Source organism: Eumetopias jubatus, unplaced genomic scaffold, assembly GCF_037043125.1.
Source record: "Eumetopias jubatus isolate StellerSeaLion01/CBP00866 unplaced genomic scaffold, mEumJub1_p1.0 scaffold_13, whole genome shotgun sequence".
In the NCBI taxonomy this organism is placed as follows: Eukaryota; Metazoa; Chordata; class Mammalia; order Carnivora; family Otariidae; genus Eumetopias; species Eumetopias jubatus.
Window position 1 is genome coordinate 104613961 of NW_028274819.1, and position 238651 is coordinate 104852611.

General features: G+C 43.0%; 6 protein-coding genes and 3 long non-coding RNA genes across 18 annotated transcripts; 4 read left to right on the top strand and 5 right to left on the bottom strand.

The window, feature by feature from the left end:
• Positions 1-1764: 1764 nt before the first annotated feature.
• Positions 1765-6313, bottom strand: LOC114211328 (uncharacterized). The gene is made up of 3 exons (XR_015766680.1): positions 4322-6313; positions 2642-4080; positions 1765-2443 (listed from the first exon to the last, which is right to left on the bottom strand). It is a non-coding gene; the product is annotated as an uncharacterized LOC114211328 (long non-coding RNA).
• A 174-nt stretch (positions 6314-6487) lies between these two features.
• On the bottom strand, positions 6488-26695 carry LOC114211329 (uncharacterized). The gene is made up of 3 exons (XR_003609742.2): positions 26600-26695; positions 9914-10360; positions 6488-9522 (listed from the first exon to the last, which is right to left on the bottom strand). It is a non-coding gene; the product is annotated as an uncharacterized LOC114211329 (long non-coding RNA).
• Positions 26696-28041: 1346 nt separating this feature from the next.
• Positions 28042-30443, top strand: LOC114211318 (non-POU domain-containing octamer-binding protein). The gene has a single exon (XM_028105826.2). The coding sequence runs from the start codon at positions 28126-28128 to the stop codon at positions 29536-29538; it is 1413 nt and encodes a 470-aa protein (XP_027961627.1). The 5' UTR covers positions 28042-28125; the 3' UTR covers positions 29539-30443.
• Positions 30444-35090: 4647 nt separating this feature from the next.
• PTS (6-pyruvoyltetrahydropterin synthase) lies at positions 35091-135228 on the bottom strand. 9 transcript variants are annotated; one of them, XR_015766681.1, is made up of 10 exons: positions 134145-135228; positions 130831-130887; positions 128283-128353; positions 119699-119723; positions 111633-111689; positions 110846-110945; positions 108108-108235; positions 107417-107603; positions 96329-96421; positions 71281-71982 (listed from the first exon to the last, which is right to left on the bottom strand). XR_015766681.1 is itself a non-coding variant. In XM_028105838.2 (6 exons), exons 1-6 carry the CDS (start codon positions 134231-134233, stop codon positions 127963-127965), a joined length of 444 nt encoding a protein of 147 aa, XP_027961639.1. In that variant the 5' UTR covers positions 134234-134315; the 3' UTR covers positions 127114-127962. The 9 variants fall into 9 exon arrangements, 4 of the variants coding, with proteins under 4 accessions (XP_087874138.1, XP_087874139.1, XP_027961639.1 ...); XR_015766683.1 differs by lacking the exons at positions 71281-71982; positions 96329-96421 and adding an exon at positions 35091-35798; XR_015766682.1 differs by lacking the exon at positions 96329-96421.
• On the top strand, positions 107449-116649 carry PLET1 (placenta expressed transcript 1). Its single transcript, XM_028105840.2, has 4 exons — positions 107449-107629; positions 111950-112151; positions 114578-114639; positions 116259-116649. Exons 1-4 carry the CDS (start codon positions 107449-107451, stop codon positions 116597-116599), a joined length of 786 nt encoding a protein of 261 aa, XP_027961641.1. The 3' UTR covers positions 116600-116649.
• LOC148162694 (uncharacterized) lies at positions 134177-185431 on the top strand. The gene is made up of 3 exons (XR_015766685.1): positions 134177-134448; positions 172963-173368; positions 184046-185431. It is a non-coding gene; the product is annotated as an uncharacterized LOC148162694 (long non-coding RNA).
• On the bottom strand, positions 137497-210873 carry BCO2 (beta-carotene oxygenase 2). Its single transcript, XM_088018010.1, has 12 exons — positions 210221-210873; positions 173097-173291; positions 163550-163761; positions 163236-163351; positions 162374-162476; positions 156034-156162; positions 154855-155015; positions 153751-153918; positions 141529-141666; positions 139857-140039; positions 139052-139162; positions 137497-137754 (listed from the first exon to the last, which is right to left on the bottom strand). The coding sequence occupies exons 2-12, from the start codon at positions 173285-173287 to the stop codon at positions 137641-137643; spliced, it is 1626 nt and encodes a 541-aa protein (XP_087874136.1). The 5' UTR covers positions 173288-173291; positions 210221-210873; the 3' UTR covers positions 137497-137640.
• On the bottom strand, positions 180605-182648 carry TEX12 (testis expressed 12). 2 transcript variants are annotated; one of them, XM_028105824.2, is made up of 4 exons: positions 182576-182648; positions 181679-181787; positions 181532-181583; positions 180605-180749 (listed from the first exon to the last, which is right to left on the bottom strand). In XM_028105824.2, exons 1-4 carry the CDS (start codon positions 182636-182638, stop codon positions 180605-180607), a joined length of 369 nt encoding a protein of 122 aa, XP_027961625.1. In that variant the 5' UTR covers positions 182639-182648. The 2 variants fall into 2 exon arrangements, with proteins under 2 accessions (XP_027961625.1, XP_087874140.1); XM_088018014.1 differs by having other exon boundaries at positions 180605-180745; positions 181528-181583.
• IL18 (interleukin 18) lies at positions 187483-208083 on the top strand. The gene is made up of 6 exons (XM_028105835.2): positions 187483-187651; positions 197218-197304; positions 198371-198382; positions 202549-202683; positions 203463-203596; positions 206271-208083. Exons 2-6 carry the CDS (start codon positions 197226-197228, stop codon positions 206490-206492), a joined length of 582 nt encoding a protein of 193 aa, XP_027961636.1. The 5' UTR covers positions 187483-187651; positions 197218-197225; the 3' UTR covers positions 206493-208083.
• Positions 210874-238651: the final 27778 nt, after the last annotated feature.

The following is a 238651-nucleotide window of genomic DNA, read 5'->3' on the forward strand; positions in this document are numbered from 1 at the left end:
GGAAGGAAAGGGTGGCTACAGGGGAATTATTTGGAGTGAAAGAACTGTTCTCTATCTTGATTGCCCTGACGGTTAAACCACTCGATGTGTTTGTCCAAACATGCAGAATTGTATAAAAATACAGATGAATTTGACTATATATATATATTATTCCTTAGTGAAAAGAAAAATAAAAAAGGATCACCGTGGCTGTTGGGTTGAGAGCAGACTGTGGGGCAAGGCTGGAAGCAGGGAGACTATTAGGAGCCCAGGTGAGAGATACAGTGGCTTGGATTGAATGTGGCTCTAGAATACAGCAGGACATAAGTTATCCGTGACTTGCAGACACAGTTGCAATGAAGAGGCAAGGGTGAGGGGTGAGGTGAGCGTGTGCAGACAGCACTGGATCCTGGACCACTGATGACGCTTTCAAGAAATCCGCATGGACCCATCCCACTAGATGAGCCCCAGCTCAGAGACTGCCCTGGGACTTTCCCAATTTCCACACTGCAAGTCCTGCATCCAGGAAAACCCTGAAGTCCCGAGCACACCAGGATGGGTGGTCACCTAGGCCTGGTCCCTGACCTGCCCAGGTTGAAGGGCTGCTCCATTCAAGGCCCAGACAGCTGCTCTTGTCACCCTGCAGTTGTGTCTGCCCTATGGGCTAGTGTCGCTGCTCTCCATCCCTGACCAGCCTCTAAGCTCCCTTCTGATACTGCTCACCTGTGAGAGGCTGCAGGAATGCTTAGTAACAGAGCAGCATTCTGCTGCTTTCCACGTCACCTTCCCTTCAGCCACTTGTATGAAGGCTGTCAGATGACTCTTGATACCAGGAAGAAATGAAAGAGTGGAATCCTCACTCCACTGCCAGGAAGTCGGGAGCACTGAGCTGGGGACGCACCTTTCCCTCTCGTCTCACTTTTGCAATGACTCTCTTGAAACAGATTCCGTGACCTTTGCTTTGGTCTTACCCATCCTGACATCTCCATGGTTGTGCATGTTGAAAACACTCCCTCCTTCTTAGCATCTCTCTGCTTGCTACCATGCTTCCCTCTCCTGGAACTCTTCCTACCTTTCTGATACGTTTCTCAGCTTCCTGATTGCCTAATGAAGAGTGTGCTGGCGGAGCAGTCTGGAGTAACATTTGAGGGTCAAGACTGACATTAAACAGGACCTGAGGGGCGCCTGGGTGGCTCAGTCATTGAGTGTCTGCCTTCGGCCCAGGTCATGATCCCAGGGTCCTGGGATCGAGCCCCGCATTGGGCTCTCTGCTCAGCGGGAAGCCTGCTTCTCCCTCTCCCACTCCCCCTGCTTGTGTTCCCTCTCTCGCTGTCTTTCCCTGTCAAATAAATAAATAAAATCTTTAAAAAATAATAAATAAAAATAAACCGGACCTGGGTTCCAATCCCAGCTTTGTCAATTTCTAGCGGCACGACTTCTGACACATTACTCCTCTGAACTTCGGGTTTGCCCTCTGTACAATGGGTATAGTGTATGCCACCTCATCGGATTATTGTGAGGATGAAATGAAACGAGATTATGTATAAAGGTGAAAAAAGCTCAGCACAAACTTGTAATAGAACGAGCAGCAGATAAACACAGCTCTTGGTGTTACAACATCTTTCCAACAGTAATATTCAACAACAGGGAGTGGTTAAGTTAGGCTACACCATGATTTATTTATAGAATACTATATGATAAAGCCATTAAAAATAATGTTCTGAAGAACATTTAATGACAAATATGTTCACAATATAATTTTAAGAGAAAAAAAATCAGGTCATAAAACTCAGGTCCCTATTCTGTTCTTTAAAAGGAGTGTGTGTGTGTGTGTGTGTGTGTGTGTGTGTGTGTGTCATGCATATGTATTTAGAAAAAAAGAAATCTAGAAAATGTTGGCTGTTTTTCTTCTTCTTTACTTCTTCATTTCTTTATATTCTTCTGAATTTTCAAGGTTTCACTAATGAACATGTGTTATGATCATAACAATAGATATTTTTGAAATTCGTCACCAATTTTTTCATTCAACAGATTTTTTTTCCTAGCACACAGTATGTGCCAAGCAATATTTGAGACTCTGGGGATGCTACAATAAAAAAGCTAACAGGCAGGTTTTTCTCAAGATACCACCTAGCCTTGCACTGAATTCTCCTTAATTGTTTTATGCACTCATTTTGTCTCCACAAATAAATTCCTTGAGGGAAGGAAGCACACGGTCCTCTTCTTATCACATCATACTCCATGCACTCAGGAAGAACTCAGTAACGCGTTGGACTTCAAGACCTGAGCATTGGTTGAAAAGTAGCCAGTTTCCTACAATCGGTTATTATAGGAAGTAAAGAAGAGGTGCCTTCTTATATGGCGCTCCCTTCCTCCCTTGTCCTGGGCATGAGAGGGCTGAACATTCAAAGCTGCCACCTGTGAACCTTTCTTAGAACGTTTTTCAATGCGTAAATACACAGGACTACAAAAAAAGAAAAAAGGGGGGAAAGAAACTAAATATGCTGCAATACAGTTACCAAAGTATTTTAAAATCCTCTTTAGTATAGTAATAGATTTGCTTCTCTGTGCTGTTTTAAAAATTACATTTGAAATACAGTCAAGTTAAAAATCAAATTTTAATTTTGAAAGTTAACCCCCTATAAAGACCGGTTTGGCTTACCTTAAATAAGAACATAAAATGGTGGAATGTTTTTTTTTCAAGATAATACGCATGTCCTGTTAGAAATCCAGTTGATTTTGATATTTTTTTATGGTGACAATGTTGAAAATCCAATCCTCAAAGATACAGTGCTGAAAATGGGATTAAAAACCACAGCACTCTCACAAAGATGCGTGTCTCCTAAAGACCACCAAAACTCCCGGAGGCTTTTTAGTGAAACTCTAGTTATAGTGGGTTTGTGATCCTGAGATCAACGAATTCATCTTTGGCTAGGTGAACACCTCTGATGCAATTTACATCAGAAAGAAAAAGCACACTACTCTAGTGTTCAATTTTGTTACCATCAAGATAGAAATAACTTTTCAAAGAGTTCTAAAGTGCTTCCAGGTGTTTGTAGATTACTCTTTTCAAGGAAATTGACAGAATTTTGTAACTCACCTCCATTGAGGAAAAGCACTTGTAAGTTTGCAAAGATGTCAGCCTCATCATCAGCAGTGGAGCCAAGTAAGCTCAGAATGTTTTCAGAGGCATCCATAATGGTGATATCAGGAAATTAAGAGTCATCTCATTCCTATGGTTAAAAATACCTGCCAAGAAAGCCAACCAACCCACAGACAAAATTCTTTCAAAGTGCTCCAAGAATGCATTTTCTGTTTCTATTAGAAAAAGTAAAACTTGCCTCCTCAAAGTCAGTGCGCTCCTCTAAGGTAGAGAAACCCCTCATTTTCTATTGTTTCTTGACACACCCTTTTGATGAAGTTGATGACTTTTAATGACCACCAACAAAACTTGTCCCAGGATTTTTGGAAAAGCCTGAATATGTCTGTGTTAAATGCAGCAAGTGAAAACACAATAATTCTTCTTTGTTGACATAAGCAGGGTCATCATGAACAAAACAAAGAGGTAGCTATGTTGAAAGAGGTCTATGGTTTCATTGAGTGGCTTGCTGAGGGGAGTGGCAAGGCTGCCAACCCCTCCATAATCCACTTCAAAATATGCCAACCGTTCTCCCCTGACTAGAGAGCCATTTCCCTGCTTCTCAGCATGCCCCGTGTATGTGGCTTTAGGTAAACTTCCTCCAGAAAAGTGAGCCTTCTTCTGTTTGCCACTTGTGAAGAAACTTCAGGAGGGCTTCCAGAAGAAGTTTTCATGAAACAGCCAATCCACATTTTCGAAGTGTCTTGGCTTTTTCAAACTGAGCTTTCTTCATCCACATACACACAAAGCTCTTCATTTTCTTGGATGCATTGTCTCAATTGACAGACATGAGGGACTCTCTCAGTCTTCCTGACTTCAAAATTCCCTTCCCAAGAATCTTTCCACAGTAGTAAGAAAGTCATTGTGGCTTTTATGCCCCATCCCTTCATTAACAAAAAGAAACCAGGTACACAGTTTTGATCACACCTTCCTTTTCTTTGCCAGCTCAAGATAAGCTGGGTCTGTAAAAAATAAATAATATATAAAGCTAAACTAAAACATTTTTGTTCTTTGACATTCTTTGAAATGTAATATTTTGTTTATGGTTCCTAAGTAATTTGTTTGATAAAACTACATAGAAGGGAATAATTTGTATGTTAATTAAGTAAAGTATAAAACATTCATTAAATTTTTTGAAAGGTAAGTAAAATGAGGCAGTTTTTATGATGAGACAGAGTGCTTGCACCGGTAACATCTTCTCACCTTTGTGAAGACCAGGGGATTAGATAGTTGCTCAACAGTCCTGTTCTTGAAATTCAGCGATTGCTTCATGTGACTGTCTGTGACTTTCTAGAAATAATGGTTCTCATTTCTCATATTGTCACTGTTTCCCACAGAGGTATTCTTTTAAGTGTGTGGCATTTTCACAGAACAATAACACAAGAACAACATGTGAATAATATACTGTGCATGCAAGACTCTACTTCAAAACACAAACATTGTGCAGAGTAAAAACAGAAAAATAAATCAGAGAAAGGACTTCCACTGCTCACAGAGCTTACCACACTGTGCATAACCCATGTCACCATGCAATCTGTTAGCAATCACAAGGAGTTACTTTAAACCTCACACTTCAGCAGTCAGCTCAGCCATCAGACATGTTTGAGCTCATCTATGTCACCAAAGGCTGCACTGCCGAAGGAGAGAGAAAAGCTCTCATTAGAGCAATTCAGATGGACGAAACTTGGGCAAACTATGAAAATGATTCAACTCCTTCGGCATATTGATCCACAAACATTTACAGTTAAGGAATGTTGGAATGCATGGGTCGCCCCCATGAGAACACTCTAACTCACTGCCCAGTGGCCGCCCTACCATGCACAGTTTCCAGACAGTGGCCCGCTAGAGTGGAGGAGAGTTCTTCCGGAAGACTGAGCCCACATTTCCAGGGTTTATCTAATAGCTTCTGTAACTTCAAAATAGTGGTGGGTGTAAACGATATTTCAGATACGTACAGCAACTGTAATGTGATATGAAAATATTTGTGATTTCCATTGATGACAAAAATCACAGGTCATGCTCATACTAGCAGCCTGTTGTCACACTCATAATTGAAGGAAATGCTACATCTCAGATACAGGATAGTAAAAATGAAGCTGTAATTTTTCCCTACCTATGTTCATGGCTGCTCCAATTTCTATTCCACAGACCACATGGGCCCATGGATCCAGTTAAGAACCTCTGTTTTATATTGTTCATAGTGGTCCAAGAGAACGGTTTCCAAATTTCAGATAAGAGAAATAAGGAAAAATAGCAAGTTTTTATAATGCTAAATTTTTTAAGCTTAAAAGGTTTTTTTCTTCTTTGCTTTTAAAATGTCCTTTTGATGAAATGATAGAAACAGTAGATAGTAATTTTTTTAAGTCTTTACCAGGTAAAAATGAAAAGTTGGCAATCCTGTCGCCAGTTGCCTCATCCACTCCTTTTACCATGTTTATTGGTCTAAGAAATCCAAAACCTGGGGCTTGGTCCAGGACACCATGGCAAATCCAAAGAGCCCCAATATCTTGTCTCACCTAACAGAACTAGGTCCATTTACCTGCTCCTCAGGGAAGGTAATCTGTTCCTAGTCCAGAGCAAAATCCTGAGCAGTCTAAGCTGTCATGGTAAACCTACCGCCTGGGCAGAGATTGATTTACAGAGTGGAAACATGCCTCACTCTGACCAGTTGAACCTGAAAATAATGGGATTGTGACTGGGTATCTGATGTCTGGAAATGCTGATCCCACCACCCAGAAGCCCTGCCACCGAGGCATTCCCTGCTATGTGATATGGTTCCTACTTGTTTATGCCTACTGAGTTGAGGGATTTCTCTAACATACAAATGAAATTATCCTAACTGACCCAGCTAGAAACTTTGGGAAGCTTTCAGAAGGGGCATTACCTCTTAAAAAATTGCATCAGGGTATTAAATGAGCTTGCCTGTCCCTGTTTATGTCAATTATCCATCCTTCAACCCTAACTCAAGCCACTCCCCACCATGTTGCTGATTTTACCTCCTACATATCCCGCAATCCTTCCTATTCTTTCCATTTCCACTGCCAACTCTAGCCCAGCTACTGCTAGCTGTTCAGTCTACACAGCTGATGGGCACAGCCCTCCAACCGGCTTTCTTGCTCCCATGAGGGCCTCTTCCAAACCACAGCCAAGTGATTTTGTTTCAGAGCCGACCAGCTCACATCACTTTCCTGTTTAGAACCTTGCAATGGTTTTCTATTGCACTTGGAATAAAGTGCAAACTACGTAAGTCACCTACAAAGCTCTACAGAACTTGGCCCTCCACACCCCTTACCCCGCCCTCTGGCTGTAGTCACACAGCTCCCCACCCCCACCCCTGCCGCCCCTCCTTAGAGCCTTCAGACCCTTGAGATCTCTGCTCAGCAACCACTTCCTCAGGGAGATCTTTGATGACCACATCTTCCACCAGGACCAGATCTGGCCCCCAATATGTACACTCCACAGCACTCTGTATAGTCTTTCCTCATATTTAACACAATTTTCAATCACCCATTTATTTGTGGGATTAGTTGATGTCTTTTTTCCCTACTAAAATGTAAGTTCCCTGTCTTGTTCACCACTGCATTCCCAGCCCCTAGAAGAGTGTAGGTTGTTCAAAAGATATTTGTGGAACTAATGGTTGGATGTTCACAAATCATCACAGATACTCCCAGGCAGTAGCTTGTCTCCAACAAGTATCTGGCTTCAAAAACCTTACACAGGATCCCTGTTCACCAGCTCCCAGAGTCCTGCTCGCGGGCACAGCATCTTTGCCCCTGATTACTCCCTCTCCAGCACTGTGCTGGAGGTGGAGAGAAGCGTGCCCTCCTACTGCTTCTAAGGGTGACTCAAATCTCACCCACACTCCCTCCAAATCATGGAAGGAGGCAAAACTGCATAATGTCTGCTATGGGCTGAATGTTTCATATGTCAAAGCCCTAACATCACAATGTGGTGATACTAGGAGGTAGGGCCTTTGGGACAGGCCTAGATTTAATGAGTTCATAAGGGTAGGATCCTCATGATGGAATTAATGTCCTTATAAGAAGAGGAAGAGGCTAGAATTCTGTCTCTCTCTCTCTGGACTTAGCAAGAAGGTGGCCATCTGTAAACTGGGAAGAGAGATTTCATCAGACACAGAATCTGTGGGCATCTTGATCTTGGACTTTCCAGCCACCAAACTGTGAGAAATAAATGTTTGTTGTTTAAACCATCAAGTCAATGGGTATTGTTACAGCAGCCTGACTAAGAAAACATATCAAACATGTGGGCTACAGAACCAGAGACATACCCTCATTCCAGTTCTGACACATTCCCCAGGATGAGGTAGCTATTATGCCAGAGCCTCAGTGCGTCATTTGTAAAATGGGACAATAAGAGTATGAACCACACAGAGTTGCCGTGGGGATTGAATGAAGAAGGCTCTCAGCAGAATGCCTGGCACACAGTATAAACATTCAGCCACTCTATGCTTGTCTGAGTTACTGTCATAGAGCTGAGGCACAATCTTAGAGATTAACTAGTAAACAGGCTGATTTCGCAGATGAGGAAACATGATCCAAAGAGGCTCCAGTGGCAGAACCAGGAGGAGGAGCCAGGGTGGTGGGTTCTTTTCCATCATAGTGGGTGCTCTGACAGCTCATGGCCCTCCCAGGGCTGAGAAAGAGCCCCGAGAGAGAGGGAGAAGCCAGGGGATTCTTTCCTCCTGGCCCAGGATGGGTTAAACTAAGAAGTGAACACAGAAGGACCAGAGGGGTGCTTCTCTGCCCCCAGAAAATATCCATCCCCCCAGGAGCATAAAGAGGCATAGTCTAGAAGAATGTCCTAATTAATCCAGTACTGTCCATCTCTTTTACCAGGCCGCCCTAGGAAGGACTTTCCAGACTGTTTACTTGGCTTTCTTTCAACACTGTGGTAGCTTTCTCACTGTCCTGGGACCAACATAAATGAATTTCCTGCTAATAGCATCCTCATCATGCCCACACCCAAATCTTATTCTGTGAGGATGCAATTCAGAGAGCCTCGCGCGCACACACACATCTGAGCAAAAAACTTTATTCCTTGGTGCCTGCCTAGTGTTGCAGCCGAGCAGCTGCTTGACAACCAGGGGGAAGAGGAAAAGAGAGAAAGAGCGAGAGGGAGACAGAGAGAGAGAAGAACCTGTAAGAAGTGCATGTGCCCACAGAAGCAACACCATCAATCACTTCTAAAGGGCATACTTCCTCTGGAGAAAAGGTTTAAGGGAATAAGCAAGCAGATGTAATGAAGATTTTTGAATCTATTGATTGAAATCTGTTGTATTTCCTAACTATTGGAGAACACATCATTTTTGCATTAGGCAATCGATTTATGACTTATGTAAATAGAAAACAGAGGAACTTTCCAAGAGATGGGCAAGTTTAGCAGAGATGCCTCACTCTGTTACGCTATGAAGCCTACCTCTCCCTCCCTGTTGTCTTTGTGATGAGGCGCGTCCAGACGGAAGGCCCCCTCTGTTCCTCCACTATTAGTAACCACCTACAGGATGACAAGCAGCTGCTCCCAGAATGCACCGCACTCTCTTTTGTCTCCTGCCTCTGCCAGAACTGCTCCCCTGCCTGGGACCCCCTCCTCGGGCCTCTTTACCCATGCCTATCCACCATTAGTCACCTGGAAGGTGGCCCCGGAACACCACCTCCCACTGAAGCCTTACCTGGTGTCCCCAGGCACCACTCAGAGCTCCCTGCAGGGGGTTCCAGGGGCACCCTGTGCCCCCGCTCTTATGACAATGATCACACCGCTGCAACTACTACTCCTAAGACAGAGATTTCCCCCCCGACATTTTTATGTTCTGATAGGTCACTGTACCTACTTCTATTGTGACTACTCTGCCCACAGGCTCATTTTCAAACATGCCCTTTTTCCACATCTGTATGTTTCTAAGATGAGGATGTTTTGCAAACGTGTACATTTAGTGTGGTACTGTTTCTGATTTTTTTTTTCCCTCTCAAAAACTCTTATTATATTGGGAGTGCATCTTAAAATCAAAGAAATGTCACTTATTTGTGTGTCTGATCTCCCCTCTCCACCATGAATTGTGGGAGCAGGACCTGTGTTCTGACCATCTTCGTGTGTCTATCCCTATGCCGAGTGCCTGCTCAGCAGCCACTGCTCAACAGATGGAGGGGTGGGGCGGAGAAGGAGGAAAGAGGGAAGAAAAGGAGAAAGGAAGGGACTCTCTTACATTCTACAGTCTACAAAGCACCTTCACATCCCGCTTTCGCTTAGCTTGAGTTCCCGTCAGAGGGCATGGGGGCTTCTCTCCCAGAGATTTTCCTTGGAGTTTTCCTGGTCACTGCAGTCCAGGCATTCATGTGTGCTCCGGGTCCTCAGCACAACACAGGGCAGTCAGCCAGCTAGGGCACACGCTACACAGGGAGAAGTGATCGGGAGGAAAGTCACAGATTCTGGTATCCTACAATTCAGCGCCACGGGACAGATGACTCTTCTGTGAACCCTGTCTCCCCACCCCCAATGAGCAAGAGCTCAGCCCAGTGAGCTCCATCACGTCTCAGCTCTTTGTCAGGCCCACTGAGCTGCCAAACTCACCCTTACCTATCCACCTACTTCCCAAGACTCTGGTCAGAGGCTTTTCTCACTGCCCCCAACACATGCTTTGCCAGTAACACGGTCCCTGGCCCTCAGCTCTCCCAGACCTCATCGCCCTCTGAATAGCACCTGCCATCTGAGCTAGACCTATTAGCACCGTTCATACTATTTTTTTACAGCGTTTCCCACAGCAGAGAGCTAAGCACATACCTGATCAGAGTTCGAACATGACTGAAACAAATTAATATGACAATCAGCTTTTCTGGGCTCCTCTGCCCTTCTTCATTTCCTCGGTCCACCATTCCTTCTGCTCCTAGCCCAGACAAATCCTTCTCAACCTGGTCGGTTGAGAATTATGCCCGTTGCTTCTGGTTTTTCCAGGTATTTTGTTGAGGTACGCCCGGACCATGCTCCAAGCAGCCCCCTGAAGCTCAGGTCTTACCGGACAGCTCTCTGAACTAGGCTCTGTCCTTACAGGCTCTTCTCTGTTCCAGTCAGGTAACCACTTTCATGGATTCCTCTGCAATGTTTTGAACATCAAGGTGGCATTCGAAGTGGGAGAAGGGCCGCCGTGTCACACTGTTGGCCTGTCCAGGCTCCACAGCTGGTTCTATTAGGCTCTGCTGATACGAGCTGCTGTCGAGCCAGGTTTTCATTCTTCACACCGTTAAGGAAACAAAATTCAGCTGAGTAAATTTGAAGATCTAATTGGCTTTATTCAATGATTCATGAATCGGGAAGCATCCCATCTAGCACATACAATGGAGCTCCAAGGGAGCTGTACAAAATAAAAGGCTTCTATAGGCAGAAAGGGGGCAAGATGCAGAGTGGACTGTTTCAAGCAAGGTCACCTTCCTTTGGGTAAAGGCGGCGGGGGAGGGGGCTGTCTACCGGGCGCCTCACTGGTCCTCACCAGGTGATTCCAGCCCGACTGATCAAAGGTCATGTTCCTGGGAGAGGCTGAAACTGCAATTAGGTTGGGTGCTAAGTCTTGCTTTGTGGATGTGGACCTTAGCACAAGTGACTCCATTTGGGGTCTGTTGTTTCTCTGTTTATCATGAACAAATGATTTCGGGGGTTTGGTGGGTTTTTTTTTGTAAAGATTGATTGATTGATTTTAGAGAGAGTGCATGAGTGTGAAGGGCAGAGAGAGAGGGAGCGGGAGAGAGAATCTGAAGCAGATTCTGCGCTGAGTGCAGATCCTGACACAGGGCTCGATCTCATGAGACATGAGCCTGAGATCATGACTTGAGCTGAAACCAGGAGTTGGACACTTAACTGACGGCACCACCAGGTGCCCCATGAACAACTGATTTTATAAACCTGAGGGGGGTTATTTACATTTGCCCCTATTAAATTCCATCATGTTTAGCCTTATCATTCTGGCTGGTGGTGACCGTTTGGGGGCTTCAGTCCATCCTTTCAATTCCTCAGCAGGGTGAAAACAGTGTATTCGGGCTTTGTGGTGGGGGGGCATCAATGAAAGCATGTCAGCACCATGTCTAGAGCAAGGCTTTAATTCATTTCTTAGCCCTGAGATCCCATGAGGCCTGGCCAGCTGAGCAGTCTATGAGGGTGCGTTTTTATAAGAGCGACACATGCCCAGTAATTACCATCTTATGCCACCCTCTCCCCTGGGCTCCTCCCACAGTGCTCCCTGTCTCACTGAATGGAAGGCATTCCTAATTCCTCCTTCCCCTTCAGGCTGCACGTGGAATCAGTTCTTTAGTCCTATCAGCGGATGTTATCACCTCGGTAAATACCACCATTCAGCCACTGCTCCCTCCCACGTTTCGGCCACACCTTTGTACACCCTACCCCTCCTTCATCTCTTTCTCTAACTTCCATGCTTCAGGCCTCAGTTTGAAACCTCACCTCCTCCAGGAAGCCTTCTCATCCTGTAGATTTCTCATCCTGCCTCCCCAGTGTGGTCCTTTCTCTGTCATATCACCCAGCCACAGCACAGCCATGCCCTTTAACCCTTCCCAGCTACATCTAAGTTCTATCAGGATGGGGGAAGAGTCTGCTTTGCTCATTCTCATACTCCCAGCACATGGGAGATGTCAATAAATATTTCTTGAATTAGGGGCGCCTAGGTGGCTCAGTGGGTTGAGCATCTGACTCTTGGTTTTGGTTCTGGTCATGATCTCATGGGTTGTGGGATTGGCCCCATGTCAGGCTCCACACTCAGCAGGGACATTGCTTAAAGAGTCCCTCCCTCTGCCTCCACCCCCCACCCCTGCTCACATTTTTTAAATAAATCTTTAAAAAATACATTTCTTGAATTATGGAATGAAATAATGATGCTGTGACCTTGGTTGGGCAAGTTTTGAATCACTGGCAAGTGATTTGGCTCAACACCCATGAGGCTTCCTAGTATAGGGGAAAGAACACCAGCTTTGGCCTCTAATTAGCAGTGGCACCTGAGTCTTGTCACTTAAACTCCATGAGCCTCAGTTTCCTCATCTGAAAAGTGGGAGTAAAAATTTACCATAAGGGGTTGTCACGACGCTCAAAGGAAATTATGCATATGAACATATTCCCAAACTGAGAAAGTATGGTTCCCAGACAGGTATAACCATAGACCCCAATCCCTCAGAGCAGCCCTGTCCTGTCTGCAGAGATTGCACCAGAGACCTGAATGAGCTCAGCCTTGAGCATTGACACTCATCAGTTTGGGTCCAATACTAAGTCCAGCAGAGTTTTTTTTATTCTTTCTCAACCTTTTTTGCTGTCTTTATTCTCCTACATTCCTGGGCCACTTCCAGAAGTTTTCATAACTGCCACTTCTACTGCACTCTCTTGGTGGAGGGTTTAATGATCCTGAAGGCCCGAGAAATACATTGAATTAAAACACAAAATGGATGGCATTGTGCATTTTAGTGAAACAGCAATTAGGAGTGGCAGTCACCATGTAGTCAGGAGGGCAAGAGAGCTGGGGAGAAAAGGAATAAAGTGACCTCATAAAGACACTTAATTTCATTACCCCTAGACACAGTTTCCCATTACTGCTCTTGGTGCTTAATGGTTTTATGATTCCATCTATTGATGCTTAGCTAGTTCATTAACTGTGCTGCTAAAAATACAATTATCTCCAACAAAACCTTTATCACTAATAAAAGGAAAGGGAAAAAAAAACCTCTGTCATTACCAGAAAGCAGTGGGGTGGACACACCTTCTGTGCCCCAGAGTTTTCGTGGAGATTGAGACTATAACCCACACAATGCATGCAACTAGTTAAAAAAATTCGATCAAGCAACTCCAACTCCAAGCTGCCTCCAACTCACTACTGGATGATTTTGTGCACTCAAATGACATTGGCTTTGATTGAGTCAGCTGAATCAACCTGTCACAATGCTGGTGATGGATGTGACATATAAGGATCCTCTTAACCATTCATTCATTCAACAGGTATTTACTAAGCCCCTACTAGGTGCCAAGCACTGGTTAGACACACAGAGACACTTAAAATAGGTAGGGTCATGTTAAAAGGAAGCCCACAGTCTAGAAGACAACGTGTGTCAGTTGGAATCAGAGGACAGAGAATCCCAGTTACTGAGCTAGGGCTTAAGCGGACCTCCACTCCTGATTGGGAATGGAGAGGGAAAAGTGGGTGCTGAGCAGGGCAGAAGGTGACAATGACTTTCCAAGTTAGCATAAAGGCCATTTAGGATCTGTCCTCAAGCCCCACCCTTTTTAATCTCTCTTCAGAGCCTACCAAAGGTGGGAAGGGAAGCCAGCACAAATAACCCCGGGCTGCAGCCAGGACGGGACTAGGACCTAATAAAAATCTGTGTAAAGGGACGCCTGGGTGGCTCAGTTGGTTAAGCATCTGTCTTTGGCTCAGGGGATGATCTCAGGGTCCTGGGATTGAGCCCCGAGTCGGACTTCCCGCTCAGCAGGGAGTCTTCTTATCCCTCTGCCTCTGCTCCTCCCCGCTGCTCGTGCTCTCTTTCAAATAAATAAATAAATCTTAAAAAAAAAGAGAGAGAAAAGAAACAAGTCTTAGAATATGTTCATTCTTTAAAAGAAAAAAAAAAAAGGAACCCAGTAGATCCAGCCCAGAGATGCTGGGGAAAGGAAAGCCAAGGGCTGAGTCCCTGATACTCTCCATCCCAGGCCTGGGAGAGCCTGCAGTGTAATCTTTTGGGTCTATCAGCATCATGTTTGTATCAGGCTGATCATCGAGGCTGTCATCTAATTGCATTGGTGGTTTTTGCTTCTTATCTCATGTACTTCTCCCTCAGCCATTCACCCAGTGACTAGAGTTGAGACAACTCATGGCTCGTTTGTGCACTTTTTAACACATCTGAGGTTGAGACGTATGAATTTAATTGGCAATTGGCACTCAAGTCTTTCCTGAAAAACTGTTATCTATAGCGCATCTCATAATCAATGGCATCTTAAAAGTAAAGGATTGTGGTATTAACAAGGAAAACCGAGGACCTTAATGGGTGCCAGGCCCTACACTAGATGATTCCATGGCCCTACCATTTCATCCTAGAAGCAGGCCTATGAGGGACGTTTTATTGTTCCCATCTTTATGAACGGGACACAGAGGTCAGAGGGCTGTAGCTCACTAGTGTTGGAGTTGGCACCATGAAGCTCTGGTCCATTGTGCTACCCATCCTCACAATTTTGACCAGGAGGAAAGGCTGAAGAGCAGCTTCTGGAATAACCTATTGGTGTCAGGAACCCTCTAGCGGGCCAGCAGTAAGTCTGAAGTGACACACAGAAGCAGGGCAGAGAAGACTCCTATGGAGATTCAGACTCTCCCCAGGGCCTTCTGGATGGGACCGTGGCCCCTCTGGCCAACCCACCTAGTAAGCATCTCTGCAAGACAGAAAAAGTGTTAGAGCTGGCCCTGCCGTTGAGGTGGTTCCAATGCAGTTAGGGAGATAGATAGATGCACAAGAAAAGATGAAATGACAACAGGTAGTACTGTCGAATGCCACAAATATGGGACAATGTGTGTGCACAGGGCTCCAGGGGATGGAGAGCTTCCCGGGAGCTGCAGGCCATCCTCATACTCCAATTTGCTTTTGGGGAGAGAGTTTCTGAGTGCTGGGAACTGCACTGGCTTTTCTGCTCCCTTCGGGTCCTTACAGTGTAGGTCTTGTCATCCCTATTACACAGAAACCCTAGATCGCACAGCTGGTGAACCGTCAATCTGGATTTGAACCTCAGTCAGGCTTAACCTTCAGCCACACCATGTCATCAGTGTATGTGTGTGTGTGCACACGCTAACACATGCATGCACATGGGCATGTGCTCACACACACACACACACACACACACACACACACACACACCTTATCTACTGTCTACAGAGGCGATTATTTTTTGGAAAAAGCAACATAGAACATACTGCCAGATGCATTCAGAGAAGCCAAGTCTTCCATAATCCTTCCTGGGTATTATATTGTTTGTGAAAGAGAATGGATTTTTGTGGGTGTTTTGTTTTGTTCTGTTCTGTTTTAATGAGAAGTCTGGTTAGAAAATAAACAAGTTGTAAAACTTGAGATTTATTCTTTACCTGGCGAGCAGCTTCGTGCAGAAACGGGGCTACACTGAAAGAATAATTTGGTCCTCGGTGATGGCCTCACCCCCAGGGAACCTGCTCTGTCTGGCGTTGGGCTGAGGCATGTGGAGAACAGCAGGCTTAATAAATGCCATCCACCAGAGATTCCACCTGGCCACCAAATGCCCCCGGCCTATCTCTTCATTCAGGTAACAGACACATAACCAACACCTATCGGGTACCAGGCATTAGAGGTCATAAAACAACTGACGAAGGAGGGTGAGTAAAAGTGAAACATTACAATACTACCTAAGATGGGATATAACACAGTCTGGAGAAGCTGCTAATGCTGTGGGAGTGGACGGGGCAAAAGAAGGTGTTAAGAAAACGATAATAAAATTGGAGCTCCATAACCAGGACTTTTCAAGATTAAAGAAGACTTTTTTCACCGACAGATTAGGTAGGAGCATTCCTGACAAGGGGACAGAGTAAGAGCAAAATCAAGGAAAACCGCCAGTGCGGGTCCAGTGAGTATGATGATGAAATTGGAGCAAAGCTGGGGTGAAGGGGAGGTGAGTTGTGGGTCGTAGCCTGGGGAATGAGTCCTAGATTGATGAGTTGTCATTGTTTTTATTTTTGTGGTTTTTTTTTTAATTCATTCTGGCACAGCCTGATTTATTCCAGAACCTGGCTTAATTGATATTTTAACTATACGCTTACGCTCTGCAACAATTTCAAACGAGAGCAGGTACGTGAAATGAGATAATGTATGTTAGAAGCACTTAGAGAACTGTGAAGTGTTGTACAGAGTACGGTTAGTGCTGTTGGCATCGTTCTAAGATTCCTGAGGCAAAGCATCATTCATTCCTGTACATAGTCATGGACCCCCTGTGACGTGCCCAGCCTAAGCCAGGGGCTGGGAGGGCTGACGAGAGGAAGGACATGCCGTACTTCCCCAGACACCCATCCACATGGCCTGATGGCTCACCAACCATCATCACGGGAATGTCAGCACTTTGTAGGTACTTAGACCGCAGACCCTTCCAGGGTAGGACCCCATGAAACCACACAGCGTTGTGTGGCTGAAAGGCAACAGACTTAGTTCCTCATCCTTACTGTCATCCAGGTGGCCGTGGGGTGCCACAGTCCTTCTCTGGACCTCAGGGTTCTCCTCTGGAACATTCAGAGACTGTGGTGATGGCCCCAACAGGCTTCTCAGCACCCAGAGCCCGCAAGTGGTTGAGGCCAGAGTCAAACCCAGCTCCAGTTACTATCAAAGTTAATACTCTTCTCTCTGTCTTGTGTCCACATGCATATAAAACCATTTTTCCAAAGGAGTTCTTTTCCAAAATAAGCTTGTACTCCCACCAGTGAAATCATCCTAGTTTGGGCCTGACTGGGATTCTGCATGGAAAAAAATTGAGTTGATGGAGCTGGCCTTCAGCAAGCTCATTTTTCTGGCATGAAGACAAATGCCTGACAAGATAATTCTATTAGGAAGTTACAGGAAGATGATACAGCAAGTAATTGAGGCCTGGATTCTGCCGTGCTTCTGCTGAACATGACACCTAGTGACTTAGTGGAAACGAGGTGCCAGCAATGGGCCCCCTCGACAGGTAGGTGTGGGCCAAGTGGCCATGTTTGTGAACACTTCGGTTTGAGAGGACGCTGTCTCTGCTTCCATCAGTGCAGTACTGACCCCACAGCACCTCAGTCTACCTTTGAGTGTTGGAAGCATGGTGGGAACGTGGCTCTTGCTCTCTTGCCTCACATTCCCTAGAGGGCGGTTCTCTTGCAACGTGGCATCTGGAGTTGCTCTCCTAGGATGCCTTCCTTGCCCCATCAATGGGCTGGGTGCCTCTCCTAGGTGCTCTCATGATGCCCGGTTCTTACAACCTCTATTAGCTCAGCAGCTATTCATTCAACACAACGATGTGCCTAGCCCTGTTCCGAAATCTAGACTCTCTCACAACATTTTTATCTCTGTTTTGTAACTGTCTACTCCAAAGACAACAGGTAAATCACCGACTTTAAAAAGGAAATAATCATATGTTTAGCTTGGCTAGAATTCTGCATGTCTTATTATGTTAAAATATCATTATTTAAAGAAATCTTTGTATCTTAGCGTATTGCACACTGCCAGCAATTATTAGGTATTCAATACATGCTTGCTGAACCACTGAACAAATTTGACTATTGGAGAAGCTGGGGCTTGGGGTTCCTTGACAGTCTTTTTTTTTTTTTTTTTGCAAGGGGGGAAACCAAGTCAGTGAAGTGCTGTTCAATGACACCTCCAAGGCCATGGGCAGAGTCCAGGTTGAAAGGCAGCCAGGGAAGGGAGCTGAAGGTGGGAGAACAGAGAATGTGAGCTAAATCAAGGGCTGTCAAGGTGTAGCCATCACAGGCAGGACCTAGCCGGCAACAAAAATGCTTCCATGGCAAATTATAAGTTAGCACTGGCTCAAGATCCAGGTAAAACAGGTCAAGGTATTTGCCAGTATTTGTAGGCTTGTAGATGTCCTCCTGAGAACAAGTCCAGGGGACGACACTTTAGACTATGTATGGCTTAATCCTGCTTACATCCTAAGTAAATCTCCAAACGACTTATATCCCGTCTTCCCAACCCCACCTCCACTATTATTATCATCTGCATGTGCTGTCCAAGCTTGAATGGTGGAGTCAGGATTCAAACCCAGGCAGCCACCCCAAGGTTGTAACCACTCCACGGTGAAAATACTCCCATCACCTATGGACGAGGTAACACATGTAACAGGCTTACCCTAGCTATATTCGTTTGCTAGGACTGCTATTCCAACAAGATACCAACTGCTATACCAACAATAACAGCTCGGTGGCTTAAACAACAGAAATTTATTTTCTCACAGTTCTGGAGGCTGGAAGCCCAAAATCAAGGCATCAGCAGGGTTGGTTCCTTCCGAGGGCCACGGGAGGCCCCAGACCTCTCTTCTCGGCTTGTAGATGGCCATCCTCCCTGTGTCTTCACATCGCCTTCCCTCTGCATGTATCTCTGTCCAAATCTCCTCTTCTTATAAGGATACCGGTCATGCTGGATTAGAGTCCACCCCAACAACCTCATTTTACCTTAATCACCTCTGTGACAATCCAGTCTCCAAATACAGTCACATTCAGAGGTACTAGGAGCAGACTTCAACATATGAACTTTAGGGGACACAATTCAGCCCATAACACCCGCTAAATGATCATAGCTATTACTATGATCCTGGAATTCAAGGACCCCACAATCTCAATTTGCCTTTCCACCCATATTTATGTCCCTTACCCCCATACCAATCACTCTCTCAAGTCACTTTTAAACAAAGCACCTTGAACATCCCCTCCCCCAGACTTTTCAGTACTATTATCTACCCATGATGATACAGACACCAAATCCTCCACTTAGTGCAAGTCTCAGCTCAGGCCCCATTAGCCCTGACTTTTCTCTCCACCCCAGTCATTTGAAAGAAAATTAACAGTTGCACTTACAGTGTGTTTTCACCAGCACAGAATCATTCTATTCTCCTGTATTCCTATGCCCCCCTGACGGGTTAGGAAATGGGAGCTCAGAGTGGTTAAGTACTGTAGCAAGGGTCACTCAGCAAGTGAAGGCAGGATGTGACTCTACCCCCACCTGTGTGATTGATTCCAAGTCCACTGCCCTCCTTGCCCTGAACTATGCCAATTCTGGCCTGAAGCAGTCATCTGGCAGTTAAGCCTGCAGTGCCCTGATGCTAGCTCTTCCTGATCACCTGGAGCTTTTACTTTGAGCTTTTATTAAGACTTTATTATCGATTTTCTATTCACATGTCTTTTCTCCCCAACTATATTTTCAGTATCTTAAGAACAAAAATGTGTTTTTCACTTGGACCGATCCCTTCATAGTGACAGGTAAGGCTCAGTAGAGACAGTTGATGTTTTAAGGCCAAGTTGAGGGTTATTCTCTGAATAACATTAAGACATACCCACTCCTCCAGGGAGGTACACATGTTCCCTGGAGAGGTGGGCTCCAACCAGCAGAACAGAAGGGCCTCTTTGTCTTCCTCCAAACACAGTGGCTTCGTGAGATAATTAATTGCAGAGATGTATGTCCAGCGATCCCCTCCCAGCTCTGGGCCCCTCGCAGCCCTCGTGCTTGGGCAGGGCACCCCTAGAGCTCAGCTTCTAGGAACGGGGCTGGTATCCACCCAGACACATCTGCCACTGTCCCTTCTGTTTTCCCCTTCCTTTCCTGTCTCCAGTCTCCTCTCTCTCCTTTCTAGGACCTCAAGGTTGCCTGAAGCTCTATTACTTAGTGGTTACTGTAGCCGGCCACTGCTCTAAGCACTTATAGTGTAACCACGACCTTGAGCCAGCAGGACTCAGGAAATGGTGTCATAAAGGTATTTTTACTTTGAGTCCCATAGTTCACTTCCACTTCCTCAGTGGGGCTGGCCCTTCGTGCATGAAAACTGAAAAAGGCTGCACAGTCCTTCTGGTCACTCAAGGGTAATAAAAAGTCCTACAGTCATTTTAAAAGGCACACAGTCCCAATTCAGCACTTACAATGGTCAGATCCCAAGCAATAACCAAAACTTGAACCCTGACTTGAAGTTAGAACGTTCTCCCCTGGCCGTCTGGGCTCTACCGCATGCGGGCTCTTTGCAGTGTGTGTGAGTGTTGGGGAGCAAGCATTGGGGGGGGCCTATGGTGGCTGTGGAGGGGACGGTTCAAACCTCCTCCGGGAGAATCTGCTGTGAGGAGCGGGTGACTGACAACCCAGCAGCCACGCTGGGGACCCCCCTCACATCCGCACCAATGTTGCACTTTCCAGGGTGCAAGGCCAAGTGCAGCAGGGTGCTAGGACTGAGCCTTTCCTGCCAGGGGACTCTTGCCATGGGCAACCTTTCTAGGAGACTAGCTGGGGACCAGGGGGGACCTAGCTTGCCTCACCCAGACTCACTCAGCATTGTGCTACAGGCTGAGATTCTTCCTACCCACCTCTTCCTTTCTCTGTCTACGTCATGACCCGAAGCCTCTCTCTGCCTAATCTTGCTTCTGTCCCCCTTATTTTTCACAGTGTCCCTCATGCACTCACAGGCAGTACTGTCTAGTGGTTAAGCACATCCTGCCCACAGTAGGTCTCAATTTGATTGATACTCGATTTGACCTTTTTCTCTGTTTTGCTGTCTTTTCTCTCCTCTCCTCTGGGAGCCTCAGTCTCCTCATTTATAATATGGGGATAATATCAGATCTACTGCCCAGGGCCGCTGTGAGAATTAGTTATCACCTGTAGAGCTACATACGGCTTTGGCTTTTCTGCCCCGCACCATGGTTAACACTCCAGCATAGAAGTCCACCTCTGATTACAACAGCCCAGATTCCTACTTGGCTTCCAGAATCAGCAAGTCATGCTCCTGGAGCAGGAAGCAGCTCTGTGAGGAAATGGCTATGTTTGCGGCTATCTGAAATACCTGCTCTTAAAAAAAAAAAAAAAAAAAAGGCTCTTATGAACCGTAAATGCTACGGGTAATGACACAGAATTAGCATAGGTCCACCAAATGAGTTAACCAAGCTTATGATGGGTTTCTCACACACCACCAGAGGCTGGCTGAGAAGTCAGTGCACCTCCCCGGGACTTAACCGTGTTCCACCCTTTGAGAAGGCTCAGCCACTGACGACCCCCCAGGGACAGGGCTTCCCCAGCCAGAGGAGTTGATCAGCAGTGCTTGCGCCACCAGAGCTCCTGGATGTTCCTCTTTCATCAAAGATGATGCTGAATTCTAAGGAAGAAGCAAAGCCTCATGAGGCCTGTGTTCCCGGACCCTCTGGCCTACTGTGGAGACTGCCACGTCTCTGTGTGAAACCCACAGACCTGCTGGGGGCCTCAGCCTCACTTCACTGCACCCTCCTCGATCCAACCTCCCAGACCCAGACCTTCCAGGCCTCTGCAACGTGTCTAGCACCTTGTCTTCATCGGCACCCTCAATGCCCCGGCCTCATTCAGGTCTGCCTTGTGGCCCACCTGGACAATGGCAAGGAGCTCCCAACCACAAGTCCCACCTCTACCTTCATCTCACCTGATGCTTCCTTGACATCAAGATCCTAGCAATCTTCAGTTCTAACCGAGCTGCCCTCCCTCCTTGGAAATCTTCCCCAGCTCCCCACTTCCCAGCGACAGGGCAGACTGGTGGCCTCAGGCCAGTCACAGTGTGCAGACAGGTTTTGTACAACTGACAATGTTTTCAAAATTTTGAACCAATATTTTAAAATCAGGAGTTGCACATAAAAATTAAGATTTCTGGCTTGTCTCAAATACCAGGAAATCTGGCAAGCCCAAGTGTGATGGTTAATTTTATGTGTTAACTTGACTGGGCTAAGGGATGCCCAGATAGCTGGTTAGACATTATTTCTGGATGTGTTTGTGAGGGGGTTTCCAAAAGAGATTAGCATTTCAGTTGGTAGACTGAGTAAAGACGATCTCCCTCACCAGTCTGGGTGGGCACCGTCCAATCTGCTGAGGGCCTGACAGAATAAGAAGGCGGAGGATGGGCAAAATCATTCTCCTTGCTTGAAAGGCATCCGTCTTCCCCCACGCTCAGATATCAACGCTCCTGGTCCTCTGAGTTTCAGACTTACCCTGGGATAAACACCACTGCCCCACCCCATCCCTATTCTTAGGCTTCAGACTCAGACTGAATTACACCACCAGCTTTCAATGGGCTTCTCCGTCTCCGTAACACATGAGCCAGTTCCTATAATCTCCTCTTAACCTTTATCTCTATACATCTCACTGGTTCTCTTCCTCTGGAAAAGCTGAACTAAGAACCCAAGTGCACGCGTTTACATCGCAGCTCCTGACCAGAGCTGGGGGGCACAGCATCTGCCACTCTGCCAGCTTCATTTGCTTGCTCACACCAGGGCCCTGCAGACCCTGGAGGAGGAGCCCCGAGCCAAGAGACTCGAGTCCAAATTCTTTGGCCTCCTCTCCTAAACCCTGCCCCGAGCTTTCCTTGAAGCCTCGTCTCTCGCTGTAGACAGAGTGAACATATGATGTGTGATCCAAACTGGGCCACTTTGGAAAGTCAAAAGAGGCACCAAAAGTAACAAGTGTTCATTAGTCCACAACAGGTATAAACCGGGACTTTTCCTGGCAAGCCTGGGTGTATGGTTGGCCAAACCGTGGATCCCAGGGTGGGCAGAACACAGCTCCGCCTCCAGCCAACCTGCCCCGCTCCTGTTTCCTCCACGTGACCGCCTCTGTGCAGGGCGGTGCCTTTGCTCCTTGCTGACCCTGCTTCTCGGAGTACCCTCCCTGCTCATCTCCGCGTGTCGGGATCCAACAGCCTCTTCAAAGCCCAGGCCAGATGTGACCGCTTCCTGGAAGCATTCCTCACACTTCCGGCCCTGAACTCCTCGCTCACCTCTGAGTTTCCAGAGGACTTTGTCAATCTGCTTTTATCCTTCCCTGTGTCCCAGGTTAGAATCATATCGTTCACCCAGCCAACAAACTTTTAGGGAGCACAGGGATACAGCAGCGAACAACACAGCCCAAGCGCCTCCCCTCAGAGAGTTTGGGTCTTACTGCTCATTGGCTCATCAGTTTCCCAAGGACAGGAACTGCAGATGGAAGATGTAGTGCCCTGCTCAAGAACATTTGCTACGTTAGGTTGTAAAAACCTCTCCATGCCTTACTCTACTCACCTGCTAAAGGGGAATAATACCCTCCTTCTCTTACAGCAGCACCCTGAGGATTAATGAAAAGCAAAGTGATAGTATCTGTAAAGTTAAAAACATTTTAGCCATGTAGAGTTCTAAAAATAGTAGCTACTAAGCAAAGCAAACTGTGATCAGCATATCCTGTATCACCTCCTTTTAAAATTTCTAACACTTGGTGGGGGGGCACCTGGGTGGCTCAGTTGGTCAAGCGTCTGCCTTCGGCTCAGGTTATGATCCCAGGGTCCTGGGATCGAGCCCCGCGTCAGGCTCCCTGCTCAGAGGGGAGTCCACTTCTCCCTCTCCCTCTGTCTCTGCCCTGGCTGGTGTGCACACTCTCTCGCTCGCTCGCTCACTCTCTCTCTCTCAAATAAACAAATAAAGTCTTTAAAAAAAAAAAGTAAAATTTCTAATACTTGGAAATGGGTATTGTTATTCCCTTTAACAGAGAAGAAACCCAAGGCTCAGAGAAGTTAAGTGATTGGCTGATGAGGCCAACAGGCTAACGGAAGGAGAGCCAGGCTCCAGTCAGGTATCTGACTCTGGATTCTGAATGCTTTCCACCACACCGCACTGCCAGCAGCTGCCACGAAGGGGCCAAGACGTGGCGTCACCGAGTCAGCCCTGGGCCTGAACCTGTCTCCTCTCATTGCCCACATTCCAGTGTCCTCATGGACATTGTCCCTTGGCCTTTCTAGGCAGAAGGGACCTTCAAAGGTTGTAGAAGCCCTAATCTGTGGCTATGACCAGTGAAAGATTTCCCTGGGCAGGAGGGCAACACCTGCTGAGACCCCTCTACTCTCCCCTACACACACACACACACACACACACACACACACACACACACGCCTCAAGACTTCATTCAGCACAGGTGACGAGCAACACACGGCTCTTGATTCACCTGGTGAAGCTGTGAGAGTCTCTCACCTGGGGATGCTTGCCAGGCCTGAGGTCAGTGCCAGGCCCTCTGCAGAGCCTCTGCTCGTTACCAGGAAGGTGCACAAATTGGGTTAAAAAGCTACACTGCCATGATTCCAGAACCCCCGGTCTGTGAGGCTGTGCTTCCCATGTCAACGAACAGCCAACCCCCTCTAAATGTCTGCTGGCTTCTATAATTACTTGGGGAAAATGTCATGTTTGCCACGGTGTTATTAGAGTAGCACACAGGCTAAGATGCAAACAACTCCACACCAAAATAAATATTTCCCATGGCGTCATTCCAGCTATCTGGTGCATGCACTTCCAGATGATCACACAGGAGAAAATCAAAGACAGGGATCCTCTGTTATGAAATGCAGTCAGGAGGCTGCGTCTGAAGACAGACAGCTCCAGTCTGGTGTGAAATCTGGTCTGATCCTTATATCTGAAGCTATATTTATTCTCTCTTGCTTTAGAATTTGTCACTATCTGATTTTATTGCAAAATGAAAACCTGTATGTTTAAGCAGTTTTCACAGAAACACTTAGCAAAGGTTTCACGGGGCCTGGAAAAGGAAAGCAGCAGACCAACCTAGGGCAAGTCACTGGGCCTCAGTTGCCATCTGTAAAACGGGGTTAAGACATCAACTGCCCAGAGTGAGGTTGACTTTCTTATACTTCCTTCAAGGTCTGAAATCTATAATAAATTAGAGGCCTACCATTTCATGCCAAAATAGTATGCAGATAAAGGCCGGTGTGGCTCCTGCTGACTCTAGGGTATGTGGTCAGGCCCTGCCCTCACATTTGCAGGCCCCAGGGGAAAATTACAAATGGAGGCCCACATAGCATGTGTCGAACTATTTAAAAGTTATAAATCAAGCTAATAAACTGCTAAATAGAATCTGTTTTGTTCTCCCACCTTGACAAATACGCCTTCAAAATGGCCTGGAAGGCCAGTTTGGACTTTAGAAATCTTGAAGTCCTCAGTTTCACATCATGACATGACAATAGGAAGAGTTAACCCCAGCCTCCCCCAGTCCTTCCCACTCCTGGCTCTATCTCATACCTCAAGGGGCCTCAGTCCTGCTCATGAACAACCCAGCCCGCATGTCCACACTCTGCGCACACTTGCACACACACGCACACCAATGGGCCCAGGGACCTATACACCAGCAGTACAGCCCCAGTCTCTAAAGGACAGACCTGAAAAAGAGGCCTGGTAATGAGCTTGGGGTTGTTTGAGCAGGAAATCTTAGAGTCCCAGGTACCCATCGAATGTTCTAGAAGAGGGAGCCCTTCCCTTAGTGCTATAGACTCCTCACCCTGTGAGGAAGTATCATCCATGGGAGGCCAGAGTGGGGCCAGGGCAAGGACCCCTCTTGTTGACTTACCATTGACAGTGGGCTAATTCCCTTAATATATAAAGAATTCCCTCAAGTCAATAAGAAAAAAAATCAGCTGCTCAATTAAAAAAAAAAATGAATAGACAGCGCATTTAAAAGAGCATGAATAGCTCCTAAAGATGAAAGACATTCAGTGTCCAAGGTTGAAAGTCTGGCAGCATACTGTTGGCTCAGCGTGTGAAGCAATACTCTCACCCACTGCTGGTGGCAGTGAAGGTGGGGCAAGCTCTATGAAGCACAATCTGGCAACAGCTATAAAAATTACAAATACATATGCTCTTTGTCCCAAATATTCTACATCTAGTTATTTAACCTGGAGAAATATTTTAACAAGAAATGATATTTATTGTGGCTTTTTTTTTTTTTTGTAATAGGTAAATATTGGAAGCAACCTAAGTCAACTGGTGTAGAGCCGGTTAGCTCAGCAATGTCCCCCCACAGAAGACAGATACAGGGCAGGTCTAGATGAACCAGTACACAGACTGGTCATCAACATGTGTTGCTAAATGACGAAAAGAAAGCTATCCAGGACAGCGGTGGTGTGCTGCTATTTGTGTCTAGAGAAAGAGCCCATATACACATGTTCAATGTGCCAAGACTTTCTGGAAGGGTACTTAAGAGACTGTTAACAGTTAACAGTCTGTATGTATCTGTATATGTACAGATACATAGTGGCTGTTATCTATGGAGGGACTCTGTATGGCCGGGACAGCTGAGGGAGGGAGAATGACCCTTTGTTGTATTTCTTTTTGTGTCTTTTGAATTTGTACCACGTGTATGATTTACTTATTATGACATATTCAAATGATAAAAAAGAAAAGCTTAGCCTAGCACTCCATCTATACTTTTCTCAATGGTACATATATTTTTCTCTTATGTCATCATTATTTATATACAAGTTTTGCAAATCTTCCATATTTTAGTTTAAGAGGGTAGAATTCATGCCAAATAATAACTAGTATTTTTGAGCATTTATTATCCGCCAAGCCCCATTCTCCATTATTTATATGCATTATCTCACTTATTTCTCTATAATGACCTCTGATAATAGGTATTATTATTCTCGCTTTACAGCTCAGGAAAACTAAGGGTCCAGGAGGAGGTTTAAAATTTTCCTAAGGCCGCCTAGCTCTGTGCTAGGGAAGTGGATTCTAAGACTGTTCTACGCCAGCTCTGACTGACTTCAAGCGTCCCTTAGCCACTACGCATGGTCTCTCTCTCTCTCTTTCTCTCTCTCTCTCTCTCTCTCTCTCTCACACACACACACACACACACACTGGAATTTAGGAAGATCTGGATGAATGAGTGAGTGAATGAGGGAACGCATGATGTACTTGCCACATACACGGTTATCCTGCACATCGTACTTCTAGGTCATGTGCATCCTGTTTCCAGATCTGGGGAGGGCTGGAGGACAGCCCTCCATATAAATAGCCGTAGGTTCCCCTTGCCCACTGCTGCCTGGAGGGAAATAGAGAGAAAGAACTGACCAACTGAGGAAGATGAAGAGGTGGTTAGTTTCACACGAGAGGATATTTTTTAAGCAAAGATGCTAGGGCTCAGACAAGAGCCTGAGGGCCCATTCTGTCACGTCCACATGAAGCATGGCTCCATTCTCGAAGCTCAGAAATGTCAAAGTACTGGGTACATGGTCCCTGGCCATACAGAGCCCTCAGGCCCCTTCTGACAGCATGTCAAGCTTCCACACGGGTCATCCTACAGTTTGCAGGCAGAGCAACGGGGAATCCCATGGGGGCGCTACCTATCTGAGCAAAGAGATGAAGGCTGCTGGTACACATCCCCCCCACACACAAAAGAGCTGATACATTAGTGTATTTGTTTGTTTTCCACCCTCGAAACAAAGCCCACTTTTGGTTCCCATACGGCAATTTGAACCAAGCCCGTGATCTTTATGCACAATTCTGTCTCCTCATCTTGCATGATTTATATGGGTTTTAAATAATAAATTGCATGGATGCTGTAGAATTTATAGTGCTCCAAGTAGGTCATTAAATAAATCACTGTATAATTTATATAAATGAACCTAAATCATGCAGTAGGAGGATTTCATTAGAAAATCAATCCCGTGAGTGGATAAACATGAAGGACTGGCGGGAACATGGCCATTTTTGAAAAATTCCTGGGTCTCTGACCGAATGTGAAGGTGCTCCGTGCTGGAGGGCACTTGGCTCTCACTTCCCACTCTGCTGTGCGGGCTCAGGCCCACATTTCCTAGGACCTGCCTCCCCCTGCAAGTCCCCCTGTGGCTTTTCTAGCAGGGTATCAGCACACCGCAGGGACTCGGGTCACCTCAAAGCCAGCTGGCCTCTTGCCGTCTCGAGAGCACAGCCAGCCTGAAAGAGGGGGAGCCACGGAGCACTCCTGCTAACCACAAGCCAGTCTCAGTCTTGAACACGGGCCAAGCCCGGGTGTCTGGCTGGCAGGAGCAGTCACCTTGCCATGGGCAGATGTCTGCCTGATGCGGCTGCCTATGACCTTCCCCAGGACTCTCGTGTAGGATCCACTCCAGCCTCCATCAGGAGCCCATTTCTGAGGGGGACCAAAAGGGCAGATGGAACCAAGGGGCAAGTCTGACCTGGGTAGCTTAAACCCGTCGAGTTCCTCCCCGGCCCCCTCGAGGACAGGAGAGGGAAGGCGGTGGCGGACCCTGGGACCCCCTTCCCACCAGGAGAGCAGCGGCATTAAGAGCTGCTGGTTAAGGGTGGGAGACCGGAGCCCGGCTCTGTTCAAGGCAGAGATGTTTTAGAAGGGAACTGCACGGGCGGTTGCGCGCTCTTTTCTCGGGACGGTAGAGGCCGTGTAGCGTCGCCGTTACTCTGAGGAGAGAACAGTCGGTAGAGGGGTGCAAAAATGCAGAGCAATAAAACCTTTAACTTGGAGAAGCAAAACCATACTCCAAGGAAGCATCATCAGCATCACCACCAGCAGCACCACCAGCAGCAACAGCAGCAGCCACCACCGCCACCAATACCTGCAAATGGGCAACAAGCCAGCAGCCAAAATGAAGGCTTGACTATTGACCTGAAGAATTTTAGGAAACCAGGAGAGAAGACCTTCACCCAACGTAGCCGGCTCTTTGTGGGCAATCTTCCTCCTGACATCACTGAGGAGGAGATGAGGAAACTATTTGAGAAATATGGGAAGGCAGGCGAAGTCTTCATTCATAAGGATAAGGGCTTTGGCTTTATCTGCTTGGAAACACGAACCCTAGCAGAGATTGCCAAAGTAGAACTGGACAACATGCCACTCCGTGGAAAGCAGCTGCGTGTGCGCTTTGCCTGCCATAGTGCATCCCTTACAGTCCGAAACCTTCCTCAGTATGTTTCCAATGAACTGCTGGAGGAAGCCTTTTCGGTGTTTGGCCAGGTGGAAAGGGCTGTAGTCATCGTGGATGATCGAGGAAGGCCCTCAGGAAAAGGCATTGTTGAATTCTCAGGGAAGCCAGCTGCTCGGAAAGCTCTGGACAGGTGCAGTGAAGGCTCCTTCCTGCTAACCACATTTCCTCGGCCTGTGACTGTGGAGCCCATGGACCAGTTGGATGATGAAGAGGGACTTCCAGAGAAGCTGGTTATAAAGAACCAGCAATTTCACAAGGAGCGAGAGCAGCCACCCAGATTTGCACAGCCTGGCTCCTTTGAGTATGAGTATGCCATGCGCTGGAAGGCACTCATTGAGATGGAGAAGCAGCAGCAGGACCAAGTGGACCGCAACATCAAGGAAGCTCGTGAGAAGCTGGAGATGGAGATGGAGGCCGCTCGCCATGAGCACCAGGTCATGCTAATGAGACAGGATTTGATGAGGCGTCAAGAAGAACTTCGGAGGATGGAAGAGCTGCACAACCAAGAAGTGCAAAAACGAAAGCAACTGGAGCTCAGGCAGGAGGAGGAACGCAGGCGCCGTGAGGAAGAGATGCGGCGGCAACAGGAAGAAATGATGCGGCGACAGCAGGAAGGATTCAAGGGAACATTCCCTGATGCGAGAGAACAGGAGATACGGATGGGCCAGATGGCTATGGGAGGTGCTATGGGCATCAACAACAGAGGCGCCATGCCCCCTGCTCCAGTGCCAGCAGGTACCCCAGCTCCTCCAGGACCTGCCACTATGATGCCAGATGGAACCTTGGGATTGACCCCACCAACAACTGAACGCTTTGGCCAAGCTGCTACAATGGAAGGAATTGGGGCAATTGGTGGAACCCCTCCGGCATTCAACCGTGCAGCTCCTGGAGCTGAATTTGCTCCAAACAAACGTCGCCGATACTAATAAAAATTTCAATGTCTAGTTTCCCAAAAACCCTTAAAAGAAGGACCCTTTTTGGACTAGCCAGAATTCTGCCCTGGAAAAGTGTTAGGGATTCCTCCCAATAGTTAGGTCTTCCTTGCCTGTACTACTCTGAGGGAGTTTGCTGGAGGCTGAGGGCAAGGGAGGGGCGATATTTAACAAATCAGTTCTGTGTGGTATATCGTTTAACTAATTGATTTTGTATGGTGCATTCCTGAAGTCTCATGTGATTGTTGAGGGCCTATGGGGGGGGGGGGGGACCATGGCAAAATGGATCCAGTTAGAGCCCCCATTAATCTTGATCATTCCATTCTTTGTCCATCCTGTTCTATTTGGTTTCTCATTATACCCTCCAAACCCCAGAGACACTGCCACATACACCACAAAAACAAGCATCCCCCAATGACCTTAGCCCCATTGTTCCATTCACTCGCAGGTTTGAATTCAGGCAAATGTCCACAGAGGTCACAGACAACATACATACGGTTCTGTTATATCCCATATATTACCCCTTCATGTCCTAAGGAAGACATTTTCTCTTAGAGATTTTCATTTTAGTGTATCTTTAAAAAAAAATCTTGTGTTGAGTTGCCTCCCATCTTTTTTCTTGGGTTAGGACAACCCAGGAACGGCCCTTTTGTGTCTATGATGTTGCTGTTCACAGCTTTTCTTGATAGGCCTAGTACAATCTTGGGAACAGGGTTGCTGTGTGCTGAAGGTCGGACAGTAGCTCTTAGCCTTGCCTATCGTAGGTAGTTATGCTGTGCATTTTTTTTATTGGTGTACCATGTTTGATTTGTCCCTGATACCTTTGGAGTTTTTCTGAGAAATGGAGCAGTAATACAGCATCAACATATTAAAATACGTTTTAAGCCTTTTAAAAAAAAAAAAAAAAAAAGAAGGGAACTGCACGCCAGAGGAGGTCCTGTATTTTTAAGACCACTGTTTGAGAAAGATCAGGGAGAAGGGACGCAAAAACATGCAAGATGAACAAAACGTTCCGACGCATTCTCTGGGAGACAGAACCGGCTCTGGGAAGCTCCCTGCAACCCTTTGGGGAGCTTGGCAACATGGAAAGCTAAGAGTCATGAGGTGACAGTCCACAGGAGTAACCAGCACCGCTTTAGTCATTCTAGGGGTGTGAGTTTAAAGACTCTGCTCCCCAAACACCTGAGGGCCCTGGCTTTGTGGCATACGCACCCCAAAGTGCAGCACGTTGAGAAGTCAAGGGTGGCTCTTGACTCCTGAGAGGGGTGGCACCCAGGGACAGGGCTCCAGAAGGGCCCATGAAGACCACAAGTTTGCCTGGCACAGAGCTTGGGGATGTGGTACAGGCCCTTCTTACCCTCTGCTCCCACGAGCTGCTGTTCCCCCAAACACTCACAGACACTGCCCAAGTCTTCGTTGAGACACTTAGCGGCCAGTACCTACGAAACAAGAGAATGCGTCACTGAGAGCAGAGACATCCTTTGAGTCTCCCAGACGTTGTTCAGCCTCCCAGCCTTAATGATCTGAAGCCGACAGCTGTAGGAAGACATCCTTCACTGGAATGGCCCACCACACACGAAACTTCCCCACTGCACTGTCAGGATCACCAAAGGGGCACGGCCGAGGGGACCAGCTAGTGCTGTGCTTCCAAGATCTCCTCAGGGTCACAGCTGGGACCCTCCCATTCTAAAAGGTGAAAGGGCAGGAGGGTGCCTTGTTTCATTCACACCACTAAAACAAAAACAGCACAGACCAATTGGCTCAAACAACAGAAATTTATTTCTCACAATTCTGGAGGCTGGAGGTCCAAGGTCAAGGTGCCAACACATTCAGCATCTGGTGAGAGCTCTCTTCCTGGTCATACATGGCTGTCTTTTCTCCAAGCCCTCACATGGCAGGGGGGCAAGGGAGCTCTCTGGTGTCTCCTTTGTAAGATCACTAAGCCCACTCGTGAAGCTATACCTTCTTGATCTAACCAGCTCCCCAATACCATCCACCTCCACCTCCTGACACCATCACATTGGGGGTTAGGATTTCAACACATGAACATTAGAAGGACACAAATAGTCAGTCTAGAGCAGAGGGAGAGAGAGAAAGGGAGGCAGGGAGGGAAGGAGATAGAGAGAGTCCTCTTGAATCTACTGATCCATCCGTCCCTCAGGCTACTACGCTGTTTTTTCGTTCCTGCCTTCATTGTCCAGTTCATTTTTTCAAAACTGGGCTACCTTTTCCACCTCAGCTGCTTCTCATTTCTAAAGCCCTCGCCTTGGATGCCCATGCCTGCTGCTCTCAGACGTGGCCGGGGCCCTCATCCTGTCCACTCCTGTTTCCCACACGGGGGCATCAGCTCCGCATCTGGCACAGCTCAGCCCAGGTCCAGCCAGAGCTCCCCCCTCCCAACTGCACCGGCTCCTTCCTGTGGCTCTTCTTCCCTTGTCTTCCCCACCCCACCCCCCCACCCCCCGCAGCGCCAGAGCCTCCTCTGGTTACAGGTACCACACCTATGAAAATGGCTCTCAAACCCACATTTCTAACTCTGGCCACGCGGCTTGTGGTGAGTGGCCATCCCTGGTTATCATCAGGTCTCTCAGACTGGACACCCCCCACCCCCACCTAAGCTGGACTCTTCATCTTGCTCTCTGCAGATGGGCCTCCTTTCCTGGTGTTCTTACCACCATGAGGAACACCACTGTCCTCCAGCTTCCGGATCCTTCTGAACCCTCCTGTCGCTTCATGCTCCACAGCCAGTCCCGCATCAACTCCTGCCACTTGTTGTTTTTCACATCCTGTGATGTGAAAATATCCTCCTGTGATGTTTTCCTCACATCACTCATTCCCACTGCCCTCACCGTACAGCGGGCCCTCACCATCTCATACACGGTCAGGAGGGACACACTTCAGAGCTGGGAGGAATTAGTCAGCCCAACCCTTCACATGGCAGACGAGGAAACAAAGGCTCAGCTGGGCGGGACGTGTGCCTGAGGTCAGAGCTGTTAGTCAAGACTCCAACCCAGGTCTCCTAGGGGTCTGCCCCTCGCCTCCGCATGGCACCACAGGTAGAGACCAGGACAGCGGCCCAACCCCCTCTGCCTTCCCTCATAACCACTTTCCCAGATACTCTTTGGGGTGTTTGCCAGTTCACAGGGTCCCTCTCCCGACCCATCCCACCACATGGGCGGACCAGCAGGGGTGCTGCACCCTGTGGCCACACTCCCCTCGTGGGAAAGAGTCACTGGATGAGGGACAGCCACCTCACTCGTCAGGCCAGTCACAGTATTTCCTCCCAATATGTGGAATTAGAGAGAAGGAAATTCTAATTCAGTCTGCTTTAGTCTCCCTAAGGTGGCCGGCCTCCCACCCTGTGGTCTAAGGGGAACACGAGGTAGGCTGCTGAGTGACACAGACATCTGGGAGGAACAGAGATGAAAGAGGGAGAGAACGAGCCTACTCACTGCCTTGTCACTGGTTCCAGGCCCTTCCGGAAGCTCCACCCTGTGGGGGTCGAAGGGTGGGGCTTTTTGGGGGGGATGGGGGTGGGCAGAGAGAGACTGGTAGCTTTATCTCTACCATTATTCCCTTCACTGTCCCTAATCCACCCCCAAAGAAACAGGTAATCTGAGTAAAAACCAGGCTGACCATGCAGACAGCTTTAATGGTCTCTTAGCCCTACAAGATTTTGTTTTGAGGTGCCTCACTTTGCTTTCTGTCACTTGCAGTCAGAGTCCTAAGCAATTCACCAACTAAACCACACACACACACACACACACACACACACACACACACCACAAACCTACAATGAGCAGAGAGTGTACTTGATCTCAAGCCCCGCATAAAGGTTTGCCTCCCCCGGATGTACATGAATGCTCCGTGCACCTATGATTAAACATGCTCTCATGGCTGCCTACCCCTGCCCACAGTCGTCCTAAGACGGTTTCACAGACATCACCCGGGTATTGCCTGCCACATTGATGGGCTTAGCATCTGTTGTACCGGTTCTACTTCTAAACCTTTGCAAATGCCACCGTCCCTAGGCCGTGCGCGGGGCTCCTTCTCTCCAGCGTCCTGTGTTCCTGGGTGGCTCCAAACCTGGCTGGGTCTAAATTTCCCCGGAAAGCCTTCCCTGATAAGCCTCATCCAACTCCAAACAGCACTACCAGCCTCAGCCTTGGCTCAGCTTCCCTTTCCCTGTAGAGATGTAGTTCATAAAAACAGACCCAGAAACGTAAATTCAGTGTCGCTTTTTCAGATGTGTGTCCTAACTTCCTGACAGTCTGAAAGCTCTTCTGCAGAGGAGACTGCCCCTCCCTACAGCATCTGGCACACTCCTTTCCACACTACAGACACTTAATAAATGTAACTGCCTGCCTGACTGAGACAGGAAAAGTAGTAAGCCAGCGTCCAAACTCACTCCGCGCAGACCTCTAACTGCCTCCCTGAAAGTGGCAGGCATCGGGAGCTCCAAGGCCCTCCACTCACTTCCAAGCCCGAATTAAAATGTTCTGCTGCACGAATGATTCCAAGCCCTTTGGAAAGGTCTGAGGGGGATCAGTGGAAAGCAGAGCTGAAGGCTGAAGGGCAGGATCTTGGAAAGTGAGCCCTGTCAGGGTGTGAATGCACACAACAAAATCCCCACTTCATGACGGCAGCTGCCTCAGGACCACCCCCAGGAGCACATGGTGGGACTGGAGACCCCCAGCCCGACCCCAAAACCCATCCCTAGAGCCCTCAGGACCAGCCCCAGGAGCACACGGTGGGACTGGAGACCCCCAGCCCAACCTCAAAACCCATCTCCACAGCCCTCTTCTTCCATGGCCCACTGTGAGCCTTAGTAGTGGCTTGCATTTGGGGCTTTCCCCCATCTCCTACCTTATATCCTATACACAACTCTCAACTATTCTTTGCACACAGGGGAACAAGAAAACTTAGGTGACTTTCTAGTATAATCTTCATTGACTGGCTCTTACTATATACCAGGCACTGTACACCTCTTATTTTGTTTAATTAATCTCACCATAACTCTATTAGGTAAACTGCCACTGTTGTTCCTCGTTTCCCGAATGGAAAACTGAGGCCTGGAGAGATTAAGCATCTTGCCTAATCTGTGCCTAGAGCTACTTCCAGACAGGAAGTAGCAGAGCTGGGATTCGAATCCACCTAGGTTTTATGCTGAAGTTGCATATTTTCTCCTATGCTTTACTGTCTCCTAAGATAAGGCAGCAAGACCCCATGCAAAGGAGAGTTTAGCCAAACCGTAAGCTGAGTGCTTCCTGGCCAGGAGCAGGTCCGGGAGGTCAGCAGGGACACCGCAGGCCAAACTGAGCACTGAGGGAGACTAAGACCTGAATGACCATTATGAGGTCCCGTGCCCACCCAGAGACAAGGCATTAATAGAGAGCAGTGGGTTAGACAACAAAGCTCCAAAACTGAGCTTGGAAAGTGACCATCTGTTTCTTACAAGAAAGGGGAGAAGGGTCCGGCCGATCTCTTCTCCTTTCCCACGATCACACATTAATATATTTGGCCTATCATCATCATCATCATCATCATCACCATTAACCAACATTTATTGAGCGCTTCTTTTAGGTTACCTAGTTACATGATCTCTTTTAACCCTCACAACAACCCAATGAGATGGATGTTATCACCTCCTCTTAACAGATGAGGACACTGAGGCAGAGAGGGCTGTAACACTGTGTCCAAGCGGCTCAGCAAGATTCCACTGGGTAGAACCAGAACAAAATCCATGACTGTCCACCTCTAGAATCTGAGCTCCAGCCATGACCACAGCAGGCCAGCTCTGGGTTTGGGCTCCAAGGTCCCGACATGGGTCCAAGATGTCGGGGGGTGGGCCCCCTAAGGAGGCTAGAAGAGCAGGCCTGTGCAAACAGGAGTGGTCAGCTATCAGCCCTGGGCAGCCAGGGGGGCGCAGAGTAGGATGACCAGAGCACAGGCAGGCTAGCCCCCAGCTCTGAGGCATCTGCACGACCAGCACCGCCCGTAGCATAGAACTCTGGGGCCCTTTCAGCACACATCTGTAGCATCCCAGTTTCAAGAAGCTTAAAAGCTGTCCGTCCCACCTTCCAGCAGGAAGACTCCCCTTGAATATTGCTATCCCGTGTGACCAGAGCCTTCTCAGGGCTCTATGACTTTCTCAGGACCAAAACAAAGCCTGTTCTGGATTCCATCCTGATGTTGTGTAAAATACTTCATCTCCACTTCTTGTTGTTGTTGCTGCTGTTGTTTTCGGGGCTTATCTGGTAGGGAATGTGAAAACGAACAAAGAAAAAGATGTCAGATTTCCATCTCCTTTTTCCTAAGAAGAATTGTTATTTTGGTAAAGAAGGATTGCAGAAGCATTGATCACAATGCTGGAGGCGGACAGGGTTTGATGGCTGTGCGAATGCAGGCCTTCTGCATTCAAAGACAAGCCTGTAAGCCAGGCGAAGTGCTGATGACTGCCTAGAAATTACAGAGGAAAATTTCAGACTAGAAAATTGAGATTGTAATTGATCCCCATTTTCATATTCCGTTAGATATTGATGTAACATAATTATCATGAAAAAGTCCACAAATACATATGGATCATTTACATGTCAAAGAATGGTGCTCGTGTCTTAAACACAAACGAGGTTTGTGGTCTTCGGGAAGTCACTGAGCCCACGTGGAGAGGCAGCAGTGTACAAAGGAGCAGGTACGCACCTGCGACCTACGAAACCAGGGTTCAAGCCTCAGCTCCAGCTCCAGCTCCATTTCTTGGTAAAATGCCTTGAAAATGTCTGTCTCTGCTCTGCACTGCACTTCGCTGTCACATGGTGATGATATTAATAACCTACCTTGTGGGCTGTGCCTGAGATAATGTAGGTAAGAATGCCTGGCAGTTGCAGAGGCCCTATATGCATGTTCCCCTTTTATCAGCCAGGATTGTGGTGACAGCCTTGACTTGTTGTACCTGACTGAGCCCTGCGCTCCTGGAAACGGTGGTTAAAAAGTCCCTCCACCCTTTTGTGTTCCAGGAAATGGCTTACTACAAAGACCCTCTCTTCCCCTTACCACACAGATAAGACTCACGGAAGCCAGTCTGGTTTATCTAGTACAAAGCCAGGCACTGACCTTCCAAGTTCCCATTCTTTGCCTCATAACTGATTAGCTGATCTGTTTTGTCCCCAGTAGTTCACTGGAAACAACTGAAATAAAATGCTTGTTAAGCAAGTAGCTAAGATTCTCTTGTTCCTCCAGGTGCTTCCAAAGCTTTGGCCCACCCAACAGCCTGAGTCAGGCTGGCCTCAGGATAAACCATTGTCTGATCTACTGCCCTGATCACCTCATTTCACTTCTTCATTCCTGGTTCTTTCTAGCACTGTTCCGTCCTCCCTAAAAAAGAAAAACCTCTTCCCCTAACTCTTCAGACACCTGCAAATATTATGGTCAGAGCTTCTCCCTGTTGCAACAGGCCCCCTCTCCCACCCCTTGGAATAATCCTTTCAAGTGAAGTCTCTTCTTAACTTATTAAGTCTGGGCTTGTTTTTTAGTTGACAATTACAAGCAACAGTGACTGCCACTGGCCATGGGAAGACTCTAAGGAACTCTCTCAAATTCAACAATGCTCTTCTAAATTTGATCTCCAGTCTTAGCATGTGTCCAAGAACCAGGCAATTAAGAGGAGATGATACATATATATTTTAGTAAAACCTTTGTCAGGACCCCACTGCTCTTCCAAGACACCACTGATGCTGGCTACTATTGTGGCCATGGAGAGATGGATGGATTCTGATCTTCCCTTCCTGCACCTTTTTACTGTCATCTTTGAGGCCTTGGTACCAGATTCAAAGTCCTGCTTGGGAGTATCTGATTGGCTCAAGTTGCACACTTGTGTTCTGTGAAGAGGAGCAGAATATGAGACCTCAAAATATGGCCCTTTGGCATGTGGATTATTTTGAGCTGAAGGCAATCAAGACCCAGCAGACTCAAAAAAACTTTTACCTCTCCCTTAACTCCCTAAAAAAATTTGGATAAGGAGCCTAGCTTTGAGGATAACCAGAGATAACTTATGTGAAAGGCCTATCTGTATGTCCCGGCAAAAATCTCATTACCAAACATCTGCTATTCTATTGTCTATGTCTATTGAGTTTGCCTCCTTCCCCTTGAAGCTTCAGGCCCCTTATCCTATTCCTTAGCTCAGGATAGCACATATTTTTATTAAATTTGCTTTTCTCCTATTAATCTGTCTTATGTCAGTTTAATTAGACCAGCCAAAGAACCTAGAAGCATAGAAAATATTTTTTCCTCCCCTACAGTGGTTAGGGCTGAAGAGAAGAAAAATCTGCCTGTGTTGTTTTCTGAGGAGAAAGGCAGGGTTCTGCATCCTACCAATATTACACACAATGGGGAAGAGAGCCTGATGTTAGGCAGTCGGGAAAAATGATAAATGTCTGTTATATCTTTCTGTCTAGACTCCAGATTTTTGTCTTTGTTTTGGAGGGCTGGGTTTCTTTCTGGGTGTCCAGACCCAATTCCAATGTGGTAGGGGTGGTTCCCACACAAACACCACCAACCAATTCTCAGACACCAGCAAGGTGTCCAAGATTTCAACCCAATTCTGACACTAACTACTCAGAGATAGCATCAGATGCCACAGGTTAAGGGCTCAGTCCAACAAGACTTCCCCATCCCCACCCCCTACTTCAGCCATCAATCACAAGGCCCAGGCTGTTACCTTTGCTTCTGACCCACCCGTATAGACTGGAGGTTCCTACGTCCTCCTCCTTAGGTTCTTTTAAGTGCTAGAGCAGCTCACACAACTCAGGGAAACCCTTAATTATGTTTACCAGTATATTAAAAGGTATGATAAAGAATATGAATCGGGGCGCCTGGGTGGCTCAGTCGTTAAGCGTCTGCCTTCGGCTCAGGTCATGGTCCCAGGGTCCTGGGATCGAGCCCCGCATCGGACACCGTGCTCCGTGGGAAGCCTGCTTCTCCCTCTCCCACTCCCCCTGCTTGTGTTCCCGCTCTCGCTGTGTCTCTCTCTGTCAAATAAATAAAAATCTTTAAAAAAAATATATGAATCAACAGCCAGATGAAGAGATACATAGGGCAAGATCCTGAACAAAGGAGCTTCGGTCCTCACGGAGCTTAGGGACTGTCTCAGTGGTACCTGGGAACACTCTGGTTCCCTAAGAACCGAAGCTCAACAAAAAGGACCAAGAAGGTGTCCTCCTGGCCCTTTTATGGAGGCTTCATTACATAGTCATGCATGACTAAGTCACTGGCCGTTGGCTGATTCAACCTCTAATCCCTCTCCCCTCCCCACAGGTCAGGGGCAGGACTGAAAGTTCCAACCCTTTAATCACATGGTTGGTCTACCTTGCCCTTGGGTGGGGTCCCAAAAGTCACCTTCATGTATAACATGACGCCTCTTTCACTTTTATGGCTCTGAAGCATCTCTAGGAACTGAGGATGGATAGGAAACGTATCTGAATGACCAAATGCATATTTCTCATACAACATCATATCACAGGGTTTGTCGTCATTGTGAATCAAGATTCTAAAACCCGCTCTATCAGCCAACAAAGTTGGTATAAAACCCCAAAATGATTATATGTGCCCCAGGGCTGCACAAAGCAGCATACAGATTCAAGGATGCTGCACCTCCTAGCCTCCTTCCCTCACACTGCCCCCTGCCCACACATTTGGCTTTGATTAATCAGCCCAGATGCTGAGACAAGGAGGGTGCTTGCCAGCCTGACACTCTTCTCTTAAGCCTGAGCCACTTATCGCTGAAGAGGAGCCTGTGCCCCGCGTGACACGAGGAAGAGAAGGTGTCAGCTCTAGCCTGCTACCTGCTTCTGCCGGGGCCGCTGCCAAGTGCCAGTGGGAAGCTGCAATCAATTGTCGTGCAACATGCCAACATAACAGCTGGTGACCAGTCATTAGGGTAATCCACCAAGCATGGGAATTTCAAGAACCCCCTCAGCACACACAGAAAATGAGAGTTATTGCGAAACCAGGTGTTCCAGTCTAATTGCACGAACCAGTCTGAAATGTTAATCTGCTCACTCAAGCTACAATCTGTATGTGAGGAGTGTGGAAGCGAGACTCCCAGCCAAGCTTAATGGGGGAGAGCATATACTTTGTTCCCTCATTTATTTATTCCTGCAAGGTTGTTCTCAAGTCTCTGAGCAATAGACGCACAGAGAAACGTGACTGAGATCGACCTTGAGGGCACTGGCTCAGTGTCCTGCACTAGCACAGCAGCGGTCAAACCTGGCCTTAGCAGAGCAAGCCTGCACTTGCAACAAGCCTCCCCGGGAAGACACGGCGGGCCTGGCTCCAACTCACCCAGGGACTCCCATTGTCACAGCACGAGCCCGCTGCACCTGTTCTGGGAGGAGGTAGAACCTGGCCATTGAGAGAACCTCAGGGACAAACACGCCTTGCTTCAAGCCCCTGCCCTGCCCTGGCCAGCTGTGTGATCTGGGCCAAGTTTCTAAACCTCTCTGAGTTTCTTGGAGCCTCTGGTCCCTCTTCTCTAGAAAAGGGGATAATGATGTCTACCTCACCAACTTGAAGATTAGCCCAGTTGATATATGGAAAGCTCTTAGCAAAATCTATGGCTCATGATGAGGACTCCATAAAATAACTATTATTATCAATTCATTAAATTAGATGATTTTATATCTGAGAATCAAGAAATCAAAGTACCCATCACAGCTCATATTTAAAGACAAAACAACTCCCACTTCAACCGATTCCTTCATCCTTTTCTCCCCAGTCTCTCTTTCTGATGTTTCGGGCTTGCCATAACATGATCTTTGCTGCTTCCTCAAGTTGACCTGCCCCCGTTTTTAACACTCATTCCTTGCCCCCACCTGCATGATATGCTCTATCCTGTCTCTCATGACCCAGACAGCTCTTTCAGCTCTCTCCCCCAACACACATAGCCAATGCTTTTCAAAGCCTGGATCAAACCCTGCCTTCCCCCACAAAATTCTTCTGACTGTTCTAGCTCACTCCTTCAACAGCAAATATGGGCTGAGCATCAGTGCTAGGCTGGGCCCTGGGCCTCCCCGAGGCTGGGATGCAGTGTGGACAAGACAGACTCATCCCTGCCCTCCCATCACTCCCTCCCCAGACCACAACTGCATTTTACAGTGTGCGTTACCACCGGTGTTCAGGGCTAAGCCGCGTGTCGTTCTTGCCCTTTGATGCAAACTTTTTTAAAGAAATGACACAAGGTGGGGCACCTGGGTGGCTCAGTCATTAAGCGTCTGCCTTCGGCTCCGGTCATGATCCCAGGGTCCTGGGATCGAGCCCCACGTTGGGCTCCCTGCTCTGCGGGAAGCCTGCTTCTCCCTCTCCCACTCCCCCTGCTTGTGTTCACTCTCTCGCTGTGTCTCTCTCTGTCAAATAAATAAATAAAATCTTTAAAAAGAAATGATACAAGGCAATGTTGTAGAAGAAAGAACAGGCTGTGAGGTCAGAGAGTCCCGAGTTCAAATCCCAGCCCTGCCTCTTGCTTGTCTGTGGGATCCTGGGCATGTACTTAATCTCACTCTAAGACAAGATGTGGTACCCAGGCAGAATCAACACTCTGTCACAGTGTGAGGACCGCTGGCTTCTGCTGGAACAAGGCACTGATGCTATGTGAAAACTTAGGATCACTGTCCCCTAGCTTGTCAGGGCAGAATCTGAGGAATAGCCTAGGCAGGTGCCAGGTAGCCATTCTCTAGACACCAGGCAATGACTTCTACTCTCTCCTCAAAATTTGTGCATAACATAGCAGCCAGCTTTTTCACAGAGTTCTTTTTTTCCCATTCTCTGCAAAGTTGTTTATGAGTGTATTTTTGAATTGTCCTGGGAAACATATATATCTTGTTATTCCAAAGGTAGGTTACCATAACTCTGACTTCTACTGTAATTCCGATTCTTCTGAGAAGAATCTAGGAGAGAGTGAAATAGATCCTGGGTGCCCTTTCAAATGAATTCTGCCAGTTCTACACAATATTATTTGACCATCCTTATAGCAGTGAGAATGTGACAGAGCCCAGCAAATCTCCCCAGAGCCACAGGTACGCTCCCATGGGTCTGCAGTTTACCCCCGCTAAATGGTAAAGAGCAAAAGGACTCCCATCCCTGTTTGTCAATGCCTCTTTATCTTGGGTCCTCTGCCTCTCTGTAGTTTGGAGGGTGCTTTGGGGCGATGGCAGTGACATGTAAAATTGAATTGATTTGCCTTTGGTCACAGAATCTTTATTCTAACTACCTCAGTCCTAAGCCTAACACAAAAGCACTTGAGTCCATTAAAACATGGTCAAAAAAGCAGACCGCTCCAAGATCCAACCAAAATGACAATTTATAAAAGTACAAAAGGCAATCAATTCATAAAAGTACTCAGACCAGAAGACAGGATAGGAAAGGACCAAAGAACTCACAAGGTGAATTAAACCCCACTGGTTGCAAACCACAGTGACAGAGAACTACACTGAGACAAGAGCCATTCTCTAAGGCCAGGATCCCTCCTCACCATCCCCCACCCAATAATCAGCAGTGGGAGAGGAGAATGCCACGAAGTGCCTGGCTAAAGTGAGGTCCTCAAGGATTGGCCTCCCCAGCACTTCACCCCCAGGCTGAAACTGAAAAGTCAGAAGAAAGTGGGAGTTCTTTCTGAAATGGGTTGGACGTCACAGTGGAACTGGCATTCCAAAATAGGGCCATCCCAGTTATGCTGACTGCTCCCCACTCAGACACCCTAATGCAGTGTGCTGGTACAGATCGCCCTAGAAAACTAGCAAATCAAAGGGCATGATTAGCATCTCCATCCACCACCTGTAGCCCTCTCTTCAGCAGAAGGGAAATGGCCAGGAAATCCACATATGGCTACCTACCATAATCACCCTGGTTCTGTCCTCATAAATACACAGGGACAGTCAAGGACCAGCAGACCCTTAAGGAGAACACAAAGGAACAAACATCTTGAAGGAGCAAACAGGCCCCTGGAGAAACAGAATAGAGGAAATATCACGGAACTCAAAAAATTCATTTCAGTAACTCCAAAGAGATTTTGAGAAGAAACTGCATCCATAAAGAATAGGGTGCTATGAAAATAAAATTGTTGAAGCGGAAATACAAGCAAATACGCCAACATGGAAGGCAAAAAGACAAAGAGACAGATGCAACATGAGAGAAAAACTGAAAGATGTAGAAGATATATAATAACAGCCAATATCCATCTCAGGGAATTCCAGAGAGAAAACAAAAAGGAAAAAAAAGGAAGGGAGGAAAGGAGCGAATAGCTATTTCTCAGGTCTTTATTGCTGAAAAGCCCACCAAGTACTAAGAAAGGTGATTACAGAAAGACCAATTCCTAGATTTATCTTCATGTGCTTTCAGAACATGGATTAAGAGAAATTTCTAAAACTGCTTGGGAAAGAGTTTAGTTATAAAGGATTGATAATCCTCTCAACGACAAGTCTGGATAATAGAAGACAGTGGGGTAACTCCGAAATTCTGAGTAAAGTTATTTTGATCCCAGAAGCCAGACAAGTGAAAGGACAAAATAAAGATATTTTCAGACCTGCAAAGAGCCAGACAGTTTACTTGAAAAAAATTACCTGGGGATATACTCCAGAAAAGCAAACAATCAAAAAAGGAATCTGTGGAAATAAACAAAGACCAACCAAATGGGAACAGGCAAAGATTATTTATGCAGAGCTCACAAGGAAGTCAGCCACCATTGCTTGTGTTCTGGTGGAGATCCAAAGGCAGGCAGAAAGTGGGAAAGCTCTATCGTGGAAAAAGGGAAGGCTTCAGGTAAACCCTGCTTGGAGGCTGCTAGTGTGGGGAAGACATGAGCAGGCTAACTAGAAGTGGGGCATCCCATGTGACTGTTTAGGGGTGCACATTTGGCTTTTCCTGGTAGATCTTAAATTAGAAGAAGGGCAAAAATTAGAGAAATTGTCAGCTAGCCATCAAGTCTTACCCATTTGGGGCCTGTTATTACAGAGGTTATCATTTGGCTTTCTGGGCTGGTTGCTAGAGATAGTGGTCTGACTACCTACGAGTCTGACTTAGAGACAGCAGGCTGACTCCCTGGGCTGGTTACTGTAGAGAATGGGTTGGCGTCTTACACTGACTGCTGCAGATCGTGGGTCAGAGTTCCTTTTTTTTTTTTTTTTTTTTTGTATCATCTGGCCATTGTCTATTTGTATATCCAGTCTCTCAAACTTAAAAGACTGCATGAGATCCAACAAACAGTGGAACTAAGTCAGGAGCGCTCAGGAAGACACAGTTAGAAAAAAGTCTGTTCCAAAATTGTCCATTCTACAAATAGAATGATCAAGAATTTGGACATTCTTGGCTAAAATTAACAAGTCAGGAAACAACAGATGTTGGCAGGGATGTGGAGAAAGGGGAACCCTCCTACACTGTTGGTGGGAATGCAAGTTGGTGCAACCACTCTGGAAAACAGTAGAGAGGTTCCTCAAACAGTTGAAAATAGAGCTACCCTACGATCCAGCAATTGCACTACTGGGTATTTACCCCAAAGATACAAATGTAGGGATCCGAAGGGGTACGTGCACCCCAATGTTTATAGCAGCAATGTCCACAATAGCCAAACTGTGAAAAGAGGCAAGATGTCCATTGACAGATGAATGGATAAAGAAGAGGTGGTATATAAACACAATGGAATATTATGCAGCCATCAAAAGGAATGAGATCTTGCCATTTGCAATGACGTGGATGGAACTGAAGGGTGTTATGCTGAGTGATATAAGTCAATCAGAGAAAGACATGTATCATATGACCTCACTGATATGAGGAATTCTTAATCTCAGGAAACAAACTGAGGGTTGCTGGAGTGGTGGGGGGGTGGGAGGATGGGGTGGCTGGGTGATAGACATTGGGGAGGGTATGTGCTATGGCGAGTGCTGTGAATTGTGCAAGACTGTTGAATCACAGATCTGTACCTCTGAAACAAATAATGCAATATATATTAAGAAAAAAAAAAAGAAGACGATAGCAGGAAGGGAAGAATGAAGCAGGGGGAATTGGAGGGGGAGACCAACCATGAGAGACGATGGACTCTGAAAAACAAACTGAGGGTTCTAGAGGGGAGGGAGGTGGGGGAATGGGTTAGCCTGGTGATGGGTATTAAAGAGGGCAGTTCTGCGTGGAGCACTGGGTGTTATGCACAAACAATGAATCATGGAACACTTCCTCAAAAACTAATGATGTAATGTATGGTGATTAACATAACAATAAAAAAATTAAAAAAAAAAGAATTTGGACATTCTTAATAGTATGGTGAAGATGGTATGTCTCACCTCGGCCAACAAGAAAAGAAACACATGCAATTAGAAATTCCAGGATGAGAGCCATGTTCCGAATATGAAATAAATTTAAAAATGGGTTATTATTGTGGAGAACTGAGAGAGTACAGAAGGACTCCATTTGACCTTGATGCTTGCAACAACCTCCTCCGAGCAGCCAAAATTTAGTGAAACAGGATTACATCTCCTCTCTAGATCCAAACACTCCACTGATTCTACAGTGAATAAATATTTGCAAAATCACAGTATTATTAAAGCTATATATTGATTTTCATTGGTCAACATCCACTGATATGTAAACAAAGCATGAAAAGACTAATTATGGTTACCGTGTCAAATATAAATGTTCTAAACTTTGACAAAGTAAAAGAACAGTTAGTACTGACCAATATTGGTAGGAGGAAGAGGAGCGAGGAAACGGGGAACTAATTTCCTCAATGTTACATGGTAGAGACACAAGAGATACTGAGTTAATGAATCAAAGAATGAAGGTTTAAGGATAGAGGGAATAAATAGAAGAATAAAAATATAACCAAAATTGGCAGGAAGAAGTTAGGGGAAGATGCATGCTTCATTTATCATAGTGGGGAGTCAACAGTCATCAAATTGATGACTGCAGGAACAGAAATGCAAGCACATTATTTGAGTTATGGACAAAACCATCACTACCACCATCCCCAAAAAGGTAAAGTGAAGAACAGGATCTGCAGTGGAGGTGCAGGGAGAGACTTACTTTTCATGTCATACCCTTCTGGACTATTTGTTATTTCCCTGGGCATGTGTGGTTAGTAGTCCTTTCTTTCTTTTCAATTTAAAAGAAATCAGGATTCAGAGACAACACTTGAGCACCCCCACAGAGCTAACATCTTTTTCCTTGGTCTTTCTATTTGACCTGGCCTTACCAAGGTTGTACTTCAGCTACACTTTCTCAAACTTACCTTCCTGGAGACACAGAAGAGACATTTAATACATGTTTATTGCATAGATAGGAAGATAGTGATTCCCTCCTCCAATAAATACTTACATAACACCTACTGTGTGCAAGGCCCTAGGATTCAGGAGTGAACAAAACAAAGTCTTCACCCTCAGGGAAAGTATTTAAATTCTTGTGGGCAAGACAGACACCAAACAAGGAAAACCTGCCCCTCCTTCACCTGAAAGAAAAGAATACCGCCTTCAGAGCTAGAGAAAGTCATCATCTCTGTTCCGAATTATGAGACCTTGAGGCAATGACTAAACCTCTCTGAGCCTCAGTGACCCTGTCTATAAAATGGGGATGCTACCTTTCACGGTTGCTTGAAGAATAAGAATGTATCCAGACTTTCAAGAAAGGTCACACAGATGCAAAGTGGGCTTTTTTTTTTTAATAGAAAAATAAAGTCAATTAAAGTCTCCAAAACCCTTTGGGAGGAGCTTATAACAATATAAATGTCAAATCACTTCTGCTTTAATATAAGCCAAATAAGTGGGGGAAAAAATCCAGATTAAAATAGCCACAGCATATTATAGCCCTCTCTTGGAAAGTCACAAGGCATGATAGTATAACAAATGTCCTGAGAAGTCCTACAGCAAACAGACCTAGTCAACCCACCATTTCCCAATTTATGTCATAATAGAAATCTTCCACCAACTCTTGGCCCTAGCCCACCTGAGCATCCCTGTCCACCATAATTCTACTGAGCTAGTGCTTAGCAGAACACACATTAGAAAATGCTGAAGTAGAGGGCTTGTTGATTCTGCTTAGCTCAAGTTAGTAGTCTTCATGACGTCCCTCATGCTAAAAATAGCTTAGACATGTGGCCAACTGCAGACCTCACTGTGAACAACCAGATTCTCTTCCTAAAAGCCCTTACTATTCTGTGGATGGCATGCAAGTGGCAGCCACATCTGAGTCCAGCACCCATTTCTGCAGCCTGTGCATCCCTACCAAGGGAGACAGACAGGAACAGGCCCCTCTTGGCTCCTGCTATCACGTGGGGCCCAACAGTGAATCTGAACTGCCAGGTCCTTTGGTCTAATCAGAGCTAGGAATTCACCCCAAGAACACCTGCTCCTCAAGCAGCTGACCAACTAACACTACAAACATTCTAGGCCCAACCCCACAGGGAGGTGTACAGCAGCAGCTTCTAAAGGTGCCAGTGGATTCGCTCAGCCCCACGTGCCCTCAGCCACCCTGCCCCACTGCCTGTCCACCCACACCACACACACCACTCACACACAGAGCTCCCTCTTGGCTTCTCACACGTGCCAAAAAAAGCTGTCCTTGGGACATACTGGCTTGCCAAAAAAGAGTTTTGGAGACAAAACTGCTGCCGCTGGAGAAAACTAGCAAATCAAAGGGCATGACTGGCATCTCCTATCTCACGACATCTTCACTCTGAGCAGAAGTAGAACCGGGATAACACTGACAGCTGTTGGTCCTCCTCCAGGAGGCCTGAAGCCCACAGTCCCTCCAAATGGCAGGTTCTGTTGCTCCCTCCTCCCACCTGGCAGCGTGCAGGCTGTCACCTGAAGCCCTGCCTGGCTTTGTTCCCCAGCACAGACGCTCCCTGGCAGCCAGGCTGGTGTTCTGCCTGACATTCACACCCCACTCTGTTCAAACCACATCCAGCATTTGGAAAAGCAATACAACGCGGAAGGTAGAAAAATCGGCAACTGCCCACTGGGGGTGACTGGTGCGTGAGAAGTTCTCTTCCCTCCAGAACATTCTCTCCCACCAGCTGCAAATGCCTAAAACATCAGAGTGAGAGTGTCATTCCCTTGGCTGAAGGCAGGGACAGCAAGAGGGAGGTAGGTGGTGTGTCCTCCTGCTCCCTCCTCTGTGTTGTGGCAGGCATCCTCTGCAGCCTGAGCACCTGCTCCTTCCTTCCCAACCCAGGCAGCCGCGGCCCGGCTGAGCCTTCCATGGGGTTTTCATCCCATTCAATACACCTTCCCTTCCCCTCCTTGTGGGTTACATGAAAAGATTTGAAATAATTGAGAGTCATGCAGAACAGAAAGGATGCTAAGGGAAAACAGACAATAGTTGGAAACAAAAGTAAAAGATGGCTGAAAAATGCTGAAGCTGGTGGACATGTGTGGGATCCTTATACGTCTCTCTCTACTTTTGTGTGGTTGAAAATGTAATAAAAATTTTAATGAAAATATATGTCTGTATAGATACAAATACACACACACACACACACACACACACACACACACACACACACATATATATATATATACACCTTCCCACAGTCCCTCCCTACCTGGTATCACTTCAAACAGTTATCAGTAATTTAAATTACAATATGAATGATTTTTGGTTCTTGTTTTTGTTTTTGTTTTTTTTGAGAGCACATTTTGATAGTAAAAGAATAGAAATGCAGCTGAACTCTCAGTGGGCGGGAGAAGGCTGAGAGCTGTGGGGTAGACAGGGAAGAGCGGCAAACATACTTGGGAGGCTGGGGTCCCTAAACACAGGGAAGGGTGTCTACTTTGCAGACCGCAGGAGCTCCTCCTGTATAAAAACAGTCAACCACATGGGGATTGGCAGTTTGGTTGAGGTCCTGACCAGCCACTTGCTCTCTGCATCGGGGACTTCTGAAATGGTCTCGTCTTTGCTATCACCCACCTCTGCTTTTTGCACCAACCTACTTGAGTGTTAGAGGCCAAGGTTTGACTTTGAGGTATGAACTTTAGAAGTTTGTGGGCTGGCCCACCTGCTATTTCAATGGACCCAGTCTTTAAGTCAATGACTCTGTTCTTTCCTCTGATCCCAAGGATCTGCTCTCAGCCTCCTACAGATTCAGGAGACTTCAATTCTTGTCCATAATTTATTGAACCATCAAGCTTCTCAAATGAGGCCATCCTTCAAAATACTGTGAAAAGGGAGAAGTTGGTCTTCCCAACCCCTATCCCAACAGTTCCTTTTCCTATCAAGTCCCCCTGTAAACTCAGGCTGTTCCCCTGCTTAAAAAACAATCAATAAAAAGGCAATTCTGCTGTTAAAACATCAATTCCTAAGGCACTCAACAATAGGAATATGGTTAAATAAATTGGCATTATCCAGACAATGGAATATCTATGCAACTGTTAAAAAGGATGAAATAGATCCATAGGGGCTGATATGAAAGATCTCGAAGATATTCTAGTTAGAGTAGGTGAAAGTCTGGTCCAATGGTCCTGAAGGGACAAATTCTTACCCTGCATAGACAGGAAGAATCTTACCTGTTAATCACCAGAAGTGATCACTGACAAAGCCTGCCTCTCAGCAGAAAGCCAGACCTAAATGGTTGAGCACAGAGGGATGGTGAAGCTTGAAAATGGTCTTGTGCCTTGCTCCAGGAAGAAGTAAAGCTCTTCTCCTCTACATGGAGACCTGACATCAACTGAAAGGAACAAAGTCAGGCACGATTTTTGCATATTTATGCCTGCCTTTTGGGGATGGAAAGCAGTTACCTTAAGATCCAAACCTCTAAGTTCTAAGTTTCTAAGCATCCAGCATTCTCTATTTTCTTCTTTCACACCTGAGCATTTCAAAGATCTTTGAAATTGCTGAGAGACCCCCTTCATGCCAGGAACAAAAGAAGAAAAGGAGGTCTGATGCATCCCGGGTCTAAATTCCAAAGAGGAAGTTCTGCGCCCTCAGGTGGGGTGAGTGAGTAAGTATGACAGCACTGAATGGGAGGTGAACCTCAAGGGGTCCAGTTCCTTCCCCTCGCACTTCCATCTGGGTATCTTCTTTTTATACCTCTTCTCTACTGGAAGTTTTGAGGTTGCCTTAGCAGGATGTGGCAGAGACTGCCACATCTCCCCTCAGACCACACGTATTCTCCGATCTTCGGTTGGGCAAATGGCTGTGTAGGATAAAGACTACACTCCCCAAGCTCTCTTGCCAACTGTGGCCAATCGCCTAAGTCCTGGCCAAAAAAAAGGTAAGAGGATATGGTCAGTACAATGGTAAGTGGGGTTTCTGGGCGGAGCTCTTAAAGAGAAAGATTCTGACTCCTCCTCCTTCCTCTTTTCTGCTGGCTGGAACATGAACTCAATGGCTAGAGTGAGAACGACAGTTTTGGACTTTCAACTAGGTGCAAGCTTCATGTTGAAGATGGGACAGCAGACAAGTATTCTGGGTTCCTAAGGATTGTAGATCCACTGTACTGGTTCAGGACAGCCTACATGTATTGGAGAAATAAACTTCAATTAAGTTTAAGCCACTGTTGTGTTGGATTTTCTACATAGCCAAGCTTAAACGTGGCTAAGAGAGATAGAAAATCTTCTGAGATCTTCTGCCTTAAAAGAATCTAAGACCTTTATCAGATATGTGTGTGTATAAATCTTGTCAGAGTCCTGAAATAGCTCAGCAGTCATTTCGTGCGGCATGGAACTAAGAATAAGATTACCAAAGTGGGTTCCAGGAATGGGCCGTGTGCCTCTTCCTCTGTTTCCCTAAGAAAATCTCATTCCTGTAACTGTCCTAGCTAGAGACTCCATTCCTTCCATTCCCTTTTTCTCCAGCCCACCCTGGGATCACTGGTCAGGCTGCAGAATCTGTGGGCAGTAGGTACGAAGAAGGGTTTCTCAGAGTCTCTGATTTTAGAGCAACTTCAGTTAATTCCTTTACCGATGCAAGTGGCTAGGTTAGGATGTCCAGTGACCAGTGCTCCCCTGAGTCTTCAGATAAGAACTGCAATTGTGATACTGGACTCCTTAATCTTTTTTCCTCCCATAACCCAGACTTAACCCAGCTTAAGCCAAAGTTAAGCAACATTTAATCAGAATCGATTCTTCTTTTCCAATTCACTATCTCACGGAGAACCACTGCCAAGGCACAGATTTTCATGAAAAGCCCTGACAGGAAAGACCATCATTCTCAAGGTTGAACCCATGGGTACAATAAAAAATGTGAAAGCCAAGATTCCTCCCAATCAGCAGGGACTTATTTTGCTGGGAGAGCAACCGGAAGATGGATGCACCAATGTCTGATTACAACATTCAAGAAGAGACCACTTTTGCTGTTGAGACTTCACGGTGCTATTAAGAAAAAGAAGCCATCCCACATACTCCCAAGAAGGATGAGCATTAAGAGAAAGACGGTAGAACCAGGTGCTGTGAAATACTGTGAGGCTGATGAGATTGGCAAAGTTGGTCACCCTCTTCAGGCGTGTCTTTTCTGTGGCTTCTTTGTGGCAAGCCACCTTGACACACATGACTATGCAAGAGTGGTCTACACCTTGCTTCGACCAACCAGAAGACAAGTAAACACATGTGTGCGAATACAAGACCAGAACGACTTTGAATACTGAACTGAATTTCAATGTTTTAAATAACAAGGATCTTATTCTCAAAAACACAAAATTATAGCAATGGAGAACAGATCAATGGTTGTCAGGGGTTCCGAGTGGGGAGAGCATGTGATTGCTAAGGGGCAGCAGGAGGGAGCTTGTATAGGGTGAGGACAGTTCTGTATCCTGATTTGTGTTGGTGGTGGTTCCACAGATTTATATGTATGTTAAAACTCTTGAACTACACATCAAAAAAAAAAAAATTCAAACTCATTGGATGATAGCGTTTTAATCAAATTAAAATTTAAAAGGTCTTTTCAAAGCAGTTAAAAAAATAAAGAGGGCACCTGGGTGCTCAGTTGGTTAAGCGACTGCCTTTGGCTCAGGTCATGATCCTGGAGACCCGGGATCGAGTCCGCATCGGGCTCCCTGCTCGGCGGGGAGTCTGCTTCTCCCTCTGACCCTCTTCCCTCTTGTGCTCTCTATCTCTCATTCTCTCTCTCTCAAATATAAATAAAATCTTTAAAATAAATAAATAAATAAAGAGACCCATAGGCTAGTTCACTAGGAAACTAACAGTGAATGTGTCTAGACAGCCAGAGTCCAGGTGCCAGTCTCGTGCTGTAACTCACACCCAGAGGTCATGTGTCACGTGGAAATGGCTGCAGGGATGAGCTCTTAGGTCAATGGCGGGGGGGGGGGGGGGTGCGGCAAGCCTCTGGTTGGAAGACAGTAGGACAATAACTATGCACAAAAGGCATTACATCTTCTTACAGAGAGGCATTTCCTATGCACGGTGATTCACAAGAGACCTCCAAAGTGTGCAAAATAAAGCAGCTTGCAAAAGAGAAGAAAATGCTCAGCTAGCTCTGCCTGACTAGTTAACCAGAGAAGTTACAACCACCAAAAAAAACAGAAAAAAAAAAAAAAACCAATCATAAAAACCCTATGCATGATGCAAGCATCACAGTCTATTCTCAGCGGGTGCCTGCACAGGCACAAAGCTTCCCGCCTGGAGGCTTCCAGTGGCTCCTGGAAACTTGGAACCAACCACGGAGCTGGGAAGTAGGCTGGCGCTCGGGGAGGAGAGTTCCAGAATGAGGTTAAATTTCCCACCAGCACAGTATAATGAGAACACAGTCAAGATTAGTTTAATTTATGGACAAGTACAGAATCTGAGATTTCTTACCTGAGGATGGGTCTAAGATTGGTGCCTGCCACGCAAATGAAACTCGCACACTGGTAACAGTCAATGACAAAGTAGTATTCCTCCCTTCCCCACTCCTTTTCTCCACACGTGAGGGGGACGCTGTCTGTGCCCCACACTGCTTCCCTTCAGCCCACCTGGGAGAGAAGGGGTAGGGTCCAGGGAACAAACTCAAGCACCTTCCTTGACTCTCCACTTGACTGCCTCAGGGCCTTTTTCCTCTAAATCCCAGCTGTTCGGAGCAGCCTGAAGGTTAAGGGATTAACACTCCCAAGGGCATCCCTCAGTCAGTGGGTTTAGAAGTCTGCATAAACGCATCAGAGGGACAATTCCAGCAGGTCCTCATCAGGATTGAGCCCAGCCGCCCACTGTGGCTACCAGCTCTCTACTGGCTTTCTCTCCTCCCTTGTCTTCCTCACCCCTTTTCCTTGGATTCCTGACAACTAAACTAAACTCCTCCCCAGTCTCTGTTTCAGGTTCATCTTCTAGGAAAACCCAAACTAAGACAATTGCCTAGATTATCTCTCTCTGCTCCATCACACTCATCCTCTGATGTCCTAAAGCCAGCTCCTGGAACATAATTGCACTTTTCCATCAAATGCCAGTGGCTGGGAAAACCTAAATCTCTTAATGTCGGTAAATGGACTAAGATGTTTGGCTGTTTCTAACGAGGACACTGCAGCCCCCTCCCCTGTGCCTCAGTTGCCTTTAACCATTTTGGGAAGCTGCCTGTGCCTCTCGCCCCTAGCCCAGGTTCCCTGTGGCTCCCTGATTGTAAGCAACAGACCCTAGTGGTTTTGGTCTTCTGCCTCCGTTTGTGTAATGAGCCCCAGGAGGCTGGCACTCTGAGCATTTAGGTGCCCACTGGAGGGCTTGCAATTTCTTCACTAATCAGGGAGGTGAAAGGACCATGCAGGGGAGACTCTGCTCCTGCACCTGACACCAGCGTTACACCAGGTGGCATAGCCTTGTTCCCCACCCCCCCGCCCCACATCTGTCTGTTCAAGCCCGCTGCCTTCCAGCCACAACTGCTCAGGTTAAGATGCATCAAGATGGGAAGTTGCCACTTGATTAAGATAAAAATAAAATAATCAAAATACGTAACACATTCCTCCTTTGAACAGATGGCCGGGGAGCGTGCCTCATAACACTGAACATCAAAAATGAATCAGAGGCTCATCTTGCTGCATAATCAAGAATTTGCTCACTGTTTGTACTAAAGCCAGGCGGGAGCAGGAGATGCCATCGACAGAGGTGGAGAAAAAAAGAGAAACCATCGATTCCATCATGAGCCTCTCCTGAGCCTTGTCCTCCACGCGTCAGGTAGCACGTGTGTGCATCAGAGACACTGCGTCAGTGTGTGTATGGCGGGGGATGGGGATAAGAGAGTATAAAATAAATGGAAAATGTGTCAGTTTACCCTTTCAGGAAGGCCTGCAGCTACCTTTTATCAGACTGTAACTATTGACATTTTTTCCTACAGAAAAAGTATTCCAGCCACCTCATGTTTTTTATCTCATGGAGACACCCCAGTCCAGACACTTGTCACTCTACTCCAGTTACAACATTTTAGCACATTACGTTATGATTTATTTGTTCACTCAGCTCCCTTGAGCTCCTTGCAGGCAAGGATCATTTCAAGGAAATGTGACTTAATATCACAGAGCCCAGTAAAGACTTCAAATAAACGTTTGATGAATGAACAAAAATAATCAGAATTATTGGAAGAGCCTCTCAGTTGATCTAGCTTCTTCCGTTCTCTTTTCTCCTTTCCACGTGGCCACCAGTTCCAATCCGTCTAAAACCTTCAATGAGACAGACCTATATGTGCTATGAAATTATCTCCATGGTGAAGTGAAAAAAGGCAGACTCAGAACAATGCATGTATATAATACATGCATAATTGACTTAAAAGGAGAGGAGGAATATGTACATACATGGTTTATATATTCCTAAATATTCCCACCAGAGACAAGAATATTAAAAAATGGTTGATTCTCGGGAGGGGGAGCTAGTAGCTGGGGATGGCAAAGAACCTTCTTTTATCTTACATATCCCTCTGGACTCTGAATTTTTACCTTTGTGTATGTATTTCTACTTTTGTCAGTTTAAGAAGTCAGCGAGTAATCATTTTAAGCATCACTGGTTAAATTACTCTCCTACTTAAAAATTTTGATTGAATTTATTAACTACCTACTTCTTACAAGTCGGTTAATCTCATGAACCCCAGCCTGACCTTCTAACCTGTCCCTGATCAAAGCCCCCTGCAGAACCTCTCACTAGTGACCTAGTCCGCACAATGGGACCGTTTCTGTTCGTCGTCAGAGCTGTTCACAAATATGCCAGTTCTCCTTCCAGGCACAGGATAAGACTGTATTTCCCCACCCCCTCTACATTAGGGGTTGTCATGTGTCGTGCCCCTAATGGGCAGGGATGAGAGATGGAAGTGTTAGGAGCTTGTGGTGGGCATGTTCTAAAATGGCTCCCAATGACCCTCAGTTCCTGGCATTTACCCACCTGTATTGTCCCCTCCCCTTGAGTGTGGTCCGGACTTGCTTCTAATGAACAGAATATAGCAAAAATAATGGGATGTCACTTCCAAGATTAAGTAATAAAACATTGTGGCTTGGGTGATGAGCATTAAGGAGGACATGTGATGTAATGAGCACTGAGTGTTATACGCAACTGATGAATCACTGATCTCTACCCCTGAAACTAATAATAATTAATTAATCAATTAAATAAAAATAATAAAATAAAATAAAGTAAAATAAAATGGACTGTGGCTTCTGTCTTGCTGGCATGCTCCCTCTCCCTGGCTCATTTCATGTGCTTGCCCTGATAAAGCAGGCCACCTTGCAAGAAACTAAAAGTGGCCTCTGGCTCTCAGTCCAACGGTCCTCAGGGAAACATCCTGTCAACAACCATGTGAGTGAGCCTGGAAGTTAAGCCTTGAGATGACTGCAGCCCAGTGTTAGCAGAGACTGAGCCAAAGAACCCAGCTAAGACCTACAGAAACAGTGACATAATAAATGCATGTTGTTTTAAGTTGCTAAGTTTTGGGATAATTTGTCACGCAGCAATGGATAACCAACATAGAGCCACTACACCCTTCCTTCCCCCTGCTGGGGTGATCCTGAAAGCACAGGTTGAGATGGACCTCATCCCTAAGCGACTCTGATGAGCAGAGCCTCCAACCGACCCCCGCTGAGCAAGGAGGGTGAACAATACATAAACCATTGTCGATTTGGGTTGTTACTGCAGCACAGCTTAGTCCATCCTGACAAATGCATGACCTATGTGAAAGCACTGTGCAATTTTAAAGTATAATCCAAATGTAAAGAATTACCATTACTACCTGAACATTCACTGTTCCTACATCCTGACCTGTGACCCCATCTCTCCTCTCCAGCTACTCACATCAACTATTCTTTTTTTTTTTAGGATTTTATTTATTTATCTGAGAGACAGTGAGCGAGCAAGCGAGAGAGAGAGAGAGAGAGAGAGGAAGGAGCAGGGGAAGGGGCAGAGGGAGGAGAAGCAGACTCCCCGCTGAGCATGGAGCCCAAAGTGGGGCTCGATCCCAGGACTCCAGGATCATGACACAAGCCGAAGGCAGACACCCAACCGACTGAGCCACCCAGGCGCCCCTCACATCAACTATTCTTCATTCCGACCTCTGCCACACACTACTAACAACCCCAGCCTATAGCAGTCAGTCCCCATTCTCTGAGCATTAATCACCCCCATAGTCTCTTTCCCATTACTTATTAAAACTTTAATTATGTGTGTACCTACTTATCCATTGTCTATCATCCTCATTAGAATATAAACTCCATGAGGACAGGGATCCTATTGGTTTTATTCATCATTATGTTCCCAGCTCCTGGCACAGTATCCACAACAAACATTTAATATTCAAATGAATGAATGAAGGAGTAAATGAATTTATACACTCTTATCCTCCTCTGTAGACTCACTTTGACACAATCATAGAATGTTTTGTTAGTTATTTTCCTATCTGACGTGTTTATGGATTGTATCTCCCAAGGAGATTCTGAGTCCCTTGAGCATGAATCACGTCCTTCACGTGGCCAGTACCCCTTGTAGTCATAACACAATATGCCTTATCATGCCTAGCACAGTGCCTTGCTCATGGCTGGAACATAGCTGCTAAATTAATAATATACCAAGTGCTCAACAAATTATTGATGAATAAACTAACATAAAACAAGCATACACCAATACAATGGTATGAATAAAATTCTTAAGGAAATAATAGAGCAAATGAGTGAGGAGTATAAGTTTAGAGCACACAAAAAAAGGCTTTCTGCAGGAGAGCTTGGGCATGAATTTGCAAGGAGGCAGAGAAATGACCTTGCATTTAATTGGGTATTATGCCAGGCACCAGGCTAAATGCTGTTCATGTGTGATTTTGTTTCATTCAAATCAGCCCTACTTGGCAGGTGCTGTTATCCCCACTTTACAAATGAGGAAACAGGCTCAGAGAGGTTACGTGATTGGTTTACATTCACACAGCTAACAAATGGCAGGAGCAACAACAAACCCAGATCTGCCTCTCTCAAAAACCCATCTCTTTCTACCATGCCAGAACATAAACTTGGATTTGAGCTTGGCTGCACCATTTATTGACTATACGGCTTAGGCAATTTGCTTAACCTCTCTTGCCTCAGTTTCCAAGCTGGGATTAATCATAGTACCTACCTCACAGGGCTGTTGTATCAAATGGAATAATGTATGTAAAGTGCTTACAACAGTTCCTGGGCCATGGTAGGTACTCAATAGCCATTATTATAATTTTTTAAAAATAGATTTCAGGAAAAAAAAATACTTTTCCCCTCCAAAAAAGAATTTCTAGTAATACATCTTTCATTGACCCCTACTTTTATCTGGTATTCCTACGGCCTGAGCTTCAGGACTGCAAGAAGACGGGAGTTTCAGTGACATGAGAAGCCATGTGGGAAACCCAAGGGCAAATTTCATCTCACTTGAACCCCATAGTCAATTCTTGTCCACTCCACACACTGCCCTTCTCAGCCTAGAGCCTGAAGCACTACCTCAAGAAGAGGCTAATCTGACGGACCTCAAACAGGATTGGTTACATAATTTGCAGGCCCCAGTGCAAAATGAAAATGTGGGGCCCCTTTTACAAAAGGAATTAAGATTTTCAAAACTGTGCTGACATCACATTAAACTAAGCACAGGGACCTTCTGAGCACGGGGCCCTCCGTGGCCTCATACGTCACACACCCATGACGCCGTCCCAGTTCTCAAACCTCTCCAGTGGGGGCCAAAAAGAGCTGGGAGAGTCGGACGGAAATGAGCCAAGCCCACCGCGGCTTCCCCATCCAGGCAAACTGTGAGGTCCAAAACTCCCTCCTGCAAATTCCCTCGGCATTTTGATTAAAAATCACGATAAACTTGCGAGTGCAACAAAAGAAGAATTTGATGTTTTAATACAACTCATTAGAGCACCTTTATTAGCTCCAGAAATCGGAAGAGAATATAAAATAGAAAGATTAGTTTAAAATCAACTCTGCACCAGTAAGGGCAGCCGCGATTCGAGGAACATTAATTGCTGGGTCGTCTCATTACTGATTAAATAAGAAATCTCAACTACCATTAGACAATTGTGATTAAATCTATGTCATTCTAATCGAATGTGTGGTTTATTGCCTTCCACTGAATCGGCAGGTCACCTTCCTGTTTTGTGTATTTGGAAAGGGCACATCTATGCAGTGACAGCACACGGGGTCATTATTTCTCAGACAGCCCTGAAACCCTCAGAGTTGTATCCTAAAATATGGCTGTGTTTGCAGGTGGGGAAGGAGCGTGCCATACAATAGGGAACCTGAGATGAAGAAAATAAATCCCACTTAATGTCACGGCTAGGCACTTTTCCCTCGCACCTCATTACCTGGCTCTGGCTTGTAGGACGCTAGCGTCCTTTGCAGTCCCTCCGGTTTTAGAGCCATTTGAGGACTGGGGGCAGTGGGGTATCTTCTTGGCTCAGAGAGGAAGCTCTGAGTCCTTGAAACCGGATCTGGCTGGGATCATGGGAAATGAGAAACCTTTGGTCTAATCTCTCCGGCACTTCTGCTAACGAGCCTGGTCAGAAGAGTCTTCCATGGCCCGTTCTTTTTTATTTCCCAAGGACGGGATACAAAATTAATTTTGTCACCGACTGACTGGTTTCTGCTGCCCACCTATCCCCTGGGACATGGGCTATAATCTCCCCACCCTGCTCTTACTTTGCCTGGATTAAGAGCCACAGTGAAGTGGGAAAGTAGCTGGCTGTGTGCCTGTGAGCGATATTGCCCCACACGGCACATCATTCAGTGAGCGGACAGGACAGCAGCAGCCCCAGGCCACCCTGGGGGGGTTATGCAGTAGGTTAAGTTGTTCTTAGTAGCCTGTTACTGCACACCCCCCACACCCCCCCACACCCACGCATGGATCTTTCTAAACTCCAGACCTGGTCACATCACTACTCTGCTTCAGGTGAAAGCTGGTTTTTCCCTACTAGCTGAGCCGTCAAGGCCCCTCACCACGTAGCCCAACCTCCATCGCCCTGCCCCAGTCTCCCACTGACATCCCAAGCCATGGTGCATTCTGTCAACAGACCCAACACAGTGACACCTCTGTGTCTTTGCTCACAGCGTCTGCCCTGCCTGGAACGCTCCTGTAACTGTAATCAGGATACTTGATGGTCAGGCTACTCTAGAGTCACTGGAGAGGAAGAGAGAACTTCTCCCCCTCTGAGAGGTAACCAGCCATTCCTAAATCCTAGGGCTCCCCTACCACCAGGGGCAGTCAACACAGTTTTAAGTTTCCGTTCAAAGGTGGCACAGGAGGATTTGGCTCAGTGGCCACCTGTTGGTGAAGGCTGAGATCTGGCAGCTTGTCAGTGGCCATGCGGGGCCTGGGGGAAGTTCAGGCACCAGGCTGCCGCCGTGGGAGCCGCAGCGTGATGTGACGGGACTGTGGCCACCTGCAACGCTGCTCGTCCTCCGAGGGACCAGGCTGGCCTTCCCAGGAAGCAGGGACCGTGCCACACTGATGGAGAAAGGCGGGCTGTGAGGAAACCACAGACTGAGACCCACATCGGTTCCAGTGTCCTGAAGGCCACTGGACAGAGAGTGTTGGCCCAAATGATGACTGGATTTTAGATGTCTGGTCAACCCTGGCTGCCGGGGACTCAGAAGTAGAAGTGACATGATTAGACACTTGTACTTGTGTGTCACCAAGCAGCTCACACCAGATCTGCCTGCCCCCTCGACCCACACAATGTGCCCCCTGTCCTTCCACGAAGTCTTCCCCCACTGCTCCTGCCACGACCCCACATCCATCCTCCTCAGGAAGAGCCCTGGCCACACCATGTGCTGGCATATCCCCGGCTGGACTAGTTCCATCCTTGTACCCCCAGCACCTAGCACAATGCCTGGCACACTTGCTTACTAATACGTGCTTACTGAATGTGGAAGGCAGAAGAAAAGGAGGGAGGGAAGGAACGCCAGGCTGCCCAGATCACTAAGCTACCTCCTCCCCATCACCAAACCAAGTCCTGTCCCGGCCTCCACCCCTGCCACTTCCACCAGGCCCGGCTGTGTGTGCCGGCGACACTCGGAGCCCCATTACCGTACCTGACTCACGGAGAGGCCGTGAAATATATTGGTCCCAAGCCCTACCTCTGAAGCCGGTGCCTCTGAATTCAAATCCTGACTCTGTCCCTTAGTAACTGTGTGACCTTAGGTAAATTATTTAACCTCTCTGTGCTTCATCTACCGTAAAAGGGATATAACAGCACTTACTCCGCAGGGTTGTCACAAAGGTTCAATGAGTAGAGCATGTAAAGTATTCAGAAGGACACGTGCGTGTACTAAATGGTATCTTACGATTGCACTATGATGATCTACTTAAAAACTTCTCTCCCCACGAAACCAGGAGCTCCCTAAGGGTAAGAACTGTGCTTAATTTATTTTTATATACCCAGTACTTAGTACGACTCCTGGCCTGGCTTAGCAGAGGCACCAATAAATGATTGATGGATGAATGAATGAATGATATAGATTGTAAGTGAGAGTGCAGTGCTCTGGAAGCCGGTGGAAGAGAGAGCCCTGAGGGCTAGGTGTGGTGGTAAGGAGCAACCGAGTGTGCAGTGTGCTGGGAGAGGTGGCGCGCCCGGGCCTCGCTGGAGGTATTATGAGCCAGAAGGTCTCAGGATGAAGATGGCAGGCCACTGGGAAGGGATGGAGACAGAAAGAGCTTGTCTTCCCCTGCCCCTTCCCTCCTGCTCTGCATTCACACCCCTCTCTTCTCTTTCCCCTTCCTCTGGCTCCTTGCCTCCTCCTCCCCTCCCAGCCTCCGGGAGAGCGAGACAGAGCGAGGCTAACAAGGAATGCGGGCTGGGTGGCGGCTACTGAGCCGGTAGATCCCAGACAGACAAGGTGTACACTAAGGCACCAAGCTGTTTCTGCTGCTGTGTTCGGCCGCCCCTCCCGGCCGGCCGGCCGGCATTTCTGTGGGCAGAAAAGGCATCAGCACTTCCGTGCTGCCTGAAATAAATGATGAGGGAAGTACAATCAGCCGACTGACAACCTGCCTGCTGCAAGGTGCTCATACAGATGGCTTTCTTTTCATCAATTCTTCGTGGGTACAAAACAAAAACCAATAACTTGCTTCAAATTTACAACTTCCCCAATTTAGACGTTCAACTTTTAAGCCTCCTTTAAATACGCTGTCCTAACTCGGGCCTCGGGTCTGGAGCACAGAAGCCCTCCACCCGGTCCATCAGCACGGCCGAGACGGGCTCTGTCGGAAGGCAGAGCGACAGCCACCGGAGAAGAGTCTGTCTCCGTGAGACCTTGTAGTCAGGGGCCCTGGCCCAGTCTGGTTCTGGAATCTCATTTCATTTCTGCTGTGCACTTCGTAGGCGTAGGTATGACAAATTGTCTTATCTTTGTCTAACCTTTGTGGGACTCACGCTGGCTTCGGGGTTTAACTTTAATATATGGCTTCAGTTTAATCGCAAAGTGGTTCTCTTAAAATGTCAGATTGTAAAATGCTGAGTCATTCACCAAGGAAAAGGCTGGTCCTGAGTAGAAATTAGAATCACTGGGGCACACAGAATAATGCCACATATCTTCAGTCTAAATAGAGGGAGACAGAGCTTAAGTTCAGATCAAATTTAGAAGGCAGCTCTGAGCTCCAAAGGGACTGTTTGCTCTGAAACACAAGAATGAATCAGATAGAAGGATAGAAGCATCGGTTGAAATATCATGCCTCCTAAAAGCAAACAACAGTGGTGCAGATGTGACATTCAACATTTTATGTACCTAACAGCTGACGGAGGTATGCTAAGTGAGACGAAACTATGAAGACAAGCAAGCAAACAGAGAGGTGTGAGAAGAGTTCCAGTCCTGCCTGTGTGCCTAGAAGGCTCTTTTATTTTTGCCTTGTAATTGTACCGTCTTGACATTTGTAAGTGAATTAAACTCCCCAGCAATAATTGTTTCAGGCAGGATCATTACTGAATCCCAAAATCAGTGGGCTAAGATACAATGAGAAACAGGATGATTTAAAGAATCTCCCCCACAAAATACTTTTTCATTACAAAGGTAAAAATTCATTCAAAGGTAACTTTACAGCAGAGAAACCTGGCCCTCGCTACCTGGTACGAGAGAACACAGATGACACCACTGGTAGGAGACAGAGGTCGTGTGCCTCCTGATAGGATGCGTTGAGAGGGACACAACGTCACATCCATGGTATTTTTGCCAGAAATGCATCGCCTGGATTTAAATCACAAGGAAACAACATATAAGCCCAAATTAAGAACATTCTAGAAGATAACTAGCAAGTAACTTTTCAACAGGGAAAAGGTCATGAGAGACAAATGAAAACTGAAGAACTGTCCCAGATGAAAGGAGATTAAGGAGACAGGATAGTAAATGCAACGTGTGACCCTGGATTGGATCCTGGGCCCAACGCAGGGCATGAGTGGGAAAACTGGCAAAATTTGAATTAAGTCTGTAGATTCCAGTACTGTGTCAATGTTAATTTCCTACTTTTGATCATTGTACTCCAAGTTATGTATATTAGTATTTGGGGAAATCTGGGTGAGGGGGTATATGGGAATTTTGTACTGCTATTGCAACTTTTTTCTTAAGTCTGAAATTAATCAAAAATGAAATTATAAGCAATGATAAAGATGGATGAAGGGACCCTTGTTCTGCAAAGCCCCTTCCCCCAGTCTCAGAGAAAAAGAGAAAAAAGAATTTTGGTACTTGTTGAAAACTTAATAGTACTATCCAAAATCTATGAAACCAGCTATATAAACAATGAAGCATGTGTCGTGGGTTTCTTTTTTCCTGTAACTGTGTAAAATCTGCAAATTTTCCATCAAGATGGACAACGTGAGCTTTGAAGCTGGAAGAGCCGGTGTGACGTGAGGTGGAGGGGCTCTGTGTTTTCCCACAGAGCAAAAGAAAGCAGGCCAACACTGCTACTGGGAGACCAGGGACTTCGGCAGAGTTTTTCTCTTGGCTCAATCTCCACCACCATAAAAAGGACCCATCTTAGTGCCCGTGCTGAGAGATGCGGAGGGTGCAAACTGGTGTCACTGTTCTCCCACGGCGACACTGGGAGCATCCCAGGCTGTGAGGCTGCAGCTCACCTGGCTGGAAGGGACAGCAGCCTAAGCAGCCAGTCCCATGCTGGAACAGCTGTATTTAAAGTCTCTGGACTCGCGGGGTCTGGGGGGCTCAGTCGGTTAAGCATCTGACCTTTGATTTCAGCTCAGGTCATGATCACAGGGTCGTGGGATCGAGCCCCGCACGGGGCTCCTTGCTCAGCGGGGAGTCTGCTGGAGATTCTCTCTCCCTTTGCCCCTCCCAAAACCCCCTCCCCCATTCAAATCAATCAGTCAATCAGTCTTTAAAATAGATAAACAAAATCTCTGGCCTCAGTCTTCACACCTCCTCTAGGGTTTCCTCACCCTGCTGAGCAAGGCCTGGGAAGGTGAGGGTCCTCAGCAAGAGAGGGGACAAGCCCCACACTCATGTCACCACCACAGTCGTGTCACTTGGGACTTCGAGCTAGCTCCCTGCAGCACCCCCAGTCCAATCCCACTTTCTCATCAGCATGCTCCCCATTGCCAGGCTTCTGTATTAAAGGCAGGATTTACACTTTACCTCAGCGACCTGGACCCACACGTGGCAAAGGCAGAGATTTGTGGCAGGTGGCAGGTCTCCTAGGTCTGGCAGGAGACAAGGCGACTGGTGGGTTTGGGTCCTACCAAGATCTTTTTCGTGGAGACTGGGGTGGAAGCCCGTGCTCCACCCCCAGCCATGAAGAGATCTCATTCATTCCCCATCCACCGTATTCACACCTGCTGTGGCCAGCTCATTCTCAACCCCCTAGAGCACACAAAAAATGTTGTTTTTCACTCCTGAGGAGGGCATAGAAGCCTACAGCTCCTCTAGACCCTGCATGGCCTGCTTCACAAGGCAGAGGATAGGCAAGCACCACTTGGTAATGTCTGCCCATCAAAGTCACTTTCTGACTTGGCCATTCTCTCTCTGAACCGCTGCTCCTATCCCAGCCTGTCCTCTGAGGGCAAATGGAGAGTGGGAGGCTGCTTCCCAGCCCTCTGGGTGCTGTTCTCCCTCTCCCCCAAACAGATACATCAAAAAGTTTTTATGGAGTCCCTCCTACCTGTCAAATAAGCCACAACTGTCAAAAGCAATCTACACGAGTCTTCAACGTGAGACAAATCAGGACGCAAGGTCTGATCTTAGAACTGTTAGCTGTGGATCCTTGGCTGAATCACTACCTTTCTAATTTCGATGACCTCATCCGTAAAATAGAGAAGATGATATGTAACTTACAGGGTTGTTCTGAGGTTCAAACAAGAGGATGTCTACAAAACACCTAGTACAAGGTATGGCACATGTCAGACAACAAATGTTTAGTTCCAAACTCTTTAATAATATAATCATTGTTAGTTGAGCATGTGCTTGTTACGAGGAAGAAATCTGGAGTCAGGTTCCAATTCTGACTCCATCTACTAACCATGTCTCCTCAGGCTCGCGTCCCTGAGCTCCGGAGCCCTCAGCCGTATAGCAGCGACAATAACCATGTCCAGCCTACAGGACTGCTTGCAAGGATCTGCGACCCTTTTGCTTTTCATGTCACATTCCCTCTGCAGCACAAAACCAAGGAAAGGAAGCAAGGCCTTGTTTCTTTCGGTTTTGTCATTTAATTTAACCCTAATTCATCCTCACAAAGTCCCTTGGAAGGCACAGAGAGAGAAAATCGCCCACTGGATTTGCCTTGCTTAATGTTCACTGAGTCCCCTGCCTACCCTGGTCCCCATCTTACTCACAACACTCTGCAGTATGTGCACTCTGAAGGAAGAGGAGAAAGAGCAGCTGGGTCTGACCTCCGAGGAGTCTGACAAACCCATCGGCCCTTCTAGCTCCAAAGTATTGTCCAGGATGCGCACAGATGAACCTGTCCTGTGGGCTGGGGTCAGGAGGGTTACTACAGTCTCACATCAGGATGGGTCAACTGCAAGCTAGGACGGGAGGGTCTGCTAGAGCGAACAGGGACGTGGAGAAGATCTGCGTTCCCATGAGAGCCTGCAGGTGGGGGAGGGCAGGGTCCACAGTGTTATGCTGAGCCCCAGTGCTACCTCCAGCTTACCAATGCCATCAGGTGAATTGTTCAGCTGCCCTAAGATCCCAACTCTCCTGAGGTCGTGCTACAAATCTCTCCTGACCACTTGAATATTGTTGGAAAGTTATGAACAGTCCACACAATGTCAGTCAATAAAGAATGCCTTATAGTTAGAGATATTTGATCATATTTAAAGCACTTGCTAAATGGTAAACAAAGTATTATTATCCCCATTTGAAAATCTTTAAAAAGTGAGATTTGGGTCCATTGATAAGATTGCCCAAAGTCTGGAAGTTTTATATAAAAGACGGTGTTCAGGAATAAAACCCAGGACTTCTGAGTCTTAGCCCAGTGCTCTCCTACACTGCTAACGTGGCTGGATTCCACTGAGTGCGTCCATGAGAAACATATTTCCACTTCTACCTCCACAGGAAAAAGCAATGGTGCCAGGTGTGCTGTGTCCAGTCGTGACTGGTCCTGCCTTTGCACTAAAGGGAGTTTAGTTTCCAAATAAAGTCACTGCTAGAAAGGAAGTTTGCAAAATGTGGATTTCATATTAAAAAGTCTTTCTGATTGGAGGGGAGTGGGAAAAATGCCAGGGAAAAGGTAATGGGAGGCAGCTGGAGATGCAGGTGTGCGGCCTTATACATGACTCACAGCTCTTCACAGGAGCCCCGAGGCCCACAGCTCAATGGGAAGACTGACGCTCCCTTCCACCCAAGTAACTCACTGGCCTGAGAGAAGGATCATGGCTGGGCATTCCAGCTCCCCTCAGGACAGGAGCTAATGGGCTTTATTCCAAATGCCAAGAGTGGGAGGCACCTTTAGAGAATCTGCCCAGATCACAAAGAGCCTCTTTCTCTGGGAACTGCCTCCCACCCTTAGGTGGAGCCAGCAGTCCTGCCTGTAACTTCACATACATATGCACTTGCCTTCACATAATCAACCACTGTTGATTGGACCAGTGGGGTCACCTGACCCAGGCCAGGCTCTCTTTCCCTGGAGTGTGGAATTAGGGCAGGCTCCAGGGAGAGGCATCCATCCATCTGAGCTGGGTTACATGAATGGAGAAGAGGAAAACTCAGGAGCTATAAGGCATCCATTTCATTCCAAGCATATGGAGAAGCAAAGTCACAGGTACATCCTGAACAGGACTTTGTTTACAATTAATGTTTCTTTTGGAGGGAAGCAGAGGAAGAGAGTGAATGATGGGTCTAGGTTCCTAACAGCTTCAGGAGCTCCTAGTCCCAACTCTTAAAAGGCCCAACTGTGCTTAGATTCTGTAGGATCCCGCTGCAACACAATATACTCTATTTTTTCCCTTTTCTTTTCTTTCTTTCTGCCTTCTCCCCTACCATCTTACAATTGGCTGTAGTTGGTTTCTGTTATTAACAGCCAAAAGAACTTTGTATAAGACCCCCAGGTCAGACAGATGTTGGCGAGGATGCGGAGAAAGGGGAACCCTCCTAAACTGTTGGTGGGAATGCAAGCTGGTGCAGCCACTCTGGTAAAAGGTAGGGAGATTCCTCAAAACGTTGAAAATAGAACTACCCTACGACCCAGCAACTGCACTACTGGGTATTTACCCCAAAGATACAAATATAGTGATCCAAAGGGGTACGTGCACCCCAATGTTTATCCAGCAATGTCCACAATAGCCAAACTATGGAAAGAGCCAAGATGTCCATCAACAGATGAATGGATAAAGAAGATGTGGTGTATATATATACAATGGAATATTATGCAGCCATCAAAAAAAGGAAATCTTGCCATTTGCAATGACGTGGATAGAACTAGAGGGTATTATGCTAAGAGAAATAAGTCAATCAGAGAAAGACAAGTATCATATGATCTCACTGATATGAGGAATTCTTAATCTCAGGAAATAAACAGGGTTGCTGGAGTGGTGGGGGGTGGGAGGGATGGGGTGGCTGGGTGATAGACATTGGGGAGGGTATGTGCTATGGTGAGCACTGTGAATTGTGTAAGACTGATGAATCACAGACCTGTACCTCTGAAACAAATAATACATTAAATGTTAAAAAAAAAAAGAAGAAGAAGAAGATAATAGGAAGGGGAAAATGAAGGGGGGGAAATCGGAGGGAGAGATGAACCATGAGAGACTACGGACTCTGAGAAACAAACTGAGGGTTCTAGAGGGGAGGGGGTGGGGGGATGGGTTAGCCTGGTGATGGGTGTTAAGGGCACGTATTGAATGGAGCACTGGGTGTTATACACAAACAATGAATCATGGAACACTACATCAAAAACTAATGATGTAATTGGGCACCTGGGTGGCTCAGTTGGTTAGGCGACTGCCTTCGGCTCAGGTCATGATCCTGGAGTCCCGGGATTGGGTCCCGCATTGGGTTCCCTGCTTGGCAGGGAGTCTGCTTCTCCCTCTGACCCTCCCCTCTTTCATGTGCTCTCTCTCTCTCTCTCTCTCATTCTCTTCCTCAAATAAATAAATAAATAAAATCTTTAAAAAAAACAAAAACAACAACAAAAAAAAACAATTATTTAAAAAAAAACTAATGATGTAATGTATGGTGACTAACATAATAAAATTAAATTAAAAAAAAAGACCCCAGGTCAGAACAATAACCCACCCTTTGATGACCATTTGACATGGCTACATGCTACCAAAGAAGTTCACCCCTGCCTCCCCCAAAGGCCCATGGGACAGAATTTAGAAAATTATCTGAAGACAACTTTGGACACAGTGGATGCTTCATGAAGTGCTTTAAGGCAAACAGAACATTATAAATAAGTGAACTGAACTAATCTCTAGACCTAATTTTTAAAAATAAAATGAATTCAGGTACACTTTGAGTTTAAAATGGCATCTGGCTAAACACTCCTGATGAAGTATCTCTAAATTTACTTATGACACAGAAAAAAAACAAAATTCACAACATTGAAAACGAAGACTAATCAACAATCTGTTACCAGCATCTAGAAGGAATTTCTATTAACTAAATAAAGGTAATGAAGCTGAGCTGCATTGAGACAAACAATCTATGTTTCATCTTGTAAACAGAGCAGCCTCATCCACCTGAAAAATGAAGACTTCACCTTTCTCCTACTTTCCACCACCAGCTCAGAGACCCAGGACCAGAGCAAACAAAAATCTGGCTCTTTGCTCTGGGTGCTATTTTGGGGATGGGCCAGAGAACTATTGCATCTTCCCCAATATACCCACATCCTTTCACAGAATACCACTCCTGGGAAGGCATGGAGCAGGAAGCAGAAGAGAACTAGCAATGGCACATCACATTTTGGAAGGTATTTTTTTCCATGTATGATGCTTTGTAGGCAGGATGAAGGCAGTATGTGCTGGCGAGTAAGATTTTGACATACTCCACCAGTCCTGAATGTTATAGGCAGAAGTAGGAGGAGATCCCACATCAGTTCAGCAGGGCTATAAAAGATGAATCCTATCTTGGGAACTACAGAGGAGCTATGCACCTACAGAGGAAGTACAGAGGAGCTATGCACCTCAACTGGCTCTCCAGCTACAGATCTAAAATTTAGGGCCATAAGCAAAGCCAAGGACAACCCACACTTCCTCTCTGTTAGTAAGCACCAAGTCTCCATAGAGCTCTACTTGCTTAAAGGTAAGTAAAGTGAAGAGCGTAGGAGCGGAGGCGGGATCCTCATGGGGCCTACAGAAAAACAATGCCACATTCAGGAACTAGAGCATCACCCAGAAGACTAAGAAAAAGAGCACACCCTGAAGATGATTTGCTCTAGAAACCAGAAGAAAATTTTAGGAAATTGGCATCTATAATATGAAAAATGTAATGTGGCCCTGTGAAGTTGAAACTGAAAATCATATGGAAAACAAGCTGAAATAAACAGATAAGTTTCAAAGACTGCCACCACAGATGACATTTTAGTTCTTAACAAATGTAACAGCAGGGGAGGGCTCCTTTGGTTATGCTAAGCCTAATTGTGATTCTTTTAAAATAAACAATGAGACAGAACTCTTAGAACACAAGAAACAGCTAACTGCTGTTAAAATTTTAAGAGTGGAGTTTTTAAAATAGCTCATCCAAAACAGTATTAAGCAATATTCTGTTATTATCTGCCCAAGTTTCAGCCCCTTGCTTGTGAGAGTTCTCTTTTAACGAATGTCTTGGCAAATCAGAACACCACACACCCACGGGAAAGACTGTATTCTGAAACTTTTTTTTTTGGCAGAAATGATGGGAGTGTTGAAATCCAATAATAACCTCATTACCTCGTTTGAGATAGTTTCATTGTCGAAGTTACTCTTCTTTTAGCAGCAGCAGTAAATAATTAAGAAAGCACAATTCAGAGAAGTTCTTATAGAAGTCTTTTAGAAAAAATACCTAGTGGTTTCAGAATATGTTATCAAGGTAACTTCAGCTGTTGTATAAACACATTTAATATTTGTAGACTGGATGGAATATAATAAAAGTGGATCTGTCACTTACAAAACAGCCCAAGGCAAAGGTTCCCAGTTCAAGAGCTCTCTACCCCTGGACACCCACGCTAACAAAAGTTCTGCTGTCTTCATCATGTTGCCTCCAAGGTTGTCCTTGTCATTTCCTGGCACTCAGCTGGAATGGGGGGAAAAAAGCATGAATGAAAGCTCTTTGAACATTCCTGTGGGGAAGTCCTATAAATCACACACATCACTTGGGTTTACATTTTTATTGTCTAGAATTCAGTTGCATGGTAAATATCAAGTGGCTTCAAGCCTATAAAGGAGAATTTGACCAATGGTCTCCTAAGAACAGATGGAAAGGAAGCTGCTTTTGACTTTTAAAAAATTTCCAAGAAAATAGAAGTATTAAATAATAATTAAACACCATATATAAAGCAGTAAATGAGTGGAAATCAGATGGCAGAAAGTCAAACAAGAATAATGGATGGCAAACTCAAGAAACACTTTCAAAGTGCAGAGAAGGGAACAAAAAAATTGAACTACCCTGTTCCACTGACTCTAAGACATCCATTTTTCCACATGTTAACACTGTGGAAATCAGGTTAAGTCTTACAGTCAGTGGCACCTTGCAATCATTTGGAGCAGGGAGCTGTCATGGTGAGGCTAGCAACTCCTGGCCGTGGGCAAACTTGGTCTCAGCTGTTCATGTTGTAAGCACTTTAATTGAGTTATGTACATCCTTGTGATTACATGTGAGTTTAACTGCTATTTGAAATGTCTTTTAAAAGATTACACTATGATTGGCATTGAAACAAGAAGATATTGTGTATGCAGAAAGGCATGGGATTAAAGCAGCAAGAGGTAATTTGATATTATTGAAACAAATATTGGAGCAATGACTACAATTGCTCTTTTTTTTTCTTTTTAAAGAAAAACCAAGAACTTTACGGATCTAGGAAAGAGAAACATTCTCTCGAAGTAATGTGAACTCTGTGATGTTCTGTAACAGAGAGGCATGCAAAATGGACTGCCTGCCACATGCCAGCAATGCAATTGAATGCAGGAGAAACTGCCAAATTCCCCAAAATAGATGCAACATTTTAAAACAGGAAAGGGCCTGGTGCAACTAATTTACAAATTTCACAGGATGGTAATTACGACACCATGTCATATTTTTAATTGGCAGTATTTTTTTTCTTCCTCAGTTGTACATAAAATAATAGTGCTTCTTACAATCAGTACAATCTTAGATTCAAAAAAATACAGATATTTAAAAATAAAATGATAGCTATGGAAGACCGGGAATAGAGATTCAGCCTAAGAATTACATTGCCAAAGAAAAATCCAAAACTGTCAAATAAGATATAATCATTGAAGATATAATTAAAGAAAACTTTCCAAACAAGGATGGGAACAGGGGACCTGAGAAGAATGAAATGGGTTCACCGGGTTCCAGGTAAAAGTAACCAGAGAGAAATATCTTGACAAGCTTTTAAATTATAAACAAATAAAAAGCATTTTTCCATATACATCTGGACCAAAAAAAAAAAAAAAAGAGAGATATCTGTAAAGGAATAAAAATCATGTTGATCTTCATCTTCTCTTCCACAATGATAGAGTATTGTCTACAGTTCTGACATGACAAAGATTTAGACGCAAGAGTTTTACTCACAGGTAAATTTTAGTTTTTGAGAGGGACAACAAAAAGATGCTAATAAAAGCTCAAAATGGCTGTCACTCACATATTCTTTTTTAAATCACTTTAAAATATATTCTAACTCCTAATTTTAACAAATTAAAATTAGGAGCTCAAAAATGGGAAAATCAGAATATAAAAGGACCAGCAGTGAGCAGTGAAACCAATTAAACATAGAGATGGGTCTAAAATAATTGTTTAAATACAGTTACAAGAAAGACTATGTGTCAAAAATACTCTGGAACCAGGGACATACAAAAACAAAAAATATTTAATAATAACCCAGATCCTAAACCCATATTTAATAAACTTTCAGGTAGGAAGGGGGAACAGAGGAAAATAAAAATATACAAAAGTCTATACCCTACACAGTTGTGAGCCTAAAAATACCATTTTATTCTTGACTAAACAATGAGAAATATTGATTGGTGTTCACATACATTTTTAGAAGCACATTACATAGGAGAACAGGAGACTTTCCTTTAAAAGACAAATAAAACTTCACGCCTGCCTCAAGATATTTGAATACCCCTAGACAACATGCAGGATGCATTTTAATTTGTTATAAAAATAAACAAATGTTAAATTCTTTGAAGAAGCCTGTGGAGAACCAGTCTTCCAATGATGTTTATACCTTACTGCCGACCGATATTTTCTATTTCCTCTGGTAAAAGATTCCTAAAATCTGGCATGAAAAGATGCAGAATCCTGTATCAAGGTGGTGCTCTCTCTACCTGAGGTCAGTGTCGCCCCACTCTGTCTCGTGTCAGTGTAAGATGGGTCAGTCCTCAGTCAGGACTGCCTTGTTCAACAGAGTCGCTGGTGGCACCCTGAAAAGACACAAACATTCAACCAGGAGGAAACTCCCCAAGGTACTGTTGTTACACACACAGCACCTAGGCCTGAAGTCAATACCTACACCAAGTGTTTTCCATCCACTACCTAAGTAGATGCTCACAACAACCATCCACAGGCACCATTTTGCCAATGTTACAGATGAGAACACTGAGGCTTGTTTTTCCAGAATTCAAAGACTGTTTCCCAGAATTACATAGCCAGTAAGGGGGTGGCAGAGAGGGATCTCCAATCCAGGGATTTCTGGCTTAGAAGTTCATCATGCCATACCACACCGTTTCCCTAATTCAAAGAGAGAAGGAAGAAGGAAAGGGAGTGGAGAGATTGATTTCATATTGTATCAAAGTATTAGTGCAAGTGCTTTCTCTTTTACAAAATAATAATAGTAATAGTAATGCAATGCACTGGATTAATCACACTGTTCTAGTACCTCATTAATCCTCTCTAAAACGTTCACAAAGTGGATATGGGGCTGCTTTTTCTCCAACATCAATGGTTCTGAGACATTCCCAGAGCCTGCCCTGGTCTCCGAGGTTTGATTAGCAAGTAAGTACCACTGGACCTTCCGTCATCTTTGTTTCTTGTGTACTCTGAGCTAATCCTTCTCTTGCCAGGAAAGAAGTGACACTAAGTCACTGATGTACCCTCAAGAGTTCAAGGTCTAATGCACTGCTCCTTCCCAGAGCTTTGAGGAGAACAATACTTAAGAGACTGTACCTGTAATAGTGAAATTTTAGACACCAGCAAGGGAGTTCTTTTTAAACCTCCCTCCCCCACCACGTTGACACCAAAAAACAAAAACAAAAACAAAAAATCTTCACATCACACCATATTGAGGACGTGGTTTCTCCTCATTTGTGTACCGAGGGCCCTGGCTCATTTCGGTGTTATCTAACTCAGCCTCTTGATCCCCCACAAATCATGTATAGAGACCAAGCCGGGCCACAACATGCCATCAAGCCGCCGCCTGGAGCATCCCGATTCCGTCTCCGCTCTCCGCGGCTCCTCCTCTCCCGGGTCCCGCGAGCCGCCCGCGCGTCCCCGGGCCACCGCGTTCCCGAGCCACCCCCGCATCCCCCGAGCCGTGCGCACCACCGCACATCCCCAGCCGCCCGCGCCTCCCGGAACCACCCGCACATCCCCAGCCGCCCGCACGTCCCCGAGCCGCCCGCGCGTCCCCGAGCCACCCGCACGTCCCCGAGCCGCCCGCACGTCCCCGAGCCGCCCGCGCGTCCCCGAGCCACCCGCGCGTCCCCGAACCACCCGCACATCCCCAGCTGCCTGCGCGTCCCCGAACCACCCGCACATCCCCAGCTGCCTGCGCGTCCCCGAACCACCCGCACATCCCCAGCCGCCCGCACGTCCCCGAGCCGCCCGCGCGTCCCCGAGCCACCCGCGCGTCCCCGAGCCACCCGCGCGTCCCCGAACCACCCGCGCGTCCCCGAGCCGCCCGCGCGTCCCCGAGCCACCCGCGCGTCCCCGAACCACCCGCACATCCCCAGCTGCCTGCGCGTCCCCGAACCACCCGCACATCCCCAGCTGCCTGCGCGTCCCCGAGCCACCCGCACGTCCCCAAGCCGCCCGCGCGTCCCCGAACCACCCGCGTGTCCACGCCCGGCAGGGAGGCTCCGCGGCGTCAGCGGCGTGCGGACGGCTGCTGCCACCTCTCGGCCGCCCCTCTCCCGGCCGCACCCAGCCATCCCCCTTACTCCCCTCCCACTCCGCCCCAAAACCCCCTCCTGGCGTCTTGGGTATAGTGGGCGCTCGGCTGGAGGAGGTGTGTGATCAGTGGGCCTGGGAGGTCGAAGCCATTCCCCACAGGGACTTCCTATGGATGAAGAGTCTTCCTTTCGGGTCACTGCCGCTGCGCACCCAGGAGGGATGTGGGGATGAGTGCTGCCAGCGCCCACCCGGCCTTGGGTTCTGGGCGGCACGTGCCCGCACCCCTTCCCCGCCAGGAGATCCGGAAAGGCCACACAGTTGCCCCGGGCCACAGCCTGGTCCCCAGGGACACCGGATAACAACCAGGACCCCCAAATCTGAGCTATCCTGGCTGCCTAAAGGAATGCGGATTAGAGCACAGGTTCTTAAACTCAGACTCTTCTGTCAGACACACTGAATTAGAATATCCAGGGCTGAGGACAGTAAACTATTGTTTTGTAAATTCCCCCAGGCGATCCTAATGGTCCCGCTGGCCAGGGACACCCGAGTTAGAAAACCTACAGGCTGCCTGCACACACAAACACACGCTCCTGAGTCTGTGCGAGACAAACACCTACTAACAGGCCCAGGGCTTAAAATGCGAAAGATTTCCCTGAGCATGCATCCCTAGCCCAGTTTCCAACCTTCTCTGTTCAGAGTGCCCTTCCTGGTTCAGTAATTAATTTCACAGTCCCTCTGGGCCAGAAGAAACACCTAAGGGTCTGTTCATTAAGTAGTTAGGCCCAAACAATGTAATAAGTATTTATGTTCTAATAACCGAATAGCCATTAGGAAAAATAATACATAAAAATGGGGGGGATCATATTTTTATTGCATTCTTAAATAACCAACTACTTACTAATGGGATGTGTGTGCTAGTTGGGTACTACACAGCACCTCAAACCTTGGAATCAGATTAGACACTACCACCCTTGTTTCCTATTCTATATTGATGTTCCCATGGTGCTTGCTTTTTATCACAGCAACCACTAAAAAGCCAGCTTCATGAAGATATGCTGTTATCAAAAAGCATGTAAAGCAATTTAATGGTGAAACTGCAAACCATCCTGACTAGTAGTAGTCCAACAGATGTCAAGCGTCGCCTTAACCATTAAACCTACCCCATGGAGCCCCTGTGGATTCACTGCAGGGCCCTGGGACACCTCAGCACAGCGTCTGGGAGCATGCATGGCCTTCATTCCAGCTCACCAGCTCAGCTCATACCACGCTCCTCAGGGTTCACGACGCTCCACTACAAGGACCTTCTTTCTTCCCTGCATGTACCAGGCACCCTCCCTCCTCAATACATGTCTTCCTTGCTGTTTCTCTGCCTAGAATGCTCTTCCCCAGGTCCTGGCAAAAGGCAGACTCCTTCTCAGCCTTCGTATCTCGGTTTAAATATCACCCATTCCCTGAAGACTTCTCAGGCCTCCCACCAAATCCCCCTCTGCTACGCCAGCCTGTTTCCTTGTCTTTGTTGCTCTTATCATTATCTGAAATTAAACCTGTTTATTTATTGGTTTACTTACTTATTTTCTAGCTTCCTTATCAGAATAAAGTGAGCTTTATGAAAGCAGGGCATTTTGTTCCTTACTGTTTCCCCAGAACCCAGAACAAAGCTTAGCAAAAGGCAGACAACCAATAATTGTTTAATGAATGAATGCAGCCACTACACCCAGCCCAGAGAGATAAAAGGTTTGAAGAATGTGCTTTAGATGTGCTATCCATTGATCTTCACAACAGCCATTAAAAAAAATTGATGTGATTAACCCCATTTTATGGATGACGAAACCAAGATTCAGAGAAAGTGATGTGTTCAAGGATGCACAGCTAAAGTGGCAGAGCTAAGATTCAAATTCAGGTCCAGCTGTCTCCAAGGCTGCTTTTCGTAAAAGCACACTGCCCCCCGTGGACTTCCCATTATCTGCCCAAAAAGCTGAGGCCAGCAGCAGAGGAAGGAAATGGAGCCTTGGGGCTAGTCCCCAGAGGGCTGGGGAACAGAAACTGGCCCAGGTTGGAATTCACCCTCTAGAGGCTTCAGCTCCCCCACCCCCAGTAGAGACGAGCAGAGATGTCCCTCCCCAGGAAGGGCTCTCCTCTGACTCCTCAGGCCGGTGGCTGACACAGGGAGGCCTCTTGCAGCCTTATCTTTTGGCCTGGCCCGTGTTCGGCTGTGAGTATAATAGCACACCTAACTGGTGACTGCCTCTAACTGCCGAGTTCCCGCTTATCACCCTGACAGGTCGGTGCTAACACATGGCTGTAAGAAAGGATCTGATGAGCACCCACCATGCTCTGCACACTGCACTGGTTACCAAGGGGCCCACATTTTCGACAGTCCCTGAGTGAGGCGAGGACTATCAGGACGCATTCATCTGCAGTCCCAGGAATTTCAGGTTCCCACGACTGCTGGGAGGAACTATGAAGGGGACATGCAGCTCAGATATTGGACAGCTGGACACTGAGTTTGAGACCCTTGTACGAAGGAGAGGAGATTAAACTTGGGTCTGTAAGGTCGAAAGGCCTACACTTTGTCATTTTCCCTTCTTCATATGGCTTGCTTCTACTGCATTATTATTACACGGGGTGGTGCAGATAGGAAAGCAATCCACCTTTCCTCTCCTCACCTTTATGTTCCCCTTTGCCTGGCCGAGCCAACACCTGTTTATTCTTGTAGACTCAGTCGCCTTGGTTCCTCCTCCAGGCAGCCCGCTCTGGCTCTCACTGGGCTGAGTACCTCTCCCCTGTGCTCAAATTGCCCCATGTGTAGCTGGGGCTCACCACACGTGTGTGGGTCTGTCCCCCAGCCAGACGGGGGGCCGTTCTGAGGTGGGAGCTGTGAAGGACTCACGGCTGTGTCCCCAGACCTTAGCACCATGCCGGGCACACAATATTTGTGATGACTGAGTTACTGAATCCCCCACCCACGTGTTCTGACGTGTGGGTTGGGAAGATGTGACACCACAGTGCTGGTCTCCTCGCTGCCAGTGTCCACAGGGTCTTGGGAAAGACCTAGAGGTCAGCTAGTCCAGCACACAAGTGCCTGCCTCCTGGGGCCCCTGCCCTGGAAGGATGGCCTGCTAAAAACACACACCCTAAGAGGAGGACACCCCCAGGAAAGGCTTGGCCACGGGCTACTGTCATTTCTTAAGCCAGACTACTTAAAACAAACTCCTTGCGACTCAACATCATTATCTGCTGTCCTTCGTAGAGCCTCCCGGGCTCTGCATCAGGTCACCGTGATTGCACCCTCTAGGGCTTGTGACGCCACCTCCACCAGCCACAGCAACCCCAGGCTCCTTTACAGCAAAAATAGCTTGCCAGAAAGACTGAGAAAAGGGGCGCCTGGGTGGCTCAGTCGTTAAGCGTCTGACGTCAGCTCAGGTCATGATCCCAGGGTCCTCGGATCGAGCCCCGCATCGGGCTCCCTGCTCTGCAGGGAACCTGCTTCTCCCTCTCCCACTCCCCCTGCTTGTGCTCCCTCTCTCGCTGTGTCTCTCTCTGTCAAAAAAAAATAAGTAAAATCTTTATAAAAAAATTCATTTAAAAAAAAAGAGAGAGAGAAAAGCAATGAACAGGGACTGGCTAACAAGAGAGCAGCAACATGTAGGAAACAAAGGAGATGGCTCTGAGTAACAAAGTTTCCAATTGCCAGCCCGGGGCACCAGCGCCACAGATCCTGGGCTTCAGGCTTTAGTTATCAGGCTCTGCCCCTGATGCATTAGCTCAGAAGAGCAGAGCACCCCCTTTTCATCATGAGCCGGAGGCTGGTCTTGTGTGGGGGCCTGCAGAGACCTCCTGAAGCCAGGGCTGAGAGGAAAAGGCAGGGCCGAGGAGAAATGGTGCCTGGTCCGTAGCAGAGCCCCGAGAGGCAGAGAACACTGGAAGCATGAGGCAACTGACCGTCTGCCCACAGCAAGGTGATGACGAGAAATGAGAGAGACACAGAGAGAACAAGCAGGGAGGAAGAGACAAAGAGATGCAGACTGAGAAGCCCAAGTGGAGAACTTAGAGAAGAATGCACTTTTCCAATCCACGAGAGGTGTGAGGGCGCGAGGGGGAGCAGGTTATGAAAGCACAACCAGAAAGTTCTAGACCTAGTCACCAATAACTTCAAAGCCAGCTCATATTTACTTTCAGTTCCCAAACTGTGACCACCTGAGGCTTAGGTTCTAAGCCCCCACCAACCAACCTGCTGGCATGTCCTGCAGGGGTCACTGAGAGGGGCCGAGGACGGGCAGTTCCTTTAGAAGGGCACAGCCGTGCCGCACCATAGGGCTGTCCCATTCGGACAACCACCCCCACCGCCCCGCCCCATGGCTGCTGTGAGTCAGAGCCCTGGTCCGGGCACTGAGTGATCTGGTCTGCTTTGCAGAGGGCTGGGAGCTCCCACAGGATGGAAGTTTCCAGATATCTCTTGGTGAGAGGCATCTCCCCATTTGTCCTGCTCTGTTTCCCATAGGGAGTGGGGATGGCCCCCTGCTGCTGGCTGCAAGGGTACATTTGTTCAAATTCAGAGAAGGGTATCTCTTCCCCAGGACACTTCACTGCCATCTTCCAGAAAGCTGTTGCAGTAACCAGTCAACGCCATGAGGAGGAGCACAGGGTGAAAGGGGTCCTCGGGAGTTGTGCAGTGCAAAACTTGGCCCGCTGTTCGTGGCTGCCTTGCTGGGGCCATGCTGAGCATCACCTGCCTCTCGGCCTGCCTTGCGTCTACAGTGCAGCCAAAGGTCCCTTACCCACCTGCCTCCCACGTCATGCCCACCCACCTTCATGGCCAGGTGCCTCTCAACTCCTACCACCAGAAATGTGCCATTCACCTCCATGCTCTGGGCTGAGTCAGGGATGGCACCTCTCCCGGTCTAAGGCCTACCTCCCATGACCAGTATCCCTCTGGACTGCTCCCTCCCACACCCCTTCCCTTCCAGGGGACACCACTCCTACTCTGCTCTAGTCCAAACGGGCTCCGGCAAAACCACCTTGTAAGATCACAGAATGGCGCATTTCCCAAGGTCTGGCTGATTCCATTCTTAGATAACCTCGAGTGGGGGACGTCAAAAGCTCAGCTCAGGGGAGCTAAGAACTCAGTCCAGATTCTTCTTACTCTCTTTCAATAGAGGTTAAAATGTGGGGGCCCGATCCCACCAAATTTCCTTTCACATGGAGATGCCAGTGGATCCTCTCCTCGAAAGTATCCGTTGAAAGTCTGTGCTCCTTTGCTCCGTGAGAGTCTGCACGGCCTGGCTCTCTCTTCTCTCTAGCCTTCCTCCAGCATTTGTCACCTCCAGTCCTCCCCTCGCCCCATCCATCACCGAGACTTTGCACAACTGTGTCTTCTGCCTGGTGTGTCCTACTCATATTCAAAGCCCAGTCCAGACATTGTTGCTTCTAGGGAATGTTCCCTGATGGAAACATCTAACCTAGACCCCCGGGGCCCCCACCCTGTGCTCCTTCTCCCATACCTGCCTGACTCATTCAAAAATGCTTCTTGACTGGAAGAGTAGTTACAAAGGGCTCCAGGAATAAAGCCCCTTCAGGGCTGCCATGGAGACACTTCTTGGTCACCAAGATCTGCCTTCTCCTTTCATAGGAATAGATTTATAGCTGGGCACTGGCTACCATGAAGGGACTACATTTCCCCATGCCCCCTGCTCCCATGGGACTAAGTTCTCAGCACTGGAAAACGAACAAAAGTGACATGTGTCACTTAAAATACCTCCATGTGTTCCTCCACGTTCCTTCTGGAACCCAGAAGAGCCCGCATCCCAGCTTCAGTCAGCAGAGCTACAGCCTTGGGGTGATGAAGGGGTCCCAAACGCCCTGACAGGATAAATGAGCCCATCCACTTACCACAGACTGTTAAATGAGAGAGAAATAAATCTTGATATTCTTCAAGCCACTGTATTCCTACGTGTTTTTCTTTCAATGGCTTTGCCTTTTACCCTAACAAATAACAAGAGCAAGCAATTTCCTGGCATGAGTCACATCTGGTTTCAGCTCAGAACAGTGACAATGCCCTCTGAGGATCAACCTCATCTAACGTGGTGGTTAGGAGTGGGTACTGAGACTCCTGGTAAATTAGTAAGTGCCTCCCAGCACCACCTACGCTAAGAGACAAGTAAGGCCTCTCCTTTCTTCCTCTTTCCCGCTTTGTTGTGCCCCCCCCTTCCCTGTCCCTGTGAGGCACACAGCAGAGGATCCAATAGGAGTCAACACACACTAACTACCTGAGCAGTCTGAGCAAGTACTTGGCTTCTTGGGGCACCTTTTCTCTCCTCCTCTATGATCAAGGATTAGACTTGACTGGTGCTTCTCAACCCTGGCCACTCATTAGAATCCACCCAGGAGCCTTTAAAAAGTGAGATGCTGAGTTCCATGCCAGGCCAATTAAAACCAAATTTCTGTGGGATAGAGAACCTCTAACTCGGAACTCAATCCAGTTTTCAGACTGGCTTCATCACACCCTAGAGCCATGTTGTTCTGGGCCCAATCCAGCCCAGCATGGCCTCCGGTGGGCTCCGTGTCATGTTGATGACCCAGCACCAAGGACAGTAGTCAGCGTCACACACAGATGCTCGCTGTTCTTTCTGAGGTTGCTGTCATTTGGGATAAAATTCCATGTTTCCTGCACTTGATTTCAGAATATCTGAGTAGAACTTTTCCCAAGGAGGGAGAGAAAACTAAATTCAGTTGCTTTTTACTCCCATGGGGTCTCTGAACAGAAAGGTTGTGCAATCATTCGGACCCGGGTTTGAATCTGACTCTGCCCCTCCCTCACTGTGTGGCTTGGGCGGGTGATTTAATGGCCCCACCTCTAACCAGCATGGCCACTTTAACTACAAAGTGAAGAGCATCCCCTAGAGTAGTACAAATATACAATTTGTAGCAGCCCTGGCTGAACCTCACAGTTTTCTTAGCTGTGAGATAGCAATCATGACAGCCAGCACATATATATGATGCAGAAATATGAACAATGATATAACACAGCATCGCACCTAACACATAGTAAGTGCTCAATAAATGTTCACTTTCTCCTACTTTCCCCCCAAAAGTCTTCTATATCCCCAAACCTATGTATCTGTGTCCCCTGTGTGTCAGGGGCCCCTATTCCACAGCCACGTGAGATCCTCGCCGAGTACCGGTAGACGCAAGGCAGGCCGAGATACAGGTGACGCTCAGCGTAGCCCCAGCAAGGCAGCCACGAATAGCGGGCCAAGTTTTGCACTGCACAACTCCCGAGGACCCCTTTCACCCTGTGCTCCTCCTCATGGCGTTGACTGGTTACTGCAACAGCTTTCTGGAAGATGGCAGTGAAGTGTCCTGGGGAAGAGATACCCTTCTCTGAATTTGAACAAATGTACCCTTGCAGCCAGCAGCAGGGGGCCATCCCCACTCCCTGTCTCCTCTGCCCCATGTGACATCACCCCCTAGCGGCCAACCCCTCCACCTGCCCACAAGGTAGGTCGTGATGATGTCTGCCTCAGGGACACACAAGCCATTCTGTGTGTGGCTCCACAGCACTGACCACACAGTGAGGATGGGAAACAGAGCAGGACAAATGGGGAGATGCAGCCCACCAAGAGACATCCGGAAACTTCCATCCTGTGGGAGCTCCCAGCCCTCTGCAAAGCAGACCAGATCACTCAGTGCCCAGACCAGGGCTCCGACTCACAGCAGCCACAGGGCGGGGGTGGGGGGGGGGGATGTCCAAATGGGACAGCCCTATGGTGTGGCATGGCTGCACCCTTCTAAAGGAACTGCCCGTCCTCGGCCCCTGCTACAAAGGCGTCTCCAGCCAGTCCTGTTCTGTACCACGCTGTCCCCTGCCCAGCTGATTGCAAAGGAAGCAGACCCTCGAAGGGCCAATTCGTGGGCTGAGCAGAGACCTTTGATGTGCCCAAGAACCAAAAAAAAGGGGGGTAGCAGCGTCAATTAGTTTTCTGTCTCAGGAAACAGAACTGGGAAATGCCAAGAAGATAAGTCAGCTGGTGGTACATGCTAAGACTGAAATGCCATGAGGTAGAGAGAGTGGAGAGATGCCAGGGGACCACGATGAGCTCGGGGTCAACCACAGCGCTGAATAAGCAGAAGCTAGGATGCAGAGAAAGGCAAGGGGGGACCTCAGAGCCAGGTCAGCTGCAAAGAGAGAGTGAGAGCAGGCAGGCCACCTTCCTGGGGAGAACCAGGACAAACCCAGACTCCTGCTCCAGAGCGACCTTACATCCAGATCGCAGGCTCTGAGGACAACCGCTCCCTCTGTTGCTCCAGAGTCCCTTCCACCTCCTCTCCAACTTCCCGCCAACTGGTGTGGAGGAGTCCACTTACAGCAACTGAAAGAACTCAGCTAAACCACTTAGCAAGGAGAGATGGAAGGAGAAAACCATGAAACAGGCCACTTAATAAGGAAGAACAACTGTTCTGGAGTTTCTGGGAACAATACTAATTAACATATGTAAAACCATTTGCAAATTTGGGCTGGGAAAAATTTTGAGAAACATGGAAATTGAAGGGGAGCTCTCTCTCATCAGTCACTACAGAATCCTTTCATTTTTGTCACCAGGCAGATGGAGTAATTACAAAGATGGAGCTTTGTAACCTACAGCTCTCCCACCCACAAGTTGGTGGATCTTCTAGAGCTGTAAGGAAACCCCCCAAAGAGCAAAGAACTAGGGGAGGACAGCATCTTGCAATACATACGTGCGGCCACTAGAGGGAGACGCTTCCTTATGAAACCTGTCCTAGCCTGTGCCCTACGAGGGCGGGGGGGGGGGGGGGGGGCGGAATTCTTAACAGACTTGAAGGCAAAAGGACCAGCTCCCTCCCCTTCTTCCTCTTTTAGGCAGCATCCTCTCAGGAGCCAAATGGGTTCTTTCCCTGCCTTGGTCAACAACAACAACAAAAGAAGAACTAAAAGTGTTCCCCTGCTTCAAGTCCACTTTGGGGGGGGGTTACCCCCAATCCAGAAGAAGGCTGGAGAAAACTGCTGCCAAGTGCTGCATGGGTTGCCAGCTTCCTTGGGAGCTGTGGGCCTGGGCAGCTGGAGGACAAAGCATTCCTTCCAGGACCCGAGCCGGGTTGCCCACTGTGCTATTCCCACTATCTCCATTCACCTGCCACCAGCACGAGGGCTGTTTTGGGACCAGAGTTTCAGGAGGCCAATAGGAAGCTACAGCACCTCTAGACCTGGAGGTGAGCACATAGGAAGAGAAAGAAAAGAATCCGAAAGCTTCCCCATCCAAATGAGCCTGCAAATCCCACTCGCAAAACACTCGCAAAAATCAAATGCTAAGCTAACAGTCACAGACTTCAACAATCTGAACATAAACCAGTCCACATGCAATCAGTTTTAGGAAACAGAATCAAAGGCACACATCAGTATGTTGGGGATGGTTGAGACACAAATGAAGGCATAATGTCGGCCACCAAAAAGGGCAAATGGCCAAGCAGCACACGCAGCTGGCCCTCTGGAGCCATGCTCACTGGGGGCGACTCCAAGAGGAGCGGGAGCTCGTGTGCAGGTCCCCGTGGCCCTTTTCTCCTACAGCAACACACAGAGGTCTGGCATGGCCAGACATCAGACTCTAGGATAGGGAGCCTGACTCTTAGACCGAGGGGCTTTGAAGTTGTTGACTAGGGAAGCCTCGGCCCCTTCCTGGAGCAATCAGAGGCTGGAATGTAACAGCAGAATGATGTGGCAGAGCCTGGGCTGTGTTCTCTGTGAGAGCTCCGGACCAGCACCCCCCAGATGATGGAGACAGAGGTCCAAGCCCGGCACTTACAGCTCTATGACCTAGCCATTCAGAAAGTGGCAGCCCCACTCTCCTGGCACGATGGGGACGTGAGGGCACAGGGCTGGTACCCAGTCCTTGCTGTTGTCAGGATTGGCTGACATGCACTGGGCCAGCTCCTGTGGATCCTTGCAGGAAGCCCACCAGTAGGGAGCAGACCTAGACACACCCACCTTTACCTCTCAATATCTACTTCAAAAAGAAGCTCTCATCAGAGAACTTCCCTATCCTTCTAAGTACCCCACTCTGCCCCCATCACTGGCACTACAAATCCATGGAGACAGAATGGCCTCTTAATGGTGTTGGTGTAATCGGTTACCCATATGCAAAAAAAAATTGGATTTTTATCTCCCCCAGTCACAAAAATTAATCAGTAGTAAATTCAAGACCCAAATGTGACATGCAAAACTTCCAAACATTAAAAGAAAATGTAGGGGGATAACTTTTTAAAATCTCATGAAAGGAGAGGAATTTTTCAAAGACAAAAAAAAAAACAAAACACCCCACTGCCTATGGGGCACCTGGGTGGCTCAGTCAGTTAGGTGTATGACTCCTGATCTCAGCTCTGGTCTTTTTTTGTTGTTGTTGTTTAAAGATTTTATTTATTTATTTGAGGGAGAGAGAATGAGAGATAGAGAGCTCTGGTCTTGATCTCAGGGTTGTGAGCTCAAGTCCCGTGTTGGGCCCCATGCTGGGTGTGGACCCTGCTTAAAAACAAAACAAAACAACACACTACCCATAAAAGATTGTAAATATGACTATTTTCAAATTAAAAATGTGTGTTCAGAAAAACATACCACAAAGAAGGCAAAAGACAAGCCATAGTCTGAAGGAAGATAGAACCAACAAATGTTCAGAATCTAGTATTATAAAAAAAAAAACAACACTCTTTCAAATCAACAAGAAAATGACAACCAACCAACCAACCAGAGAAACGAGCAGAGGCTATGAAGAGGCACTTCATAGAATGGAAAACCAGAAGGGCCATACCATAAATGTGAGAAAAAACACATTAAAAACTTATATTCACCAACATAAAGGAAATAATACCTGAAACAATGAGATACTGATTCACATCAGATTTGCAAAAATCAAATCTTGACAATCTGATTGAACAGTTGACCCTTGAACAATGTTGGGGGCGGGGGTTGGAGTGCCAGCTCCCTGTGCAGTCAAAAATCCTATACAAGGAAGATGGCGGAGCAGGACGTCCCTGTGCTGACCTCTTGCCGCGTAGAGAGCACCCACGTCGGCATAAATAACCCAAAAAGCAGCCCGAAAACTGGCAGAACAAACTCTCCACAGCCCGGCATAGACAAGAGGCCACAGCAAAGCAGATCCACCCCCTCTGATCGCTCTTGGCAAGATCCCGTCAAAGCGGTGCCACAAGCCTGGCAGTGTGTGCGCGGCCCAGACAAGGTCAGCACCACTCCAGAGTGAGTCCTGCCCCAGGGAGAGGGGAAGATAACCACACACCTGTCTGACTGTGACCCCAGCAGTGGGCTGAGGGCAGGCAGCTGGTCTGACTGCAGGCCCCACCCACCAACAAAAGCTTCTCCGGGGACGACACAGGGACAGTGCCTGCAGTTTGGTGCTACTGCATCTCTGGCAAACATCTGGTCTGACTCGACTCAAGCCCGAGGCAGCCCCGGAGCAGCCCACTAACACCACGGGCACCAGACTCTGCCCACAACAGGCAGGGAGCCATCGCAGACAACAGGACTGAAGGCAAACACATCCCAGCCACAATGGTAGGACACCCCCTGGAGCAACACACATAGGAGACACCCCCTGAAGCACCAGGTTCTGGGGAACAGACATTGCACTGCAGGACCTCTTCTTCATAGAGCCACTACTTTCAAGTGCAGGAGACATAGCTGACTTTCCTAACAGAAAAACAGACAACGCAAGAGACAGAATGAGGAGACAGAGGAATGTGTCCCAAATCAAAGAACAGGACAAAATCAGAGCAGGAGACCTAAGCGAAACGGAGATAAGTAATATGTCTGATAGCGAATTTAAAGTAACGCTCATAAAGATTCTCGCTGGAATTGAGGAAGGACTGCAGGACTTCCTTGAGACCCTCCACCAAGAGCTAGGAGATGTAAAAAAGAACCAGTTAGAGCTATTGGATTTACTAAATGGAAATAAAAATAGACCATCTGGAATAAATAGCAAGCAAGAGGAAGTAGAAGAAAGGACCAGCCACCTGGAGGACAGAGTCATGGAAAGCAATCAAGCTGAGCAGATGAGAGGGGGGGGAAATACACAGAATGAAAATAGACCCAGGGAACTGAGCAACGCTGTCAGGCCTAACAGTCGCATGATAGGGATCCCAGAAGGAGAAGAGCGAGGAAAGGGGCAGAAGATTTGTCTGAAGAAATAATAGCTGAAAACTTCCTGAATCTGGGGAAGGAAAGAGAAATCCAGATCCAGGAGGCACAGAGAGCCCCCAACAAAACCAACCCAAAGAGGTCTGCACCAAGACACAAAGTAAATAAGACAGCCAAAAGTAGTGAGAAAGAGAGAATTTTAAAAGCAGCAAGAGAAAGGAAAGCAGGTACATACAAAGGAAACCCCATACGACTATCAGTGGGTTTTTCAGCAGAAACTCTGCAGGCCAGAAGAAAGTGGCATGATAGATTCCAACTGCTAAAAGGAAAAAATCTACAGCCAAGAATACTCTATCCAGCAAGGCTTTCCTTTAGAATAGAGGGAGTGATCAAGTTTCCCAGAAAAACAAAAATTAAAAGCAAAACCAGCCATGTCCCTGTCACACACGATGCCATCGGCCTGTGGGTCCCAAATTCACAGTCCAGCCGCCCTCCTGCCCGAGTCAGCGTGCACAGCCTGCCACCTGCTAAATGCCAAGTCAGCACGCCTTCACCTCAGATTGCCAAGGGCTCAAGTTGACACTGTTCCCCTCAAATTTCAGCCCCTGTACCCAAGTTTGTGCACAAAAGTGGGAATAATTATAACAGCAGAATGAAGCAACCCAAACATCTATTTCTGTGGAATACAGAATGGATAAAAGGAGTGTGCTAGGCTGAGAACATCTCCAAAAAGCACATGAACAATACATACAGCATGATTCTGGTTAGTTAAAAAAAAAAACCAAAAACCTGGGAGGAATAAAACAAGATGAAACTAGAGAGGGAGACAAACCATAAGAGACTTCTTAAGCATAGGAAAGAAACAGGCTTGCTGGAGGGGAGGTGGGGGGGGATGGGGTGACTGGGTGGTGGGCATGAAGGAGGGCACGTGATGGAATGAGCACGGGTGGTTGTATGCAACTGATGAATCACTGAACTCTAAAACTAATAATACACTATATTGTTAATTAATTGAACTTAAAATTTAAAAAAAGGAAACCCCCCCAAAAAAATCCTATACAACTTTTAGCTCCCCAAAACTTAACTACTAATAGCCTACTGTTGACCAGAAGTCTTACCAGTAATACAAAGTTGAATAACACTCATTCTGTATGTTATATACATCATATACTGTATTCTCACAAAAAAGTAAACAAGAGAAAAGAAAATGTTATTAAGAAAATCATGAGGAAGAGAAAATACATTTACAGAACTATGTTGATCGGGGGGGAAAAAAAAAAGTTCATGAGTAGAGCCACACCGTTGAAACCCAGGTTGTTCAAGCCTCCACTGTACAGCTCCACCAGCCCGGAGGGGTGAAAAGGATGTCCTGGAGCCTGCTCTGCCCAGGTGCTCTGACATCTGGCCCCTCTGGCCCTGGGCTCTATGTATGGAAGTAAAGTCCTTCCCCAGGCCCACACCAGCCCTCCTTTCTTCTTGTCTCCACCATCATCCTTCCCTCTTCCAAGAGGGCTCAACTCATCCACTGCGCTCTCCTGTCTGAAATTCTCTTCCTCTTTTCCACACGTCCAAATCATACACTGCCCTCAAGGTCCAGGTAAAATGCCTCTGTTCTCCCCCACCAAGCTCCCACTAGAAATACCTTCCCCTTTATCTCAAAGCCCAATATCTCTTCTTCGCTTTTGGTGAAGCAAAGGATTAGCTCCTTGAGGATAGACCTGATTCATCTTCACGTTTCCTCCTACCCACCCGCTATCCCGATGGAGAGCACTCGGGCCAATCAATCCTGATTGAGTGATGGAGGCTGCATCTGTGAGACTTAACAACTAGTCAATAAGGGGTCTAATCAATAAGAGGTTAGAAGGAGGAGGTGTAGAGAAAGTTATCCTGGATTCTGGGTCTGCCATTTTCTAAGGCACAACACGGGAGGAGAGGTGGGTTTGGGAGGGAAGACAGTAATTCCATTTTAGACACTAGGCGCCGGATATGCCTGCAGGTCATCCACGTGAGGATGAATAGATGGGCGTCTCACCTAGGAGAGACGTGTAGGCTGAAAACAATGCCACGGATTTCCAGAGGCGTCACTGTCTCCACTTAATGAGGAAAAGAATGACATTTGGAGAAGGGGCTTGTTCAAACTTGTCTGGGAGAAATAAAGTAGATTGCAGTAGTGGGTTGCTGGCTGGGAGAGGTAAGGAGGCAGAAGTCTTTCTTGGGAGATTTGGGAAGGGATTCAGAGGATTCAGGATTCTGCTGGGAATACCAATGGTGTGTCGAATAACCAGGCCTAAAGCGGACCCTCTCTTGAGCCCTGTGTCCCCAGAGACAGACTAGTGTAGTTTAAAAAGTCCTAGCTCCAGAAATGTGAAATCCACCATGAATCTATGTACTTCCTCAGGCGAATCTCTTTCCCTCTCTGCGTTTCCTCTACTGAAAAAGGAAGTTAAACAATCCCTGTGTCTCTTGTAATTCTAACACAGACAGATCAGTAATCCATCTCTTTAACTCTTTAATTTTTTTTTTAATACAAGGCCAGGACCATTTCTTTTCCGAGTACTTCACTTCTAATTACAATGTTAATATAATTCCTATAGTGTTCATTGTAGAAAATTTGGCAAAGGTTCAAAGCCTAAAGAAGAAAGGAAAAATCACTACAATATCACCAGTTGGAGACAAAACTGCTAACATTTCACTGTAAGTAACTTCTACTGGCCTTTCTTTTACTGTGGAAATATACAGTTTATGTTATTTTTTTTTACAAAAATTGGGTAATAATATCCACTACTAATTGAGCATCAGACTGATACTCAGGCTCGGAAACAAGTGCCCCCTCCCCTCCCCAACACCAGCAATTCTTACAGCAACCTTACAGGGTAGATAGCAATGTCCTCATTTTATAGAAAAGAAGACTGAGCACAAAAAGGTCAAGTGACCTGCCTAAGGCCATATGGCTAGAAAAAAACCAGAATTCCAGAAATCTTAACCATACTAGCTTTGTGAGCTGTTTGTGTGTGTGTGTGTGATTTTTTTTTTTTACATAATTCTGCTTTAACATGTTCTCATCTCATTTTTCAAATACTTTTGTACCATGTTATTATAAGTACCTTCGAGGCACTAATCGCACAGTCCTTCAATGGTTAGCATCTCAGATGTTTTCAGTGTTCACTCTCACGAACAATGTTATGATTATCTTCTTTCCATTCAGTGGTAATTAATCCCCTAGGGTAAATTCGTAGAGGCTGAACATCTAGATTGAAGGATATCTGCTTTCTTAAAGCTATTGACAAATAATATCAGGTTGCCTTCCCCCCTAAAATTGAACAATTGTTCTCCCTGTAACAATTTATAAAAGTGCCGTCTACCTGCGACCTCATTAATGTGGAAAATTATCTTATTTTTATTAATCTCTGCCGATGGAATAAATGGAATTTCTTATCGGTGAAGTTGAACTTCTAATGTCATTGACAATTTCTTGATTCATTTTAATAAGCATTTATTATATAAACCCTTGGGAGATGGGAGAGAAGTGAAGGAATGGGAGGAAAGACAGGGAAAATTAATTTTAGTCATTTAACAAAAATCAGGTACCTAACCTATGCAGAGCATGTTGTAAACCCTGCAGGCGTTAAAATGAGTAAGAGCAAGCAGATATTGAGCACCAAGGCATACGGAGTATCAGAGTATCATGGGAGACACTAAAGAAGAAACAGTATTTATCCTCCAAGAACTTGCAAGCTAGTTAGGGAGGGAGAAAACCAACACACAAGGTGTTGGGGCTTAATGCCTCCTTCCCCTGTTCTTTCATGGGGCTGCGTCCCCACATCCAGTATGGCTTTTGGGTCGGTCTTAAAACTATTGTTACTTGTCTACAAGCCTTATTTCCTGATCAACTGAGAACCCCGGAGGGCAGGGATGGTACATTACTCATACACCTGTCACATCACGTCAGTGAAGGATTTCATAATTCCTTCACAATTATTCAGTGTTATAAAATAGCAACGGGCTGCCAAGCCCTCTACCCACTGCCCACCCCTGTTCCCATATTAGTCCACCGCACACTGGAGAGCATAAGAAACACATGTACCAGGTTCTAGGACTAGACATTAAAGTAACATTAACAGTATTAACTTACTGGTTTGATTAAATAAACCACCACACCACCTTCAATTGTCAGAATCCTAGGATGGTCACCTGCCAGTTCATCGACATGGCCCAACATGTAGAGAGGTTCAAGGGTTTGGGGTTTGTTTTTCACTTTCTCGTACCTTACTGATGCTCACACCCCCTTCCTGCCCTTCCAGGACCCTGCAAACCTCATGATCATCTCCCACCACCCCACCTGAGTGTCTGGTTCGGGAACAGCGGCTCCCCCTCCACGGAGACAGAACAAGGCTCAGTTCCCCTCCCACAGGCTATGCCTTTCCTGGCCCCTCCGGGCCCTTTTCCCTCTTTGCTCTCCTCTCTGCAGCTCCACACCCAGCCCCCACTAGGTCTCCTTTCTCTTTTCTTCTCTAAGGCACATCTCACAACACCACGGATGGATCAAGTTTCCCCTTTACTGTGCACTCACATCTCTTACCTGTGTTGCCCAAAGCTTCTAAGGCCCACTCGGCTAAATAAACATTTGCCTCCCTGAATTAACTCAAATTCTGATTCAAGAGTGTTCCAGATTTGTGAAGGCTAGAGGGTTGGGAAGAGGTGGCCACCACAGTGGGGCTATAACTGGCCTCAAGTGTAAGATTCAGGTGACAAGGTGGCCAGGGGTCTTGGTCCCCTTAAACCTTTCCTCCCTCTTCCCCTCTGCCCACTTGTAAGGAGTCTTTGGCAATACAGGGAAAAGGTGTAGACTGTTGGCAAAACACACTTGAAAGAAGTGAGGAGAGGCCATTGGCACAGCCTTCTGTCCATCGTCCACACACCAACCTCCAGGTCCTGGAAGGGAAAAGTGAAGCCATATTTACCCCTTGCCCCATGCATATTGGCATGTGCATCAGCCAATAATAAAACTCTCTGTGCCCACACACCCTCGCAGAGGTCACCAAGAGAACAAGGAGTTGCAGTGTGTATAAGATCATTGACTAGACAGGCCCTGTATTTGGTGCCATATCTCTGAGATGTCACTGAGTGCCATGGGCACTCTGCACCCAAGACTACCAAGACTCCTGGTCAGGGGTTTTCAAACTGGAGGCTGCTGCAGAATAACCATGGAGCTGAGTACAATGGCAGGAACATGCATTTTTATAAGCATCCTGTGACAGTGACGCAGATGTCCAAGGACCACAGTAGCGTATCCAGATGGGGCCATTGTGGAGCTCCAGCCTGGTCCCAGGAGGCTAGTGGCTTCCCTTTGGACCCTTGGAATCACCATCTATCAATGCCTCAGAGGCAGCCGACCTGGTCACTGTCCGCAGTGAAAGCCCCTCCAGTCATCCGTACTCCTCAGGACACCTCCATGCCCCTCCACCCTCCCTCTCCCTGTTTCCCGCTCTAAGCAACATTTCCTCTGTGCCACTCAAAGCCCCCAAAGCCTACTGAGCTCCTTACACCTTCAACCCTTTCCCAGTGATCTTACCCTGTGATCCCAGAAGAAACCCAACTCCACTGCGGACACCACTTCCCAGGGCCACCAATAGCCTCTATGGTGCCTTGAGTAAATTAGAAAGAGAAGGCCCCTCTGAGGGTGGAGGGGGCATTGGTTAAAAGTGCTCCCCTCTCTCCCCAGGACCTAAAGTGTAGTGAAAGCTCAGATTTCAGCCCCACCCTTCCTCAGACAGAGCACAAACTACACCATTTCCAGCCTGACCACTTCCCTATAACCTTCCAGGGAGATGGTTCAACCTCCCACTCCCCACTGGCACCAAGATCAAGAAGGGAGTGCTGTCCTCTTCACTCCCCAGTGCCATTTCCAAACCTCTACTCGTCCCCTTCCTATAGAAGTCTCTGCCATTTGAGACTCGGCCCCATGGTCATATCGGCCTCCAACCTCATCACTGAGGGCTGATGCCTTCCCTCTGTCCCTTACACCTACCACCTTGCTATGTAACTTGGATGTCCACGACTTGTCCAACACCAGAGTCTCACAGCTCACAAACCTCCTCATCTCCATTCCCCTCGGATTCCCCACATCCAGGAACCTTGTCAGAACTGCCCTTCATCAGAAATCTGAAGATCTAATAGTCCAGCCCCAAACAGCAAGCCATTTCTTGTGTGGCTCTTGCCCTGCTCTCACTCCTACTCCATCTGCTCCTCAGCATCACAGACACCCCTGGTCCCGAGTCCTTCATTTGCTGCCTGCCCAGCCGAGACCTCATAGTTGACCACCTGAACCATGCTCTCACAAGAATCTACCTTCAATCTCATTTTTCTGGAAAAACCCACCCCTAATGAATCCCGTGATCTGCCTTCTACCCGCCTCTGCCCAGGCCAAGTGCTGCTGAAGAAAAGCACACAGTTCTACCAATGGCACCATGACCTCCAAACTCAACTGGGTTCTGAGCGCTGCGGATCGAGGATCCTTTAACTCCTGCTTTGCAGGCCATCTCTCCCACTCTCCTCAGGAAATATTCCGATCTCTAGAGCCCTCTTCAAGTCCCTCCCACCCAACCCCAAAGCCCTTCTGTCTTGGCAGACAACATCTCTTCTTATCTTGATGAGAAACTTGAAGCCATAAAATGAGAGCTGCCTTAACTTTCCTGTTCCCACTACATTCTTACCCATCTCTGCACTCCTCCTTTTTTCTCCTCTCCAGTCTCCCAGGATGAGGGTTGGCCAGTCTCTCCACCTGTGTTCCCCACCCTTGGCACCTTTCCCCCTCCGCTTTCATCCCTTAGCTTCCAACCCCTCCTTCTCTAGTGTTTCCTGCCTCGTAGCCTATAAATATGCTCCAGTTTTGCAACAGTCAAAAACAAACAAACCTTCCTACCCCTGGGTCTCCCAGCCCCATCTTATCTCCCTCCTTCCTTCTCTACTGAAACCTATCCTTGTTCTTCCCCACCACCTCTTCTCCCCTCCCCAACTCATTCCATTGCAGCTTCTGATCCCCTATCCATCACCCTCCAGTAAAAAATCAATACCTTCCCATTGCCAAATCCAATGGATAATTTCTAGACTTTTCTTACTGTTGCACTTGACCCTCCTGCCTACTCTTTCTTGCAACTGTCTACTCCCTTGTGACTGGAATACCACTCTCTGTCAGCATGGATCTCCACCTTGGATTCCTCTTCCACCCACCACTTAATCACTGGGATTCCCTGTCAATCAGTCCTTAAACTACTGCTTTTTGCATCCACACAGTGCTCCTGGACAAAAGCTTCTATTGTTGGCATTTTCGCTATCACCAGATATTCTGATAACTCGTAAGTCTCTACCATAGCCTGGGTTTTCTTCCTGAACATCAAGTTTGTATATACAACTGCATGCTAGACATCTTCATTGGGATACCTCACAGGCATCTCAAATGAGACCTAACTCACCATCTCCACCTTTGCTCCAAAACTGCTCTTCCCATGATCCCCATCTTAGTCAACGGGACCATCACCCTCCCGTCCTGTAAAGCCAGACACCTGGAGTCATCCTAACTCCACCCTCTCCTCAGCAACTATCTCTAAATCTGCCTTTTTTTATTGCCTTAATATTTAAATTTTGTCCCTTCTACATCCTACACCTCATGACTATTTTGTGATAGCTCATCATCACTCACCTGGACTATTACAACAGCCTCCTAATTGGACTGATTCCAGATTTTTCAATCTCACATGGACTTCCCACAAGGTCACTAAAGTGATTGATCCAAACTCAAGTCTGACCATGTCAGTCTCCTGCTTTAAAACCCTGTTGCCTGTAGGATAGAGTCTTAAATTCTTGACATGACCTATAAGGCCTTGGTGACTTGGATCCTATTCACTCCCCAGCATCAGCCCATCACCCCTTGTCCTGAACACTATGTTTTAGTAATGCCCTGCTCTCGCCATACTGTTTCCTACCTCCATACTCCTCTCATCCAGAAACACCCACCCCCAACCACCCCTTGTCCTTCAAAACAGCTCATCCCCCATTTACTCCAAAAATCACTCTTGCCTTTCTTTTGTACTCCTAAGGCATACCTGAGCTTACCTCTGCCTTAGCATTTGCCCACTGTTTTGAAATTATCTGTTTATGGGCCTACCTCCCAACACTAAATCAAATTCAAAAACAGGGATCAAGTACTGGGTACTGGCCTTTGCGCCCTCTCCCCCAGCCCCCAGCACATTGCTTGATACTATAAGTAGTCAGAAAATAATTATTGAATTGATTGCCACAGTAGGGCAATGAGGCAGGTATTACAAGTGAAAAAACTCAGACTCAGCAAGTTACACACTAGTAGATGAGGGAGCAGCAACTTCATATCAACTCTAAGGACTATGCTCTTTGAAACACAACCTGGAAAACACAAGCTAAGCACAGAAACAGAAATGAGAATGACATGTCAGTACATCACCTAAGGGTGATGGTGTATGCAAACAATCTAAGGAAATGAAGGTGGGCAAGATTTTAGGGGGCTGAAGAGTATGGACTTAAGAGTCCTAGCATTGCTGGAATTGCACTACTGGGTATTTACCCCAAAGATACAAATGTAGGGACCCGAAGGGGTACGTGCACCCCAATGTTTATAGCAGCAATGTCCACAATAGCCAGACTGTGGAAAGAACCAAGATGTCCATCGACAGATGAATGGCTAAAGAAGATGTGGTATATATACACAATGGAATATTTTGCAGCCATCAAAAGGAATGAGATCTTGCCATTTGCAACGACGTGGATGGAACTGGAGGGTGTTATGCTGAGTGAAATAAGTCAATCAGAGAAAGACATGTATCATATGACCTCACTGATATGAGGAAATCTTAATCTCAGGAACAAACTGAGTGTTACTGGAGTGGTGGGGGGTGGGAGGGATGGGGTGGCTGGGTGATAGACATTGGGGAGGGTATGTGCTACGGTGAACGCTGTGAATTGTGCAAGACTGTTGAATCACAGATCTGTACTTCTGAAACAAATAACGCAACATATTTTAAGAAAAAAGAAAAAGAAGAAGATAGCAGGAGAGGAAGAATGAAGGGGAGTAAGTCAGAGGGGGAGACGAACCAGGAGAGATGATGGACTCTGAAAAACAAACTGAGGGTTCTAGAGGGGAAGAGGGTAGGGGGATGGGTTAGCCTGGTGATGGGTATTAAAGAGGGCACATTCTGCATGGAGCACTGGGTGTTATGAACAAACAATGAATCATGGAACACTACACCAAAACAAATGATGTAATATATGGTGATTAACATAACAATAAAAAATTAAAAAAAAAAAAAAGAGTCCTGGCATTGCTGGTTCTAAGCAGAGTCCTGATAGTATAAACTGCAGGCAGTGCCAGGCCTGAGCAGCCCACTCGCTAATTCTACATGCTGGGCCTGAGGCAGCTGATGTTCCCACAAATACTCACAATGATGCTTTGTGACCATTTTCTCAGTCCTCTCTTAGAAATAAGCTCCTCTCTTGGAAACAAGCCTCCAGGAAGTTCCTAGTATAGATCAAGACATGGGATATCCCAAGGAAATTAGAAGACAAATAAATATGGATCTGTGTATAAAAAAGAGCTGCCATGTCCCTCAGCCTCCACTGGGCGGTCCCTAGCCTCACCCCCCTACTTTCCAGCAGCCTTCTCCTTCAACTTGAAACACAGAAAGCAGCCAACAAAGGGAGTCAAGAGAGACATGAGACAAACCAAGGAAAGCTCAGGCCCGGGAACCCACAGAATCACAAAACAGCATAAGAGGGGGTCATTAGATGCAGCTAATGGCCCCACCCCTGCACTCATCAAACACGGCCATCCCTGCACACCTCCCTCCAAAACTCCGTATCTAGAAGATGACTGCCCCAGACAAGGAAGGCACAAGGACACAAGGTTGCAATGATATCAGCAAAAGAAAACTAAAAATACCATCCTGTGTTGACAAAACACAGGAAAAGGCAGCAAGGGTGTGGATAACAAAGGATGAAGATAGAGTGCCCTTCTCTGGTAAACCCCACGTCAAACAAAGGTGAAGAGCCAGGATGACCTCATTAATAGAGAATCTGACAGGTGTCAGGGCAAGAACTCCCCCACCCTCTGTCCCCATCCTAATCTCTGGGGGCCAAGCCAACCTATCCTCTTCCCTAAAGGGTTCTGAGAGAGGAGAGCTCACTTCCTGCCCCAGGGAAGGAAGCTAGAGCAGCCTCAGCTCTAAATCATAGTTTTCATTCACAAATGGAGACATTCATACATCATATACCTGCTCCTCTGCGGACTGTGACATAAAGGCCTTTGGTTTACAAAGTTTCACAAGAAAAAAGGATCTGTTGTCCTCCTTTCTTGCTTCCCTTTAGCCAACCAAGCCCAGCTCCATCTCAGCTCAGCTGCAACAGACAGCTCATTACCAGCTGGACAGGCTGTGTCCTGGAGCCAGAGTGAAGCACTTGCAGCCCTGACTCACCTTTCATTGCTCAAGGAGGGGGTGAAGCCTGGGATCTGTGAATTCCCCTCTGGAGGAGGTGTGGGCAGCTCCCAGGCACCACCTCAGTGGTATCTAATAAAGAACAAGGACAATAAGAATTTAATGAGCGCTTTCTCTATGCCAAGACACTGAGCTTTACATGTACCATCTCATTAAAAGTTCCCAACAACCTTAGGAATAAGTACTGACATTATCCCCATTTTCCAAACCAGAGACTAGAGCAGTCCGGTACATTAGTTTGAGGTCACAGGGACAGCCCACGGAGAAGCAGGTACACAACACAGATCTTTCTTCCTGACTTCGGAGATCCTGCTTTACCCTCCCACACAGAAGGGGCCATCGTCCTTGTCGCCGTGCATATCTCCTTCTCATTGTAAAGACTATGATTTTTCTCTTTTTAAAAAAAAATTTTTTAAGTAGGCTCCATGCCCAGCGTGGGTTCAAACCCACAACCTCGAGATCAAGACCGGAGCTGTGACACCCAACTGACTGAGCCACCCAGGTGCCCCTGATTTTTTCCCTTTTGATAGAAGCTCAAATTCTCAGAACCCTCTTGGTTTCCCATTGGTGTGAAAGTTTCCTGAAGTTAGAAATCATTTTTAATATTCCTTTGGAAGTGATACCAAGAACATAAATTGAAGGGTTCAGAACACCATGGATGTTTAGTAAATAGCATTCATTTGTTATTATTAAAACCATTAATATTCCACATATCAGGCAATTCCTTTCCTCTAGAGCAGGGTTTCACGACCTCAGCACTACTGATATCTGGGGCTGGATCATTCTTTGTCATAGGGTTGTCTTGTACATCACGGGATGTCTGGCAGCACCCCAGCTTCTACTCACTAGATGTCAGCAGCAATCCCACCACCACCAGCTGTGACAACCAAAAATGCCTCTAGACATGACCAAATGCCCCCAGGCAGCAAAATCGCCCCCCGTTGGGAACTACTGCTCTAGAGTAATCACATAAAAATGATAGTATTTATTCCCTCAGAGTAAAACAGCAGGAAAGCTTATTTCTACCTACAATAAAACAGTGCCCTTATTACTCATAGATAATAAATTTGAGAGTTCCTGAGAATTACTTGTAAAAGAAAAGCACCAGAGCATCAATTTTAGGAGATCAAGGTAATGTTCCTGTTATGCCTGAACCAAATAACTTTCTGCCTGTAGAATCTTTCATAGTGGGACGTCATAAGCCAGAGGGAACCCATAGCCAAAAAAAAGGCCTGGGTTCAAATCCCTGCTCATAGCTCCAAAACATTTTTTTGTAACAAGATGGAGTAGACATAACTATTTTTATATCTCAGCTCCTTTACTTACTAGCTTCTGGTCAATTCACTTAATATTGCCGAATCTTAGTTCCTGTAAAATGGAGGTGAAGTTTCCTTGCTCAGGATTGTTGTGAGGATTCAATACAACCGCTAGAAAGCAACCATCTCACAAAGCTTGGCTCAAGAGGGCTCAAAAAGAGTCCCTTCTGGGGTGCTTGGCTAGCTCCATCAGTTAAGTGTCTGACTCCTGATTTCAGCTCAGGTCATGATCTCAAGGTCTTGGGATCGAGCTCTGAGTGGGGCTCCACACTCAGCAGGGAATGTGAGTGTCTCTCCCTTTGCCCCTCCTCCTCCTGCTCATGCGTGTTTGGGTGTGCTCACGCTCTCTCTCTCTAAAACTAAATAAATCTTTTTTTAAAAAATCACTTCTTTCCCTGTCTCACTTGTCACCAGGCCCTGATGTCTGCTTTATTTTTGTTTTCTCAATACCATCCAGCAGAGCACTTCTCAACCCTACAGACCTTTCAAAATGCAGATGTCTGACCCTACTATACACCAGCTAGATCAAAATCTCTGGCTTGAGAATATACATTGTGGGTATCAAAAAGGTAGTCATAAAAAACGTAATATATTATCTTTTACATAATTTTATTGATGCCAAAAAATAAAACAGTAATAATATTTATATCAGTTCTTAAAATATATTAGTCATTAATAATCAATACATTATAAATCATTTAAATAAATAAGTATATCTCCAAATGGCATCTATTGTATTCTTAGGATCCACAAGTTCCATTAGAATTTTTAGAGTTTATGTTTCAATTTCAATGATCACTTAAAAACAGCCTTTACATGCTATTTAAAAAATCTTTGAAGTGATAATTCTCAACTGAAAGACATGTTCATTGAATGAGACTTTAATTTCTTAAGTTAGTCTTTCTCAAAGTTTCAGGAAACAGAGCTACAAAGAAATTGGAAATTAATGTATCAACAAATTACACAAGTGACAAAATTATATTTGTACACAAAAGGCTAGAAATAGAGCCCATTTGTTATCAGGAGAGTCATTTGTTTTGTTTTTAGAAAAGATAAGATACCATAGTACACAGTAGTGATATTTAAATGCTAGTACATAGTATCAAATCAATACCAAAAGAAAAAAAATATCACCGTTCATGATTAATGGCATAAGTCAGTAGCATCGATGGGAATTAAATGAATTGAAGGATGTTTCTGTGACTCAACTAATAGAATGATATTGAAAAGGAAAGTTATGGGCTAGATTCAGGGCTGTGTGTTTGTTAGTAGCCTTGCTGTATGCTACATCAGCACATCATAAACTCCATAGGAGCAGGGGTTTGTCGTATTCTCCTCTGCCTACAACAGCACCAAGTCTATAGAGACACTGGGCAACATTTCTGAAATAATGAACACTATCTTCCTCTTATTATCTTGTTATTTCCCTATATCCTTCATTTCTTTCTTTTTAAACCTTGCATTTCTTTAAGTTACCTTAAATCCTACATGAACGAGGTAGGATATTAGAAAATCAATATACTTTTTTTTATTATTCACGAGAGTCAGAGAGAGAGAGAGAGAGAGAGAGAGAGGCAGAGGCAGAGGGAGAGGGAGAGGGAGAAGCAGGCTCCCCGCAGAGCAGGGAGCCCGATGCGGGACTCGATCCCAGGACTCTGGGATCATGACCTGAGCTGAAGGCAGACACCCAACCATCTGACCCACCCAGGCGCCCAAATCAATATACTTTTAAAGAATTGGATGTAAGGGGATTCCCGTAAGTAGCATGTCTCCTTGACTTTGCCTCTGGAGAGCTGTCTGCTGCATTCTGTCAGGTCAGCCACCACACTGGTCCATCTCCCATCCTGGGAGTTCAGCTCATGTCCCGCTGATTGAACTGTCCTGTATGTTTTTACTATTGAACTGTCCAGTTAAATAGTTGGTACAATGCATTTGAATTTCTTGGTAAAATGCCACACCCTCCAAAGACGTGCCAAAGTGTAGCTAAGAGGAACTAATGGGTACCATTTTTCTCCAGAGGTAACTGATGGGGGCACCCTGCAGGCTACTTCCTCTCAGGCATAGAGCTCTTGTCTCTCTAGGGAGGAACTCCCACTGGCTGGCCAGTGAAGGGGGTGTCCAAACCTGCCTCCTCCCTCTGCTAGGGATGCCTTTTCTACTTCCTCTTCTGTGTGGGGATTGGAAAGCACTGAGCCCTGACTTCTCTTGTCTCATTTCACTTCCTCACCCACTAACCCACTCTTTGACCAGGTGCTGAGTGCCCTCAACACTACTCTTTCTGCCTAAAAATGAATGAAACTAATTTCTGATTTGGGGGTGACTACAAATGCTAATGTTAGAAGGACGAGCTTAAAAGGTTCAACTTCCCTATGAGCACTCAGTAGTATACAGAATTGCTGAATCATTATATTGTATAGCTGAAATATAACTCTGTATGTTAATGACACTTCAATGCAACAAAGAAAAAAGAAAATACCTCCTGGCAACATTTATTTTTTTATTTTATTTTTTTAAAGATTTTATTTATTTATTTGAGGGAGAGAGAGAGAGAAATCACAGAGGGAAAGTGAGGGAGAAGCAGGCTCCCCGCTGAGCAGAGACCCCGACACAGGACTCGATCCCAGGACCCCAGGATCATGACCTGAGCTGAAAGCCGATGCCCAACTGACCAAGCTACCCAGGCGCCCCCCCTCCTGGCAACATTTAAAAGTGAATGGTGGGGCGCCTGGGTGGCGCAGCCAGTTAAGCGTCCGACTCTTGATTTCAGCTCAGGTCATGATCTCAGGGTCCTGGGATCAAGCCCCAGTCATGCTCCGTGCTCAGCACAGAGTCTGCTTGTCCCTCTCCCTCTGCTGCTCCCCCCACCACTCAAACAAATAGATAAATAAAATCTTTAAAAATAAATAAGTAAAAGTTAATGGTAAATTGACACAGCCATTAAGAGAAACAATATGGAGATTTGTCAAAAACACTAAAAATATAGCTATCCTATGATCCAGCAATCCCACTTCTGGCTATATATCCAAATGAAATAAAACCACTTTCTCACAGAGGTATCTACACTCCCATGTTCATTATTCAGCGTCACCAAGACATGGAAACAACAGAAGCGTCTGTTGACAGATAAATGGATAAGAAAATTGTGATATATATATATGCATATATATGAATATATGGATTATATCTGCATATATACACACACATATTATCCAGCCTTTGAAAAGGAAGGAAAGGGGTGCCTGGGTGGCTCAGTTGTTAAGCGTCTGCCTTCGGCTCAGGTCATGATCCCAGGGTCCTGGGATCGAGTCCCGCATCGGGCTCCATGCTCGGCGGGAAGCCTGCTTCTCCCTCTCCCACTCCCCGCCCCCACCACTTGTGTTCCTGCTGTCTCTCTCTCAAATAAATAAATAAAGTCTTAAAAAAATAAAAAAATAAAAAATAAAAAGGAAGGAAATCCTGCTCTTTGTGACATGAATAAAATTGGAGGACATTATGCTAAAAGAAATAAGCCACCCACAGAAAAATAAATAATGCATGATCTCATTTATGTGTGGAATCTAAAAATAAAAGTTGAATTAACAGTAGCAGACATTAGAATGGTGTTTCCCAGGGCCTCAGAGGTAGAGGAAAAGGAAGATGGTAGTCAAAGGGTACAAACATTCAGGTATGAGTAAGTTCTGGAAACCTAATTAGAGAATAGAAAAAAATAAAAAGATTCAATCTCACACTTGATGAGAAAGAGGTCTTTGAATACCAGCTCCCACTTAAATGCCCGTAATCCCTGCTTCTTGCCACAATAACACAAGGCATGTCTGGATGTTACCACACAAAGTAAACCTTTGTAGCAGATTTGGGATTTCAGGGACCTAGCTAGGGGACCAAGTTTTCATTTTGCCAAATAAGGACATTAAAAAAACAAATAGATGAAAGGGGAGGATTTACTGCCCACAATCTATAATGACCATAATTTCACAACAGAAAGGACATTTTAATAACAAAATGTCAAAAAAGCTATAATGTTTGAATAAAAGGCAAGCCCTTCAATTGAATAAATTTTTACATGCTCTTTCAAAATCTCACCATTTTGTTCTCGTTCCCCTTATTCCACGAAACCAAATGAACTGTAGTCAGCCAGAAGTCTTGCAACAACTGAGTGTAAGGCAGGAGTATTTTCCCCTAAAGCTGTGTGACCTTGAGCAGCTTACTCAGGGCTGCCCAGCCCTAGTCCCCTGACCAAAGATGCAAATGAGGCAATGTGGATAAGGCACTGTGCCAACCCAACGGTGCCAATGACACACGATTTAGGATTAAATGAAACCAAGGATGTGGCCAACAAAAGGTCTCGAGCAAAGGTAACAATTAATCATTTCAAGAGTACATTTCTCTCCAAGTTCTATAAAATGCAAATAGACTAGCAAGAGTCCCAAATATACCATGAAGTATACACACATATTAAATAAAGTTAAATATTAAGCTAGAATTTTAAAATTAAAATTATGTAGTGTGTTGAATTATTACAATGTATTAAATATTAAAATTAAAATGTATTATACCTTGACTTTGGCCCATCTGAATCTCAGGTGCTAAGTAGGAGCAGGCGTATATTAACTGGGTAGTAAAAGTGTACAGTGGAGAAAACATCTAGCTGGACAGAAGGAGGTGGGCAGTGTGATCCGAGCGCCCTGACATTGCCACTAAGTATGGCTATTGCCTTAGGAAAGTTTCATCTTTCTGTGTTCGGTTTTCTCAGACATAAATGAGGAAGTTTGATTAAAATGCTCTCTTAGAGCCAGTTCAGCCTGACAATGCTTAATGTCATATACAATAGTGTATTATCTCTCCGAGAATTTGAGAGCCTCGGAGAATGAGAAGGATGAGCTGTATCTTCTAAACCGCGAACCACTAGATTACCCTCTAAGGCTTAAGGATGCACAATGCGGGATCCTCAAAAGTACAACACCCACTCCCCTGATCCAAAAAGCCAAAGGGTACAACCCAATTAGTCCCTAAGTCAACGTGTGGACGTAAGCATCCATTGTGGACAAACAAAAGAGCTGTAAATATTCTCCAGGCCCCTCCCTCTCCCTGGTGGCCCTTCCTCTTAGATTTGCACCCTGCCCTGCCATGGGTGGCTAAGAACCACCTTTTACCGAAGGTAGACAATGGCAGCCATGTTACCTGCATTCTCTCTTCAACCTTGACACAATCCTGCAAGGTTTGTATTATTAACTCCATAATATGATTTTAAAAATTGAGGTTCAGAACAGGTTAAGTATAGTCCAACATCACAACGTGAGGGCAGGATTCAATCTGGGACCTTCTGTGACTCTAAAGCCTGTGCTCTGTTCCGCTTGGTGGCAATGTTGCACCCCCCCACACCTCTGAAGACTAGATCAAAAACCATCCAAGGTGCCTCAGGGTCATGATCCTTGCATTCACCAGTGGTTGCTCCTGGGGAATTTCAGGGAACCTCTCTTTAGACTCTGACCTTAGGAAGACCAGCTGCTCTCTGCTGTCTGAAAGCTCTCCTTCCTAGAGAGATAAGGAGGTATGGAAGCGCCAACCACTTTCTGCAGCATGAAGTCTCAGCATATAAGCTCCAGGCCAACTGGAAACTTTGGGGTACCCAGTACAGTCACAGACCCCAGCTTTTCTGACTTTAATAACTAGTCTGACATTCAGTCCCAACCTGGTTTACTCAGATCAGATTCTAAACCTTTGCTATGCAAGGTGAGCTCCAGGGATCAGCAACATCTTAGCATCCTCTGGGAGCGTGTTATAAGTGAGGAGTCTCAGCCCCACACAGTCCTACTGAATCAGAAACTGCAGTTAGCAAGATGCTCCATGTGATTTGAATGCACATTCAAGATTTAAAAACACTGTTCTAGAATCACCTATGGAGTTTTAAAAAAGTGTGAATTTCCAGAAACTAGAGTCCAAAATTACAGAGAAATGGGGTGGAGGAATAGTGGGATGTCCAAATACACCTTTTTTTTTCCCCCTAACTAGTTTTCTTGTGGTCTCCTATTCTCAAGAAAACTCAAGTCCTTTCTGGAAGGAATCAAAGATCAACTTTGTCTTGTCAATAGCTGTACCCACAGCCAACAGACAGCTCCCTCCTCCCAGGAACAGTGTTGATGACTTCATACTGGCCCTCTCTAGGGCAGAGCTCCATTTTCATCCAGTAAATGAATGGAATAATTCTGCTTATCAGTTTTCCCCTCTGCTCCGATCTTCTGCCCACAATTCACAGGGAGGTTTATACTATTGTCTCCATATCAACAGCAGAACTCCTATATATTTTCTTTTCTTCTCACCCACTGCCTTAACCTGGTATGAAAGAAGGAAGGAAGGAAGTTGGAAGGGAGGGAACAAATCAATATGTATTATATACCTACTGTGTGCCAGACCCAGCTCATCCCCCAAAACAGTTAACATATATTTCTCATTTAACATACATAAAAATATGTAAGATTGGTATTAATGCCCCAATTTTCAGAAGTGGAAACTAAAGTTCAGGTAGGTTAAAACTCTCCCAAAGCCAGGTTTCTAAACAGGATCTAATACGAAAGTTTTGCTGCGTTCTTTCTACTACTCCCAACTTGTTTGCACATAACAGTATATAAATAAACATTGTTACTGAGATGTATTCCCATACCATAAAATTCAATTTGGTGGCTTTTAGTATATTCACACAATTACAAAACTGTCACAACCATCTAATTCCACAGCACTTCCATTACCTCAAAAAGAAACCCCAAACCAATAAGCAGTCACTTCTCATTCCCCTGTCTCCCCCCAACCCCTGCACCCTTTCCCTGCCCCCCCATACCCAGAAAATACTTGATCTCTATTAGTTTGCATCTTCTGGATATTTCATATAAGTGCTTTCATACATTATGTGGTCTTTGTGTCTGGCTTCTTTCACTTAGCATACTGTTTTCAAGGCTCATCCATGTTGTAGCATCTATCAGTACTTCATTCCTTTTTATAGCTGAATAGAATTCCATTGTTGGATATACCATATTTTGGTATCCATTCAAGAGTTAATGGACACTTGGGTTGTTTCCACCTTTTAGCTTTAGGAATAATGCTCCTGTAAACATTCATGTACAAGTTTTTGTGTGGACAAATGTTTTCAATTTTCTTGAGTATATACCTAAGAATGGAGTGGCTGGGTCATATAATAGTAACTCTGTGTTTAATTTTTTGAAGAATTGCCAAACTGTTTTCCAAATTGATTACCTTTCCACTGGCAATACATGAGGGTTACAATTTTTCCATATCCTTGTCAACACTTGTTATCTGTCATTTAGCCATCCTACTGGCTGTGAAGTGGTATCTCTTTGTGGTTTTATTTGCATTTTCCTAATAACTAATAATGAGCATCTTTTCATGTGCTCTTTGGCCTTTGTATATCTTCTTTAGAGAAAGTACTTGTTGCCCATTTTTAATTAGGATACTTGTCTTTTTATTGTTGAGTTGTAAATGTTCTTTATATATTCTGGGTACTAGGCCCTTATCAGATAAACAATCTGCAAATATTTTCTCCCACTATTTAGGTAGTCTTTTTACTTTCTTGATTTGAATGCACCCACCTTGAGGTAATTTTCTAGATGGTATGGAGTTAAGGGTTCAATTTCATTCTTCTGCATGTGGATATACGGTGTTCTAGCACCATTTGTTGAAAAACTATTCTTTCCCCCATCAAACTGTCTTGGCACCCCTGTCAAAAATCAGCTGATTATAAACATATGGGTTTATTTCTGGACTCTCGACTCTATTCCATTGATCTATATATGTCTATCCTTATGCTAGTATGGCGCTGTCTTGATCCCTATAGCTTAGTAGTAAGTTCTGAAATTGTAGTCAGTGTGAGTCTTCCAACTTTGTTGTTACTGTTGTTTTTTCAAGACCATTTTGGCTATTCTGGGTCCCGTTAGATATAAGTCTTACATTTCTTTTGTTAAATTTATTTGATATTTTTATTGAATATCTTCAAGTTTACTGACACTTTCTCTTGCTAGTTAAAATCTGTTGTTAAGCCCTTCTACTGAAATTTTCATTTCAGTCATCGTACTTTTCCACAGCAGAATTTCTATGTTTTTTTAATCATTTTTATCTCCTTATTAATATTTTTTATTGAGTGAGACATTATTCTCACACTTCCCTTTCACTCTCTAGACATGGTTTCTTTTACTTCTTTGACTATATTTATAATACTTGAGATAACATCTCTGCTAAGTCTAACATCTAGGCCTCCTTAAGGACAGTTTCTTTTGCTTGGGAGCTGTTTTCCTGTGTACTGACCATACTTTCTTGTTCCTCTGCATGTCTTATAATTTTTTGTTGAAAACTGGACATTTGAAAAATATAATGTGGTCATTCTGGATATGTAATACCCCTCCCTCCCAAGGTTTGCTGTATTTTCCATTGGTCATTATTGTTTGTTGTTGCTGCTAACGTCTGTTTAGTGACTTTTATAAATTAATTCTGTGAAGTCTATTTTCTTTATCATGCATGGCCACTGAAGTTTCCGCTCCATTCACTTGGTGGTCAAGTACTAAAACCTGAGAATTCAGATTTATAGGCAATTTCCAGACAAGTCACATAGTGACAACTATCTGAAATGAGGCTTTTTGGAGAGCTCCAAGCCCACTATGTCTCCTTCCATTGGCTATTTGTTTGCCGGTCTGCAGGGCTCCCATAGTGGCAAAGCTGTTGGTTTCTTTTTTTTTTTTTTTTCAAAGTTTACTGAGTGATAGTAAAGTGATAGCACAAAGCTCCCAAAGAGGACCCGAGGGGGTTGCCCACGGCAGTTTCTAAGGCTAGTACAGAGGTGTGGTGAGAGGGGTATAAATAAGCCAAGTTAAAACGTCACAGTGCTCTTTGCGCTCAATGAGATCCAGCCATTTTTCTTAAACAAATGCTCCTCAGATTTTTGCAAGCCTTTGGTTAATTTCAAGAGTTCCAAAAAAGTTGATTTTGACTGTTTTTGCTAGTGTTCTCACTGCTTTTCTGGAGATTTTTCAGAGGTTCTTGCTTTACCAGTCTGTGAGTACTTCTCTTGAAGAAACATTTATAAATATCACCTTGATTCGATTCTACTTTTTTTTTTTTTGGTTTCCTTTCTACTCACATAGTACTCCTTCAGTAAGTAAATCATAAAAATCAGAGAAGAGATATAAGAAAACATATTTTCTGACTTTTTAGTAGTTTCCTTGTGCTATAGTGCTATGGAGGGATATGTCAGGAGCAAGGTGGACCAAAGCTGTTTCTTTCCAGGAAATAAATATAAATCCAAAAGCACACTGGAGACAAGTTCAATAAAGGAGAGCTAGAAAAGGATATGTAATATTCCAAGAAAAGAGAGTTTTTACGCCTGAATTCCTTACAGGGAGAAGTGTGGAGCTTCTAAATGGGCCAGGTACGTGATGATTATACAACTCTGAATTTTACTTTGCCAGCACTAACCCCTTTCTCAACAGCTTTCTTCAAATAGCAGATGCTGAGATGAATGAGATGCAAAATAGAACCACGATCAATACCTTCCCCTCCTTGAGCAAAACTGGACTTGGTAAAGGGTCATGGTGATGAGTACTGGGTGAGTCACTCCTACTGATATCCTGTACCGAATTCTAGACACCAGTTCATTTTAGGGAGGAGTGGGAAGGAGATTTGCATGTATGACCTCATGCAGAAGCTCCAGCCCTGGAGCATATAAACAGCTGAGATATATGAGATACAGTACCGGGACCGGCAGTTTCCAAACAGGTCAAGACCATGGCAGTCCTCAGTTCCATGTTGCTGCCACTCGGGCTATTTCTATGCTTCGGACTGCTGTGTTCTTCTGCCAGCTCTGCAGATGACATTGACAACTGCATGATCTTCAATGAGGTCACCACCACTAGCCAAGGCATCATGGCCAATTCAGATGTCTATGAAAGCAACACAAACTACACAGGTGAGGAGAAGCCATTCTCTTTGTTGTCCTTTGTCTTCTGAGGGGAGTTAACCAGAATTTCAGAGCACACCCCTCCACTCCTGCTTTCAATCACACAAAACATGTGTTTTTGACCCAGATGGGAAGTGGGGGCAGAAACAGAAAGAGAACATGTGTGAGAGAGCTGGTTGGGTGGGACTGTTTCCTCCCTGCTCTCTGTGCAAACCTGCGCCAGAGGTCATTAAATCCCGACACCCAGGTTAACTGAGCCCCAGCAAGAGCACACCTGCGGCAAGTTCTCAGACTTAAATAAAGTGGGCGTTTTTATTGTTTTCAGGGATAATAAATGCATCACAGTGCGTGGTCCATTCACATCCATTTGATAAAACAAAGTCACTATGGATGATGGTATATTGCACAACATCAGGAGGCACTGTTTGCCTTTAGGGTGTGGGTGGAAACTCTAGTGAGCTAAGCATGGAAAGTGTTACTCTCCCACCTTGTTTATGAGCAGCCTGCAGCTGAAAGAAGTTAGGTGACAGGTCAGGGCTCCCTTGCTGGTAAGGGGCAGAACCGGCTCCTGAATCTTGGCCTTTCCTTCCCAAACAATGCTTTTCTTCGAGGTACCTAGGAACATTTTATAAATATCCCATTTTGGATCAGCCAAACCTATAAGTCAAGACAGGTGCTTTCTGATTGCTTTCATAACAACAACATTTAATATAGTGGTTTACATGTATTCATGCATTTAGATCTCACAACAACGTGTTAGGCAGATAACATACCGTGATCATTCCCGTTTCATAGACGAGGAAACAGAGGTAGAGTGCTAGTCACTTGCTCAGGTCACAGAGCTAGTTACAGGATGGAGCTGGGATATGGACCCGAGCAGTCTAGCTTCAGACACCCAGTCCTTAACCACTGCACTCTACGCCCCTCACTTACAGTAATGAGAGCTGGGGAGACTTCTTACCATGTGCTAGGTGCTATTCTAAGGGTAAATGCTATTATCTTCCCAGATGAGAACCGCAGCATAGGGGAGTTAAAGTTTTACCCAAGGCCATAGTGGGTAGCATTGTTAATATTTGAATGTAAGTAACAGCCAAGATTTGTACAGCTCTGTTCAGCCAGGATGTCCAGCTTCAGAGCCTGCTGTCTCATTACTGTGTCATTCTGCTCTCCTAGAACTCTAACCAATTCTGCAGAGAGCACCAGGGTGATGTCCACACCCATGAACCACAGATTCCAGACTTTGGCAGGAGAACAACGATGGTCTGCCTTCACACACTTGTCCCAGCTTGTCCTTTTCTTTTTTCATGGGGACTGTCACTAAGGGCCTCAGCTGTGATTCAGATCACTGTACCCCACTCCCTCAGGCAGTGGATCTTGTCCTCGCAAGCCAGGGAGGATAATCTTATAATTCAAGATGAGGACAAGAAGGCATATGTGTGACCTTGCACACGGGGAAGGACCTGGGGGGTCAGAGGGACTGCCACACAAAAGATCACAGGCCTCGGACTTAAGATAACATATCACAAGGTAAGGGATTTTGCTATTGAAATGGAAGAAAAAGAAACCTATCTCGTGAAAATGCTGGGTGGAGATGTGTAGCCTGGGGTTCTTCTGAAAGTGGCAAGACAGGAGAATGAACAGTCAAGAGAGGATCCATAAGACCCCGTGAAAGGGAATATGCTGGGTGAGGGGGACATCAAACATTTGCAGAGGTGTTGGGTAGAGCAGAGAGAAGGGGGAAGAAGGAGACAAACTCTGGTTCACTGAATGCCTACTTCGTGCCAGGCACTTCAAACCTCACCTGACTTCATCTCAGAGCAGAAACGTGCTAAAGCTCCATGATAAACCAAACCACTAAGTGAATGATTTAAGTTGAGAGTCAAAATCCTACGCTCACAGAAAAGGGAAATGCCAGACTCCACACCCAGGATTACACAACAGGCTCCATGATTTCCTTGTGAGAGTGTCGTTGCAGGACTGCACTGGGTCTTTTGGGGAGACTGGGTAAAGACCCACAAAGGCCAACCAGTTCTCCTTATTTTGATTTTGAAATTTTTTTAAATTTCAGGGTGTGTGTCAACATTGGTAAGTCATGTATAAATGGCTTGGCATGTCCCATGGCACACACACCCCTCAAGCAGGATCTTAGAAGAGGTTCTCTGGGTCTGTCTTGGTATCGGTGAAAGAAATCCATGATGCAGTGACATTTATATTAAGATTGTGCTGGGTACGTATCTGCCTCCATGGGTGAGAGGGATAAAAGGTGCTTGCCTTTTTTCCTGAACCTTCATCTTTAAGGGCGTGGTCCAGCACTGGATGCACTTTTTAAATCAATCAATGAGTAGTCAGTGCCCGCCAGGTCCCCAGCGTTGGGCTGGCCAGATACTGACATGGATGAAACGAGAGTATAGAGAACAAGCCAGAATGTAATTAGGTACTCAAGTCTGCAGGAACAAATGTAAATGTTTCAAGAGTGAGAGGAAGAGAGGGCTGAACTGGCCCAGAGGTGGAACACAGGCAGGATCCTGGAGAGTAAGCAGGGATGGAATGTGTTATGAGAAGGCAGGGTTCCAGACATGAGAAAAGGCCAGGGGCAGGTGTGGGCCAGATGCATCTGCAGAACTGGAGGAGGGCTGGCTGCCCCTAGAGCAGGAGTGCAAAAAGCACGGTGAGCCAGGTTAGGAGGGTCAAAAAAGCCATGTGTTGGGTACTGTAATCAACAGAAGTGAAAACGTAAAAGCAGAAATGTTTAGATCCTCTATAAAGATGGGCACTTGGAAGGTTTTGGAGAGTACTTTGTCTTTATGGAAGAGTTGTAAGTGGAATCTGATCTGGCTGCAGCCTGAAGAGAGAAGGTGGAGACCAGAAATCCAGGTGACAGATGCCTAGGAGGGAAGGAAGGAGGAAGCCAGTGTGAGAGAGGGAGAGCAGAAGAAATGGCAGAGACAAGAGCATGCCCATGGGAGAACTGACAGACTTGGTGCTATCCCAGGACACCATCACTGAGCACCATCCACCTCATCATCGTGCACACATCTGCAGTTGTCAGGTTCTCAGTGGGCAAGTCAGGCCAGTGGGGTTTGGCTCAGCCCACCTGATTGGCAAAAACAAACAGAACAGAAATGTTTTGTGCTAAAAAATAGAAATGACAATCACAATTCATCCAACACCCCTCATGTGTTAAAAGTCTTACACTCTTCTCTGTGCTCGTCCCAGGTACCTTACCTTGTAGATAAGGTAACATGATCTCCACATCATGAGGGATAAGGTCATCATCCGCAGACGTAGGAGCAGACCTGGTGTAGAGTGGGCATTCAACAAAGATCTGTGGAGTGAGTGATGGACAATACGGAAACCAAGGATGAGAGACAAAATGCCTTGCTCCTAAATGTGAGAGCTAGAATTCTTATCTAGGACTGTCTGATCCCCTTGTGCTACATGCTTGATTTTCTTTGCTTTGTACAGAGAAGTCTTTGAAAGGATTTGGAGTGGCTGACAGGGCCCTGGAGAATAACCCTTTAGCATTGAGAAATTCTTCCAGAAGGGATCTTCTAAGGAAGGAAATGGACAGGCTGAAATGTTCTCCTGAAGTTCGCTCCCTGTCACACATCAGAATGCTAGAATCAGCAAGTGTCCCAGTGGGGTCCCTGTGAGTGTACCCTAGGCTACGTCAACCGGGAAGACTCACCTGACTGGGGAAGGCCAGGAAACCCTAGGGTTATTGGACAGGTACTGGGGCTCAGAGACCCCACCCCCTTCCCTCACGTTCAACAACAGAGACTGAAAGCATCAATGATTCTGGGACCAAGAAATGGGCTCTGCTTTGACTTGGCACTAAGGATCCCTGATGTCATGACACACTGCCCAGGGGACCCACTTGACCCTTTCCCAGGCATCAACCCTGCCTCTCCCCACCCTGCCTTCCCCCTGAGAGAAGGGCAGAACAGGCTATCCCCTTCGCCTGCTGGACAGGAACCTGGCCCCGGAGGTTAAGAGCCAACCAGGATCTCACCTCTGTTCTACAGCAAAACCAGGGCCAGAGCACAGGTCTTCTTTTGTTTACCTTTTACTGGAGAAAATTTGGAAAACATGAAAACGCATGAGGAAGAAAATAAAAATAATAAAGATAATCCCACTACCAAGAAATCACCATAGTTAATATCTTGTATTTCCTTCCAGACTTTTGTCTGCAACTTCATTTAAAATGGGATCATACTGTACGTACATTATTTGTAACTTCCTTTTTTCCTGCTAAAGGTTGATTTCATGATCCACATCCCCTGTCTGACTGCACCAATGGCTGATTGGTTCCTTACCCTTTCCTCCTAGTATGGGTTCCCGTGAATGCCAGTATCAGCTCTGTGGTCCTGCGAGCAGTGGACACGAACAACAACTCACTAGGCCTCTGGGAAAAAGTAGACGCGCTCTGCAACAACAACGCCCTATATTACCTGGATAACCCAAGTGACCAGCTCTTCAAAGCAAACTGGGTATCTCCTAACTCAACGAACATAACTACAATCGTATTACAGTAAGAACCTATCTCTGCATGATTTGCTTTGGGCTTTTACAATTGTAGACGGGGTTTACACAGTTTCACGCTGACCTTGGACAATTCAAAATGCACCCCAGACATGATGTGGAGAATTTAGTAGCTGCACTCCTCTCTGCCTCGCTACTCTCTGTCCTTTTACCTACAGGAGTTCCCACGCATGCGCACACACTCCCCACCCCCCACACCCCAGGCAGGCTCAACAGAGACAGAAAGCTCTGGTGTTGGGAAAACCACAGCTGGACGGTGGTTAAAGCCAAACAAGCAAACAAACAAATGAAAAGAATTTATTCGGGACTGTTGCAACAGGAGAAAAGAGACCTCGGGATAGAACCGGGCTCAATTCTGAATACATCATGGGCAAGTGGGAATTTCTAGCCAAGAAGCAGGGTGGGAGTCACTCACAGGAAACAATAAGGCCTGTGAGGGGGAGTCTGGCTAAACTGACCTAACAGGATTCTTGCAGAAGGCATGCCAAGGCCATCAGATATTCCCCGGGGGTGGTAGAGGAGGGAGAACTAGGTATTAGGAGTAAATGGTGGGAGGTACTTGCTCAACTTACTTAGCAGGGTTCTTGCTAAAACCGGATTTTATTTTTTTTTATTTTATCATGTCACCATACATCATTAGTAAAACCGGATTTTGCAAGGAAGTGCACAGACGGGCCTAGAAGAAGGTTCTGGAGCCTTTGTCACTGGGCATGCTGTTTGCTTCAAATTCCAGAGAATCATTTTTCAAAACACACATTCATTTTGGAAATGCCAAGTGTGATGATTGTGTCATAAAACTGGCTTCCTAATGTCACACAAAATGGACACACTCAGATTGTGAGGTGAGGCCACCTGTGGGCTTGCATTACACTTTAACGAGAAGACCTTCCTCTCAGCTAGCGATGTTATCCAGGTTATTATGGGAGCCCATGTTGAGAGACCCTCACACTTTCAGACTGCCACTTTTGTACTGAAAGGGCAGGTCTGACCATCAGGCCATGGCCCCTGGTGGTGTCCCCTTGGTGGTGAACAGCCACTAAGTCTCTGTGGACACTGGTGGTGATGATGCTATCAAGCCATCCTGCCTTCTCCTGTCACACCTGGGGCCTGGTTGGACATAGCTGGCTCTGGAGAGGGGGTTTTGCCCACAGTGATTTCCGAGAGTGAAAATCCAAGGGAGCTGCTGCATTCCAGCCTCCCGATGATAGCAGTCTCTTAGAAGCCAGCCAAAGCTAATCAGGGCAAAGACTTTGCTTTCACCTCACCTCGTAAAGCCTCCACACTCCATGCAACAACAAGATAAAAGGCCCAACAGTAACAACCTGCACAGAAACAGTGCATTCCCACCAACAGTGTAGTCTCCAGACCCCTCCTAACCTGCACTGGCCTCTCTGCTTGTTTGGCCTTGGTCCCCACACCCGAGAAGGGGAGGGGAGCGGCACATATGATGGGGGTATGGAGAGCAGCTGGGTGGGACACAATGGGATGTGAAGAGGCCCCTGCCCACAGGGCTCCACAATGAGTTTTGGGGAGGAAAGGCCTCTACAGAAATAATGGTGGAGTTTGAATACCAATTCCTCAAGAAAGCATTCCCTAAACCCCTAGGTCAAGTTCCAGCTCCCTGTTTTCACTCCCATAACTTCCACTGCTTTTTCACAACCTATGTCACAACTGCAATCAATTATTTAACTTGCTTACTGATTGCTTTGTTTCAAGTCTGTCTCTCTGAAGAGACTGTAAAGTGCCACAAAGGTAAGAACCATGCCTGTCTTGTTCACCACTGCCCCCTAAGCACCAAGCAGAGAGTGGCATGTAGCGCACGCTCATTAGTCAACTGTTGAATGTATGAACAAGAGACTGGGATAATCACGGGACCACCGACAGAAGAACAACACACCAAGGTGTACAGATCATTTAATGAACATTAGGCACCTACTGTGTGTCAGGCATTGCGGACAACAGAACCTGCCCTCAACGAGCTGGCCCTCCCATGGCGGGACTGGCGCACAGCAAGGCCTTCCATGCAGTTGAGGGGCATGTCTCTCTAATGGAGCTCTGTCTGGGAACAACAACAGGGAGAAATGACTTCAGAGAGGTTACTGTTGAGTGTCTGGGCAAATGGGACCAGGACGGAGATCACAGGCAGGACTGGCTTGAACAATGGCCAGAGGTGCATTTCAGCCTGTGGGGAGTTCAGGGTGAAGTTGGCGGGGGGAATGGACAAGAGCTTGACTGGAGCAAGACCATGGGGGATCTTAGTCAAGACAATATGCACCCGATCAGTGATGCTCTGCTGATTGTGCTGGAGAGAACACTAAGGTCAGGATCTTCTGGGAAGGCAGAAAAGGGAGCTACACTTGTGAATTCCACAGCCGAGGGCCTCACCATTCTCTCTCATTGATTTGCCCTCCACAGAGCCTTCACTATTAATATCTACAATGTGGCTACATTTTCTTCTCTGCAACTAGAAAGAAAAGGTAAGTTTCTCTGTGGCCTATTTACACATCTGGCAGTGACTCCGTCCGCCTGGAAGATTACTTGGTGGGTGCCCTAGAAGAGTCTTCTAATCATGTGTTATCCAAATGTCAGTTGAGTTCCCCAGCACCTGAGACCTACAGAAGACAGTTTGACCCCTTATCCTACACCCTGTGGGAAACAAAAGCCATTCCCAAGATCTTTGCCAACTCCCAGGGGCTTTTAATTCTCACAGCCACCTTTGGCTCCAGACTCCTGCTTCCTTGGGAGCCTTTATGTCCAATGCCACATAGATGGATAGGAAAATCAGCTCTTTGTTTGATTTCCACAAAGAATTCCCACACACACAAAGCCTTCCTAGGTATAGCACACTCTAACCCAGGGGCTCAAGGAAAGAGGGGGAGATTTTCACAAAGAAGGCTTGGGAATATAGAAATGCTCATACTTTCCTTAGTTCTTAGAGCGGCCTCTGGCCACTACCACTACCACCAAGGGTTTCCACTGACTTTCATAGGCTGTTGTCCCCAACTTCCAACATCCCGAAGCTCCTCCTCCTTCTCTCTTACCTCCGTCTAGGGAGCTATGACAAATTCAAGAAACTGAGGAAAGATAGGTAACTTACTGGAGAAACATCTGCCCTGGGGAAGCACTAAATGAGGTAAAACAATGCCTCGTAACTGGAAGGCACCCTCCCACCAGTGGAGAGTGCCTGAGCCTGAGCAAATCACAAGACTTCTCCCTTCCTCTTCTTGCATATAGTCCTCTTTGATCCACAGACCCTTAGAGGCATCATTACAAGGCTCCAGTTTTTCCAGAATCAAACTACCCACAGGGCCTGGTTCTCACTGCTTCTCTTCAAGGCAACCTCAGAGAACCAAAGGGTGGTCAGATCCCTGCACAGGAGAATGAGCAGCGCCTCTGAAACCACAGAAAGAGATATGCGGGTTTGAACAGGGCCTCTGTGCACTTGCTTTAGAGTGGGGGTAGCTGTCCCCAGGTCTGGAATGATACTAGTTTATTTTTTTTTAAGATTTTATTTATTCATTTGACAAAGAGCAGAAGCAGGAGGAATGGCGGGCAGAGGGAGAGGGAGAAGCAGGCTCCCCGCTGAGCAGGGATCCCAACACAGGGTTCGATCCCAGGACCCTGGGACCATGACCTGAGTCAAAGGCAGACGCTTAACCGACTGAGCCACCAGGTGCCCCTGATACCTCGTTCTTATAAGCTTTACATACAACCTTTGAAATTAGCAAGAAAAAAATATAACTGTGCCATTCTGGATCATATTTGCACTGATTGATCTAATATAACATTAAGGACATGAAGACATTTGAGGACAGAGTACCCACCCAACAACAAATTCAGTAATTATATAAACTCCTTCTCCCATAGGATTGTATAGACCTTAAGGGTAGAGAATATTTCTTACGTATTTTTTCTTCCTTGACATTCTGCACTCCCTAGTTTTCCTCCTCCTCTACATATATGCTTGGCCGCTGAGAAGTGTTGACTGAAGTTTGCTCATGAACTCTGGCTCTAGTGTTCCCTCAGATTGGCCTCCTTTCTCCAGTCCCCCCCCCCCCAAAACAGGTTCTGATGCATTGCTTTTTGTCTTTTCCAGACACAACCACTTACCAGAGCTCTACAACCAGGACAAACCCACACCCAACCTCAACAAAAGGACACATCTCCACAGCGAGAACAACTCCACAACCAACTGCAACAAGAGAACACATTTCCACAACCACAACAACCCCACATCCAACCCCAATAACAGAACACATCCCCACAACCACAACAACCCCACACCCAACCCCCATGACAGGACACTTCTCCACAGCCAGGACAACCCTACATCCGATCCCAAGGACAACCAGCTTGGCCAACAGAACCTTCCTCTGCCCCATCACAAGTACCATTCAGATCCTGCTAGTCTTTCTCACCAGCAAACTCATCTCCTAGAAGGAAGCTAGGAAAACAATTGCTCCTGCTTCCACTGCATCCTCCTATATTCCGTTCAAAGCCAGTGCTCTGACAGGCATGTGAATGAAGACTTTACATTCTCAAATGTGCAACTCTACTACCACTGCTTTGGACCAAAACAGAGACCTGAGGGTCACTTGGTGGAGGGTAGCTAGTCCACTCACCGGTGGACTTGGGGCACACAGATGTTCAACTGGATCTCTCAGGACACAAATTAGGCTTTTTGTTAGCTGCTTAGACCTAGTCTGGGTGTAACCCGGAATTCTGGCTCTCAGTTTCACATGCTGACAGCCAATTCCACAGCCAATGTAAACTTTTGTTCACTGCCAAATGATTCCTCCACACCTGAGTCTCCATGGGGAAAACCTTTCTTCACTTTCAAGATGACCTCAGATTTCTGACCAAACCCACTCAGGTTACACAGAGCTTCTGTGTCTCATGTCACCCAAAAAGGAAAAGAAAAAGGAATAGCCCTGATGTTATTGGCCACACCAGTAGTATGTGAAGGGCTAGAAAACAGGAATGTACCATGTCTGAGCAAACAACCATAGGGAAATATTATGGTATAAAAACAGTATTTCCTATGTGATACCAAATAAGCTATACTTCAAACAAGAATAATGAATGTGTTAAATTCAAATATGTCTGTAATGAGTGATTACTCTAACTTAAAGTATAACATGCTAATTTTATTTGTGTATATGAACATTAAAAAAAATTAATAGAATGGTGGGATTCTACTTCTCCTCAAGTACAAACTGGTCATTTTTCCCCTAATGGTAATTTCCATTAAGAAATGGGCAAAATATTTATAGTATTCATAATACAATGTAAAACCAACAGAAAGCATGGGATTTCCAGTAATACCCTGGTAATAAGCAACAAAGTTTTCTTTTAATAATTATGATAAATTCCAGGATACCAATATCCAGTAACCAGCCTTCCTCTGGGATAGTTTCTGTCAATTTCTTCTTCTTCCCTATGAATAGGCCACAGTTTCCTACTTACTTGTAGGTCTTTAATTTTTGTTGAACCCTGGACACGTTGAAGGTATAATGTGGCGGCTCTGGAAATCAGGCTCTGGAAATCCAGGGCAGCCTGCTGCTTGTTGAGGGCTGCCGTCCATTTGTTTAGGGACTTTTCCCAACTGTTCTGTGCAGACTGCATTCCTTGTTGAGTGTGGGTCACTGACAGCCCTTTCCTGTTATCTCAGCAGTCAGTCAGCGACCTGATTATTTTCTTAAATGTCAAAATTTAGTGGCCTCTTTCATTAAGCATTCCTCTAATAGCTGGAAGTTTTTTATTAGATCCTAGAGTGCTGAGAAAGTTCACTCTGACAGTCTTTGCCAGCTTAATGGTTGCTGCGGTGGAGGGACCGATTCCTGGAGCTCCTCATCCCGCCATTTTCTGTGACACGGCTCGGTAGCTACTATTAGTACCTGCCAGGCACTTTAAGTGCATTATCCCATTTAATCGTCACAACAACCCTGGGAGATAGAGTTGTTTTACAGATGCGGACACTCAGGCAGACAGAGAGAAATCATTTGCCCAGAGTTACTCAGTGAGTAAGTCGTGGGGCTGGGTTTCAACCACTTCAGAGCCTGCACCATTAACCAGGACACCCTAAGGCCCCCTGCGTGGCTCCCGCGTCCCCCGGCATCCCCCAGGACAAGTGGCTCCCCAGGGCCCTATGACAAGGAGAGGGTATGGGTGTCTCTGATGGGCACAAGCAGGCTGCGTGCTCCAGCAGCGCTCCTCCACGCGCCACCCTGCAGCCACCTTGGAGATAAACTGCAGTGAGCCCTGACCCAAAAGCTAGGAACAAGCTTCGTATTATCTGTCATGGCCCGGCCTGGCGGCATCTCAGGTTCAACGTGGAAGGTGGGACAACAATTGGAGCCTCAGCAGAAACACTCTCTCAAGCTGGAAAACTTTTAGACTCAGAGAAATCTGGGGAGCTGAATTCAGACACGCAGCACAGAGGCAGCCAGACAAGGGCACTGGATTCGGAGGCAGGGAGCCTGTTAAATTCCAGTTCTGCTACGAAGGAAGAAAGTGACCTTCTGCCTTGGTTTCTCATCTCTTCCATAAAGGGTTGGCCCAGGTGGCATCTGAGCACTCTTGTGGGTGGGTCTCCATTTTGATTTCTCTGTCACATCCACACCTAGTTCTCAGGGTCTAGTCAGAGATGTTAAGTTGGCATTGCTCTATGCCCTGCTGATCGGCAGAGGCCTCCCAGAGCACTGCGGAGGATTTGGAAGCGAAAGCCAGGCTCAGACACAGAGTGTCATATTCAACAAGGGTTATCTTCCTTGGACTCAGGAGGCCGCACTTCCTCAGGAGGCTTCAGGTTAGCTGCCGTCTGTGGTCTCTCGAGCGAGTCCAGTGAGCAGCCAGCAGAGCAAGGAAAGGGATAAACAAGTACGCACGTTCACAGTCTAGGAATAAGCTAATCCTGATCCTCGCTGATGGGAAGGTGACTCACCACAAGGAAAACAAAGGCATTTGGGAAATTTGAGGAAGCCCCTGGGCTGCACCTCATGCACAGAAAAGAGGTGAACAAAAGATGGACTGTTTCCACTCCCACGTTCACTTGCCCAACCTCGTTCTTCCACTTCTATGTTTTCTTGTTTGCAGCTTCGTGTTTTGTGAATTCGATGCATACTTATCCTGTGTTAGAAACAGCAATTGCCCACCCGTTTACAGGAAGGGAGTGCTGAGGGAGTAGGAAAGAAAACTGCTGTCTTCCTAATCCCATTACCTCAAAGATCTTCACATACCAGAAAGAGTGCCAAGCCTGGTCAGTGGTCCAGCTATCCCACTGACTGTTCAGAGCAGGGAAAACGTTCAGAACAGGCAGAACAGGCAGACATTATCTTATTATCTATCAACCTCCACATTACTTTTGAAAATAAACGTTGAAAAATACTAATAATTAAGTAAAAAACTTAATATTATTTCACACAAGAGGTAGTTTGGCAATTGTCTTAAAGCATAAACTCTGAGGCCAGACTGCCTGAGTTCAATCACATTTGATTTTACCCCTTATTATTAGTGGGACTTTGTAAAGTTACTTACCATCTATGTAACTTGGTTTCTTCATCTGTAAAATAAGGAGAAATATAGTAGCTACTCATAGGCCGTTGTGGAGATTAAATCAGTTAATATATATAAAGCATTTGGAACAGTACCTGGCACAAAGTAAGTACTACTTAATTATTTAATGCCTAAAAAAGGCATCACAAATGATATATTGATGTATAAGAAAGCCAAGTATTGTACCCATATAAATATTTGCAGATAAAATGGTACCTATAACAAGGACTAAAAGTACTAACTTGTAACTCTTAGAAGAAATGGCTGTCTGACTTTCCACAGTCTTCCCACCCGCCCGCCCCCAGCCCCACCTTCGCCACCCTTCAAGCTTCTAAGTAAAATGTCTCCTTGCGTGCTGGGTCAGCTCCTTTCTTACAGAGAAACTAAACCGTGGGTGAGGGGTTGAATTATTCCACATAATAAAAGAGTTACAAGAGAGGGTGGGGAAGAAAGAGCAAAGTTTGGGATGAGTACTGTGGGGGCTGAGATGGAAAGGAGCCTCTGTGGAGTGAGTGGAGAGGCTCAGGGATTTCCCAAGAGCTGTTCTCGGTTATAAACTGGTTGTCTCTTAATGTCCTTCAAGACATACTAGTGAAAATAGTATAATTTTACCTCTGATCACTGGACCGTATTTCTTTGACTATGGTTCAGCAGTGAAACTGGGACATATGGACCACCCCCACCCTGCTTTTATGTAAGTTATGTCCATGTATATAGACAGAATGAAGTTAAATATATATACCTGATAGAAGTGGGAAATAATTTAACATATGCAAAAAACTACACACTTATCTATGCATATGCATATAACCTGTATGTAAAAATAAATTTAGACTCAGATGTTTGAGTCCAACAATCTCAAAAAGCCTTTGGCTAAATTAACAAGATATGTAGACAGCACATTTAAAGAGCTTGGGAACATTTTTCTTTCTTTTTTTTAAAGATTTTATTTATTTATTTGACAGAGAGAGACACATCGAGAGAAGGAACACAAGCAGGGGGAGTGAGAGAGGGAGAAGCAGGCTTCCCGTGGAGCAGGGAGCGCGATGCGGGGCTCAATCTCAGGACCCTGGGATCTTGACCTGAGCCGAAGGCAGACGCTTAACAACTGAGCCACCCAAGAGCTTGGGAACATTTTTCAATAGTCTATTTTTCTTCCTTCCCTTTCTCTCTCTTTTCCTTCCTTCCTTCTTCCTTTCTCTTCCTTCCTTCCTCCCTTCCTCCCTCTCCCTTTCTTTCTTTTAAAGCCAAACAAACTTAGGTTCAAATCCCAGCTCTCCCATTTAATGAATGACTTTGAACAAGACCCTTCATCTCCTTAGACCCCAGATTTCTTACAGTGAACTGGAGCTGACTCCCACCTCAAGGACTACAGTGACTGAGATGCTGGACACACAGTGGTGAGCATAACGTTAATCCACAAGAAACCAACCAATACCAACAACTTTAAGTCAGTTAACTATGCAATCTTAAATGAGAATGGAAAACATTATACCCCACAATCTGGTTAGGTTGCTTGTTTTTTTAAATACAGTTTTCTCCTTCAAGAATAAAATCTCAACTTTCCCCCCTAATATTTTGGGAATTACTGAAAGTTATTATGGCAACAAAACTAGGCCCGTGTTTGCTGAAAAGCATGTAATTCCCTCAGTGTTGCCACAGATCTATTTAGTTCATGCTCTACAAAAAACCCTGCTCTTAAGGGCCAAACAGATGGAATGATAAAAGGCATTCTTTGCAATACCAGCTGAGGCTCTCTCCCTGGGGCAAACCTCCTCTCCACAAGTTGGGACAGTAACTACCCACCAATCTCGACTGTTCATCCTGCTGTAAAGGGAGTACCTTGTCGGTGAGCACCTGTATAAGAGCAGCTACAAAATGATGGTGTGGCCATGACAGCAATTTCCTAAAAGATCCTTGATTCAGAATCCTTGATTTTGTTTTGTCTTTAAAGTAGTAGTTGAGGACTAAAACAAATTTTATCCATAAATGGGAATGGAAAACTTCCAGGAAGATAGAATCAGCCATATAATCAGGTTTGGAGAAGTACTTAGGGGATCTGATTTTATTTTGTGGTGGTTTGTTTCTAAGAATAAGACCTATGTGAAGTATACTTGAAAAGTTCGGTATTAAATCTCAAAATTTTTACCAAACCAGGTTCAACCAGTTCTTTAGAGGTGGCAGGCACTTTCATTCATTCAATAACTAATTATTCAGCACCTGCTGGGTGGTGGACAATAAGCTAGGTCCTGGTGGAAGAAGAGTAATAAGACAACAGGGCTCTGGCCCACATGACACTGACATCCCCGTAATCAGGAAAGACAGTCAACTAATAAGCAAATACGTGTGACAAAAGAAAATGTAGATAAAAGTTTTGAGACTGCAAGAAAGTGGAGTGTATAGGATTATAACGGAAAATAACAGGATTTCTACCTATACAGGTGACCAAGGAGGCTTCTGCAAGAGGGGGACCTTTAGGCTGGGATCTGAAGAATGACGGTTTTATGAAGAAGTGGGAGGTGGGGGTAAGGGGCAGAATTCCAGGCAGAAAGGCAGAAAATACAAAGATCTTGAGGCAGGAATGAAATTGGTGTGCCTTAGGACTTGAGAAAAGGCCAGTGTGACCAGCTGCTCAGTGGCTGGGTCATATGAAGCATAAAGTTTGAGTTCATTTTAAAATCAAGAGGAAGATTTCAAGGGGTAACAGGAGAGAAGAGAGAACTAAAGAAGTATGGAAAAGAATCAAAGTGCAAGCAGGAGACCAGCTAAGAGGCCATGTCAATAATCCAGGCAAGAAATTGTGGCGGTTTGGCCTGGGGCGGTGGCCCTGGAAATGGAGACACAAAAATCATGCCTATTTTAGAGGTAGAACTGGTAGAACTTTCTGATAGATTAGAAGTGACATGAATCCAGGACAACTCCCAGATTTCTGGCTTGAAAAAAAAATGAGTGGATGGTGGCGGCATTTTCAGGGAAGACTGGTAGAAGAATAAATTCTGAAGGAGGAATCAGAAATGCACTTTTGGAAATGTTAACTTTGAGATGCCTGTGTGACACCTCACTACCCCATCTATGGGTCTCTCTGCAGGCAAATTAAACCTTTAAAAGATGAAGGACAACACTAGCCCTTCTATTTCTTCAGGTTGTCATCAGCCAGTGCTTGTATTTATTAAGATATTTGTGAAAAGTGAAAAAGGTTTTTAAATTGAGTTCATACTTATACTAAATTGGGAATTTTCACTAATAAACTGACTGCCTGAAGGTGAACTTGGGCTGACATACTGAGGACTTGTTTCCCGGGCATTCTGAAGAATACAAGCCTGAGATGTTGTTTCGGAAGGAAGGAAGGAAGGAAGGAAGGAAGGAAGGAAGAAGGAAGGAAGGAAGGAAGGAGGAAGGAAGGAAGGAAGGAAGGGAGGGAGGGAGGGAGGGAGGAAGGGAGGAAGGGAGGGAGGGAGGAAGGGAGGGAGGAAGGGAGGGAGGAAGGGAGGGAGGGAGGGAGGGAGGAAGGAAGGGAGGGAGGAAGGGAGGAAGGAAGGGAGGGAGGAAGGAAGGGAGGAAGGAAGGGAGGAAGGAAGGGAGGAAGGAAGGGAGGAAGGGAGGGAGGGAGGGAGGGAGGGAGGAAGGAAGGGAGGGAGGGAGGGAGGAAGGGAGGGAGGAAGGGAGGAAGGGAGGGAGGGAGGAAGGAAGGGAGGGAGGAAGGGAGGAAGGAAGGGAGGGAGGAAGGAAGGGAGGAAGGAAGGAAGGAAGGAAGGGAGGAAGGAAGGGAGGGAGGGAGGGAGGGAGGGAGGGAGGAAGGGAGGGAGGGAGGGAGGGAGGGAGGGAGGGAGGGAGGGAGGGAGGGGGGAGGGAGGGGGGAGGGAGGGAGGGGAGGGGAGGGGAGGGAGGGGAGGAAGCAAAGAAGGAAGGAAAGGTCAATGCTTTAATTTTTTTTTTTTAATGATTAATACTCTTGTCTCGATGATGACAGAATGCCAGTGGGATTGGGTGGATAGATTCTGAAGGAAGCAAACTGACTTATGAGCTACTTGAAAGCCTAATTGCTGCTTTGAAAATTCTTCCAGTGGACAGACCACCCTCCCCGACTTTTCATCTGTGGTGATAGCAGTTCTCTCTGCAGCTATGTGGACAGAGTGTTTATCTGGGACAGTTTCCAAAAGTGTCTTTCAACAGAATCTTGCTATAAAGTTAAATTGTGTGAAACTAACAATGATTTGTCTATGTGCAAGGGAGGCTAGAAATATCCCAGACAAAACAAAAGCAAAATGAGCACAATCTGTTTCCCATCTTTAAAATAATTCTATTTCCAGGAGGAATGTAAAAGTTTGGAGTTTAAAAAAAAAAACGAAATAGACACTTACCTTAGATCTAGGCTATGAGTGGCTGCATATACACAACTGATCATATTCTGGCCATTTTTATAACCCACTGGTAATGATTACATCAATTCAGGCCATATAAATGACAATTGAGTTCTGGTCATTCTGTCCATAGTGATATGGTCAATATAATTTTTCTCAACTTCTTACCTTAGAGTTGGTTTTAATTTCAAGAATCATGCTTTAAAGATCTGTGCATGTCTACCCACAAAACCCACCACGCCCATCGGAAACAACCACTACTGCTCGAATATTTCACTCCCGCAAAAGGAAATGTGTTTTATTCTGGGGAATCAAGAAGGGCATGACAGGCCTCCCCTCCCCCCACTGACCTCCCCAGCCTCCTCTCCTGCTGTTCTCCTCGTCATACTTTGCACACTAGAATATATGTGCAATCCCCTCCCTCGAGTGTGGGTGGTTTTAGAGACTTGCTTCTAAGGAACAGAATCTAGAAATGTGATTAGGTCACAAGACTGTGACCTCCACCGTGCTGAGGCACGTGCTCGCTCACTGGCACTCTCTCTCTCTCCCTCCCCTCTCGCCTGCTCATGCTGAGGAAGCAAGCTGCCCTGTCCTAAGCTGCTCTAGGCAGGGGCCCCCATGGCAAGAAAGGGAGGGAGAAATTGAGGACTCAGACCAACAACGCCATGAGGAACTGAATCCTGCCAACAACCCTTTTAGTGAGCTGGAAGCTGACCCTTCGTAATCCAGCCTTGAGATGACTGCAACCCGTCAGTGACCCCCGCACACTCAAACTGCTATAATAATGATAAACGTACAGTTTTGAGCCACTATTTTGGGGTAATTTGTTATGTAGTGGTAGATAACCAGCGCACTCCCCTTGCAGGGTGGTCCTAAGGATAACCTGAGGTAACAAAGAAAGTACTGAGCAAAATGCCTGAGGCCACGGCAGGTGCCACATCATGTTAGCTCTGCCCTCCTTCCCTGCCACTCCACTGCCCCTGCTCTGCCAGCTCCTGGCCACCATCACCTAATGTCCGGATCCCCACAATGGCTTTGCAACTGGTTTCCTTCCTTTCCTGTGTCCAGCTGGTGATCTTCCTTAAAAAGCAAGCAGAAAAACTTCAACAGCTCCCTATTTCTCAAAGGATAAAAACTAAACTGATATTCCAGGCCCCCAGGCTGTCCCCATCCTGTATCTCTAAGCTAGCTCCCCCTTCCACACTGCTGGAATTTGGAATTTGAGTCCTAAATGGAATGAGTGGTGTTTTTCCTTTGTTTTATTTAAGAATGTAATTTAAGAATGATCTTGGACTCTTAGGAGAAAAAATATATAAATACTTGAAGACCGTTGCTTCCTTCTCATCACCCTTCTATTGAGATTAATCTATTCGCTCTATCCCAAATACACTAGGTCCGTTCCCACCAGCATCTTCACTAATGGAAGTGTACCTGTTCAGTACATATTCCCTCCTTTCTCCTGAACTCCAAAGGCCACCCTCCCTACCCCATCACTTCAAGGACCATTCAGGAATAACCTCCTCTACTAAGTTTTTCCAAAACTTACCACCTCATGATAATCTTTTTCCTTGGCTAATTTAATATGTACTCCTTTGGTATTTAAAATCACAGAAATGGGGACGCCTGGGTGGCTCAGATGGTTAAGCATCTGCCTTTGGCTCAGGTCATGATCCCAGGGTCCTGGGACTGAGCTCCCTGCTCAGCAGGGAGCCTGCTTCTCCCTCTGCCTCCAGCTCCCCCTGCTTTTGCATGCACTCTGTCAAATAAATAAAATATTTCAAAAAGTAATAAAATAAAATCACAGAGATATAAAATCTGAAAATAGGCAGAAGCAACTTCAGAAAGCATCAGTTTCAAGCATTCATTTTACAGGTAAAGAGACTAGAGGCTCTAAGAGAAGAAGGACACATCTGAAGAGTAACAGTACAAGGACCAGAATTCAAGCCTCGAAACCCTCACATTATTCAATTCTAGAAACATTTACCAAGTGCCCATTATGTATAGGGCACTACAAAATTTCAATAGTTTCTACCAATATGCCATTCATATATTTAATCAACAACAAAATTAGTGAGCACTATTTACAAGATACTCTGCTTAGAATAAAGACTTTGCCCACAACGAATTCAGGGCAGTAAGAACACAAAAAGGTAAAGCAACAATTACAGTACAGCTCAATAGGTCTCTGACAGCAGGTTCTAGGAAGACATAAGAAAATCACCTACATACTATCTTTGGTCCTGCCCTCCTTTACTCACCCATTCAGTTTGACAGATAGACAGACTTCTCAGTTTTTTAAGGAGAGAGAAAAAAAAAAATTCTCTTGAAGCAACTCACAAACAGCAAATATCTGGAGTACCCATGCTACTATGAAAAATAACGTTTTTCTAATGTGGTATCAGATCTACAAAATTAGATCTATTTTTAAAAATCCTCACACATTATATATTTTATTTATTATATATTTTAGAGTCTGTGTTCAGGAGTCAGACAAACTCTGAGTGTCCTACACTCAGTTTGCTATTTATTTGCTGAGTGATCTTAGGTAAGCGGCTTAAACTCACTGAATTTTAATTTTCTCATCTGCAAAATAAGAATAATATCCACCTTGCATGGTATCTGTGGGAATTAAAAATCCTGTCTTTCAAGTAATCAATACAGAATACAAGCATACATAACAAAAATTGTGTCTGGTAACTAAAACACATTCAAATTTAATTAAGTGGGCACTGCATTATTATCAAAATTGATCATAAAATCCCTGTGGTTACTAACTCTCCAGAATAAAAGTGTACTCCTTTGAAAATTTTTCTAGTACAGTGACAACTGCATAGTCTTTTTACTATTTTCAGGCAGCAACATTCTGAGAATCTATTGTGTACTAGTTGCTATGTGGAAAGAAAAATAAAACCCTACCTTTAAGAAGTTTAGGATACAAATGAGAACACAAGAGAGAACAGTTCTTTGTGCAAAGCAGGGAAATACATTCTTGCAGATTTAGTTATGAGGAAAAGAAACCAGATGCCAAGAATATAGTTCAACTTAAGCAGGTGTAAGTTTAATGATCAGAACAAAATGGGATTGATTAGGAAAAACTGTATGTAAGAGACACATTACAGTATAATATACCCTTTTTCATGTTAATTTAATAGGATTTGATATATGTGATTATTCTTCAGTTTTCTGAATTAAAACTGTTCAGGTGGTCTGGAAACATGGACAAATATACATAATAAATAGTTTAATGATACTCCAACAAATGTTCAATGAACGTGCTGATCCTCGCTAGCAACTCATAGTTCAATAAGACGTGCAAAACTGCACTGAACAACATGCGCTGAAGCGGTATTTTCATCAATCCTTGTACATCCACCTACAATGCATCACCAACGTGATCTGTGTGTCTCATTTTCACTGAATAAACTTGTGTCCCTACATACCTGAAAAGTAATCAAGGAAGAAGTACATGTTTTGTGGTCACCTGTACTTTTGTTTTTTTAAGTTTCACCTACGATGTCTTATAAACACTTTCGCCATTCATATTATACCAAGAGAAAAATGAATACTAAAAATGAGATAACGGAAAAACAAAAATTGATTTATTTTACTTTTAAATTCCACACATTTTACTGAAAATGAAGTGATTTTTAATCTATAAATAAAAGACTCTCTAAATGATACTCAGGATGTTTTACAAGTTTGGTTTTAAGATAGATTTGAATTCACAACAGGTCTTACACACAACGATTTCAATCAATTGGGCACTCCGGAACACAGTGTAGAGGCATAACAAGTGTGTGACGACTTCTTAATAGTCCCAGGGGATAAAGACCTTTTTCAAATATGGAAAGAAATTAGTCTTTCTACAGTATTAACCCCTAAAAGCTATTCGCCTTTATAGACGACTATATTATTGTCAGTTTCATACACTTTTACTTTATAAAGAACTCCCAGAGGAAGAAATTTCTGGAGGTTTTCCCAGATATATACAGCTACATTTTCCGTCGTGCTGTAGAAAAAAAGGAAAGAAGATCAAAGGCAAATAAACAAAATTTCATTTTTGATATTGATAGAGAACAGAAATTCTAGATTTAAAAGATAATGTTAAAACAAAACTTCAGAAATCACACAGTGGTCAGATAAAATGTTGACAGCAATTCTTCTTCTTTCTTACTATCTACATAAGGCAAGATGGTCACACTCACCTTACAACATCTGCAAAGTATGGCACATCCAGATCCAAATTCTTATGATCAAGGGGCTTCATAATTGCCTCCTATAGATAAAACAAAGGAAAAAACACCACTCATTCCATTTAGGACTCAAATTCCAAAGTGTTCTATCTTTGCCTCTAAACCATAACTCATCAGTTAGCCGCTAACTCAGTACTTGTAAGTACTCCATGTCTCACAAAGCAACGCTTAAGGATGAAAAATAAAGCAAGGCCCAGATCTCCATAATGACTGGTTCTCCTCATTACTAAATGCAAAGAGGTAAGAAACCAAAAAGTACAGAATTCACTGGAGCTTTCTTGTAACCAGCCATTGCAGTTCAGAACTGAGTTTAACGCTTCTTGAATTGTCCATAAACTTACCAAAAATACTTCTCCATACAGTCTTCTCCTCAGCCCAACACCACAATGTCATTAGGACAAGGATCCAGTGAGTACTACATTTTACAAAGCAGACTAAGAGTGAAATTATGTAAGTAGTTCTAAATTTCTGCTACGAGGAATAATTTAAGAATGATCTTGGACTCTTAGGAGAAAAAGTATATAAATATGTGAAGACCGTTCCTTCCTAATACGTGTATATATTAACAATGTTTTCCCTTGTCAGTGGCAAGAACAGTAATTGCCTTATTCTTTCTCACTTCTTACTTTTAGCTAGCGTACAAAATCTAAGCACTTGTGAAACAATTTCCCAATGGCATGGTTCTCAGAAGGGTACATTAATAATAATAATCATTTTTTGAGCAAAACCAGAACCATATAAAAAAAGTTAAGCCTTAAACCAAACAGCCTTTAAAACAGATCAAATGAAGGGCAGTTCCAACATGGACATCAAGAAAATACCTGTTTTCTCTTCAATTCCAGTTCAAGTCCCAACTTTTCTTTTGAAGCTTCTTCCACAGTCCCCTCTGACTTTACTCTATAAGCCACGATGAGCCACTGTTACTGACTGGACTGCATGGTGTCCCTCAGGTACAAAAAGTGGGGAAGAGTTCTCTATACAGAACCTCTCCTTTAGCACGTGGTCATACGCACGCATGGAACGCCTCATATTTCCTATACTCTTGTCCTGTATCGTACAGCACTCTGTGTATATATATTTTACATTCCCAATAAATGCAAAAATCCTGTCTTTATAGCGTTCCTAAAGTACTTGAAACACACTGTTATCTGTTCACTGATTATTCTTTTCTTTTCCGAAGATTTATTTATTTATGAGAGAGAGCATGCATGCACGCGTGGGAGGAGAGGCAGAAGGAGAGAGAGAATCCTGAAGCAGACTGCCCACTGAGCACAGAATCCGATTCGGGGCTGATCCCAGGAACCCAAGACCATGACCTGAGCTGAAATCAAGAGTCGGTTGCCCAACCGAGTGACCCAAGCGCCCCTCTTATTCATTTATTCAACTGAAACTTACTGAGCACTTATTATCGTTTGCCTCCTAAAAAAGTAACATGAGCACTCTGTGGGTAAGGGCTATGTCACACTCATCTGTGTACTCCTGGTACTTAGCTCGAAGACTGATGCAGAGCGGGCGAACTTGCTGAATATATGGATGATAAGTACCTCGGAAGCAGTAATGATCATTAATAGCATTTTTATGAGACAAATGTCAGATTCTAGAACAAGAGTAAGGAGCAGAGGGGGCACCTGGGTGGCTCAGTCGGTTAAGCATCTGCCTTTGGCTCAGGTCATGATTCTAGGGTTCTGAGATCAAGCCCTGCTCAGCAGGGGAGTCTGCTTCTCCCTCTGCCACTCCCACGCTTGTAAGGGAGCGTGCTCCTGTTAAATAAAATAAATAAAATCTTAAAAAAAAAAAAAAAGGAAGGAGCAGAGTTTAAATGAAGAACTGAACAGGTAAAATGATGAATAATAACAAAGCTGGATAGAAGGAAGTCCACTCCCAACTTTGTAAAAGACTAACCACACAACCTAAGGCAAGTCAGTGAACTGTTCCGCCTCTCTCAATCTTAATCTATGGAATGAAGAAGTTGGTTTAGATAATCTCTAAGGTCTCTGACAATGCAGGATTTCTATAATGATACAGTCAGCAAGTCCCTGATTGAACTCCTTCTTCTGTGTTATCCCTGTGGTGAACTGCCTCAGTGAGTTTATGATAAAATTAGAGTGAATAACACAGGGTAATGTTAAAAATCTATGACCAAAGGCATAAGGAAAATCCAGAGAAGGAAAAGAAAGCCTCAAGGAGAAAGCTGTGTCTTGAAAGAAAGGCAGAATCTGTTAAATGGAGGAAATCAGTATACACCAGCAAGAAATACAAGAACGACAAGCCTGTTAAGGTTATTCCCGTCATTGCAATATAACTGTGACTTATTTCCTTTAAATCACCCAAACACCTTTAGAAAAACATGAGAGTAGTTCCTCCAACTACTTCTTACTCCCACACCCAATTCCACTCATAAGGTCATGGAACCTCTGGAGATACTTGGTTGGGAAGTGATAAGGGGGCCACCAAATACACTTAGAGGACAGTATGTAATAAGCATCCAACATGACATTACCTCCATATACTCTTTGAGGTCAGTCAAATTCATAACCATTCCTGTAACAGGATCAATCTAAAGAATAAACAAAGGTGAATGTTACTATAATATGCTCTTCATATTTAAACCTCTGTTAAATTATTAAAGGCTGTACAATTTGCAGAAATCGTGCCCATGTCTGCCTTCATCCCCAGGACACTCATCGATCTCATTATGGAAACACCAGGTGCTCCAGGAACCCCTTTCATGGTACTGCTCTTCTACCTGTCCACATAGAGCAGATTAAAGATAACCCTTTGGGAGAGGAAAGGCCTAGAATGGCAGCAGCTCACCATACACAAAGGACAACAACGAAGCAATATTGATTTGAACAGAATTTTTCAACACAGAATCCATCATGTTGGCTGAGAGGGCCCAGCAATCTGGACAAATCACACAGATCTTTTCAGCACGTACCTCTCCATGCACCGTCACCACAACTATGGGAAAGAAAACAGAACACCAAAAAAAACCACATGACTTTCAACAGATAACACCCAAGCACAAGTTAACAACATAAATTGTTAGGTCTCTATCCTGCAAAGCTCTATTCATATTTTCCCTCAAACAGCTGTTCTTTTAGTTAAGATCTTTTTCTCAACCAAAGCAAGACTTGGCCAAGACAGAGAAGCTCAGCAGGAGCTTTGGCTAAGCAGAGGATCCCAGCCAGAGCCAGAAAGGGTGTACATTCAGCTTATGATGTTGATGCACTAAGTAGGAATGTCCACTAGGTAGGATTGAGATGCTGCTCGATCACTGCCTGAAAAAGTAGAATGTACAGGAAGACATCCAGCTACACACCAAGTTGGCCCAATGCTGGGCAGCACCTTTCTCAGCAAGCAAAACCACTACTGGGCCTAAAACTCTGATCCCTATAATCACACAAACACATACAGTTTATGGTAATATTTTGTAAATTAAAGAACTGCTTGTATAAGCATTTGAAAAATGATGACCAGAGTGTTTTACAAATTAGTGACTTTTATATATATTTTTCAGCTCTGTACAAACACCATTAGGTATTATGTGATAAGTGAGCAAACTAAAAGTGACAAATATCATAGATCAAGTAAGAGGTGGTAACTAAACTAGAAATTCTGATCTTTTAGCACCTTTTGAATCTTTTTACTCTACCCAACTATATGCTGTTGATACTCTATGCTCACAGGGCTGTTTTTTGAGATATCAGCTTTATCTCAAAGAATCAAGTCTCCTACACTCACATACATTATTTTCTTGGAACACTGCAGGCAGTTTTAGACACAACCTATTTTCCCAGCATACAGCACATTCCTAGTCAATATCTCCCTTTTGTCAGTCATTATTTACTCAAAGAATACAATCTAATGTTTCTAATACGATCTAATTTTAACATTAGCCTCAGAAATACCTAATTAGAAGGAAGCAGGTGCCAAAAGAACCTCATTATGCATACTAACGCCAAGGCAAAAAAAAAATTGTTTAAACCATTTGTTATCTCTAACAGAGCAGATATTTGCAAGGCAAAATTTAAGACACATCCAACCAAGGCAACAGATTTTTTTCATTCTGAACTTCCATGTAACTTCTCATTCAAGGCTCAAATATGCTTTGTCCATAAAGTTTCTTACTCGTTTAGACTATATTTGCTGATCACACTTTCATCCTTATTGAAAGACCTAAAATTTCATCAGTTTTTCTCTCACCTTTATAATTGTGCCCATGGCCATTTAGATTGTTGCATTTCCCAAACAGTTTCAAGTTTTCTTCATTACTCAGAGATTTGCTAACCAAAAAAAAAAAAAATAATAAAAATAAAATAACATGACACAAGTTCAGACACCTTCTCTGTTCCCTACATTTATTATTTGCTCTAGTCTTTGAAGAGCTTCACAATTTATTATCTTAGCTCACCAAATGGAGTCATAAATCAACTTGATTTCATTATTCCACTTTCTGTCAGGAACCAGTGTATGCCCCCTAATTAGGCTACTGTAATGTACAAATGAGCGTGAACAAAGTCCACAACCCTTGTTCCACAGCAAGATTCCAACTGATCTGCTCAAGGCCCTTCTATTTTTCAACTCAACAGACACTGGGTACCCATTACATGGTAGGTATGGCTTGAATGAAGCAAGGACTTACAATGACAAAAGAAGACGCTTGTCTTCAAGTGGCTTAAAAATCTCATTTCTCCTGAAAAATAGATGACCTACTACGTCTCCTCTTTAACAATCTTGCATTATTATGCCTGAATTATTGCCCACTGACGGCTTCACCAATCCATACAGCAGTATTCAAATTAAGTACAAATTTAAAATTACAATGCTCAGCTGTATTCTGGGCAGGAAACAATTTTCTTAATGAATTTTTACGTCTATACGTGTCCAATCAACTAGGCATCTTCAATGAGGCCTTCTATGTGTGAACGTCCTATTATACCACCCCTTCCGTTTTGAGATTCTCTTTCTTCTCCGCCCCCCCCCCCACCCTCATCCACTTACGTTTAGAATGCTACGGTTCACAAAGCTTTGGCACAATATTATCCCACTGTACCCTCCACAAAATTGGCCAGATCGTGCGCTCCGCACAGAAGGTGGGGACAGGCACGTGTTGATCGCTGCTGCATCCCCGCCACCTAGCACAAGACCTGACACGCTGGTCACAAATACCTGCCCAGTGAATGGGAATGGATGACTCTTGTTAGAAATTATCATCCTCATTCTACAGATAGGGAAACATGCCGAGAGCGGAGCTTGCTAAGGAGAGGCGAAACTCTCCTCCACATCAACTCCTCAGTGCAGTCAAGCAGCCTGAATGCTCCGGGTTCAAATCCCGGCTGTGCTCCTTGCTCTCAGGGCTGCAAAGGGAACGCCTGCGTTCGTGACAGCTGTGGTAAGGAGGGCATAAACCTGCGTTGCTGTAGCGGTACTGGTGATGGCGGCTAGCGCTCCTGACACCTCGCGGCAGCTCACACTTGCCGAGAGGTCACCACATGTCTGACACTGTGTCAACCGGGCCAGGCGAACTGCTCTGGGTGCCACTGCAACCCTTGGCGCTCCACTAGGAAACGTGCGCGCCCCCGAAGCTGCTCCAGGGCACCGAGCCGGGGCGAGGGGGGAGAACCTTAGCCTTCGGGTTCCGCACGCAGGGCCGTGCCCTCCGCTCGGCTCCGTTTTGCCACCGCGCCCCACGGCGCCCCACAGCCTCCTCCGGTCGACTCCAGCTGTCCCCGTCACCGTGGCGCCGGGGCGGCCGGGGGGGCGCGCGCCCCCGGGCCCCGCCCCCCCCCGCACTGTGGCGCCCCCCCACACCTGTGGAGTCTGTGGGTCGCGCTGAAGGAGACGAGGCGGGACACCCGCGCCCGGCGGCGACAGCCCTCGCCGGCTCCCGCCGCGCTCATCGCCGAGCCCCCTCACTCGGCTGGCGCCGGGGCTGGACGACAGCGCGGCCCGCGTCTGCGCAGTGCTGCCGGCGCCCTGGAACGCGCTCTCCGCGCCGCGCTGCGACTGGCTCCCTCCGCTGGTCTGGAGGCAGCCAAGCGTCCGGCACTGTGAGTCTCTTGGATGGCAGAGTTGGGATAAGCTAAGCAAACCTCCCAGCGGTGGGTCGGAAAAGGTGGGTAGGACCTTAGTGTCTTTCATTATACTGGCTGCTCAGCCCTAGGCCAAGTCGGGCCATTAGGCTCAGCCGGGGCACACTTCGGGTACTGGAGGGACCTCTTTGAGATGCTCCTGCCACTCCCTTCCAGAAAGCCCTGGTTACAGTAACCTCCACCGGCTGGTTACTCTGAGATGAGCCCTAGGGCCAAGCCACTTACAGCATAAAGGGAGCGGGGATTTCAGGGCACGCGTGGGAGCGCTTGGCTTTCGGAAATGATACTGCCTTTGGACTGTTTGTAAAGATTCTTCTTATTAAGGGAAATTCTCAAGCTTTCCTTAGCATCCACACATATGAAGCCATTTATCACAGTGTGAACACACACACATTAGAGATTCTCTGTCACCTCCAAAGTGAACGGATCTTGTTTCCTCACACCTACCTATAAGGAGTATCCACACTACTTGCAGTTCCCAGTATTATGTCACCTCTTTTCACCATTTCCTCACTAAATACTTACTGAATAGCTAACCATGAGGCTGGCAGTGTTCCAGGTACTGGGAAGGATAGATTAAACCAGGAGAGTGGCAGGCATACGGGCCCCAAATGTTGATTTCTCTCAAATGTCTCCTGTCTCCGGCTACATACTCTGTTCTGCATGAAATTATTGTCATGTAGGGGCGCCTGGGTGGCTCAGTCATTAAGTATCTGCCTTCAGCTCAGGTCGTGATCCCAGCGTCCTGGGATCGAGCCCCGCATCGGGGTCCCTGCTCCGCAGGGAAGCCTGCTTCTCCCTCTCCCACTCCTCCTGCTTGTGTGCCCTCTCTCGCTATGTCTCTCCCTGTCAAATAAATAAATAAAATCTTTAAAAAAAAAATTATTGTCATGTAGCAAACATTAACGCATTTTCAAATATTTTTATTCTCTTCCCCATTGGGCTGTAAAAAAATGTCAAAGAAGGATAAACTTCGGAGACATCTGAGACAGACATGAACTAGTTCAGTCCTCTCCCAGATAGGAAAACACGGGCCCAGATAAGTGAATTACTCATCCAAGATCACTTACAATAAAACAGTATTTCCTGGGCATTGACCACATCGGGTATAAAACACTTGACTCATTCTGAATGAAGTCTTAAGAATCAAAATACAAAGCCGAAGGAATTTCTGAGAAATTGCTATAATTACTTTAGTAAAACATGGCATTACATTTGCAGAGCTCTTTCTCTAAATGTTTTTATTAAGGGTACTCACCAAATTTACCCTCAGTGATCCTGTTATGGATTCAACCATGTCCCCCCAAAATTAATGTTGAGCCCCCAGTACCTCAAAATATGACTTTATTTGGAATAGGGTCTTTGCAGATGTAATTAGTTAAGAGAAAGTCACAAGGGGGAAGCCCTAGTCCCTTTACCCCTTCCCTATGCACCACATACTCCCTTTCCTTGAGTCTCTGGACACTGCTGAGTGATGAGCTGGACTTAGCGAGAGGAAGAGGCCCTGCTTAGGCTTAAACTTAGTCATATGCTCATTCAATTTTACCAGAACTCTCTGCACTAGATTACCAGGCATAGGCATATTACAAAATGTCATAGATCCTTTTTTGTCTTCGCCTTCAAGAACCTCATAGATGCCAGAGCCACAGAAGAATTTGGGCATCCTTGGGTCAAAATCTTATGATTGTACCACTAACCTTTATATGTTTGAACTTCACTCCCTGTGATTAGGATGGAATTTATAGAGGAAAGACGTTATCAGCTTTGCATACTTCACAGAAGTCAGCTAGAATCTCCTCCACCCTTTAGATCCGGATAAGATCTAAAACAATCCTCCATGTCTTGTGTGGGGGAGTACAATGCCTTTTTGAGGATTTCTGTGAGATATATTTACATTCTCTTACAATGACTTCAGCCTTGAAGCTCCCACATCTGCTGTCTTAGCTGTACTTAGGCATCTTCTCATCATTCTGGTACCTGCTGGTTTGGTTTTGTGTTTCATCAAGCCAGACACAAAACTTAGAACTTTCACTTTATTGCCACAATATAAACCATTACCTGTGGCATTTTTGTACCTGTGGGAACCCTTCACTGAAAAGGACAAGGTTTATGATGTCTGTAATAACTCCTGAGGATAACTGGGAAGAAACTGGCTATGCTGGTCCAGGGGTGTGCATGAACCATGACTTCACAGTTGCCCCAAACTACACATCTAGGAGGCTTCCCCAGCAACATTCAACATGCAGAGGGAGCGAGGACAATTTAACTGGCCCCAGGCTGGAGTTAAGTGGAGAGAGGAAGTATAACTGAAGGAAAAGGGAACAAGAGATCTTGAAGGTGTTGGCAAGAGTATGGTTTAAGTGACAGATGTAGCGGGATTTGGGCTGTTAGTAAAACTGGGGGTGAGAGAGGGGGTTTAGAAATTATTTTATTATAAATTTATATATTTATATATAATATAAATATATATTTATATTTATATAATTATAAATTAAATTATATGGAGATTATATGGCCTCCAGTGCCACCTGTTGCCCGATTGAATGAAGAACTACTGACTTCTCATCAATTTCTGGAGAACTATACACCTGGAGATTAGAAGAAATGCCTGATTTTAGTGACGTCCCTCAAAACAACATCCTCCCAAGGCTGAGGTGGGGGCAGGGCAGAAGGTGGCAGTCAGTGGTTCAACTGCTGTGGCATCTGCAGACAGCAGGGAAACAGTTTGGAAGAAAGCCTCTAAGCATGACATACCTGGCTTCCCGTCCTCTGTGAGCCCTAGAACCCATGCTAACAGGGAGGCTGTGACGGGAAAAAACGAGGTGCTTTTTAGAGCTATGTTCATATTTTACTATCTACGATTATTTGTATTTTTTCTCTCAAGTGTGAGAACCTCTGTCACTCACCCTATCTGGTGGTGGTAATGACGCAGCTCTACTTTTTCTTTTACGTACGTTTATTATCTAGAAGAAGATCTATCTAGTAAATATAAATTTAAAACTCTCTTCAAAAGGTTGTATCAACACTTGTTTAAAGTTTTTAAGAAAGAGCTCTAAAAAATTATAAAACCATTATTATCTCAAGAATTCTGTTTTTAATAGAAATTTTAAAACCAGGTGTCTGTGGTTTGGAAGGGAAGGTGCCCTTTTTGTGCTCCCTTTTGTACAGAGCATGTTCATTTTAAAGCTAGTTTCCAAGTGTTTCGAGTTGCTCCATCAGATGGTCACAAAGGTGCCATGGAACCCATAAGACATTTGCACAGGTACTTCTGCTCGGCCCAGTTCTTCAAAGTTCTTGGCATCCAAGACTAGGAGAAAATTGTTTTCATTCTAGAACAGAAAGACAATACTGAAAATTCTTTTGATAATGTCTTATGCATCTTCCTATCTATCCTCAGCACCTAGCACAGTGCCTTGACTATCCATCCATTCACTAAATGTTTGCTGAATGACTGAACGAGCCTGAGAAGGACATTATGGCTGAAGAAGTTCATACCTAGAGTGAAGAAATTAAGTTGTTTATATCAATTACCTTCAGAGGATCTCTTGGAGTTTAAGGATCTTGTTACCTGCCCCTTTCCAATCTCCTAGGAGACAGAAATTTTTTCTTCCAAATTAGAAATGTTTCCATTTTGTGTTACTTTGGAGCTGTACAAAGGGTAGCATTACAAGGCAGATTGATATTTGCCCTGGTGTAATTACAGGAGTGGCAAGTACATGATATGAGGACAAAGTCCTCCTAAGCCTATGGCAGATATTAGTAATCGATCACGGCACTTTTCTCACCAAACCCTTAAAAAGCCTCAGGCGACGCCTGGGTGGCTCAGTCGTTAAGCACCTGCCTTCAGCTCAGGTCATGATCCCATGGTCCTGGGATGGAGCCCCGCATCGCGCTCCCTGCTCAGCGGGAAGCCTGCTTCTCCCTCTCCCACTCCCCCTGCTTGTGTTCCCTCTCTCGCTGTGTCTCTCTCTGTCAAATAAATAAAATCTTTTAAAAATAAAATAAAATAAAATAAAATAAAATAAAATAAAATAAAATAAAATAAAAAGCCTCAGAATCCTACAACCCAGGCACCCACTAATAACTGGTCAAAGCTGGTACTCAACCTATTTGCCACAAGACTGCTTTAGACAAGAAGTTAAGACATCAACATGATTGAGACACTAGGGCTCACCACATTAAACTTTTGGGGCACTCGGATGAAACTGGCAGCACAGTTGGTGGCATGAACATCAGACTAGACATCAGAAGACAGATTTAAACACGGGCTTTACTACTGTAAGATCTGACACAAGCTCTCTCAACTTCTCTAAGTTACAAATTCCACGTGCGTAAAATGGTATCCAACAAAGCTGTTCTGATGAGTAACTAAGGTGACATGTGTGAAAGTCATTTGTAAATGAATTCCTATGCAAATGCAAATTATGAGGATGATTCTATAAATAGAACGTTCAAGTAATAATAAGGCGTGGATTATGATAAAAGGGCATGTACATATGAGGAGAGGAAGAAGAGGGAGAAAGTGCTGTATTGGAATCAAAAACTACTGATAGCATCACTGAATATAATCCTCAAAAGGCTCATTGCTACTTCTCTTTTTGACTAGTGATGAGGAGATACATCTACCTGGTCAGGGGTGATCACTGCAGAGAGAATAACCCCACCATCTTCTTCACTGGTTCCTGGTGCTGGAACAAACACTGGTTCTGAGGGGTAAAAGCCATCTTCTCTCCAAATCTAGAAGTCCCAAAAAAAGTATTTGATAGAAGGCTAGTTATGAGCAAGAAGCCTTCTATAGCTTTTGTCACTCCCAGCATGAATTTGGCTGTCTAATACAATATTCCAAGAGTAAAAGAATCAGGCTCACTGAGTTGAATGGGCAGGGTGCAGGGTGATTTTGCACCTGCAGACTCCATCATCATCAAACACAATTTGTACAATTTCCCATCAACCTGAAATATAAGTGTCCCAACAACCTGAACCCCATTATTTGTCTAAAAATAAGATCATGCAGAGACTTCTTTTTCTGGGCTTGTGATTCATTTAAGATTCCCTAGACAGAATATACCCCTAGCCTAGGTGATAGCACGGTTCTCAAACTTAATAAAAGTAAATGGCTGAACTGCCTAAATATTAAAGGATCTAAAGAGCTACTTTAACAAAACAGAAACTAATTCAAAGTACAGAACAGGTCATTTAAGAGTTCAGAAAGGGAGGGGCACCTGGGCGGCTCAGTCGGTTAAGCATCTGCCTCAGGCTCAGGTCACGATCTCAGGGTTCTGGGATCAAGCCCAGCAAAGGGCTCTCTGCTCAGTGGGGAGTCTGCTTCTCCCTGTCCTCTGCCCCTCCCCAGCCTGCTCATGCTCTCTGTCTCTCTCAAATAAAATATTTTTTAAAAAAGAGTTCAGAAAGGGAAAAAGATTTTCATTACCTTCAGTGTCTTATTCACCACATCAACCTTGATCAGAGAATCCCCCACCAAATGCCGAAAGCCACAACCATAGAAGAAACGATACTTTTTGCCACTGAATTGGCCATAGTTGATCTGGGGAAATTCAACACCTCCTTCCTCCTCTAGATCCTCAGGATGTAGATTTTCATAAGAGCACCAAATCTAAAAGAGGTTCCAAAAAGATATGCAGTAATTGCTTACTTTCACACTTATTTTATTCAGTGTAGGTCAGTGAGGGTGCTAGGAGTTTGTGACAGGGCTTGGGAACTGAGACTCTGAGTCATTTTTTCCATTATTCCTCTTCCATCATATGTATATATGCATAAAAGATGATCAGGTTTGGGGGCACCTGGGTGGCCCAGTCAGTTAAGCATCTGACTCTTGATTTTGGCTCCGGTCATGATCTCAGGGTTGTGAGACGGAACCCCGTGTCAGGCTCTGCAATGAGTGTGGAGCCTGCTTAAGATTCTCTCTCTCCAAGGGGAACCCTCTTACACTGTTGGTGGGAATGCAAACTGGTACAACCACTCTAAAAAACAGTATGGAATTTCCTCAAAAAGTTAAAAATAGAGCTTACCCTACAACCCAGCAATTGCACTGCTAGGTATTTATCCAAAGGATACAAACATAGTGATTCAAAGGGGCATCTGCACCCCAATGTTTATAGCAGCAATGTCCATAATAGCCAAAATATGGAAAGAGCCCAGATGTCCATCAACAGGTGAATGGATGAATGGATAAAGAAGATGTAGTGTATACTCACACACACACACACACACACACACACACACACACACACACACACACACACGGGGGAATATTACTCAGCCATCAAAAAGAATGAAATCTTGCCATTTGCAATGACTTGGATAGAACTAGAGGGCATTAGGCTAAATGAAATAAGTCAGCCAGACAAAGACAATTATCATATGATTTCACTCATATGTGGAATTTAAGAAACAAAACAGAGGATCATAGGGGAAGGGAAAGAAAAATAAAATAAGATGAAATCAGAGAGGGAGACAAACCATGAGTCTCTTAACTATAGGGAACAAACAAGGTTGCTGGAGGGGAGATGGGTGGGGGGGTGGGGTAACTGGGTAATGGGCATTAAGGAGGGCACATGATGTAATGAGCACTGGGTGTTGTATATGCAACAGATGAGTCACTGAACTTTACCTCTGAAACTAATAATACAGTATATGTTAATTTTTAAAAAAAAAAAAGATTCCCTCTGCACCCTCCCCCCACTTACACAAGCACTCTCTCTCTCTCTCTTTCTCAAAAAAAAAAAAAAAAAACCAGGTTTTGTGATGAAGCTCTCAAATGGCATAAGAGGTGGAAGTGGGCTTTTTATTCTACTAAAGCTAAAACACTGACAGCTAAACAGTAACATGGTAAGTGCAAATTATCTAAAAGGTGGAGATGACCATTAAATCTCAAATACTTAGACGTTTCACAACCATTAGAAAACTGCGCCTATCTGTTTCAAAACACAAAAAGGATAGAATTCTGCAGTTCTTGTGACCTTACCCTGCTCAGCTGAAAGTTATCAGACTTATTAGGCACAAAACATTGTGGAGAATAGCCAAGGAATAAAGTAACATGACTAAAAATCAAAGTCTTTGTCTAATGTCCTTTCATAGCATACCTTTCCATCAGCTTGTTTCACAGCACTGGCTGAAGAATAAGACAATGGGCTGAGGTTCTCTCCTTCGGGGTCATTCAAACTGACATGTAAAGGCAAAACAAACCTTCGAGGGAAAGATCTGCCTACTGAATTATAGACCTGTTCAGGAGAGACAAAGAAACAGAGGAGAAAATGTCATTCATGGGATAACAGCATGTCCCAATAATTTATACCCAGTCAGCTTTATTGGCATTCCTAAGTAATTGCATAAGTGGTATTTTTCATTCATTCATTTATTCCACAAATATCTGTTAAGTACCTACTATAGGCAAAGCACTGTTTTAGACACTGGGAATGCAACAGTGAACAAAGTCTCTGGCCTCATGGAACATCATATTCTAGTGGAGAAAAGATGATAATAAATAAGAATTAAAATACATGTTATTGAATTAGTGTCAAATAAACGATTAGATAGCCCAAGGTCTGATAGTGATAAGTGCCATTAAGAAACATACTGTAGGGTGAGAGCCTAGAGAGTAAGAGGGTGCTTCCTTCTTCATGTTTAGTCAGAATAGGCCTCTGCGTGGAAAAGCATTAACTTTTAGTAGGCCTCGGTTGCTCAAACCTGGCACATTCTCAAGAAAGGTCTGTTTTCATGACTGGTTCCTGGCTGGCACCTGGAAACTGAGCTCTTGGAATGTTCTGTCTGACAAGAGTGGTTCTGCATGCCTGAGGTCTTGAGTACTAGTTTGTCTAGTACTCTACTAGACAAACTGTACACACTGTACTAGTTTGTCGAGACAATTTATGCTGACAATGTGATTTATAATGAACGCCTTGCTTCCTTGTTGGGCGTATGGAGCTTTGCTAACCAAGGGTGTATAGGGACTTTGTGCCTATGTGCTGATTCCCAACAAAACCCTGGACAACCAGCTTCCCTGGCATACAACATTTCACACACACTGTCACAACAAGTTGCTAGAGAAATCAAGTGTGTCCTGACTCCACTGGAAAGGACTTAGAAGGGTGCACCTGGCAGTTTTCTCTAGACTTCATCCCATGAACCTTTGCATTTGCTGATTTTTCTGAGATCTGTGAACCCTCCTAGTGAATCATTAAACCAAGGGTAGCTTTGGGAACCCCCAACACAACCTCCCTGTAGAGATCATGTTTAAGCAGGAGACTCTAACAAAATACGTGTATTTTTTTTCTGACAATGAGAATGCTTTAAGCACATTTTCTTCTCTTGAAATACTGTAAAATGGAGCGCAAACTGTGCCATTTCCCCTCATACACCTGGTCCGTATCATCTCCACCTCACAAAGAAATATTTTTACCAAGTAAAGATTTCGTGCTATTTTTAAGCTTTACAAAGAGATTTTTTAAACTACTTTTAAATTTATTTAAACATTTTTTTTTTTTGCAAAACCATAGCTGAACAAAAAGAGACTTCCAGTAATGGTGAATTAGGTCATGTGGACCAGCTGTCCCACTGAGAACAGCTAAAGAAGCTGGACAAGATGTTTAAAACAACTGTGCGAAGGCACTGGTGGGCTAAAAAGGCAGTGAAGATCAATATGGCAGAGATGTGGAGGGAGAAGGAAACCCACAGGTAAACAAGATACTGGGGGCAACTTGTTCCCTCATATTAGCTGCTTCTAGGAAAAGGCAGCTGAAAGGCTGAGAAAATGAAAGAATTTTTTTATTAAAGTTTTTAATCTTCAGATCACTGCAGATTGGCATGAAATAATCCAGAAAAATAAACAATTGATTAAAAAATGGGCAAGAAACTAGAATAAACATTTTGCCAAAAATATACAAATGGCCAATAAGTACATGAAAAGATGCTCAACACCATTAGTCCTTAGGGAAATATAAATCAAAACCACAATGAGATACTACTTCACACCCACTAGGGTGACTATTGTCAAAAAAATGAAAAAAAAAACAAAATCAAAAACAGAAAATAACAGGTGCTGGTGAGATTGTGGAGAAATTGGACCCCTGTGCATGGTGCAGCTGCTGTGGACAACAGTCTGGCAGTTCCTCAAACAGTTAGATATAGAATTATCATAGGATCTGGCAATTCTACTTCCAGGTATAAACAAAAAGAATTTAAATCAGGGACTCAAATAGGTATCTGTATGCCAATGTTCATGACAGCATTATTCACAATAGCCGAAAGGTAAAAAAACAACCCAAATGTCCACCAACAGATGAATAAACAAAATGTAGTATAGACATAAAAGGAAATATTTAACTTTTAACAGAAATGAGATTCTGATACATATTAAAACATGGATGACCCTCGAAAGGATTATGCTAAATAAAATAAGCCAAACACACAAAAAATAAATCTTGTTTGCTTCCACTTATATTAGGTACCCAGAGTAGGCAAATGCATAGAAACAGAATGTAGAATAGAGGCTCCCAAAGGCTGGAGAGAGGGGGAATAGAGACTTGTTATTTAATGGGTAGAGTTTCTGTTAGGGATGATGAAAAAATCTGGAAATGGACAATGGGTATGGCTGCCCAACAGTGTTCATGTACTCATGCCACTGAACACCTAAAAACGGTTAAAATGGTAAATTTTATGTTATGTATATTTTATCACATAAAAAAAGAAATAATGCAGAGAGATGACATGTATCCTTCATCCAGATTCACCAATGATAACGTCTTGCATAACTACAATACAATATCACAGCTGGAAAATTTACATTGATATAATCCACCAACTTTATTCAGATTTCACCAGTTCAACATGCCCTCATGTATGTGTGTGTGTGTGTGTGTGTGTATTTAGTTCCATGCAATTTTATCATGTGTAAATTCATGTGATCACCACCACATTCAAGATATAAAATCACCACGAAGATCCTTCATGCTACCTATTTTTAAAGATATAGCCACACCAACTCCCCCACCACTTGACCCTAGTGAGTAGAGATTTTGATAGTTTTGAGGAACTAGAGGGACAAAATGTGGAGTTCAATGACTGCCAAAAAGGAGAAGCCCTGATAAACCCCTAGTTCTTTGGGTCAGGACCCCTTAGGTCAGCACCTAAGAGTAAGAATAAACAAGAAATAGTCCAGCTCTTTCAGGGACTGTACCTGCTTCAAAATATCTCAACCCCTATAACTAGATTTAAGAATATCTGGAACTGAACATATACCCTAGCAATCTGCCAAAAGCAAAAAAAAATTTTCTCTGGAGGAGCATAATATCATCCTGGATCTCAAAATATCTCTACAAATTTTCAAACACAATATTCTGTACACAATAAAAATTAGCAAGTGCATAAGACAAGAGAGTATGATCAAAAAACAAAACAAAACAAGATAACAACAGAAACAGAGCCACAAGGGATCCAGATAATAGAAGCTATCAGACTTTAAGTATTCTGAATATGTTGGAGGAAATTCTTTTAAACTGAGCATTGTAGCAGAGAACTAAAAATGATAAAAGAGAACCAAATTAAAATTCTAGAACTGAAAAATGCAATGAGTTTAAGAATTTAGTAGCAAGGTTTAACAGCAGAATAGACACAGCTAAAGAAAGAATGAACTGTTATATAGATAAGGAAATATCCAAAACAAGATGCTTAGAAAGACACAAGGATGATAAATACTAAACAGAACATAAGCAACAGATGGACAGAGTGAAAAGGAGTGACATATGTGTACTGTGGTCCCAGCCAGAAGAGAAAGGATTTACCAAATGCAACATTTGAAGAAATAATAAGTGACATTTTTCAAAAACTGCTGAAAGACATTGAACCATAGATTCAAGTATCCCTAAAAACACGCACATAAAATAAATAAAAAGAAAACCATATTGAGAGGTATTATAGGACTAACTACAGAAAATCAAAGAGAAGATTTTAAAATCAGAGGAGGAAAAATGATCAACTTCAAAGGAGCAAAGCTTAGACTACTGATTTCTCAACAGAAATCAGAATACAATCAAATATCTTTAGACTGTCAAAAGAAAATAACAACCTAGATTTCTTTATCCAATGAAAACATCCTTCAAGAAAGAAGGTAAAATAAAGACTTTTTTTACAGGCAAAAATATAGATTTCATCACCAGCATATCTCAACCAAAGGAAATACTAAAAGATGTTTTTTTGTCAGGAAGAAAATGATTCCACATGGAAGTTCAGAGAGACAGGGAGGAATTAAGAGCAACTGAAAGGTACAGATGTGAGTAAATGGGTAGTATTGGGGACTATGATTACATAAAGCAACATTAGTAATAATGCCTTGTAGGGTTTAATAGAGAGAAAACTAAAATATACAACAACAGTAGTGTATAAATTGGGAGTAAAGTGTCCAGAGTTCTTGCATTGTCTGCAAAGAATTAAAAGAACCAATTTATAATATATTGTGTTAAATGAAGAATGCATATTGTAATCTCTAAAATAACCACTAAAAGGATGTATACCAAGCTAATGGGCAGAAGGTGGAATGAGGTTTGAGGAAGCGGAGATGGAAAGGAAACGATAAAATATACTCAACCAATCCAAAGAAGGCAAAAAAAGAGAGAGAAAGAACAATGACACAAATAGGAAGTGAATGGTAACATGGGATTTTTAAGCTTCAATATAGGTGATTATTCCAACTAAATGCTCAATTAAAAGTCAAGAATTAAGGGCACCTGGGTGGCTCAGTCAGTTAAGTGACTGACTCTTGATTTCGGCTCAGGACATGATCCTGGGATCGAGCCCCACTGCAGGCTCCATGCTCAGTGGAAAGTCTGCTTGAGGATTCTGTCTCTCTCCCTTTGCTCCTCCCCGCCACACACATGCATGTACACCCTCTCTCAAAGAAATAAGTCTTCCCCCAAAAAGTCAAGAATTAGCACAATGGATTTTTAAAATATATGTTGCTTACAAGGTACACATTTAGAAAGATTAAAAGTAAAAGAATGGAAAAGTTAGAGCAGGCAAACACTAAGCAAAAAGTAGACTTTAAGGCAAAAACCATTACTCAGAAATAAATATTCAATAAATTATCAAGGTAAAACAAGTTAAATTTGTATGTACATAATAACAGAGCACCAAAATATATAAAGTAAAAATTAACATAACTATAGGGGTGTCTGGATAGCTCAGCTGGTAGAGTATCTGACTCTTGATCTTGGGGTAGGTCATGAGTTCAAGCCCCATGGCGGGGGTAGAGTTTACTTAAAAAAATAAAATTAAATAAAATTAACATAACTATAAAAAGGGTGGCTGGGTGATAGATGGGGAGGGTATGTGCTATGGTGAGCGCTGTGAATTGTGTAAGACTGTTGAATCACAGACCTGTACTTCTGAAACAAATAATACATTATATGTTAAAAAAAGAAGAAGAAGAAGAAGAAGAAGAAGAAGAAGATAGCAGGAGGGGAAGAATAAAGGGGGGTAAATCGGAGGGGGAGACGAACCATGAGAGACTATGGACTCTGAGAAACAAACTGAGGGTTCTAGAGGGGAGGGGGGTGAGGGGATGGGTTAGCCTGGTGATGGGTATTAAGGAGGGCACGTACTGCATGGAGCACTGGGTGTTATACATAAACAATGAATCATGGAACACTACATCAAAAACTAATGATGTAATGTATGGTGATTAACAAAACATAATAAAAAAAGAAACGGAAAAATCTATAGTGTAAGTAAGAGATTTCAATATGCCTCTCATGTTATATCAGAGCCTTATATAATAGACAGCAATTAATAAAAATAGACACGATTTGGATATTATAAATAAATATGACCTAATTGACATATACAAAACACTACATCCAAAATTCAGAATATACATTTTAAATACACATGAAGCATTTATTTATTTATTTATTTATTTATTTTTAGGATTTTTTTTTTTTCACATGAAGCATTTAAAAATGATCTTATTCTGGGTCATAAAGCAAATCTCAATAAATTTTATAAATTTAAAAACATAGCAAAATTAAGCTGGAAATCAATGGCAGAAAATAACTAGAAAAATCCCAATATATTTGAAATTTTTAAAACACATTTGAAAGAAGACATCTCAATGAGAGTAAATTCTTTAACTGAAAAGTAATAAAAATAAAACATATCAAAACTTGTGGGATGCAGCTAAAGAGAAATTTATCATCTCAAAGACATATGTTGTGGGGGAAAGGATGAAAAATAACAAACTAAGGATCCATATCCTTAGTTAGAAAGAGGGCACATATTTTTTTTTAAGATTTTGTTTATTTGACAGAGACACAGACAGCGAGAGCAGGAACACAAGCAGGGCGAGTGGGAGAGGGAGAAGCAGGCTTCCCACCAAGCAGGGAGCCTGATGCCAGCTGGATCCCAGGACCCTGGGATCATGACCTGAGCTGAAGGCAGACGCTTAATGACTGAGCCACCCAGGCGCCCCAGAAAGAGGGCACATTAAGCACAAAGAAAGTAGAAAAAGCCAGAGAAAGACAAATACCATAGTTTCACTCATATGTGGAATTTAAGAAACAAACAGATGAACATAGGGGGAAAAGAAAAAAAGAGAGGGGCAAACCATAAAACAGACTCTTAACTATAGAGAACACACTGAGGGCTGCTGGAGGGGAGGTGGGTGGGGGATAGGGGCTGGGGATTAAGGAGTGCACTTGTGATGAGCATTGGGTGTTGAATCACTAAATTCTACTCCTGAAACTAATATTACACTTTAACTAACTAGAATTTAAATAAAAACTTGAAAAAGAAAGTAGAAAAGGAAATAATAAAAATAAGAACAAAAATTGATGAAATGGAAAACACACATTAAAGAGGATCAACAAAGCCAAAAGACAGTCCTTTTTTAAAAGCTTCATTAAATTGCTAAGACCCTGGCAAGCTTAAGCAAATGAACAAAAAAGACAGGAAAAAATAACCATATCAGGAATAAAAACAGGTGGTATCAATTAACCCTAGGTACATTTTTTAAAAACACAGAATGATATTATGAATAACATCAGGTAAATATACTTGAAATTTTAGATGACATGGCTAAATTTCTAGAAAACCCCAATTTACCCAATTTGATACAATAAGAAATAGAAAATCAGAATAGTCCTATACTAGTAAAGAAACAGAATTCATAATTTAAGGGGTGCCTGGGTGGTTCAGTTGGTTAAGCATCTGCCTTTGGCTCAGGTCATGGTCCCAGGGTCCTGGAATTGAGCCCCACAGCAGGCTCCCTATTGAGCAGAGAGCTTGCTTCTCCTTCTCCCTCTGCTGCTCCCCGTGCTTGTGCTCTCTCGCTCTCTCTGTCAAATAAATAAATAAAATCTAAAAAAAAAAAAAAAAGAATTCATAATTTAAGATCTAACTATAAGGAAATTTGCAGGACCAGATGGCTTACTTCTTGAATTATTTCAAACATTTAAGAAATAATGCCAATCTTACACATTCTGCAGAGAAGAGAGAACAATTTCCAACTCACTGTATGAGATCAGCAAAGCCTTAATACCAAAATTTAACAAGGACATTATAAGAAAGAAAAATTATAGGCCAATTTTATTCAGAAAAGACATGCAAAAATACCCTAAACAAAATATTAATACAGTAAATCTAACAATATTAAAAGAAAAATACATTGCAACCAGTTGGTATTTGGTTCAGGAATGAAAGGTTAAGGTTCACATTCAAAAATCAATAAATAGGTATTATAACCATTTCTTAAATTAATCAGTATACTTCACCACATTGATGACATAAAGGATAAGTCATGTGATTATCTCAATAATACAGAAAAAAATAATAAATATAATCCAACATCCATCCATGATAGAAATTCTTAGTAAACTATAAGTAAAAGGGAGTTTTCCTAAGCAAGCAAAACTCATCTTTAAAAAAAAATCTAGGGGCACCTAGGTGGCTCAGTAGTTAAGCGTCTGCCTTCATCTCAGGTCATGATCCCAGCGTCCTGGGATCAAGCCCCACATCCTGCTCCTGGCTCATCAGGGAGCCTGCTTCTCCCTCTGCCTCCCCCCCTCCTCATGCTCTCTCTCTCTCTCTCTATCTCTGTGTCTTGAATGAATAAATAAAATCTTAAAAAAAAATTAAAAATAAATAAAAATTTTAAAAATTAAAAAAAAAAAACCTACTGGGGCACCTAGGGGGCTCAGTCAGTTAAGTGTCTGCCTTCAGCTCGGGTCATGATCCCAGTGTCCTGGGATTGAGTCCAGCATGGGGCTCATTGCTCAACGGGAGCCTGCTTCTCCCTCTGCCTGCCGCTCTCCCTGCTTGTGTGCACTCTCGTTCTCTCTCTCTCTCTCTCTAATAAATAAAATCTTTAAAGAAAAATCTATCAATAACTTATGTCCACACAAAACCTGCCCACAAATGTTTACAGTAGTTTTATTTATATTTACCAAAAACTGAAAGCAACCAAGATATCCTCCAATAAATGAAAGGATAAACAAACTGTGTTACATATATACAATAGAATATTATTCAGTGATGAAAAAAATGAGCTATCAAGCCACCAAAAGACATGGAGAAACCTTAAACGCATATTACTAAGTGAAAAAAGCCAGTCTGAGGTGCGCCTGGGTGGCTCAGTTGACTAAGCCTCTGTCTTTGGCTCAGGCAATGATCTCAGTGTCCTGGGATCAAGCCCCTCATCAGGCTCCCTGCTCATCAGCGAGTCCGCTTCTCTCTTTCCCTCTGCCCCTCTCCCCACTCGTTCTCTCTCTCTCAAATAAATAATGTTTAAAAAAGGGGGGGCCAGTCTGAAGAAGCTACATAGTCTAGGAGTCCAATTATATGACATCTTGGAAAAGGAAAAACTATATTGACAGTAAAAAGATTACTAGTTGCCAGGTGTTGAGGGAGGTGGGGAGGGAAGAATAGGTGGAACATGGTATTTTTAGGGCAGGGAAACTATTCTTTATGGTACTATATATAATGATGGATACATGACCTTATGCATTTGTCAAAACCCATTGAATTGTACAACACAAAGAGTGAAACCTAATGTAAATCATGGACTTTAGTTAGTAATAATATATGAATATTGGTTCATCAACTGTACAAATATACCATACCAAAGCAAGGTAATAATAATAGGGAAACCTGGGGAGATAAGGAGGAGGGGAATATACATGGGAGTTTCTGTATGTTCTGCTTGATTTTTCTTTCAACTTAAAACTTCTCTAAAAAACAAAGTCTACTAGTTTGTTTGTTTAAATCTATAACAAACAGCATACTTAATAGTAACATGTTGAAAACTTTTCCTCTCAGATTAGGTACCAGATAAGGATGTCAACCATCACTACTTACTCTACACTGTACTGGAGATCCAGTGAAGTAAGGCAAGAAAAAGAAAACCAATAACTAGTTTGGAAAGGAAGAAAAGAAAACCATCATTACTTGCATAAGATATGATTGTAGATGTACAAAATCTAAAGAATCTATAAATTTTTAGAATTACTGAATTACTGTATTCATTACTGAATACAAGATCAATAAATAAAAATCAATCATATCGCCATACAGCAGTATTAACATAAATGAAAGAGAAAGTAAATAACATTTAAATTAATATAAAATAATATCAAGGGGCACCTGGGTAGCTCAGTCATTCAAGCTTCTGCCTTCAGCTAAGGTCATGATCTCAGGGTCCTGGGATCGAGCACTATGTCGGGCTCCTTGCTCAGTGGGGAGTCTGCTTCTCCTTCTCCCTCTCCCACTGTCTCTGCCCCCACTCATGCTCTCTCTCTCTCAAATAAATCTTTAAAAAAAAATAATAAAATAATATCAAATACCTGGGGCACCTGAGTGGCTGAGTCAGTTAAGTGTCCAATTCTTGATCTCAGCTCAGGTCATGATCTCAGGGTCATGAGATCAAGCCCCATCTTGGGCCCTGCACTGAGCATGGAGCCTGCTAAGATTCTCTCTCTCCCTCTCCTTTGTCCCTCCCCCAACCCATGCGCTCTCTCTCTCTCTCTCTCTCAAAAAAAAAAAATATATATATATGTATATGTATATATATATTCTTACATATATATAACTTACCAGAAGTAAATCTAATAATTTAATAATCTTTTTTATAATCCAAAAGGTGTATAAAATGTATACCCAGACAGCTATAAAACACTTTAAAGAAATGATAAATGGAAAGATATATTGTGTTCATATACTGGAAGAATCAACATCATGTAAAGATGTTAATCTTCCCTCAAATTAATATGTAGATTCAGTGCAAATGCAATTAAAATCTAACAGGTTTTTTGTTTTTATTTTTGTGTGTGTGTAGAAACTTACAAGCTGATTCTAAAATTTATTCCAAAATGTAGAAGGCCAGGGAATGGCCATGACACTTATTATAGAAGAAAAAATTAGGAGGACCTGATCTGCCAAACATCAAGATTTTTTATACAGTGACAGTAATCAGAACAATGGGATACTGGCACAAGAATACATAAGGAGACCAATGGAACAGAATATAGAGTCCAGAAACAGAACAATACATATATGGGTACTTAATTTTCAGAATTAAAAATTCTTCTAGAGGTAATATGGGACAATATTTACATGACCTTATGATGGGAAGATGTCTGAAACAGGATGTACAATGTATTACTCATAAAGAAAAAAACTGATATATTGGAACATGCTTATTCATCAAAAGCGCCACTAAGATAATTTGATAAAGGTATCTACAAAAATACTTATAGCAATTTCATACTTAATGGTGGATTATTAAACATTTTCTAAATGAGATGGGGAAAATTATTACTGCTATCATCACTTCTTTTCAATTTGAGGTCCTAACTAGTATAATAAGGCAAGAAAAAGAAATAAAAGGTATATAAGTACTGGAAAGAAATGAAAATTGTCACTATTTCAGATAACATGATTATATACATAGAAAATTGAAAATAACCTACAGTTCAACTATTTAAACCCTAATAAGTGAATTTAGCAAGGTCTCTAAATATGACATAAATATACAAAATCAATTGCATTTCTATATACCAGCAAAAACAGAAAATGAAAGTTTAAAAGATACAATTTACAATAGTTTCAAAACACATTTAATGCCTAGGGATAAGTTTAACAAAAGCTATGTAATATCCTGACACTGAAAACTATAGACATTACTGAGGGAAACTTCAAAAGACTCAAATGAATGGAATGATATTCCATGTTCATGGATTGAAGACTTAATATTTCTTACTGTAGTAAAGATATCAATTATCTCCAAATTGATCTATAGTTGCAACATGATCTCAATCAGGTTTTTTTTTAATTTGTAAAACTGACAAGTTGATTCTAAAATTTATGGAAATGCATAAAGGCCAAGAGAAACCCAAGCAATTTTTTTAAAAGATTTATTTACTCATTTTAGAGAGAGAGAGAGTGCATGCAAGCGGGACTAGGGACAGAAGGAGAGAATCTTCAAGCGGGCTCTCATGGAGCCTGATGAAGGGCTAGATCCAACAACCCATGAGATCATGACTCCAGCCAAAACCAAGAGTCAGATGCTTAATGGAATGAGCCACCCAGGTGCCCCAAACCCAGGCAATCTTAAAAAAGAAGAGGGCTAATGGACTTATCCTACAGATATCAAGACCTATCATACAAATATAGGTCAGCTTTGTAAGTATAAGTAACTTTAAAATTAATGTTTTAAAAAGATTTAAAAATAAAACTACAAGGGCACCTGGGTGACTCAGTTAAGCAACCAACTCTTGATCTCAGCTCAGGTCTTGATCTCAGGGTCACGAGTTCAAGCCCCGCGTTAGCTCCACACTGGGCATGGAGCCTACTTTGTAAAAAACTTTTTTTAAAAAAATAAATATAAACAAAACTACAGCTCAAAACAATTTATATTACATAATACAAAGGAAAAATTTTACCTTGGATTCATCAGTATCAGGAAAATGATATGAACTGGAACACTTCCTTTTATTAGAGAATTCCAGCTAGATGAACTGGAACACTTTCTTTTATTAGAGAATTAAGATATTATAGTCCATTTTGCTATCCTTTTCAGGAAACTTAAGAATGTGTAATAAAGAACTAATCACAAGTGCTCCAAAACACATCTCTTGGTTTTCTTTAATATGCTTTTTATTTATTAGGTATTAAGTAAGTACTTCAAATTATTTTTAAGTATTAAAATAAGTAAATGACAAAGCTGGGTCTTCAAAACCATTCTCCTTCCTTATCTGCCAAAGAAGCAAGAGAAACAGCTAATTCCAAAGCCAATCAGAACCTGACAAATTAGAGATGTTTACCTGATCAAGCCCTTCCCCAGCTTTCCTGAGATTCTGTAGTTGGTAAACTTCCAGGCTTCTTCCATCATCTTGACAGCACAAATCAATTACAACACAGCCCTGGTCTTCAAAGGCATTGATTTGATGAAAAGTAACAAAAGGTTTACTGTAGTACATTCCTGGAAGAAGCTGCAGGGGAAAATACAAACAATGAAAGAGAGATATTTTGTTTTTTCATTTTTTTTTCTTTAGGGGGACAGACCCACAAAGTTTAAATTAAAAAGATTCCCTCCCTTTAAATGACAGGCCTAGTAAGTGTAAAAAGTAGAATTTGGAATGTAGAAGCAAACACTTTGATTTAAGCATCCTTCTTTAAGCCGTCACATACCATATTAAATAATGAATTCTGGAGCTATCTAATGAATGATTATAACGAACTTAAAAGTCTTGATGAAATATGGCCCAATGTTTTGAGGGATAAATAAATCCTGGATTCTATCTCACATGATTAAATAGAAAATACTGCTATTAAGTAGCTTATGATGAACTCTTTGAAAATGCACTCATTACCAAATATAGGATTTTTCTGGTAATGAAATTAGGGGAGAGTAGATTTAGGATATTATCTCTTTAAAGAGACTAAGAGAAGACAAATATAATAGTACTACTAATCAGGAGTATAGAAAGATATTTAACTAACACATGCACCTTGGACTTTGGTAGGATTATCATATTTACCTATCAAGAAGTCACAGGAGCAAGCAATTACAGTAAGTGCAAAAGTTCCAAGACCTCTGCATGAACAACATTCTCTTTAGCAAATATCATGATATGGAAAAATCCATGCTTAGATGCTAAGAAGATTTCCTAGATGCCATTTTAGTTAAGTCAGATAATTAAAAGTGTAAAACCAACAATTTTCTAATATGCAAAATCCACTGTATTAACTAATAAGTGAGCTAGCCCTACCCACGGAAGAAGGTAATATCCTTGATTAAGAGAGCACTTGTCTTACTGAACTATAATCTTATGCAAGCAATGCCCAGGAAAAGTAAAAATCAACTACAGGAAAATGTGTCTTTGTGTCCAATCATTTTCATGATGAATATACTCAAAATACTCCACCTGCCCAGTGTGCTTATCGACCACATGAAACCGTGTATTATACTGGGGTTCCCAGCTTATTCCACTTGAAAAGGGCTTTCCTCGAATTCTAGAAGTGACAATTTTCCACAAATTCATCTTTAGAGGCTGTTCAATGAAGATTATATAGTTCCTCGTCATTCCTAAAAGGTTCCAGCAAATAATAAAATGTTATTTGGCAAATTACTGTCTGAAATGTGACAGTTACAGGGACTTACCTGAATGCCTGGACATAGTACTGCTGACCTAAGCAAAAGCCAGCCAGAAATAATCCTTCACTATTTCCCAGCTTTGTTTTACATATTTCCTATTCCTACATAAAAAAGGAAACTGCTTAGAATAGCTTGGGTTGAATGCCCTCAGCTTGCTTTTTATCTTTCTTATTTTTCTTTTCAAATTGTTTGTTTTAGGAACAAAGTAAAGAAGCATAATATTAAAGTGTCATTTGTGATCGAGATGTTTATTCTGTAATCCATTTGCTATTTATACTGAAGGTAAGGATTCAGGAGTAGATTGGCCGTAACAGTTTAGAACGTAGAAAATAAATTCTGAGAAAGAGCTGAAGCAATCAAACAGAATATAAATTTCCCCCAGGAAATATAGTCAAGATCTTTTCATGTATGATCATTACCTGTGGCTTAAAGTTACCTAAAATTTTGAATTCTGTCAATTTTTTTATGGTCAAATGATTTTTTTTTATTAAGACTTTATTTTTTTTAGAGCAGTTTCAGTTTTGTAACAAAATTAAAGGGAAGGTACAGAGACTTGTCATACATCCTCTGTCCCCACATATGCATAGCCTCCCTTTTATCCACACCTCCCACTAGAGTGGTTGGTACATTTGCTATACCTGATGAACTTCCACAGACACATCAGAAGCACTCAAAGTCCATAACTGACCTTATGGTTCACTTTTGATGTTGTCAAGTTTTAAGTAATTGCTAGTACTAAAATAAATACGTCTTTTTAAGCAGTCATTTGGCCAGGGTAAGAAGTATGTGACTGAATAGAAGAAACTTAACTGGCATTAAAATGCAACCTTGGTCTCATTATCAGCATCCTTTGATAAGCTTATCAACATAGTATTTGCCCAAACTAGTTCCTCTGCTACAGCGACATTAAGGCAGATGCCATTGCAATTTACTTTACGTCTGGGCTTACCAAAGCTATGATAGTAAGAAGGTTTCATCCTCTCTGCAGAGGCAATAGAACATATCACCTGGGCTCCGTGGATTGTCTCCCCAAGATCCACATTCTCTGGAGGAACCCGAATAATATTATAGCAAGAACCTGGAAAACAAAGTCCTGTCTTATTTTACACACATTCTAGAATAAAAGATAACCCTCACACTCATGGACTACACAAAAGCAGTTAAGAGATTTATACAATATATGCCTGACATCCATATTTCATAAAGGGTTATTTCAAACAAAGACTTGGATAAAAAAAAATATTAACTGGGACGCCTGGGTGGCTCGGTTGTTAAGCGTCTGCCTTCGGCTCAGGTCATGATCCCAGGGTCCTGGGATTGAGCCCCACATCAGGCTCCCTGCTCCGCGGGAAGCCTGCTTCTCCCTCTCCCACTCCCCCTGCTTGTGTTCCCTCTCTCGCTGTGTCTCTCTCTGTCAAATAAATAAATAAAATCTAAAAAAAAAAAAGTTAACTTTATGAAAGTCATATTAGGTAAGATTTTAAAGCAATACACACAAAGTAATCAACTAACAGTTTATTGCATTTTTTTCATGATTAATAGCTAAGTTTATTGCATTTTAATGCTCCCAAAAGTTTACCCTCTCACTTCCTGAAGATGAACTCATTCTCTATAGGAAGAGATTAGGTACCAGCCAGGATCATCTTCAAATTCCATTTGTCCCTCTCCCGACTCCCCAGTCCCTACAACTACAGTCTCTATTTGTCCCCACACCCACTTCTCTCCAGTCCTCTGGATCCCTGGGGTCTCTCTGAGTCCTATCTCATCCTTTCTCATCAATGCATTCATGCAATCACCCTCATTCATGTAATCATTCATCTTACTGCTTCGTCAAGAATCAGCTCAGGTAACCACTCCTCAAGTAGCAACCCCTGACTCTTCCCCACCCCAAATGTATTTGGTGCCCCTCCTCTATGCCCTGATTATATCCCATATAGTCACAGCACTTGTCTTACTGAACTATAATTTTGTGCTTGTTTATCTGCTTCCCAGTATACTGGTGAGTTTTTCAAGGGCAGGAATTGTGTCTGATTCATCTTTGCATCCTCAGTACCAAGCAAGGACTTAGAATTCAATAAGCACAGTACAGATAGCTATTGACAGATTAATTAACAACATATGTTTTTTATTTTTTTATTTATTTTGTTAAGATTTTATTTATTTATTTGAGAGAGAGAGAATGAGAGAGAGAGAGCACGAGAGGGAAGAGGGTCAGAGGGAGAAGCAGACTCCCCGCCGAGCAGGGAGCCCAATGCGGGACTCGATCCCGGGACTCCAGGATCATGACCTGAGCCGAAGGCAGTCGCTTAACCAACCAAGCCACCCAGGCGCCCAACAATATATGTTTTTTAAATCATTCAGTGAATACACATATACTGAGGTCATCTCAAATTATATTTCTCGTATTAAAATTGCCAATGCTGATCCAGTAACTTGCAGAATTTTGCAATCACTGAGCTTCTTTTGGAACAACATAACCATACAGTTCTCCATTCATTTGTTCAGCAATTACTTATTGCGTGCCAACTATATTCCAGGCACTCTTCTGAGTGTCCTAAGTATATCTTCCAGACACTTGTATACAGCAGTGTGCAAATATACAAGAGGCTCTTCTTTGATAAAGCTCAAATAAAGCATTCATAGGTAAAAATATAAAGCATGAGATGATGAAAAGACCTACAAAGAAAAATAAAACAGGGAACGGGGATCAAAAGTAAGTGTATATAGATGGAGGCCACTGTTTGCAATTTTCAAGATGGTGATCGGAGAGGGCTTCACTAAGAAGGTGACATTTGAGTAAAGACCTGAAGGAGGTGTGGAAGAGAGCCTTGAGGACACCTGAGAGAATCACATTCCAGGCAGAGAGAAGAGTAAATGATTCTCAGCCAAGAGTAAGTCTGGAGTGTTCAAATAACAGCAAGGAGGCCAGTGCGGCCCTGTTATAGTAAACACGGAGACGAGTATAAGGAGACGAGGTGGGTGGGCTAAAACGGTAACTGGCTGATAGGCTGAGCATGAGCTGACGTGGGACAGAAGCACGGAGATCCATCAAGAAGCTATTACAATAATTCACGCGAGAGAGGATGGTGGGCTCAAACCAGAGTGCTGGCAGGGGAGGTCATATGAAGTGGTTGATTTTTTATTTATTCTGAAGGCACTTGCTGCAACTGCTTTTTGACCAATTGAATACGGATGTGAGAAAGACAGGTGGGAAGGATGATTCCAAAATTATCATCCTGAGGAACGTGAAAGATGAAGGGTCAACTGAGATGGGGAATATTTTAAGCAGAAAAAATCTAGGGGAAAGTTTCAGGAGTTTGGTTTTCAGATAAATTAATTTTGTACTGCCTATTAGACATCCTCGTAAAAACATTGAGTAAGCAACTGGTTATAAAATACTGGAGAGGTCTGAGTTGGGGATATACATGTGTTCTAAGCACCCATGATATATAAACAGTGATGAGTTATAAAAGCGATAAAAGACAAGTTCTACAGTTCAAGAGTATCATATAACCATCTAACTGATTACATATATTTAATTAGTACTAAAAACTACCTGGATTGATTAATGTTTAGAGGATTTTTGTTCATTTTTAAAAGTCTTTTAAAAAATATATGGAAAGGCTAAAACAATTAAAAGCTTTTTACTTCTTAAAGATAGAAATTACTGGTGAGCGCTTTATTAGGGGAATCGCTAAATTTTCCCACAACCTAGGTAGTAAGTTCCCTGCAAGGACATGTACATTCGAGTTCCAGTTCAAACACTCCTCACTGGACTAAATCATCACGTAAAAAGGAGGAGGAGGAGAGGGAGGAGGAAAGAAAATTCAGTTTTAGTTGAGGTCAGGAGGAGATAAAGAGAAGAGCTGCCCATCTCAGTAGCTGGATTATGTGACAAGACTCACTTCACTAAATTTAACCACTCTTAGTTAATGAACTGTCCTAATCACAAGTTGTGAAGCCTGAGCGAGGCAGACATATACCCAGGAAACACCCAGCAGAGGAAAGCCCAAAAGAATGACCTTCCCAATACTGTGAGTCTAACTCTGGGAGACTCTTCATGATTTTGTATAATAGCAAATTGAGGCAAAGTACCAAGACAGCCTTTGATGACTGGGGGCAGGATTTCTCAAAGATCCAGGAGTCACTTGCATCAAAATCACCTGGGGACCTTGCTCAAATGCGCCAACATAAGGGGTAAGGGGGTGGTTAAAATGCAGATTCCTGGCCCCTTTTCAGGTCTATTGAACCAAAATCTCTGAAGATAAAGCCCAGTAATCTATATTGCTAGAAGTGTTCAGAACATTCTTAGGCACACTAAAGGCTGAGAACCTCTGATCTAATGACTATTTATTTTAGAATATATAATTCAGAATGGTTAAACAGTTTTTATCATATTATGAACTAGTTACAAGGTTATCTACTTGATTGATAGACTCAATTTATTAAGAAATTTATTTTTTGTCAACCATATTTTAATTAACAAGAAAATAGTTCTACATAGGAGAATTCTATGCAGCTTGGTTCTGTAAAATGCTTCTTGACATAAGAAATAATTAATTACAATATTTTAATATGTTGCTAAGGGAAGAAAAAACAGACCAAAAAAGCATATAGAGTAGACATCATTTTTAAAAAATGTATCTTTTTTTAATGATTAGAAAAGATGGACAAAAACCTGCTGACTCAGTTTACCCATTTGCTGAAAGATTTTACCTAAAAGGGTGTTTGCTGTGTTCTATAACAGCTTTGAAGGATACACCCCCACCCTAGATCAGGTAATAAGAGGAGAGAGACCTGGGTGATGAAGTTTCAGAGTACCCCATTTCTACATGAGCCAGTAAAAAACAAACCTGCAGTATTCATTTTCATATACATCACATGTATAAATATGGAGAGGTAGAGACCAACAAACTGCAAGCCAATTACTCACTCTCCAAAAGTATACATTAACCTACACAAAAGTTAAACTCTACAGAGGTTTCACAGGTTATAGATGATAGAGTGACAGCCAAGATAGATAGAAATATCTAATAGCTACCCATCTCTCTTTTTTTTAAGTTTATTTATTTATTTGAGAGAGAGAGTTAGAGAGAGCATGAGAGGGGAGAGGGTCAGAGGGAGAAGCAGACTCCCTGCTGAGCAGGGAGCCCGATGTGGGACTCGAAACTGGGACTCCATGACCTGAGCCAAAGGCAGCTGCTCAACCAACTGAGCCACCCAGGCACCTGACCCATTTCTTTTCAAACAGAGAGACATGTACTCAGGTTATAGGAACATGAATTTGCACGCTCTGAGAGTCTTCTGTACTCAGCAATGAATAATTTCTAAGATGGTCTATCAGAGTGACTTTGGATGTGATTCGGGCTCAAGACCGGTCTTACACACTTAGAAGCTTGCCTAAGCAAGTATCCTAAACCTTCTCAAGGTTCACTGGCATTGTCTGTAAAATGGGGCAATTATAGTATCTTTCTCAGAGAGTTGTTATTAAGGATTAAATGAGAAAATATATGGAAAAATGCTTAACACCAGCATATACTAGACACTCGCACTCGATAAATGTTAGCTATCATTATTAACTATTAGAACTTTCTGGGCAGATAGGTAGGCAGTTGGAAAAGTATGTGGGTGACCGAGAAAGAGACATGATATAAACAGCTATAAATACAACCGAACTATAACCTTAACTTACCTCACTGTGCGTTATTCCCATGATAAAAATAAATTCCTTCCCATGTGATAAACAATGTACCTTCCCAATATTTCTTTGCTGCAGCATTCTACATTTTTTTGTACTTAAAATATGATACTTTTAAGAAATTCAAGTTTGAGAAATACATATTGAAAATCCCTATAATGCCTGTGAGCCAAAAAGCACAACAGAACATAAAAATGTAAGTCATGCTGAAAAGGTCAAATAGCAAATCAGTTGCTAAGTGTATGTGCAAAAGGACCACAGAACACAGGAAATTATATACTTTAAGCTCAGTTATACCACTTTGGAGATTTCTTTCTGAACATTTCAAACAAAGTTCCTGTAGGCTTACAACCTTAACCATTATGAAACCCTGGGAAGATAATTACCTCCTAATTATTTTTAAAAAGACCCCCATCCCACCAAAATCTATAAAGAACTTATCAAACTCAACACCCAAAGAACAAATAATCCAATCAAGAAATGGGCAGAAGACATGAACAGACATTTCTCCAAAGAAGACATCCAAATGGCCAACAGGCACATGAAAAAGTGCTCAACACCGCTCGGCATCAGGGAAATCCAAATCAAAACCTCAATGAGATACCACCTCACACCCGTCAGAATAGCTAAAATTAATAAGTCAGGGAATGACAGATGTTGGCGGGGATGTGGAGAAAGGGGAACCCTCCTATACTGTTGGTGGGAATGCAAGCTGGTGCAGCCACTCTGGAAAACAGTATGGAGGTTCCTCAAACAGTTGAAATTAGAGCTACCATTCGATCCAGCAATTGCACTACTGGGTATTTACCCCAAAGATACAAATGTAGGGACCCGAAGGGGTACGTGTACCCCAATGTTTATAGCAGCAATGTCCACAATAGCCAAACTGTGGAAAGAGCCAAGATGCCCATTGACAGATGAATGGATAAAGAAGATGTGGTATATATACACGATGGAATATTATGCAGCCATCAAAAGGAATGAGATCTTGCCATTTGCAACGACGTGGATGGAACTGGAGGGTGTTATGCTGAGTGAAATAAGTCAATCAGAGAAAGACATGTATCACATGACCTCACTGATATGAGGAATTCTTAATCTCAGGAAACAAACTGAGTGTTACTGGAGTGGTTGGGGGTGGGAGGGATGGGGTGGCTGGGTGATAGACATTGGGGAGGGTATGTGCTACGGTGAGCGCTGTGAATTGTGCAAGACTGTTGAATCACAGATCTGTACATCTGAAACAAATAACGCAACATATTTTAAGAAAAAAGAAAAAGAAGAAGATAACAGGAGAGGAAGAAAAGGGGAGTATGTCAGAGGGGGAGACGAACCATGAGAGACGATGGACTCTGAAAAACAAACTGAGGGTTCTAGAGGGGAGGGTGGTAGGGGGATGGGTTAGCCTGGTGATGGGTATTGAGGAGGGCACGTTCTGCATGGAGCACTGGGTGTTATGAACAAACAATGAATCATGGAACACTGCACCAAAAACTAATGATGTAATATATGGTGATTAACATAACAATAAAAAAATAAGGTAATAAATAAATAAATAAATAAATAAAAAAGACCCCCATCCCAACTTTACCATGTGGCCCATAGGAGTTCCCCATGTTGTATGCTGTTCCATCTGGGTCATAATGAGGATGTGCAGTTGCTCCATTCACAGCAATAAATTTGCTCCAGTCTACCTGCAAATTTAAGACAATCAGGGACTTTTAAATGTTACACAGGCAGATCTCTACTTAGACGCAGAGACAGTAGGAATGTGTCAAATATTTTAAAACTAGAATAGGAAATCTATAGTATAAGCCCAATCTTACTTCTGAGAAATCAAAATTATTTTTCCTACTAAAGAAACTGAAACTAAATAATAAACAAAAACTCCACCACCAGCAACAACAAATGGACAGAAACGATTACCCAATAAGGATTTTTTCCCCAAGATCACAGGAAAGTACTACAAATAAGAGTTAAAATTAAAATTCTGGTCCAAAATTTTATTTATTTTTAATTAATATGTTAAGTGAAAGCAGTATGGGTCTAGACAATCTCTAGTCCAATTCTACCTGTAGCTAGGAAGAACATGAAATGACCAAAGTAAATCTATACTATTCTATTTCTCCTTTACCATAGCCTTCAGATATTAGGACTAAGGAAAAAGAAGTCTAGAATTGTCTCTCTTTTTTTAAGATTTTATTTATTTTGGGGGGGGCAGAGGGAGAGAGAGAATCCTGAAGCAGACTCCCCGCTGAGCACTAAGACGGTTGCAGGGCTTGATCCCAGGACAAGATCAGGACCTGAGTCGAAATCAGGAGTCAGCCACTCAACTTCCTGAGACACCCAGGCGCCCCTCCAATTTCTTCTTCAGATATCTACTACTCTAAAAAGGATGTTGAAAGGAAAGACATTTTGGGTCCATTTTATTCATTTTTCAGCCTATATTTTACCTTTTCTGTTTTTTCCAGAGTTTTAATGTCCACTTTATTCATAAAGTTGGTCTCGGTGCTAACATAGTAGTCACCCTTGTACCGCACATAGTTGACATTGGTATTGTCAGTTATTGCTGAAACCAAACCCCAGAGTTAAACACCACAATGTACTGCAGCACACAATCAGAGCAACAAAACAGCTTAAACATCCTCTCATACCAAAAAAACAAAAAATCTATTTCAAAATATATATTTATATAGATTCACACATATCATAATTAAAGAATCATCACTATCACCCAGAAATTCTGGGTACAGTAAAGGCTGCTTACCAGGCAGCTCAAACTTTGACATGAAACGTTCAAAAACATTCTTGCATGGATCAGGGAGAGCCAGCGTGCCAAATTCTGAGATGACAATTCGGTCATGAACACTATTGGCCTTATAAGTATCACTCTGCAGGAACTTGCTTCTATAGGTCACTGTGCCCTTCTCTATCCTGAACTGGTGAAGCAAAGCCATTCCATCAAACCAGTGATTGTACCTTCAAACAGGAGCAAAAAGGGAAAAACAAATATCAGTAAGAAAAATACGGGGTAAAAACAAGAGCCTTCAAATATAGAGATAAGGAATCGGAATGGGTTCCCAGCACAACTTGATTATTCAGAAAAGTTGAAATTAAGGGATGATACCTTTTGAGTATATCCTGGAGTACAATAGAAAAGAGTGACCTACATTCTCCTGACTGCTACCCCATCAAAAAACTCGCACTTAGAAGGCTAAAAAAAACCTCCAAATTGGTGATTCCTAAGATAATTCTGATTTTTACCCTATAGCCAAGAGAATAGCATACAAGGATATGGAATATTTGACATTTTCTCAATTAAAATGGGTTCCTAAGCTTTTAGAAAAAGTTATCTTCATATCTTATATTTTCCCTTTACTTTAAAATTTTTCAATTTATCAGAATTATGCTAAAGTAAACAAATAAGATAACTGTACTTACTGGATAATCATTTTTATACATATGATTACAGTAGAAATGATCTATTTAAATGATGGAACATCAAAAAACTATAAAGAAAAGTTGGTGGCTTCGCTTTTTAAAGGGCTTCACATCATACAGTCTTTTTATTCATGTGCTTGATAGACTGAATGTTTAATGTCTTCAGCACGGATAAGCAAGGCTAACACCATTGCCTTACGGCAGTGGTTCTGAAAGCAGGGAATCAAAGAGGTATTCATACACCTGTGTTTATAGCAGCATTATTTACAATAACCAAAAAATAAGCCAACCAGTGTCCATTAAAAAGGAAGGAAATTCTGTCACATGATACAACACAGAAGAATTTTGAGGACATAGTTATAAATGAAATAATCCAGTCTCTCTCACACACACAAGGTATAGTTTCAGTTTTGTAGGAGGAAAAAGTTCTGAAGATCTGTTTCACAATGTGATAAACTTAACACTAACTTTTACCCCTAAAAATGGCTAAGATGGTAAATTTTATGTTATGGGTTTTTTTAAAAGATTTTATTATTTATTTATTTATTTATTTATTTATTTGAGAAAGAGAGAGAGACAGCATGAGTGGGGTGAGGGGCAGAGGGAGAAGCAGCACCAGACTGTGCTGAGCACGGAGCCCAAAGCAAGGCTTGGTACCAGAACCCTAAAATCATGACCTGAGTCAAAGTCAGATGCTTAACAGACTGAGCCACCCAGGCACTCCTATATTGTTTTTTTTACCACAATAAAAAAAATGCAGGAAATAAAGTAAAAAAAAAAAAAAAAAAAGACTCTCTTTACCAAGTGATTTGAGATGCCATCTTTATTATTAACTTAATTTCCAATCGTTCTTGGGTTTATTTCTTGGCTTTCTATTCTATATCACTTATCTATTTATTCATGCACTGATATCACAATGTGTTAATTATTGACACTTTATAGTATTTTTTTAAGATTTAAGTTCTATTTATTTGAGAGAGAAGCATGAACAGGAGGGGCAGAGGGAGAGGTAGAGAGAGAATCTCAGCCTCTGCACTGAGTACAGAGCCCAATGCGGGCCTCAATCTCATAACCCTGAGATCATGACCTGAGCCGAAACCAAGAGTCAGATGCTTAACTAACTGTGCCAACCCAGGCACCCTATAGTATCTTTTAATGTCTAGAAGGGCTAGTCCCTTCACTGAAAAACCTTTAGTGTTTTCTTGTCTATTCTTGCATATTTATTTTTCCACATAAACTTTATATTGATTTGTCTAACTTCTTTTAAAAACTTGTTAGAATTTTTATTAAGATTGCGTCAAATTTTAAAATTAACCTAAGGAGTACAGACATCTTTATGTTGTTGAAATATCTTATTCAAGAACACATGATGTTTTTTCATTTGTTTAATTGTGTCTTTCAGGAGTGTTGTAAAGTTTGCACATTTCTTGTTAAGTTCCTAAATATTTAATCTCCTTTGTTGCTACTGTAAAGGTTTTTTCCTATTATGTTCCCTAACTGGTTATTGTTTGTGTCTTTGAAGGCTATTGATTTTGGTAGGTTAATTTTACATCTAGTTACCTTACCTTTTATTGTTTGAGTTAGTCTGTCATTGATTTTTCTGGTTTTCCAGATTTACTAAAATATCATCCACAGAGATAGTTGTACTCTACTAATCCTTGCGCCTCTAATCAATTTCTTTAGTCTAACTGTATTGGTTACATCTAGTTGAAAAGCAGTGGAATAGTGGCCATTTTCTCCTTGCTCCTGTCTTAAAGAAAATACTTGTAATCTTTCTCAATTTAATATTACGGGTTTTAAGACTAAGATTAAAACATATTATGTTTGTGTATATACACACATCTATATAAATACATACATGTGTGTATATATACATATACACACACATATATTTGATATACATATATTGTATATACATATACATATGGATTATGTATACATATATGTGTGTATATATATATATTATCATGTTAAGAAAGTATCCATCAAGTCCTGTTTTATGAATATTTTTATGAGGAATGGATGTTGACTTCTGACAAAAGTTTTGTCAGCATTTATGGAGATAATCCTATGATTATTTATGCTAAAACCTATTAATATGGTATATGATAGGGGCTCCTGGGTGGCTCAGTCGTTAAGCGTCTGCCTTCGGCTCAGGTCATGATCCCAGGGTCCTGGCATCAAGCCTCGTGTCAGGCTCCCTGCTCGGCAGGAAGCCTGCTTCTCCCTCTCCCACTCCCCCTGCTTGTGTTGCCTCTCTCACTGTCTCTGTCAAATAAATAAATAAAATCTTTAAAAAAAACACTAAAAAGAAAATAATTTCAATAATTATTGCTATTCTAATCTAAACACCACCAAAAACACAATACACAGTCCCAAACACAAAACTCCAGGTGTAACAGCATTCAGTTTCTTCATTTAAGAAACTTCATATTCTTTTCTTTCCTTATTTTTTTTTGTTACCACCTCATAGTATTGACTCACACTGAGCTGTCAACCAAAACCCCTAAGTAATTTTTAACACATTTTGTTGTTAAACCACATCACTTTTATCCTTGTGCTTGTAAAATTTCTCTTCCTCTACATATACCTTTAATGATATTCCACTTGTTAGATTCCATCTCATAAGATCCTTCTAGACCCTATCATTCCATGCATTCATTTACTCAAACCAACCAACTTTTCTTGAGCCCCTACTATTCTGCCAGGCTTGTGCCAAGACCAGTGCTTACAGGCACATAACTAACTATGTCATAAAGTTGTTCTCTGAGACAACTGACAAGTGTTAAAAAAATACTATCTGTGCACAGAAGGAGCAACAGGATGGAAGGATGTGGGGATCAGGGAAGGGTCTAGAGGAAAGAAGACATTTGTCTAGTTCCTTAAGGATGTTTGCCAGTTGGAGAAGGGGAGAAGGGCATCCTAGGGAGAGGTGGTGAAAGAAGAGAGAGAGAAAGAAGAAAGAGAGAGAAAGAAAGAAAGAAAAAGAAAGAAAGAAAGAAAGAAAGAAAGAAAGAAAGAAAGAAAGAAAGAAAGAAAAAAAGAAAGAAAGGAAAAAAAAGAAAGAAAAGAAAGGGAGGAAAAGGAAAGTGAGGGAGGGAGGAAGGAAGGAAGGAAGGCGGAGGGAAGGAAGGAAGGAAGGAAGGAAGGCAGGAAGGAAGAGCAGTGAAGGCATATGGCATCCTGGAGGAACAGCCAGCTAACAAATTCGTGTGTGGCAGAGCCTTCAGTGGCCAGCGATGGGAAAATAGGTCAGCACGAGACCTATCTGCACTTAGACTTACAGTTCAAAGACCTGCAACAGCAACACGTGGAGTTTTGAAACAGGAGGGTGAAACAGTGAGACCTGCATCTTAGAAAGGTCACTCTGGACACACAGTAGAACACGGGATAGAACGAGGAGCATCCAGATTCGGAGAAACCAATGAGGAGACCAGGCAATAATTCAAGTGAGAGATTATGAGAACCTGAAATGAACAGTATAATTAGAAAATTCCAGAAACCAGTCAGGTGACCGATAGGATAAAAGCAGTGACAAAAAGAGAAGGTCCAAAAAGTTACACCTGAGGGATAATTTGCTTTCACTGAGATGGAGAAAATGTGAGGAGCAAATAGTTCAGTTTTGAACAAGAGTCTGAGCTATTTGAAGCCATCAGAGTAAAGATGTTCTACAGCCAGTTGGCAAAATACAGGTGCTAGAGCACAGGAGATGGGGGCTGGGTGGGAGATGCATGTTTGAGAGTATCTGTGGGTGACAGGCACAGGCCAGGTGCAAATAAGACAGTAACTACCATCTACTGAGTGCTTACTACCTGCCAGGACTGTGCTAAGCACTTTACCACATCCTTTCCTAGGTATATATAAAAAATAAACATATAATATATTTTAATTTATATATAAATATAAAATGTTTATATGCATTGATTCTGTGAATAATTTTAAAGATGTGGGAACCAACGTACAGAGTAAAAACATGTGCAGGGTCACAGGGCTGGTAAGAGGCAAGAAAGCAATTTGAATTCAGTGCTGACCCCAAATCTTGGGGTCTTACAATACCCCAAAAAGTAAGGTGAAATATAAAAAGTAATTTGGCAGGAAAGGGAGTGGGGAAGGAGAAAAGGAAAGAAGAAAATGAAAATGTACTGCCAATTCTTGTCAGCCACTGAATGAGGCACTCATTGTCTCCTTTTAATTCTCATCCCCAGTCATTAAAATCTATATAATTAGCCCCATTTCTCATATGAGAAAACTTGCTTAAGACCACAGCACTGATAAATGGCAAAATGGGATCTGAATCCACTCCATCTTACTCCAAAGAATGTATTATTTCTACTATACCAAAGAAAGCGTATAATAAAAGAGGAATACTCAGGGCAGAGGCTGGAATGTATCAATATCAAAGGCACAAGTGAAGTGAGATGAGCAACAAAAACTTTATTTTAGAATGAGCAATCTGATGATGGATAGAAAAAGAATCAGGAGAGGGTGCCTGGGAGGTTCAGTTGGGTTAAGTATTTGCCTTAGGCTGAGGTCCTGATCTCAGGATCCTGGGATCAAGCACAGCATCATGCTCTCTGCTCAGCAGGGAGTCTACGTCTCCCCCTCCCCCTACTCGTGTGTGCACGCACCGTGCGCTCTCTCTCTCTCTCAAATAAATAAATAAAATCTTTTAAAAAAGGAAAAGAAAACAGAAATAATCAGGAGAAATTGTTATGGAGGAATCTAGGGATGAGAGAATTTTAAGACGGGTGGTCAATAATGTCGAACACTATTGAAAAGTCAGGCTAAGGACTGGAAAGTCCATCCTGTTTAATAATTAACAGGCTTTGGTGACCTTTTTGAGAACAGCTACTGTAGAGTGGTGGGTTAAAAGTCAAGAGGGCAGCGAACCGAGAAGACACCAGGAAGCAGGCAAACAGAGGCAGTGAGGGGAGGAGAATGGGTATTAGCTGGAGGGGAAGGTGGAATGGGGAACGAGGGTGTTTTAGGATGAGAGGACATCTGGAGGCCAAGATGAGGGGTGGGTGGAGGAGAAACAGACACGGCGGGGCGGGCGGGGGGGTATGAATGATGGGGCAAGGTTTCAGAGGAAAGGAAGAGGGCCACTTCCTCCTCTGATCATGAGGAGGCAGGAGAAGGTACTTTGTGGAGAAGTTTGGAGGTGGGGAAGAGGGCAGTGGAAGGAGCTCCAGTGCAATCGCCCCTCTTCACTATGAAGTCGGCCCGCTTGCCGGTTAATAACGAGAGGGACAAACAGAATGAAGGAGGCTTCAGGAAGGGACGCGCTGCAGGAAGCTGGAAAGTACAGGGAAGGCTAAACATGCCCTGGAGACACCAAGTTCCTATTCTACCCAGATTCATGTCATTTAAAAAACTGATAAGCATGCAATCATTGATATCATGGATGAAATCATTGATAAAATACTTCTGATTGAAGAAGGGCCTTTGTCCTGTCGCTACTGTGTCGGCATGTTGACAGAGACGCCTGAACGGCGGCGGCGTCTCACAAGGGGACCAGAGACTCGGGACTGAGTGGGGCTACTCTCATTCGCAGGTTGGGGTGCCCGGGCTTTAGGTCTCCGCCGGCCCAGGAAGTCTAATCTGGGGAGCCGAGCACTAAACCAAACCTCCTCTTTGACCTGAAGGCATCTGTACCTCACACCCAAGGGGAAGGCCAGACCCTGTTGCTGCTGTAAATGCCTACTGCTGGCTCAGAAGAAATGGATTTGAAGTACAAAGTAGACACTCAGAAGGACCAGCCACACCACCACCTCCCCCACGAAGACGTTTACCTTTAAAGAGGCCTGTAGTGCAAGCCCAGGCCCTGAGTAGCTCTGCTGCTTGGTTTTAAAACTTACTAGAGCTACTTCAGCAGCAGATGAAAGACCATATGCTTTTTGCAAGAGGCTGTTTACTCTCTGGGGTTGCATCAGTAGTTTTATTTTTCTCTTCCTCCTCCCCCTTCTTTTTGCCTTAGAATCTTTCTTCAAATTATAACTTGCATGGAATCCAGATATGTAAGTAGAAAAAAGCACAACTCCACTGATTAGGGCCAGGGGGATCTATAGGCCAGCTGATTCACCTTCTTTTTCTCTGCCTCCAAACCACCTTCCCATCCAGCCATCAAAAATACCGGTCATTCAGATTTCATAGCAACATGGATTAAAAGGCTTATGATAGTGTGAAAGTTTTTAAATCAGGGCAAAAAAACTCAATTAATATCCAAAACATAAAGAACCCACACAACCCAACAGCAAAAAAATAAACAATCGGGGGCACTGTGTGGCTCAGTTGGTTAAGGGTCTGCCTTCAGCTCACGTCATGATCCCAGGGTCCTGGGATGGAGTCCCACATCAGGCTCCTTGCGCAGTGGGGAACCTGCTTCTCCCCCTGCCTGCCACTGCCCCTGCTTGTGCTCTCTCTCTCACGCTCTCTCTCTCACTCTTTTTGTCAAATAAATAAAATCTTTTAAAAATAAAAAAGGGCGCCTGGGTGGTTCAGTCGTTAAGTGTCTACCTTAGGCTCAGGTCATGATCCCAGGGTCCTGGGATCGAGCCCCAGGTCGGGCTCCCCTCAGGGAGTCCCACTCCCCCTGCTTGTGTTCCCTCTCTCGCTGTATCTCTCTCTGTCAAATAAATAAATAAATAAATCTTTAAAAAATAAAAAATAAATAAACAATCCAATTTAAAAATGGGCAGAAGATCTGAATAGACATTTTCCCAAAGAAGACATCCAGATGTCCAAGAGGCACATGAAAAGATGTTCAACATCACTAATCATGATGGAAATGCAAATCAAAACCACAACATCACGTCACAGTTAGGATGGGTAGTATCAAAGAAATGAGAAATAGCACATGTTGGTGAGGATGGTGAGAAAAGGGAACCCTCAGGCAATGTCGGTGGGAATGCAAATTGGTACAGCCACTGTGGAAAACAGTATGGAGTTTCCTCAAAAAATTAAAAACAGAATTACCACATAATCCAGTAATTCTACTTCTGGGTACTTATCTAGGAAAACAGAAACACTAACTCCAAAAGATATCTGCACCCCCTCATTGATTATAGCATTATTTACAATAGCCAAGATACAGAAGCAACCTAAGTATCCACCAGTGGGTGAATGCATAAAGAAGATGTGGTATATGTATATACAATGGAATATCATTCAGTCATAAAAAAGAAGAAAACCATTTGTGACAGCATGGTAAGGGCATTCTGCTAAATAAAATGAATCAGACAGAGAAAGACAAATACCATACGATCTCATTTATGCATGGAATCTTTAAAAACCAAACCAAACCAAACAAAAAACAAAAAACCCCAAGCTCATAGATACACACACAGAACAGATTGGTGGCTGCAAGATATGGGGGGCAGGGGGTAAGGGTAGGTGAAATGGGTGAAGGAAGTCAAAAGTTACAAAAATAAGTAATGGGAATGTAATGTACAGCATGGTGACTATAGTCAATAATACTATATTGCATATTTAACAGTTACTAAGAGAATAAATCTTAAAAGTCCTGATCACAAGAAAAAAAATTTTTGTAACTATGTGTGGTGACAGATGTTAACTAGACTTACTGTGGTGACCATTTCACAACACATACAAATATCAAATCATTGTTGTACACCTGAAACTAATATAATGTCATGTCAATTATATTTCAATAAAAAAATTCTACATACAATATGATTGTAATTATTTAAAACCAATCTATAGAAATGAGGCAAAGACTAGCAGGAAATACACCAAAGTGCTAAGAGAGGATGTGGTCCACATTTTCTTCCGCTCTGTTCTATATTTCAGAAAGTTTTACATAAGTAAACACTTTTATAATGGAAAAGTTTTTAATATTCAAAAATGTTTAAAGCAAAGAAGATTCCTTCCTTACCATAGGAGTTTCTTTACATCACTTCATGTCCCTACTAAATGTACAGAGAAATAATATGCATAAGAGTTATTGGTGTTTTTCATTTATTTCCATGTATTTATTGAGAGCTATTCAAGAGCAGGGCCTACATGGAACTTTTATATTCTAGTGGAGGAACACAGTAAACAAACATAAAAACAAACAAACAAAAATACTAGGCATTTGATAGTGCTGTGCAGAGAATTAAAATAGGTAATACCATTTTTTTTAAAGATTTTATTTCTGTATTTGAGAGAGAGCGTGCACACGAGCAAGGGGAGCACAGGAAGAGGGACAGATTCTGAGCTGAGTGCCAAGCCCATCACTGGGCTCGATCTCAAGACCCTGAGATCATGACCTGAGCCAAACCCAAGAAACCAAGAGTCAGATGCTCAAATGACTGAGACACACAGGTGCCCCAACAGGTCATACATTTAATAAGAGCATTTTTAGATTTGGGGATCAGGGAAGGCTCAAAGGACGTGAGACCTGAGCTGATACCTGAATGACAAGAGTCAGACTTGGGAAGATAGATGAGAGCCAATGCCAACACCCTGAGCAAAAATAAATGTGTCCAGTTTGAGGAACTGAAAGAGCCATTGTGTCTGGGGAGCACTGGGTAGGGGAGTTGTATGAGGTGAAGACATTGCCCCTTCCTTCAGGAACTTGTGGTGAAACACAGCTCGGTAGTCATACAGACAGTTCCTGACACTTCTCTTTTGCCATAAGCCCTCAGAGGACTACAAATTTGTAATATTCTGCAAAATAGAAAAGTCAGGACTTTTTTTTTTTTTTAAAGAATGAAGTCTCTCTTTTTTTTTCCGTAGACTACAATTTTCTCACCTGTATTCAAAGGAGCTGCATGACAACGTTAGCCTCAGAGAGAAAACAGATTTAAAGCATATTCCATTGAACCAGCCATGCTAAAAAATCCAAATTGTTCTCCAAAATCAAGACTTACTTATCCTTCCCAAACTCGAATTTCCCGGGCCCAATTCGAAGTAGATAGCCACTGAGCCACTTGGGAAAATGTCCTCGGACTCGAGCAGAGACCATCTGTGGCGTCTCCTCCACCGTGGTTAGGAGTGGTGCAATACATGGAAGCCTCTCACGCTTACCGAAGGTTGCCTTCTTCTGATGAGTACTTTCCATGGTACTGTGAAGAGGAAATCAAGAGCACAAAAAAATTGTACAAGATGCCCGTTTCTCCATAGACAATACTCTTACCTACTGGTAAGGGAAAAGTAAACCCATCACCAAATATAGTCTCCAAATTCCTCTCCTTCCTCATTCTCAAACTGTCACCTCTCTGGTTCTCCATTTTTTAACTACAACAATCCTTTTTTTTGTATTCTTGCAGTACAAATCTGCCTAAGGATGAACTCAGGACTGCATTATTATTATCATTTGTCATGGTTGAACAATGTTCCTCTTTTCACAAGACTGAATCTACGTATTAACCTCAGATGTGCTAAAAGCAACCTCACTGTTATGATAAAAAATGACCACTATTCATCATTATCCTAATTACATTACACCAGAACGGGATGCCAAAGATTTCACAGCAATTTACGAGAATTTAGTAAGATCTGTAATTCAATTTCTTCCATTTTAATGACATATGCATGAACATGCATGGCATTTTCTAAAAGAAGGGTGTCATGAACTAAATTATGCAGTGAGACCTGGTCTGGAATTACCTAAAGTTCAAAAGCCACAAGAAAAAAAAATCATTATTATCTAAGAAGCCGAAAATTACCCCTTTTACTTCATATTCATTTGGTGTTCACAAGGTAGTGTTACCTAACACAGAGGGGTGGTCAGATATGTAATTAATTAGACAGCACTTTATTTCATAAAATTTTAACAGTAATATAGAAGTCTAAACTAGAAAAACTAATACACAGAGACCCTATTCCTCTGAAGAAGTGAGATTTGCATTATTTTAGCAAAATTTTTTACAATGTTATATCTATCATCTCATTTCTTTCAAATCTTTATAAAATTCAGTTTAGAGTACATGATTCCTTCTACTTTCTTGTAAGTAACAATTCAGTCAAACCCAACTATTTCCTGCTTTCCCAAATAAAATTGACTAATCTATCCCTAAGGAAATGCTAGTATTGTTCAAATTTTATCACAAATCTACCTCCTTTAGGAGGAAGTGTAGTGTAATATTTAATAAGAGTACTGCCCCAGGTTCTGCCAGGCTCCAGAGTGCAGTCCACATACCTGGCCTGCCATTTTCCAAATAAATAGCCTCGAGCAAGGCAACCTCTCTGTGCTCTGTTTCCTCTTTTCTAAGGTGGAGATAATAATAATTCTTATTACTTCTAAGCCTATAAATAATAAATGAGTTAGGTTATGTAAAGTTTTTAGAACATAGTAAATACTCAAAAATGTTAGCTATCATTATTTACATAGCTTTTAATGATCAATCCAACAAGATGTAATATCATCTTCCTTCGAATTATTTATACATTCAACAAAATAGTAACTGGTGAGGGATAAAAAGTACTCAAACCTGATGTAAATGAACATATAAACAGATCATTTATACTATAATCAGTGTTTTGTTTGAGCACTGTTTCTCAAGGTATGGTCTGAGGGTCACTTGGAACAGAAATACATGGTATTACTGCTAAAATGCAGATTCAGGGACTCCACCCTGGACCTAATCAGAATTTCTGGGATACAGCAAGGAAGTATTCTTAGGCATATGAAAATCTGAGAACCACAATATTAGAGGTATAAAGAGGATGCTTTGAAACGCTTAGGTATTTATCTAATACCTAGTTCAAAAGTACACAATATATTATATTATGCCTATTCATCTCACACTCCTCTTACATTAAAATAAATGTCCTGAGGTCAGTTACTTTAGTCCTCTCACTTGAGTAGAATTAAACTGAATACCTTGATCGGACATTTGTCTGAATAGAAATTCATGAACTTAAAACACTTCACATTTTTAGAAAAAAACTTACATGTCTATATGTTCTATACTCCATAGCATGTTATTGGCAGTTTTTTATATTCTCTTCAAACTTTCCACGGTACTTGATATTGTGATCTATACTTCCTTAAACCCCTTTCTATTGTTGGTTCCTGAAAATACTGCACTTCTCTAACTTCCTTGCTCCCTCTTTGCTTTATGCTAGCTTCACTTCTTAGCTGACAACCTTGAATAAGTTACTAATCGTTCGGAGCCTCAAGTTTGTCAATGATAGAATGGGCGTAATGGGAATGAAAGGAAGATAATACTTCCCATTTGTTTGTTGTCATAACTAAATATAGTAGTAGATAATGTCCAAATGTCAACTCCCTCAAGTGCTCCTCTTCCCCTTATCACCTCCTGAGTCTGACCTTGGACCTTTGCTCTTTATAATCTCAGGACACCCTCCTTGGTAGTCTCATCTAGTCCCTTAACTTCACCAAGTACTTCTTGCAGGTGGCTCTCAACATGTCAAAAGAGAATTCCTCATTTTCCCCTTTCCAAATCCATTTTTCCCACCTGCAAAATCATCTAGCTTCAAAATCTGTGTGGGCCTTTAATTCCTCTTCTTCATTGTACCCTCACATTCGCTAAGGGGTTAAATTCTGACTGTGACCAGACGGGGCCAGGAAGAGAATGTTACAGGAATGATATAGGGGGGCCAGTATAAACCCCCAGGGCTCAGAAGTCCACAAGGGTGCCTCGGGCAAACGCTTTGTCGAGATGTGTGCTGGTCCACACCACCCGGGCAGCCCCCCCCCCCCCACTGTTTCTTCTGGTCCATACCTGTCCTCCTCAGCACCAATGCTTCAGTCTCTCTTTCCTATCAGTCACGTTCTTGCCACTGCCCTAATTTAGGCCCTCACAGCCTCTTAGATAAGATGGTCAGCGTCTCTTAACTGGAAGGAGAAAGCAGATAGGGAAGCTATCCGCTGTGGGGGCCTCCAAATGGCTGGGCCTCTTGACCCCTCTGCCCCTTGGGATGGCTAGAGCCCACAGGCCAAGTGCCTCCAGCTCTGAACAGTTCATGGGGCTCCAGATCCCATCCAATCTACTCCAGGATGAGGTAAAAATACCATCATTCTCTATGTGTGCTATGATGTGCAAAAGGTTAGGAAGCACTGCTACTAAATTAATCTTCCTAAGTACAGATCTGATTGTATCAAATAATCCTCCAAAGCCCTCACACATGACTCCTCACTGTCTACCATGTAAAGTCTAAATTGCGTGGCCAGGCACTGAAGGCACTGTACAATCTCACACCAACCTACCTGTCCAGGTGCCCCCTCACTAATGCCTTCCACTCCAGCCAAACTAAGCCACTCCCCATTCTCTTCTCCTCATCACAATTATACCCTTCTCTTCACCTAGGATATTTCCCATCTCCTCCAGGTGAAATTCACTGACCCTACTCATCCTTCAAGATCCAGTGCACATATCACCTGCTTTTTAAACACAACATTCCCATTTCCTATAACAAGAACTGATTCTCCTTAGTCTGAACTCACACAGCATCTATTTCAGCTCTGTTACGGCACTCATCTTACTCTCTCTTGGGCGATAAGGATGAATACAATTTATAGCGGCGCCTGGGTGGCTCAGTCGTTAAGCGTTGGCCTTCAGCTCAGGTCATGATCCCAGGGTCCTGGGATCGAGTCTCACATTGGGCTCCCTGCTCTGCGGGAAGCCTGCTTCTCCCTCTCCCAGTCCCCCTGCTTGTGTTCCCTCTCTCGCTGTGTTTCTGGTCAAATAAATCAATAAAAGATTTTTTAAAAAAGATGAATACAATTTATAACTTCTGCTACTGGTATTCCTTGAGTAAAGGGTCACTTGTTTTTCCTCCCACTCCAGTACCTAACACAACTGCCTTGCATACTGCAAGTACTAAATTATTGAATTAAATAATTTTAAAGTTTATAGTCCATATTAGTATGATTTCTGAAAGCTCAACATCAGCCAATTTCAAGAAATAAAATCATGTAACAATAGTAGCTAAAATAGAAAGCTACAAAACCAGAGGTTTTAAGGCAGTCCCCCAGAATGCAAACAGCAGAACGAAACATTTACATTAGGACATGTAGCAATGATTTTCAACTGAGAAGGGTCTGAACAGTGACTATTCTTCCTATTGCAGATCCAAGGGAATCCCTAAACCCTGATCCTGCCTCACGTTATATAAAATATACAAATGGAAAGACTGTTTCACTGACAAACAAATATTGACTCAGTCTTCCTTAACTCCCAGCTCTGTGGTGTTGCTGCCTGTATCTGCCACACACAGAGTGAAAAGCTTCAGAAGCCCCCAGTACTCTTCAGAAAAGAGGCACAGAACTGGAAGCCTGAGCGGCTAGGAAGAGGAGGAAGGGGAGGAGGAAGGGGCAAATCCCCTACCTGGGATCCAGTGTCCTACCACAGAAAGGAACCCCACTGCAACGGTAGAAAGGTTGCTGACAAAATGGAGAAAGGTCTGAAAAAATATTCTGGTATTGATTTAGCAGCAGCAGATCCTGTGATTTCCAAAACCTCCCACTCACTTCCTGGGCTGTCCTTGGCTCACTGACAGAATAGGAGGGAATGGGGGAGGAAGTCAGGGAGGGCAGACAAGGGATAGGGCTTCCAGACGCCTGCAATCTCTCCCATAGGTCGGTCACATTGTCAGAAGTATCCCAACTACCTATCTGTGATAAGCAGCTGTTTGAAATTCTGAAATTGGACCACCAATAGTGGTCTCCCTTCCTAAAATTTCTTCTTTCAAACCTCTTCTCACATTACAATTAAGCGCCTTGATCCATGGCTCAGTTTCATTATGCCACTTCTCTTCTGAAAGATTAACATCTCTTTCCTTACAGAATAAAGTCCAAATGTAGTTTATCAACAAAGGACTCTACAATCTGGCCACACCTACCTTTCCATCTTTTGCCCCTCTGCCTTCTAGCATTTCATCCCTCCTTTTCTTTTCCATTTATTTAATTTACAAAACATTTTCTGACAATTTAGTATGAATAAGGCTCTGTGGAAGTATGCCCTTAATAAATGTGTAACCACGTATATTTTTATTAATATAACCAACACTTTTGAGCACCAATATATCAAATACTGTACTACAAATTACGAATATAAGGAAACAAGATTCAGTCCCTGCTCTCCAGCAGTTTAGATGATGCGCTATTGCCCTTTGTGAGTTCTCAGCTCAGGGAAAAGCTTATCCAACATACCGTGTATTTTTGTTCTTCAGTGCCATTTTAACAAACTTTCCCCTGCCTGAAATATCCTCCCTCTTTCCTTATCAAAAACCCATTTCACTACCTTCCTGACCCCTTTGTCAACATATTCTAGTAACTCACACTAAAAGGAGTTAACTAGCACTGCACAGAGATACTTTTAACATTTACCTATCATGTCTTCCTAGCAAAGACATGTTAAGTATGTTTCAAGAAAGTAGGGGTGACAAACTGTCAGAAGGGAGAACAAAGAGTACCTTAAACTATTCTGTATTCCCCACAATGCCTAGCAGAGTATGATGTACAAGACATTCAATATCTATTTTTATTGGTAACCAGTGAGAAATAATTTATAAACTTGTGAAATTTTATTGAAATGAGTAATATTAGAAATGTAAATTAAAGGGCAATAACATATCTGCAGTTGTTAATTATTCGGAGATAATTACTCTTGTTTATGTGGATGGTACCAAAGACATCAAAATTTGATAAAAATCAGTCTTAATTAGGCTTTCAGGAACTTTTATCGTAGGAGGTAGCTGCTCTGACCAGTAAACACATTGTGACTAAAAATCAGTTCCCTAGTCTTAATCATACCAAATGAAATGATCAAACCAATTCTCTGAACCAGCATAGGAAAGAACCACATGTTGAACAACGGTGACACCATCAAGATCTAACAAGCATATTATGAAATGCACTCTGAAACAGTTAGCCTTGTCTTTCTCATTAGTAATAAATGCTTAGAAAAAATAACTCAGGAACATTTAATTATGATGTGTCAGGAGAGACATCTTTGTATTTAGAACATTAAAAAATTCTGTAAGTTAACAGTAAATCAAAATCCAGGTGACGTGTCATATCAACTCAAATATAGTCTTCTGGTTACACTTAGTATTTTAAAATTCCATTACTAATAGTTATTTCATTGACCTCCAACCTACCCTACACCATTAGCATATCCCTCTACAACCTAATTAATTTTTTCCACTTAACCAATATTTTTAGTTAGTATTTTACCATTTCAATCCTTTCTTATATGAGTATTTATGTAATGTGGTATATATGCCTTAAAATAGTAATCTGATTGCTGCTTCAGTTGTCAAATGAGATTTTAACATTTAGAAGGCAGCAAGGCAAATATACTATACACCAGAGGAATACCAAATTCCCTGTGGTGCCATTTGTAAATATGTCCAAATTTGTGATTGCTTATATTGGTAAAATATATATAAAATAGATTGAGTTATCTATATGATTGAAAAATGCATGCTGTGATTTTTAAAAACCTGATTAATATAGTTATCACATATAATAGTTACCATATATAATTATATAACATATTAAAAGTCTTCAATAAAATCATAGCAGTACCTTCCAACCCTTTTTTAGAGAATTTTTTTTTTTTTAGCTAGGTGAGTTTTAGAGATCCTCCAATTGAAATTCAATTTATGAATTATAATAGGTTTGAAATGACTCATCAAGTTTACCTTGCTGTTTAGGCAATCTTTTTACTTCTGGATCACTAATTTTTGTCCCATACCACACAGTTGCTAAGGCTCTAAATATAATTTATTAACTGCACCATTGATATGGTTGATATGTAAAAAAGCCAACTCATGTAAGGTTCTGGTTAGTAATTTCTGGTTTTTATTTTATCACTTTTACCACAAGAAATAATTTTAAACCAAGAATTTTTATTAGTCATATATAATAACTAATAGTGAAAATAATCAAATGGTAACATTAAATAGCAATACCTTAGCTATATTTTATTACATATTGTGAAACTGGACAAATTACCTTGAGGTTTTAGGTTTTTTTTATAATACTGACTATGAAAAACATTTTAAAACTATCTCCATAGCTATCTAGCTGCTATTTAGACAGAGTATTTTAAAAGAAAAGTGCAATATTGTTAAACATTATCAAAATAACTCACTGAGTCCTCTTTTAGATTAAGAAAGGCTAGGAGGCTTAAGGAAAAAAAGAATCTATATGCAATTTAAATAATTTACACTTTTATGAAATATGCCAAAGATTTAACCCTCAAAAAAAAAAAGCTACATACTTCATATTAATATCCAGTTTAAAGTCCCTTTTAAATCTAGAAAAGAAATTCAAGGAATTTCCCCGTCTATGGTTAAGGCACACATTTTCTTTAACAACCAGAGAGCTTTCAGAGCATAAATGTCATTCTTTTAATACAACAATAATGGGCTTAAATTCTCAGATTATTTTAAGTACACAATTTTATCTGTGCAGTGTGTTTGCAATCACTGTAAACCTCTGTCTCAGGAGCTCTCTTTTTTGTATTAGAAAGTTTTCAATAGTATTGGCTTCTTTGAAGAGTCCATCTATCTCGTCAATATAAGATGCATCTACTGCTGCTCTCTCACTAATGAGGAAAAAAAAGTTTTATGTTAAACTAAATAGTTAGAATGTCTAGTGACTATCACAGTGATGTTCTTTATTATGTTATACTTGTTAGCTACTTCATTTAAATAGCTTTGTACATCAAAAAGCTTCATTAATTTAGAAACAGTCTTCAGTAAAAGTTAAATTAGTCATGTAAATATTTTTGACTATTCAAAGTCTCCTGACACTACAGACTATGTATCTTATAATACATTATAATTCTAATATTAAACTATATACATTTTAACAACCACATAAACCATCATCCAAATACAATGATTGTCCAGTAGTTAAAAAAAACCCACCTTAAAAAACAACAAAAAGAACACCTTATAAAGATGATAATCTCAAGCCAATAAAATATTTAAATTCAGTCTTCAAATATCAGACATAATATTTAAATATTTCATAAATATATTTATTTTATCTTTAATATCACTCTTATCATTAACTTCAACAAATGGCATTTTTCTCAAAGAAGTATTTCATTAAATGTTAGAATTTTATTAGAGACCAAAATACATCCAGCCTAGTATTTAGCTCTGGTAATAACAAAACAAAGGATGTTTAGTGGAAAAGTTGGGGTTATTCTTTGAAAATAACCGACTAATCTATTTTAAAAAACTAAGGTAGAATAAAAAACTCTGAAATTACAATTACTGGATAGGTTTGCAGCCACTGAACTAAACTTCTCATTATGGAGTTTCCAGAAAAAAATTATTTCTAAGAGAAAGACTCAAAAGGATATGCTATAATACTTGCCTTAAGATCTTTGCATATGTAGACAACATTAGATTAATTTCCTTGCTCATATCTGTTCAAAAAAAATGACTGAGTAAGTTGTGAACTATAATAAACTTTCTGTATTATAAAATCAATGTTTAGAAATATATGCATTTTATATACCACCATTCAAATCTTTCTCCAGGGATTCTTTATAAAATAGTCCCGAGCTTTCCAAGAAAGAGGAATCTGATTTTCCAAGAGAGGACAGTTGTGGACTATCTGGCATTTGAGGCTAATAGAAGAAAGTAAAGAAAATAGATAAATAGTCAACAAGATCCTTAGGACAAATGCATTCTGTCCCCCAAAAAGGCAAATAAAACATCTTTCAGGAAAAAAACAAACACGCTAGGAACTATACACATTCATGTCCTAATCAGTCATTTGAAGTTTTATTATTGAGAAAACTTTTAGGCCTAACAAGCACCTTGTTCAACGTACTTATTATTACTTTGGTTTTACATTAGACTTTGAATATGGTATTAATCCCTTGATGAAAAAGTTTCCTGTATCTTGAACCGGTAGATGTTTCCATAGCAATATAGTAAAACTTTCATTCAGACAATAGCCAAATGCTTGCAAAATTTTGCAAGATAACATAATCTTTAAGGAAGCAATAACGTCCCAAATGCAAACAGATCAAGTAGTGGGAGGAGTAGTGAAGAAGGGCAGAATACAGTGCTCTTAATTAAAAATATCAGCAACTATAGTACCTAAGTATTCTACTTATTAGAGCAAAACAATTACTTAAAATCCTATGTATCATATAGGCATGAACCCATTTCTGTTTCTCCATCACGAATTACAACAAAGAAATTTCATCTCCCAATAGTTTCTTGAAAGCCTATACTATTTAGTGAAAAAGCAGCTGAAGTCAACATAGTTCCTGCTGGGACAATCCCACTTCTGGGAATATGAAAACATCAAATTCCATTCATCAGTAGAACTTTCTTAAATAGAAAAAAACTTGAGAAGCATAAAAAATAAAACTAAAGATTAAGGCTCCAGGAGCATGTGGATTACCTCCAGTTCTCTTGGTCTCTTGCAATTTCTAGTATCAGGTTTTACAATGTGACTTGCCATCATATTCTGGAGGCGAGAACTGCAAGGTTTAGAGGAATGCCAAATATAAGTACGAACTCCATGCTATAGCGTTTTTGAGTCTTTCCCTTTCTTTCCAGTCCCATCAATTTAATTCAGGCTCTCATTATCTGTCACTTACCCGAACTACCCACTTTCTCCCTGCCCTATTCCATCCTATCAACTGCTGTTTGGGCAGTCTTTCAAAACTGATTACCATATTCCCTTAACTCAAAAACCTTCCCACTCTTCATTACTCCAGAATGAGTCCAATTTCCATGGTACGGCACCCAAAGTCCTGTATCACCTGGGGCCAACCTACCGTTCCTATGATTTTCATCTTCTCCCTCAGCAAAACCAGTCTCTTTGACACTTCTGCCTGTTTCAGAATTTAAGATTCTTCTACCTTCAAAAAGTCTTAATGTTGAAATATATCTTATAGTTCATCTAATTCAATGTCATTTCTCACAGACATGAAAACAGAAGCAGAGATCGTTGACCAAGTTCAAACAAGTAAAACTGAGCCAGACTAGAACCAAGATTTCCTGAGTTTCCACTGCCCTATCTTACCTTAATGTAGCATCGAATTTTACTCTTAAATTACTTTCTCCTAAACTCTGAAAATCATTTCCCTAGGAATCTGAAAGAGTGCATTTAAACAAAGAAAAAATGTAGAAACCTACAAGGGGATAGCCTCTACGTCTTAAGCGATGAGGAGCCTGTCTCTATTCGACTATCAATTTACTTTGCTTTTTTTGGAGAAACTATGATGACCTGGATAATTTTAATGAATCTGTTTGATTAGTCATATATCATTTTCATATAAACAAGACAGAATGACAGCAGCAACAAATAATAAATAATAAATTCCCTACAGTGCTCCAAATCGCTGTCAGTACCTTTCCAGCATGTAAGTGCTGTGATAGGAGCACGCAGAAAACATTATACAGGCACAGTAGTGCTCACTTTGCCTTGGGAAATTCGAAAAGAGAAGCCAACGTGAGGGCTGTTCTCTTCTCCTTTCCCCTTCTCCTGCTACACCTCTTCTCTCCTCTCTCAGAGTAACAGAATGTGCGTGTAGAGCAAATGAAAACCTCTACAGTTAGGTAATGGTTTCTGCAAAAATAAATTCATTTTTTCTGTCATAACTTCGGGCCCCCTGCTGAATCCAGGCCGGGTCAAAAGGCTGGGGAGCCTCCTGTGACACGCCCCCTTCGCAGCCTCTAACCTCGGCTATGCAATCCAATGTTCTGGTGACCTAGACTTTACCAAGCAATGACCCTGCACCTTACGCAACTTTTTTCTCCTAGTCTTCCCGTTCTTCTCAACGCCTAGTGGGCCCCTGGGGCCATTTCACCTACCTTTTTTCTCATTTCCCTCCCCGCTGTCTTTTCCTCCCTGCTTGTATTTCAGACCCACTAATGTCCCTGTGAGAGACATCCTCTCACTGCCTGGTTTCACACTCTCAAGGGCACGCATCCTTCCAGCCCCATCCCAAGCCCAGCCTACTACATGGCGTCATGACCTTCCTCGTCAGCGAAAGCGTGGGAATGAAGAGACCTGATCTGCGCGCGCGAGTGCGCAGTCTCCGCGGGCTCCCGGCAGACAGTGCGTGAATCACGTGAGTCACGTGACGAGCTGCGCATGCTCCCGGAGCCCGCAGCCGGGGCTGGAAGCCCGGCCGCGAGTCCCTCGGCGTTTGGCGGAGGGGTGGCTTACTTCCTCTCGTCTCCCGCTGTTTCCCTGGACTTGGAATCTCTGAAACAAAAATCTCTCCTTTCCTCCAAGTGTATGGAGAAGATGGGAAAAATCTGAGACTAGTCTCTCGGGAAAGAAGAATTGCCTGAGCGAGGCTGGGTGGGGTGTGTCCCACCCGTTTGGAATGTCAGTAAAGGTACACAAAACGGGACACCCGACTCTACTTCTCAAATGAAACTTACATCCCATACAACACGGGGTGTTTGAAGGAAGTTTGAAGGAAGCCAGTGTTCCCCTGGCTCGCAAGCAAAACTTGCAGGTCCAGACTCTCCATTCCTTGGCCTTTTTCTCTGGTGCAACCACACTTTCAGAATCACACCCTTCCAGGGGACGCCTGGGTGGCTCGGTCGTTAAGAATCACAACCTTCTGGAAGATTCCTTTCCTGATGTCAATAGGTTTTGTCACCTTAATTGGCAGCTTTCAAAAAAAACCTTCTAACATACATGGCTCACATACTTGGAAGTGCTTTCATGGGGTGACTTTGACCCGCAATTTCAAAGACATTCTAAGGTTATGCCCAGTTAGTTGATGTGGAAGGGAAAAAAAAAAATCACCTCATAAAACAAAGGTCAACAATATCGTCCATAAATTCCAGGTACACACTCTTGCACCTTAGCAAACCAACTTAAGGTTTTTTCCCTTTGGTTTATCTCAATGTTAGTTGTCATAAAGATTTGTGTATGTTTATTAGCTACTTGTGAAAAAGCCATTCGTTTTAAGTAAGTTCCCAGAAAATACTGTTTGTTTAATTTGATTTGCTAATATTGTGAAATATAAATCACTTAATAAAACTAGACTAGATAATTAGGGAGTTATTATTGACAGTCTTTATAGGATCCCAATCACTGTTTGAGGATTGATAGCAATCTGTGTTGAAATTTTCACCAGCTGTGATAAAATGAGGGGGGGAAGTAATGAGTTTTTCATAAAGCCACAGCATCTGCTTCAAAGAATTGTCCTGTACTCTGGTACTATGTACTTCCTAATTTTTTTGGTGTTAAAGTGGTCTTTCATGAAATAAAGATTTTTTAAGATTTTTAATGCCCTTACTTGGCAAAATATAAAGTTGCCCGCTCAGTGTTTATCTCTTCTGCATTATTATTATTGTTGTTATTATTCTTAATAGTCCATTAAATCCAAAAGTCTGGGAAATACTGATCTAATTCCTCTTCCAGACTTCACATTGTATGATATCTAAAGAGATAGTTATCTAGTTCCTAAAATATTTCCAGGAAAAATGATTCCGCCTAATACATAAATGTTTACGCCAGATTAAGAGAACACCGGGGACATTTTATTTTTAAAATGTTATCTCCATTGCATAAACTAAATGAGTAAGAATAAATGAGAGTGTGTGGAGAGTTATAGTTGTCTAGTGCTTTAAAATATTCAAAGGGCTGATGTAATGAATGGTGATTAACATAACATAATAAAATTAAATTAAAAAAATATTCAAAGGGCTGTCATCATCTCCTTTAATCTTCACAAATAATCCTGTGAAATAGGTAGGCCATGAAGACATCTGGGTTGCTCTGTATCAAAAAAATGTTTATCCCCAAACTAAGAAATGGGTAAATTGTGCTTTCTACATCTTTACAGTTGGAGAAAAATCATTGGCAATGGGCCATTTAAAATTAATTTGTTTGGTGCTCTGCTTCTGATCACTGTTTGACTTCATTTCATGCTTTCATACACTATAATTGGAGGAGGATGGAAATCTCTTAGTTCAATTTCAATCATGTGTGTTCATTCTTATCATATACTTCTTAAATGTGTGATTTTTCTTCTGGTAGTCTCTGCACCGAGTACCTCCGAGTATCCCACCACAGGCTTCCTTTGTAATCACTTCTGTGGACATGTTTTTATGACCTTATAAAATGAACACTCTATTTTGTTAAAAAACAAAACAAAACACCCAACATTTTGCTTCCTAACTCTAGAACCCCCCTCTGTTTCTATACAGGCTCTATACTGGCAAAAAAAAAAAAGCAAAAACGAAGTCACTTTGCTAATTCCCTTGCTAGCAGGGAAATACAATTTAGCACATGTTCAAGAAAAAAATGTCCAAGGAACTTTGTTCCCGCTAGTTATTTTCTTTCTTTCGTTTTTTGTGTGTGAATTCCCTTCTAACTTTTTTTTAAGATTTTATTTATTTATTTGACAGAGAGAGAGAGAGAGAGAGCGAGAACAGGAACACAAACGGGGGAGTGGGAAGGGAAAAGCAGGCTTCCTGCTGAGCAAGGAGCCCAGTGTGAGGCTTGATCCCAGGACCCTGGGATCATAACCTGAGCCAAAGGCAGACACTTAACAACTGAGCCACCAGGGCTCCCCTCTGCTAATTATTTTCAAGGCTGTAATATTTTACTCTGCTTTTTAAAGTTACATTTGAGGTGCTATTATTACATTATAGGGGTTATTCTAATAGGGCTGATTATTCAGCACTGCAAGATTAAGGAAGAAGTTTTGTGCTGAAGTGTGAATAGAAAGTCTCAAAACAGAGAGAGATTAATGTGAGAAAAGAGGCTTCTAATTGACCAAGCAGGTGCTTTTTTAAAAGGGCTTGGGGGGCACCTGGGTGGCTTAGTCGGTTAAGCATCTGACCCTTGGTTTCAGCTCTGGTCATGATCTCATGGGTCATGAGATCGAGCCCCCCACCCACCCACCCGTTGGGCTCCCTGCTCAGTGGGGAGTCTGCTTGAGATTCTCTCCCTCTATCCGCTCCCCCATGCTCTCTCTCTCTCTAAGATAAGTAAGTCTAAAAAAAAAAAAAAAAAGAAAGAAAGAAAAGAATCTTTAAAAAAGGAGGGGAGCTAGGAAGTACAGTACTTCTGAAAGAGGCACAAGCTTTGGAAGGGCCAGAACTCCAACTTCTACAGAAGAAATTATTTCATTAAAATAGTGATTTTACATTAAAAGAAGTACCCATATTCTCTGGCATTACTTCAAGTTCTGTTGCCCTAGGAAAGAGCCCACATTTGAAGGCGAGTCCAAGGCGTGCCAGAACAGTCTCCTCCCTCCACCTGCTTCCTCCTTTCTCCCAATCGCCTGGTCTCCACCCCCACAGGCTTGGTCTCCTCCCCCAGATGCCTATTAGAACCGACGACCAGCTCGCTCTGTTTTCCGATGCTTTCTGCATTCCTAGCTGCCGGCTTCAGCTGCTGAAGGGACTGCCACATTTTCCCATTTACACAGCCTCAGGAAAAGAAAGGGACTTCAAACTTTCCAGATCCCTTTCTCTCGTAGGAAACTATCGAGCACAGGTAAGAAATATCATTCTTGTTTATTTGGAAGTAAGTAAGCTAGAAAAGCGTTTGAGAGCAATTTCAGTCTTCTGACACCACTGTGATGGGCAGGCAGTTACAATGTATGGAACATAGCAAAGTCTGAGGGAAAGTCTTTTTTAACCAACATTGGAGTGTATCACTTTTGAGCAAATGTTCTCAAACTGTTTGGCCCTGTGACCTCTTTCCATTCCTAAAAATTACTGAAGACTCTGAAAAAGTTTTATTTCTCTAGGTTATTTACTGTATTGCTGTCACTTACTGTATTAGAAATTAAAACTGAGACATTTTTAAAATAGTGACCTTTATTTTAAAACAACAGTAAGCACATCATGAGTTAGCATAAATAGCATTTTTAATTACAGATAACTCTACATTTTTAAAAATCTACTCTGAAGAGTGACATTGTTTTTCTTTTTTACAAATCTCTTTAATATCTGGCTTAATAGAGACAGCTGCATTTCTATCTGCTTCTGCATTCAATCTATGCGATATCACACAAAATGTAGCCTCTGGTAAACTGTACTGTATACTCGTGAGAGAATGAGGATGAAAAAGACAAATTATATCTTGGAATTATTATGAAAATAGCTTTGACCTCATGAATCCCTTGAGAATCGCTGCTCTAAAACAATAAAGTAGGGGCGCCTGGGTGGCTCAGTCAGTTAAGCGTCTGCCTTGGGCTCAGGTCATGATCTCAGGGTTCTGGGATCCAGTCCCACATCGGGTTCCCTGCTCAGGAGGGGGGGTCCCTAATCAACTGGGGGTCTGCTTTTCCATCTCCCTCTGCCCGTTCTCCTTGCTCGTCCTTTCTCTCTCAAATAAATAAAATCATAAAGTAAAATAAAACAATAAAATAAGTAAGCTCCTCTTCAAAGGGAATCTCCACTCTGAATCCATGATTCTAAAAGCAAACAAAAAATTTTGCCAAAGATGGATAAACTTGATGGAATCTGCATCAACACCCTTAGCCGGGCTGCAGTTGTACAAAATTATAGCATTCCCCAGGAGAATTTTATTTCATAAAAGAAGGAAAGGGCTGAATAATCACTGAAGTATGAACAACAAAAATTAGGACCCCCCCCTTAAACTCCTCTTTTCTTTTTGCCTATATCCAGCTATTTCAAATTCTATTAAATCTTCCTCCACAACATCTTTTTTAACCTGACTTGTTCATAACATCCCTACATGAATATTATGAATTCTTATGTGAATTCCTACATGAATTCTTAGTAGTGTCATAGCCTATCCCTATTTTTTTCATAATGCACTTGCCCGCTCAGTAATCTGCATTCCTATGGCCTGCGAGATTAAATTCACATTCTTCCGGAGGTGCCTGGCTGGCTCAGTCAGAAAGAGCATGCAACCCTTGATCTGGGGGTCTTGAGTTTGAGCCCCACATTGGGTGTAGAGATTTCTAAGAAAAGTAAATAAACTTTAAATAGATAGATAAATTCACATTCTTCTAGTGACTTCCAAAGCCCTCTCTAACCCCACCCTACCTTGAGTTCACTGCAGGACAACAGGATTGTGCCACTACAGTCCAAAAAATGGCTCCATTCAGTCCACCCTACACCACAACATTGTTGTTGTTTTTTTTAAGATTTTTATTTATTTATTTGAGAGAGAGAGAATGAGAGATAGAGAGCACGAGAGGGAAGAGGGCCAGAGGGAGAAGCAGACTCCCCGCCGAGCAGGGAGCCCAATGCGGGACTCGATCCCGGGACTCCAGGATCATGACCTGAGCCGAAGGCAGTCGCCTAACCAACTGAGCCACCCAGGTGCCCCACCACAACATTGTTTTAATGGTCACATAAATGTTCTTCCATCTCCTTTTCCATCCATTCAAATCTTAAGCATTCTTTAAAGTTAAATTCAATTCTCCTGGGGCACCTGGGTGGATCGGTTGGTTAAGGGACTGCCTTTGGCTCAGGTCATGATCCCAGGGTCCTGGGATCGAGCCCCATGTCAGGCTCCCTGCTCCTCAGGGAGCCTGCTTCTCCCTCTCCTCTGCCTGCCACTCTCCCTGCTTGTCTCTCTCTCTGTCAAATAAATAAAATCTTTAAAAAAAATTCAGTTCTCCTTTTCACACAAGGCCATTCCAAATACATCAGTTCCATTTTAGCTGTTTCCTTTGAGTCTGTATTTAGCCGTTGATTACATATACACCTTTTACCATTAACTACCTAAATTTGCCTAGGTCTTCTTCCATCCCACCTCTGCCGCACCCACGTGTATATATTCATAAAATGGCAACATTTTCTTTTTCTTTCTTTCTTTCTTTCTTTCTTTCTTTTTAATGGCAAAATTTTCAAGAACAAAATGATTTCTAAAACTGAATAGTTAGGTTTTGATCTTGCTGCTATCAAGATGACTATGGGAGTGCCTGGGTGGTTCAGCTGGTTAAGGCTTCTAAGCCTTCGGCTCACATCTTGATGCCAGAGTCCTGCGATCAAGGGTGGCATTGGGCTCCTTGCTCAGCAGGGAGTCTGCTTCTCCCTCTACCCCTCACTCTGCTCATGCTCGCTCTCTCTCTCTCAAAATAAATAAATAAAACCTTTAAAAAAAAAGATGACTACGTACATGATTTTAGGCAATTAGGTAATATGCTTCCTCATTTCATACCATGCCTATGCTACAGAATTGTAATTCCACAGCAAGGATAAACACGATTGCTTTTCAAATTCAAGACACTTTTACTTTCAATCTAATTGTATGTTTTTATACTCCTATGGCTTAACAATGCTGGCTATATAATAAATATTCAATCAATACATGTTGTGTTAGAATTACAAGAAAGTGTTTATGAGGATATATGCCACATATAAATGGTTCTCTCCTTGCAGCCTTACCTAGAATCTAGAATTACAGAATGCTGGAGCTGGTTAAGACCTGAAAAATTAACCATTTAACTTCCTCTTTGTTCAAATGAAACTGAGACCCTCAAAATTAAGTGACTTGCCCCAGGAAGATTGCAAAGCTTGTGACCTAATTTCCATCATGATTTTCTACCATTCACTAGCCTTTGGCTAGTTTCCAAGTCTTGTATAACTAAAACTGTTTTTGTTTCAAAGAACCAATTGCCACGGCATATTCCCAGGAGGATGTTTGTTCTGAGGCAGTTTGTAACTTTAAAAGAAGAAAAACTCAATAATCTGAGAATTTTAGATGAAATATTCAAAGCATCTTTATCTAATGGGAACTATAATTTTCATAGACTAGAGTTAAGAAAGCAAAGGAACACGGATGACAAAGCAAAAGAGGAAAATTGAGGGGAGGAGTGAAAAGGGGCACAACACTTATAATCGTAGATGTACTGATATCTAACAAAAAGAGTGGTAAGAAAATAAACACTCACATGAAATAAAAAAGAAACCACTAGAGAAAAAAATGAAAGAGGAAGAATACTGGAGAAATTACTCTATTTTTTAAAATATGTTTCAGGGGCACCTGGGTGGCTCAGTTGTTAAGCATCTGCCTTCAGCTCAGGTCATGATCCCAGGGTCCTGGGATCAAGCCCCGCATCGGGCTCCCTGCTTGGTGGGAAGCCTGCTTCTCCCTCTCCCACTCCCCCCACTTGTGTTCCTACTCTCGCTATCTCTCTCTGTCAAATAAACAAATAAAATCTTTAAAAAATAAATAAATAAAATAAAATATGTTTCAGGGGAACCTGGGTGGCTCCACGGGTTAAGCATCTGACTCTTCCTTTGGGCTCAGGTCATGATCTCAGGGTTGTGAGATCCAGCCCCACATAGGGTTCCACACTCAGCATGGGGTCTGCTTGGGATTCTCTCCCTTTCCCTCTCCCTCCCCCTCTGCTCCTCTCCCCATGCTCTCTCTCTCCCAATCTCTCTCTCTCTCCCAAATAAATAAATAAATAAATAAATAAATAAATAAATAAATAAATAAAATCTTAAAAAATAAATGAAATATGTTTCAGATTTTCCTCATTTTCCTTCTCCTTCTCATTGGCTTTCAGATGGAGTGAAGGTTTTAAGACAGAAAAAATTCCACCAGTCCCTTTATACACTGTTGTCATGGCAACACAGTTTATCATCACAAACATTTATTCATTTAACATTTATTGAACTCCTGCTGTATATAAGCTTCTTTCCAGGTGTTGAAGATTCAAGAAAAAATGACAATTCATCGTAAAGAAACTCAGAAAGGAAGATGGGCAGACCTATTTGTAATCAAAATAATCTTATTCAGCATAGTAAGAACTATTTGAGAAGCATAAATAGGGGCAGGTAGAGGGGGCCACTGAGGAGAGAATGATTAGGTAGGCATAGCGGAGTCACGGAGGCTTCCCTAGAGAAAATGATGAGTGAGGACTTAAAAGATGAAGAATGAAGGGCTTGGGGCGCCTGGGTGGCTCAGTCGTTAAGCGTCTGCCTTCGGCTCAGGTCATGATCTCAGGGTCCTGGGATCGAGTCCCACATCGGGCTCCTTGCTCTGCAGGAAGCCTGCTTCTCCCTCTCCCACTCCCCCTGCTTGTGTTCCTGCTCTCGCTGTCTCTCTCTCTGTCAAATAAATAAATAAAATCTTTAAAAAAAAAAAAAAAAGAATGAAGGGCTTGGCAGGCAACAAAAGCAGGGAAGTTAAGGCCTGGCAGGAGAAATGACACTGGCAACAATATGTAGCCCAGGGGAGTCTGGAAGCAAGAAAAACAAGTCAAGGAGTATTAAAATAGAAGATACCGGAAGTGATGAGGGCTGAATTTAAAACAGTGCTGGTGGGTAGTCAGAATGGCTAAAATTAACAAGTCAGGAAACAACAGATGTTGGCGAGGATGCAGAAAAAGGGGAACCCTCTTACACTGCTGGTGGGAATGCAAGCTGGTACAGTCATTCTGGAGAACAGTATGGAGGTTCCTCAAGTTAAAAAGAGAGCTACCCTATGACCCAGCCATTGCACTACTGGGTATTTATCCCAAAGATACAAATGTAGTGATCCAAAGGAGCACCTGCACCCCAATGTTTATAGCAGCAATGTCCACAATAGCCAAACCGTGGAAAGAGCCAAGATGTCCACAGACAGATGAATGGAGAAAGAGGATGTGGTATATATACAGTGGAATATTACTCAGCCATAAAAAAAAAATGAAATCTTACCATTTGCAATGATATGGATGGACTAGAGGGTATTATGCTAAGCGAAATAAGTCAATCAGAGAAAGACAATTATCATATGATTGTATTCATATGTAGAATTTAAGAAACAAAACAGGATCACAGGGGAAGCAAGGAAAAATAAAATAAGACGAAATCAGAGAGGGAGACAATCCATAAGAGACTTAACTCTAGGAAACAAACTGAGGGTTGCTGGGTCGGGGGGATGGGGTAACTGCGTGATGGACATTAAAGAGGGCGTGTGATGTAATGAGCACTGGGTGTCATATGCAACTGATGAATCACTAAACTCTACTTCTGAAACTAATAATACACTATATGTTAATTAACTGAATTTAAATTTTTAAAAAAGAACTGGATTAGTCAGTAAAATTAATTAAATAATTCTTTTTTAAAAAGAGTACTGGTGGAGATGGACAAAAGATACCAAATTCTAGAGACATTTCTGAGTTATAATCTACAGTATTTATGAGACAGTTTAGATAAAAGAATCGAGGACTCCTAGGTTTCCATTTGGGACAGGTTACTTGGGTATGTTTTGGAAAGTAATTCATTAGTATATCCTGCAGTTGGACTGTGGGTCTGGAGCCAGAAACTGAAATTTGCAAGTTATATACCATCCCCCCAACCTAGCTACCACCCGCTCTCCACACTTTATGGCCAAACTCCCTAACAGAATAGTTTGTATTTGCTGTCTTACCTGCCCCCCATCCTGCCCCACCCCATGCTGCCCTAGATTTTTGTCAGCGTGCCTCTATTCCCTCCACATTCCCCAAACTCTTCTATTCCCGAACTTCCTAACTGCCAAATTCAATGACCAAGTTTGAGCTTGTGGGCTCTGCAGCTTCTGATCTCAAGCAGTTCTCCTTTAAAACTCCTTTCTCCCTTGCCTTCTGTGACACTTCTCTCTGAGATTTGCAAAATTGAACACATTTTCCACTCAAGCCTGTCATTCTCTTTTTTCTTAGTTATAATGAGGTAACCACTCAACAAATTGCCCAAGCCAGCAACTTGGAAGTCACCTGCAGTTCCTCCTTCTTCCATGTGATCTACAACCAATCAGCTAAAAACTCCTGCTGTCAAGTCTCCTTTCATCCCCATAGCCACTACCTTAGTTTACATCTTCATCAACTGTTACCTTAACTGTTAAAACTGCTTCTGAGGTTGTTTCCTGGCCACTATCCAGTCTTGCCCATAGAATCCACTCTCTACACTCCTGCCAGGGTGAGCTTTTTAAAACATAAATTTGACCATGTCCTTCTCCTCCTTAAAGAAAGTCAGTATTTTTTCAGAAAAACAGTTCAAACTCTTTAGCCTACTTAAGCAAGGCCTTTATAATCTGACTCTCCTTTGGGAGCTTTTGTCAAATTGAACTACATTGCAAATTGCATTTTATGTGAATTGAACTAGGCATAATCAACCCACGTAATATAAATAATACTCTCACTTTATAGGCAAAATGAAAATATGTGAAGTCCTCCAAATTAGTTTATCTAGAATGACATAATTTCAAAGCTGGTAGGCTAAGTGAGTTGTGAACCATTAACACTCTTGACACATTTAAATGCCTCTTATACCTGACAGAATTCGCTACTTCCACGTTGATATTATGTAAGCTAGGCTATCCTTTAAATACCTCAGAAGTTCTTGAGACGTACAGGTTATTGTGATGCTATTTTTTTAAATGTTAACTACTCTCATAATTTTAAATGTTTTTATATCTGATAGTAATGCTCTCAAAGTGCTGAGGGATATTGTTACTGCTTGTGCTGAGAAGAACCTCCAAATAAATAAGTTGGAAAAACAGTCACATGCAAGAAAACAAGGGAAAAAGGGCCAAAGTACCACCATGATAGAAGGTGTGGAGACAGCATGATGCAAAGCATTATTTAGAATGCCGAGAAAGTTGAAACAAAGAAAGAAAGCAAGAATACAGTTTGGTTGTTGTAGATTTGTGTACTCCAGGGATATCTCTTTACCTACTTTTCTACTTATTCCCAAGGAAAAGTTAATCTTGAACTTTGTGAGATCTTCAGAAATGCTTCCTTCCTGTAAAATGGGGCTGCATTTGCATTAACTACAGTAATAGGCTCCAAACAAGCCATGTTCTCTCAGAATTCCCTGCTTCTTGGCTTTTGCTCACATTGTTCCCTCTTTGTGGAAAGCTCTTCTCCTGGCTTTGAAAATGCCTGTCTCTCTTACAAACCAGCACAATTACCAGTTCCTCTAAGAAGTCTTCCTCAACACTGCCAGGCCGACAGAGGATCTCGTAAATCCAGCTCTTACAGCATTCATTATACTAGTCTGTAATTGTTTATGTATTTGTCTTTCACCAGACCCTGAGTAATTGGAGGGTCGGTATTATATTTTGTCAGCTTTCTAGCTCCATTACTGACACACAGTACATACTCAATAATTAACTGATGAATGATTTCAAATATTGTATAATATTATTATTTTTAAGGTAACAGTGTCCTTTGAATCCATTCACTCATTGACTAAATACTCACTGTAGTAAACATAAGTAATTTCATCCAATTCCTACACATACTACTTAGTACTTCTCAGGTAAATTATTTTCCAAAAATATGAGTGCATTACATAATATTAAAGTTTGTAGAGAAGACCACCCTAGCTATTACTTCATATGCTTGTATATTATATATCTGTATAAATTTGATAACTATTCACATTTGTATGTGTAAGAGGAACTGAACCTAGATTAAACTGTTAAATAGCCACCAACTGACAAGTGTCTTGGGTTAACTTAATTTGGATTAAGTTTTTAACTGAGTTTTAATTTCCTGCTTCCTCTATCATATATATCTGGCCTCAGCAGACTATGCCAGAAAAATATTTGAGCCAGTTCTCTACCTAGGAGCTTCACCTTAAATACCCCTACATATACTCATGACAAGTGTGACCCAAGCACCTGCCTTAGAGCCTCAACCATAACTACCCTCAGGAAACCAAAGTACTGCTGAACTCTGAAGTAGAGCCTCTTAATCATTTCTGTGTCATGGATCCTAATGGACAATCTAGTGAAGTTTATGGACCCCTTCTCAAAATAATGTTTTTACATGTATAACATTAAATCTATTATATCAAAATGGGGTTATCAAAAAAATTAACAAATTTTGATGTAGTATGTATGTGCTTCTTTATTAACACATAAATCACAAAATCTACTGGTAGGACCAGTAACTTCTGTATATTTCAAAGTAGTAAGGAATTTAAACCCTATTTCAAGATCTTGGGGCACCTGGGTGGCTCAGTCTTTTAAGCATCTGCCTTTGGCTCAGGTCATGGTCCCAGGGTCCTGGGATCGAGCCCCACATCGGGCTCCCTGCTCCGCGGGAAGCCTGCTTCTCCCTCTCCCACTCCCCCTGCTTGTGTTCCCTCTCTTGCTGTGTCTCTCTCTGTCAAATAAATAAATAAAATCTTTTAAAAAAATAAATAAACCCTATTTCAAGATCTCAAGATAACACAATAGGAAATCTGTATCTCTATTAGTGACATTACAGGTACTGCTAATAATATGTTTGTTTCCTACACCATAATGGAAGGAACTGCTAAATTTCAGTTAGAAGTTGGTGAAAATAAATATGTAAATTTTTTCCCATCACAAATTTCCCAGATAGAGAATCCCTGCTTCATAGACAAAGATCTGGAAGGATACACACTTATATTGGAGGGGGATGGAGTAGGGTGGGGCAGAGGAGAAGAACAAAAATAAGTTTTAACATTTTCAAATCCTATATTATTATTTGTTGTTGTTTTTTACAGAAACACTGCATATTTATGTATTACTTCTGTAAAAAGCATACTATATCCCAAACTCCAGATCTAAAGCTACTGCTGCATAGGGAGAGGGGGCCACCAGATGCCACACCCTTCAGCCTCCTCCCATCACTACCCTCACCACGCTGCCCTCACTGCCAGGTGGAAACACCATTTTTATCATTGGCTCACTTCTAGCACTTTGACAATGAACTCACAAACCTTCAATCTCCCATGCACATGAACCCATCGGTCGAAAGACAGAGATAGAGTCCATTCGTAGTTAAATGATAGGCATTCTATATTTATACTGATAATATGTTTCCCCCAAGATACTAAGACAATATTTCAGTTCATTAGTGGACCACTTATCCACCCTTTATAACTTTGTTTTATGAGAAGATGCTTTCTAGATTCCAAATATCTGATGGTTTGCAAGAGAACATCTGAACACGTGTATTCATAAGCTGAAGACCCAAGCATTTATTAAATGTCTAAAGTGTTCATCGGCATATTGGGTGATACACTGACTTCTGAATTTGGAGTAGTACAAGGCAGTGAATAGTAAAAGATTCTTTTTGTGTAAATGGAACAACCACTACCTTTTCACAGATGATGCTTTGCTTTCATTAGGAATAAAGATGGCTGCTAACCCAGGAAAAGACAACTGCATCAACTTTGTGGAAATGAAATTTATTGACAATACGCTTTACTTTAAAGGTAAGCCTAAAGCAATAGACCAAATAAGGGTTCAGATAAATGTTTGCAGCGAGAAAAGATGTTGTGAAGTGAACTATTAAGTAACTCTTTTTTGTCACCAAATTCCATTGTAATACTAATGACACTATTCTCTGCGGAGAATAGAAATTAACCATAGTATGTCCAACATTCTAGCACCACGACGCACCACACGTCCTGGCTCTTCAGTTAACAGCAGCCAACTCACAAGGTGGCTTCAGGTGCACATCATGAAAATCCCACAAAATTGGGTATATTCAGGGAATATAATTTCCCAAAACAAGCTGGCAAATCATATAAGAAATACCTTACATCTAGAGTTCTGTGAGTGAGTTATACCATTTTATGTAAAAATATTTAACAAATAAAAACAGATTCTAATGATTAATCTTCGATGGGCAGTTTGGCTTCACTTGAAAGGCTAGCTTCATTTGACAGCTTCATAGAAAGTCCCTAGGTGGGGCGCCTGGGTGGCTCAGTCGTTAGGTGTCTGCCTTCGGCTCGGGTCATGGTCCCAGGGGTGCCTGGGTGGCTCAGTTGTTAGGTGTCTGCCTTCGGCTCGGATCATGGTCCCAGGGTCCTGGGATCAAGGCCCGTATCGGGCTCCCTGCTGGGCGGGAAGCCTGCCTCTCCCTCTCCCACTCCCCCTGCTTGTGTTCGCTCTCTGTGTCAAATAAATAAATAAATAATCTTAAAAAAAAAGAAAAGAAAAGAAAGTCCCTAGGTGACTTTCCATTTAAGCAATAAACTTAAGAGTAAATCTATCATTTTATAAAATTTTCTTTTAACTGAAAATTCAAATTTATAAACCCGGGATATAGGTTTTTTATCCAATTTAACTGTGAACACACTAAGTCTGAGCTTCATTTTATGGGAACTTTGGGATGATTATATAATATTTCTGATGGAGGCCCACAAAAGCCATCACTGGTAAGATAGTGGTTAACTATTGGGGAGTGACAGAAGAGTAATGAAATGGTAGGGTAAAAGATATTCTGAACTGAAATATAGAATTTAACATATTTTGTTTCTCTTTTTTCCCCTTTAGCTGAAAATGATGGTAAAGTATAAATTTATTTCTCTTTCTTTGTAAAATAAGTAACTACTTTAGTAAGCATCTCTCAGACACGTCCACATCACCACTCTTAGCTGAGAGAAACTGGTACCAATATATTTGAGAAGCAAATCTTCCCACAAAGGCATGTGGACTCGATAGCATGGCCTTGGAATAAAGGTGACCAGAAGAGATACAAACAAGAACCTCTAGCAAAATATGCTTCTCTCTACACCTTAGGAAATTCTCTAGCTCTTAGAATCTACAAAGTAGATTATCTGTTATATATGAGATTAGCAGGAAGTTATGGATTCTCTGGAGGAAAAGGGGATTGAAGCATGAGAACTGTCCAAAATCAAGAGAATCCTCCTTCGTCAACCCCGTCTCTCAGAAATGCGTTGGGAAGAAGGCTGGGAGGCTCCCAGGGGATAAAGAATTCTGGAAATAGAGGAGATGGGGAAGGGTAGAGCAAGCAGAACTATGAGGCTGAGCCATCGAGTATTACTGAGATGTGGAGGCACCCGGTCCTTGTCCTGGCATTCAGGTAGGATCATACCCAAGTCTGGCCTGTGAGCCTCTAACAGGCCCCCAGATTATTAAAGGCCATTAGTTTCTCATACTTTTCCTTAAAAATATCACTTTTCCCATTCTTAAGGTGATCCTTACTGGACTAGAAATAGAAGACAGCAACTTTTTTGAAAAAATACTCCTTTTTCATGTTTCTTTTATCCCCCCAGCTTTATTGAGATATAAATGACATATAACTCCTCATGCTTCTTAAAGACTGCCCTATTCTCCATTTATTTAATTCAATACATATTGGCATCTGTATCCCAGGTGCTATGTTAAGCAGTAGGATACAATGGTGAACAAAACATGGTTCCTACAGGAAGAAGCAGGCACATCAGGAAGGCAATTGGACTATGGTATGTCAAGTGTTACAAAGGCACAGGATGCTATGGGAGCACACGGAAGGGGCACCCAATTCAGTCCAGTAGATTCTGGGAGGGCACTTTGAAGGAGGGACAGATTTGAAGAGTGAATAGGAGTTAGCCAAGAGAAAGTATTCCAGGCAGGGAGAAGACCACATGCAAAGGCCAAGATCTGAAAGAAAGAAAGCATGGCACCTACGGGGAATTAAAAGTAACTCAGAATGGGAGTAGGAGAATCGTGTGAGAAGAATGATAAATAGGGTGCAGATAAAGAAGGTTCTCTTACTCCAAGATAGGGAATTCGAATCTGATCTTTGGGATAATGGGGTCTCGTTAAGCACAATTTATATGATCTGGAATACAGAGTAGTTTGCTGTAACAAAGTGATCCAAAAATATAGTAACTGAGTAAGATAGAAAATGTTTCTGTCAAACGCAAGACCGAGTAGGTAGTTCAGCATTAGTATGGCTAGATACTGCCTGATGATGTTGGGATCTCGTTTCTTCTCTCTTGTTACTCCAGCATCCCTAAGCTGTTGAACTCATTCACATACTTGAAAAGCATTACCACACTTCCCGGGTCCATATCCCAGCTAGCAAGAAAGGGTTCAAAGTAAGAGGAAGACAGTCCCATTTCTTTTAAAGGCTCTACTTGGAAGTCATACACATCAACTGCACTCATTCCATCCATTAGCATTTAGTCGTGTGGCCACACCAACTTCGAGGAAATCTGAAAATATGATCTTTATTCTGGGTGGCCATGTGCCTCATTAAAATTCAGAGATAAATGATCATCTCTCTGAATTTTAACTTAATTAAAATTGAATTATAATTGCTTCTGACTTCAGTATAAAGAATTGATGTGTGGACAAAAAGGGGGGATGCCAATTAAGAGGCTATTATTGCAGTCCCTGTAAGAAATGACGGTGACATGGATTAAGGTAGGCACAGTGGGTGCCAATGAAGAGCTGTGGAGGGAGTTTAGAAATATTTGGAAGAATAAACAGGACATGAGTGGGGCTGGATTTAGAATGGAGATGGAGAGAAAGACAGAAGAGATAATGGCTACATTGTTTCACTTGGGCAATTTGTACCATTCCGTTAAATAGGAAACACAAGAGGAAAAGCAGGGTAAAGAGGTATGCGGAGCAAAGAGGAAGACATCCATGTGCTTTGGGTTCTTATCTGTGGGACATCCTAGTGGAAATGTCCAGTAGACCCTTGGACATATAGTTCGGAGCTCTGGATGAAAATTTGGACTGGTTATATAGATGTAGGAGGCTTATGTATAGAAATGCCATCTGAAGCTACAGGAATAAAAAGACCAGTCAGAGGAAATGTGTAGAGGGAGAAAGTAAAAGTCAGTGACTAAACTCTGAGGAAATACCCACATTTAAAGGATGCAGTAGAAAAAGAAGCTAATAAAGAACAGAGCAGAGTAACCAAGAGGAAGGAGAAAAACCAAGAGAATGTCACGGAATCCCAGGAGAGCCTTTCAAGCTGGAGGTAAAAGGTACCGTGTTGGATTTTGCAGCCTTGAACACCAAGGGCCGGAAAGCTCTATTACATTTAGCAACAGGGAATTTGGTGACCTCAGTGAAAGCAGTTTAATGGAGAAATGGAGGCAGAGGGGAGAAATGGGTGGCTCCGTTGGTTAAGCGTCTGCCTTCAGCTCAGGTCATGATCCCAGGGTCCTGGGATCGAGCCCCGCGTCGGGCTCCCTGCTCCGCCAGGAGTCTACCTCTCCCTCTCCATCTGCCTCTCCCCCAGCTCATGCTCTCTCTCACCCTCTATCAAATAAATAAATAAAATCTTAAAAAAAAAAGAAAAAAGAAAAAGAACTGGAGGCAGATGCTGACTGCAATTAGTAGAAGAGTGAATGGTAAGGGAGTGATACAGATAATTCTTGCCAGAAGCATGGCTATTAAAAGGAAGAGAGAAACAAGGCCAGCTACAGAGTGGAATATGGTTGATAGAGAAATTTTAAATCTCAAAGTGAAAAGAGCTTTATGTTTTTCTTATAAAAATAATGTTTATTATAAATAATTTTAGGCAATGAAGCTAAGAACAATAAGAAAAATAAAAGCATGAAAATAACCTAGAAATAATCATTGCAATCATTTTGATGCAATATTCCTATACACCTTTCAGTATATGTTATATTATACCTAAGCTTCTTTTTCTAGTTTAAATTCACATGCACATCTTTCCATGGCAATGAATAAACACAGTGATATTCAATCTGTGATCTTCCATAGTAAGGGCCTACCAAAATGTTTTTGATCAATCCCCAATTGATGGCATTTGAGTTGTTTCCAGTTTGTTGCTATTATTAACAATGCTCCTGTAAGCATTTGTGTAGTGAAATATTTACACATTTGCCTGATTGTTTCTTTAGAATAAGATCCAGGAATAGAATGGCTGGTTGACTGGAGAGAGGGGATGATTGGTAAATCAAGGTTTCAGTAGAAGATACATATGGAGCACAGATGGATTTAGCTCTGGACACCAAAAGGGGCAACTTTTCCACATTTCCTCTTGGGACAAGAGGCGTAGAGAAAATAACAGGGGGTGCCACAGTTACATTTCTAAGTGGAGTGGCAGGAAATCATGGGCTGAAAGCAAAAGCAGAGGTGACGATGTAGAGGTCCTTAGGAGACAGGAGAAGGTTTGGAACTGCAGCTCTGGACTACAGAAGAATACTGAAGTGTAACAGAAAGGAAGTATTGACAATCGGTGAATTTGTGATGGCACCAACTTGTACACATGTATAACTGTTCACCAGCAAGACTCGGCAGCCCGGTTTGGGGGTTTTGTAGTGGGCAGACAAATAAATTCTGGATTTAAGATCCTGGCAAAAGGGTGGATAAAATGATGAGCCGTGAGGCCCAGGCTGCATAGAGGAGAAAGGAGAATAGCAAGAGGTTAGCCGGAGAAAATGTAAGAGGCAGGAGGCTCTGAAGTAGAGGAAAAGCTTAAGAAAGTAAAAGGATGGGAGATAGTGGTTGGAAAATAGGATATTTGAATATAATACTGTAGAGGAAAAGTAGTTCTGGGTGATGACAAGAACTGGCTGTGCTCTTGGAAGTTGGTTAAAAAACACCGTGCAATGTTGCCCTAGCCGCTTCTGTACCAGAAGATTACGATTAGTAGCTATGGAAAACTGAAATATACAGTATGCTTATTTGTAAATTTAGAGGGAGAAAATGTATTTTTAAATGAAATTTAATGTGCATTGTAGACAACCTGGAATCAGATTACTTTGGCAAGCTTGAACCTAAAATCTCAATCATACGAAATTTGAACGACCAAGTTCTCTTCGTTAACCAGGGAAATCAACCCGTGTTTGAGGATATGACTGATTCTGACTGTACAGGTATTATTTTTTTAATATATATTTGTAACACAAAAGTGACAAGCTGCTACTTCTTCCCATTCCATTTAACTACCTCTGTTTTTCTGTGATAGACCTAATCCTCAGATGAAATGTCCTAGGAGTAGTAACAATTTCACTCACAAGAAACTTGATAGGGTATCCCACATTTTTTTGGCTGGGGTGAAAAATTGATGCAATAAAGACATTGCCTACATGTGGGTCACCAATCCCTTCACTGTAATTGCATTAACTATATAGGATCTCAAATGGATCCTTGATACCTGCTGCTCATAGCTGAAATTGCTGATGGCATTTTCGAAACTCAAAATTAAAAACAAATACACAAGCATTTCAAGTAAGTCTGTCTTACCCCAGAAATTTAGAGTGCCTTCTAAAGTGAATCAGTTTACTGTGCCTTCCAAGGTTTGAATTCCAAATCAGAGTTGAGCCAGAGTTGAATGAGTGAAGTGCACTTTTGAAAAAAAACTAAATTTTTACCTTAACAGATTTTTTAAATGTTCTATTTAGCATTTAGAAGTTAAAAACAATCTTTTAATGAACTCAGAGTATCTGTAAAACACTCAAACTTTGAAGCATTTGTGTTATAATACATATTGTGAATGTGTTTAATGTGTTTAAAGAATGTGGGGGCACCTATTTAACAGGCTGAATCTCAGAGTAATGATAATGGGTCTATTAAGGATTATCCTTAGGCTAATTTCCATAAATACTGATTTGCAAAACTTCTAACTAGTGTTCCCATTTATTGTTTGTTTCAGATAACGCACCCCATACAGTATTTATCATATATATGTATAAAGATAGCCTCACTAGAGGTCTGGCAGTAACCATCTCTGTGAAGTGTAAGAGAATGTCTACTCTCTCCTGTAAGAACAAAACTATTTCCTTTAAGGTAAGACTGACTTGTTTTAGTCATATTTTTGTGCAAAATTTAAAAACCCAAATATCCTCAGTCCTAGCTTTTATCTACAACAAGAATAGCAGGAAGCAGGGCGCCTGGGTGGCTCAGTTGTTAAGCGACCGCCCTCGGCTCAGGTCATGATCCTGGAGTCCCGCGATGGAGTCCCACGTCGGGCTCCCTGCTCGGCGGGGAGTCTGCTTCTCCCTCTGACCCTCTTCCCTCTTGTGCTCTCTATCTCTCATTCTCTCTCTCTCAAATAAATAAATAAAATCTTAAAAGAAAAGAATAGCAAGAAGCAGAGAAGCCTTAATATGGATAGTTACTAAAAATTGTGAGACTCTCTAACTTATTGCAATGACATCATGGTTTTTCTGAACCTGTTGTAGGGAGGAACGGGCACAAGACTTGTTTCAGAACCCGAGTCTTCTGAATAATCAACCTATAGATAAAGTAAGAATATAGAGTACAGACATGAATTATCATGTATATTAAAGAGTGGCATGTGAATTTCCAGAATGAGTCCTGCCACACAGAATGAAGTTAAATGTCCTTCTGTAAGCCTTCTACTTTGTAAATTATGATATTTTAATCCTTAATTATTTTGTTCCTGCGTCTTAGCCAAGACTTAGGCTTTCAATTGACATATGTTATTTTTTTATTTATTTTTTAAGTAGATAAATAAATTTTAATATGGGGCTTGAACTCAAAACCCTGAGATCAAGACTCAAGCTGAGATCAAGAGTCAGACGCTTAAATGACTGAGCCGCCCAGGCGCCTCCATTTATGTAGTTATTTTTAAGTTCTCTCAGACTTACTCGGGAGAGGACCAAATTAACAGATGTTAGGCCAAGCTTACCTTCCCCTGGGTTCAGATTCAACCCCTCCTGATGTAAAGAATACCTCAGGCCCTTGGAGCACTCAAGTTTTGCCAGGTAGGGCTTTCCAAGTTGAGGGTTTCCCAAGGTCATTGGGATTGTTTCCACATCCACTTGTTGTACAGCTTCCCTATGAGAGCTGTCAATAGTTAACACTAAAGCCAAGGAGAGCTACTGGCCCAAGATTTCCTTGCCTCTGTTCTGAAACAGGACACTGAACTAGTTAGAGATCACTTATTCTACCTATCCACACCTCCACTTTCAACTATAACTTTCCACACTAGGTTTGAACTAAAAGGTTTATCTCGCTGTAGTATTTCTAGAGCTTTTGAAGTTTTAGCTAAGGAGGACTTATCACTTATACATTAGACTTTAGCTTTGTCCCAAATTGGCTCCCCCAGCTTCAAGTCTCCCTAAATTCTGGTATATTGTAGACAGCTGCAGATGAGCTGGGGTGAACTAGTTTATCCTCTCATCAGTTCAGGACTCTTAGCTTGTTGATAAAGGACAAAGGTCAAGAGTTAGGACTATAAATTCCACAAGTGTTTGAGAAGTTTGGAGGTACCCCCTACCCAGGTTCTTTCAGGCATCTTGGGAGGATGCTGGAATGCTATTTTGTGTCTGGAGGTCTCTCCATCAGTCCTTAGACAGGATCATGGTAATCTTTGCTACCAGGGGGTCAAAATTAAGCTAAAAAAAAAAAAAGTCCGCTGGCTCTGAGATTAACATGGAAAGAACCTCAGGTGGTCTTTACATTTTCTAGTCCATCCTGAAAAGTAGGTACGATGCAATAATAGGAAAAGTGCAGGCAGTACAGTCAGTTGGGTGACCAACAGCTTCCTGTGATCTAGCCATCCTTGAGAAAACCCTATGCTGGGGCTGAAGGATATAGGAATCAGCATTTGGTTCAGAGCAGAGCCCAGCCAATTTCAGGATAGAAATTCAGGACTACTACAGGACTAGAGTGCTTGACAGAGAAAAAGTGCTGTCTAAGCCAATAAGCAAGGCTACACTGGAACCCAGGACATAGCCGTAGTACAAGCAGTGGGTCTATTTACAGCACGTTTCAGTCCCAGGCTCCTCTTAAGGAAGGAAGAAGCTGAGATGCCTGCCACTTTCTGCCTCTCTCACATTTGGCTCAGAAACAAGAGCTAGCCTTTGCCTAGCCTAGCTCATCAATGTCTTTAGCTGTGAATGGTTGAAGAAGACAGGAACTGACCTTAGCACAAACACGTGGTCTCTGCTGGAACTCTACCTAGTCTTGATCAGATATGGACTCCACTTGGGGGAGAGGAGAAAAGGAAGCTATCCAATGGGTAAATTGGGAGAAACTACAGGCCTAAACCTGAACGTGCATTCAACGGTGGGAAAAGCCAGAGTAAACAGGGAGAATAGATTAGGAATTAAGAGGGAGAGGATTCATCAGTCTTACACAATTCACAGGGTTTTAGAGGTGAGGGGGTGGGGGGATTGGTTAGCCCGGTGATGGGTATTAAAGAGGCACGTACTGCACCGAGCACTGGGTGTTATACGCAAACAATGAATCATGGAACACTACATCAAAAGCTAATGATGTAATGCATGGTGATTAACATAACATAATAAAATTAAATTAAAAAAAAAGAGGGAGATGAAATCAGTATTCTTATATTAAAAGGTTTGTTTGTTTAACTCTTGAGAATAAAAACTTCTTTAGTTCTGTGCAGTAATATACTTCAAAATAAACCACACATATTCAAATTGTTCATGTCCTTAAAAAATTAAATAATCTTTTTTTTTCCTCTCTCTAGGAAATGTGTCCTCCCGATAGTATCAACGATGAAGGAAATGACATCATATTCTTTCAGAGAAGTGTTCCAGGACATGATGATAAGATACAATTTGAGTCTTCATTATACAAAGGATACTTTCTAGCTTGTGAAAAAGAGAAAGATCTTTTCAAACTCATTTTGAAAGAAAAAGATGAAAGTGGGGATAAATCCATTATGTTCACTGTTCAAAACAAAAGCTAGATATTGAAATTGCACAGTTTGAATTTTCTGAGTTTTTGTCTTTCAGAAAGGTTGTAAGACTTTGAGCCTATAATTGTAGTAATGAAATAAAATGAATAATGGTCTCAAGGGATACCATTAAGAAATGAATAAGAAGGGGCACCTGGGTAGCTCAGTCGGTTGAGTGTCCAACTCTTGATTTCGGCTCAGGTCATGATCTCACCGTTGTGGGATCAAGCCCCGCCTGTACCCAGCTCCACGCTCAGCATGGGGTCTGCTTGAGATTCTTTCTCTCCCTCTGCCTCTGCCCCTCCCCCTGCTCACTCTCTCCCTCCCTCTCTCTCTCAAATAAATAAAATCTTTAAAAAAAATGAATAAGAAGGTTTCACAAATTGAATTGACTCCTCCTTATCCAGGTTGATAAAATATTTGTATAACATTAAAAGAATGCATAGTTTCAAAACACATTCTACATTGATAGTTGCAACATAGATTATACTCACTAGAACTGCTTTCAATCTTTTGGGTTACTGGTCCTAATGATAAAAGATACTCATAGTTGACCTTTCTAATTTTTTAAGAATATCATTAAAACCAACAAGATTTTGTAGAGACCACTTCACTTGACTAATTTCTGCACCTCTTCCAAAGTCAGATTGATCCTGAATCCAGGATTATACACTCTGATCAAATGGCATTCAACCCAGGAATGTAAAGATCGTTTAATATTATAAAATGAACTAATGTAATATACCATATTAATAGAATAAAGGAGGGGCACCTGGGTGGCTCAGTCAGTTAAGTGTCTGCCTTCAGCTCAGGTCATGATCCCGGGGTCCTGGGATTGAACCCCACATCAGGCTCCATGCTTAGTGAGGAGCCTGCTTTTTCCTCTCCCTCTGCCTCTCCCCCTGCTTGTGCTCTCTCTCTCTCTCATTCTGTCAAATGAATAAATAAAATCTTTTTACAAAATAGAATAAAGGATAAAAACCACACAATCATCTCAATAGATGCAGAAAAAGCATTTGACAAAATCCAATTCATAATAAAAATTCTCAATAAACTTGAAAGAGAAGATAACTTCTTCAATGTGGAAAAGGACATCTGTGAGGGGCGCCTGGGTGGCTCAGTCATTTAAGTGTCTCCTTCGGCTCAGGTCATGATCCCAGGACCCTGGGATCGAGCCCCACATCGGGCTCCCTGCTCAGCAGGGAGCCTACTTCTCCTTCCCCTTGCTCGTGCTCTCTCTATCTCTCTCTCTCTCAAATAAATAAATTAAATCTTTTAAAAAAAAAAGGACATCTATGAAAAACCTACAGCTGACATCATACTTTCTTTAAATTTATTTTTTAAATTCCTATATAATTAACATACAGTTAAGTTATATTAGGTTCAGGTGTACAATATAGTGATTCAACAATTCCATATATTACTCAGTGCTCTTCACAATAAGTGTATTCTTTATCCCCATGATGTATTTCACCCATCCCCCCACCCACCTTCCTTTGGTAACCACCAGTTTGTTCTCTGTATTTAAGAGTCTGGATTTTTTTGTCTCTTTTTTCTGTGTTCATTTGTTTTGTTTCTTAAATTACACATATGAGTGAAATCATATGGTATTTGCCTTTTACTGACTTATTTCACTTAGCATTATACCTTCTAGATCCATCCATGTTGCAAATGACAAGATTTCATTCTTTTTATGGCTGAGTAATATTCCATTATGTATATATACTACATCTTATTTATCCATTCATGTATCACTGGACACTTAGGTTGCTTCCATGATTGGGATATTGTAAAGAATACTACAACAAACATAGGGGGGCATATCTCTTTTTGAATTAGTGCTAACCTCATACTTAATGGTGAAAAAACAATGCAAGAATGTCAGCGCTTACAACTTCCATTCAACATCATACTGGAGGTTCTAGCCTGTACAATCACAAGAAAAAGAAAGAAAAGGAAGAAGTAAAACTATTCTTATTTGCACACAACATGATTCTGTATATGGAAGATCTTAAGGAATAGACACAAATGCAAAAAAAAAACCCTATTAAAATTAGCAAGCAAGTTGAGCAAGGATGCAGAATACAAGATTAATACATGAAAATAAATTGTATTTCTACATATGAGAATGAACAATCTGAAAATAAAAATAAGAAAACAATTCCACTCACAGTATTAAGACTAAAATACTTATGAATAAATTTAGCAAAAGAAGTGCAAGACTTGTACACTGAAAATTCCAAAACAATGCTGAGGGAAATTAAATATGATTTAAATAAATGGAGAAACATTCCATGTTCAATGACTGAAACACTCAAGATTAAGATGAAAGTTCCCCTAATATTGATCTATAGATTCAACTCAATGTCCATCAGATTTCCAGCAGGCCTTTTTTTGCAGATATTTTGACAAGCTATATCTAAAATGTATATGGAAATTCAAAAGACACAGAATAGCCAAAAAATTGTGAAAAAAAGCAAAGTTGGGCATTTTCATTTCCTAATCTTAAAATTTAATATAAGCTACAGTTATGAGAACAGTTTGATACTGGGGAGCCTGGGTGGCTCAGTCATTAAGCGTCTGCCTTCGGCTCAGGTCATGGTCCCAGGGTCCTGGGATCGAGTGCCGCATCGGGCTCCCTGCTCAGCGGGAAGCCTGCTTCTCCCTCCCCCACTCCCCCTGCTTGTGTTCCCTCTCTTGCTGTGTCTCTCTCTGTCAAATAAGTAAATAAAATCTTTAAAAAAAACACAGTTTGATACTAACATAAGGATAAACATAGATCAATAGAACTGATTTGAGAATTCACAAATAAACTCTTATATTTATGACCAATTGATTTTTGACAAAGGCAGTTTGATAGAAAAAGAGTCTTCAACAAATGGTGCTGGGACAATTGGATATCCACACGCAAAATGATGAATGTAGACCTTTACCTCACACTATATACAAAAATTGACTCAAAATGGAACAGAGACATCAGTGTAAACTAAGCCAGGGTGCCTGGCTGGCTCAGTCGATAGAACACGCAACTCTTGATCTCAGGATATTGAGTTCAAGCACCATGGTGGACACAAAGATTACTTTTTTTTTTTTTAAGATTTTATTTATTTATTTGAGAGAGAGAGCATGAGTATGGGGAGGGGCAGATGGAGAGGGAGAAGCAGATTCTATCCCAGGACCCCGGGGTCATGACCAGAGCCAAAGGCAGACCCTTAACCAACTGAGCCACCCAAGCACCCCCAGAGATTACAAAAAAAAAAAAAAAAGAGAGAGAGAGAGAGAAAGAAAGAAAGAAAGAAAGAGAAAGAAAGAAAGTTAAAGGTATAAACTTTGGGTTTATGTCAAGACCTTGGGTTATGCAAAGATTTTTTAGACACAATCCAAGAAGCATGATCTATTAAAAAAATAGCAAATTGGACTTAATCAAAATTCAAAATTTGGGAGTGAAACTGGGTGAAGGATAATGGGACTGCTCTGCACTATCTTTGCAACTTCTGTGAACTTTAAATTATTTCAAAATTTAAAATAAAAATTAAAAACTTGCACTCAAAAGACATCATTAAGAAAATGAAAAGATGGGGGGCGGAGCAAGATGGCGGAGGAGTAGGAGACCTAGATTTCGTCTGGTCTCAGGAATTCAGCTGAATAGGGATCAAAACCATCCTGAACACCTACGAACTCAACAGGAGATCGAACAGGAAAGTAGCAACAACTCTCTGAACAGAGAAGCGACCACTTACTGGAAGGTAGGGCGTGCGGAGAAGTGAATCCGAGGCGATATTCGGGAGGATAGACGGCGGGGGAGGGGCCTCCGTCGGCCGCTTCTGGCAAGTGCTAGAGCCGCGGAGCACAAAATCGGACCTTTTAGAAGTTGGCTCGGCGGAGGGACGTCGCTGCAGTGACTAAGCGGGGGGTGGAATCCTCGCGGGACAGTGTGGTCTCAGGACCCTCAGGGTCACAGAGAGACCAGGGGTGCCTGAGTGCGGCAGAGCTCCCAGGTATCAGAGCGGGGAAGCCGGCTGCAGAGACGGAGCAGAGTCGCGGGCTCTCAGCTCGGGGTGGCCATAGACTGTGATCTGCGGCCCAGTCGGGCACGGCTCCTCCAGCAGGGACCCAACAAGCAGCAGATCTGGGGAGACTCCCCTTCCTCCCCCGGGGAGGAGCGGTGCGGGAACGCACTGCAGGGATCTGCTGGGTTTGGAGACTCCACGCGGGGTCGGGTGCCAGAGATAGCAACGCTCGATCACAGGCCGGGTGAGCACGGAGTGCGGCCGGAGACCGGGGACACGGGAGTGACTGCTTTTCTCTGGGGGCGCACTGAGGAGCGGGGCCCCGAGTTCTCAGCTCCTCCGGGTGGAGATTGGGAGGCCACCATTTCTGCCCTGGTCCTCCAAAGCTGTACCAAGAGCTTGCAGGGAACAAAAGCTCCTGAGAGCAAACCGGAGCAGCTTCCTTAGCCCAGACCGACAAGGGCGGGGCAATTCCGCCTCCGGCAAAGACATTTGGAAACCACAGCAACAGGCCCCTCCCCCAGAAGATCAGCACAAACAGCCAGCAAGCCAAAACCAAGTTGATCGATCAAGGAGAATGGGAGAACTCCAGCGCTAGGGGAATACTGCACATAGATTCATGGCTTTTTTTTTTTTTACCATGATCTATTATTTCATCAAAGTTAATTTTTGTTGACTGTTTTTTTTTATTTTTCTTTTTCCCTTTTTCAACCAACATCTTCTCAATCCCCTTTTTAAAAAAAAAAACATTTTTTATTTTTCATTTTTAGAGTCATATTTCATCCCTTCATAGTAGTTACCCTTATTTTTGGCATATATATATAGGTTGTTCTCTCTTTAAAATTTTGAGGTACAGTTTCTTCTAACAGATCAAAATATACCCTAAATCACTAGTGTATGGCTTTGTTCTAGTCTCCTGCCTGATCACATTCTCTCCCTTTTTCTTTTTTTTTTTCCTTAAATCTTCTTTCCTTTTTCAAACAACTTATCTTACCAAGTCCTTTTATAAAATCTTTTATAATTTTCATCTTTACAGTCATCTTCCATCCCTTCATTGTATCAACCCTTATTTTGTACATATATGTCTTTCTTCCTTTAAAATTTTAGGAGGCACTTTTTTCTAACAAACCAAAATATGCCCAAAATCTAGTGTGTGGCACTGATCTATGCACTAGCCTGATCATATTTGATCATATTCTGCTTTTTTTGTATTGTTTTGTTTTTGTTTTTATCTTTTTTTTCTTTTTTTTTTTCTCTTTCTTTTTTCTTTCTTTCCCTTTCTTTTCCCCTGGTTTCAGGTCTTTTCTGATTTGTATACAGTATATTTGCTGGGGACGTTGTAAACCTGTTAGCATTTTGTTCTCTCATTCATCTATTCTCCTCTGGACAAAATGACAAGACGAAAGAAATCACCTCAGCAAAAAGAACAAGAGGTAGTACCGTCAGGCAGGGACCTACTCAATACGGACATTAGTACGATGTCGGACCTAGAGTTCAGAATCATGACTTTAAAGATACTAGCTGGGCTTGAAAAAGCGTGGAAGTTATTAGAGAAACCCTTTCTGGAGAAATAAAAGAACTAAAATCTAACCAAATCGAAATCAAAAAGGCTATTGATGAGGTGCAATCAAAAATGGGGGCACTAAATGCTAGGATAAATGAGGCAGAAGAGAGAATCAGTGATATAGAAGACCAAATGATGGAAAATAAAGAGGCTGAGAAAAAGAGAGAGAAACAACTACAGGATCACGAGGGCAGAATTCGAGAGATAAGTGATACGATAAGACGAAACAACATTAGAATAATTGGGATCCCAGAAGAAGAAGAGAGAGAGAGAGGGGCAGAAGGTATATTGGAGCAAATTATAGCAGAGAACTTCCCTAATGTGAGGAAGGAAACAGGCATTAAAATCCAGGAGGCACAGAGAACCCCTCTCAAAATCAATAATAATAGGTCAACACCCCGACATCTAATACTAAAACTTACGAGTCTCAGAGACAAAGAGAAAATCCTGAAAGCAGCTCGGGAGAAGAGATATGTAACCTACAATGGTAGAAACATTAGATTGGCAACAGACCTATCCACAGAGACCTGGCAGGCCAGAAAGGACTGGCAAGATATCTTCAGAGCACTAAACGAGAAAAATATGCAGCCAAGAATACTATATCCAGCTAGGCTATCATTGAAAATAGAAGGAGAGATAAAAAGCTTCCAGAACAAACAAAAACTAAAGGAATTTGCAAACACGAAACCAGCCCTCCAAGAAATATTGAGAGGGGTCCTCTAAGCAAAGAGAGAGCCTAAAAGCAGCAAAGAGCAGAAACGAACACAGACAACAGACAGTTAACAGTCACCTTACAGGTAATACAATGGCACTAAATTCATACCTTTCAATAGTTACCCTGAATGTAAATGGGCTAAATGCCCCAATCAAAAGACACAGGCTATCAGATTGGATTAAAAAACAAGACCCATCCATATGCTGTCTGCAAGAGACTCATTTTAGACCCAAAGACACCTCCAGATTGAAAGTGAGGGGGTGGAAAACCATTTACCATGCTAATGGACACCAAAAGAAAGCTGGGGTGGCAATCCTTATATCAGACAAACTAGATTTTAAAACAAAGACTGTAATAAGAGATGAGGAAGGACACTATATCCTACTTAAAGGGTCTATCCAACAAGAAGATCTAACAATTGTAAATATCTATGCCCCGAACATGGGAGCAGCCAATTATATAAGGCGATTAATAACAAAAGCAAAGAAACACATTGACAACAATACAATAATAGTGGGGGACTTTAACACCCCCCTGACTGAAATGGACAGATCATCTAAGCAAAAGATCAACAAGGAAATAAAGACTTTAAATGACACACTGGACCAAATGGACTTCACAGACATATTCAGAACATTCCATCCCAAAGCAACGGAATACACATTCTTCTCTAGTGCCCATGGAACATTCTCCAGAATTGATCACATCCTAGGTCACAAATCAGGTCTCAATCGGTACCAAAAGATTGGGATCATTCCCTGAATATTTTCAGACCACAATGCTTTGAAACTAGAACTCAACCACAAGAGGAAAGTCGGAAAGAACTCAAATACATGGAGGCTAAAGAGCATCCTACTAAAGAATGAATGGGTCAACCAAGAAATTAAAGAAGAATTAAAAAAATTCATGGAAACCAATGAAAATGAAAACACAACTGTTCAAAATCTTTGGGATACAGCAAAGGCAGTCCTGAGAGGAAAGTATATAGCAATACAAGCCTTTCTCAAGAAACAAGAAAGCTCTCAAATACACAACCTAACCCTACACCTAAAGGAGCTGGAGAAAGAACAGCAAATAAAGCCTAAACCTAGCAGGAGAAGAGAAATCATTAAGATCAGAGCAGAAATCAAGGAACTAGAAATCAAAAGAACAGTAGAACAGATCAACGAAACTAGGAGCTGGTTCTTTGAAAGAATTAACAAGATTGATAAACCCCTGGCCAGACTGATCAAAAAGAAAAGAGAAATGACCCAAATCAACAAAATCATGAATGAAAGAGGAGAGATCACAACCAACACCAAAGAAATACAAACAATTATAAGAACATATTATGAGCAAATCTATGCCAGCAAATTAGATAACCTGGAAGAAATGGGTGCATTCCTAGAGATGTATCAACTACCAAAATTGAACCAGGAAGAAATAGAAAACCTGAACAGACCTATAACCACTAAGGAAATTGAAACAGTCATCAAAAATCTCCCAAGAAACAAAAGCCCAGGGCCAGATGGCTTCCCAGGGGAATTCTATCAGACATTTCAAGAAGAATTAATACCTATTCTCCTGAAACTGTTCCAAAAAATAGAAATGGAAGGGAAACTTCCAAACTCATTTTATGAGGCCAGCATTACCTTGATCCCAAAACCAGACAAAGACCCCATCAAAAAAAGAGAATTACAAACCAATATCCTTGATGAACATGGATGCAAAAATTCTCACCAAAATACTAGCCAATAGGATCCAACAGTACATTAAAAGGATTATTCACCACGACCAAGTGGGATTTATTCCTGGGCTGCAAGGCTGGTTCAACATCCACAAATCAATCAATGTGATACAATACATTAACAAAAGAAAGAACAAGAATCATATGATCCTCTCAATAGATGCAGAAAAAGCATTTGACAAAGTACAACATCCTTTCTTGATCAAAACTCTTCAGAGTATAGGGATAGAGGGTACATACCTCAATATCATAAAAGCCATCTATGAAAAACCTACAGCGAATATCATTCTCAATGGGGAAAGGCTGAGAGCTTTTCCCCTAAGGTCAGGAACGCGGCAGGGATGTCCACTCTCACCACTGCTATTCAACATAGTATTAGAAGTCCTAGCCACGGCAATCAGACAACAAAAAGAAATCAAAGGCATCCAAATTGGCAAAGAGGAAGTCAAACTCTCACTCTTTGCAGATGATATGATACTGTATGTGGAAAACCCAAAAGACTCCACCCCAAAACTGCTAGAACTCATACAAGAATTCAGTAAAGTAGCAGGATATAAAATCAATGCACAGAAATCAGTGGCATTCCTATACACCAACAACAGGACAGAAGAGAGACAAATCAAGGAGTCGATCCCATTTACAATTGCACCCAAAACCATTAGATACCTAGGAATAAATCTAACCAAAGAGGCAAAGGATCTGTACTCAGAAAACTATAAAATACTCATGAAAGAAATTGAAGAAGACACAAAGAAATGGAAAAACGTTCCATGCTTGTGGATTGGGAGAATCAACATTGTGAAGATGTCAATGCTACCTAGAGCAATCTACACATTCAATGCAATCCCCATCAAAATACCATCCACTTTTTTCAAAGAAATGGAACAAATAATCCTAAAATTTGTATGGAACCAGAAGAGACCCAGAATAGCCAGAGGAATACTGAAAAAGAAAAGCAAAGCTGGCGGCATCACAATTCCGGACTTCCAGCTCTATTACAAAGCTGTCATCATCAAGACAGTATGGTACTGGCACAAAAACAGACACATAGATCAATGGAACAGAATCGAGAGCCCAGAAATGGACCCTCAACTCTATGGTCAACTTATTTTTGACAAAGCAGGAAAGAATGTCCAATGGCAAAAAGACAGTCTCTTCAACAAATGGTGTTGGGAAAATTGGACAGCCACATGCAGAAGAATGAAACTGGACCATTTCCTTAAACCACACACAAAAATAGACTCCAAATGGTTGAAAGACCTAAACGTGAGACAGGAGTCCATCCAAATCCTAAAGGAGAACACAGGTAGCAACCTTTTCGACCTTAGCCGCAGCAACTTCTTCCTAGAAACATCGCCAAAGGCAAGGGAAGCAAGGGCAAAAATGAACTATTGGGATTTCATCAAGATAAAAAGCTTTTGCACAGCAAAAGAAACAGTCCACAAAACCAAAAGACAACCGACGGAATGGGAGAAAATATTTGCAAATGACATATCAGATAAAGGGCTAGTATCCAAAATCTATAAAGAACTTATCAAACTCAACACCCAAAGAACAAATAATCCAATCAAGAAATGGGCAGAAGACATGAACAGACATTTCTCCAAAGAAGACATCCAAATGGCCAACAGGCACATGAAAAAGTGCTCAACATCGCTCGGCATCAGGGAAATCCAAATCAAAACCTCAATGAGATACCACCTCACACCCGTCAGAATGGCTAAAATTAACAAGTCAGGGAACGACAGATGTTGGTGGGGATGTGGAGAAAGGGGAACCCTCCTACACTGTTGGTGGGAATGCAAGCTGGTGCAACCACTCTGGAAAACAGTATGGAGGTTCCTCAAACAGTTGAAATTAGAGCTACCGTTCGATCCAGCAATTGCACTACTGGGTATTTACCACAAAGATACAAATGTAGGGACCCGAAGGGGTACGTGTACCCCAATGTTTATAGCAGCAATGTCCACAATAGCCAAACCGTGGAAAGAGCCAAGATGCCCATCGACAGATGAATGGATAAAGAAGGTGTGGTATATATACACAATGGAATATTATGCAGCCATCAAAAGGAATGAGATCTTGCCATTTGCAACGACGTGGATGGAACTGGAGGGTGTTATGCTGAGTGAAATAAGTCAGAGAAAGACATGTATCACATGACCTCACTGATATGAGGAATTCTTAATCTCAGGAAACAAACTGAGTGTTACTGGAGTGGTTGGGGGTGGGAGGGATGGGGTGGCTGGGTGATAGACATTGGGGAGGGTATGTGCTACGGTGAGCGCTGTGAATTGTGCAAGACTGTTGAATCACAGATCTGTACTTCTGAAACAAATAATGCAACATATTTTAAGAAAAAAGAAAAAGAAGAAGATAACAGGAGAGGAAGAAAAGGGGAGTATGTCAGAGGGGGAGACGAACCATGAGAGATGATGGACTCTGAAAAACAAACTGAGGGTTCTAGAGGGGAGGGGGGGAGGGGGATGGGTTAGCCTGGTGATGGGTATTGAGGAGGGCACGTTCTGCATGGAGCACTGGGTGTTATGAACAAACAATGAATCATGGAACACTGCATCAAAAACTAATGATGTAATATATGGTGATTAACATAACAATAAAAAAATTTTAAAAAAAAGAAAATGAAAAGATGAACCACAGAATGGGAAAAAAATTTGTAAATCACACATATGGCAAAAACTTACAGCCAGAATATACAAAGGACTCTAACAACTTAATGAGAAGACAATCCAATGTTTTTTTTTAATTTTTTTAAAGATTTATTTATTTATTTGACAGAGAGAGAGATAGAGCAGGAACACAAGCAGGGGGAGTGGGAGAGGGAAAAGCAGTCTTTCCGCCAAGCAGGGAGCCTGATGTGGGACTCAATCCCAGGACACCGGGATCATGACCCAAGCCAAAGGCAGACGCTTAACAACTGAGCCACCCAGGTGCCCAACAATCCAATTTTTAAATGGGCAAAATATTTGAATAGATATTTCTCTAAAGATGTACAAAGGCTCATAAGCACATGAAAGACGCTTAATATCATTAGTCATTAGGGAAATGCACATTAAAACCACAATGAGAAACCACGGCCTGTCCACTAGGATGTCTACAGTCAGAAAGTGTCAAGTGTCAGCAAGGATGTGAAGAAACAGGAATTTTCATACATTGTTGGTGGGAATATGAAGTAGTACAGCCACTTCGAAAAACAGTTTTGCAGTTTCTTTAAAAGTTAAATATAGATTTTTTCATTGACCCAGAAATTCCTTTCCTATATGTCTACTCTAGAGAAACAAATCATGTTCACACAAAGATATGTATATTAACATTCATGGCAACATTATTCATAATAGTCAAAAGTGGGAAAAGCCCAGATGTCCGTCAATTGGTGAAGCAATGAACAAAATGTGGTATATCCGTAATGGAATACCAACACTAATAAAAAAAGGAAAATACAGATACATGCTACATGAATGAAGTTTAAAAACACTATGCTAAATAAAAGAAGCCAAACACAAAAGATTATATGATTCTATTTACATGAAATGTCCAGAAAAGGCAAATCCATAGTGACAGGAAAGTAAATTCATGTTCGCTTTAAGGTTAAGGGTGGAAATGGGGATCAACTGTCAACAGATATGAAGGATCTCATTAGAGAGAAGAAAATGTTCTAAAACTGGATATGGTGATAGTTGTCCATGTTGGGGAGGAAAAAATTTTACTCTATCCTTCAAGTTTCTTCTAGCCAGTCTAAGAATTAAACTGACATGAGATAGTGTGACGCCTGGGTGCTCAGTCAGTTTGCTGGGCCATTCAGAAACAATGGGACATAGAGAGGAATTTTAACAGACTGCTAAATTCCTTCCTGTGTACCACCCCTAGTTCATATTATACTGTAGTTATCCATGGCCATAGGTCCCTTCTGGAGCAGGTCCTCCACCTAAATTCTTTTTAGACAATCGGAGGAAAGTCAAAGTTTCTTCTTGAGTCTTTTGGGCCTTGACTGTTTTCAGCTTAAAATAATCTGCATTCCAAAGTGGTACATTTTGGGGTGACCTGCCCTTGGTCCCTATCCAACTTGCTAAATCTAAATCTAAAACTAAAAATCATTGATTTTTGTATACTTAAAATGGGTGAACTTATGGTATGTAAATTATAACCTCAACAAAGTTATTTTTTAAGGGAAAAAAAGTCAGTTTGATCAAATTTTTATATTAACTTAATATTGTTTTTTCCTTACTATAAAATTAAGACATTCATTATAGAAATTTTAGAAAATATTAAGGAACAAAGAGAAAAAAAATTTAAACCACCCATCCTTCCATCTTCAGAAAACCATTGACATTGTAGCATAGATCCTTACAGTTTTTCTTTCTATAGGAATGCAAGCTGAAAAAAAAACTCCAAAAAACAAAAACAAAAAAACCTTACCCCTTGCCCTGGACAGAATCTAGTCAACTTTTACAACAATCCTTTCAAAGATGCAGTTAAAATGTTAGACATGCAAAAGTAGAGTGTGTGCTGAGTCTGGAACTAAGGAATGAAAAGAGCTGAGGGAAAGTACAAAGAGACCCCTAGCTTGAGTACCACCTCCCCCACCAAAACAAAACAAAACAAGAAACAGAGGCTGAAACAAGGACTCCAGTGCAGGTAGTTTATTTGAGAGGTGGTCCCTAGAAGCAGGAGTGAGAAAGGGAAGGTGCAAAAGCTCATGTAAGGTGTATTGTCCCTGTGGGCCTGATTTGTCCAGAACCTCCTGAGCAGCTTACAGAATGTCCCTCAAATTATTCCAATAGAGGAAGGGAAGCAGGGGCATTTCCCCACCAGTTCCTGACATGCACTAGTTGAAGGTTGCCCCTGGGGATGTTAACACCCACACTTCTGAGCTGTGCTTGGCTGGGCAGATTTATCTGCAGCAGAAAGTGGAAAGACCCACAGTATACTCAAGGCAAAATTGATAGTATGAGTTGGCATGGAAACATCTGTTGTAATTATTGCTGAAATCAGAAGTGGAATGAAGAAATGTGATTTGGGGCACAGGCTGGATCAAAGCACCATGGAAAGAAGGTAGAGCTCAAATAGTAGAAATCACCAGAGGCCTTTTAAAAACAGAGAAATAGAATTCCCTTTTTTGTTGAATCTAAGATGCCACTGCTTCTAAAATGCACCATTATTTTATGTACCATTATGAAAGAAAAGACCCTGCCAATTAAACTATGACATGCCTTCAGTTGTAAGGCACATTCTTATTTCAGAGATACTAAAATGTGAAAAGTTGCACATTTTAGGATTGACAAATTACAGACACAATTTAACACTATTTGCATTATCCTAATGTAAATGCTTCCATCTCCATATACCTTTTAATAGAGTCTGCTAAATACAGAACATTTTGTACAGCCCCTTTTTTGTGGAAATTAGGGGGAATTGCTGAATTTCACATCTGAATCAGTGTGAACAGAAGAGTGACAAGCTTTGGATATTAAGATAAGCACCTCCAGAGGAAGCAGGAGCTTAGAACGAAAGGGGGACCCTGAGTTTCAGGAATCTGAAGAGACTTTGAGAGTGATGAGGGGGCAGAAGGCTAGCTGAGGACAAAGCACAAGCTGACACCCTGCAACCTCTGCGCGCGCGCGCACACACACACACACACACACACACTCACACACACACACACACTCCTCCTGGGTGGGATAAGCATGACATGACCTTCTTCCAGGAGGCTCCCAACAGTCTTAGTGCTTTACTAGAGGGAAACACAACCTTAACCTGACAGTGGCAAGGTCTCCAGTATCTTGCAGGTCCTCTTTAGCATATGAAAGTTCTTTTGAAAACCTCCCTTTTCCTTACCTCCCCAACTCCCAACTATTTAACCAGCCACCCCTCACAAGCCCGGGGCAGCAGCTCTTTCTGCCCACGGATTCTGTCCCCGGGCTTTAATAAAACCACCATTTGGCACCAAAGATGTCTCAAGAATTCTTTCTTGGCTGTCGGCTCTGGACCTCAGCCCACCAAACCTCACCTCTATTCCAAAACTACATCAAGAGCAACACTGGATTTTCCTCAATTCATCGAATGGGAGTTTGAGCCAATCTTAACCAGATCTTAATAGACAGGGAGAGTACTTTTTAAAAAAAAATACAAAACTGAGATAATATTAAACAGATATTTTATGTCCTTTTCCTCTTAATTATAGTGTTGTTTTTCTTTTTTCTTTTTTTGGGGGGGAGGGGCAGAAGTCGAGGGAGAGAGAGAATCCTAAGCAGAATCCTAAGCAGGCTCCACGCCCAGCACAGAGCCTAATTGGGGAGGGGGAGCTCCATCTTGTGATCTCACAACCCTGAGATCATGACCTGAACAGAAATCAAGAGTCGGTCGCTTAACCAACAGAGCCACCCAGCACCCCTTTAATTACATTGTTTGATCACATTTTTAATTGGCTAGAATCTGAAGTCAGTGTTTGTCACAGACTTGAGTTTTGGAAAAATAAATCTGATCATGCATTCATTATCTTATGTGTAAACCTTCTTTCAATAAAGTCAACATTCTTAAACTTGGTTACAATAAAATAAAAAAAATAATGATTAAGAAAGTATGTAGTAATGAATCTGAGAACAGCTTTGTTTTACTATCCTTGACCAGTTGTGCCTGGCCTTGTCAGGTTTAAAAAACTGAAGGACTAAATGGTGCCCTTTTGTTCAAACGCCTATCTTTTGACCCCTCATAATATAATGTGGATATTTAGAAAGGTAGGATGAAGTGATGAAATGAGAATGGGTTTTGGAGATGTGCAACCTTATTTTGAGCCTTGTCCCATAACCCAAGACTTTCCCCATAACCAAAGTACACAAGAAATGTTTGCTTTAGACACATCTTTCTGAGGCTCAGTTTCCATATAAACTGGAAATGAAAAGAAATGCCCACATCATCAGGCATTTGTACAGATTAAATGAGATACAAAGCTCTCAGTGGTATTTGACCCTGGAATTGTCTGCTGCAATTATCACTGAAATCAGAAGCAGGATGAAGAAATGTGATACAGGCACAGACTCTTCCATGTACCCTCCACCCACTTCCATCTGAGCTCACATGTGGGCACACACACATCTGTCAGAGTGAAACAGGGCCTTTTTTCCTACAAGACTAAACCCATCCTGCTTTAGGTCATTTTTTTCCCTTGCGGTGTGTAAACTTCATCGCTCACTCTAAAGGAATAAAAACATCGCTGCTTTTCCTACCATTCTTTCTGGATCATAGACATATGTTGCTTTTCCCCTATCTTTTCTGAACACATGGATTTTATAATTGAATGAGAAAACATCAGGTCATAAAAGCCTGCTTTATTTTGCTTGTTTGTTTTCCAAATTTTAAACCCTTGATTTTGTTGCACAAAAGAAATCCAATTTAACCTGGTCAATAGAAAATAACAACTCACAGTTTGCAATTTTGATAAATCTACTTATGATGGTCTCTGGACCCACAAAACCCATATCGCAAATCAAAATCTCTATTCACATCTGAAGGTATGTTCAAAATTCAGTCTTTGATTCCCCACCCCCACCCCCCCGCAGTGGTAATGTGTTTGCTCATGGATGGGCCCTCCCATGAGTGGACCCTGTCTTTTGTCTAGGACCTAAATTAAGCACATCTCACAGAGCTCAATTCAGGAAACTAGAAAGTAAAAACAGTCAAAGGTAGAGGAAATGATCAAATTTGGGGCAGGATGCCATGAGACTCTACCTACCCCAAAAGAGCTCTCCGATTGACCTACAAAGGAAGCACTTTCTCTTTTTGGCTCTGAGACTCCAAGATGGTCTTAAGATATTTTTTAGAATCATTAACTCATTTTTTTTAAGCCATTGGACAAAAACAAAAACAACAGGTGGAGACATTTCCAGAAAGTTCTCAAATACCATATTCTGAATACAGTGCCTTTTAAGAACAGAAGCACACATCAGGCAGAGCCTTGGGCCTTCCAAAGATGCCCTAAAACACGAAGGATAGAAAGAAAACACAGAGGGAGAAGAGGACTTCTGGTTGGCTGGTTGGCAGACACCTTCACAGAAAAAGGGCAATTTAAGCTAAGCTTTGAAAGGCAAGAATTTTAATAGACAAATATGAAGACGAACTCTTTCCTCCTAGCATGTGAACCTGGATTTGCTGGAAGTTATCTCTGAAGGTCAGAATGCTAACTAATGTAGCAGGTATGAGTCTTAGTCTATAAACTCTGCTGGGTAAGAAATGCAACCTTATTTTCTATATTTTAATTTCTTCTCCCAAGTTCTCACTGTGCTGAAGCAGCAGGAACTTAATTTTAGTAATTGCTGGATACCCCTTTTTCTCCACAGTTGTATCTAAGTTCCATAGGGTAAATAATACCAAGGTGTTAGCAATGGGATGGGTATGGGATCTAGCCCTTGATCATTACTGACAGATTCTGACATCTGCCAAGATGTCCATCATCCCCTCTCAGTCCACAAAGTTGCTACTGAGCAGGCCCTCACTCCTGTCCACAAAACCTTTTAGGAGTATGGCTTTCTCCAACTACATGGTTGACTTTATTGGTTGCTGCTCCAGGATCCCCGTGATCCCTTTCCATTATGTAGCAGACAGGTGGCTGCTGTGGGATTGACATAAACCACCACCTCTCCCAACAAGTTCCACTGGTGGATCCTGATTGACTCTGGCATAATCTCATCCTTCTTGCCGTGATGGCAATTCCTTAGCCACAATGGTTCTTTTCAGGGGCAAGCACATGACTGAGATCAGTCCAAACGGAAGCCCAGGACTATTTTTTCATGAGTGGGAAAAAAGAGAAGTTCCCTTTCTGAACAGGCAGATGTGAGGCCTGAAGCTGATACACACATTTTGCTCTTAGGCGGGAAGCCAGCCTGAGGACAAAGCCAACAGCCATAAGAGAATAGCAGGGAAGGCAGTGCCTAATCAAATCACTCCTACCTCTAAGCTTTATTACTGAACCAATAAAATCTACTCACTATTTAAATCAGCTTGAATTGGATTTGTTGTTACTTCCATAGAAAAGCATTCTGGGGCGCCTGGGTGGCTCAGTTGGTTAAGTGACTGCCTTCGGCTCAGGTCATGATCCTGGAGTCCCGGGATCGGGTCCCGCATCGGGCTCCCTGCTCAGCGGGGGGTCTGCTTCTCCCTCTGACCTTCCTCTCTCTCATGCTCTCTACCATTCTCTCTCTCTCTCTCAATAAATAAATAAAATCTTTAAAAAAAAAAAAAGAAAAGCATTCTAATGAATCCAGGCTACTGTGGTGATACTCCTGGGTACATTGAAAATATTCTGTTTTTTCTGGACCCACTGGGCTCAGTAAACTTTGAGAGGTTGTTCAGGTTTTATCTACTAGATATACCATATAACCATTTCTTTTTTTACTGTCTTTCTGACTCCTAGGGCTCTACCCAGAAGAGGAGAAGGCATAGATCCCCTCTATTTCATATCTCATTAAGCTACCTGTGTGCATGTTGTGGGGTGGAGATCCCTAAAACCCAGCCTGGTGGGAAGTCAGGTTTCCATGACCTACTCAACAAGAAAGTTCTCATTAGTTCCCCTCCCTTCTTTATCTCCTCCACTGCCCTAGGCTTCCTTTCCAAGTTGGGGAGGGAGAGTGGGGACTGGTTGTAGGAGGGTAGCCTGCTCATCCTGTATCTCTAAACCAGTTGTCTCTCTTCTGGTCCCCTTCCTTTCCTCGGTTGAATTGTTAGTGGGGTGGAAAGTGAAGGCCCAAGGATAACAAGACAAACCAGAAAGGAAAGGGGGAATCATCAGAGGACAGTGCTTCCTGGTCAGAGGAAAGTCTAGGTCACAAATCAATATCATATAAATGTTAACTACCAAATTTATGTTTAAAGCCCAGACCTCTCTCCTGAACTACAGACTCATATATTCAGCTCTCTACTCACCATTTCTACTTGGATGCCTATCAGACCTCTCACCCTTCACTTGTCTAAAATGGAAACTATCCCTATCGGTTTCCTCCATTCATATTTGCCCCACAGCCCTGAATGTGCTCCAGACCAGGATGTGTGGTTGAAGCCCTTGAGAGTCACCTTCTGTCGCATGGCCAAGGAAAACTCCTCCTAGAAACAGACCTTGTATGGTGCCCTCAGGCATCTCTGCTGTTCTGTCACCACTAAACCCTGCCTTCCTGACAATGTTCTCATTGCCCTTGTCCCCTGGGAGCTCTGCCTACAGGGTCCTTGTGTCTAAGAGTGGCCTCTAAATCCACCTTCTACACTCACAGAGTTGACAGTGAACTTGCATATAACCACTGACTGATTAGAGTGCAGTCCCTCGCAAAAGAGAAATATAGGCCAATAATGTACCTCTTACTGTATAGGGTTTGTCCAGTCTGATGTCTATTCCAGCACCACAGGGGTAGACTCTGATTTTGTGGGGGCCTGAGGCCTATTCAATTGAACAGCCTCTTTAAAAAAAAAAATACAACATTATCGGGGCGCCTGGGTGGCTCCGTTGGTGAAGCGACTGCCTTCGGCTCAGGTCATGATCCTGGAGTCCCGGGATCGAGTCCCGCATCGGGCTCCCTGCTCAGCGAGGAGCCTGTTTCTCCCCCTAACCCTCTCCCCTCTCATGTACTCTTGCTCTCTCTCTCTCTCATTCTCACTCTCTCAAATAAATAAATAAATCTTTAAAAAAATACATTATAAACAAAACTCAAGTGCAAAGTGAATATTTATTTAGAATGAGACAAAATCAAATAGTAATTTTTAAAAGCCAAAAAAATTCCAGAAATATATGCAAATAGATAATATTAATTTTCCGAAACCCCTATATAATATTTCTAAGTATTTTAATATTTGTTAGTTTTTAAGTTGACATAATGTACAATTAACTTTGCTTTGGTGTGCAGCTATGAATTTTAACAAATACAAATTGATGAAACTGCTAACACAATTAAAATGTAAAACAGTTCATCACAACGACATTCCCTCATACTGCCCCTCTGTAGTCAAACATACCCCTCAACCCCCATCCCCTGGAAAATACTGACTTGTTCATCTTCCATATAGTTTTACCTTCTCCAAAATATCTTACAAATGGAATCAGACCCCATATAAATTTTTTTTCCATTCAACAAAATGCCTTTGTGATTCAACCAAGTTTTTGCATGTATCCATAGTTCACAACTGTTTACTGTTGAATTCTCCCTAAAAGTCTGCTAATTCCCATCTTAGTTGATGGCAATTCTGTCCTTCTAGTTGTTCAAGCCAAAAGCCTTTAAGTATCCCTCAAGTCCTCTTCTCTCAACCCCACATCTCATCAAGAAAATCAGGTTAACTGCTTAAAATATATTGAAAACCCAATCTCCTTCCAGCACTCCAGTGTCACCAGCCTGATCTGACCCACATCATCTCTCAGCTGGGTGACTGCAACAACCAACCTACTACCTGGTCCCTGGGCTCCTTGCCCTTGGTTTGTTTCCTTGTAATTTATTCTTGATATAACAGCTGTAGTGGTCCTTCTGAAAACATAAGTCAAATCATGAGACATCTATGCTCAAAAATGTGCCCAGGCTTAAAAAAAAAAAAAAAAGCAGGAAAGTAAAAATGAAGGGGGGGATCGGAGGGGGAGATGAACCATGAGAGACAATGGGCTCTGAGAAACAAACTGAGGGTTCTAGAGGGGAGGGGGTGGGGGGATGGGTTAGCCTGGTGATGGGTGTTAAGGAGGGCACGTACTGCATGGCGCACTGGGTGTTATATGCAAACAATGGATCATGGAACACCACATCAAAAACTAATGATGTAATGTATGGTGATTAACATAACATAATAATAAAAAAAAAAAATCTGCCCAGGCTTCCCATCCCATCAAAGTGAAAGCCTCCGTCCTTGTAATGGCTTACAAGGTCCTATGCCACCTGGTTCCCCACTTATCTCTCTGATTTTGTCTCCTTCTCTCCTCCATATTTATCTGCTCCAGCCATACTGGCCATTCTGCTCCTCAAACAAGCATACTTCCACTTTAGGATCTACTTGCTTTCTTTGCCTGGAACTCTTTCCCTACAAACATCCAGTGACTAATTCCCTACCTCCTTTAAGGCTTTGGTGAAATCTCTCTTTTTCAATGAGGCTTACCCTAACTACACTATTTAATATCATAACCTACCTTATCTCACCTCCAGGCACTATTGATCCCCCTTATGCTACATTACTTTTCATCTATAGGCCCATCACCTTTTAATATACTATACAATTAACTTATACACTATGCTATTGTTTATTATGAGATTCTCCCACAGAATATTGGCTCCACAAAAGCAGGGACCTATGTCTGTATTATTCACTGATATATACCAAGCACCTAGTACAAAACTTAGAACATAGCAAGTGCTCAATATATGAATATACAGGAGTAAATGAAAAAAGTAAAATATAGATTCTGGGACTTAATACTTTCTCACAAACAGAGCAAGTCAGTTAATAAAATACATAAAAAAAGTTCTCTGAAGTCTTGAGGACCCCAGTCAATAGCCTAGCTCTGAGTTGAGGAGCAGAGTGCAACACCTGTAACTTTTGATTTTGCCCATCACGTAGCAGTGGCTGGTAGTCTCAGCATCTTGCATGGTTAAATACTTACTATAGAAGAGAGACCACCAACACCTGCTGGACCCCAGGCCACTGAAGAGAGCGGTGCAGATGGTACTTGATGTAGAAATCTAACAGAGTGGCCCTAGCTGGTCAGCATTCCCTTTCCCACCTGTTGACACCTCATATGCTCACCTTCCAGTATCCAGAAAGGCTACACCCTTCTCTCCTGCACCCTCATAGGAATAGTTATACCCAGGCCAGTGGTGATGGAACCCTCCCTACTAAATGGCTATCATGTGCCAAACATTATTTCATTTGACCACACAGATATCCATGAAATGAGTTCCTAATGCAGAGGTTCCAAAAGCTAGTATAGTCCATGGCAGGTGCTCACAAATTGCTTAAGGAAGCAATAACAACCTGAACTATTGCAGGGTCAGGCAGAGTCTTCCTACTCCTCTAAGTAGTGATTAAGTCTGGGCTGCCTGCCCAAGTCACAAGCTTTGTCAGTCAGCGGTTTCATGAAGATAAGAGCCTAGTTTCCTGGTCCCTTCCCATCTTCGTAGTCTGTCAGTCTGGTTTGCTACCTCACCTCTTCATCTCACTGCTTTCCAGCCAGCTCATCAAGGTTGGAAGCCATGTGTTGTATCCCTGCAGCTCATATGTGAGTTTTACCCACAGATAGAGGAAGACAAACCAACCTAACAAGAATTATTTGAGCGTCTTTCATGCATCCGACAAATATTTATTATTGAGTGCTCAGTGTGAGTCAAGCTCTTTTTATACGCACTATGATTCAGCATATAAGAGAAACAGATCCCTGTTTCGAAGGAGCTAACATTCTAGCAGAGGGGAAATGAGACTAGACACGTTTTTTTTTAAATACCAAAATATCGGATAGTGGAAAATGCTATGTGGAGAATTAAGTACCTCTATGAAGAGGTAGCAGTTAAAATAGGAACTGAAGGCTAACACAGAGGTTCTCATGCCGAGATTATGAGGGAGGAGGTACACTGCAGAGAAAGAAAAGAGCTGGTGCAAACGTCAGAGCAAAGGAATGAGCTTGGAGTGTGTGAGGCAGAGAAAGAGGCTCTTGTGGCCAGAGGAGAGTTGGCAGAAGGGAGAATGGCCATGGATGGGGTGACTGGGGCTTGGTCAGAGGCTACGTGGACTGGAGTAAGGAGTGTGGATGTTATCTAAGTGCTAATGGAGGGCTTTCAGCAGGGAGATGATGCAACCTGATTTATGACTCTAAAAGATCATTCTGGCCACTGGAAGGAGAATGGAGTTCATGGGTAAAGATGGAAGCAGGCAGATAGCTGGGAGGTGATGCACTAACCCAGGCGAGGGATAATGATAGTGGCTGAGGATTGGGCGGTGGAGGGGGACAGAACTCTCAGATTCATGTGTGTTTTGAAGAGGAGTTGGCAGGAATTGCCAGTAGATTGGACATGAGGGTAAGAGTAAGGAGGAATCCAGGAGGATCCCCGGTTTTCAATCTGACGTCACTGTGCTCACAGATACCTGGCCTAGCCAAACTTACCTCTCAAGCAAACTGAGTACCTGAAGGGGATAGTTCATTGACTATCTGCTTTCTTTACAAAAACTTGTCCCACTACATTTACAACGGAGTGTTCCACGTGCAAAATCACATACAGACAGACATCTTCAAAAAGGCCTCCAGACAGGCCTGATACTGGTTATTGAAATGTCGTGTTTGAAATAATGACTATAAAGGAAGTATGTCTGCAATTCCTAAAGCAACTGGAAGATAAGCCTACTGTATATGTATTCATAACATATACAACCAACATACATAGTGGTCACTTAAAAAATTATGAGACTAAAAATTAAATTGAAGCCCATATTTTTCCAGATCCTTTAATTGCTTCTATAGAATTCAACGTACAGAATAGATCCTGTTTATAATCACAATGCCCCAAGCTTAAAAAAAAAAAAGGTAGAGGCTGTTATCCCCATTACACAGAAGAGTAAACTGAGTTGTAGAGGAAATAAAAGATGGAAGATCAGGAAGTGAAATATTTTGCCCCAAGATCACACACTATTCGCTGGTAGTGCCAGACCTCCCTGATCCTTCTTCGATCCAGTGCTCTTTCCATGATGCCGTGAGGTTTCCCCATAAACCACTACACTACTTACTAAACACCCCTGAGCTCCAAGGAGAAGAGAAAATGAAGTTCATGATAAAGAAACTAACTGAGCCCTTAGTAGAGGCATACAAGCCAACATCCCCTGCGCTCGCCAGAAAGACAGCAGGCACCATCCCTGCCTTCAAGAAATTTAGAATCAGAGAGTTAGTCATTAGGCAGATATTATTAGGCACCAACAATGTGGCAGGTTGTACTAGGTGCTTGGCATACAAAGATGAACCAGACACAATAAACACTTTTAAGAAACTTGACTATCTATAAGAGAAAAAAAAATAGGGACACCTGGGTGGCTCAGTCAGTTAAGCATCTGCCTTCAGCTCAGGTCATCATCCCAGGGTCCTGGGATCAAGCCCCACACTGCTTGCTCTGTGGGAAGCCTGCTTCTCCCTCTCCCTCTGCTGCTCCCCCTGCTCATGCTGTCTCTCAAATAAATAAAATCTTTTAAAAAGAGAGAAAAAAGAGAAAAAAAATAATTTAAAAATTATGTGTATATATATATATATATATATATTTGAAAAATGTTAAAAGCAAACAAGAAAGACACTGTATACTGGGTCTATATACACCAAAATCATCCATTAATTCCGTAAATTCAGCTTTTAAAATGGGTTTATTTGGGTTTTTAAATTAGGTAGTTTATTTGGCATGGTGCAATTGATGAAAAGCAGCAGCTTAATTTTTTTTACTTTTACTAGTTATCCTAATTTACTAGTAATCCTAGTAATATAATGTTATATTATGTGTTATTATATGTTATATCATATTATACTGTAATTACAGTTACTCATTCAAGTTATAGCTTTCAGAGTTAAAATTATTCTGACAATAAGTGTCAGACAGAGCAACAGCACATTAAACACAAAAAATGCTTACTAATGATAATGGTAAGAACAGGGGAGCCAGCCAGCTAAGGCTAAACAGTGAACTCTTCCTGGAATTGGTGATTTTTAATCAGACTTAAGGTAAGAGACTTGTTTTGGTAAGGAAAAAGGGGAAACAATTACTACATACTATGCACTTCTCAAAAGTGTCATCACATGTGCTTTGTTTTGTTTACAGTAAGAAGAGTAAGACTGGAGGGAAAAATTTGTGCTCAGTGAAAAACTGCATTCTCTTTTTTACTGATATATAACATTCTATTATTTTCTGGTGTACAACATAATGATTTGATATATAATAATATATTGGGAAACAGTAGCCACAATACATCTAATTAACATCTGCAACCATACATGGTTACAGAATTTTTTTGCTTGTGATGAGAATTTTTAAGACCTACTCTCTGAGCAACTTTCAAATATGCAAAACAGAATTAATAACGAGAGTGGCCATACTATACATCAAGTCTCCAGGACTTACTTATTTTATAACTGGAAGTTTGTATCTTTTGACTCTCTTCACTCATTTCACCCCTGCACACACACCTCCTGCCCCGGTAGCAACCACCAATCTATTCTCTGTACCTACCAGCTTGGTTTTTTGTTTTTTGTTTTTTTTTTTAGATTCCACACATAAGTGAGATCCTATGGTATCTGCCTTTCTCTGTCTGACTTATTTTACTTAGCGTAATGCCCACGAGGTCCATCCATGTTGTTGCTAAGGGCAAGATTTCATTCTTTTTGATGGCTGAGTAATTGTATATACATCCCACTTTTTCTTTACCTACTCAGCCATTGATGGACACTTAGGTTGCTTCTTGATCAAACTGCACTGTCTTGTTGGGTTTTTTTAAGATTTTATTTATTTATTTGACAGAGAGAGAGAGAGAACAAGAGCACAAGTTGGGGGAGCTGCAGGCAGAGGGAGAAGGAGGCTCCCGGTTGAGCAGGGAGCCCGATGCGGGGCTCGATCCCAGGACCCTGGGATCATGACCTGAGCCAAAGGCAGAGGCTTAACCGACTGAGCCACCCAGGCATCCCTCAAACTGCCCAATTTTTGTTTCTTTGTTTGTTTTTATTAACATATAATGTATTATTTGTTTCAGAGGTACAGGTCTGTGATTCATCAGTCTTACACAATTCACAGTGCTCACCATAGCACATACCCTCCCCAATGTCCATCACCAGCCACCCCATCCCTCCCACCCCCCACCACTCCAGCAACACTCAGTTTGTTTCCTGAGATTAAGAGTCTCTTATGGTTTGTCTTCCTCTCTGGTTTCATCTTGTTTCACTTTTCCCTCCCTTCCCCTATGATCCTCTCTCATTTCTCAAATTCCTCATATCAGTGAGATCATATGATACTTGTCTTTCTCTGATTGACTTATTTCACTTAGCTTAACACCCTCTAGTTCCATCCACGTCATTGCAAATGGCAAGATTTTATTTTTTTGATGGCTGCATAATATTCCATCGTATATATATACCACATCTTCTTTATCCATTCATCTGTTGATGGACATCTAGGCTCTTTCCATAGTTTGGCTATTGTGGACATTGCTGCTATAAACATTGGGGTGCATGTGCCCCTTCGGATCACTACATTTGTATCTTTGGGGTAAATACCCAGTAGTGCAATTGCTGGGTCGTACGGTAGCTCTATTTTCAACATTTTGAGGAACCTCCCTACCTTTTACGAGAGTGGCTGCACCAGCTTGCATTCCCACCAACAGTGTAGGAGGGTTCCCCTTTCTCCGCATCCCCGCCAACATCTGTTGTTTCCTGACTTGTTCATTTTAGCCATTCTGACTGGTGTGAGGTGGTATCTCATTGAGGTTTTGATTTGTGTTTCCCTTATGCTGAGTGACGTTGAGCACTCTTTCAAACTGCACTGTCTTAAAAAGACTCCTCCAGGTATCTGATTCCAATTCCAAGGGAGCTATTTTACCCTTCTGTAATGACTTGTACATTACTGAGAGCAACACACAATAATTCTTATCTATAGATGCACCAGTTTTGTCCTGTCCAGTGGAAAAGAAATGGATTTCCCTTCTCCCTTCTGGAAAAACCAAATTTGCCACCAGTTGCACATTTATTTCAATATTCTTGATCTAAAAATGGCCTGTTCTTTAGATTCTCTTTTGAACCAGCTGTGATCCCTCCCTGGTTCCCTCACTGAGGAGTAGAATAAAATCTTTAATGGGTGATTATCTTGATATCTGTATAAAAGTCCTGACTTTACCTTATTTTGAAAGTTATCTTTTAAGAGCATGAAAGGGAGACAGGCAATATAAGAAGGTGGGAGAAACTCAGGGAAAGAGGAAGAGACAAAAGGAAAAGATAAGGCAGCTTTCTTGTAAAGTCTGAGGGAATAAATTAGAAGTCAGGTCTCCTGAGGGAGTCAATCTGATACAAACTTTTCTTTTTTCACATCTGTTGTTCTCTTGAGTTGTGGCATTAGTGTGCGCTGGGAAAATATAATTAAGAGCAAAATCCCCCCATCCAGAAAATTTCTCCACAAAGGAAGAGAAAGAAAACTATTTTATACCGAATAAGTCTTAAACCAGAATGGGATGCACATCCCAAGCAATCCACTAAGAGATTGCAAAAATGGGAAGAAATTCCATCCCCTTAGATAGCCAAGCAGGTACAACCCATCACATACACGTTCTCCAGAAAAACAATAAGTAGTCCTCAAATAAGAGGATGTGATGGCACCCTCTATTACACATAGTTCATCCAAAATTCACCTGGTAACTGGGGTGACCACCTGTGTTAGTTAACTGGTTTTATACAAAGAAAAAATAAACTTCCATTTTTATGACAGGAAGTAGTTTTGCAACTGGTAGCTGAAGCTAAGCTCCTGTGGACCCAAAGACACTGGGAGGTAGGGGCACTATTCCAAAGGGGGCCCCAGGTCCTTCAGAAAGACATACCTGGGTCATAAAGCTGGCCAAAAGTTTACATCACTTTTTTTAAAGATTTTATTTATTTATTTGACAGAGAGAGAGAGAGGGAGAGAGAGAGACAGCGAGAGAGGGAACACAAGCAGGGGGAGTGGGAGAGGGAGAAGCAGACTCCCTGCTGAGCAGGGAGCCCGATGTGGGGCTCGATCCCAGGACCCCGAGATCATGACCTGAGCTGAAGACAGACACTTAACCGACTGAGCCACCCAGGCGCCCTGGTTTACTTCACTTTTAAAATGATTTGCATATACTTTTAAAGAGACAAAGAAATAATTTACAAGTTTTCTAAAGTAAATGCTCTAAGAAAAGGGAGGGTGGACAATGTCTCTTCCCTTATTCATAACAGGGAGAAATAAGCCTCTGATTCTAAATGTGGATTTGCCCTAACATGTGTAAATCGTGACTCAGTGTAACTGCAGTATTCAACTGCACGGTTGGAGGTGTGAACACTGCACTCCCCCAAAAATGTAATGCACGGCCCCCAAAGGGCAAGTCCAGTTCAGTCTCCTCGAGACCCTCTGCCCGGCTTCAGTGTACAGGAAGCCTGTGTGCGTACAGTGTCGACAGAGAGAGACAGAGACTCCGGCCCCCTTGCCGTTTGTAGCTGGACAATGCCTCCGTCACCAACACATCCATTGTTCCTGGAAGGGTCACCATGCGAGCTAGTGTCACGGATGCCCTGGGGAAAGTCTGAGGGACTCTCGCTTGGCTGCTGCAGTCTAAACGAGAGAGTTCCTCGAGAAAGGACAAGCTCGTGCCTCGCTGTGCAGTTCCGTCAGCGGTTCTGAAGATGTCCGCTCCTTTGATGCACCTCCTTCCCAGGAGGCGAGTCGGCCCCAAGAAGACCGAGTGAGGGGGCGCCTGCCGGGCTCGGTCGGTTGAGCGTCTGACTCCCGGTTTCCGCTGGAGTCATGATCTCGGAGTCTGGGATCCAGCGCCCCCGTCAGGCCCTGCCCTGAGCGCAGAATCTGCTTGAGGTTCTTTCCCCCCTCTCCCCACCCCTGCTCTGTCTCTCCGCCCCCCAAATAAATAAATAAAATCTTTAAAAAAATCGGGGCGCCTGGGTGGCTCAGTTGGTTAAGCGGCTGCCTTTGGCTCAGGTCATGATCCCAGGTTCCTGGGATCGAGCCCTATGTTGGGCGCCCTACTCAGCGGGGAGTCTGCTTCTCCCTCTACCTCTGCTGCTCCCCCTCCTTGTGCTCACTCTCTGTCAAATAAATAAATAAAATCTCTAAAAGACTTATTTTAAAAAAATCTAAAGGAAAGAAAGGAAGAAAGAAAGAGAACAGAGTGAGGCCAGGCTCCAGCACTAGGCACCTCACAAGCTGAGACGCGGGCCCTTCTGCCCACTTCACCAACACAGAGGCCAGCTCACTGGTCCCCTCTCCAGCCAGCCATGTGGTTATGCTACAGCAGAGAACTGGAACTCCGGGCCTCCCCTGCCACCAAGTCTTGCACTGGGCCATGCAGTTTCTCTCCTGCTAGACTTCTGTAACCATGAATGTTAGAGAGAAAGACTTAAAGGAAGAGGTTCCTGAGTTCCTCGGATAGATTTTCTACAGAACCATGCACAGTATGAAACTGGAAAGCGGGGTGGGAGGCGGGGAATACAGTTACTCTCTTTTCCTTGGACAACGGAGAAAAAAAGTCACAATTGTGTAGTCATGAAAGCCCAATCCAGTGGTTTCTTCGGGTTCTTGCTGTAAGTGATTTGCAGCCTCCACTTACAAGTCGAGAAGTAGCATGATCTTAAAGTGTTGCCTTACCAGGCATGCAGCTACACTCAGAATTACCTGGCTTGGGACCGGAGAAATAACTTTTCAGTGTTCTCAGTACAAAAATTCAGGTTTGAAATTAAAGTTTACTTTTCCTCTGCAAGGAGGAAAAGAAATGGGGTAACTTCTAGAAAAAGACCTTGAAAGCCTGAGATGGGTAATCAGATGAGTAACTAGTCCTACTGACACACTGTCTACCCCTCACCCTTGCTTTCTTGAGAGGACAAGGCTGCTTCATTCCAAAATACCCCAAATTAGAATTAAAACAGCATTTAGTTGTTGTAAGGGTCTGAGTCCTTTTCTTAATCATCTTCCCTTGTTATTGGATGTTGCAATATTCCTAACAATTTCTACTTTCTTAAAGTATATAGGGGCGCCTGGGTGGCTCAGTCGTTAAGCGTCTGCCTTCGGCTCAGGTCATGATCCCAGGGTCCTGGGATCGAGCCCCACATCGGGCTCCCCGATCCTCGGGAAGCCTGCTTTTCCCTCTCCCGCCCCCCGGCTTGTGTTCCCTCTCTCGCTGTGTCTCTCTCTGTCAAATAAATAAATAAAATCTTTTAAAAAAAAAGTATATAAAGGAAAAGTTCAAACTAAAACGGATAAGTACTGTGATTCTTCAACTAGCTGCAGCCATGTGAATGCAGAGGACTATTGCCTTCACTTGCAGGTGCTAAATTGAGCAAGGGGTGTGGGGATTTCCACTCAGTTTCACAGGAAATGACCTGAAGAGAAAGTTTTATTCGGATTAAGCCGCTCCACTACCCCTGTGACCCATCTTGGTTCACAAGTTTCATGGGCCCTGCTGACTCACTTCTCTATTTAAGATGTTTCTCACCCAGGAAACAACTTACGCCATCAGAATCCATTTCCACTTTGAATGATGCCAAAGTTACAAAGCAACAGCAGGAAAGCTTAATTCCTTATGTGTGAGTTACAACATGCATGCCAGCAAAGCAGAAACAAGTTCACCTTTTACAGGAATCCCTTCCTTCTCTGGCATTATCGACCACAGTTCAGAAGTGAAGAGTGGACAGCTGACTGAGCCGACTGGGCTCCTGTTTGAGCTGTGGTGGGATTATCAGGGGTTGTGGAAATGGGCTTCAAGTTCAAGGATCAGATCTTTCCATTTGTCCAGTTACCCAGTAGAGATTAAGTTCTGGCTGTGCTCTTCAGACACTAATTTATAAACCAAAATGTCAATTTATTCAGTTTGTATACATTCACATACATGTGCACACACAGACACAATAAAACTGGCAAAATTCTGGGGTCCGCTGGGCAATATATTCACTTCCGAGTTAAAAAAAAATCTATTTAAAAACCAAACCAGGGGCACCTGGGTGGCTCAGTCGGTTAAGGGTCTGCCTTCAGCTCAGGTCATGATCCCGGGTCCTGGGACCGAGTCCTGTGTCAGGCTCCCCGCTCAGAGGGAGGTCTGCTTCTCCCTCTCCCTCCGCTCCCACCCCTGTTCACGCTCTCTCTCGTGCGTGCGTGCAGTCTCTATCAAATAAATAAATAAAAGCTTAAAAAAAATAATAAAAAATAAAAACCAAACCATTCTAGGAAGTTTACTTTGAGTATCGTATGCTGTCTATTGTCTTATGTGCCTCCTCACTGAGCTTATAAGTTCCTGGAGATCAGGAACCGTGTCTTTCTCATCTTTATATTCCCAGGGCCCAGCACAGTGCCTGGTACATAACAGACACTTAAATATTTTTTAGTGTATGAGTAAATGAATAATATTGATGTATGTGAAATCCCTTTGCAAAGTGTAAGGTACTACATGAACAAAGAATTACAATTATGAATAAGGATTGGTGTCATTAAGCTACAACAGACAAACGTGCCCACCTTCACACAGGAGCAACAGAAGCATGAGAGCAGGCCCTGGGAAGCAAGTGAAGAGGCACATGTATAAAAGCAAGATTAATGCTGGGGCGCTTGGGTGGCTCATTGGTTTGAGTGTCCAACTCTTGGTTTCAGAGTTGATCTTGGGGTGGTGGGATCGAATCTTGGGATTCTCTTCCTTCCCTCTCCCTCTGCCCCTCCCTCACTCTTTCTCTCTCAAATAAAAATAAATAAACCTTAAAAAAAAAAGCTAGGTTAATGTCATGTCAATTAATGTTTTAGATAACATTTTAAGAGATATAAAGTACAGAAAATGAGGTTCTAGAGCACTTTAGGTGACCAAAATATAAAAATGAACTGATGTGAAAAGAGAGAAGGGGAACCCCAAAACTAAAGCTTAATATCTCTGTACCATGTGTTCACCAACTTAGAAACTCAGGTTCTGTACCTAATAAAAAATTGGGCAATGTCTCCATAGGAGATTGAAAATTTTTGTTTGCATTTCTTTTACCTTGGGGGTACGGATAAGGAAAAACAAAAACGTGGGTCAGTCAATGAAAAATTTTCCAGAGAATATTGTCAGGATCATCTTAGCTTAGAAAAAAACAGAGATCATATTGATTGTGTTTAGGTAAGATGTTGAGTATATTTGGGTTAAAATGGACACTGAGGGGAAGATAATGTGTAGTGGTTAGACCCTGATCTGGCCAGAAGAATATTTTGATTTTCTTAACCTATTACTTAAAACAAAGACGCTAAAAAAAAAAAGTTATCGAATTCCCCAGGCAGCTAAGTCACAGGAAGAAACATACCATGATAAATAAGTCCCTAATTCTGTTATCACAGCTTTGAGGGAGAGGAGCCAGTGATAGTCATAGTTTGGGAATGGGGAGAAGGCGTCCTGGCCACCAACACAGAGTTGAGTTATGGTTCAGGAGGCACCATTAATTCGCTGTCAGCCATTAGTCACATCCATCTGCTTTAGGGGAAGAATATTCAGACCTGAAGCCGGACAACTGATGGGTAATAGAAAGTGTCACTTCTTTATTCACAGCATCCTGATTTTCTTTTAAGTATATGGTATTAGGGCCACCTGAGAGGCTCAGACAAGCATCCAACTCTTGATTTCAGCTCGGGCATGATCTTAGGGTTGTGAGATCGAGCCCCGTCAGGCTCTGAGCTGGGCGTGGAGCCTGCTTGATTCTGTCTCCCTCTCTCTCTCTGTCTCTCTCCCTCCCCCCGCATTCATGCTCCCTCTCTTAAAAAAAAAAAAAAAATATATATATATATATATATTATATGGTATTTAAAAAAAACAACTTGGTATTGGTAAAATACTGAGATAGGCCAGGAAAGATTTAGATAAACTAATCCTGACATCCTTTAGCAACAAAATCCCTTTCTTCCCACTAGAAGGAAGTTCTTGCTTCTGGTCCAGTCTCCCTCCCCTAAAAGTCGCTCCTCCCCCAACCCCCAAAAAATCATACCTGTAACTATTTTTGTTTTTTGTTTTGTTTTGTTTGCCTTTAAATCACATGAATCTCAAAAAACAAACAAACAAACAAAAACCAACTGGGCAGAAAGTTTGGGGAAACTAGTCCTTGAGTATAGCCCTGGTGTGATTTATTTTTTTAAATTTTTTTAATTTATTCATTCGAGACACAGAGATAGAGAGAGAGGGAATATGAGCAGGGGGAGAAGCAGAGGGAAGGGGAGAAGCAGGCCCCCCGCTGAGCAGGGAGCCGATGCAGGCTCAATCCCAGGACCCTGGGATCATGACCTGAGCTGAAGGCAGACGCTTAACCATCTGAGCCACCCAGGCGCCCCAGCCCTGGTGTGATTTAAAGTTAGGGGAGGAAGCAGGGAAAATCTTACTAGGACAGCATATTTTTAAAAATCACAAGTCCTCATGTCTTTGATTAGCTAAGACTCA

Excerpts from the sequence above, each read along its gene's own strand:
- LOC114211318 (XM_028105826.2), top strand. The coding sequence starts at position 28,126 with ATGCAGAGCAATAAAACCTTTAACTTGGAGAAGCAAAACCATACTCCA.
- PLET1 (XM_028105840.2), top strand. The coding sequence starts at position 107,449 with ATGGCAGTCCTCAGTTCCATGTTGCTGCCACTCGGGCTATTTCTATGC. Across the intron at positions 112,152-114,577 it reads ATAACTACAATCGTATTACA|AGCCTTCACTATTAATATCT; the intron begins GTAAGAACCTAT and ends TGCCCTCCACAG. Across the intron at positions 114,640-116,258 it reads TCTGCAACTAGAAAGAAAAG|ACACAACCACTTACCAGAGC; the intron begins GTAAGTTTCTCT and ends TGTCTTTTCCAG.
- PTS (XM_088018011.1), bottom strand. The coding sequence starts at position 134,474 with ATGAAAGACACTAAGGTCCTACCCACCTTTTCCGACCCACCGCTGGGA. Across the intron at positions 130,888-134,144 it reads GCGACCCACAGACTCCACAG|ATTGATCCTGTTACAGGAAT; the intron begins GTGTGGGGGGGC and ends TTTATTCTTTAG. Across the intron at positions 128,354-130,830 it reads ACCTCAAAGAGTATATGGAG|GAGGCAATTATGAAGCCCCT; the intron begins GTAATGTCATGT and ends TTTTATCTATAG.
- BCO2 (XM_088018010.1), bottom strand. The coding sequence starts at position 173,287 with ATGGAAAGTACTCATCAGAAGAAGGCAACCTTCGGTAAGCGTGAGAGG. Across the intron at positions 156,163-162,373 it reads GAACTCCTATGGGCCACATG|GTTCTTGCTATAATATTATT; the intron begins GTAAAGTTGGGA and ends TTTGTTTTCCAG. Across the intron at positions 140,040-141,528 it reads TGAAACAAGCTGATGGAAAG|ATTTGGTGCTCTTATGAAAA; the intron begins GTATGCTATGAA and ends AACCTCTTTTAG.
- TEX12 (XM_028105824.2), bottom strand. The coding sequence starts at position 182,638 with ATGATGGCAAGTCACATTGTAAAACCTGATACTAGAAATTGCAAGAGA. Across the intron at positions 181,788-182,575 it reads AGAGACCAAGAGAACTGGAG|CCTCAAATGCCAGATAGTCC; the intron begins GTAATCCACATG and ends TTCTTCTATTAG. Across the intron at positions 181,584-181,678 it reads CCTGGAGAAAGATTTGAATG|ATATGAGCAAGGAAATTAAT; the intron begins GTGGTATATAAA and ends TTTTTTGAACAG.
- IL18 (XM_028105835.2), top strand. The coding sequence starts at position 197,226 with ATGGCTGCTAACCCAGGAAAAGACAACTGCATCAACTTTGTGGAAATG. Across the intron at positions 202,684-203,462 it reads GACTGATTCTGACTGTACAG|ATAACGCACCCCATACAGTA; the intron begins GTATTATTTTTT and ends TGTTTGTTTCAG. Across the intron at positions 203,597-206,270 it reads ACAAAACTATTTCCTTTAAG|GAAATGTGTCCTCCCGATAG; the intron begins GTAAGACTGACT and ends TCCTCTCTCTAG.